Source organism: Oncorhynchus kisutch, linkage group LG13 (assembly GCF_002021735.2).
Source record: "Oncorhynchus kisutch isolate 150728-3 linkage group LG13, Okis_V2, whole genome shotgun sequence".
NCBI classification, from domain to species: Eukaryota; Metazoa; Chordata; class Actinopteri; order Salmoniformes; family Salmonidae; genus Oncorhynchus; species Oncorhynchus kisutch.
This window is the reverse complement of record NC_034186.2, coordinates 10,790,926-11,053,425: the sequence shown is the minus strand read 5'-3', so window position 1 is coordinate 11,053,425 and position 262,500 is coordinate 10,790,926. Positions and strand designations below refer to the sequence as shown.

The following is a 262,500-nucleotide window of genomic DNA, read 5'->3' as shown; positions in this document are numbered from 1 at the left end:
CATTTAAAATCTGCAATATTACAGGCAGAGGTATATAAAAACAACACACTGGCACAAAAAAAAGCAACGTAAAATCTATATATACACCATTCTGTTTTCATTGGAGTAGTAGTGTGCGCTTGTCAGGGGGTGTGAGACATTACAATCTTGTAATAGTGTGTCAGAATGTCTAATAACGAAGGTACTGTATACTGTCTATCAGCCAGTCAGTCCGCCCATCCACTCGTCTGTCTGTCTACTGCATAGCGATCATCCACACAGGGACGATGGCGTCTGGGAATCCTTCTTGTTTCTCCACAGCCAGGACCTTCAGGCCGGCCTTAAAGATGATGTCCTTCATAATGTCCAGGTGACGGATGATGCTGCTGTCGATGGGATCCAGCTTGCAGCCCTTCCGGGCCATGTTGTCCTTAATGATGATAACCCCGTTGGGCCGCAGACTCTTCTTACAGCGCATCAGGAACTGCATCAGGTCCCTGTCCGTCAGGTGACCTGGAGATGGGACAGCGCAACACAAGACCCACCAATCAGAGTAAGGGAGAGTCTGTCTGTCTGCCTGCGTCTGTCTGTCAAACTTATTTTAACTATATAGATTTTATCCACCCATACTTTTTCTCTGAGATCTAGAACCTAGATTCGTCCTCTACCTCGAGTTGTCTTATATAACCTGCCCCACACAGAACGTGACAGGGCACACCCTAAGCATGACAGGGCACACCCTAAGCATGACAGGGCACACCCTAAGCATGACAGGGCACACCCTAAGCAAGACAGGGCACACCCTAAGCATGACAGGGCACACCCTAAGCATGACAGGGCTCACCAAATGAGAGTGACATGAGGAGGTCCCCTAACATGGCAAAATAAACACAACCTGAAATATCCCTTCACTGAAAAATCAATGCTGGTCCCTCCTAAAATAAGACTGGAATTGGGCAGAGTTCTTCATACAGACTCTTTTAACTGCTGTTGACTGACAAGGAGCTCTGATATCTAATGCCTGTATGTTGCTGTAATGTCAAATCAACATCAAATCAAATGTTATTGGTCACATACACATGGTTAGCAGATGTTATTAAGAGTATAGCAAAATGCTTGTGTTTCTAGTTCTGACAGTGCAGCAATATCTAACAAGTAATATCTAACCATTCCACAACAAATACATAATACACACAAATCTTAGTAAGGAATGGAATAAGAATATATAAATATAATTATTAACTGGGTGGTTCGAACCCTGAATTCTGATTGGCTGAAAGCTGTGGTATATCAGACAGTATGCCATGAGTATGACAAAACATTTATTTGTACTGCTCTAATTACGTTGGTAACCAGTTTATAATAGCAATAAGGCACCTCGGGGGTTTGTGATATATGACCAATATACCACGGCTAAGGGCTGTCCTAGAACTCCGCGTTGTGTCGTGACTAAGAACAGCCCTTAGCTGTGGTATATTGGCCATATATCACAAACCCCCGAGGTGCCTTATTGCTTAAATATATGGATGAGCAATGTCAGAGCGGCGTAGGCTAAGATGCAATAGGTAGTATGGAATACAGTATATACACTGCATGTTGCTTTAATGTGACGTTCTACATACGGAGGTACTCACACTTACTGAATGTAAACAACCTCATATGGAAAAGAAACAGGAGATGAGAGGTCAAAACATGAAAACATCACAAACATGACGCACACACACTATCAGACACAAACACATCAGAGAGTGAGATCAGAGAGTGAGTCTTACATGCACACCACTGCATCCAGACGACATCATATTTCCTGGAGGGAGGTGTTAGCTCCTGCAGGTTGTAACAGTAGTATGTTTCTATGCGGTCAGCGTCGTCTCCTAGGTACTCCTCATGGGCATGGAGCAGAAAGGCCTCAATCATGTCACACATCTCCATGGTCTCAAAGATGGGCAGGAGGACACCTTTAGATACCCGCCCAATCCCACAACCACAGTCCAGGGCACACTTAGTGTCAGCCTTACCAGGACCCTGTTTGAAGAATGGAATGATACACAAGCATGTACACATTGGTAAATAGACACACTACAGTAATGTAACAGAAATTTTAAAATGCTTCCGCACAGGAAAGGTATACGCAAACATCAGGCTACCTGGCGTCCTTTGCTATGATCACAGTAATACATATAATTTTTTTCTATACCAGATGTCTGGCCTCTGTAACCCAAAAGCCCAGAGAGCAGAAACAAGCACCATACCTCAGGGTAATGACACTATGAACTTTGACCTTACATAGAGAACAAAAAAATTACTTTGCTTGATTCATGCTCGTTTTAACTTCTTTGCATTTTGTACTCTGACCTCACTCCTCTCCCTCTCTTCCCTGAGGAATGAGGGGGGCCCCAGTCCGTGATTCGGTGAAAGATGGGCCCCGGAGGAACTCTATGGTTGTTGGAGGATGCTTCCTGGTTTGGTGAATTACTGCCATATTGCTCACATAGCTTGTTCTTCAGTTTAACCTGGCTGCATTCTACATCTCCCCACTGTGTTAGGTTTTAATGGAGTTGTCAGGATTAGAATCCAGACACTGCACAGTAGAGTTTTAGGAGACCATGGAGTATGACTGAAACACAGTGTTCTCTTCCTCTGTCTAAGCTAAGGATGTCCTTGTACAAGAGAGCAGTTGAGCAGTACATGGAACGACGTACTATGAAATGTACATGTGTCTAGTACTATGAAATGTACATGTGTCTAGTACTATGAAATGTACATGTGTCTAGTACTATGAAATGTACATGTGTCTAGTACTATGAAATGTACATGTGTCTAGTACTATGAAATGTACATGTGTCTAGTACTATGAAATGTACATGTGTCTAGTACTATGAAATGTACATGTGTCTAGTACTATGAAATGTACATGTGTCTAGTACTATGAAATGTACATGTGTCTAGTACTATGAAATGTACATGTGTCTAGTACTATGAAATGTACATGTGTCTAGTACTATGAAATGTAGCTAGCTGTATAACGTTTCGGGTGACCCTAATCTAAGACTGTGTGTGTGTTGCAACTAAATGGAGACTATGCTGTGCAACTAAAGCTATATCTGTCATACACAGAGCCTTTGCCATTGTCCATTAATTATAATCCACATAATAGTTCACATTATTGCTTCAGGATTATTTTCCTGTTGTAGCAATCTGGCTCAAATTAAGATCCTATATCTGTATATTATGTCGGCTCTAACATACAGTGGTGGAAAAATGACCTAATTGTCATACCTGAGTAAAAGTAAAGATACTGTAGCCCTTTCCTGCAGTCAAATGACCTTGTTGCCTCATAGGAAGAAAGTTCTTAATATGTTTCATGATTTCATAATTAATAAACATGATTTTAAAAAGCCGCAGAAAATCCAGTGTTTCTGTGTCAAACGGTTTTATCTTTCAGTCTTCTGTGATGTATATAAAGTGTAGTATTGGGATGCAAACTCAATGTAATACATTTCATCTCTATATCTAACATGGTACAGGTGTCTTCTTTTGTTTAAGCCCATAACCATGTGTGTGAGGTGTATACTTTTGTTTGAAAGTAGATTTGTTTAAGAAACACTCTGTGTGACCCTGGTTTAGCCCACTGCAGTAAAAGGTTGAATAGAAAATGAATCAAGTAAAAGGGAACTTCGCACAGTGAAATACTACTTGGGTAAAACTCTAAAAGTATTTGGTTTTAAATATACTTAAGTATCAAAAGTAAAAGTATGACTCATTTTAAATTCCTTATATTGATCAAACCAGACGCACAATGTTATTTTTTAATTTACGAATAGCCAGGGGCATACTCCAACACCCAGACATAATTTACAAACGAAACATTTATGTTTAGTGAGTCCTCCAGATCAGAGGCAGTTTGGATGACCAGGGATTTTGCTAAGTGTGTGTGTCACGTCCTGACCTTAGTTCCTTTTGTATGTCTCTATTTTAGGTCGGTCAGGGCGTGAGGTGGGGTGGGCATTCTATGTTTTGTTCTTGTGTTTATATTTCTATGTGTTTGGCCTGGTATGGTTCCCAATCAGAGGCAGCTGTCAATCGTTGTCTCTGATTGAGAACCATACTTAGGTAGCCTGTTTTCCCATTCTTGTTTGTGGGTGGTTATTTTCCGTTTCAGTGTTTTCACCATACGGGACTGTTTCGGTTTTCCTTTATTCGCTTGTTCGTTTGTTTTCTGTGTTCTGTGAAATAAATATGACGAACACTTACCACGCTGCATATTGGTCCGATATTTCCTACTCCTCCTCAGAAGAGGAAGACGACAACCGTTACAGTGTGAATTGGAACATTTTCCTGTCCTGCAAAGCATTCAAAATGTAACGAGTTCTTTTGAGTGTCAGGGAAAATGTATGGAGTAAAAAGTACATCATTTTCCTTAAGAATGTAGTGAAGTAAAAGTAAAAGTTGTCAAAAATATAAATAGTAAAGTACAGATTCCCCAAAACAGTGCTTAAGTAGTACTGTAAAGTGTTTCTACTTAAGTACTTTACACCACTGCTAACGTGTATGTTACCTATACGCATCATTGTGAAAGTCCCCTGCTTTACCGCCCGGCGAGGAGTAAAGCTATTCAAGGATATTTTTCTTGTGGCTTATTAAATGTAATAAATGAAATGGCAGATTATTATAGTCTGGAATGAGTTCATAACTCTACTGGCAAGGTGAGGTGCAGTATACAGGTATAGACCAGGTCAGAACTCCACTGGCAAGGTGAGGTGCAGTATACAGGTATAGACCAGGTCAGAACTCCACTGGCAAGGTGAGGTGCAGTATACAGGTATAGACCAGGTCAGAACTCCACTGGCAAGGTGAGGTGCAGTATACAGGTATAGACCAGGTCAGAACTCCACTGGCAAGGGGAGGTGCAGTAGACAGGTATAGACCAGGTCAGAACTCCACTGGCAAGGGGAGGTGCAGTAGACAGGTATAGCCCAGATCAGAACTCTACTGGCAAGGGGAGGTGCAGTAGACAGGTATAGACCAGGTCAGAACTCCACTGGCAAGGGGAGGTGCAGTAGACAGGTATAGCCCAGATCAGAACTCTACTGCAAAGGCTTCCCTTGCAGTAGACAGGTGTGTGTGTGTGTGTTATCAATAATGAGAACTACACCAGATATGACTATAAATAATGAGAACCACACCAGATATGACTATAAATAATGAGAACCACACCAGATATGACTATCAATAATGAGAACTACACCAGATATGACTATCAATAATGAGAACCACACCAGATATGACTATCAATAATGAGAACCACACCAGATATGACTATCAATAATGAGAACTACACCAGATATGACTATCAATAATGAGAACTACACCAGATATGACTATCAATAATGAGAACCACACCAGATATGACTATCAATAATGAGAACCACACCAGATATGACTATCAATAATGAGAACCACACCAGATATGACTATCAATAATGAGAACTACACCAGATATGACTATCAATAATGAGAACCACACCAGATATGACTATCAATAATGAGAACCACACCAGATATGACTGTTAATAGCCTAGTTTCCATGTAACACAAATCCCCATTCATGTAAGTACAGTACACACACACAGGCACGCACACACGTTGACCCTCTCCAGTCTTGTGGACCAGGTGTAACATTGGGGATTAATGTCTGGGGCTCTGGACATGAGGGTGTTGTTACAGAGCCGGCCTGGCAGAAGGTCAAGATGACCATTAGTGACATGATGTGCTCTGGGCAGAGGTACAGCTCCCTTTGTAGATGAGAAGGGATGGACTCATGGGAGAAGGTATTTTTATAGCAGAAAGATGATGCATTTCATGTCATAAACAGATACTGATACAAATATCAACTTGGGTTCTGTAACACGCTCAGGCTCCAAGGTCACTACCACTCAGTTTTGTCATTACACGTGTGTCATTTCAGTGACACACGTGTAATGTAGTGTAGACTTACAATAAACCTGCTCAGAAAGTTCCTGGAGCCTTCCAGGTCGATGTGGGAGATCTCAACGAAGTCTCCCATCATCCCCTCCTCTGACGGCTCCACGTCCTCGTAGAACTGCTGCGCCTTGTAGTAGAAGTACTTCTCCCCTTTGATTTTCTCGCATGTCACTGCGAAGAGCTTGACTGTGGGATACACACACACACACACACAACTGATTGACCTTTTCCCATGGCCATAGTCAAGTGCCATTGTCATGTTATGTCCGTGTGAATAACACTCTTCACCACACTACTGGGGAAGAGGACAAAGTCACGCAGGAGGAACAGGTGTGCTGAAGAACAGAACAGGACACTGGATCACTAACTATGGATAAGAGCTGATGATCTGCCCGAGAGACGCATGACGATAATTTGATTATAAGTCTAAAAATAAGGGTGTTTTCCAACCGCATGATCAGCTGTGGTATGGAGTAAGAGGACTACAGGTATGTGATGTAAACAATATATACGTTGGGACTGTATGCACCCAATGCTTTGATTATAAACTTTTACTGTTCATTTTGGTATTCAAGCGCATGACCTTTGACACTGGGGTTCTACTTTTTTCTCACCAGTTAGTAAAATGATTCTATATCTTTCTATTTGTTTTGTAGGTCTTGTTGAGTACAGTATTTCCAGTGAGAGGGACCTTTGGTTAAAACTAGAAGAATCGGCAGACATTTCTCTGGGCTTAGGCGACAGGTGGGGTCAGGGTGTGGGTCGGGGGAGGGCCGATGCATTTGTCAGCTGGAAACGTGTCACGGCAAAATTTATGGCAACATGATGCAACAATCGCACTCTCAGAGTCTTTGATGTCATTATAAAGTAATTTGCTTCCAATTGGACTCACACCACAATGCTAAAAGGCACCCGACAGGGAAGAGGTCCAGGAGTGGGATTTTCACGGCCACCTCCAGACAATCAGAGGTTAAAACCAAGGAGAAGAAGACAATCAGAGGTTAAAACCAAGGAGAAGAAGACAATCAGAGGTTAAAACCAAGGAGAGGAAGACAGGTTAAAACCAAGGGGAAGAAGACAATGAGAGGTTAAAACCAAGGAGAAGAAGACAATGAGAGGTTAAAACCAAGGGGAAGAAGACAATGAGAGGTTAAAACCAAGGAGAAGAAGACAATGAGAGGTTAAAACCAAGGAGAAGAAGACAATGAGAGGTTAAAACCAAGGGGAAGAAGACAATGAGAGGTTAAAACCAAGGAGAAGAAGACAATGAGAGGTTAAAACCAAGGGGAAGAAGACAATGAGAGGTTAAAACCAAGGAGAAGAAGACAATGAGAGGTTAAAACCAAGGGGAAGAAGACAATGAGAGGTTAAAACCAAGGAGAAGAAGACAATGAGAGGTTAAAACCAAGGGGAAGAAGACAATGAGAGGTTAAAACCAAGGAGAAGAAGACAATGAGAGGTTAAAACCAAGGAGAAGAAGACAATGAGAGGTTAAAACCAAGGAGAAGAAGACAATCAGAGGTTAAAAACAAGGAGAAGAAGACAATCAGAGGTTAAAACCAAGGAGAAGAAAACAATGAGAGGTTAAAACCAAGGAGAAGAAGACAATGAGAGGTTAAAACCAAGGAGAAGAAGACAATGAGAGGTTAAAACCAAGGAGAAGAAGACAATCAGAGGTTAAAACCAAGGAGAAGAAGACAATGAGAGGTTAAAACCAAGGAGAAGAAGACAATCAGAGGTTAAAACCAAGGAGAAGAAGACAATCAGAGGTTAAAACCAAGGGGAAGAAGACAATCATAGTATCGAACCAAACATGTCAAGAACTTCCAAGACGCCTCAAGTCAGGTGTTCACTTGGCCGAATAATGTTTGAAGGTCACAAGGCATCAGATGGTATTCTGATACAGTATTGGTGTGCACACTCGGGACGCCTACAGGAGAGAGGGATAAGTATAGTAACACGGTCAAGATGTCACAGAGGACGGGAAGACTGAGTGTGAAAGGTGTCATTCTGCCAGTCAAATGCCATTTTACAGCCAACTTCCCCTATCATCACCCACAATTAGTTCACCTCATTAGTGAAGGTAAAGAGTTTCCAGACTCTGTGACCTTTCATCTGTTTGGACAAACATCTCCTTCACCAAAGGACTGAATTTCAAAACCAAGAGAATGTCAGAGGTTTACACACCAATTTACATGCAATTAGGGAATTGTTTGACAAGGTAACAATCTGTCGTTCTGTCCCTGATCAAGGCAGTTAACCCATTGTTCCCCGGTAGGCCGTCATTGTAAATAAAAATTTGTTCTTAACTGACTTGTCTAGTTAAATAAAGGTTCAATAAATAAACAAATAATGACTATGAAACTCTGACTGTCATGAATCAAACACCTCTTGACATGACACAGTGCTTACACACTTCACATGCCATTGATGGGGCTATTCCTGGACAGGTTAGTTTGACCCACTGAAATCTCCAAGAAAATTAGGAAATCAAGGGTGCAGTCATAAATTCACTCTGGCGATCATCTCCGATTTCAGAGCACTCTCGTCTGATTGTGCCAGAGTGCAGAATAACTGATACATTTACGAGAGCTGAACACCAGTTGAATATGCCCGGTGTTGGTAAACGTTGTTAAAAAAAAGTAATTACATTGTTGCAGTTACGGCCACCAACGCTCTGGATAACATGAAAACAGCCTAACCAGCTCTACTAGGGCGAGTAAAATGATCAGAGTGAGGTTGTTCTCTCAGTTGTGTCTGGAAGTAGCTAGCCAGCTAGCCAACGTTAGACAGTTAGCTTGGGTGCTTGACTGCCGTAGTGAGGTCAGAACTCTAGGATCAACCCTACTCCTTGGCCAGAGTATCCAGTGTGTTCTCTGAATTCTCCGAGAGCAAAACGCTCTGAATTTACAGGACAATCTGACAACGCTCTGCATTAACAAATGCCCAGAGCGCACTCTGGTACTCCAAATTTAATTTGCGAAGGCCACTGGACGTACAGTACGAGTATCCTGCCTACACAGTTAGCGCTTCTCTCTCTTTACTATATCATCATGCATTGAGATGCATAGGTTCCACCTCTTGTTTAATCATGATAAATGGTCAGGATGCTGGGATGGTCAGTATGGTTAGATGGTGGGAACATTTTCAACTGATTATAGGACCTGAAATCAGGGTACACCGAGGTGATTGTGAGAGCTATTGATTAGATAAGAGCTATGGATTAGAGTAGGTGCTTGATTGCACATTCTCTCTGTTCTAGGAGATGGCCAGTATGGTGCCATATCAGACAGCCAGAAAGCACATAGTGTAGTTGGATAATTGGTTTTATTAACGCAGGGAAGTCCCATTAACACCAGTGTCTCTCATATAGCATATTTCCACATAGATCATGTACAGCCTACGGTACAAACTGTATCTCTGCATGCATGTTAAGACTGATTTAACCCTCAAAAGTACACACATGCTCAAACACACCCGTTCCCCCTCACTTTGCCCAGAGCCCGATGAAGGCGGTTGGTGGCGCCCCTGTCCTTACCCAGGGGGATCTGCTCCAGCAGGTACAGGAAGCTGGCGAAGAACTCCATCCTCAGGCTGTGGTGCAGATGGAAGGACAGGCTGTGGCGACACATGGACACGTCTGTGTTCTTCCAGCGGTCCCGATGGGCCTGGTGGAGGGCTTGGAACTCCATGTTAGGTGGAGCGCTTGGAGACACCACTGCCCTGTTTGTATCTTCCAGGCTCATTCTTGCCTTGTCTGTATCCAGCGCAGTGTCCATCGCAGAGATTCAGTGTGCGTGAACCGGATGGTCTGTGTGTGTGTGTGACCTAGTGTGCCTGTGGCAGTGTCTCTGCTCGGTGTCCCGTCCAGTCCAGCGAGCGAGCAGTGTGTGTGAACCACACGGTGTGTGTGACCAAGTGTGAAGGTGTTGTTTCTTCTGCTGTTGCTTCTGCGGTGCTGCTATATCTGTGGGTCTGGGGTCCCCTGGTACCTTCTCTGGCAGCAAGGGATCGGCTGTGATCCCATCTTGGGGCAGTGCTGAAAGCTGCACCCCGGCTGCAGGCACGCAGAGTGGCATCCGAGCTTTCAACCCACAAATACCAGCAGCACACAAGATACGTTCTCCCTGCCCCTTAAAGCCATATAATGTAGCAGTTATTTTTAGCAGTCTTCTCATGTTTGTATCTATGCATAGCCACAGTGTTCTTGTCTTTGGATGCCTAAGTTACAAAGTGATAGGTCTGCAAAACGTATGGTAGACCATGCATGCATTCACTCAACAACATGTGAATATTTCTACCTATTTAAAGCGTTGAATGGAGACATTTGGACTGTGCCTATGCACATGATAAGACATGGCCAGTCTGTAAATAGTCAGACGCTGAAGCTTTGCCCTAGCCTCTCAGTTTTAGTAGTCGCTGCACTTCTGGTCCAGTTATGTGTCAGGCTTATGGTTCAAGAATCTGCTTTGGTCATATGTCTCCAGGGAGATCCCCAATGCGTACGTGCCACTATGTCACTACGCTCAATCAACATTTCAGATCACAAAAAGAACCCCTTGTGAGTGTTCACGTACTGTACACACACAAACTGTGTGGTCATCGTACACAGCCTTTAACGACCTGGATGTTGATGTACCATGCTCTGTGGAGGAGACCAGAAACAGCACAAGTGTCCATGGGGTCGTTACATCTCAAGAAGCACCAGAAAGAGGATTTCAACACCGACCATCTCAGATTGTTCCGCAATTGTTTCTGTAGTTAGTAACAGATATGATTAGCATTCCTGAAACATTATTTTGTTTAAATATAATTAGATCTCTGAGAAATTAAGCTAATTGATTGCACCCAAATCGGCCATTTCAATTAATAGAAGTCAGATAATATTCAATAAATATAGTAGACTACCCAACATCCAATTTGGATCAAACTTCTTCCTACCAATGAGTAAGACATGAGGAAAAAATCACACCCACTCACGAACCCCCCACACCCATCCCACCCCAGCAACCAGTATGTATACATGATCAGTTCTCTATGTTTAAGCAACGGTATGAAGCTGGGACTTGTAACAAAGAGATATTCTATTGAACCTGACAATTCATCTTGATGGTTGTACAGTCGTCTCAAATAAAACTGTGAAGGATCTCGGCATTACTCTGGACCCTGATCTCTCTTTTGACGAACATATCAAGACTGTTTGAAGGACAGCTTTTTTCCATCTATATAACATTGCAAAAATCAGAAACTTTCTATCCAAAAATTATGCAGAAAATTAATCCATGCTTTTGCCACTTCTAGGTTAGACTACTGCAATCACTACTGTCTACTTTCCGGCTAACCTGATAAAGTTAGAACCAAAAAATTTTATCATATTACTCCAGTGCTAGACACTCTACACTGGCTTCCTGCTAAAGCAAAGGCTGATTTCAAGGTATTAATGCTAACCTACAAAGCATTACATGGGCTTGCTCCTACCGGTCTTTCCGATTTGGTCCAGCCGTACATACCTACACGCAGGCCTCCTAATTCCCCTCTCTCCACTGGGATTCTCTGCTTCAAACCCTATTCCAGGGGCTGAGTCACTGGCTTACTGGTGCTCTTCCATGCCATCCCTAGGAGGGGTGCGTCACTTGAGTGGGTTGAGTCACTGACATGATCTTCCTGTCTGGGTTGGTGCCCCTCCCCCCCGGGTTGTGCCGTGGGGGAGATCTTTGTGGGCTATACTCGGCCTTGTCTCAGGATGGTTGGTTGGAGATATCCCTCTAGTGGTGTGGGGGCTGTGCTTTGGCAAAGTGGGTGGGGTTATTTCCTGCCTGTTTGGCCCTGTCCGGGGGTATCATCGGACGGGGCCACAGGGTCTCCAGAACCCTTCTGTCTCAGCCTCCAGTATTTATGCTGCAATAGTTTGTGTCAGGGGGCTAGGGTCAGTCTGTAATATCTGGAGTATTTCTCCTGTCTTATCCGGTGTCCTGAGTGAATTTAAGTGTGCTCTCTCTTTTTCTCTCTTTCTTTCTTTCTCTCGGACCTGAGCCCTAGGACCATGCCTCAGGACCACCTGGCCTGATGACTCCTTGCTGTCCCCAGTCCACTTGGTTGTGCTGCTGCTCCAGTTTCAACTGTTCTGCCTGCAGCTATGGAACCCTGACCTGTTCACCGGACGTGTAGAAGACAGCAGGAGCGGTAGAGATACTCTGAATGATCGGCTATGAAGAGCCAACTGACATTTACTCCTGACGTGCTGACCTGTTGCACCCTCTACAACCACTGTGATTATTATTATTTGACCATGCTGGTCATCTATGAACATTTGAACATCTTGGCCATGTTCTGTTATAATCTCCACCAGGCACAGCCAGAAGAGGACTGGCCACCCCTCATAGCCTGGTTCCTCTTTAGGTTTCTTCCTAGGTTCTGGCCTTTCTAGGGAGTTTTTCCTTGCCACCATGCTTCTACACCTGCACTGCTTGCTGTTTGGGATTTTAGGCTGGGTTTCTGTACAGCACTTTGTGACATCAGCTGATGTAAGAAGGGCTTCATAAATACATTTGATTTGATTGATTGATTGTAGTATTGTTTTTCCATACAATGTAATAATGTCTCGAGACGTTTTTTTTCTATTCAGAGAAATTAGTAATTCCATTCGCTTGCATTATTTACCTTAAAGTAGTGTGAAAGTACCCTAGTTTGACCACTAGATGCCGGTGTTCCAACTAAGCCACCACACATCCATTTTGATGGTTTATTAAATAGATCACAACATTTCCTTTGCAACTTTGGGTAGAAAACCAATAGATTTGGCTTATTATGAAAATAAATTGTGTGGTCATGTGGTCATCCTCACAATTTAAGCCAGTCCTCCATGAAAGCGATTCAGTTTGTCCATCTCTTAGCAACCTAATGTTTCAACCCAACTCAATCATCAAGTTTTCAGACGACACTACAGTGGTAGGCCTGGAAAATAACCTCTCACTCAACGTCAACAAAATAAAGGAGGTGATTGTGGACTTCAGGAAACAGCAGAGGGAGCACCCCCCCCCCCTATCCACATCAATGGGACAGTAGTGGAGGAGGTGGAACATTTTAAGTTCCTCTGCGTAAAAACATCACGAACAAACTGAAATGGTCCACCCACACAGACAGCGTGGGGAAGAAGGCGCAACAGCGCCTCTTCAACCTCAGGAGGCTGAAGAAATTTGGCTTGTCATCTAAAACGCGGACAAATTTTTACAGATGCACAATCGAGGGCATCCTGCCAGGCTGTATCACAGGTACGGCAACTGCTCCGCCCTCAACCGTAAGGCTCTCCAGAGGGTAGTGAGGTCTGCACAAAGCATCACCGGGGGCAAACTACCTGCCCTCCAGGACACCTACAGCACCCGATGTCACAGGAAGGCCAAAAAGATCATCAAGGACAACAACCACCTGAGCCACTGCCTGTTCACCCCGCTATCATCCGAGGGCGAGGTCAGTACAGGTGCATCAAAGCTGGGACCGAGAGGCTGAAAATCAGCTTCTATCTCAAGAGCATCAGACTGTTAAACAGCCCTCACTATCACAGACAGGCTGCTGCCAATATACAGACTCAGATCTCTGGCCACTTTAATAAATGGACTTAATAAAGGTATCACGTGTCACTTTAAATGATGCCACTATAATAATGTTTACATATCCTACATTATTCATCTCATGTGTATATATACTGTATTCTACACCATCTACTGCATCTTGTCTATGCCATTCGGCCATCGCTCATCCATATATTTATAAGTATATATTATCATTCTTCCCTTTACATTTGTGTAAAGGTAGTTGTTGTGAATTTGTTAGATTACTTGTTAGATTTTACTGCACGGTCGGAACTAGAAGCACAAGCATTTTACTACACTCACATTAACATCTGCTAACCATGTGTATGTGACCAATAACATTTGATTTGGTTTGATTTGAATAGTCCAATAAGTGGTAGCTTTCTCACATGAAGACTCAAAACTTTGATGGAGAAATGGGCTAGGACCTACAGTAGTACCATTACCACTGCAAAACAGTAAATGTTTGGGCCATTTACCATTGAAGAACATAACATTGAAACTGATGTAGCCACTTTTTTTATTTTACTAGGCAAGTCAGTTAAGAACAAATTCTTATTTACAATGGTGGCCTTGTTCAGTGGCAGAACGACAGATTTTTACGTTGTCAGCTCGGGGATTCGATCTGGCCCAACATTCTGACCACGAGGCTTCCCGCCACTCCGATGGTTTGTTTCTTCAACAAAAATGGTCTATCAGTAAGTAATCCAGACCTTTTTTGAAGGGAATAAACCACACACACAAGGGGGCTGTTTCATGCACACAGATTAAGAGGAAAGGAAGGACAAACTTGCTTTCATGGAGAACTGCCTTGAATTGTGAGGATGATCATGAGCTAAATCTATTGGGTTTCTACCCAAAGTTGCAAAGGAAATGTTGTGATCTATTTAATAAAACACAAGATACCAGCAAAATGGATTTAAAAAAAGTGTGAGGGTATAGCAGGAACAGCGGCATCTAGTAGTCAAAACCTGATACTTCCACAATACTTTATGGTAGATAATGCAGGTGACTTCAATTACTAATTTCTCTGGACAGGGGAGAAAAAAACCATCACCAGATTCACAGGGAATACATTACTTAGTATGGAGAAGCAATACTCCAAGCCACAGCTTCATATTACTTGTCATACATAAAGAACTGATACTGTATATTGGTTGTTGGGGTATAATGTGGAACTAAATGTATTGAATATTATCTGAATTCTATAATAAATCCTATGAATTTATAGTTTCGTCCAAATTGGATGTTGGGTAATCTACTATATTTATTGAATATTATTTGAATCCGATTAATTAAAATGGCCAATTTGGGTGCAATCAATTAGCTTAATATCTCTGAGATCAAATTAAATTTCAACAAAATAATGTTTCAGGAATGCCAATCTTTCTTGTTTCTAACTATTTCAGAACACTGAGATGGTGGCCCAAATGACATGGAATGACTCCATGGCCAATCCTATGAGAATGCCTGCATGATCAACAGTATCAAAGACTCCTCCTTAAATACTCTACTACATAGATTTTACAGTGTTGCCCAGCACATAACCTTATTACAGCACATTGGGAAACTATAGCCCCTCCTTTCACTCAAACACTTCAAAACATGGATTACTTCACAGTAAAATATCTAGTGTAGAGCAATGCCCAGTACATTCTATTACAACCAGAAAACAGTTATGTGCCCGCCATGAGACGCATTCTAATTTTAGAGTGATGACATCACCCGTCACTTTGGAAGGCTAGCTTAAAATGTTGCTCTGACAAGCAAATGCACTTTTGAGTGAAAAGTGCAAATTGGGTAATACAACTTTCTGCCCCTTAAAGACATGTGCTGTCAATATTAATAACCTGTTGACTACAGACTGTATGCCAATTCAGACTGTTGAGGTGATTTAGGGCTTGCAGTGTATCTCAACTATATCTCACATATTTTCTGTACCCTTCATACACTATGTGCAATCATTATTGATTATCTGTGGACTACTTTCAGACTGTTGAATTGTTATACAGTGTATCTTAAACAGGGTTGGAGGCATCCATTTCAGTGCAATAGTCACATAAGGAAATTGATATAAATAAATTAAGACATTTTAATATATTTTAGTTTACTTTAAATGAATTGTCCCTAGTACTGAGCTGTTAGGCCTAAATAATGTTTAGCCAGTGAACTCAGGGGAAAGTTCACATATTTACACCCTGACCTGTAAGGTCCATAGTCAATGTCACCTGACCCTGTGACCTTAGATACCAGACTCTTCTATTGGGACATCCATCATGTTTGCTACAGCACTATAAAAAGACAGTCTAAAACAGCCTACCAATCAATCACAACCGTGCTTCTACACTTGCATTGCTTGCTGTTTGGGGTTTTAGGCTGCGTTTCTGTACAGCACTTTGAGATATCAGCTGATGTAAGAAGGGCTATATAAATAAATTTGATTTGAACAGTCTCAAGGCAGAATAGAAAAGGTTTGAAAATGGATCACTTGCTGGTTCCAAGAAAGAGGGTCTCCGATTGGAAGGGTGATAGGTAGCCTAGTGGTTAAGAGTGTTGGACCAGTAACCGAACCGACTAGGTGAAAAATCTGTGCCCTTGAGCAAAGCATAATAGCTTATGTAAGTCGCTCTAGATAAGAGCATCTGCTAAATTACTCAAACGTATAATTTCAACAATTAAAATGGTTCCTGATAGGAAAGCGCTAAACCAAGTCCAACAAAAGAGTGAAATTGAAGAATCTGACTATGTCATAACAGAGACCGCATGATTGATGTCATGTTGTTCCTGCATTAGGTCCCTGGGACAACACTTCTGAACACTGGACAACAGATCTGCTAAACCCATTATACACAGTTCTCCTCCAAACCTACAGATGGCGATAGGGTGCTCTCTGGCCGGCATTTCAACGTTCTATGCATTTGCCGCTTTGCATGCTGGGAAGGGAGTCTCACCCTAGCAACAGCAAGATTATAAACGATGAGAGTTCTCAATTTTAGCTAGGTAACTGTTTGACAATTCAGACGTTTTGTTTACATTTACAGTGAAAGAAAATTAAATGTGAGTTTTCCATAATTTCCGAAATGGACAAACTGCAGGCAGAAGATGCACGGTACTTGAAAAGGTAACGTTAGCTAGCCAGCTGTGGCTAGAAAACAGATGCTGATGTTTTGACAATCAGCTGTGACTGATATGTGACGTCGTGGCTCATAATGTATTTTGAAATTATTATTTTTTAAATACATACTTGGTGTATTTTGAGTGCATTCTTTACAGGGACAGTTCACATTAATCAACGTTTAAGTAAAAGTGCCGGTTTTAGCCAGCCGGCTAATTTTCAACCGCAGTCCATGAGCAGGTTATTAAAATAATTACAATAACAATACATACAAACAATGAGCACCAACAGAGCAACACAGGACAAGCTACAGACACGGAAAGCGGCAATAAACAGCTAGGGATTATGTTCACAAGTCTGATTGGTCTTTAGCCATGTCTTAATGTTTTTTGTGTAAAGGCGCGATAGGTGTTGCACTTGTGTGTGTCTGATGGCAGTGTGTTTTGAGGTATTCAAGCTTACTGTCTAGTAGTGTCTAACGATTTGGTGGTTGGAATTGAATATTGTAAATCAAAACAGGTTTATCATCCAGATCTTCATCATCATTATTAATTGCCTGGCCATTTCTCTCCATCCATAGGAAAGTAAAACGGGGGAGTTTGGATGTCCACCCGACAGAGAAAGCCCTCGTTGTTCAGTATGAGGTGGAGGCGACTATCCTCGGCGAAATGGGGGACCCGATGGTTGGAGAACGCAAGGAGTGTCAGAAAATGTAGCTAAGCATGGGTCTAATGTAACGTTAGCGAATTACCTACGAAAATTAGATTAGCGTTGAAGTTGTTGTTTTTCCAGTTACTCTCACCTGAACAGTAAGTAGTAATGGGTCGTTCGCAAACGAACGGATCTTTTTGGTGAACCGAACTACATCGGCGAAAGAGCCGTTCATTTGGCTCCCTGATTTGCATACTGCTACTACTGCTTTTTGAGTTTTTCTGTAGATAAATGACAAATTAATTAAATCCTCATTGCATAAACAATAAATAGTGGCTAGAGCGCGTCAAATCTTGTCCACGCAAAAAAAAAATCAGTGCGGAACAATAAAACGTACTTTTTTTGGCAGATTATCTAATAAATTGGCCAGGTGAAAATGTATTGGAAATCGCATTTCACGATCAGGCATAATGGTAGCCTACATTTTGGTCTTTACATTGAAGATGAGCAATTGTTTCATGGTTCTAGATTTTTAAGCATTTTGAACGAAGAACCGTTTGGGAGCCTGCTCTTTTACAAAATAGAGCTAAATGAGCCGGTTCACAGAAAATACTCGAATGCCCATCAATACTGAACAGGTCCAATGGGTTCTTTTATACATACCATGTTCACCACGAAGTAGAGTCCCAGGGGAAACACTGACCAAAATAGTGGTCATTTCCTACCCTGTTACATGATGCTTTAGCTTGATTTTTTGGGGGCTTGATCTGTATTTTTACTTTAGTTTATTTGGTAAATGTTTTCTCAACTCTGTCTTGAACTGCACTGTGGTTAAGGGCTTTAGTTTATTTGGTAAATGTTTTCTCAACTCTGTCTTGAACTGCACTGTGGTTAAGGGCTTTAGTTTATTTGGTAAATGTTTTCTCAACTCTGTCTTGAACTGCACTGTGGTTAAGGGCTTTAGTTTATTTGGTAAATGTTTTCTCAACTCTGTCTTGAACTGCACTGTGGTTAAGGGCTTTAGTTTATTTGGTAAATGTTTTCTCAACTCTGTCTTGAACTGCACTGTGGTTAAGGGCTTTAGTTTATTTGGTAAATGTTTTCTCAACTCTGTCTTGAACTGCACTGTGGTTAAGGGCTTGTAAACATTTGATTTTGCCTTAACAAAAGATGAAGTCATTGAAAAGTTATTGGAAATAGCTTTTTTTTGTTTCTAAGAAAATTGCTCAAAATATGTATTTTCTATTCACAGCATCCGCCTTAAAAGCTTAAACGCCAACACAGATATCACCACGCTGGCTCGCAGGGTGGTGGAGGAATGCAGGCTCATTCATCCATCTAAACTTCCAGAGGTGGAACAACTGCTGTTCTACCTGCAGAACCGCAAGAAGCCAGGTAATGGTTACATCATGGTAACGCCTGGTCCTGACAGGCTGCAGTTGCAGGCTGAATGACTCATTATGTAAATACACGTTCATCATGCTGACTAGTGTCTTTGCTGTGCTGTCCTGCACCTCACAGACAAACAAGAGAAACATTCGCCCAGAGACCTCACACCATTTGAGGGGATGGAGGTAAGGAGAGCGTCAAATATCTGTTTGTGTGTGACAGTGTGTGTGTCCATTTCTGTGTATTTGATACCATGATTCATTGCATTATTTCTGTGTTATTAATCCTCCTCATTCCTCACCCATACTGTATCTGGGTCGTTGTCAGCTGGATGAGGAGGCCAACATCAACTGCATAGATGACTATGTGGAGCTGCTGTATGAAGACATCCCAGAGAAGGTCAGGGGAGCCACTCTCATTCTCCACCTCGCCCGCAACCCTGACAACCTGGAAGAGCTCCTGCAGAATGGTACGCTCCATCCTTGAGTTCCTTCCTCATCTGTCACAATGGTATGCCCCAGAGTAATCATCTGCTCTATGGACTGGGCATTTTAGAGAATGCCTGTGTTCGAGTATTTTCATGAAAGTCATTTTGAGTACTCGAATACTCGCATATAAGCGTGAAACCAGGCTGAAGGCAAAACGTTTGCGGTATGCTATTTGTTGTTCCAATTACTGGTTATACTCAAGTACTTGCACCCATCCCTACTCTGCTCTGCTGGGTGTATGAAAGCTATACAGGCCAGATGCTAGCCAAACTCTAGTGTTATTGGTTGATATAATCCATTCTCTCAGCAGGCAGCCCATCCCATTCATAAGAAAAACACAGCCAAGCCCTTCCTATTCCCTTCCCTGATGACAGAGCTGTTTTCTCTCACAACAGCACAAGGCCATCATCCATTACAACTGTCAGAAGATGGCATGGCTTCATTTGTAACTGTCAATATGCATCACGGGTTCACTTTGTCGAAACGCATCAAGTGGTCAGATGGTGATAATGGTAGAACTGTGAGACCTGGGGTCAGTGAGGAAAGAGGAGAGGACCAGGGGGAATGGAACAACGTGATATGTGTCTTTACAATGAAGGTCACCCATAGCTCAAAGCCATGTGAGCCTGGAACCCCTTACATTCACCCAGGTTGCTTACCTTAACCTCCAACCCCAACCTGACTGTCATCTCTAATTGACTCTTTCCATCACCCCTACTCCATACTTCCCTTCCCAATCCTAACAGTCTGTCCATTTCCTTCAAATAATCCCTTCCCCACTTCCTCGATCACTTCCCTCTCTCCTTGCCCCCCCCCCCCCCCCCTCTAACCTGACTGTGTGTCTGCTCCTCGTCAGAAACGGCCCTGGGAGCTCTGGCCAGAGTCCTGAGGGAGGACTGGAAACAGAGCGTTGACATGGCAACTACCATTATCTATGTCTTCTTCTGCTTCTCCAGGTACACAATTCCCTCTCTTTCTTCCCCCTCTTTCTTCCCTCTCTTTCTTTCCTCTCTCTCTCTTTCATCCCTCTTTCTTCTCTCTCTCTCTCTTTTTTCCCTCTTTCCTCTCTCTCTCTCTTTTTTCCCTCTCTTTCCTCTCTCTCTTTCTTTCCTCTCTCTCTCTTTCTTCCCTCTTCTCTCTCTCTCTCCTTTTTCCCTCTTTCTTCCCTCTCTTTTCTCTCTCTCTCTCTCTCGTGTGTGTGTTCTGACAGAAGTCACACAACTATGACAACATAGACCAAAACCTTACCCTTGAAAGGATGATATATAAACTACTTGTCAAGAGCAATTTGAGTTGTGAGCAGATCTAAGCTGTTCTGAAAACTGATAGTCTTTCTTGATCTCGCTTCATGGCAGTGCTATGCTGTTGGGGTTTTACAATGATCTGGTTTGTGTCTGGCTGATTATGAGTAGGAGATAAGAGATACTGTTGGACTCGATGCTTTAAGGTTTTATTTTTAGACTAAGCTCTCAGGAGATGGGATCATTTCAATCTGAGCTCCCGATTGTGGTCCAAATAGGTGTTGCATGATGATGAACGATGTGCACTTTTGAATAAGTGGAAGCCTTGTAAACCTTTCCTCTTCCCATCCCCAGTTTCTCCCAGTTTCATGGGCTAGTGACCCACTATAAGATCGGAGCCCTCTGTATGAACATCACTGAACACGAGCTGAAGAGGTACGACCTCTGGCAGGATGAACTGCAGAAGAAGAAGAAGGCTTATATCCTTCAGCTAAGGTCAAAGGTCACACGAAAGATGTTACAATACCTTGCTGCTTCACAGAGGGTCAACACCTCAGGGTCTCTGCTGTCCTCAGTGTTGGCATATCTCTTCATTTGAATCATAATCATAATTATCATAGTATAGAAGGAAAGGCAATGGATAGTTGTTATTTTTTGGACGTTGTAATAGACTGATATAAAACATGTGACTATATCAGTTCTCTATGGTGAGTTGATTGGATCAGTGTAGCAGCAGTACTCCTTCCTTGACTGTTTTCACATGAAGAGGACCCTGACAACCAGAATGTGAAGAAGGAACATGAGAAAGCCTTGAAGAAATACCAGGGCCTCCTGAGCAAGCAGGAGCAGCTTCTACGAGGTACAGTAAAAGTGGTACATTACCATGCCTAGCAGAAGGCCAGTGATGTGTTGAGCAGAAGGCCAGTGATGTGAAGGCCAGTGATGTGTTGATGTGAAGGCCAGTGATGTGTTGATGTGAAGGCCAGTGATGTGTTGAGCAGAAGGCCAGTGATGTGTTGAGCAGAAGGCCAGTGATGTGTTGAGCAGAAGGCCAGTGATGTGTTGAGCAGAAGGCCAGTGATGTGTTGAGCAGAAGGCCAGTGATGTGTTGAGCAGAAGGCCAGTGATGTGTTGAGCAGAAGGCCAGTGATGTGTTGAGCAGAAGGCCAGTGATGTGAGCCAGTGATGTGAAGGCCAGTGATGTGAAGGCCAGTGATGTGAAGGCCAGCGATGTGCTGAGCAGAAGGCCAGCGACGTGCTGAGCAGAAGGCCAGCGACGTGCTGAGCAGAAGGCCAGCGACGTGCTGAGCAGAAGGCCAGCGACGTGCTGAGCAGAAGGCCAGCGACGTGCTGAGCAGAAGGCCAGCGACGTGCTGAGCAGAAGGCCAGCGACGTGCTGAGCAGAAGGCCAGCGACGTGTTGAGCAGCACTGTTAGTGCCTGATAATGCAATGATGTAATAAGCAATAATATTACAATTAATAACATAGTGATTACATTGCATTGTATAGTTGGTATATCAGTTATTACATGGTAATAACATGGTGAGAACATGACAATATTACATGGTATAACTTCCCTTTACATAATAACATGGTGATTATGTGATAGTATTACATAGTATTCTACATATTTTTTTACATTTACATTATTACATAGTATATTATTATTTAAAAAAATGTTTGCATTGGTTATAACGTAGAAATAACAGGTTAGAGCAATATCTAATTCTCAAGTCCCAAGTCTTCTCCCTGTGCTCCCCAGTGGCTCTGTACCTGTTGTTAAACCTGGCTGAGGACACACGCACAGAGCTGAAAATGAGGAACAAGAACATCGTCCACATGCTGGTGAAGACCCTGGACCGGGAGGACGAGGAGCTACTGGTGCTCGTGGTCTCCTTCCTCAAGAAACTCAGCATCTTCCTGGAGAACAAGAACGACATGGTGAGGGAGGGAGGGAGAGGGGAAGGGAGGGGGATAGAGAGGGGGATAGAGAGGGGGATAGAGAGGGGGATAGAGAGGGGGATAGAGAGAGGGAGAGGGGATAGAGAGAGGGAGAGGTGATAGAGAGAGGGAGAGGGGAGAGGGGATAGAGAGAGGGAGAGGGGAGAGGGGATAGAGAGAGGGAGAGGGGATAGAGAGAGGGAGAGGGGATAGGGAGAGGGGAGAGGGGATAGAGAGAGGGAGAGGGGAGAGGGGATAGAGAGAGGGAGAGGGGATAGAGAGAGGGAGAGGGGATAGAGAGAGGGAGAGGGGAGAGGGGATAGAGAGAGGGAGAGGGGATAGAGAGAGGGAGAGGGGATAGGGAGAGGGGATAGAGAGAGGGAGAGGGGATAGAGAGAGGGAGAGGGGATAGGGAGAGGGGATAGAGAGAGGGAGAGGGGATAGAGAGAGGGAGAGGGGATAGAGAGAGGGAGAGGGGATAGAGAGAGGGAGAGGGGGAGGATGAAGGATGAAGGAGGAGAAATAAAGGCCAGGAGTCTCAACATGGTGAGGAAAATACATACAAAGTCGCAGGTCCTCCGATTGAGGTCATCTCTAATGGTTTACATTTTGTTAGAGTAAGAGTCTTTTTTTTAATGTCTTCTAGTACAGACTTTAGTGAGTGTAGAGCAGAAGATTACTCTGGGGCATGCCATTGTGACAGATGAGACTTTAGGCTGTGTAGAGGTGTACTTTCTACCGCCATGTGTTGAGTAACTAGGCTTTTCCCTGGTGTTCAGGCAGAGACTCATGCGGTGGAGAAACTGGCCAGGCTGCTGGCCTGTGATCATGAGAACCTACTGAACACTACCCTGCGTCTGCTCCTCAACCTCTCCTTTGACACAGGCCTCCGCAGCCAGATGGTTCAGGCTGGACTCATCCACAAACTCTCCTTAATGCTAGGTACTGACAGACACAACTCCCTGTGTGTGTTTGAGAGTGTGTGTGTGTGCATTTCAGTATGTCTAAGTAAGTGTGTGTCAGTGTGTGCAGGTGCAGGCTGTTATAGAGCTGTGGACACAGCGAGGCTGGTTCTGGCTCTGGTGGCCATTAGAAAAATGACTTCCTGAAACAAGATCCAGTGTGTGATTGGTGCTTTAGCTCATCCAGGGGGTCATGTGGCACGGCTGGGAGCATCTGTGATGGGCCCTTTGAAGCCTCTCCAGGGAGGGTCGGGTAACTTGCATAATTAATATAATATATTTGTTAGAATAACACTCTGGGCCCCAGCATAAATGTTGTTTTTGTAGGAGCTGGCCGGAGAGGCTGAGGAGGGGTCTACAGAGATTTGAGAGGGATTTTCTTTCTTTTCTTTTAGAATGAGACATACACACGTGTTCGCGCACCTACGCATACACACATCATGTACAGGCGCACGTCCTGTCCACGCTTAGGCTAAACATAGCTGAATATATCTCATTTTCAGTGGAGGCTGCTGAGGGGAGGACGGCTCATAATAATGGCTGAAACGGAGAGTGAATGGAATGGCAAACTATGGAAACCATGTGTTTGATGTATTTGACATCATTCTGCTCCAGTCAATACCACGAGTCCGTCCTCCCCAAGATGCCACCAACCTCCTGTGTTAATTTTAGAGAGAGTGTGTGCGCGCGCGCGAGCATGCGCGCATGTGATTTCAAATCGAGGCCTTATTAATCATCCTCTAGCCTCTGTGATGTGGTGTCCTTGCCTCTATGTTTGTGTCCAGAGATGCTCCTCTTATCTCCAGAGAGATAACCTTTCTTCTCTGCTCTGTTCTGCTGTGAGGGTGTGAGGTGACGTCTGCCATCCCTCTGATCCCTGTCCCATCAGCCCCCGCTATGGTTTCCCAACCTGGGCTGATAAGATGAAAGGGTGAAGTGTGGGTTACTCCTCCTCTTCACCTTCCTCCTGATCTCTCCATCTCAACCAGGATTTAGGACCAACTACGACATCTCAATCCTTTCAACCCTTCACCTGACCACTGACTCTTTGTTGTTGACGTGACTATCTGTCATGGGTGCTGCTGAAGTACCACGTTTTACAGTAAAGAAAATGCTCTTTATTTATTCCAGAATCATTCCATTGCACTGATTGACGATTGAAGGGACATTTTATTATTATTTTTTCTTTGAAGATTGAACCAGTATTCTTATTTACTCAATACATTGTACTAACAACAATAGTATACTGTCCACAAAACTGCCCCAGAGACCACTAATGCATGGCGGTGTGATTTTATCAAGGTTGAGTGGTTTTAAATCAGAACAGGGTGTAATTGGAGTTTAGCTCTCCCACTAACTGCCCCTGAACACTCTAGATAATTCTTAACAGCTCCCCACTCTTTCTTTCACTGGGGCTCTAGTGGTGTTTTGAACGTTTTTAATGGGGTCTCTCTCTTTCACCATAAAGGATCCTCCATGTTTCTACCGGTGTAGTGAGGGAGTTTGCCAGGTCAGATGAGTGTGAGTGTGTCTTGTGTGCAAGCTCATGTGAGTGTGTTTAGGTATAGGTTGAGGGCAACACTAATGAGAAGCACATGTTTGTGCCAATCGTGGCACTGCAAAGGCCTGAGCAGCGTAGCTTTATTAAAGGCAGTAAAATTGATGCTTCCTCCTGTTTTCCCAATGAAACCTCTAAGCCGTCTCTTTTCCCTTGTTTCCAGCAGTTCAGTGAGCCCATCTGGTTCCAGTAGGCTGCCTCCCCTGCATGATCCCTGACCACGGCTTAGGACCAGTTAGTACTGGACTGGGTTGCTCTGCTCTGTCAGATCAGTGGTCTTGCTGAGGCCCATCACCATCGCTAGTTCTGTTCTGACTCAATGTGGTCGGCCCCTCTACCTCTACAGACCAGTCTTAAAACTACTTAGGTCCTCAGACGTTTCAGTGACTCCACGGTGTTAGTTAGCTGCCTCTCTGGAGAGGCCTGCATTTGCCCTGCAGTGGTTTGGGTCAAACTCCTAAACACTCTGAGAGAGCAGAGCTACCTGACAGTTTAACACAGAGTCAGAGCCACGTCCTTCAGACTGCTGTAAAATAACCTCCTATAAACCTGCAATAAGAACATGTTTTCATTGTCTTTGCATAGCTAGCTTTTCTACTACTAAACCATATCGTTTTAGAGTGGTGGTTAACTGTATGTTATTTAACCTGTATTGTAGTGGATGTGTGTGTCGCACACTAGTCTCGCCCCATGAAGCAGAATGTAAGTATAGCTCCTCATTCATTTATTCATTCACCTCTGTCTCTATGTCTCTCTCTCTGTCTATGTCTCTCTGTCTCTGTCTCTCTCTATGTCTCTATGTCTCTGTGCTTCTCTTCTCTCTCTCTCTCTCTCTCTGTCTCTCTCTCTGTCTGTCTCTCTGTCTGTCTCTCTCTGTCTGTCTCTCTCTCTGTCTCTGTCTATGTCTCTCTGTCTCTGTCTCTCTCTCTATGTCTCTATGTCTCTGTGCTTCTCTTCTCTCTCTCTCTCTCTCTCTCTCTCTGTCTCTCTCTCTGTCTGTCTCTCTGTCTGTCTCTCTCTGTCTGTCTCTCTCTCTGTCTCTGTCTATGTCTCTCTGTCTCTCTCTCTGTCTATGTCTCTGTCTGTCTATGTGTCTCTGTGCTTCTCTCTGTCTCTGTCTCTCTGTCTGTCTCTGTCTATGTCTCTGTCTGTCTCTGTCTATGTCTCTCTCTGTTTATGTCTCTCTGTCTCTGTGCTTCTCTTCTCTCTCTCTCTCTCTCTGTCTATGTCTCTCTGTCTGTCTCTGTCTATGTCTCTATGTCTCTCTCTCTCTGTTTATGTCTCTCTGTCTCTGTGCTTCTCTTCTCTCTCTGTCTGTCTCTCTGTCTATGTCTCTGTCTATGTCTCTATGTCTCTCTCTCTGTTTATGTCTCTCTGTCTCTGTGCTTCTCTTCTCTCTCTGTCTATGTCTCTCTGTCTGTCTCTGTCTGTCTCTATGTCTCTCTCTCTGTCTATGTCTCTCTGTCTATGTCTCTGTCTATGTCTCTATGTCTCTCTCTCTGTTTATGTCTCTGTCTCTGTGCTTCTCTTCTCTCTCTGTCTATGTCTCTGTCTATGTCTCTATGTCTCTCTCTCTGTCTATGTCTCTGTCTATGTCTCTATGTCTCTCTCTCTGTCTGTCTCTGTCTCTCTCTCTGTCTATGTCTCTATGTCTCTCTCTCTGTTTATGTCTCTCTGTCTCTGTGCTTCTTTTCTCTCTCTGTCTATGTCTCTCTGTCTATGTCTCTGTCTATGTCTCTCTCTCTCTGTCTCTCTCTCTGTCTATGTCTCTATGTCTCTCTCTCTGTGTATGTGTCTCTGTCTATGTGCTTCTCTTCTCTCTCTGTCTATGTCTCTCTGTCTATGTCTCTGTCTCTCTCTCTGTCTATGTCTCTCTGTCTATGTCTCTCTGTCTCTGCTTCTCTTCTCTCTCTCTCTGTCTGTCTCTATGTCTCTCTCTCTGTCTATGTCTCTCTGTCTCTGTGCTTCTCTTCTCTCTCTCTCTCTGTCTATGTCTCTGTCTCTCTCTCTGTCTATGTCTCTCTGTTTATGTCTCTCTGTCTCTGTGCTTCTCTTCTCTCTCTCTCTGTCTATGTCTCTCTCTCTGTCTATGTCTCTCTGTCTATGTCTCTCTCTCTGTCTATGTCTCTCTGTCTCTGTGCTTCTCTTCTCTCTCTGTCTATGTCTCTCTGTCTATGTCTCTCTGTCTCTGTGCTTCTATTCTCTCTCTCTCTCTCTGTCTCTCTGTCTGTCTCTGTCTATGTCTCTATGTCTCTCTCTCTGTCTATGTGTCTCTGTCTCTGTGCTTCTCTTCTCTCTCTGTCTGTCTCTCTGTCTATGTCTCTGTCTATGTCTCTATGTCTCTCTCTCTGTTTATGTCTCTGTCTCTGTGCTTCTCTTCTCTCTCTGTCTATGTCTCTGTCTATGTCTCTGTCTCTCTCTCTGTCTATGTCTCTGTCTATGTCTCTATGTCTCTCTCTCTGTCTGTCTCTGTCTCTCTCTCTGTCTATGTCTCTATGTCTCTCTCTCTGTTTATGTCTCTCTGTCTCTGTGCTTCTTTTCTCTCTCTGTCTATGTCTCTCTGTCTATGTCTCTGTCTATGTCTCTGTCTCTCTCTCTGTCTCTCTCTCTGTCTATGTCTCTATGTCTCTCTCTCTGTGTATGTGTCTCTGTCTATGTGCTTCTCTTCTCTCTCTGTCTATGTCTCTCTGTCTATGTCTCTGTCTCTCTCTCTGTCTATGTCTCTCTGTCTATGTCTCTCTGTCTCTGCTTCTCTTCTCTCTCTCTCTGTCTGTCTCTGTCTCTCTCTCTGTCTATGTCTCTCTGTCTCTGTGCTTCTCTTCTCTCTCTGTCTATGTCTCTGTCTCTCTCTCTGTCTATGTCTCTCTGTTTATGTCTCTCTGTCTCTGTGCTTCTCTTCTCTCTCTCTCTGTCTATGTCTCTCTCTCTGTCTATGTCTCTCTGTCTATGTCTCTCTCTCTGTCTATGTCTCTCTGTCTCTGTGCTTCTCTTCTCTCTCTGTCTATGTCTCTCTGTCTATGTCTCTCTGTCTCTGTGCTTCTATTCTCTCTCTCTCTGTCTGTCTCTCTGTCTGTCTCTGTCTATGTCTCTATGTCTCTCTCTCTGTCTATGTGTCTCTGTCTCTGTGCTTCTCTTCTCTCTCTCTCTGTTTATGTTCCAGCTGACGAGAAGCAGGGACAGCTGTGTATGTGCATTCTGTACCACATCAGTGTGGATGACCGATTCAAGTCCATGTTTGCCTACACAGACTGCATACCACAGGTAAGACTGGGTAATGTACACCCAGGGGCCAGGGCTGCAGACCAGACAGCATTAGCATCGAGGCTAACAACCCTGGAATTATTCATGAGAGAGAGAGGGAGGGGTGGAGAGGGATAGATGGAGAGCTGGGGATGGATGGACAGAGGGAAGGATGGACAGACAAAGAGAGCGCTTGTGAGAGTGGGAAGAATGGAGAGAGAAAGAGCGGGATGGAGAGAGAGGGGGACGCGGTACATCTGCACCCAAACACCGGAGGACAGCTGACTAGCCTTCACTCTCACTGTGATGAAAGCTCCATTTATTCATACCACTTTTTTTCTTTTTACTAATTGGAGCGCTGTATCTAGAAAATTGATTTTGAGTGTTCAAGATTTGAGTGATGTCAGAATGGATTTGAGGGGATGTCATATTGATTACGTTATGTCTGATTTCCTGTCAATCTTTCATAGATTACTTAAATGTTTATTTTGTTTGTGTTGTAAGATTGGGTGTAAATGCGGGCCAGATGCTCATAAACAGGGTTGTTTGTGTAGTGGTTCGTGTCGCCAGTAGATCTGCCCTGCGGGGTCGGAGTGTCAGAAAGGATGCTGGGTAGCAGCATGACCGGAAATAGACCTTTGACCCCAGGCCCTCTAACCCCCTCCCCTCTAGGGATGGTCTTGACCCCCTCTACTCACCATCTTCCCTCTCTCTCTCTCTCTCTCTGGACAGGTTTCCTCATCAAGCTACCTATTTTTTTTAGCTTGCTCTTTGGCCAGCTCAACATATCCTTCCCTCCCCTACTCCTTTTCCTTTCTCTCCTTCTCTCTACCAGGCCTGACCCAGCTCTTCTCCTCTCTACCAGGCAGGCCTGACCTAGCTCTTCTATCTACCTCTCCCCCCTGGGTCTGGGGCAAGGCCTGACCCAGGCCCAGGGGGAGAGGTAGAGGGGAGAAGAGCTGGGTCAGGCCTTGCCCCAGGCCCAGGGAGGAAAGGTAGAGGAGAAGTGAGGGGGTGGGGGTGGAGGGCAGTGAGGGATTAGATCAAGAGGGGTGGAGGGCAGTGAGGGATTATATCATGAGGGGTGGAGGGCAGTGAGGGGTTAGATAGTGGGGGTGGAGGGCAGTGAGGGGTTATATAGTGGGGGTGGAGGGCAGTGAGTGGTTAGATAGGGAGGGGTGGAGAGCAGTGAGGGGTTAGATAGGGAGGGGTGAGGGCAGTGAGGGGTTAGATAGTGGGGGTGGAGGGCAGTGAGGGGTTAGATAGGGAAGGGTGGAGAGCAGTGAGGGGTTAGATAGGGAGGGGTGGAGGGCAGTGAGGGGTTAGATAGTGGGGGTGGAGGGCAGTGAGGAGTTAGATAGTGGGGGTGGAGGGCAGTGAGGGGTTGGATGTGGAGGGGGAGAGGGCAGTGAGGGGTTAGATGTGGAGGGCAGTGAGGGGTTAGATAGTGGGGGTGGAGGGCAGTGAGGGGTTAGATAGTGGGGGTGGAGGGCAGTGAGGAGTTAGATAGTGGGGGTGGAGGGAAGTGAGGGGTTAGATGTGGAGGGGGAGAGGGCAGTGAGGGGTTAGATGTGGAGGGCAGTGAGGGGTTAGATGTGGAGGGCAGTGAGGGGTTAGATGTGGAGGGCAGTGAGGGGTTAGATGTGGAGGGCAGTGAGGGGTTAGATGTGGAGGGCAGTGAGGGGTTAGATGTGGAGGGCAGTGAGGGGTTAGATAGTGGAGGGCAGTGAGGGGTTATATAGTGGGGGTGGAGGGCAGTGAGGGGTTAGATGTGGAGGGGGAGAGGGCAGTGAGGGGTTAGATGTGGAGGGCAGTGAGGGGTTAGATAGTGGGGGTGGAGGGCAGTGAGGGGTTAGATATGGAGGGCAGTGAGGGGTTAGATAGTGGGGGTGGAGGGCAGTGAGGGGTTAGATATGGAGGGCAGTGAGGGGTTAGATAGTGGGGGTGGAGGGCAGTGAGGGGTTGGATAGTGAGGGGTGGAGGGCAGTGAGGGGTTAGATGTGGAGGGCAGTGAGGGGTTAGATAGTGGGGGTGGAGGGCAGTGAGGAGTTAGATAGTGGGGGTGGAGGGAAGTGAGGGGTTAGATGTGGAGGGGGAGAGGGCAGTGAGGGGTTAGATGTGGAGGGCAGTGAGGGGTTAGATGTGGAGGGCAGTGAGGGGTTAGATGTGGAGGGCAGTGAGGGGTTAGATGTGGAGGGCAGTGAGGGGTTAGAGAGTGGGGGTGGAGGGCAGTGAGGGGTTAATGTGGAGGGCAGTGAGGGGTTAGATAGTGGGGGTGGAGGGCAGTGAGGGGTTAGATAGTGGGGGTGGAGGGCAGTGTGGGGTTAGGGGTGGAGGGCAGTGAGGGGTTAGGGGTGGAGGGCAGTGAGGGGTTAGATGTGGAGGGCAGTGAGGGGTTAGATGTGGAGGGCAGTGAGGGGTTAGATAGTGAGGGGTAGAGGGCAGTGAGGGGTTAGATAGTGAGGGGTAGAGGGCAGTGAGGGGTTAGATAGTGAGGGGTAGAGGGCAGTGAGGGGTTAGATAGTGAGGGGTAGAGGGCAGTGAGGGGTTAGATAGTGAGGGGTAGAGGGCAGTGAGGGGTTAGATGTGGAGGGGGAGAGGGCAGTGAGGGGTTAGATGTGGAGGGCAGTGAGGGGTTAGATGTGGAGGGCAGTGAGGGGTTAGATGTGGAGGGCAGTGAGGGGTTAGATGTGGAGGGCAGTGAGGGGTTAGATAGTGAGGGGTAGAGGGCAGTGAGGGGTTAGATAGTGGGGGTGGAGGGCAGTGAGGGGTTAGATGTGGAGGGCAGTGAGGGGTTGGATAGTGAGGGGTGGAGGGCAGTGAGGGGTTAGATGTGGAGGGCAGTGAGGGGTTAGATAGTGAGGGGTAGAGGGCAGTGAGGGATTAGATCAAGAGGGGTAGAGGGCAGTGAGGGGTTATATAGTGGGGGTGGAGGGCAGTGAGGGGTTAGATAGTGGGGGTGGAGGGCAGTGAGGCGTTAGATAGTGAGGGTGGAGGGCAGTGAGGCGTTAGAAAGTGAGGGTGGAGGGCAGTGAGGCGTTAGATAGTGAGGGTGGAGGGCAGTGAGGGGTTAGATAGTGAGGGTGTGCTGTGTAGTATGGCGCTAGGCCTCCTCTGGCTGTGCTGTGGTAAATAAGCAGAGGCAGGTGCCAGAGAGTCTAGACGGGGCTGATTTGGGGTCCAGGGCCCCTGGTATGTGATACCCGACTCGGGGCCTGTGTGTGTGTGTGTGTGTGTGTGTGTGTGTGTGTGTGATTGCACACTGCTGACTCCTCACAGGGAGCGGGCCTGCAGTGCCCCTGCTTAAAGCCTTTCCTGTTTAATGTTAAATCAGAGAAGGAGAGCTGGGAGACGGGGAGCAGAGGGCAGGGGCTGTGGGCGACTCGTTTTTGAACCTGTGCCTGCCCAAAGTTGACCTCCAAGGCCGTTTCCTGGTGGCCCTCCCCCTCCATCTCTCTCTCTCTCCCTCCCCCTCCATCTCTCTCTTGCTCTCTATTTCTCTCTCTCCTCGTTGTCTGTTTGCAAGCCCTTTCAGGTTTCCCCTCCAGGGTCTTGACAGGCACAGACCCGATTAGACAGCAACTGTACTGTACCTCTACCTTTCTGCTCACCTCAGGGAAGGGCTGCCTGTTCCCGTACTCTGCTCTTAACCCAACCTGTGTCACCATGGCGACCCACTAAATGACTGTATGGAAGCTATGTAGACCAGTGTCATCAACATGGTGATGATGTGATTCATCCACTCAGCCAATGATGTCGCCAAGCAAACATCCATACACAAACAGTAGAAAGAAAGGCTTGGCAACAGACACCCATAACACACTGACTGACTTCTGGCCAACTATAATGATTGATGATGAATTGGTATTGATGATTGATTGACAGTTGATGAAGATGCTGTTTGAGTGTGGTGAGAGCCACATGGAACCTGAGCTCATCTCCTTCTGCATCAACCTGGCTGCCAACAAGAGGAACGCACAGGTCATCTGTGAAGGTACAACACTCACACACACACACACACACACACACTCCTAATGCTGCTCTGCTGTGCCTAGGTAATGGTCTGAAGATGCTGATGAAGAGGGGTCTGAAGTTAAAGGATGTTCTTATTATGAAGATGATCAGGAACTTGTCACAACATGACGGACCCACCAAGAACCTCTTCATAGTGAGTACTGAACTTACTCACACTCTTAACACTGATGAGCTTCAACATGCTTAGTATGGATATAGACGGATAAGGCTAGACAGGCTCACATGATCTGTGTTCTTATGCTAGTAACTGAATCCATAGCTACACTATTAGAACAAATATTGCAGTGCTGAACCCTGCCCTGTGTCTCTATAGTAACCAACCCCCTTCTCGTACCTCATAAGGACTATGTGGGTGACCTAGCGGCTCAGATTGGAGCAGAGGAGAGGGAGGAGTATGTGATAGAGTGTCTGGGGACTCTGGCTAACCTCACCATCCCTGACCTGGACTGGGAACTGGTGCTGAAGGAGTACAACCTGGTGCCCTACCTCAAAGACCACCTCAAACCAGGTAGGCCTCAAAGACCACCCCAAACCAGGTAGGCCTCAAAGACCACCCCAAACCAGGTAGGCCTCAAAGACCACCTCAAACCAGGTAGGCCTCAAAGACCACCTCAAACCAGGTAGGCCTCAAAGACCGCCTCAAACCATGGAGGGAGGGAGGCAGAGAGGGCGATAAAAGTTGGGGGGGACTGATGCTGTAACTTACAGGTGCATTCACCCTGATGAATTTGAGAAAGATGACAAGATGGTGCCAACAGACATGGTTGCCCTGTTTCTAGCTCCTAGACAACTTTTTGTTTGTGTTATTTCTTAAATTATTTGCTCTGAATGTTTCTTGCATTATTACCTACAACCGGAAATAACTTTGGGAAATTAGATCAGTGGTCACTCACCAGAATTTCAACCAGACGTTCTAATTCCCTGAATTGGATCCTTTGTTTGAACTTCCGAGGCAATTCCGTTCATGCCAGGGGCTGCTCCAAGTCGTCATCCCCGGAAAAGAGGAACAAGGAGTTGGTTCATAGTGAGACTCAGGAAGCATGCATACCATCCACCGCTTCCGAGTATATTACGCGCTAACGCTCAGTCCCTGGACAATAAAGTAGACAGGCTTAGGGTGAGGATCTCCTTCCAGAGAGACATCAGGAACTGTTACATACTCTGTTTTACTGAATCATGGCTCTCTCCGGATATGCTGTCCTCCTTCATTCAGCCAGCGGGGTTTTCCATATATCGCGCGGACAGGAAGAAAGAACTCTCAGAGAAAAAGAAAGGCAGAGGTGTATGTTTCATGATTAAGTACTCATGGTGTGATTGTGGTAGCGTACAGGAACTCCAGTTCCTTTGTTCTCCCGATCTGGAGTATCTCACCATCAAATGCCGGCCGCATTACCTCCTGAGAGAATTCTCTTCAGTCATCGTCACGGCCGTATATGTCCACCCCCAAGCCGACTCCGCGACAGCTCTCAAGGAACTACACTGGGCTTTGTGCAAACTGGGAACCACATATCCTGAGGCTGCGTTTGTTATAGCAGGAGACTTGAATAAAGGAAATCTGAGGAAAATATCAACACATCTGTGCCGCTCAATCACTCTTGAACACTGTTACTGTAATGTCTACAATGCCCTCCCTCGTCCTCCCTTCGGCAAATCAGATCACGCCTCCATTTTGCTATAGGCAGATACTTAAAAAGAAAATACCCGTAGTAAGGACAGTTTTAATATTGGTCTGACCAATCAGAATCTATGCTTCAAGACTGTTTGATCACGCAGACTGGGAATAGTATTAACGTATACACTGACTCAGTGACTGAGTTCATCAGGTACATAGAGGATGTTGTTCTTACTGTGATGATTAGAACTTATCCAAACCAAAAAATGTGGATAAATGGCAGCATTCGCACAAAACTGAAAAGCGCTAACCACCCCATTAAACCACGCCAAGGTGACTGGGAACACGAACGTGTACAAACAGACCAGCTATGCCCTCTAAGACAATCAAAGAGGCAAAACGACAGTACAGGGACAAAGTGTAGTCACAATTCAACGGCTCAAATGCAAGACTTATGAGGCAGAGACAATCACGAATAATACGGGAAAGCCAGCTACGTGTTGGACACTGACGCCTTGCTGCCGGACGAGCTAAAAACAAGAGGAATACCTATGTAAGAATCCTGTTCATCAACTACAGCTCAGCCTTCAACACCATAATGCCCTCCAAGCTCATCACTAAACTCAGGGCCCTGGGTTTAAACCCCTCCATGTGCAACTGGATCCAAGACTTCCTGACGGGCCAACCCCAGGTGCTGAAGGTAGGTAACAGCACATCCGCCACGCTGTTCATCAACACGGTGGCCCCACATCCATGTTGAGAGCCCGCCCCCATCCATGTTGAGAGCCCGCCCCCATCCATGTTGAGAGCCCGCCCCCATCCATGTTGAGAGCCCGCCCCCATCCATGTTGAGAGCCCGCCCCCATCCATGTTGAGAGCCCGCCGCCATCCATGTTGAGAGCCCGCCGCCATCCATGTTGAGAGCCCGCCGCCATCCATGTTGAGAGCCCGCCCCCATCCATATTGAGAGCCCGCCCCCATCCATATTGAGAGCCCGCCCCCATCCATATTGAGAGCCCGCCCCCATCCATGTTGAGAGCCCGCCCCATCCATGTTGAGAGCCCGCCCCCATCCATATTGAGAGCCCGCCCCCATCCATGTTGAGAGCCCGCCGCCATCCATGTTGAGAGCCCGCCCCCATCCATGTTGAGAGCCCGCCCCCATCCATGTTGAGAGCCCGCCCCCATCCATGTTGAGAGCCCGCCCCCATCCACGTGGAGAGGGGCCGCAGTGGAGAGGGTTCCTCTGTGTACACATCACATCACTCCCCTCATCAATCTACACACAATAATCCATAATGACTAAGCAAAAACAGGTTTTTAGACATTTTTGCAAATGTATTAGAAATAAAAAACTTTCTTAACATTATTATTCAGACCCTTTCCTCAGTACTTTGTTGAAGCACCTTTGGCAGAGATTACAGCATCAAGTCTTCTTGGGTATGATACTACAAGCTTGGCACACCTGTATTTGGGGAGTTTGTCCCATTCTTCTCTACAGATCCTCTCAAGCTCTATCAGGTTAGATGGGGAGCGTTGCTGCACAGCTATTTTCAGGTCTCCCGAGAAATGTTCGATCAGGTACAAGTCCGGGCTCTGGCTGGCTCACTCAAGGACATTCAGAGACTTGTCCCGAAGCCAGTGCTGTGTTGTCTTGGCTGTGTGCTTATGGCCGTTGTCCTGTTGGAAGGTAATCCTTCGCCCCAGTCTGAGGTCCTGAGCGCTGTAGAACAAGTTTTCATCAAGGATCTCTCTGTACTTTGCTCCGTTCATCTTCTTTCCATCGATCCTGACTAGTCTCCCATCCCTGCCTCTAAAAAAAATCCCCACAGCATGATGCTATGTTCCGGACTCTGACATTGCTTGTTCTGTTATTTCTTAATTTCTTGATTTTTGTGTGTGTGTATTGTTAGATAACATCTGCAAAATATGTGTATGCGACCAATACAATGTGATTTGACAAGTAAAAGCTTTTGGACCATACCAAGTTTTTCAATTTGAACAAAAGTAGATCCAATGGCTCCCCCCCCCCCCCCCCCCCCCCCAACCTCTCTAACCGATAACCTTCAACAACACTCTCTGTGTCACTGACTGGTCCTACATCATGGGATGATGTTAGAGAGCACACGCACTGGGGCCTGTTACCTTTGACCTTAGTGACCTCCACCCTCTCAGCTTTGATCTCTTTGAACCCTGACCTCTGCCCCCACCCACCACCAGGCTCGGCAGAGGATGACCTTATCCTAGAGGTGGTGATCATGATAGGGACGGTGTCCATGGACGACTCCTGTGCTGCCACAATGGCCAAGTCTGGCATCATCCCTGCTCTCATCGAGCTGCTCAACGGTAGGTAGTAGTTAGGACCCATGATCGGTTCCACTCTCTAGAGGGTTAATGTTAAGATAGAGCAGAATGGAGGTTATTCCAGTGAAATACTACATTTTTCAGGGGAGCTCTGTGTCCTGACCTCCATATGTCTGTGCCTGTGTGTCTACCCAACAGAAGGATGATCAGATTGTCTGTGTTTCACCTCTCTCTGTCTCTCTCTCTCCCTCCCTATAGCCCAACAGGAGGATGATGAGTTTGTGTGTCAGATTGTCTATGTGTTGTACCAGATGGTGGTCCACCAGGCCACCAGGGACGTCATCATCAAGGACACACGTATCCTTTCTCTTCCCACAATACAATTCATCTCAGAACTACAGCCCAAATGATCCTTCAATGTCCCACTCCTAAATTACTTAAAACTTCACCCCATAATTACCTCACTCTGTACTGTATTATGTGTTACCGTGGTAACCAACAGTACCACCCTATACCATGTCTCTGCTTCTTTCAATGTCGCAGTAAAAATCACCCTATCAATGACCTCAGTGCTCCACACAGTGTAATGCTGTACAGTTGGAATCGGAGGCTGTGTACGTAAAATTACAAATGGCTTGCGGTAATATTTGCTAGATGTTTTTCTTTCTGTGGAGAATATTACAGAGGGATCTCTACCAAGTGGTCTGCCTTGGGAGAGGCTTTCTGCTTTACAATATCTCTCTCATCACAGGAAATGTAAGAGTTGTTCATTTGGCCACAGGGCAACTGTCTCGTGTCTCCTTTCAAGAAATGAAAGAGAAAAAGCAGTCTTTCCTCGCTTCTTTCTGTCACTGTGATCTTGATTAAACAGACATTGTTGAATGATGTGTCTGAGGAGAAAGAACAGCAAAATGATAGGGTAAAGGGCTAGAAATGTAGAGACAGTATCCCTCTCTCCCTCCCTCTGTTGTCCCCTCCCTCCATGTGTTGTCCTCTACTGGATTCCCTCCCTCCCTTCCTGTTGTCCTCTACGGGACTCCCTCCCTCCCTTCCTCTGTTGTCCTTTACTGGACTCCCTCCCTCCCTTCCTCTGTTGTCCTTTACTGGACTCCCTCTCTCCAGAGGCTCCTGCCTACCTCATTGACCTGATGCACGACAAGAACGCTGAGATACGGAAAGTCTGTAACAACACACTGGACATCATTGCTGTGAGTACCTGTCTGTCTGTCTGTCTGCCCTCCCTCCCTCCCTCCCTCCCTCCCTCCCTCCCTCCCTCCCTCCCTCCCTCCCTCCCTCCCTCCCTCCCTCCCTTCCTCTCTAGGCATAATGTCTCATCCCCAAGTTACCCTATATCATGAATGGTTTTCTTCCTGATTTAATCAGGAATCAATTCCTGCTTTTCTGTAATTCTTCTTCCCATTCATTTCTAAATTAAACTGACCTAGTCTATACCTGAGCCAAAATCCTGGTTTTCCTGATCCATTCCTACTTAATGTAGGTAGGCACAGAGGAAATAGTACTGTTCAGATTGCCTGGACTGGGAAACTAAATTCCTGGGTCAGATTTTGATTGACAGGTGTGTTTTAAGTCCCAGTCATAGTGTGATCTGTCACAGACCTGAGATCAGTGTAATTAGCAGTAGACTACAGCCAGCCGGGTTGTGGGCTATGGAAGGTAGTGGGGGGAGAGGAAGTGTTTCATTGAAATTATCAGTGAGAACTATTAAGCTGTGAACCACATGAAAGACCAGGACAGGCTCTGGAGAATGTCAGAGAAGAACAGGGAAGGTGAGAGAGAAAGCAGACCCTGCCTTGGAGAGAGACACACACACACACATTCTCACACACTCACTCACACATACTCTCACACACAATCATTAGTCTTCAGAGCTGCAGGCTACCTTAGCAGCACACGCCATTACTGTGTGTTCTTGAATCGTTCCTCTTTGATCACACACACACCCCTCAAAGAGAGAGAGAGAAACTTGTGTATAGATGGTTCTTCTAGGTCAGACAGAAACATAATTAATGGGGATATTCTTAGATTCAGATTTTCTCTAAGGAGGAACATCGAGAAATGCTCTGAACATTGTTTTATATCCTCTGACTCCTTTACTCTTAGACATCATGAGCTCAGCTTTCTGGTTATGATGGATTAGGCCTCATATCAAGCCCTTACTACAGACTAATAGTCCTGGGGAAATCAGCAATGTAGTCATTAATCCACTTTAGCCATGTCATAAGTCTGCACTTTGACAAAAAGTGTCACTGCCACTTTGGGCCCTGCGATGCGACAATGGGTCCGTTTGAGGCCTCGAATGGCTGTCAGCAGGCTCTGCTCTGGGTCTAGATGATTAATCTGCAGGGCCTGAACGCATGAAGTGGCTCAAAGAAGGCCTTTAACTCCCACATGGCCCCCGCAGAGAAAGGAAAACAGAATCTGTGGATGTCCTCAACCTTCCTCAGCCAAGCTACACACACATATACACACACACACACACACACACACACAGCCCCATCGCAGCACCATCCATCGCACCACACCACATTTTTTATTAGTAACAGCATCATAAGGGTGCTGGCACACAGAACAGTGCATTGTGGGATTCTTTAGTAGTCTGTGGGGGATCTGACAATCCCTGGATGGAACAATATAGCAGTCAGTGTTTTGGCCCATTCCCCAGCCCTCCCTGATGTCCTGCCAGCCACTCTCCTAAAGCTAATTATACTGCTAGTTTAGTTTCCCCAGCCCTCCCTGATGTCCTGCCAGCCACTCTCCTACAGCTAATTATACTGCTAGTTTAGTTTCCCCAGCCCTCCCTGATGTCCTGCCAGCCACTCTCCTACAGCTAATTATACTGCTAGTTTAGTTTCCCCAGCCCTCCCTGATGTCCTGCCAGCCACTCTCCTACAGCTAATTATACTGCTAGTTTAGTTTCCCCAGCCCTCCCTGATGTCCTGCCAGCCACTCTCCTACAGCTAATTATACTGCTAGTTTAGTTTCCCCAGCCCTCCCTGATGTCCTGCCAGCCACTCTCCTACAGCTAATTATACTGCTAGTTTAGTTTCCCCAGCCCTCCCTGATGTCCTGCCAGCCACTCTCCTACAGCTAATTATACTGCTAGTTTAGTTTCCCCAGCCCTCCCTGATGTCCTGCCAGCCACTCTCCTACAGCTAATTATACTGCTAGTTTAGTTTCCCCAGCCCTCCCTGATGTCCTGCCAGCCACTCTCCTACAGCTAATTATACTGCTAGTTTAGTTTCCCCAGCCCTCCCTGATGTCCTGCCAGCCACTCTCCTACAGCTAATTATACTGCTAGTTTAGTTTCCCCAGCCCTCCCTGATGTCCTGCCAGCCACTCTCCTACAGCTAATTATACTGCTAGTTTAGTTTCCCCAGCCCTCCCTGATGTCCTGCCAGCCACTCTCCTACAGCTAATTATACTGCTAGTTTAGTTTCCCCAGCCCTCCCTGATGTCCTGCCAGCCACTCTCCTACAGCTAATTATACTGCTAGTTTAGTTTCCCCAGCCCTCCCTGATGTCCTGCCAGCCACTCTCCTACAGCTAATTATACTGCTAGTTTAGTTTCCCCAGCCCTCCCTGATGTCCTGCCAGCCACTCTCCTACAGCTAATTATACTGCTAGTTTAGTTTCCCCAGCCCTCCCTGATGTCCTGCCAGCCACTCTCCTACAGCTAATTATACTGCTAGTTTAGTTTCCCCAGCCCTCCCTGATGTCCTGCCAGCCACTCTCCTACAGCTAATTATACTGCTAGTTTAGTTTCCCCAGCCCTCCCTGATGTTCTGCCAGCCACTCTCCTACAGCTAATTATACTGTTGGTTTAGTTTGGAGGCTTCACTCTCCTACAGCTAATTATACTGCTAGTTTAGTTTGGAGGCTTCACTCTCCTACAGCTAATTATACTGCTAGTTTAGTTTGGAGGCTTCACTCTCCTACAGCTAATTATACTGCTAGTTTCGTTTGGAGGCTTCACTCTCCTACAGCTAATTATACTGCTAGTTTCATTTGGAGGCTTCACTCTCCTACAGCTAATTATACTGCTAGTTTCGTTTGGAGACTTCACTCTCCTACAGCTAATTATACTGCTAGTTTCGTTTGGAGGCTTCACTCTCCTACAGCTAATTATACTGCTAGTTTCGTTTGGAGGCTTCACTCTCCTACAGCTAATTATACTGCTAGTTTCGTTTGGAGGGTTCACTCTCCTACAGCTAATTACACTGTTAGTTTAGTTTGGAGGCCTCCTGTGTAAAAGGAGAGAATCTGTTTGTTACTAAGGCTGGGATTCAATCAATTGAAGATGGTGGATTTCTGTGTAGCGCTGTGTGTGTGTGTGTCTCTCTGTGTCTCTCTCTGTTTGTTGATCTCTGTGTCTACCTAACCTCCATTATAAACTGGGTGGTTAGACCCCTGAATCCTGATTGGCTGACAGCACATGTATTTTTACTGCTCTAATTACGTTGGTAACCAGTTTATAATAGCAATAAGGCACCTCGGGGGTTTGTGGTATATGGCTAATATACCACGGCTAAGGGCTGTGTCCAGGCACTGCGTCTTGCCTAAGAACAGCCCTTAGCCGTGGTATATTTGTCATATACCACACCCCGTCGTGCCTTATTGCTTAAGTAACCCATCCTAATGGCTCTCTCTGTGTCTCTCGCGCTCTCTCTGTCTCTATCGCTCTCTCTCTGTCTCCGTCTGTCTTTCTCGCTCTGTTGCTCTCTCTCTCTCTTGCTGTCTATCTTGCTGTCCCTCTCTCGCTGTCTCGCAATCTCTGTGGTTGTCTCGCAAGCTCTCTGTCTCGTTCGCTCTCTCTCGCTCTCGGTCTTTGTGTCTCTCTCTTTCTCTCTCTCTGTCTTCTTCTCTCTTTGTCTTTCTCTCTGTGTCTCTCTCTGTCTCTGTCTATTGTAGGAGTATGATAAGGAGTGTGAGAGAAAGATCCAGAGTGAGAAGTTCCGCTGGCACAACTCCCAGTGGTTAGAGATGGTGGAGAACAGAGCCATGGGAGACGACGGAGAACCCTTCATGTTTGGAGACGATGGAGAAGCATTCATGCACAATGGAGACATTCTGGAGAGACCCGACCTCTTCTACACCGCAGGTATACATGGAGGGAGGGAGGCAGACATTCTGGAGAGACCCGACCTCTTCTACACCGCAGGTATACATGGAGGGAGGGAGACATTCTGGAGAGACCCGACCTCTTCTACACCGCAGGTATACATGGAGGGAGGGAGGGAGACATTCTGGAGAGACCCGACCTCTTCTACACCGCAGGTATACATGGAGGGAGGGAGGCAGACATTCTGGAGAGACCCGACCTCTTCTACACCGCAGGTATACATGGAGGGAGGGAGACATTCTGGAGAGACCCGACCTCTTCTACACCACAGGTATACATGGAGGGAGGGAGGGAGGCAGACATTCTGGAGAGACCCGACCTCTTCTACACCGCAGTTATACATGGAGGGAGGGAGGCAGACATTCTGGAGAGACCCGACCTCTTCTACACCGCAGGTATACATGGAGGGAGGGAGGGAGGCAGACATTCTGGAGAGACCTGACCACTTCTACACCGCAGGTATACATGGAGGGAGGCAGACATTCTGGAGAGACCCGACCTCTTCTACACCGCAGGTATACATGGAGGGAGGGAGGCAGACATTCTGGAGAGACCCGACCACTTCTACACCGCAGGTATACATGGAGGGAGGCAGACATTCTGGAGAGACCCGACCTCTTCTACACCGCAGGTATACATGGAGGGAGGGAGGGAGGCAGACATTCTGGAGAGACCCGACCACTTCTACACCGCAGGTATACATGGAGGGAGGCAGACATTCTGGAGAGACCTGACCACTTCTACACCGCAGGTATACATGGAGGGAGGCAGACATTCTGGAGAGACCCGACCACTTCTACACCACAGGTATACATGGAGGGAGGGAGGGAGGGAGGCAGACATTCTGGAGAGACCCGACCACTTCTACACCGCAGGTATACATGGAGGGAGGGAGGGAGGCAGACATTCTGGAGAGACCCGACCACTTCTACACCGCAGGTATACATGGAGGGAGGGAGGCAGACATTCTGGAGAGACCCGACCACTTCTACACCGCAGGTATACATGGAGGGAGGCAGACATTCTGGAGAGGCCTGACCTCTTCTACACCGCAGGTATACATGGAGGGAGGGAGACATTCTGGAGAGACCCGACCTCTTCTACACCGCAGGTATACATGGAGGGAGGGAGGGAGGCAGACATTCTGGAGAGACCCGACCACTTCTACACCGCAGGTATACATGGAGGGAGGCAGACATTCTGGAGAGACCCGACCTCTTCTACACCGCAGGTATACATGGAGGGAGGGAGACATTCTGGAGAGACCTGACCTCTTCTACACCGCAGGTATACATGGAGGGAGGGAGACATTCTGGAGAGACCCGACCTCTTCTACACCGCAGGTATACATGGAGGGAGACATTCTGGAGAGACCTGACCTCTTCTACACCGCAGGTATACATGGAGGGAGGGAGACATTCTGGAGAGACCCGACCTCTTCTACACCGCAGGTATACATGGAGGGAGGGAGACATTCTGGAGAGACCCGACCTCTTCTACACCGCAGTTATACATGGAGGGAGGGAGGCAGACATTCTGGAGAGACCCGACCTCTTCTACACCGCAGGTATACATGGAGGGAGGGAGGGATGGAGGGAGGCAGACATTCTGGAGAGACCTGACCACTTCTACACCGCAGGTATACATGGAGGGAGGCAGACATTCTGGAGAGACCCGACCTCTTCTACACCGCAGGTATACATGGAGGGAGGGAGGCAGACATTCTGGAGAGACCCGACCACTTCTACACCACAGGTATACATGGAGGGAGGGAGGGAGGCAGACATTCTGGAGAGACCCGACCACTTCTACACCGCAGGTATACATGGAGGGAGGGAGGGAGGCAGACATTCTGGAGAGACCCGACCACTTCTACACCGCAGGTATACATGGAGGGAGGGAGGGAGGCAGACATTCTGGAGAGACCCGACCACTTCTACACCGCAGGTATACATGGAGGGAGGCAGACATTCTGGAGAGGCCTGACCTCTTCTACACCGCAGGTATACATGGAGGGAGGGAGACATTCTGGAGAGACCCGACCTCTTCTACACCGCAGGTATACATGGAGGGAGGGAGGGAGGCAGACATTCTGGAGAGACCCGACCACTTCTACACCGCAGGTATACATGGAGGGAGGCAGACATTCTGGAGAGACCCGACCTCTTCTACACCGCAGGTATACATGGAGGGAGGGAGACATTCTGGAGAGACCTGACCTCTTCTACACCGCAGGTATACATGGAGGGAGGGAGACATTCTGGAGAGACCCGACCTCTTCTACACCGCAGGTATACATGGAGGGAGGGAGAGAGGGAGGGAGGCAGACATTCTGGAGAGACCCGACCTCTTCTACACCGCAGGTATACATGGAGGGAGGGAGGAGGAGGAAAGGAGAGGGAGGGGGAGAAAGAGAGGGGGATGTGGTATGGATGAAGTGAGAGAGAGAGAGAGCGAGATGAGAAGTACAGTAGTGAATTGTCTCTAACTTTGAGGTGTATGTCTCACCCCCCCCAGATGGGATCATCCCAGCAGATGGTACCATCAGCCCAGAGTTCTTCACAGACTACCAGAACGGAGACATTGGCCAGGCTGGAGGCTTTCCCGGCAGGTGAGCTCATAGTAGGGCAGGGGGTGAACTGGACTTCTATCCCCATCCCCTGGAGGCTCCTTTGGGGGGGTGGACTGGTCTTCTATCCCCAATATGTAGCGAGGGAGCAGGATTTAACAGGCCTAATATGTAGACAGGGTGCAGGCTCTAACAGGCCTAATATGTAGACAGGGTGCAGGCTCTAACAGGCCTAATATGTAGACAGGGAGCAGGCTCTAACGGGCCTAATATGTAGACAGGGAGCAGGCTCTAACAGGCCTAATATGTAGACAGGGTGCAGGCTCTAACAGGCCTAATATGTAGACAGGGTGCAGGCTCTAACAGGCCTAATATGTAGACAGGGAGCAGGCTCTAACAGGCCTAATATGTAGACGGGGAGCAGGCTCTAACAGGCCTAATATGTAGACAGGGAGCAGGCTCTAACAGGCCTAATATGTAAACAGGGTGCAGGCTCTAACAGGCCTAATATGTAGACAGGGTGCAGGCTCTAACAGGCCTAATATGTAGACAGGGTGCAGGCTCTAACAGGCCTAATATGTAGACAGGGAGCAGGCTCTAACAGGCCTAGTATGTAGACAGGGAGCAGGCTCTAACAGGCCTAATATGTAGACAGGGAGCAGGCTCTAACAGGCCTAATATGTAGACAGGGAGCAGGCTCTAACAGGCCTAATATGTAGACAGGGAGCAGGCTTTAACAGGCCTAATATGTAGTGTTGAACATATTTTTAGTTCTTCTACTTTATATGCTGTTAAAATGATGAATAGTTGTGGAAATGGAGAGTTTATTGAGAGTAATTTGTCTTATTTATTATCGAACATCTCCTTGCGTGCGATAAAGCTCGTGTTGAAGGTTTTTTCCTGTGCAAGTATGTTTGTGTTGGCTGCTGTTGAGAGGCTTGCTCTTGAGAGTAGATAGAATGCCACAGTTATTTCAGATTTTAGAGGGAGGGAGGAACAGAAAGCAAAGAGAGAGCTACGGAAAGGAACAGAGCGAGCGCATACAAGGCTTTTTCCTGAGCTCTTTGTAACGGATACCTTTTAAATATACTGAGCGAGCTGGGGGAATTGGCGTCTGTGAGAGTGTTTTAATTTGGCCAGTGTACTCCAGAGTGAACCAGGTTAACACAATAACCAAAGCCAGCTCCAGCGCTTATTCTAAATTAGGTGTGAAACATGGTGTGAATGGGGTCTTTTAAATCGTTTTAATACAATCAATGTTATTTGTATAAATATGATAACAAGCTATTTTATATGAACTATATAAAATGTCTCTTGTCCCGGGTCGTTGGGAGAGAGTGGCCCAATCCTCAACGGGCCGAGCTCCGCAGGCTGAACGAGGGCGTCGTTCGTGTCACCGCGTGGAAAGAGAAGTGTCTGGGTTTCACTATAGGTGCACAACAACATGTGATTGGAGAGTTTCTGACCCCCTCAACACGCAGACGGGCGAATCAATGAGTGCTTTGAGAGGCTGTCAGTGAGTGACAGCAAGGCGAGGGAGACAGAGAAAGAGGGAGGGAGGAGGAGCTGATTATTTAGCCCTTGAGCAGTGGGTTGCTGTAACCTGAAGAGTGACAGCCTGGGGAGAGATCAAAGCATGGTGGGGTGAGAGCCAGGGCCGGAGAGAGGTGAGGCTGGAGGAGACAGACGTATGCATGGGCTTGGAGGGAGCAGAGGGTCATGGGCGCAGAGGAAAAGGCCTGATTCTCTTCCTATGCACTACGGCTCCGCCCCTTGTCGTATGTGTTCCCAATGCCTCACCCCTACACCCTCACACCTACACCCTCACCCCTACACCCTCATTCCGGCTTCACTGGGTCCTGTAGGGCCAGGCTGGGAACACTAGGGCCCTTTGTCTGCGAACACAATGCTCCCTCTTAAAATGTCACAACACACGTGCCTGGAATGAGGTGCGAGATGAGCTGATTTATGTCTCACATCACTGTATGAGGAAGTGTGTGAGGGAGTTGTTGATCAACTGGTCTTCTTTATCGTAATGTGGTCATTTGAACCTTTCCTCCTCAACCCTACCACCAGAACCAGAGTCCAGGCGCTGACCTGAGGTCCAGCTGTGTTTCTGTCTCTTTCTCCTAGGCCCAGGGTGTAGTCAGACAGGCAGGACAGCTATCCAGGCAGACAGGCCAGCTATCCAGGAAGCATGTGAGGCAGACAGGCCAGCTATCCAGGAAGCATGTGAGGCAGACAGGCCAGCTATCCAGGTAGCCTGTGAGGCAGACAGGCCAGCTATCCAGGCAGCTTGTGAGGCAGACAGGCCAGCTATCCAGGCAGCCTGTGAGGCAGGCCAGCTATCCAGGCAGCCTGTGAGGCAGGCAGGCCAACTATCGAGGCAGCCTGTGAGGCAGGCAGTCAGGCTGTGTTACTCAGAGCTCCAGTGTTTCTCCAGGCTCTTTTAGTCTCTCAAATCCCCCCTGACAGCCGTAGCGTGCGGAAAGGAAAAATACATATTTCTGCCCAGTGAAGGAGGGAGGGATGCATGGGGAAGAGGAGGTGCAGGGTGCGTAACTGATCGCTGGAAGTGATTTGGGTTAAAAACAACACGTAATTATGGGCGCTCGCAGGGGCAAAGCAAACAGCTCGTATTTTAGAGAGCTAGAGGATGTCCGGCCCGGCCCGCGACTGACTGCGTATAGACCAAGAGAGAGGGGGAACGAGCAGGGTGGAGGGGAAGAGAAGGGACATGCTGTCGTTTGTCGAGGGGCTAACTCACTCTGTCTAGTTAACTAACTCGCACCCAGTCTGAGGTAACGAGACGGTCGTGTTGACCCGACCACACAGCTGAACATTCAGACCAGCTGGTCAGAGAAGAGAGACAACCGACCGTGAAATCGGACAGCTCCTTTGTATCCACACCCCCATGGTAACTGAGTAGAACAGTTGTATCCACACCCCCATGGTAACTGAGTTGTACAGTTGAATCCACACCCCCATGGTAACTGAGTAGAACAGTTGTATCCACACCCCCATGGTAACTGAGTTGTACAGTTGAATCCACACCCCCATGGTAACTGAGTTGTACAGTTGAATCCACACCCCCATGGTAACTGAGTTGTACAGTTATATCCACACCCCCATGGTAACTGATTTGTACAGTTGTATCCACACCCCCATGGTAACTGATTTGTACAGTTGTATCCACACCCCCATGGTAACTGAGTTGTACAGTTGTATCCACACCCCCATGGTAACTGAGTTGTACAGTTATATCCACACCCCCATGGTAACTGATTTGTACAGTTGTATCCACACCCCCATGGTAACTGAGTTGTACAGTTGTATCCACACCCCCATGGTAACTGAGTAGAACAGTTGTATCCACACCCCCATGGTAACTGAGTTGTACAGTTGAATCCACACCCCCATGGTAACTGAGTAGAACAGTTGTATCCACACCCCCATGGTAACTGAGTTGTACAGTTGAATCCACACCCCCATGGTAACTGAGTTGTACAGTTGAATCCACACCCCCATGGTAACTGAGTTGTACAGTTATATCCACACCCCCATGGTAACTGATTTGTACAGTTGTATCCACACCCCCATGGTAACTGAGTTGTACAGTTGTATCCACACCCCCATGGTAACTGAGTTGTACAGTTATATCCACACCCCCATGGTAACTGATTTGTACAGTTGTATCCACACCCCCATGGTAACTGAGTTGTACAGTTGTATCCACACCCCCATGGTAACTGAGTAGAACAGTTGTATCCACACCCCCATGGTAACTGAGTTGTACAGTTGAATCCACACCCCCATGGTAACTGAGTAGAACAGTTGTATCCACACCCCCATGGTAACTGAGTTGTACAGTTGAATCCACACCCCCATGGTAACTGAGTTGTACAGTTGAATCCACACCCCCATGGTAACTGAGTTGTACAGTTATATCCACACCCCCATGGTAACTGATTTGTACAGTTGTATCCACACCCCCATGGTAACTGAGTTGTACAGTTGTATCCACACCCCCATGGTAACTGAGTTGTACAGTTATATCCACACCCCCATGGTAACTGATTTGTACAGTTGTATCCACACCCCCATGGTAACTGAGTTGTACAGTTGTATCCACACCCCCATGGTAACTGAGTAGAACAGTTGTATCCACACCCCCATGGTAACTGAGTTGTACAGTTGAATCCACACCCCCATGGTAACTGAGTAGAACAGTTGTATCCACACCCCCATGGTAACTGAGTTGTACAGTTGAATCCACACCCCCATGGTAACTGAGTTGTACAGTTGAATCCACACCCCCATGGTAACTGAGTTGTACAGTTATATCCACACCCCCATGGTAACTGATTTGTACAGTTGTATCCACACCCCCATGGTAACTGAGTTGTACAGTTGTATCCACACCCCCATGGTAACTGAGTTGTACAGTTATATCCACACCCCCATGGTAACTGATTTGTACAGTTGTATCCACACCCCCATGGTAACTGAGTTGTACAGTTGTATCCACACCCCCATGGTAACTGAGTAGAACAGTTGTATCCACACCCCCATGGTAACTGATTTGTACAGTTGTATCCACACCCCCATGGTAACTGAGTAGAACAGTTGTATCCACACCCCCATGGTAACTGATTTGTACAGTTGTATCCACACCCCCATGGTAACTGAGTTGTACAGTTGTATCCACACCCCCATGGTAACTGAGTAGAACCGTTGTATCCACACCCCCATGGTAACTGAGTAGAACAGTTGTATCCACACCCCCATGGTAACTGAGTAGAACAGTTGTATCCATACCCCCATGGTAACTGAGTAGAACAGTTGTATCCACACCCCCATGGTAACTGAGTTGTACAGTTGTATCCACACCCCCATGGTAACTGAGTTGTACAGTTGTATCCACACCCCCATGGTAACTGAGTTGTACAGTTGTATCCACACCCCCATGGTAACTGAGTTGTACAGTTGTATCCACACCCCCATGGTAACTGAGTTGTACAGTTGTATCCACACCCCCATGGTAACTGAGTTGTACAGTTGTATCTACACCCCCATGGTAACTGAGTAGAACAGTTGTATCCACACCCCCATGGTAACTGAGTTGTACAGTTGTATCCACACCCCCATGGTAACTGAGTTGTACAGTTGTATCCACACCCCCATGGTAACTGAGTAGAACAGTTGTATCCACACCCCCATGGTAACTGAGTTGTACAGTTGTATCCACACCCCCATGGTAACTGAGTTGTACAGTTGTATCCACACCCCCATGGTAACTGAGTTGTACAGTTGTATCCACAGCCCCTTTATCATTCCCCAAACAGGCCGGGGTTGTTGGGCGGGTGGAGGGAGGGAACGCAGGTTAGACGTGTCTGGCTGTTGGCCTCCTCTGTAATGGACCTCTGTCTTGACATTTAGCTGTTTACGTAGTTAGATGTGCCCTGTCACAGAGCTCCATTGTTACGGCAGAACATGTATTAGGTGAGATAAATATTGCATTAAGTTTTATAATGAGCTTATATTTTACCTTCCATTATACCATGACCCCTTCTCTTCTTCCATGTGTTCTGGTTGTGTTGCTGAATGGTTCACTGTCTCAGAGCTCCACCTTGTGGTATCTAAACCCATCTCACATCATGTTGACTCCTGTCTGTGGGGCTGACACATGCAGTAGGTGTGCGTGTTTATGTCCCTGCAGTATGAATCCGGATATGTTTGGACAGTCGACGGTGACCCCTGGACAGCGCCCTGCCACGACCTACGGCACCCGGCCAGACGAGCAGTTCTTCTACAGCTACGCTGGTGCAGCTTCCAGATGAACCAGGTTAACTTCACTATACCACAGAGACTGACTGCAGCTATATCTCATCTAGCCAGGTTAACTTCACTATACCACAGAGACTGACTGCAGCTATATCTCATCAAGCCAGGTTAACTTCACTATACCACAGAGACTGACTGCAGCTATATCTCATCTATCCAGGTTAACTTCACTATACCACAGAGACTGACTGCAGCTATATCCCATCTAGCCAGGTTAACTTCACTATACCACAGAGACTGACTGCAGCTATGTCCCATATAGCCAGGTTAACTTCACTATACCACAGAGACTGACTGCAGCTATGTCTCATCTAGCCAGGTTAACTTCACTATACCACAGAGACTGACTGCAGCTATGTCCCATCTATCCAGGTTAACTTCACTATACCACAGAGACTGACTGCAGCTATATCCCATCTAGCCAGCTATGCTTTGTGGTCATGAAGGAGTATCAACACTCCTTCCTGTATGTTCAACTGCACCTTGGTATCTCAGCTGATCCCTTCTAGTGCTGTAGTCCAAACTCTAGCAGTGATGTTGTTGCTGTTTTATTGAATGAAAACATTACATCTTAAGCTACCTAAGTGATGTTGTTGCTGTTTTATTGAATGAAAACATTACATCTTAAGCTACCTAAGTGATGTTGTTGCTGTTTTATTGAATGAAAACATCACATCTTAAGCTACCTAAGTGATGTTGTTGCTGTTTTATTGAATGAAAACATCACATCTTAAGCTACCTAAGTGATGTTGTTGCTGTTTTATTGAATGAAAACATCACATCTTAAGCTACCTAAGTGATGTTGTTGCTGTTTTATTGGAATATTATACATCTCAATGTTCACTACAAGTATGTATTTCTGTAGCATAATACAACAACACAAACTCAAATTAATTAACTGAATTATTCAATTATACTTTCATGATATATGTTGTACTGGGGTTCATTGTTTTTCTGATCAACGCTACTTTCCATAGGATGTTTTTTTTCCCTCTTCAAATTCCAGAAGGTTGGTTGGTATGGCACAGTCTTATTGTCCACTAGCTGCACTAGCTGCATGCTGTAACAGGCCATTTTATAGATGACCTCATTCTGGAGACTGACAGTTGAGATGTTCTCCATCTTTTCTGTCTTTGCAGTCTCTCTCTCTCTTTCTGTCTCTCTCTCTGTCTCTCTCTTTCTGTCTCTCTCTGTCTGTCTCTCTCTTTCTGTCTCTCTTCTGTCTCTCTCTGTCGTCTCTCCTCTCTCTCTTCTGTCTCTCTCTGTCTCTCTCTCTTCTGTTCCTCTCTGTCTCTCTCTCTTTCTGTCTCTCTCTCTTTCTGTCTCTCTCTCTTTCTGTCTCTGTCTGTCTGTCTGTCTGTCTGTCTGTCTGTCTGTCTGTCTGTCTGTCTGTCTGTCTTGATCTGCCTGTCTCTCTCTCTCTGTCTCTCTCTTTCGGTCTCTCTCCTTTCTGACTCTCTTCTGTCTCTTCTTTTGTCTCTCTCTTTCTGTCTCTCTCTCTCTCTCTCTCTCTTTCTGTCTCTTATCTTCTCTCTCTTCCTCTCATCTTCTCTGTCTCTCTCTTTTCTGTCTCTTTCTGTCTCTCTCTGCTGTCTCTTTCTGTCTCTGCTCTTCTCTCTCTCTGCTCTTTCTTCTCTGTTCTGTCTCTCTCTCTCTCTGTTCTGCTCCTGTCTCTCTCTCTTCTCTCTGTTTCTGTCTCTTTCTGTCTGTCTCTGTCTCTCTCTCTCTCTCTCTCTCTGTTTCTGGTCGCTCTATAACTTTCTGTCCTCTCTCTCCTCTCCTCTCTCTTCTGGGTCTTTCTCTCTCTCTCTCTTTCCTGTCTTTCTTCTCTCTTCTCTCTTTCTGTGTCTTGCGCTCTCTTTCTGTCTCTCTCTCTCTTTCTGTGTCTTCTTTCTCTCTCTCTCTCTGTGTCTTTTCTCTCTCTCTTCGGTGTCTTGTCTCTCTCTCTTTCTGGTGTCTTCTCTCTCTCTTTCTGTTCTCTCCTCTCTTTTCTGTTTTCTTCTCTCTCTCTCTGTCTCCTCTCTCTCTCTCTGTCTTTCGCTCTCTCTTTTGTCCATCTCTCTCTTCTGTGCTTCTCTCTCGTCTTTCTTGTGTCTTCCGTCTTCTCTCTCTCTCTTCTGTCTTTTCTCTCTCTTCGGCTCTCTCTTCTCTCTTTCTCCTCTTCTCGTCTTTCTCTCTTCTCTCTTCTCTCTCCTCTCTCTTTCTTCTCTCTCTCTCTCTCTCTCTCTCTTTCTGTCTCAGTCTCTCTCTCTCCTCTGTTTCTGTCGCTCTTCTCTCTCTTCTCTCTCCTCTTCTCGCTCTCTATCTTTTCTGTCCTCTTTCTCTCTCTCCTCTCCTTTCTGTGTCTTTCTCTCTCCCTCTTTTCTGTCTTTCGTTCTCTCTCTCTCTTTCTTGTGTCTTTCTCTCTCTTCTGTCTCTCTCTCTCTCTTTCTGTGTCTTTCTTTCTCTCTCTCTCTTCTGTGTCTTTCTCTCTCTCTTTCTGTGTCTTTCTCTCTCTCTTTCTTTCTCTCTCTCTTTCTGTGTCTTTCTCTCTCTCTTTCTGTCTCTCTCTCTCTCTTTCTGTCTTTCTCTCTCTCTTTCTGTCTCTCTCTCTCTTTCTGTGTCTTTCTCTCTCTCTTTCTGTGTCTTTCTCTCTGTCTTTCTCTCTCTCTTTCTGTGTCTTTCTCTCTCTCTTCTCTCTCTCTTTCTCTCTTTCTCTCTCTCTTTCTCTTTCTCTCTTTCTCTCTCTCTCTTTCTCTCTCTCTCTTTCTGTCTCTCTCTCTCTCTCTCTCTCTCTCTTTCTGTCTCTGTTCTCTCTCTCTCTCTCTGTTTCTGTCTCTCTCTCTCTCTCTCTCTCTCTGTTCTGTCTCTGTCTCTCTCTCTCTCTTCTGTTTCTGGTCTCTCTCTCTTTTCTGTCTCTCTCTGTCTCTCTCTCTTTTTCTAGTCTCTGCCTGTCTGTCTGTCTGTCTGTCTGTCTGTCTGTCTGTCTGTCTGTCTGTCTGTCTGTCTGTCTGTCTCTCTCTCTCTGTCTTCTCTCTTTCTGTCTCCTCTCTTTCTGTCTCTCTCTTTCTGTCTCTCTTTCTGTCTCTCTCTTTCTGTCTCTCTCTTCTCTCTCTCTCTCTTCTGTCTCTCTATCTTTCTCTCTCTTCTCTCTCTTTCTGCTCTCCTCTTCTCTCTGTCTCTTTTCTTCTCTCATCTCTGTCTCTCTCTGTCTCTTTCGTCTCTCTCTCTCTCTCTCTCTTTCTGTCTCTGTCTCTCTCTCTCTCTCTGTTTCTGTCTCGTCTCTCTCTCTCTCTCTGTTTCTGTCTCTCTCTTTCTGTCTCTGTCTCTCTCTCTCTCTCTCTCTCTGTTTCTGTCTCTCTATCTTTCTGTCTCTCTCTCTCTCTCTCTCTCTCTTTCTGTGTCTTTCTCTCTCTCTCTCTTCTGTCTTCTTTCTCTCTCTCTCTTTCTGTGTCTTTCTCTCTCTTTCTGTCTCTCTCTCTCTCTTTCTGTGTCTTTCTTCTCTCTCTCTCTTTCTGTGTCTTTCTCTCTCTCTTTCTGTCTTTCTCTCTCTCTTTCTGTCTTTCTCTCTCTCTTTCTCTCTCTCTTCTCGGTCTTCTCTCTCATCTTCTCTCTCTCTTCTCTTCTCTCTTTCTCTCTCTTCTCTCTCTTTCTCTCTCTCTCTGTCTCTCTCTCTCTCTCTGTCTCTCTCTCTCTCTTCTGTCTCTCTCTCTCTCTTCTGTCTCTCTCTCTCTCTTCTGTCTCTCCTCTCTCTCTCTTTTCTGTCCTCCTCTCTCTCTTTCTGTCTCTCTCTCTCTCTTTCTGTCTCTCTCTCTCTCTTTCTGTCTCTCTCTCTCTCTTTCTGTCTCTCCTCTCTCTCTTTCTGTCTCTCTCTCTCTCTTTCTGTCTCTCTCTCTCTCTTTCTGTCTCTCTCTCTCTCTTTGTCTCTCTTCCTCTCTCTCTCTCTTTCTGTCTCTCTCTCTCTCTTTCTGTCTCTCTCTCTCTCTTTCTGTCTCTCTCTCTCTCGTTTCTGTCTCTCTCTCTCTCCTCTTTCTGTCTCTCTCTCTCTCTCTTTCTGTCTCTCTCTCTCTCTCTTTCTGTCTCTCTCTCTCTCTCTTTCTGTCTCTCTCTCTCTCTCTCTTTCTGTCTCTCTCTCTCTCTCTTTCTGTCTCTCTCTCTCTCTCTTTCTCTTTCTGTCTCTCTCTCTCTCTCTTTCTGTCTCTCTCTCTCTCTCTTTCTGTCTCTCTCTCTCTCTCTTTCTGTCTCTCTCTCTCTCTCTTTCTGTCTCTCTCTCTCTCTCTTTCTGTGTCTCTCTCTCGCTCTCTTTCTGTGTCTCTCTCTCTCTTTCTGTCTCCTCACACCACTGGATAGTATTACTGAAAATGTTGTGTGTGGAGTCTGAATTTGATTTTGAATGTAACTTTTTCACTCTACCTTTGTAATTTGTACAAACATTGAAGGATTGTTTATTTACCTGTTATTGTGTATATAAATGAACAATTAGTTAGGTTGATCTCATTGTACGTAGTGCTAATCAGAAATATCATAAAAGCATTTTTCTGCGGCCAATATTTTAAAATAAAGTGTTGAAAACGGACTCTGATTGTAACAGTTAATTGCTTATGATTGTGGTTGAATTGATTGTTTTCAGCTTGTTGTGTGCACCATAAGCACAACTATTCAACCTTCAGTTCTAATGGAAGACAAACACACAGTAAATGTGTTGTATTTGTTTTATGGTCAAATAAAAGGGTTATTTTATGTATTTTCCCAACACACAAGCAATGGACGGCTGTCTTGTTTTTGTAGACTTCATACTTTATTTTACAGTATATTTTTCAGACTTGAATATACATACACAAATCCGCATAGTCCCTTCACAAAATGACTGTGTAACGTGTCCTGTCTGAAAGCACAGGCACTCTTTCAACACAGCTATTAGTCATTCAGGAATAAAGTCACTGGACCAGTCTCCATAGCAACCACGTCTATTGGAAATAGATGGTAATCATTCTTCATGGAAACAAGGCAGAAGACACGAGGAAAGAACCGTAGAACCTCATCTAGTGGTATCTTGGTGGACTAGCTGGTGATTGAGTATGAGCATGCAGTAGACACGAGGAAAGAACCGTAGAACCTCATCTAGTGGTATCTTGGTGGACTAGCTGGTGATTGAGTATGAGCATGCAGTAGACATGAGGAAAGAACCGTAGAACCTCATCTACTGGTATCTTGGTGGACTAGCTGGTGATTGAGTATGAGCATGCAGAAGACACGAGGAAAGAACCGTAGAACCTCATCTACTGGTATCTTGGTGGACTAGCTGGTGATTGAGTATGAGCATGCAGTAGACACGAGGAAAGAACCGTAGAACCTCATCTAGTGGTATCTTGGTGGACTAGCTGGTGATTGAGTATGAGCATGCAGTAGACACGAGGAAAGAACCGTAGAACCTCATCTAGTGGTATCTTGGTGGACTAGCTGGTGATTGAGTATGAGCATGCAGTAGACAAGGAAAGAACCGTAGAACCTCATCTAGTGGTATCTTGGTGGACTAGCTGGTGATTGAGTATGAGCATGCAGTAGACACAAGGAAAGAACCGTAGAACCTCATCTAGTGGTATCTTACTGGTACTTGGTGGACTAGCTGGTGATTGAGTATGAGCATGCAGTAGACACGAGGAAAGAACAGTAGAACCTCATCTAGTGGTATCTTACTGGTACTTGGTGGACTAGCTGGTGATTGAGTATGAGCATGCAGTAGACACGAGGAAAGAACCGTAGAACCTCATCTAGTGGTATCTTACTGGTATCTTGGTGGACTAGCTGGTGATTGAGTATGAGCATGCAGTAGACACGAGGAAAGAACCGTAGAACCTCATCTAGTGGTATCTTACTGGTATCTTGGTGGACTAGCTGGTGATTGAGTATGAGCATGCAGTAGACACGAGGAAAGAACCGTAGAACCTCATCTAGTGGTATCTTACTGGTATCTTGGTGGACTAGCTGGTGATTGAGTATGAGCATGCATAACCCTCTATATTAACTGATGAGAAAAATCCTTCAGCAAGTCAAAGCACACAGAATAGAACATCTTCCTCCATATGTAGAACCCTCCCATTGTTACTCAGACCCATTCAATATATGGCAGTGCTGTTGACTTTAAAATGTAACACAAACGGTGACTGAATCATCTTGAATCTATGCATATTCATATGTAGGGACATAGAAGATTTTTTAAAACACAATGACAAGTGGAGATAGTTACACACAATTGCAATAGTCAATTTGATGTGTACCAAATTAATTGGCTTTTTCTTGGTCCCTAACTTGATATTCTATTTATGCCCATATCTCACTACATTAATCTTCTCATAAACACACTTGTATATATTCATATTTTACCACTGAGATTTTATGGAAGCGTGCAGTTTTATGCTTGTGTAACAGTTCAATGTTTGTACTTGATGGTGAGGGTAACCTCAGTCAATATAGTGTTTGGGTTCGACAACGGCGAGGTTATAGTCTATAACATTTTCATACTCCTCACAATTGCAGTGATTTAAAGAATAGGGTCCTTGTCTTCATTTATTCTCTGTGTGATATCAGGCACCTCACTGGCCACCCCTCCCTCATATGGGTAGCGCTAGATTACCTCCTCCACTTCAAACACCGCCACCACCAGGTCCCGGATCTCTTTCACACAGTCCATGGCCCGGGGAGCAGGCTCAGCGGGCTCCACAGCCTGGAGGGCTTCTTTGGTGGGTTCAGCAGCGAGGGTGGCCTGAGGGTCTGGCTGGGGCTGTGGAGGGACTACATTCAAATTGGTTGCTGATGCTACGGTGGAATAAGCACCAGCAGTGACTTCAACGCTAGCGCCTCCGTTAACGCCTCCTGTTGCTTCAGAGACCGGGGCGTCGCTAGGGGGAACGGGGTTACCCTCTGATACTTCTACAGGGGGCTTGGTGGCGATACCGACTGGTGTTTCACTCACGCTGACCTCTACTGTGAAGTTAGAGGTCACAGAAATGCTACACTCCACTCCATTGCTCTGTGACACTTTGACCTTATCAGTGGGGGCTGCTGCTCTCGTGACATCATCATCACCAGGGATCTCGATGTCGGAGGGGGCAGACTCGCTCTCTGTATCATCCCCATCATCTGGGATAGCGGAGGATGAGGCTGGCACATCCTTGGTCTCTGCTGCTGCAGCAAGGCTGGCGTCTGCTGGTGGCGCAGTTACAGGCTGCTCACCACTAGAGGCCGCTACTGGGTCACTGTTAGGAGGACCGCTTTCACTCTCAGCCTCTGTCTCAGCCGCTGTCTCAGTAGTGCTGATTGTGAGTGAAGCCATGTGCTCTGCTACTGAGTCTTCAACAGCTATAGGGTCAATGACAGCTACAGGCTTGACAACACAAACAGGGACAGGGGAAGGGTCTGGGACAGGGACTGGACTGGAAGAAGGGGCTTCGCTTTGTGCTACTGTAGTTAGTACGCCTGTTACTACTGTCTTCTCCACCTCCACAGCATCTCCAGGGGTGGGCATTTTCTCTGTCTCAGTTAGGACAGGGGTATCCACTTGAGCTGTCTCAGTTGGTTCAGACATGTCCTCCGTTTTTGTCTCAGCCACTACAGGTGTCTCATGTGTACTGACTGTGTTCTCCACCTTGACTAGCTTCTCCACTGGAGCTGCAACAGCAGGTGCAATACTGTCCCCCAGGGCCTCAATCTCTACTGTGGCCCCTGACACCGCCTCCACCTTGTTCTGCTCTGCCTTCAACACGGCACTTGGGGGGTCCCCCTGTGCACCCCCAACGAGCGCCAGACCGTTGCTCAGGTCAGGAGAGACAGGCTTAGCTGGTGCTGGTACCTCAGCCTGTGGCTGGGTCTCAGGCTGGGTCTGGATGAAGGTAGAGCTCTGGAGATGTGTGGGGGAGAACGGCACCCTGGCTGGGCTGCTGGGGGTGGATGGGATGGAGAGGAGACTGGAGCGGCTGGTCTGGCTCAGGGGGTCCCTGCTGTCTGTGAACAGGTTGTGTTTATTTAGGCTGGCTGCGTCCTTCACCACTGCAGATCAAAATAGATAGAAGTTTAAGTAACAATATTAACAACAACAACATTAACAACAAGAACAACAACTTCAATAACAACAGCAACATAATTAACAACAACAACATCATTAACAACAACAACAACATTATTAACAACAACATCATTAACGACATTAACAACAACATTAACGACAACATCATGAACAACATTCACAACAGCAACATTAACATCAAAATGAACAACAACAACATTAACAACATGAACAACAACATCATTAACAACAACAACATGAACAACAACATCATTAACAACAACATCATTAACAACAACATCAACATCATTAACAACAACAATTTTAACAACAACAACAATATTAACAACAACAATATTAACAACAACAACATTAACAACAACAACATTAACATTGACAACAACAACAACATTAACATTGACAACAACAACATTAACAACAACAACATTAACATTGACAACAACAACAACAACATTAACAACAACAACATTAACAACAACAACATTAACATTGACAACAACAACAACATTAACATTGACAACAACAACATTAACAACAACAACATTAACATTGACAACAACAACATTAACAACAACAACATTAACAACAACAACAGTGATGTAGGTGAATAGAGAGGGTAATGCCTGAAATATGCCTTACATTTGAGTAAGACGAAAGTAATAATTGTCTTCTAAAATAATAACTCTGTACCTTTGCTGACTTCCTTGCCCAGACTCTGCAGCAGAATGCCCTCATAGATATTCTCCACATGGACGAAGTTGGAATAGTCTGCATCAATGAACTGTTCAAGACCCTGCAGATCCTAAAGACACAGAGACAATTATTTCCATGGGCTGTTCTTTTTTAAACAGTCATGACTTTTAAGGATACTAAGAAGATGAAAAAGGTGTGTGTGTGTGTGTACATTGTTTACTATACTTGTGAATATCAAAAGTTGTCACAAGAATAGTAAACCAACTAGGATCAGGGAAAATTGTAGTTTGAATGGGAATCAATTGTTGGTCCACAGAAGTATAGTAAGACATAGCTATGTGTGTGTGTGTTATGGTAAAGGGTACAGTGTGTGTATTGACTCACTGTTTTGCAGGTTGCGGCCAGGTTCTTCTTAATGTGAGGTAGAGTGATCCCCACCAAGGCCTCCTGAAAGATCCTCTTCCTCACTGTGCTGCTGTCGTAATCATATTGCTGTAACACACACACAGGTAATTAGCATATAACATGTATCTAGATCCGTGCTTGTCTCAGTGAGTTCCTCTTAATAAACAGAGGTGTAGTGGTGGATAAAAAGCTACCTTGAGCACCATGTGCCTGGACTTCTCCATGGCAGAGCCTACATTGTCTGTGCTGGTTTCTTTGGCCTTGTAGAGTAGCAGCTCAAAGGAGTACGCTGCGTTTTCAATCAGCTGAAACAGGGCACGGGGAGGAAGTTAGCCTCAGTGGCACCAGTGAAAACAAACAAAGAATAAACTGCCAGAATGTCATCTTGGTTAAATGACCCGACTGGTGCCGTAGAAATCAATCTTAGAAAGGGTTAATGAACAGTAAATGGAAGACCTGCAAACTTTAAGCTGATGACAAATGACAATGCTGCAGTTATAGACACAGAGTGAATTACTTCTGTCCCCTGATTTCTACCCACAACTAAAGAGTTATGTATGAGACAATTGAGTGTGTTGTTGTCGTTGCCCCACCTTTAAGGTCAGGCTTGGTTTATTTCTCCGATCCAATATCTCCCTATGAGCCAAAACCCAGCCTGATACCCTCTGGCAGGGCAGTATTGACCAGTCCAAAGTCTAGGTTGAAAACCAAAGGAGACCAGGCATTACTGTACCATTAGAGCCCCTAGACTTTGGAGTGGTCTGCCAGAGGAGATCAGGCTTGCAGATTCAGTGTCTCTTTTTAAATCCCTGTTGAAGACACACTTTTATAAAGATGCTTTTAATGTGTGATTCCAATGTATGATTTGAATTCGCTATATTTTTTAATTGTCCTTCCTCCTGTATTTATTTATTTGTTTGTGCTTTTTTAAATGATTGGATGATGTGAAGCACTTAGTCACTTGTATTGAAATAAAGTTAATATTATTATTATGAACTTGGAGCTCATCAATGAATAACACAACTAACTGTGCATTACTAGTTAGATCATCAGATCAGTTAGGGCATCAGAGTTAGATCTAGTTCTGATTGATTCCCAACAACTGACACGTTGTGAGGAGCATTGATGTCTGGAGAATGTTACTAGGTCACTTAGAGAGGACTGACAGAGAGCAATTTATGACGATTGATCTCGAACCAGCACTGTCTGCATGCATGAGTTTGTGTGTGTGTGTGTGTGTGTGTGTACCTGCTGCAGGTCTATCTGGGTGCTGTGGACCAGATTGCTGATGTTGGAGAAGCCAAAACGTTCCTGCAGGTCATGCAGCTGGTCGTGGAGAGAGTTGATCCTCTGGTAACAACTCAACAGGTTGGGCTTACTCAGCTTAGCCAGGGCCTGGAGAGAGGAACGGAGGGAAGGAGAGGGGGATCAGAGGTAAAAAATGAATGACGAGGATGGGAGATAGGAAGGAGTGTGGAAAAAGGAGAGGAACGGAAAGGAAGAAATGGGTGTGAATGGGATCAGCAGAAACTCCGGGTTTGACGGTAAAGGATTTGAGAAACGATAGCTCAGACAGGATTGTTTAAGGAGGAGAGGAAGTCCGCACCTGCTTGAGTTTGTCGGTAACACCGCCCTCCTGGAAGTCCTGACACAGTTGGTCCATCTGGTTGTCACTTAGGAGCCGTGCCTCCTGGAACCCTGAGCTGATTGGTCCCATGAGCTCCTCCAGTATGGAGGCCAGGTAGGGCTGCACGCCCTCCGAACAGAACTTCTCTGCTGGCTCTGATACACTGGCTACAAGAGGAGAGAGTCATTAGCTACTCTGATACACTGGCTACAAGAGGAGATAATCATTAGCTACTCTGATACACTGGCTACAAGAGGAGAGAGGCATTAGCTACACTGATACACTGGCTACAGGAGGAGATAATCATTAGCTACTCTGATACACTGGCTACAGGAGGAGATCATCATTAGTTAACCTGATACACTGGCTATAGGAGGAGATAATCATTAGCTACTCTGATACACTGGCTACAGAAATAGAGAGTCAATAGCTACTCTGATACACTGGCTACAGGAGGACAGAGAGAGTCATTTGCTACTCTGATACACTGGCTACAGGAGGAGATAATCATTAGCTACTCTGATACACTGGCTACAAGAGGAGAGAGGCAATAGCTACTCTGATACACTGGCTACAGGAGGAGATAATCATTAGTTACTCTGATACACTGGCTACAGGAGGAGATAATCATTAGTTACTCTGATACACTGGCTACAGGAGGAGATAATCATTAGTTACTCTGATACACTGGCTACAGGAGGAGATCATCATTAGCTACTCTGATACACTGGCTACAGGAGGAGATCATCATTAGTTAACCTGATACACTGGCTATAGGAGGAGATAATCATTAGCTACTCTGATACACTGGCTACAGAAATAGAGAGTCAATAGCTACTCTGATACACTGGCTACAGGAGGACAGAGAGAGTCATTAGCTACTCTGATACACTGGCTACAGGAGGAGATAATCATTAGTTAACCTGATACACTGGCTATAGGAGGAGATAATCATTAGCTACTCTGATACACTGGCTACAGAAATAGAGAGTCAATAGCTACTCTGATACACTGGCTACAGGAGGACAGAGAGAGTCATTAGCTACTCTGATACACTGGCTACAGGAGGAAAGAGATTCACAGATACAGTGCATTCGGTAAGTATTCAGACCCCTAGACTTTTTCCACATTTTGTTACGTTACAGCCTTACTCTAAAATGGATTGAAATGTTTTTTTCCCTCATCATTCTACACACAATACCCCATAATGACATCACAATATCCCATAATGACAAAGCAAAAACAGGTGTTTACAAATGTTTACAAATATGTTCAAAATATAAAACTGAAATATCACATTTACATAAGTATTCAGACTCTTTACTCAGTACTTTGTTGAAGCACCTTTTGCAGCCATTACAACCTCAAGTCTTCTTGGGCACACCTGTATTTGGGGAGTTATTCCCATTCTACTCTGCAGATTCTCTCAAGCTCTGTCAGGTTGGATGGGGAGCGTCACTGCACAGCTATTTTCAGGTCTCTCCAGAGATGTTTGATCGTGTTCAAGTCCGGGGTCTGGCTGGGCCACTCAAGGACATTTAGAGACTTGTCCTAAAGCCACTCCTGCCTTGTCTTGGCTGTGTGCTTAGGGTAATTTCATCAAGGATCTCTCTGTACTCTGCTTCGTTCATCTTTCCGCTCGATGCTAACTAGTCTCCCAGTCCCTGCCGCTGAAAAACATCCCCACAGCATTAAATGTCAGGAATTGTGAAAAACTGAGTTTGAAGTCGGAAGTTTACATACACCTTAGCCAAATACAAAAAACTCAGTATTTCACAATTCTTGACATTTAATCCTAGTAAAAATTCCCTGTCTTAGGTCAGTTAGGATCACCACTTTATTTTAAGAATGTGAAATGTTAGAATAATAGTATAGAGACTGATTTATTTAAGCTTTTATTTCTTCCATCACATTCCCAGTGGCTCAGAAGTTTACATACTCTCAATTAGTATTTGATAGCATTGCCTTAAAATTGTTTAACTTGGGTCAAACATTTTGGGTAGCCTTCCACAAGCTTCCCACAATAAGTTGAGTGAATATTGGCCCATTCCTCCTGACAGAGCTGGTGTAACTGAGTCAGGTTTGTAGGCCTCCTTGCTCGCACACGCTTTTTCAGTTCTGCCCACACATTTTCTATGGGATTGAGGTCAGGGCTTTGTGATGGCTACTTCAATACCTTGACTTTGTTGTCCTTAGGCTATTTTGCCACAACGTTGGAAGTATGCTTGGGGTCATTGTCCATTTGGAAGACCCATTTGCGACCAAGCTTTAACTTCCTGACTGCTGTCTTGAGATGTTGCTTCAATATATCCACATAATTTTCCTTCCTCATGGAGCCATCTATTTTGTGAAGTGCACCAGTCCCTCCTGCAGCGAAGCACCCCCACAACATGATGCTGCCACCCCCGTGCTTCATGGTTGGGATGGTGTTCTTCGGCTTGAAATCCTCCCCCTTTTTCCTCCAAACATAACGATGGTCATTATGGCCAAACAGTTCTATTTTTGTTTCATCAGACCAGAGGACATTTCTTCAAAAAGTACGATCTTTGTCCCCATGTGCAGTTGCGAACCATAGTCTGGCTTTTTTATGGTGGTTTTGGAGCAGTGGCTTCTTCCTTGTTGAGCGGCCTTTCAGGTTATGTCAATATAGGACTCGTTTTACTGTGGATATAGCTACTTTTGTACCTGTTTCCTCCAGAATCTTCACAAGGTCTTTTGCTGTTGTTCTGGGATTGATTTGCACATTTCGCACCAAAGTACGTTCATCTCTAGGAGACAGAACGCGTCTTCTTCCTGAGCGGTATGACGGCTGCGTGGTCCCATGGTGTTTATATTTGCGTACTATTGTTTGTAAAGATGAACGTGGTACCTTCAGGCATTTGGAAATTGCTCCCAAGGATGAACCAGACTTGTGGAGGTTGACAATTTTTTTTCAGAGGTCTTGGCTGATTCTTTTGATTTTCCCATGATGTCAAGCAAAGAGGTACTGAGTTTGAAGGTAGGCCTTGAAGTGCATCCACAGATACACCTCCAATTGACTCAAATGATGTCAATCAGAAGCTTCTAAAGCCATGACATTATTTTCTGGAATTTTCCAAGCTGTTTAAAGGCACAATCAACTTAGTGTATGTAAACTTCTGACCCACTGGAATTGTGATACAGTGAAGTATAAGTGAAATAATCTGTCTTTAAACAATTGTTGGAAAAATGCTCAGTCATTATGAGGTATTGTATGTAGATTGATGAGAAAAACAACTATTTAATCAATTTTAGAATAAGGCTGTAACAAAACAAAATGTGGAAAAAGTCAAGGGTCTGAATACTTTCCAAATGCACTATTTTTGTTCATTATATTTATTTCCTGGATTCTTGACATAGCTCACTCTAATATATCTACTGCTTTACATATCATTCTTAGTATTTCTTGCTTAAATCCTTTCCGAATGCACTGTACATGCCTCAGATCACAAGCTAGGGCTAGGTCAATAGACCAAGATACAGTACGGTACTGAATCACAGTTTGAGCTCTCTCTGGATTTCATTTATAGTGCTTCTGTTCTAATAAAACCAGAATGTCAAACAAGTTAGCTTAAGTGCTGCTGTCTAAGTTGGATAATTGTAACTCATTTGATGGAGGGTATTGGCATGGCTCCTGTGTAAACTCTCTGTTTTAATGGAGATCAATATTGTATAAAGCCCAGTGTTCAGAGTTATCTGACCTGGTGAGTGGCATCTGATGACTCAACAGAGACAGTCACGCTCACAGGGAGTCAGCTAGGTATCAATGTCAACAACACTGAAAATAACAAAACAATAAGGGGATGAGTCAATAGTTAACCTGCCATGTTTGCTCTCATGTGGATGGACAGTAATAGAGGATAGCATTAGCACCTTCCCTTTCATCTCAAAGCAGTGCTCTCTCTCCCTACCTCAGCTGCTGCAGCCAATAAGTACTAATAACCAGGTCCCCCAAGCACACACACATCAATCACAATGGAATGCTTCAAGTCCTCTGCCTGACTGGCAGCATCTTTGTCTTGCAGTGAGTGAGAGCTGAAAACCCCTGACTCTCTTGCTAAATTGACCCCTATATATGGTTATAGTATAGGGGTGGATTTGGGATTGATTCTCTCTCCAGTGTTAGCAAGTAGTCACCTCGAAGCTTTCCCTCCAGGTAGGTTCTAGAGTGAAGGATCAAGTCCATATCTGAACGTATCAGCACCTCCTGCTGGCAAGCTGCTGTCTTACACTCCTCCTTCAGAACAGACAGCCCCTCCAACAGACACTCCTGCACCAGGATATAAGCTGCTTCTATTGTCTGTGGTGCAAAGGAGAGAGAGGTCAGAGGGTAAGGGTCTAAGATCATGTGTTGTAGTAGCTACTACAGAACAGAAGAGTATTACTCACAGCGAACCACACTCTCTTCCTCTCTGTCTTCTTGGCTTTCAGATGAGGCAGCATATCCTTCTCCAGAGACGGCAACAGCTCCTCCATAACCAAGTTGGCAAGTACCTGTACACACACACACAATATATATATATTTGTGAACATCCTAACAAACAGTGTGTGCATATCAAACAGCTACAGTTATCCCCGCATAACCCCTGACAAACATACAAACCAGTTAGTGATACTGCAAGCCCAACTACACAACGAAACCCTCTGGGAGCAACAGCTTTACTCTTGACATTCCAGAACATTCCATACGGTACTAACTATGACGAGAGAGGTGTGAGCACACACACACACACACACACACAAATAAGTGAATGCGGAGGTGTGTGAGTGCAGTAGGACAATGGTAGCCTCCTAGCAGAAATACTTTAACTCAACTTCCTGGTAGTCTTTCCAGCTATTACAAATGTCCCCTGATCACACAATGGCCCAATTATACTGCCATCAACTAACAGGATGGAGATTCCATTCCTATAGTGCCTTTAAAGGAGAGAGAGAGAGATGTTCAAGGGTATAAGTATTCAATGTGTGTTTAAAGCAGAACCAGGCTGTAATCTACCCTGACATCACTGCCAATCAGCATGTTCCAGGAGTCATAACAGCCCTTCTCTTGTCTGTAGAGGTGGACCGCCTTGAGGAAGGCCTGCACCTCAACTGTCTTCTTCTTTAGGAAGTCTGAGAGAGAGAGGGAGAGAGAGAGAGAGAGAGATGGATGGAGAGACAATGGTAGAAAGAAGTGTAAGACAGAGGAAAGAAATGTGTGATGCTTGTCTTTTAAGAAGGAAGTCACGCCCGTGTTGTGTTCCAATTCCCTTCTTGTCTCCACAAAGTGTGCACTTACAAAACATTGGGTTGGTGAAAACACGGGCCAGAGGGAGCTTCCACCATATCCCATACACACGAGAGAGGGGGTGAGTGAGTGAGTGAGTGCACACTTCAGAGGGAAGGGTAGAGAATTGCAGCCCCAGGCTTAGTTCTACCTGAGCTTTGTGTTTGCTCTCCTCCCTCAGGAGACCGTACATGAAAATGCAATTTAAAATACACTTATGGATCTTTGCTTCAGTGCTGGTGTGGCGAGCCTGCTACCATGGTAACCGTTCGTTCTGGCTGGTTAGTTACCTTGGTTCTGGTGACGGATGCAGTCAGAGAGGATGGAGAGGAAAGCATCTTGACGAGCCTCCTGTCGGAAGCAGAAGTAGTAATCTCTACGGTACGGAAGCCTGAGGTACACAGGGAACTGTCCAGGCATGCCGATTGTAGGAGGGGCAAACTCCTCCTTCACATCTGCAATGGAAACACACACACACCACCCTGCTGGTCATACAGTACACACACACACCATCCTGCTGGTCATACAGTACACACACACCATCCTGCTGGTCATACAGTACACACACACCACCCTGCTGGTCATACAGTACACACACACACACCATCCTGCTGGTCATACAGTACACACACACCATCCTGCTGGTCATACAGTACACACACACCACCCTGCTGGTCATACAGTACACACACACACCATCCTGCTGGTCATACAGTACACACACACCATCCTGCTGGTCATACAGTACACACACACACCATCCTGCTGGTCATACAGTACACACACACACACCATCCTGCTGGTCATACAGTACACACACACCATCCTGCTGGTCATACAGTACACACACACCATCCTGCTGGTCATACAGTACACACACACACCATCCTGCTGGTCATACAGTACACACACACCACCCTGCTGGTCATACAGTACACACACACACCATCCTGCTGGTCATACAGTACACACACACACCATCCTGCTGGTCATACAGTACACACACACCACCCTGCTGGTCATACAGTACACACACACACCATCCTGCTGGTCATACAGTACACACACACCATCCTGCTGGTCATACAGTACACACACACACCATCCTGCTGGTCATACAGTACACACACACCATCCTGCTGGTCATACAGTACACACACACACCATTCTGCTGGTCATACAGTACACACACACACACGATCCTGCTGGTCATACAGTACACACACACCTACACAATGTGATCTCAAGCTACTGTTACACCCAAACTGGGATGTCTAGCTATTAGTATCACACATATCATGCTGGGCGATAGCATGGGACTTATGACACACACACACACGTATGCATGCACACACACACGCCAGCCTGCCTGGTTTTGCTAGACAACTAGAAGAACACGCTGGCTATTCCAAAGGATGAAACAGTGTCACGACTTCGGCCGAAGTTGGTCCCTCTCCTTCTTCAGGCGGCGTTCGGCGGGCGACGTCACCGGCTTTCTAGACACCACCGATCCATGTTTCATTTTCGTTTTGTTTTGTCTGGATTATACACACCTGGTTTCCATTCCATTAATTATGTTCCTTATTTAACCCTCTGATTTCCCTCTCTGTTTTGTGTGTTATTGTTTGTCATGTGGGTTCTCGTTGTTCGTGCTTTGGATTATTGTGTTTGTTCCTTGTTGGAATCTTACCTATTGTTGAGTACATTTTGGATTATTACTCAGAACTGTGTCCTGCGCCTGACTCAGCTGATGATCAGGTGTGTATTTTTAAGTTAGTGTTCATCTCTCGTGAGAAACTATATGATCAGATGTGCTACAGAACACAGTATTTATTTCCATCTGTGGCCATATTTTACAGGAGAGGTAACGCTGCTTCTCCCAAAGTAGCTTGGACTAAAAAATGAAAACCCACTCACTGTGCTCTCTACACGGCTAAAATAAGTTGAGGTGGGAGTTTGGGCAACAACAAAGTATTAGACAGAAATATGGCAACTTTCAAAAGAAGTGTTCGGCATGGCAACAGAGACCAAATGAAATAATCTCCCAACAGTCAAACACACGCTGTATCAGTGTTCAGGTGTATTATCGGTCCGGTTTTATGAAGACTGGTTTCTCTATGCTTCTGTGTCCCAGTAGGCAGGTTTGGGGCGGCAGGGTAGCCTAGTGGTTAGAGCGTTGGACTAGTAACCGGAAGGTTGCAAGTTCAAACCCCCGAGCTGACAAGGTAAAAATCTGTTGTTCTGCCCCTGAACAGGCAGTTAACCCACTGTTCCTAGGCCATCATTGAAAATAAGAATTTGTTCTTAACTGACTTGCCTAGTTAAAAAAAGAAGGTTTGAACACCCTTTGGGACAGACTGTATTTGCATTGGAATTCCACTGGACAAGTAGAACTCCTAGAGAATCCATAGAGACTGAAATAAAGGGATTTGTCTAGTGAGTATATGTCATAATATAGCTGGTAATAAAGAGGCACAGTATCGGTAGTCAGTTTTGTTTACTTACTGTAACTCAACTCAATGTCATACACATGGTTGCCCACAACAGACAACCTTCTACATGATCTACTCACTGTTGGTTTCAGAAACAGGGAAGCATTGGTCCACCATGGCCATGTACTTCTCCTCTGTGGTGAGCACAGTGCCTCCTGTTGGTAGCAGCTTGTGGAGCGGGGGCACGCCCTTCACAAAGGTCTGGAACAGAACAGTCATTAGGGCTACTGGATCTGTTTCTCTTATTTATTTAGCTAAAGTATTCATTTTCCATATGCCACCTATTCACCCATTCAGATCAAATGTTGCCCAATGACTATGTCCTATCTCAGGGTTCCCCAACTGGCAGCTCGTGGGCCCAAATATATACATATTTATTTGTATTTTTAGTTTGGAAATCTGTTCCATAGTATTCCCATGGTCGTATACAAATGTAAGGTTTAAAATGATTATGTTTCTGTCAAATATTATCTGTTTGGGCTTCTTGTGGTCAATTTGCAGTCTACAAATTATTTGTAATTATGTTCCAGCCCCCTGACAATCCACTGAATAATTGTTTTTCCTGCATCTGAATCTAGTTGATGGTCCCAGTCCTATATCATGGCTGTTAATAAGACTGTCATAAGAGCGTCCTGCTCACCTCAAAGCTGTCGTGACACTCCAGGCAGTAGTTGGCGCGAACCACCATGTATCTCTCCTTCCACTTCCGGGTATAATCAAAATGGAGGACCTGTTCCTCATACAGCACCTCCCCTGCCTTCGGAGGACCCTGAATAAACAAAGAGATGATGTCATGATGCCATGTCCATCTCCTCAGTGGTAATCAAATCAAAGTTTGAGGCGAAAATGCTTATTTTACTAGCTCCTAACAATGCAGTAAAATGTCAAACAAGTATACAAATAATCAAAACGACAACAACAAGAAATCGTGAAATGTTGGGAACGAATCCAATGAACCCAAATAGCACTGTAACAGTAATCCAAATGTAATCTATACGTATGTACACCGTATGAATTTACAGAATAAATACTAAGAATGATATGGAAAGCAGTAGATATATTAGAATGAGCTATGTCAAGAATCCAGTACACACAATATCCTGTAATGACTAAGCAAAAACAGGTTTTATAAATTTTTGCAAATTTATAAAAGAATAAAAAACAGATATCACATTTACATAAGTATTCAGACCCTTTACTCAGTACTTTGTTGAAGCACCTATTTGGGGGGTTTCTCCCATTCTTCTCTGCAGATCCTCTCAAGCTATGTCAGATTGGATGGGGAGCATTGCTGCACAGCTATTTTCAGGTCTCTCCAGAGATGTTTGATCAGGTTCAAGTCCGGGCTCTGGCTGGGCCACTCAAGGACATTCAGAGACTTGTCTCGAAGCCACTCCTGCATTGTCTTGGCTGTGTGCTTAGGGTCATTGTCCTGGTGGAAGGTGAACCTTCACCCCAGTCTGAGGTCCTGAGCACTCTGGACCAGGTTTTCATCAAGGATCTCTCTATACTTTGTTCCGTTCATCTTTCCCTCGATCCTGACTAGTCTCCCAGTCCCTGCCGCTGAAAAACATCTCCACCGCATGGTGTTGCCATCACCATGCTTCACCGTAGGGATGGTGCCAGGTTTCCTCCAGACGTGATGCTTGGCATTCAGGACGAAGAGTTCAATCTTGGTTACATCATCAGACCAGAGAATCTTGTTCTTTAGTTGCCTTTTGGCAAACTCCAAGCGGGCTGTCATGTGCCTTTTACTGAGAAGTGGCTTCCGTCTGGCCACTCTATCATAAAGGCCTGATTGGTGGAGTGCTGCAAAGATGGTTGTCCTTCTGGAAGGTTCTCCCATATCCACAGATGAACTCTGGAGCTCTGCCAGAGTGACCATCGGGTTCTTGCTCACCTCCCTGAACAAGGCTGAGGAGTATTTCTGTCTGTAATAAAGCCCTTCTGATTGGCTGGGCCTGGATCCCCAGTGGATGGGTCAGCCTCTCAAGTGGGTGGGCCTATGCCCTCCCAGGCCCACCCATGGCTGCGCCCCGGCCCAGTCATAAGAAATCCATAGATTAGAACTGAATGAATTTATTTAAATTGACTGATTTCCTGACTCTATGTGAACTGTAACTCAGTGAAATTGTTGCATGTTGCATTTACATTTTTGTTGACTATAAATATGCAGTGTGTATGAACAGTGTAACTAAAATGCAATGTACAGCAGTATAAATAATAGAATGAGCTGTCGAGAATACAGTATTTAAATACACGCTACAAAACCCCATGGCAAAATGGATAGAATTGCAGGAATTTAAGTCACTGAAGACTGGTCCCTTTAATAATGTTTACAGTATATACAGTATAGATACAAATTAGTGGATACACCTGTCAGCCACACCCGTTGCTGACAGGTGTATAAAGCTGAGCACATAGCCATGCAATCTCCATAGACAAACATTGACAGTAGAATGGTCTTACTGAAAAGCTCAGGGACTTTCAATGTGGCACCGTCATAGGATGCCACCTTTCCAACAAGTCAGTTCATCAAATTTCTGCCCTGCTAGATTTGCCCCGGTCAACTCTAAGTGCTGTTATTGTGAAGTGGAAACATCTAGGAGCAACAATGGCTCAGCCACGAAGTGGTAGGCCATACAAGCTCACAGAACGGGACCGCTGAGTGCTGAAGCGTGTAAAAATCATCTGTCCTCATTTGCAACACTCACTACAGAGTTCCATACTTCCTCTGGAAGCAACATCTGCACATGAACTGTTCGTCAGGAGCTTCAAGAAATGGGTTTCCATGGCCAAGCAGCTGCACACAAACCTAAGATCACCATGCGCAATGCCAAAAGTCTGCTGGAGTGGTGTAAAGCTCGCCGTCATTGGACTCTGGAGCAATGGAAACGCAATCTCTGGAGTGATGAGTCACGCTTCACCAACTGGCACCAGCAAACTAATCTGGGTTCGATGGAAGCCAGGAGAACGCTACCTGCCCCAATGCATAGTGCCAACTGTAAAGTTTGGTGGACGAGGAATAATGGTCTGGGGCTGTTTTTCATGGTTCAGGCTAGGCCTCTTAGTTCCAGGGAAGGGAAATCTTAACCCTACAGCATAGAATGACATTCTAGACAATTCTGGACTTCTTGGCAACAGTTTGGAAGGCCTTTTCCTGTTTCAGCATTACACTGCCCCCATACACAAAGCAAGATCCATACAGAAATCGCGATTGGTGTTGAAGAACCTGACTGGCCTGCACAGAGCCCTGACCTCAACCCCATCAAACACCTTTGGGATGAATTGGAAAGCTGACTGCGAGCCAGGCCTAATCGCCCAACCTCAGTGCCCGACCTCAGTAATGCTCTTGTGGCTGAATGGAAGCAAGTCCATGCAGCAATGTTCCAACATCTAGTGGAAAGCCTTCCCAGAAGAATGGAGGATGTTATAGCAGCAAAGGGGGACGAACTCCATATTAATGCCCATGATTTTGGAATGAGATGTTTGACGAGCATGACTTTTGGTCATGTAAGTGTATATACATAGAGCAGCAGTCTCTAAGGTGCAGGGTAGCCAGGTATCCGGTGGTAGCCAGATAGTGACAGTGTCTATGGTTCAAGGCAGGGTACTGGGCAGAAGCTGGCTAGTGATGACTGTTTTAACAGTCTGATGGCCTGGAGATAGAAGCAGTTTTTCTGTCTTTCAGTCACAGCTTTGATGCACCTGTACTGTGTCCGCCTTCTAGATGTTAGCTGGGTGAACAGGTCGTGGCTCAGGTGTCTGAAGTCCTTGATGATCTTCTTGGCCTTCCTCTGACACCGGGTGCTGTATACTGTATGTCCTGCAAGGCAAGAAGTATGCCCCCGGTGATGCGTTGGGCTGACTGCTCCACCCTCTGGAGAGCCCTGTGGTTGCGAGCGGTACAGGAGCCATGACAGGTGGTGATACAGACTGACAGAATGCTCTCGATGGTGCATCTGTAGAAGTTTGTGAGGGTCTTAGGGGTAACGCCAAATTTATTCCGCCTCCTGAGGTTGAAGGGGCACTGTTGCGCTTTCTTCACCACGCTCTTTGTGTGAAGGGTCTATTTCAGGTCCTCATCGATGTGCATGCGGAGGAACTTGAAGCTTTTGACCCTCTCCACTGCACCCCCGTTGGAGAGCGTGCTCTCTCTGCTGTCTCCTGTAGTCCATAATCAGCCCCTTCGTTTTGTTGACTTTGAGGGAGAGGTTATTTTGCTGGCAGCACTCTGTCAGAGCTCTCACGTCCTGCCTGTATGCTGTCTTGTCGTTGGTAATCAGGCCTTCAACTGTTGTGTCATCAGCTTGGAGAGCACTATGGTGTTGAAGACTGAGCTGTAGTCAATGAACAGCATTCTTCCATATTCCTCTTGTCCAAGTTGGATAGGGCAGTGTGCTGGGCAATGGCAATTGTGTCGTCTGTGGATCTGTTGGGGCGGTAAGCAAATTGTAGTGGGTCTTCTAGGGTGTCGGGTAAGGTGGAACAAAGGAGGCTGGTGGGAGGAGCTATAGGAGGATGGGCTCATTGTAATGGCTGGAATGGAACGCAGACACGTGGTTTCCATATGTTTGATACCGTTCCATTTATTCAATTTCAGCCATTACAATGAGCCCGTCCTCCTATTGCTCTTCCCATCAGCCTCCACTGAGGTGGAGGTGATTTGATCCTTAACTAGCCTCTCAAAGCACTTTATGATGACAGAAGTGAGTGCTTCGGGGTGATGGTCATTTAGTTCAGTTACCTTCGGCTTTCTTGGGTACAGGAACAATGGTGGACATCTTGATGCAAGATGGGACAACAGACTGGTATAGGGAGAGATTGAATATGGTCTGCACATACTCTGAGGACAGCTTGGGATGCCGTCTTAGCCGGCAGCCTTGCGAGGATTAGCACGCTTAAATGTCTTACTCATGTTGGTATCTGTACTGATGGCGTAAAAGTCATGACAGGGAGACATCGTGGAGTGGTAACGCGCTTGCAAGCAGTTGCTCCCGACGCCATTTGGGTACACTGCAGCATCCACCAAGAGTCTCTTGCTGCCAATGGAATGCCTGACAGCTTGAAAGACGTTTTGGACACTACCGTGAAAATGGTTCAGCAAGGCCCCTGAACTCTCGTGTATTTTCTGTACTATGCAATGATATGGGCAGCGACCATGTAACGCTTTTACAACATACATAAGTGCGCTGGTTATCAAGGAGAAAAGTATTGACACGTTTTTTTGAATTGAGAGACGAGCTTAAAGTTGTCTTTACTGACCATAATTTTCACTTGTCTGACCGCTTACACAATGACGAGTTTCTCACACGACTGGTCTATCTGTTTTTTTCTCACCTGAATGATCTGAATCTAGGATTTACAAGGACTCTCCGCAACTATATTCAATTTGCGGGACAAAATTGAGGCTTTGATTAAGAAGTTGGAGCTCTTCACTGTCTGCATTAACAAGGACAACACACAGGTCTTTCCATTGTATGAGTTGTTGTGTGCATATGAACTCAAGCTTACAGACAAGGTCATATGTGATATTGCGAAGCACCTGAGTGAGTTGGGTGCGCAATTACACAGGTACTTCCCCCAAACGGATGACACAAACAACTGGATACGTTATCCCTTTCATGCCCTGCCTCCAGTCCACTTACTGATATCTGAAAAAGAGAGCCTCATCGAAATTGCAACTAGCGGTTCTGTGAAAATGTTATTTAATCAAAAGCCATTGCCAGATTTCTGGATTGGGCTGCGCTCGGAGTATCCTGCCAGGCAATTCGCACTGTTAAGACACTGATGCCCTTTGCAACCACGTACCTATGTGAGAGTGGCCCTCACTAGCATGAAAACTAAATACAGGCACAGACTGTGTGGAGAAAATCATTTAAGACTGAGACTCTCTCCAATACAACCCAACATTTGCAGAGTTATGTGCATCCTTTCAAGCACACCATTCTCATTAACCTGTGGACAGTTATTCACAATTTTTGATGAACAAATAAGGTTTTATATGTAAGATGGTTAAACTAAAGCGCAAAATGATTGATTATTTTTATATTATTGTATGTGCCCTGGTCCTATAAGAGCTCTTTGTCACTTCCCACAAGCCAGGTTGTGACAAAAACTCAAACTCATTCTTATGTTTAATAAATGTATTGTATAGTGTGTGTGTGGCAGGCTTACAATGATGGCAAAAAAACAACACTTGAGAGTAAGCTGTCCCTGGTGCTAGAGGGGGTACAGCTGGAGGTTGAATGTTTAAAGGGGTACGGGATTATAAAAGGTTTGGGAACCACTGTGTCAGACCAACGTTGAACCGTCCTTAGCATTGGTGCTTCCTGCTTAAGTTTCTGCCTTTTGGCAGGGAGGAGCAGAATGGAGGCGTGATCCGATTTGCCGAAGGGAGGGTGGGGGAGGACCTTGTAGCTGTCCTGGAAGGGAGGCGTGTTCTCTCTACGTCAATGGAGAGATCCATTGAACACACACACACACATATACACACACACACACACACATATATACACACACACACACACATATATATACACACACACACACACATATATATACACACACACACACACACACACATATATATACACACACACACACACACACACATATATATACACACACACACACACACATACACACACACACACATACACACACACACACACACACATATACACACACACACACACATATATATACACACACACACACACATATATATACACACACACACACACACACACATATATACACACACACACACATATATACACACACACACACATATATATACACACACACACACATATATACACACACACACACACATATATATACACACACACACACACACACACATATATATATACACACACGCACACACATATATATACACACACACACACACACACACACACACACACAAAACCTCCTTACCCTTTGTTTGAGGAGCTGTTTTATTTTCTCTTTCTGTTGCTCCAGCTCATCCTGGACTTGGGAGAAGAAGACCACAGAGTACTGTCTCCTGTAGTGGGGACTGAACTCCTTCAGCTCTGCCTCCGCACAACCTATTAACAACAACACACAGACATACAGTAACTATTAGCATTATACAGTAGTAGCAGATAACAGGAATAGCTATGGTAATTCGGTCTAGGGGGTAGTATTAGTAAGGAAGTGGACAGGGAAGATAAGAACAAACAAAGAGCAGGAAAAGGAGAAGTTCTGATGAGGCTTTACTTCATAGACCTTGATTCAGCCTTAAAACTCCTGTGCCTCTGACTGTAACTCCCGCTTTGCTCATCAGTATTTTTCCACTGTGAGCTCTGCCCGTACCGTATCGTCTTACACAACACCTAGACTGCCAGGGAAGTCACTCAAGCCCTTCACACTGACAGACACAAACCAGGTGACATCATAGGGACTGTAGCCTATGTATGGAATCACAGCACACAGAGCTTAGAGACCACATACGGCAGTCGTTACTGTTCATTACACCCCCCCTATCTCTCCTCTCCTCTCTCTTGCTCTCTCGCTCTCTTTCTCTCTGACTAAGGGTTGCATGAGTAAGTAATTGGGTGTATGTACTGGCCCAATCAGACTGTCTTTCTCTGTGCAGAGGGCCATGCGGTGCTCCAGTCCAAGGCCACCAGACTACCCTCTCAGCATCAAGCAGATCCCTTACACACACACACCACTTAATCATTCCCAGGCAGATCCATGAATATGGATCTAGTTCTGTGGAAAAGCAAAACAGACGGATAGAGGTATGGAGGAGGGCCTGTGACTCTGTCAATAACAGCATCCTTGCCCAGAGATATTTCATATACTAAGACTGAATCTGTCAGCAGTGCTACAGGTCTCAGAGATCATATTGCTGTACAAGATTATCTAGATGTAATGAGTGTGTCTGTAATGAGTGTGTCTGTTGACTGCACTGTCATTACCTCAGTGTGTAATAGCAGGATGTGTTACAGAAGATACGGAGTGTGTGACCACAGAGCTCAGTGTATCACTATGGAAACAGTGATGTTTCATTTTTGAAAAACCTGCTACAGTACAGAACAGCTAAACCCCTCCTCTACCTACTACAGTACAGAACAGCTAACCCCCTCCTCTACCTACTACAGTACAGAACAGCTTACCCCCTCCTCTACCTACTACAGTACAGAACAGCTAAACCCCTCCTCTACCTACTACAGTACAGAACAGCTAAACCCCTCCTCTACCTACTACAGTACAGAACAGCTAAACCCCTCCTCTACCTACTACAGTACAGAACAGCTAACCCCCTCCTCTACCTACTACAGTACAGAACAGCTAAACCCCTCCTCTACCTACTACAGTACAGAACAGCTAAACCCCTATTTTACCTAAAGTACAGAGCAGAGCCTCACATTATCCATTCAGCTTGGTCCTGCATCATCAACTTTTAAGCTAAAATGTGTATTTAAAAAATATATATTTATGAAATTCCTCCTGTATTCCCTTCCAGCCCGGACAAAATAGAGAACAAAAATGCATTGATGGAAGTTGGATAATGGTGAAATGATTAGAGTGCACGTGTTGAGAGCTCATTATTTGCAACAGTGTGACACAAGTCAATATTATCCAGGACAGGGTATCTGATGTTATTCACTTAACTGTATCAATAACCAAGAGAGAGAAAGAGAGACAGACAGATCAACATCTTCAGTGGAACTTCCCCCCCCATGAGGCATTGTTGTTTTTTCCTCAGGTCTCCGCTGTTAAACAATAACCTAGTTGAAGGTAGTTCCGTCTCCTCTCTCTGTGTGCCCTAACAAGGCCATTTCCCCACTGATCACTGCAGTGCTTATCAGACTAAAGTCTCCCTTCCTCATATCCACATTCCTCTGGCTACGGCACTCACAGAGTGGATATCCTGCAACATAGAGCCATGACCCAACCCGTAACATTGTTTGCTCCCATTTCATTCAAGATGCTTGTTTGCTTGTGTTCGTGTGTGCGTGTGTGTGTGCATTTATCTGTGTGGATGCAGTAGTGTGTGGATGCAGTAGTGTGTGGATGCAGTAGTGTGTGGATGCAGTAGTGTGTGGATGCAGTAGTTTGTGGATGCAGTAGTGTGTGGATGCAGTAGTGTGTGGATGCAGTAGTTTGTGGATGCAGTAGTGTGTGGATGCAGTAGTGTGTGGATGCAGTAGTGTGTGGATGCAGTAGTGTGAGGATGCAGTAGTGTGTGGATGCAGTAGTTTGTGGATGCAGTAGTGTGTGGATGCAGTAGTGTGTGGATGCAGTAGTGTGTGGATGCAGTAGTGTGTGGATGCAGTAGTGTGTGGATGCAGTAGTGTGTGGATGCAGTAGTGTGTGGATGCCGTAGTGTGTGGATGCCGTAGTGTGTGGATGCAGTAGTGTGTGGATGCAGTAGTGTGTGGATGCAGTAGTGTGTGGATGCAGTAGTGTGTGGATGCAGTAGTGTGTGGATGCAGTAGTGTGTGGATGCAGTAGTGTGTGGATGCAGTAGTGTGTGGATGCAGTAGTGTGTGGATGCCGTAGTGTGTGGATGCAGTAGTGTGTGGATGCAGTAGTGTGTAAATGAACGGATTGTCTACGTTGTATCAAACTAATGATGTAACTCTGAGTGATCTGACTCAGAGTTACATATAATACAAGTTTACTATAATACCACCTGACCTGGTGCTAATGCATGGGGAGTGGTGCCAATGCATGGGGAGTGGTGCCAATGCATGGGGAGTGGTGCCAATGCATGGGGAGTGGTGCCAATGCATGGGGAGTGGTGCCAATGCATGGGGAGTGGTGCCAATGCATGGGGAGTGGTGCCAATGCATGGGGAGTGGTGCCAATGCATGGGGAGTGGTGCCAATGCATGGGGAACTGAAGAGGAAGTATCTGTTTCATGCTTGAAACATGTTTTATTTGGGCTGCATTACACTGAGGCTGGATGTGTCAACCAGTTTGAGGTGTGAGCGGTACCCATCTTCAGGAGTGAAGCAGCGGTCTAAGGCACTGCATTTCAGTGCTAGAGGCGTCACTACAGACCCTGGTTTGATTCCAGGCTGTATCACAACGGGCCATAATTGGGAATCCCATATGGCGGCGCACAATTGGCCCAGGATCGTCTGGGTTAGGGGAGGGTTTGTTCTTGACTGACGTGCCTAGTTAAATAAAGGTTTAATAAATTAAATAGAAACATATTCAGGAGTGTGTAGTGTTTGTGTTGGGGCAGGCTGGAAGAGCAGGACTCTCCAGTGAAACAGGGCTTACTGTGCTGAAGCACTCTTCCACTGAACACTCGTACCATAGCGCACAGTCTCAGGCAGACCTAACACAAGGGGTGCATGTTTTGGTCTTTGCCCGAGCACTATACAGCTGATCAAATAATCAAAGCTTGATGATTAGTTGATTATTTGAATTAGCTGCTAGTGCTCGGGCAAAAAACTAAATGTGTACCCCTTGGGGATAAGCTGAGTTAGGCTATATGACACCTCTCCAGTGCTCTGTATACTTTTAAGCCCAACGCGGGAGGCTGAAAAAATACTTAGTGGTCGCCAAAGTTCCAGAGCATGTCTTTAACATCCTCCAACACATGATCCATACAACCTATAAAGCCATTCTCTGTAGACCAGACTGTAAAGATGCTGATCGCCAGGCCTGCTTGCCATTCAGGTCACAAGCAGTAAAAGTTCATGTTTATGTCACGTCACTATGTGAGCAGCGTTCTAAAGACCATATGTTCAGTCTCTGAAGTAGTGTGTGTTGGTGTGTGTGTGTGTCAACGAGACAGTCTTCTAGTCACTCCCCCCTGCTGGTTGCTAACAGCCTTTCAGACAGCATTTGCGTGTCTGCTGTGCTTCGAAAGGGAAAATACTAATAAACAAATGTTGGTAGTGGTTTTAAATATTGAGCGCCCAACAATCAGCAGACCAACCCAGAGCAGGGTCATAGGCAGGAGGTTACACCTGTGTGTTAATGGTGTTGTGTTGTTGGATGGCAAGCTCAACAGGCTATACCATTACATCGCCCATCCACAACCCCATTCATCACCCCATTATGTAAAGGAGCTTCTTCAACCTAGTTCTGTGGAGTAGGTGTTGTCACGGTGAAAAGGGTTTTGTGTTCCGATGAGATTATTTGAATTTTTAGAGGGAGTTTTTTTGGGATGTGGGTTTGGCTCAATTTGCAGAGCATTGGCACACATACACAAAAACACACACACACACACACACACACACACACACACACACACACACACACAATAAACTGAGTCTGTGCTGCTTTACTGGTGACCTCAGTGATGTATGTGATAGGAACATGCTTTCCCTACAGGCTTCTTCGGCAGTAGTAGTGTGTGTGCCTGTGGGAGGGCTGTGAAATGACATCAGGGAGCCATGGGATGCTGGGATTCATGAGTGTTATAACAATATAACGTCATCATCGATATTGATGGACTGCCAGAAGCAAGTCCAATATTTCCCCATGGAAGAAATCTCTGGCTCTACACGGTTTAATATAAGACATGACTAGGACGTTGTGCAATCCCATCCATTGCCTGTGTGTGTGTAATGTATTGTACTGTATGTGTGTGTAACACAACTTGATACCACAAGAACTGTTACTGCCATAAGTTAACTATCATAACCTGGTCCTGCAGTATTACGGAGGTCTGGGGTTGAAGCTGTAACATAGCTTTTTATGAACCACGACTCAAAACAACTTCTAACAACTAGTCACTGTCATTCAAAGTACTAACTGACCTAAACCTGGGCATTGAACATGGGAATGTGTCTAGTGTTGTAGCAGTACCACAGATAGAACAATGAGACAGATAGGAGATGTATAAATGTGAAGCATCCGCCTGGCGTTTCCACTCACTACCAAATATGGTAGTGGGAAAGCCCAGTGGCCAGCAGTGGGAGAAAACGGAACGAGGTGGATTTTGGCTGACATTCTGCAAATTTTCTCATCAATAAAACATTTGATCTCAATACAGTTTTCTGTTTCCAAAACTGAATCAACATTACCCTTTTCCAAAGTTTAAAAACATTGCGTTGTTTAGAAGGAGTGAAAAGGCGAATTGAGCTATATGCACAAGCGCAATTTACAGAGTAGGCGTTCCGAAATGGTAATATGTAAATATGTGCTAGAATGTGCCAATAGGATCTCGCTAGCTCGTGCTTGGCTCTGCCCACCTCCTTGTATGTTCTGCCCGCTATGACTCATTTGTTTCCATTTGAAACGACAGGCTGTGGTCTATCTTGGTATAGTTCTAAAAATCTTTGGCAGTACCACACAATGGCATCATACTAACAAAAACACAGCTTGCCTGTGTGGAAAACATACATTTTCTTCAGGTGATGTCATACCAGCCGACATCCCTTTCATGTGTTGCCCCATAGAAGAGGATTTACTGCGTCATTGTAGTTTGGCTCGGTCCTATCAGATAAAAACAGCCACTTTCATTTACAACAACCATAGTTGCTACTGCACACGGAACTCAACCATACCATGACACAATTCAATAGTCAGACATCGTGCAGAAACTCTTTGCCATTCAAACTGGAAGCTTGATGGCTCAATGTTTGTATGGGAGTTGATTTGTCTTTCTTTGTTTAATACACAGCGCTGACCACTCAGTCAACAAGCCTGAATAAACAACAGGTGGGCTCGCTAGCAGCACTGCTTAGTCTCTGCAAAAACACTCTAGCTTGAGCCAAGCGTTTGAATATCTCAGAGATTGTGTCATTCCAGCTGGGGGAAACTGGCAACAGCAGAATAATGGCAAGCTGACTATTCATTCAAAGAGAAATAATGCCTGCAAAAAAAAATGTACTTCCTGGAAAAGCAAAAGCTCTAATAATAATGTATCCTGTGTTTCTGTGCAATTGGTCATGTTTACATGTTTTGTGTCCTGAGCTCAGAGGATCATGAAGCTCTAGAGTTTACAGGCCAATCGCACGCCAGCTCAAGTGGCCCAAGGATATGGTTTTCATTTGACTCTGTGCTTTTCATAGGCAGCAGCACCATATGCTCTCTGACTGATTCAGTGTTCATTGTCAGTGATGATTGTCCATGTATATTGATATCATGGATCACACACATTGCAGTAATTCAGAAATCAGTTATGTTCTGGAGGGAGCCCGGCTCTGTGACAGTCAGGTAACTGTATATAGTGTCACCTCAGATATTGTTCTTCAGACTTCATCTGACAATTAAAATGAATTCAACATCTTCAAGACTCTTGAGAAGGGTAATGATGACACTTAGTAATGAGAGAAGCTTCATTCTATCGGGTAGGGTTGACTGTTAGTGAATCATGTACTACCATACAGACACACCCACAGACAATTCATGGTAATGGAATCACTAGCTCAAACAACTAACCCTGTCTGTACCACTGCCACCCAAATTTGGCCTCTGAGGCTTTTGTTGGAGGAGTAAGGAACGTTATCACAATGAAAAGAGGCATCATCGCTTTGGACAGTGTTATTATTCATATCGGATGATTGTTAATGGTAGAATGCATCATCCTTTGTACACTGTCCCCACCCGTATGTTTCTCAATAGTCACCACAGTAGAGAGAAGAGAGGTAGAAAGGTAAAACAGGTCCAGTCACTTTTTGACTACTTCTCATTTTTCAGCTGCCTGCAGGGCTAGAATGACTGGACTGACCTGATAAAGCACTGCCAGATACACCTGGACAGACGGACAGACAGGACAGGAAGGCGTGCGGGCGGGACGGACGGACAGACAGACAGACCCTATACTGTTACTGTATAATTCCCATGACATGAAAGTTAAAGTATGTCTTTGCTGTCAAATATCTAGGCTACTGATATAACATGATGCAGGCTACAGCCACATCTGACCAGACAGTGTAGCGATCATCCAGGATGATCCTAACACAAGACGGTGTAGTTATGATCCTACATTCCATCCATTTTTTTAATGTGAGATCTTTCTCAGATGACATTGACAATGCAATTTGTTATTTGCTCATTTTACACGGTAGACTAGGGTCATCTCAAGTGTCATTCAAAAATGTACACTGAATCATCCCTATGCTATGTCTCATAGCATGTTGCACATTTCACATTTCACAAAATATTATGCTTTTTAGGCTATTCCCCGTCCCCTCCAACAGTCCATGATTTGATTTGAATATCTGTCTTTTCCTGAACAAACATGAGGTAAAAATATTATATGATAAAAAGAAAAACGGGTTCCACGAGTTCAAATCTATTCTGTCAAAGACCAAATCAAGCTAGTAGCCTAAGCTATGTGACAGTGTGAATCATGAAGTAAAAAAAAGTTTAATAAATTGTTTTGTCAAATTTTGTCAATGGAAAACAGAGTGGCATAATCTTACCACAAGCTTGCCGTCTCCAGTAAATGTTTACCGCGCTAACGCGTCTATAGTGGAGCGAAAGGTAAGAGCTCACATAATCATTTGAAAATGCGTCCTTTACCTCTTATGTAGTTGGATTTACTTTCATCCAGGAGACTGGACGGTGATATCCCCATGGTGACGAGCTGATGTGGACAAGGGTCTACTCTCTGCACGTTGGGTTAACTCCGGTGTAGTCTCTCGTATCAATCGCTGCGTCGCACAGTGTAGATGCCTCTCTCTCCCTCTCTCTCCCAGTGACTGTCATTCAATGCCAGCTGTTATTGTGAACTCCCCATCCCACAAGCGCTACTTCCTCGTTCTCGTTAATTCTTTGGACCCTATGCCACTGGCCTAGCACACACCCCCGCAGCCCGACCTCCGCAGCCCCCCAAGATATATATTATTAAAAGTAAAAATTCTTAAAATTCTAGTAAAAATCTCAGTCTCATGGAAAAATGTATAGAATAGCAAGAAATATGCTCAGAGATTCTGGACAATCCTTGTCCGGAAGGGAAACTCTTATCTTAAAAAATAAGGATTTTGTTGCATTATTTTAGCTTAAAATGTACATTTTGCGTTAACTTTTCTATTATTTGTCAACTTTCTTTCTCCTTGCATTATTGGGAAGGGCTGTTTACCAAGCATGAGAAAAAATATATTGTATTTTATTTGCCTTGTCAACTCAGTCACTGAACAAACGTTTTAATCACTGTTCTGCAACATGTGATGAAACAATGGAAGTATTTGCTGTGCTAGACCTAAGGGATAATGTTTGCTTTATAAATGTTATTTTATGTTCTAAATCTAGAAAAACAACGGAATTACCCCTGGAGCATTTAATGGTGCTATAAAACAACACACAGTGCTATAAATCCTCACTCGGACCTTACGTGGGCCCGTTATACTGCGCTAAGCCAACGCCCTATGCATTCTGCCCCGAAATTCTTTTAGCTTCAAGCCAGGAGGCTCTACTTTTATTTTTGGCAAAATGATAACATCAGTCTAAGTTGTAGGCCTATGGAAAATACTATACCTTCTAGTTAACACAACCAGAGACAGCTAGTTATGGGAGCAGCAGCCTTATCCGACTCCCCACAACTAAAAAGCCTACTATGTGCCTGAGCAATCGTTCCTCCCCTCATCCTTCCTTAGGGACATACATTAATGTATTTTATATGTGTGTTTTCACTGTCTCCTCCTCCTCCCTAGCGCCTGTCTCTGAACCATAGGACCCCAGGGAACCATACACTACAGCTACAGTGCCTTCAGAAAGTATTCATAACCGTTGCCTTTTTCCACATTATGTTGTGTTACAGCCTTAATTCATGATTGTGGACTTCAGGAAACAGCAGAAGGAACACCCCCCTCACCACATCGATGGGACAGTAGTGGAGAGGGTAGTAAGTTTTAAGTTCCTCGGTGTACACATCACAGACAAACTGAATTGGTCCACCCACACAGACAGCATCGTGAAGAAGGCGCAGCAGCGCCTCTTCAACCTCAGGAGGCTGAAGAAATTTGGCTTGTCACCAAAAGCACTCACAAACTTCTACAGATGCACAATCGAGAGCATCCTGTCGGGCTGTATCACCGTCTGGTACGGCAACTGCTCCGCCCACAACCGTAAGGCTCTCCAGAGGGTAGTGAGGTCTGCACAACGCATCACCGGGGGGCAAGCTACCTGCCCTCCAGGACATCTACACCACCCGATGCCACAGGAAGGCCATAAAGATCATCAAGGACTACAACCACCCGAGCCACTGCCTGTTCACCCCGCTATCATCCAGAAGGCGAGGTCAGTACAGGTGCATCAAAGCTGGGACCGAGAGACTGAAAAACAGCTTCTATCTCAAGGCCATCAGACTGTTAAACAGCCACCACTAACATTGAGTGGCTGCTGCCAACACACTGACTCAACTCCAGCCACTTTAATAATGGGAATTGATGGGAATTGATGTAAAATATATCACTAGCCACTTTAAACAATGCTACTTAATATAATGTTTACATACCCTACATTATTCATCTCATACGTATATACTGTACTCTATCATCTACTGCATCTTTATGTAATACATGTATCACTAGCCACTTTAAACTATGCCACTTTGTTTACATACCCTACATTACTCATTTCATATGTATATACTGTACTCGATACCATCTACTGCATCTTGCCTATGCCGCTCTGTACCATCACTCATTCATATATCTTTATGTACATACTCTTTATTCTTTATCCCTTTACACTTGTGTGTATAAGGTAGTCGTTTTGGAATTGTTAGTTAGATTACTCGTTGGTTATTACTGCATTGTCGGAACTAGAAGCACAAGCATTTTGCTACACTCGCATTAACATCTGCTAACCATGTGTATGTGACAAATAAATTTGATTTGATTTCAAAGTAGATTTCTCCCCTACATCTACACACAATATGCCATAATGACAAAGTGAAAACATGTTTTTAGAAATATTTCCACATTTATTGAAAATTAAATACAGAAATATCTCATTTACATAAGTATTCACACCACTGCTTCAATGCATGTTTGAATCACCTTTGGCAGCGATTACTCCTGTGAGTCTTTCTGGGTAAGTCTGTAAGAGCTTTGCACACCTGTATTGTACAATATTTGCACATTATTCTTTTTAATGTTCTTCAAGCTCTGTCAAGTTGGTTGTTGATCATTGCTAGACAGCCATTTTAAGTCTTGCCATAGATTTTCAAGCCGATGTAAGTCGAAATTGTAACTAGGCCACTCAGAAACATACAATGGCATCTTGGTAAGCAACTCCAGTTTTATCTTTGGCCTTGTGTTTTAGGTTATCGTCCTGCTGAAATGTGAATTCATCTCCCAGTGTCTGGTGGAAACCGGACTGAACCAGGATTTGGCTTTGATAAGCTCCATTCTGTTTATTTTTTATCCTGGAAAAACTCCATGTCCTTAACGATACAAGCATACACATAACACCATGCTGCCACCACTACACTATGCTTGAAAATATGTAGGGTGGTACTTGGTAATGTGTTGTATTGGATTTACTAAAAAGGAAAAAAAGTTATTTGCTTTGCCACATTCTTTGCAGCATTACATTCATGCCTTGTTGCAGACAGAATGCACGTTTTGGAATATTTTGTACTCAAATCAAATCCCATTTTATTTGTCACATGCGCCGAATACAACAGGTGTATAACTTACAGTGAAATGTTTACTTACAAGCCCTTAACCAACTATGTAGTTTAAAGAAAATAGAGTTAAGAAAATATTTACTAAATAAACTAAAGTAAAAAATAAATAAATAAATAAAAAAGATAAAAAATAATGAGGCTATATACAGGGGGTAATGGTACCGCGTCAGTGTGCGGGGGTACAGGTTAGTCGAGGTAATTTGTACATGTAGGTCGGGGTGAAGTGACTATGCATAGATAATAAATAGCGAGTAGCAGCAATGTAAAAACAAAGGGTGTGGGGGGGGTGGGGTCAATGCAAATGATCTGGGTGGCCATTTGATTAATTGTTCAGCAGTCTTTTGGCTTGGAGATAGAAGCTGTTAAGGAGCCTTTTAGACCTAGACTTGGTGCTCCGATATCGCTTGTACCGGGCTGCACGCACTACCCTCTGTAGCACCTTGCGGTCAGATGCCGAGCAGTTGCCATACCAGGCATTGATGCAACCGGCCAGGATGCTCTTGATGGTGCAGCTGTAGAACTTTTAGAGGATCTGGGGACCCATGCCAAATCTTTTCAGTCTCCTCAGGTGGAAAAGGTGTTGTCGTGCCCTCTTCACGACTTTCTCTGTGTGTTTGGACCATGATAGTTTGTTGGGAATGTGGACACAAATTAACTTGAAACTCTCAACCCGTTCCACTACAGCCCCATTGATGTGAATGGGGGCGTGTTCGGCCCTCCTTTTCCTGTAGTCCACAATTATCTCCTTTGTCTTGCTCATGTTGAGGGAGAGATTGTTGTCCTGGCACCACACTGCCAGGTCTCTGACGTACCCTATAGGCTGTCTCATCGTTGTCGGTGATCAGGCCTACCACCGTTGTGTCGTCAGCAAACTTAATGATGGTGTTGGAGTCGTGCTTGGCCATGCAGTCGTGGGTGAACAGGGAGTACAGGAGGGGACTAAGCACGCACCCCTGAGGTGCCCCTGTTTTGAGGATGAGCGTGGCAGATGTGTTGGTGCCTACTCTTACCACCTGGGGGCAGCCCGTCAGGAATTCCAGGATCCAGTTACAGAGGGAGGTGTTTAGTCCCAAATTCCTTAGCTTAGCGATGAGCTTTGAGGGGACTATGGTGTTGAACGCTGAGCTGTAGTCAATGAACAGCATTCTCACATTGGTGTTCCTTTTGTCCAGGTGGGAAAGGGCAGTGTGGAGTGCAATTGAGATTGCATCATCTGTGGATCTGTTGGGGCAGTATGCAAACTAGGGTCTAGGGTTTCCGGGAGGATGATGTTGATGTGAGCCATGACCAGCCTGACCCTGACCAGCCTTTCAAAGCACTTCATGGCTACCGATGTGAGTGCTATGGGGCGGTAGTCATTTAAGCAGCTTTCTTGGGCACAGGGACTATGGTGGTCTGCTTGAAACATGTAGGTATTACAGACTCGGTCAGGGAGAGGTTGAAAATGTTAGTGAAGACACTTGCCAGTTGGTCCACGCATGCTCTGAGTACATGTCCTGGTAATCCATCTGGCCCAGCGGCCTTGTGAATGTTGACCTGTTTAAAGGTCTTGCTCACATCGGCAGCGTGTTCACACAGTCGTCCGGAACAGCTGGTGCTCTCATGCACGCTTCAGTGTTGCTTGCCTCGAAGCGAGCATATAAAGCATTTAGCCCATCTGGTAGGCTCACATCACTGGGCAGCTTGCGGTTGAGTTTCCCTTTGTAATCAGTAATAGTTTGCAAGCCCGGGCCACATCTCCCGAACATCAGAGCAGGTGCAGTAGGATTCAATCTTAGCCCTGTATTGACGCTTTGCCTGTTTGATCGTTCATCTGAGGGCATAGTGGGATTTCTTATAAGTGTCCGGATTAGTGCCCTGCTCCTTGAAAGCTGTAGCCTTTAGCTCGGTGCGGAGGTTGCCTGTAATCCATGGCTTCTGTGGGGACGTCGTTTCGTAGATGTATTTATTGATGAAGCCGGTGACTGAGGTGATATACTTGTGAATGCCATTGGATGAATCCCGGAACATATTCCTGTCTGTGCTGCAAAACAGTCCTGTAGCGTAGCATCCTCGTCATCTGACCTCTTCTCTATTGAGCGAGTCACTGGTACTTCCTGCTTTAGTTTTTGCTTGTAAGCAGGAACCAGGAGGATAGAATTATGGTCAGATTTTCCAAATGGAGGGCCAGGGAGAGCTTTGTATGCATCTCTGTGTGTGGAGTAAAGGTGGTCTATAGATTTTTTCCTCTGGTTGCACATGTGACATGCTGGTAGAAATTAGGTAAAATGATTTAAGTTTGCCTGCATTAAAGTCCCCGGCCACTAGGAGCGCCGCTTCTGGATGAGCGTTTTCTTGTTTGTTTATGGCCCTATACAGCTTGTTGAGTGCAGTAAATAGACAGCTACGAAAAATGTAGATGAGGTACTCTACCTTAGGCGAGCAATACCTTGAGACTACCTTAATATTAGACATCGCACACCAGCTGTTATTGACAAATAGACACACACCCCCACCCCTCATCTTACTGGACGTAGCTGTTCTGTTCTGCCGTTGGACAGGGTGTACAGGCTTCCTTCTTCTAACTCTGTTAATTATTGTGAAGTAACTAAAATGTTGTTGATCCATCCTCAGTTTTCTCCTATCGCAGCCATTAAACTGTTTTAAATCCCGATTGGTCTCGTGGTGAAATCCCTGAGCGGTTTCCTTCCTCTCCGGCAACTGAGTTAGGAAGGACGCCTGTATCTTTGTAGTGACTGGGTGTATTGATACACCATCCAAAGTGTTATTAATAACTTCACCATACTCAAAGGGATATTCAATGTCTGCTTTTAATTTTTTTTACCCATCTACCAATAGGTACTCTTCTTTGCGAGGCATTGGAAAACGTCCCTGGTCTTTGTGTTTGAAATTCACTGGTCGACTGAGGGATAATTGTATGTGTGGGGTACAGAGATGATGTTACACATTATTATTATTGCACACAGTGTGAGCACATTTTTACTCCTGAACTTACACTATAAATACAAAAGTATGTGGCCACCCCTTCCAATTAGTGGATTCGGGCTATTTCAGCCACACCCGTTGCTGACAGGTGTATAAAATCAAGCACAATGCCATGCAATCTCCATAGACAAACAGCAGCACACAAGCCTAAGATCCACATGCGCAATGCCAAGCATTGGCTGGAGTGGTGTAAAGCTCTCCGCCATCGGACTCTGAAAAAGTGGAAACGTGTTCTCTGGAGTGATGAATCACACTTCACCATCTCGCAGTCCAACGGACGAATCTGGACTTGGCGCATACCAGGAGAACGCTACCTGCCTGAATGCATAGTGCCGACTATAAAGTTTGTTGGACGAGGAATAATGTTCTGGGACTGTTTTTCATGGGTCGGGCTTGGCCCCTTAGTTCCAGTGAAGGGAAATCTTAACTCTACAGCATACAATGACATTCTAGATGATTCTGTGCTTCTAATTTTGTGGCAACAGTTTGGGGTCCCTTTCCTGTTTCAGCATGACAATGCCCCCGTGCAGAAAGCTAGCTCCATACAGAAATGGTCTATCAAGGTCGGTGTTGAAGAATCTGACTGGCCTGCACAGAGCCCTGACCTCAACCCCATCAAACACCTTTGGTATGAATTGGAATGCCGACTGCGAGCTAGGCCTAATCGCCCCAACATAAGTGCCCGACCTCATTAATGCTCTTGTGGCTGAATGGAAGCATGTCCCAGCAGCAGTGTTCCAACATCGAGTGGAAAGTCTTCCCAGAATTGTTGAGGCTGTTAGAGCAGCAAACGGGGGACCAACTCCATATTAATGCCCATGATTTTGGAATGAGATGTTCGACAAGCAGGTGTCCATATACTTTTGGTCATGTAGTATATTTAGGCTTGCCATAACAAAGGAGTTGAATACATTTCAGCTTTTCATTTTTAATTAATTTCTAAACATTTCCCCAATATGGGTGTTGTGTGTAGGCCAGTGACACAAAGTCTAAATTGAATCCATTGTATTCAGTGGCCATTTTGGATACAGTATTTCTCCTTGGTGTGACCTGAGGTCTTAGAGCCAAAGGGAATGACTCCATTTCCAAAGGGCTGCTTAGAATTTCACCAGTGAAACACACACACACACACACACACACACACACACACACACACACACGTGTGTGTGTTTCACTGATGACATCCAGGGTGAAATTCAGCATCTGACCCCATCTAAATAACACCTTCCAGACAGTTCCTCCTCTCAGGAAAGCTTCAGAGAGTGACTGTACTGTGTTCACTTGGCTGTAGATGCTGGGATTATGGTAAGGACACAGCTACAAGGTTGACTCCTGCAGAAGTCCCAAAACATGTCAGAACCTGTCTCAGTAAAAAATTATGTAAATCAGGGGAATCACTGGGAGGAATGTGAATGTCCATAACTTAAAACGCACATTTACACAGTTGGGCTCTAGGCTTTGCAACAATATTTTATTACCTTTTACCCAGAGTAAAAATTTACATAATAGTTTTTTTAAAAGATGAAAACGGCCACCATTTAAGATGAACTCAGAAAATAAAATTGTAAAGGAATTATTCACAAGAATAATAAATATGAGTCAATGAGCAGAATAGAGGCTATTATCTGTCTGCATTTAACCAATACTTCAGCTCTATTGGAAAAGCAGAACTCTATTAATCTAGAAGCATTGTGAGAGAACATTTACAAAGTACCAGTGATGAATGAAACCAAGAGGAAAATACAAATCAGTGCAGAGTGAGCCACTCTTTACAACCAGTGTCCCTGCACAGAGAGAAAATGCCACCCTATTACCTAGAGTGTACTACTATGGGCCCTGGTCAAAAGTAGTGCACTATATGGGGAATAGGGTTATGGGCCCTGGTCTAAAGTAGTGCACTATATAGGGAATAGGGTTATGGGCCCTGGTCTAAAGTAGTGTACTATATAGGGAATAGGGTGGCATTTGAGACATATGTCACCTCTGAGAGGGAGAGAAGAGGTGATGAGGCCTTGATTCTCCCCAGGGTGGGTCACTCCATAGACCGTACCGTCTCCTCTGGGTTTTGGGTTGCCGTGGTGTTGGTGTAGGTGGGCACGCTGTATTTGGTGAGCACCGACTTGAACTGGTCCAGAGTGGCGTCGGTCCGAACCCCTGTTGGGTCAAAGTGGGTGCGGCTCACTCTGAAGCCCGCCTCCGTCAAGTACTGCAGGAACCTATTCAACCTGTAGAGAGGGAGATGGATTGATGAGAGGAAACACTCTGAAGCCCGCCTCCGTCAAGTACTGCAGGAACCTATTCAACCTGGAGAGAGGGAGATGGATTGATGAGAGGAAACACTCTGAAGCCCGCCTCCGTCAAGTACTGCAGGAACCTATTCAACCTGGAGAGAGGGAGATGGATTGATGAGAGGAAACACTCTGAAGCCCGCCTCCGTCAAGTACTGCAGGAACCTATTCAACCTGGAGAGAGGGAGATGGATTGATGAGAGGAAACACTCTGAAGCCCGCCTCCGTCAAGTACTGCAGGAACCTATTCAACCTGGAGAGAGGGAGATGGATTGATGAGAGGAAACACTCTGAAGCCCGCCTCCGTCAAGTACTGCAGGAACCTATTCAACCTGGAGAGAGGGAGATGGATTGATGAGAGGAAACACTCTGAAGCCCGCCTCCGTCAAGTACTGCAGGAACCTATTCAACCTGGAGAGAGGGAGATGGATTGATGAGAGGAAACACTCTGAAGCCCGCCTCCGTCAAGTACTGCAGGAACCTATTCAACCTGGAGAGAGGGAGATGGATTGATGAGAGGAAACACTCTGAAGCCCGCCTCCGTCAAGTACTGCAGGAACCTATTCAACCTGGAGAGAGGGAGATGGATTGATGAGAGGAAATAGAACATGCATTTACATTGAGATCTTTTGTGTAATAAGACTGTAATAACATAATATATCCACTAAACCTGATTTAGAACCACAGAGCTCTAAAAGGTGGAAGGTAGAAACACTGTGGCAACCCTCACATGTTTGAGAATACTGCTACCCCCCCCCCCCCCCTGGAAACTGATGCGTTTTGACCTCAGGAAATCTTTGTCGAAGTTGTGACATAGTGTTAGGGTTCACTCACTTGGGCATGTTCATGCCTCTGATGCTGTGGCGGTGAATACCGTAGTAGAACGCTGGGTGCTCCAGAGACCCGTCTGATTTCAGCTTCTTCACCACATTACCTGGCTCATCTCCTGTCTTTCTCTTCCCTGTGTTAAAGTTACATTACATCAACATATTGAATAACATTACTACAACATGGCATGGCTAATGTTGTAGACCGGAGAAGGAGCTAATGTTGTAGACCGGAGAAGGAGCTAATGTTGTAGACCGGAGAAGGAGCTAATGTTGTAGACCAGAGAAGGAGCTAATGTTGTAGACCAGAGAAGGAGCTAATGTTGTAGACCAGAGAAGGAGCTAATGTTGTAGACCAGAGAAGGAGCTAATGTTGTAGACCAGAGAAGGAGCTAATGTTGTAGACCAGAGAAGGAGCTAATGTTGTAGACCGGAGAAGGAGCTAATGTTGTAGACCGGAGAAGGAGCTAATGTTGTAGACCGGAGAAGGAGCTAATGTTGTAGACCGGAGAAGGAGCTAATGTTGTAGACCAGAGAAGGAGCTAATGTTGTAGACCGGAGAAGGAGCTAATGTTGTAGACTGGAGAAGGAGCTAATGTTGTAGACCAGAGAAGGAGCTAATGTTGTAGACCAGAGAAGGAGCTAATGTTGTAGACAGGTGAAGGCCCCTCTCTTTATAACAGAATGTGTGTCTTGTTACCTGAGTGGTCAGCGGTGCCCGACTCCTCCACCTTCTGTACCTTGATGACTACACCACATTCCACTGGAGAGTAAACATGCAACATGTCAATAGAATCCCTTCACCACCCGCCCCCTCCACATAGACACACCCACGACCCTGGAGATTACCTTGGTTGATGAGTGCAGTGGGCCCGTGAACAGAGGACTTGAGAGTTGTGCACTCTGACTCACAGATCAGAGTCTTGACCAGAGGCTGAATATCCTCCATACTGTGCTGCACCGCTGCAAACAACATCCTCCTCAGGAACCCGGAGTTAAACAGAGGACCAGACCTGGGAGGGAAAAACATACGTAGGTTACAGGTAAAAACACTTAAAGATGGAGGCCAGAACTACTTCACTGGTTCAAATATTGTATATCACCCAATATATGCAAAAAGTTATACCATAGCGGTCCCAGCTCCACCGCTGTCTTGCCAGGCATGCTTCCATGACAGTTGCAGGGCAGTTGTCTGTACAGGTTTTCTGTAGGGGGAAAAGTGAAAATCCTAACTACAGAGTGATTTCAAATTCCCTTCCACATGTACCGTCCTCTCTCCCTATCAGAAACCCCTGAACCATTTCCAGACTTACCCTCTACTCTACTTAACCTTCTTACCCTCCACCATGCTCCCCTGTTTGAGGAACACCCTCTCCTCACACCACTGGCAGTGGATGAGCTGTCTGATCCTCTTGGCTGACTCGTCGGCCTGGGTGGGACCCCTGAGGACTCTGACGACCACCAGGACAAAGTGTTCCACAGCCACCGCCAGCAACACTTCTATGCCCTTATTACAGCGTGCCGCCGCCCTGAAAGCAATGCACGCATGAGACAGATGCATGAAATACTACACACTGAAACACACACACACTGAAGCATACATCCCACACACACACGTTACACTTTCACTGCCAACAGCATCTCAAAGCCACCCCAAAGAAAAACACACAAGTTAAACAAACACATACACAATGAAAATGTTACACACAGTCACACACAGCAATTCAGTGGTAAATAAACTGAGAGTATTTCATCTACCTGGATACAGTGACCAGCACCATGCATGCAGCCAGCTCCTTGTAGTATTTCACCTACCTGGCTACAGTGACCAGCACCATGCGTGCAGCCAGCTCCTTGTAGTATTTCACCTACAGTGGCCAGCACCATGCATGCAGCCAGCTCCTTGTAGTATTTCACCTACCTGGCTACAGTGGCCAGCACCATGCGTGCAGCCAGCTCCTTGTAGTACTCTGTGCGGACTATATTCGAGCCATAGTGGCGCATCGTGACGTTCAGGGACTTAGAGTAGAGGGAGCCCGTGTCCGTGGACGTCACAGAGATGATGCCCAGGTTCCGGATGTTCCGGAAAGCAGAGTCCAGATAATTGACAGCCGTGCCGAACGGGTCCAGGTGTCTGAGGGGGTCACCATGGAAACAGAGATTGGTTTGTGTTCGGCTTGATGGATAATGTGAAGCGTCTATAGAACCACTGCTGGCCATCATATACTGTAAATAGGGTTATTGAATGATAAGACATTGGGCTCTGAAGCCTTCGAGACCGAGTGATTGTTTGACAAATGTCAAGTCAAACGATAGAGGAAAAAAGGAGAAAGGAGGCATTTCTCGCTACAGTACTGCACCCCATCAATAAGACGTACCCTCCCCATCTCCTCCCACCCCTCCATCAATAAGACGTTCCCTCCCCATCTCCTCCCACCCCTCCATCAATAAGACGTTCCTTCCCCATCTCCTCCCACCCCTCCATCAATAAGACGTTCCCTCCCCATCTCCTCCCACCAATAAGACGTTCCCTCCCTATTTTATTTTTTAATTTTTAATTTCTATATACATTGTGTGCAAAAGGCATGAGGAGGTAGGCGAATAATTACAATTTAGCAGATTAACACTGGAATGATAAATGATCAGATGAACATGTGCAGGTAGAGATACTGGTGTGCAAAAGAGCAGAAAAGTAAATAAATAAAAACAGTATGGGGATGAGGTAGGTAAATTGGGTGGGCTATTTGCCGATGGACTATGTACAGCTGCAGCGATCAGTTAGCTGCTCAGATAGCAGATGTTTAAAGTTGGTGAGGGTGATAAAAGTCAATGATTTTTGCAATTTGTTCCAGTCACAGGTAGCCGAGAACTGGAAGGAAAGGCGGCCAAATGAGGTGTTGGCTTTAGAGATGATCAGTGAGATACACCTGCTGGAGCGCGTGCTACGGGTGGGTGTTGCCATCGTGACCAGTGAACTGAGATAAGGCGGAGCTTTACCTAGCATGGACTTGTAGATGACCTGGAGCCAGTGGGTCTGGCGACGAATATGTAGCGAGGGCCAGCCGACTAGAGCATACCGATGGACTATGTAGTGGTGGGTGGTATAAGGTGCTTTAGTAACAAAACGGATGGCACTGTGATAAACTGCATCCAGTTTGCTGAGTAGAGTATTGGAAGCTATTTTGTAGATGATATCGCCGAAGTCGATGATCGGTAGGATAGTTAGTTTTACTAGGGTAAGTTTGGCGGCGTGAGTGAAGGAGGCTTTGTTGCGAAATAGAAAGCCGATTCTAGAGTTGATTTTGGATTGGAGATTTGATATGAGTCTGGAAGGAGAATTTGCAGTCTAGCCAGACACATAGGTACTTATAGATGTCCACATATTCTAGGTCGAAACCATCCAGGGTGGTGATGCTAGTCGGGCGTGCGGGTGCAGGCAGCGAACGTTTGAAAAAGCATGCATTTGGTTTTACTTGCGTTTAAGAGCAGTTGGAGGCCACGGAAGGAGTGTTGTATGGCATTGAAGCTCGTTTGGAGGTTAGATAGCACAGTGTCCAAGGAAGGGCCAGAAGTATACAGAATGGTGTCGTCTGCGTAGAGGTGGATCAGGGAATCGCCCGCAGCAAGAGCAACATCATTGATATATACAGAGAAAAGAGTCTGCCCGAGAATTGAACCCTGTGGCACCCCCATAGAGACTGCCAGAGGACCAGACAACATGCCCTCCGATTTGACACACTGAACTCGGTCTGCAAAGTAGTTGGTGAACCAGGCATGGCAGTCATTAGAAAAACCGAGGCTACTGAGTCTGCCGATAAGAATATGGTGATTGACAGAGTCAAAAGCCTTAGCCAGGTTGATGAAGACGGCTGCACAGTACTGTCTTCTATCGATGGCGGTTATGATATCGTTTAGTACCTTGAGCGTGGCTGAGGTGCACCCGTGACCGGCTCGGAAACCAGATTGCACAGCGGAGAAGGTACGGTGGGATTCGAGATGGTCAGTGATCTGTTTGTTGACTTGGCTTTAGAAGACCTTAGATAGGCAGGGTAGGATGGATATAGGTCTGTAACAGTTTGGGTCCAGGGTGTCTCCCCCTTTGAAGAGGGGGATGACCGCGGCAGCGTTCCAGTCTTTGGGGATCTCAGACGATATGAAAGAGAGGTTGAACAGGCTGGTAATAGGGGTTTCGACAATGGCGGCGGATAGTTTCAGAAATAGAGGGTCCAGATTGTCAAGCCCAGCTGATTTGTACGGGTCCAGGTTTTGCAGCTCTTTCAGAACATCTGCTATCTTGATTTGGGTAAAGGAGAAGCTGGGGATGCTTGGGCGAGTAGATGCGGGGGTGCGGAGCTGTTGGCCGAGGTTGGAGTAGCCAGGAGGAAGGCATGGCCAGCCGTTGAGAAATGCTTGTTGAAGTTTGATTATCATGGATTTATCGGTGGTGACCGTGTTACCTAGCCTCAGTGCAGTGGGCAGCTGGGAGGAGGTGCTCTTGTTCTCCATGGACTTTCCAGTGTCCCAGAACTTTTTGGAGTTCGAGCTACAGGATGCAAATTTCTGCTTGAAAAAGCTGGCCTTTGCTTTCCTGACTGACTGCGTGTATTGGTTCCTGACTTCCCTGAACAGTTGCATATCGCAGGGACTATTCGATGCTATTACAGTCCGCCACAGGATGTTTTGTGCTGGTCGAGGGCAGTCGGGTCTGGAGTGAACCAGGGGCTATATCTGTTCTTAGTTCTGCATTTTTTGAACGGAGCATGCTTATCTAAGATGGTGAGGAATTTACTTTTAAAGAATGACCAGGCATCCTCAACTGACGGGATGAGGTCAATATCCTTCCAGGATACCCGGGCCAGGTCGATTAGAAAGGCCTGCTCGCAGAAGTGTTTTAGGGAGCGTTTGACAGTGATTCGGCGTGGTCGTTTGACTGCGGACCCGTAGAGGATACAGGCAATGAGGCAGTGATCGCTGAGATCCTGATTCAAGACAGCGGAGGTGTATTTGGAGGGCCAGTTGGTCAGGATAACATATATGAGGTGCCCTTGTTTACAGATTTAGGGTTGTACCTGGTGGGTTCCTTGATGATTTGTGTGAAATTGAGGGCATCTAGCTTAGATTGTAGGACTGCCGGGTTGTTAAGCATATCCCAGTTTAGGTCACCTAACAGAACAAACTCTGAAGCTAGATGGGAGTGCGATCAATTCACAAATGGAGTCCAGGGCACAGCTGGGAGCTGAGGGGGTCGGTAGCAGGCAGCAACAGTGAGAGACTTATTTCTGGAGAGATTAATTTTTTTAATTATAAGTTTGAACTGTTTGGGTATGGACCTGGAAAGTATGACAGAACTTTGCAGGCTCTCTCTGCAGTAGACTGCAACTCCTCCCCCTTTGGCAGTTCTATCTTGACGGAAAATGTAATAGTTGGGTATGGAAATCTCAGAATTTTTGGTGGCCTTCCTAAGCCAGGATTCAGACACAGCAAGAACATCAGGGTTGGCAGAGTATGCTAAAGCAGTGAGTAAAACAAACTTAGGGAGGAGGCTTCTGATGTTGGCATGCATGAAACCAAGTCTTTTTCAATCACATAAGTCAACAAATGAGGGTGCCTGGGGACATGCAGGGCCTGGGTTTACCTCCACATCACCCGCGGAACAGAGGAGGAGTAGTATGAGGGTGCGGCTAAAGGCTATCAAAACTGGTCGCCTAGAGCGTTGGGGACAAAGAATAAAAGGAGCAGATTTCTGGGCGTGGTAGAATATATTCAGGGCATAATGCGTAGACAGGGGTATGGTGGGGTGTGGGTACAGCGGAGGTAAGCCCAGGCACTGGGTGATGATAAGAGAGGTTGTATCTCTGGACATGCTGGTTGTAATGGGCATGTGTGGGAGGTGGGACAAAGGAGGTATCAGAGGTATGAAGAGTGGAACTAGGGGCTCCATTGTAAACTAAACAATGATAACTAACCTGAACAACAGTATACAAGGCATATTGACATTTGAGAGAGACATACAGTGAGGCATAAAGTAATCACAGGTGTTGATTGGGAGAGCTAGCTAAAACAACAGGTGAGACAACAACAGTTAATCAGCTAACACAACAACAGCAGGTAAAATGGCGATGACTAGGATCGGATTAACTACACACAGAGCCTGAGTTCGCGGCTGGGGCCAACAGATAAAAAATAAATAAACAGAATGGAGTACCGTGATTAATGGACAGTCCAGCAGGCATCAGCTATGTAGCCAAGTGATCATAGTGTCCAGGGGGCAACATTAGATGGGACAGGGAAGCCGCCACTATGCTAGCGACACAGCGTTTAAAGTTAGTAGCCCTGGGCTAGTAGGAGTGTCTGCTCCGACGGAGGCCGGATGAAGGCACAGCGGATGGAGTATCGGCAGACCAGTTGTGGTGGTGCGGCGGGGCGCCGTGTCGATAGAGAATCCAAGCCAGATGGCGACAGAGTTATTGTGGAATTTAGTTTGCTAGCCGGGAGATGTGCCTGGCTCACGGCTAACTGGTGCTAGCTTCATGGCAGTGGCGTTAGCCACTATATCCAATCGGTAGCAGCGGTGATCCAGTGCCAAGGTCCAGAGTTTACAGCAAGGATCCGGTGGAGTATGGGCTCTAGCTGTGTATGTGTGGGGTTCGGGTGAACAGCTGAGTAGGCCGGGAGGTGGGCCTCAGGGATAGCTTCGGTACTGGGTACCACGGTGAGTGCAAGCTAGCTGTGAGCTAGCTAGCTGCAAGCTAGCTGTGAAGATCAGAATTAGTGGTCCAGGGATTACAGCAGGAATCTGGCGATGTTGTGGAGAAACAGTCCGATACTGGTAGACTAGCGAGTATTATCCAGGCTAAAAACAGGGCTGGTATCTGTGCAGAAGGTAAAAGCCGCTAGCAGTGGCTAACAATGACTAAATAGCTTGTAGCTAATTAGCTGGTTAGGTTCTGGAGGTTCATGAATGTGTTCTAAAATTTAAAATAATAGCGATTCCATATCACATTGGGTGAGGCAAGTTACCGGAAGGTATAATCTAATTAAAAATCAAAAAGAGATTGAAAATAAATTGAAATATATATATATATATATATATATATATATATATATATATATATATATATATATATATATATATATATGAAAAATACAAAAGTACACGAGAAGACAAACAAACACGTCTTCACTGCTACGCCATCTTGGTAAGACGTTCCCTCCCCATCTCCCCCCCCCCCCCCCCATCAATAAGACGTTCCCTCCCCATCTCCTCCCACCCCCCCATCAATAAGACGTTCCCTCCCCATCTCCTCCCACCCCCCCATCAATAAGACGTTCCCTCCCCATCCCCTCCCACCCTCTATCAATAAGACGTTCCCTCCCTCCCTAACTCCTCCCACCCCCCCATCAATAAGACGTTTCCCTCCCTAACTCCTCCCACCCCCCCCATCAATAAGACGTTCCCTCCCTCCCTAACTCCTCCCACCCCCCCCCATCAATAAGACGTTCCCTCCCCATCCCCTCCCACCCCCCCATCAATAAGACGTTCCCTCCCCATCCCCTCCCACCCCCCCATCAATAAGACGTTCCCTCCCCATCCCCTCCCACCCCCCCATCAATAAGACGTTCCCTCCCCATCTCCTCCCACCCCCCCATCAATAAGACGTTCCCTCCCCATCTCCTCCCACCCCCCCATCAATAAGACGTTCCCTCCCTAACTCCTCCCACTCCCCCATCAATAATACGTTCCCTCCCTCCCTAACTCCTCCCACCCCCCCATCAATAAGACGTTCCCTCCCCATCTCCTCCCACCCTCCCATCAATAAGACGTTCCCTCCCCATCTCCTCCCACCCTCTATCAATAAGACGTTCCCTCCCTCCCTAACTCCTCCCACCCCCCCATCAATAAGACGTTCCCTCCCCATCTCCTCCCACCCCCCATCAATAATACGTTCCCTCCCTAACTCCTCCCACTCCCCCATCAATAATACGTTCCCTCCCTAACTAACTCCTCCCACCCCCCATCAATAAGACATTCCCTCCCTAACTAACTCCTCCCACCCCCCCATCAATAAGACATTCCCTCCCTAACTATCTCCTCCCACTCCCCCATCAATAAGACGTTCCCTCCCCATCTCCTCCCACCCCCCCATCAATAAGACGTTCCCTCCCTAACTCCTCCCACCCCCCATCAATAAGACGTTCCCTCCCTCCCCAACTCCTCCCACCCCCCCATCAATAAGACATTCCCTCCCTAACTAACTCCTCCCACCCCCCCTTCAATAAGACGTTCCCTCCCTAACTCCTCCCACCCCCCATCAATAAGACGTTCCCTCCCTCCCCAACTCCTCCCACCCCCCATCAATAAGACGTTCCCTCCCTAACTCCTCCCACCCCCCATCAATAAGACGTTCCCTCCCTCCCCAACAATAAGACGTTCCCTCCCTCCCCAACTCCTCCCACCCCCCCATCAATAAGACATTCCCTCCCTCCCCATCTCCTCCCACCTCCCCATCAATAATACGTTCCCTCCCTAACTCCTCCCACCCCCCATCAATAAGACGTTCCCTCCCTCCCTAACTCCACCCACCCCCCCATCAATAAGACGTTCCCTCCCCATCTCCTCCCACCCCCCCATCAATAATACGTTCCCTCCCTAACTCCTCCCTCCCCCCCATCAATAAGACGTTCCCTCCCTAACTCCTCCCACCCCCCATCAATAAGACGTTCCCTCCCCATCTCCTCCCACCCCCCCATCAATAATACGTTCCCTCCCTAACTCCTCCCTCCCCACCATCAATAATACGTTCCCTCCCTAACTCCTCCCACCCCCCCCCATCAATAAGACATTCCCTCCCTAGCTCCTCCTACTCACATGTAGTCAAAAGACCTCAGGTGCATGATAACGTTGGCATCCATCTTGGCGACCTCCACGGTAGCGATGGGCACCCCGTCCACATCCCCCGCCCCCCCGTCAGGGACCCGGGATGACCCCCGCGACCCCTCCACCCGGATGTGGTTGAGGTTGCAGTTCTCGCGGATCATCTTGACACACACTTCATTGATGTCGGTTATGGTCACCTTGACGGCGTTCCGCAGGTGCTTGGCCCACTGGAGTCCCATAATGCCTGTGGCTCCAAACGCATCCAGACTCTCCAACGGGTTCCTCTCCTCAGCCAGGACCGCCAGGGAACAGAATACTAGCTGCCTGTAACACACACACCAACACTTTCAGTCAGTCACTGTTCTTTTACAAAACCAAATTAAATGTAACATTGTTGAAGAGGATATTGTTTGACCTGTTGGTCTTCATCTTGCGGTTGAAGTAGGTGTCAGTCTTCTGTGGGGTCGTATGGTTGGGCATGAGCTGAACATTGGTCCCCAGCTCTTTCATTATCTCATAGGCCTGTCCAGACGGAGCTGTCAACCAATGAATAAAAGGCGAGAGAATACATTTTCAATCTGCATTTCCAACTGTGTATAGAAGGGTTGTGTTTTGGGTTTTGGTCAAGGTTTAGTATTTACATTTAACTAGCAAAGTCAGTAAAGAACAAATTCGTATTTACAATGACGGCATAGGAACAATGGGTGAACTGCCTTGTTCAGGGGCAGAGCGACAGATTTTTAATTTGTCAGCTCGGGGATTTGATCTACCAACCTCTCGGTTACTGGCCCATACTCTAACCACTAGGCTACCTGCTGCCCCTAGTATAAATCAATCAATCAAATGTATTTATCATCATCAAAGTGCTATACAGAAACGTTGGTTTCGTGTTTCGCTTAAGGTTGGTGAGAGTTCACCTGGCTCCTCAAAGGGCACATCAGAGCTGCCTGAGTAGCTGGCCTCAGTCTCTCCCTTGTTGACGTGGCGTTTCAGGTGACTGATCATGTCCGTCTTGCGGGCGATGGTGACTGAACACACTACACAGTGGTAATGTGCCACCAGCCTGCCTGGAGCCTGGGGGAGAACACATACACACACGGTCATCATAGTACCATGCTTCATACAGTAACACACACACACACACACACACACACACACACACACACACACACACACACACACACACACACACACACTTACCATAGTACCATGCTTCATACAGTAACTTTCATGCAATTAGAGTTGATTTGGAAAGAAAAAATAAAGACATTGTGGAGACAAGTGGCCCTCAGTCATTTCTGGTGTTGGTTATCAGGTGTGATGGACAGAGTCTCACCTGGTCTCCATTGGGGCTTGGGCTGGGCCTCAGCTGTCTGCAGGGCAGGTGACAGATGCACATCTTCTGACCTGTGGGTGGGGGGGGGGGGGTCAGAGGTTATTGTAGGTCATCATCAGGGAACATCGTACTACCAGTTGATGCCATATCCCTTGAAAACCTTCCCACAACTGTACTGCTGCTAGCACTGCGGTATCATTTAACTCCAGTTACACTTCACTGACTGTCATATTATTCACTGTCAATCTTTACCAGTGATTGCTTAGGAATAGGAAGCCTAAACCTATACAAGTAACACAAATCACTCAATGACTTTCCTAAAGCATTTCTGCTCACATCCGGCAGATAGTCTAGCAGTTAAGAGTGTTGGGCCAGTAACCAAAAGGTCGCTGGTTCGAATCTCCGAGCCAACTAGGTGAAAAAGATGTGCCCTTCAGCAAGGAATACACTGCCATCAGACACACATAACTGCACCACATATCACACTTTCACAAAATGCTTGAAGACATGGCTAAAGGTCAATCAGATTTGTGAACATGGTCCCTAGCTGTGTGTTGCCACTCCATGTTGTCTGTTGTCTGTAGCTTGTGAGGTGTGGAAACACTTTGTTGCTTTTATGAATTTTGTCTTGCTGCTTTTTGTTTTATGCTGCTCTGTCTGTATGCTACGTCTTGCTTGTCCTATGTTGCTCTGTCTGTATGCTATGTCTTGCTTGTTCTATGTTGCTATTGTCTATATTGTAATTGTTTTTAATAACCTGCCCAGGGACTGCGGTTGAAAATTAGCCGGTTGGCTAAAACCGGCACTTTTACTGAAATGTTGATTAATGTGCACTGTCCCTGTAAAAATAAAAATAAACTCAAACTCAAACTCAAGGCACCTTAACCCTAATTTGCTCTGGATAAGAGAGTCTCCTAAATAACTAAAGTATAAATATAAAATACATCCTACTTAAATGATGTGGAATAGACATTAAATTGACATATGTGCCCAGTGGGATAGCTCTGACTACCATTCATATGGAACTTGGTAAGTACTGATCCTCGCACTATCGAAGAACCTGTTAACACCTACATAGAGCTGAGTCGACCAAGCCATGTGCTAACGGCAGAGACTCAGCAGGTGGGAAGACAACAGTTCCTGTGTGTGTGTGTGTGTGTGTGTGTGTGTGTGTGTGTGTGTGTGTGTGTGTGTGTGTGTGTACATGCATACTGTAGTAGACAGTATAGCAATATAATTTTGTATGGTGATGATGGTACCTTCAAACTCCACATAGACCTTCCAGTGGAGGTTCTGGAGGTGGCGTCGTAGCTTGTGGCTGTAGCAGGCCTTAAACTTCTCCTCAGGGCATAGTGGACACGCCTTCCTCCCAGCTGTGGAAAACAGAGATAGAGCAATGAGATTGGAACTAGTAAATACAAAAGCATAGGAGGGAAGACTATTTCTATACTTTTTAAGAAAGATTATCTTGCCTCCGTTTAGGTCGGTCAGCACCTCCAGGCCCTCTAGTTTGGTCTGGATAGAGATGTGTCTATCTGTTACATTAGTATTGAAAGGATGGTTAAACAAAATCCTATTCTCGTGGTCATACTCATCATCTAGAATCAGAGGCAACTGAATGCATTCAAATAATGTATGAATGCAGTGAATGGTGTTCTTATTACCACTGGTTGTGGTTGATGGTTTGGCATCATTGTCCCCTGCCAGTGCCTCAGTCTTCCCCACAGTACTACTGGCTGAAGATGCATCATCCTCAGCAGGCTGTCTCTCTTCTGGGACCAGTGTGTCTGAGACTCCACCACCTAATGGACAAGTTTAGACTGGACTAGATCAGAATATCATACCCCAAATGATTCATAGACAGTCATTTCAAATATTTATAGTGGGAAATAATGAATTATGTGTTTTTCCCAAGATTTGTTGAGTCACAGAACTTAGTGATGCTCATAGCCTCCTAGACAACATCAATGTTAAAAGGTTACCTATTTTCTAAATGAGAAACATGCACTGGACTAAAATATTTCCTATGTGATTGTCCTTCGTATTTTTAAAATTGTCTTTGGGGAGGGGAGGGGAAGGGAAGGGGGGGGGGCAATATAGATTGTCAGAATTAAATGTGCGGTGCGATGATGTACGTAGGGTTGGGTTCGAAATTGTGAACCGCTGCAACCCCTATGGTCCTATTGCGGAGCTCCGTGACCAGACCATTGCTACGTAAAATATAAAACGAGGACAAATGTTGATCGAAGTATTTAATCAATACAATGTGAAGACAGTTCGATAAATGTAGGTTATTTGTAATAGCTACGTTTTTCACGGCAGCTTATTTCCTGTTATCAAGATTATTTACTACTAGGTCCCATGGTGGAGCTCCGTGGTGAGGCCCTCATTTACTTCAGCAGTTAAAAAGTCGAAATCAATGCATATTTACCTCATAATAAGGATGCTGGATGTATATTGTATTGTGTATAAATTAATATTGTCTTTAGTTTTCACAAAAATATAGACAGTCGTAGTTTTCGAACCTTTTATATCGACGTCCTCCTGGTGTAGTTGTTCGGCGTCTGCTTCCTTGAGCTCCGCCATTTTACTAAAGTAGAGAGAAATACGCAGGCTATGCTTTTTACTCCCCCTACGCAAATTGCGTAAACCTTCATTTTAATCACTTTTTATGATTTGAAGACAACATTTTTGCAAGAAATAACGAGATAATAATTGTAGAATAGGATAACACAAAATGACAACATCTAAGATGTCTGGGTTAAATATATACATTAACTTTCTACGCAATCACTTGATTGTCCTTAAAGGGGCAATCAGCAGTTGCTACATACATTTTTGGATATACATTAATGATATGTACCTATAGATTTTTTTTAAATATAACTTATATATACCTAATTAGCATAGTTTAACGGTCTTACCCCATCACAACTCAACATATTTACATTGTTTAACTCCAATGTTGGTAAACAAAGTAAATGTAAACAAACACTGTATAGCCTCAAAACATGGTTAAACTATAATACTAATATAATGGATGGTCAGTTCTTGCAACCATAGCTTGGTCTATGAATATGAGAGCGATTGCATTTCTCCAGCCCCATCCCTCAACTTTTAACCGAAACAGAGTGGTAGGTTCGATTTGCTATTGTTTCAACCGATTAGCCCTTTAAACAAAACATGAGAAATATATTATGAAGAATCTACTATCTTTTATATTAACCTTTGTCCACTATATAAAAATTCACATTTCTGAACCGTCAAATATGTAAGTCTAGAAACTACACATCCCATGATCCTCCAGAACCTCTGTTTCCGTTCAATCTGACGTGTACGGATGTTTTCTGACAGTGGTCTACTCAGTAGCCTAAGGTAAGCGTGATTGTAGGGCTTTAGCAAACCGTCTTATTATCTAATTTAAATGCATTTGTCAATGAAAGTTTCTCACATTTTGATAAAACCAGTGTTGTGCACACATTCAGTAAGTTCATTATGAGTGTCGTGGGTATATCACACGTGATGATGTTGATTTGGAACCATTGCTAGCTCGCTAACCTAGATAGGCTCTCCTAACGTTAGTAACTGTAACTCTACTGTAACTGACAGTTCATTCTAAGATAGCTGACTTAGTTATATACATTGAAGTGAATATTCAATAACCTTGATTTTACTGGGTATGTATTCATTTAGCTACATTCACATAACTCTATTTGAGCACTTAGCCTCATGTTTCTTCTCCATGCTTCCCTACAAATTACATTGAGACTGTATTGTATCACTGCGAGTTTCAGGGGAACATTGCGTAAGTAGCTAGCCAATGAGAGAACTTGAAGTATCTCTCAGGGATATGAAGTATCTCTGTGAGGTCAAAACATTGACTCCAGTCTCCATAGGAAGTTGGATTCAGAGATGATATGTCTTGTATTTTTCTTTGAATGAAGGATTCTGTTATAAGAAGAGAACATCTCAGCTGATATTTTGTTCATTTGCTGTATAGGTTTCTCTTATTTAGGGATTTTCTACCAAGATGTCAAAGAAGTCCAAGAAGAAGAAGAAGCAGAAGAAGGAGAAGGAGACAAAAAAGTTATCTTTTTCCTCCAGTGAGGTGAGGAGTTTGCTGACATTTATTGTGACCTCAGAGTCTTCTCTTACATCTCTTGCTAGGAGTGTTAACCAAGGCTAAAAGTGTTTTTTGTTTGTTTGTTTTGTCTTTAATCAAGCATTCGTCACAGAAGGAAAAGGGCACCAAGAAGCGCAGTCGTGCAGAAGGGACGCACCCTGGCAGCTGTTCTGCAGAGGAGAAACGGGGGAGAGAGAAAAGAGTTAGCCACTCCACCCCAGGGAACAGTGCAGCAGGGAGCAGTCATGAGAAAGACCGGGAGTTCAAAAAAGCTCTTTACAGACTCGAGAAAACAACGTCGCAGGGTGCAGCTGAGGGAAAAAACGCCTGTCCTCTTGGAACCCCTCCTCAGGACAGCTCTGTGAGGAAGAGTTGCCCCAGCCAGGATGGGTCGGCTACCACCGGGGTCAAGACCGCAGACAGGGTGTCTTCCAAACCAGTCAGCAGTCTGAGCGCGAATAAGACCCAGTCCCAAAATGTGGAGAAGATCCTTACGTTCCAGGGAAGCTCCAGTAAGCCATCTGACAAGAGCCCCTCCAAAACAGCCTCGAGCAGACTGATGACCAGTCCCAGGTCCCTCATGGCCCAGCTGAAGGAGCAGAGGAAGACGCTGGTGAAAAGGAGATCCAGACCTGAGGAAAAGCCTGGCATTGGGAAGGACCACACCTCCCAAGGTAGGAGCTACCAGGACCCCCAACTGTCCCTGTCACTGGCTGAAGAGATGAGGGAGAAGAGGAGGAAGCTAGTGAAGAGGAGATCTGAAGAAGAAAAGGAGGATGTTTTAAAGGCTAAACGGGACAAGAGTGGAGCAAAATCCTATAGTCTTCCCTCTAACAACACCACCACCACAAAGCAGTCCTCCACCTCTACTAAAAACGCTACCTTTGAGAAAATCTCAAACACAGCAAGACATAGGCCTACCACCCAAAAGCAGAGGAATGTCTCTGATCTGTCCAAAACATCAGCAACATCTAAGTCCACGTGTGCCGAGGTACAGATGCCGCTACCCAAACCTCAGCTGCCTCTCAATTTTAAGATCCCAAAGAAGTCCAAACTTGTGCCACTTCCAGTTAATAGAGCCATCTGGGGGGGTGACCAGGAGGATGATAACGACAATAAGCCCATCAGTGCTAGAGTGAAGGTGGTGTCTCCTGCTTCTAGGCTTTCTCACCAGACAGGAAGTGCGTCCAAGCTTTGGACACCAAGGAGTGTGTCCAAATCTCTGAACTCCAAAGACGGTGTGTCTGCTGCTGTGAACAGAAACAAGCAGCACAAATGTGAAACGGTTCCAGAATCTTCCAAAGGTTCTAAAGAATTACGGCCCAGGTCAGCTCAGGGGATGACATCACCACCCTGTAACAGAACAACTTCCCCTGAAGATTATATAGAAGTCTATGATAATGACCAAGAGGTAGGTTTCTCAACATCATGACCAATTATTGATATAAGTGTGTCTGTAAGCTTGCATTAAGTGTGTGTGTGTCTGTGTTAGATGCAGCTGGTGGAGGAGCTGCATCTGGCCCGCAGTGAGAAGAGGCTGGAGCTGAATGTGGTGGAGATCTATGGAGAACTCACCAGCATGGACATCGACCCATCAGAGGAGGGCATCACATTCACACTCAGTGAGAGAACCACCACTAACAACCCCTCCACATATACAAGCCAAACAATTACACAGAGGCACTATGCCGTGACCCAAGTGTTTTAATAGAAGGTGTTTAAGACATTAGGTTTGTCCCGTCAGTGCCTTCCTTCTCAGTATGCACATAAGGCCATTGGAGACGGACTCAGTATTAAAACCCTGCTCTCTGCTCACCTGTGTAGGTAAAGAGGAGGATCTTCAGCAGGATCTGATCATTGTCCTGGACACCAACATCCTTCTCAGTCACCTAGACTTTGTCAAGAAGATGAGGTCACACGGCCTTGGAGGTGTGTGCGAGGGACACTGTTTAAAAAATGACTAGATTAAATAAATACAGCTACCCCAATTACAATCACTCATAGAACACACTTCTCCTTTTGATCAACTCTCTCCTTCATCTCCCTGCGCCTCCTCAACTTCCCCTATTCCCCCTCCGTCTCCCCTCTCCTCCTCCCTTCTTTCTCAACCTTCCCCTATCCCCCTCCATCTCCCATCTCCTCCTCCCTTCTTTCTCAACCTTCTCCTCCTCCCTTCTTTCTCAACCTTCTCCTCCTCCCTTCTTCCTCAACCTTCCCCTATCCCCCTCCATCTCCCCTCTCCTCTTCCCTTCTTCCTCAACCTTCCCCTATCCCCCTCCATCTCCCCTCTCCTCCTCCCTTCTTCCTCAACCTTCCCCTATTCCCCCTCTGTCTCCCCTCTCCTCCTCCCTTCTTTCTCAACCTTCTCCTCCTCCCTTCTTCCTCAACCTTCCCCTATCCCCCTCCATCTCCCCTCTCTTCCTCCCTTCTTCCTCAACCTTCCCCTATTCCCCCTCCATCTCCCCTCTCCCCCTCTTCTTCTCTTCCCCCCACCTCTCCTGCCATCCTCCCAAACCTCTCCTCCTCCTCCCCCACTTCTCTTTGTTCTCCACCACTTTTCCTCATCTCTCCTCCCTCATCTGTCCTCCCCCACCTCTCCCTCCTCTCCCTCAGCTCTAGGTCTCCCCACAGTGCTCGTACCCTGGGTGGTACTACAGGAGCTAGACTCTCTGAAGAACAGGAAGAGGCTGTCCAGCTCTGTAGCCCACCTGGCCACACCTGCCGTTCATTACATCTACACCTGCCTGAAGAGCCAGGAGCCTCGACTCTGGGGCCAGTCCATGCAGCAGGCCTCTCAGAGCAGCCGTGAGTCCTATGAATTCCCTCCATTGGCACGGACTGAACAATAGTTCCTCTGGACTGCCCCCTGCTGGCAATAGCAGCACAGTGCTATTTCAACTCGGTGCATGCAGCATCAGAAAACTACTTGTGTCAATGACGAGCAGAGTCGCGCTAGTAGAATCTCTCCCTTTCTGCAGAACCTCTGCCAAAGTCTGTTTTACCTGTCGGCAGTAACTAGCAGGTTCACCTCTCTGTCTTCAGTGCTGAGCTGATGGTCATGACGCATGTCTCCTGTTCTCTCTCTCTCAATTTAATTGACTTTATTGACATGGCAAGTTATTTCTTACATTGTCAAAGTATACATATCGAAAAATAAATATTTATCTCTCTCGCTCTCTGACAGAGGGACTCAATGCTGAGAATAATGACGACAGAGTGCTGCAGTGCTGCCTGCAATACCAGAGTCTTTACCCAGAGGGTGCTCTCATCCTTTGCACGTGAGTCCACTCCCACCCCCCTGCTGCAGTGTGTCTGCCTGTCTTTCCTCTGCAGATACACGCAGGAAAGGTTTGACAGTGTGTGTGCGTGCCTGTCTGGAGATAGTTCTGTATGTGATATGGTGCTGTTTGAAAGCGATACTGCTTGTCATCAGTATTCACTTCTTCATTTCACAAAGACTTCCTTTACAAGAGGCCTCACACTGTCTGGTCACACACACACACACACTCTCACACTTACTCACTCTGTCTCACTGTGTGTGACGTGCATTTGTAGCAATATCTTTCTGTCTGGTTGATTTTGATTGTGTATGTGTCCACAGTAATGATAAGAACCTGTGTAGTAAGGCCTTGCTGAGTGGGGTGAAGGCCTTCGGTAAGGCTGATCTGTTGGAGGAGGTAGACAGGCTCAAAACGCCTGGTGTCCACAACCTGACCCCTGTCAGCACACAGACACAAACCCTCACCTGCACCCCGAGCCAGACCCGTGACCACCAGAAACCCAGCCCCTTCCCAGGCCGGCAGCAGAATGAACAGAGCAGGAGTGATGGAGGGAAAGCGAGAGAAATGGAAGAGAAGAGAAAGAAGGCTGCAGAAGAGGCCCGGGAGCTGAGCAGCTGTGTGTCAGTACTGGAGGACTGTCTGAAAGAGGCGCTGTCTCAGGTGCTGGAGTTTGAGATGAAGGCAGCCTATGAAGAACTGTGGACAGAGGTAAACTCCACAATCTTCTGGTCAATTCCAAATCAGCCAATCGGCTGTGTCCAGATTCTCCACCTTTTGCACAATCCCTGTCATAGATTTTTACTATGATGGAAACTCCCTCCGGCCGTTGCCTACCCCAGTCCCATGCTTTTCAATCCATGATAGGGAGGGTGCAAGTGCACACTTCAGGAAAAGTGTGGAGAATCGGGATGCAGCCTTGGCCTCTGAAAGGAATCAGCAGATTGGTAGATGTGGAATTGTGCTCAGTGTTTCCCCTCTGACTTTGTTCAGCAGTAGTAGTAAGGGTAGTGGGGGGGTGGGTGTCATATTTATTGCTGTGGTCCCAACAATTTAGCAATAAAAGTGACTCTAAAATGGCAAAAGACATTCAACAATAAATTCCTATTGGGCAAAACATATTCCAAAACAAGTGCAAGTTTTTATAGTCACAAGATGTAGTCATTGTGTGTAAGGATATATATGGAAATACTGTCAAATAGAAGATGACATTCTCTACTGTCACCTAACATGAACATTCTATCTCAAATATAAAATGCTTGGGAATAGAGCCCCCCCCCCCCCCCCCCCCCCCCCCCCCAAAAAAATGTTCCTCAGCGTCCAGAAACATGGATGGGAGTGTATATACAGAGAGGAAGCTTGAACTACGTAAAGTGATCAGATGTTAGTTATCATTTTGTAACCTACATTTTTGTTTGGAAATGATAGATCGTATATCTGAAACCGCCCTGGACTCTTGAAGACCTTCTGCAGTGTTTCAAGAAACACTGGATCTCTGTTTTTGGCAACATCGTCCCTCGAAATCTGCAGCAATCCCTGGAAAACCTTCACAACTACTTCTTCTCAGGTGAGAAACCATGACATCACTGTCAGATTACAGCACTCTCAAAATGCAATCAATATCCCTCTTTGGGAACTACAAATGTAAATGAGATGTTATCTAGTGCAACACATCTTTTCTCAGTTTCTGAGACTTATGTTTTTGTTATACATTGTCCAAATAAACTATAAATAATGGGGAAAAAACACTATAAAATGTTGTGTGTACTTTGAACATTTTGATGGAAACTAGTACATTTGCATGCTAAAAATAAATAGTGATATCCCTTAAAATGGGCCCAGTGAACTCTGCTGCAAATAGAGTTCTCCCTGGCTAAAGCACAGTGCTATACTGCCTACACCAGCTCCCCTACTGCTCTACAGAACTATATTCAGAATAAGGCTCTGCAGAGAAGTGTGTCAGAAGCAAAATGCTGACTGAGTGGTTAACTGCAGTAGCCATACTAAACATGCTGCTCAGTGTTGCCATGGCTCTGTTTGTCGTTGTATTACATCAGCAGCTGTAGTGTGAGTGTGTGTTCCCCTGTTCATCATACTCTCTCTAGCATGACCCCTCCCTATTCTAATCTTGGGTGGACCAGCCAGGACTCTTAGAGAGTTCAGAGGAAGGGAGGGATGAACGGTATCTATCAAAGAATCCAGAAGTGGAAACTACTGCAGTGTGTTACTGTTTGTGTTTAGTGTTTGTGCGTGTGTGTGTGTGTAGGTGGATGTGCACGGAAGGGAAGTGACATCGGTATAAACAGACACACACAAACCTTTAATTCCTACAAGTCTTCCTATTCTCCATTACATATACTGGCTGTGGTTAAATAACTACTGTACTGTCAGTACAAACTGGCTCTGGTTAAACAACTATTGTACTGTCAGGACAAACTGGCTCTGGTTAAACAACTACTGTACTGTCAGGACAAACTGGCTCTGGTTAAATAACTACTGTACTGTCAGGACAAACTGGCTCTGGTTCAACAACTACTGTACTGTCAGGACAAACTCTCTGGTTAAATAACTACTGTACTGTCAGGACAAACTGTGGGGTTGCTTACAATTGGCTTCTGTGTTTCTCATTGACGTATGTGCGTGCGTGACTACATGTGATCGTGTGTGTGTGTGTGTGTACAAAGTGTGTGTGTACTCTGACGTTCTGGTCTCTCTCCTTAGGTAAATCAGTAGAGCGTAGCTCTACAGTGCTGGCTCTGTATGAGGCTAGAGACCTGCTGCAGGCCTTCGGCTGCAGGTCAGACTACGATGGGCGTGTCCAACCAGCCCTCGCCTCCCTGAACACCCTGCTGCAGAGGATACTCCCTCAGGTACGCTGCCTGGAGCTCATTCAGGACTGCAACGTCACACGGTGGCAAATCCCTTTTCTTTATGTTTTGGACCCAAGTTGTCCAAAGTTGTTCAAACTTATTTGTATAGTATTCTTGTGTGTTTCTTAAAATCTTTTACAGTTTTACCGTTGAGCTCTCGTCTAAAGAGACATTCCAATGTTTGTGCTTGTTTACAAATGGCAAATAAATTTAACTTAAAGTTGATCTTGGTATGTAGCCAGAGAAAGTCTCAGAGGAGACCCACACCAGTGACGGTGACACTCTCATGGCAGAGGAGGAGGAGGAGGAGGAGAAACAGACCACGCCTGCTCGGGTGTCACACCAGGAAGTGTGGGTGATGTTTGAGAACATCTGGAACAATGTGTGTGGGATCAGGTGAGCAGATGTTACGGAGTTCATGTTTAGGACCTGTGGAGATGAGCCCATAGTTGGGAAGGCAGGGTCCTAAAGACTAGTGTTTCTAACATGCATTCTAAAGACTGCCTGCTAAAGGGTATGTTCGTATAAGAGGTCATTGTGCTTTGTTCAGCTCTGCTGTTTTCGCCGCTCTCCGCTTTGACCCGGGCGCCATAGAAACCAACCAGCCAGTAGAGGGTCCTCCCCTTCCCCAGGATGCCATCTCCTGTCTGCACAGACTATCTACTGCTGTCAGACAACTGCTACAGGCCTTTACCAGGTGAGATACCTGACATATCTCTCACCTTAAACACCTGCAAACCTTGTAACTCTTCGGACCAGGACTGGTGACCACTACCACCCCAAACTTAGCCTTACCATATTCAATGATGCTGAATCACCCACCTGTTCCAGACTAAGGATGTGTTTGAAGGAGCGATTGCATATTGCCCAGAAATGGGACAAGCGTGATGTCGTCACAGTAGAGCTCCTGTCTTGACTTGTCCGGCTGGTGTCACACTCTCCTCTCTGCTAGACTCACTGCCATTCAGGCCAGGGGAAGATAATAGCGAGGCTGCAGACAATCGGCAATCAGTAACACTTTCACATTACGTCACTGACGGTTGCTATGGTGATGACATTATTTAAAAAAGCAGCAGTCACGGGGTCACTGAAATCATTCATGTTATGGTTGATGGCTCATTGTGATGTTTCTATTCGTTCTAAAGAGTGGCTTTCTCCTGGACAGCCAAATGTCCTCGCCTTGTTTTCCACTACATTGGCTAGCTTCTCCTTCATCAAGAATTGGGGAATAGGATTGAAAGTAAGGCATGCTGCTGTGCACACATACACAGACACAGCCTTTAACGCGGGTCCGGTTTGGTGTCCCCTCAGTCAGGAACGCTGTGACATTTGTCTCTTTCAACAGTAACTATGATCATTCTGCCTCATTGTAGTTTCAGTTTGAACCCAACCAGTGGTGTGTTCATTTATTTAACCTTTATTTAACTCGGGTCAGCTTTCTCCATTTTAAATCTTTCCTTAACGTTAGAATTATTTCACAATACTGATGACGGATCAGCTCCTAGAGCGATATTGTCACCCATGGCTGCAAATATTGATGTGGCTTATTGTAATTCTTACCCTATAATAATGCACTGAATCAAGATTTGGAACATCATTACACACGTTAGGCTACACATCAACAAATATATTGAGGCAAAAATCACACATAGCATTATTATATATCTTTTTTTAAACTAAATTCAATGAACATAACATTTATTTCAATATCATTGAAATAATATAGGCCTATGTAGTCTATACTCTAGGTAGGCTGTTTATCTTTCAATGCAGTCATCTTTTCATTTGATGCACCTGTTTATTCTTTGCTTGTTTGTAACGATTGCAAAGACATTGGCAACTTTGTATTCGTAATCAACTTCGTTGTCGGTGGTCAAAAATGGGGCTCTTGCTGTGACTGTATTACCAGTGGTCATGAAGGCAGTCAAATTCCATGTGATTGTTTAGCCACGGTAATTAGGCTTCTCCAAGCTCTGATGCAGGTTGCTGGTCATTAGTTTGCTAACTGCCTGGTACTCTGCACTCTAATCACTCTGACATCAATGCAAATGTAATTGAAATTCTAATCAAACACTTCATGAGTGCCCATGAGCTCATGTTGCGCAACATTTCTATAGGCTATGCAATTGCGTGAGAAAAGAGCGATGGCCTTTAATAAAAATAGGAGGCCCCATAGGCTTTCTATAGGCTAGGCCTACTATATTTAATTCTGAACTTTCCTAATATTAAGCACATTGCTTATATTTATAACAGGAGTATAGCCTACCTGGCTGGCATGAAAATGAACCATGGGAAAAGCGTCCTCCATTCGTTATTTAAGTGTACAGATGACGTGTTTTTCCCACAGCCCCTGTTTCGATACAGGTGCATGATAATGGTTCCTTCTAAAGATAAAAAAATTGGCATATATTATTTATTATATGTAAAGACCAGATTAAATCAGCAATAGTCTGATTGGTGTCAATATTATCCTATCGCTTTGAATGATATATTATCAATTGTGAATGATGCCCAGCTTGAAGGCAAGAAACAATGCAATTTTTTTGCGACATTTTTTTATCATAGTCATAACTATGTAACATAACATAGTTATCATAACATAACTATGCCGATAAGGTTTGTATCACACCTCATGTAGCCTTGCCCATAGGCCGATATGTTTTGATAAGGTTTATATCACACCTCATGTAGCCTTGCCCATAGGCCGATATGTTTTGATAAGGTTTATATCACACCTCATGTAGCCTTGCCCATAGGCCGATATGTTTTGATAAGGTTTATATCACACCTCATGTAGCCTTGCCCATAGGCCGATATGTTTTGATAAGGTTTGTATCACACCTCATGTAGCCTTGCCCATAGGCCGATATGTTTTGATAAGGTTTATATCACAATTTGTGTCCAAATAACGTCTTAAAATGAAGCGCATTAATCCGCTTTACAAGGGGTGTAGAGCCTAACTGGCATATAGAAGCAGCGCGTTTCAAGTTTGGGGAAGATCCATCTTCACCATTATAATGCACCTTTTTATAATAAAAACATTACATACATAATCGCATTTGCGGTCACTTTTGATAATGGTGTTTTCCCGCTAATGGAACATTTGCACTTATAGCTTACTGCCATGTGCGCTTATAATGTGAAGAAATAGCCTAATAGTTTATCACATTTTAAACTAAACGTTCTGATCAATTATGTAAAATAGTTTGTTTGATGCTAGTGGTTGTATTTGTTTGGGATCTATCGCATCCCACAACTGTCCCAGACCATGTTTGGAATATTTATTTCTCACACAGAATAGATTAGGTAAACTTTTGTACTATGGGGATAGTAGATTGACAGGCTAGTGCTTCTGCTGTTTGTTAGGTCTAATCTTGTTGGCTGACAAAGTAAATGTGGATAGTTCTTTCAATATCTTCAATATGCATGCAGTTGCATCCTCAAAGTGTCTGTCTTCACTTGTAGCCTGTGAGAAATACCCGATCACGTGATGGAGAGCCATGTGAGTGAGAGGTGCTTCGGTGTACGCTGCACTCTGGGAGAAGGGAACAACGGCCACTGGTCACAAAAGGCTTGGATCTCTTAAGGGTGCATTATGGCCGCACAAAGGGGATGCCACCATTAAATTTGAATTGTCAAATTGTGAATGAGAGACTGGAAGTGTATACAGCCTGCACAAAAAAACAAAGCAGAGCTCCTGACTTTCAAGCTATTTAAAATTTTTTTTTTTAAACATCATCAGTCGCTTCATGCAGCCTTACAATGTATTAAAAATCAAAACATATATAGCCCAACATTTGTAGAACAACGAAAGTTACATTAACTCTAAATGAAGCATATAGTAGTACCTATTTCTTTGTTAACCGCTCAACACAGAATAGCCGCATGTGCGCACTCCCTCAAATCATTTGGAGAAAATATCCTTTGCCTTTCATTCAGTTATGTTCAATTATATTATTCATACTATAAAATAATATAAAGTATTTGCTTCGAATTCCATGGCGTTCTTGTCTGCTAAATGAACTAGTGTAGCCCACAGTAATATGGTATAGCCAGATCAGGGCCTAACATAAGGACAACTCAGAGTATGCTGTTCTGTTCTTCTGAAATAAAACTAGCTTTTCTTCATATCATGCTTCTGTAGACCTGTCTAAAATAAATAAGCACTCAGGACCTCAGACTTGGATGATGGTTCAACTTCCAACAGGACAATGACCCTAAGCTCACAGTCAAAACGATGCAGGAGTGGCTTCTGGGACAAGTCTCTGAATGTCCTTGAGTGGCCCAGCCAGAGCCCAGACTTGAACCCGATCAAACATGTCTGGAGAGACCTGAAAACAGCTGTGCAACTATGCTCCCCATCCAACCTGACAGAGCTTGAGAGGATCTTCAAAGAAAAATGGGAGAAACTCCCTGGATGCAGGTGTGCCAAGCTTGTAGAGTCATACCCAAGAAGACTCGATGCTGTAATCGCTGCCAAAGGTGCTTCAATAAAGTACTGCGTGTAACAAAATGTGGAAAAAGTCAAGGTGTCTGAATACTTTCCGAATGCACTGTACGTGCAAATCGGTGTGTTCAGGGGCTCTTTTAAGATGCTTTTGGGAAACAAGGCCCAGATGGGTGTTAGAGCTCATTAATCATTACATTTGTCTAACACCTCACTCAAACTCACATTAGCACACACAGCCTACTGTACATTACAGTTGTAATATCCGAATATTATAAGTTATTCACATTGTGTTCTAATAATACAGTGTATTTTATTACTATAGTTTTTGTATAACTTCTCACACAATGAGGCATCTATCACACGTCTTCCAGGATGCCTCTTCACTACCTACCTAAACACCCCTTCACCACCTACCCAAACACCCCTTCACCACCTACCTAAACACCCCTTCACCACCTACCCAAACACCTCTTCACTACCTACCCAAACACCTCTTCACCACCTACCTAAACACCTCTTCACCACCTACCCAAACACCTCTTCACCACCTACCTAAACACCTCTTCACCACCTACCCAAACACCTCTTCACCACCTACCCAAACACCTCTTCACCACCTACCTAAACACCCCTTCACCACCTACCTAAACACCCCTTCACCACCTACCTAAACACCCCTTCACCACCTACCCAAACACCTCTTCACCACCTACCCAAACACCTCTTCACCACCTACCCAAACACCTCTTCACCACCTACCCAAACACCCCTTCACCACCTACCCAAACACCTCTTCACTACCTACCCAAACACCCCTTCACCACCTACCCAAACACCTCTTCACCACCTACCTAAACACCTCTTCACCACCTACCCAAACACCCCTTCACCACCTACCCAAACACCTCTTCACCACCTACCTAAACACCTCTTCACTACCTACCTAAACACCTCTTCACCACCTACCCAAACACCTCTTCACCACCTACCTAAACACCCCTTCACCACCTACCTAAACACCTCTTCACCACCTACCCAAACACCTCTTCACCACCTACCCAAACACCTCTTCACTACCTACCTAAACACCCCTTCACCACCTACCCAAACACCTCTTCACCACCTACCTAAACACCTCTTCACCACCTACCCAAACACCTCTTCACCACCTACCCAAACACCTCTTCACCACCTACCCAAACACCTCTTCACTACCTACCTAAACACCCCTTCACCACCTACCCAAACACCTCTTCACCACCTACCTAAACACCTCTTCACCACCTACCCAAACACCTCTTCACCACCTACCCAAACACCTCTTCACCACCTACCTAACACCTCTTCACCACCTACCCAAACACCTCTTCACCACCTACCCAAACACCTCTTCACCACCTACCCAAACACCTCTTCACCACCTACCCAAACACCTCTTCACCACCTACCCAAACACCTCTTCACTACCTACCTAAACACCCCTTCACCACCTACCTAAACACCTCTTCACTACCTACCTAAACACCTCTTCACCACCTACCCAAACACCTCTTCACCACCTACCTAAACACCTCTTCACTACCTACCCAAACACCTCTTCACTACCTACCTAAACACCTCTTCACTACCTACCTAAACACCTCTTCACCACCTACCCAAACACCTCTTCACCACCTACCCAAACACCTCTTCACTACCTACCTAAACACCCCTTCACCACCTACCCAAACACCTCTTCACCACCTACCCAAACACCTCTTCACCACCTACCCAAACACCTCTTCACCACCTACCTAAACACCTCTTCACCACCCTACCTAAACACCCCTTCACCACCTACCTAAACACCTCTTCACCACCTACCCAAACACCCCTTCACCACCTACCCAAACACCTCTTCACCACCTACCTAAACACCCCTTCACCACCTACCTAAACACCTCTTCACCACCTACCTAAACACCCCTTCACCACCTACCTAAACACCTCTTCACCACCTACCTAAACACCCCTTCACCACCTACCTAAACACCTCTTCACCACCTACCCAAACACCCCTTCACCACCTACCTAAACACCCCTTCACCACCTACCCAAACACCCCTTCACCACCTACCTAAACACCCCTTCACCACCTACCTAAACACCTCTTCACCACCTACCTAAACACCCCTTCACCACCTACCTAAACACCCCTTCACCACCTACCCAAACACCCCTTCACCACCTACCTAAACACCCCTTCACCACCTACCCAAACACCTCTTCACCACCTACCCAAACACCTCTTCACCACCTACCCAAACACCTCTTCACCACCTACCTAAACACCCCTTCACCACCTACCCAAACACCTCTTCACCACCTACCTAAACACCTCTTCACCACCTACCTAAACACCCCTTCACCACCTACCCAAACACCTCTTCACCACCTACCTAAACACCCCTTCACCACCTACCTAAACACCCCTTCACCACCTACCCAAACACCTCTTCACCACCTACCCAAACACCTCTTCACCACCTACCTAAACACCCCTTCACCACCTACCCAAACACCTCTTCACCACCTACCCAAACACCTCTTCACCACCTACCTAAACACCCCTTCACCACCTACCCAAACACCTCTTCACCACCTACCCAAACACCTCTTCACCACCTACCCAAACACCTCTTCACCACCTACCCAAACACCTCTTCACCACCTACCTAAACACCCCTTCACCACCTACCCAAACACCTCTTCACCACCTACCTAAACACCCCTTCACCACCTACCTAAACACCTCTTCACCACCTACCCAAACACCTCTTCACCACCTACCCAAACACCTCTTCACCACCTACCCAAACACCTCTTCACCACCTACCCAAACACCTCTTCACCACCTACCCAAACACCTCTTCACCACCTACCTAAACACCTCTTCACTACCTACCTAAACACCCCTTCACCACCTACCTAAACACCTCTTCACCACCTACCCAAACACCTCTTCACCACCTACCCAAACACCTCTTCACCACCTACCCAAACACCTCTTCACCACCTACCTGATTTCTGAATACAGATCAGGGCCCAATTTCCCAAAAGCATGTTAAGGCTTAGTTAATTGTTAGAACCGTGTGTTTGTGATGTAGTTCCAGTTTGTTCAGGGCCCTCTGAGTTCCCGAAAGTCTGTTTCGTTCCTGCTGCACATGATGTTGATTTGAAAATAGTCCGTGGTATTTCTGTACTGTACACGTACACAGGCAGAACAGGTGGTTGGTTAGAAATGGAACAGACAAGCCCAAAAACGAAGATGACTTTCATGTATGCCCATCTGTAGGAAGTTTGGGTGAGGTGTGTGAGTGTTGAAGCTGCTCCTATGTGGTTACCTAGGAGACAGACCGACAGTAGCTCTTACAGTAGCTAGCAGTGACGCATCATCACAGCCCATAACCCCCCCCCCCAAGTCCCTGCCGGGAGAAAATATGTATAATGCAGACAGATTTAGCCTGCTGAAATTACTTTCCTTCCTCTCCCTCCACCATCTCTCTATCTCTCTCAATTGAAAAGGTGCTGTATTGGCATGGGAAACATGTTTACGTTTCCAAAGCAAGTGAAATAGACAAACAAAAGGGAAATAAACAATAAAACATATACAGTAAACATTACAACAGTTTTAAAAGAATATAGACATTTCAAATGTTATATTATTGTTCATGTCGTAACAATGTGCAAATAGTTGAAGTTCAAAAGGGAAAATAAATAAACAGAAAGATATAGGTTGTATTTAGAATGGTGTTTGTGCTCCACTGGTTATCCTTTTCTCATGGCAACCTTTTCTCTTTCCCTCCATCTCTCTTTGTCCGTCTTTCTCTCTCTCCATATTTACACTATACAGTCTAGAAGTATTTGAATTACCCCTTCTATCACTTAATTTTCCCTAGTTAATTTCCTCTGTTACTTACTTAATGACAGTGTGTGGTGTGTCCCTCCACTAATCAGACCCTGGCTGTTTTGTAGGGTTCTGTCAACAGACAGCTGTCTAGAAGATGCCCAGGCTCTCCTCTCCTTCATCCACTCCAGTGAGGTTAGTATATTTCTAACTCCTAGTTATCTCTGTCCGGTGGTCACACCTCATCTGAGATCATTCATGTTTCATCTTTCCAGCTCCCAGTTTTTTGGTAGGGTGAATGAAGGTTTGTCATCCACATGGACATTGTAGGATTAATTCATTCTAAATGTTAATAGGATTGCAATGTTACATCACATGTATTGCCCAGCTGATTGGGCTGAATCTTAATACTGTAAGTGACTTGTGCTTTAGATTGCTGCCATGGAGCCCAGGTTCACTGCCAAAGACCTTTTGGACTGTCTCTCACAGCACGAGTACAGGTGGGTGGAGACAAACATACACAACTACACTCACATACGCACAATTGGCTTTGTCACACCAATACACCTGGAAGAGTGGAGAATGACCTCTCACAATAACACCAATACACCTGGGAGAGTAGAGAATGACCTCCCACAATAACACCAATATACCTGGGAGAGTAGAGAATGACCTCCCAGTGAGGATAAATGTTCTAGTTAACAGGATATCCAGCAAGTAACCAGGGTGGTCTAGTCCAGTTGTTCCCAACCTTTTTTGGTTACTGTACCACAAACTGAATTTTACTCTGCTCGGAGTACCCCTGAAGTACTCCCTCGTGTGCATTTTACCAGTCTTCTCAAGTACCCCGTTTAGCTAGGCCTATGACCCCTGTTTGGGAACCACTGGTCTAGCCCACTCATGTGTAGTAAGTGTCTTTGATGATAGCATGCCTAGGCAGGTCTCTGACATGTAGTGCATTCAGAAAGTATTCAGACCCCTTGACTTTTTACACATTTTGTTACTTTATAGCCCTATTCTAAAATGGATTACATTGGGGTTTTTCTCATTAATCCACACACAATACCCCATAATTACTGCCAAAGCACCTTTGGCAGTAATTACAGCCTCGAGTCTTCTTGGGGATGACTCTACAAGCTTGACAGACCTGTATTTGGGGAGTTTGTCCCATTCTTCTCTGCAGATCCTCTCAAGCTCTGTCAGGTTGGATGGGGAGTGTCGATGCACAGCTATTTTCAGGTCTCTCCAGAGATGTTCGATGGAGTTCAAGTCCGGGTTCTGGCTGGGCCACTCACGGACATTCAGAGACTTGTCCCGAAGCCACTCCTGCGTTGTCTTGGCTGTGTACTTAGGGTCGTTGTTCTGTTGGAAGGTGAACCTTCGCACCAGTCTGAGGTCCTGAGCGCTCTGGAGCAGGTTTTCATTAAGGATTTCTCTGTACTTTGCTCCGTTCATCTTTCCCTCGATCCTGACTAGTCTCCCAGTCCCTGCCACTGAAAAACATCCCCACAGCATGATGCTGCCACCACCATGCTTCACCATAGGGATGGTGCCAGCATTCCTCCAGACGTGAGGCTTGGCATTCAGGCCAAGTAGTTCAATCTTGGCTTCATCAGACCAGAGAATCGTGCTCCTCATGGTCTGTGAGTCCTTTTTTAGGGGCCTTTTGGCAAACTCCATGCGGCTGTCAGGTCACAGTTGTAAATGAGAACTTCTTCTCAACTAGCTTAACTGGTTAAATAAAGGTTACATTTTAAAAAACTTAACTTTTACAGGGGAGTGGATTCTGTCTGGCCACTCTACCATTAAGGCCAGTGCTGCACAGATGGTTGTCCTTCTGGAAGGTTCTCCCATCTCCACAGAGGAACTCTGGAGCTCTGTCAGAGGGACCATAGGGTTCTGGTCACCTCCCTGACCAAGGCCCTTTTCCCCCTATTGCTCAGTTTGACCTAGTGGCCAGCTCTAGGAAGAGTCTTGGTAGTTCCAAACTTCTTCCATTTAAGAATGATGGATGTGAATGATTTAAGAATGATGGATGTTCTTGGGACATTCAATGCTGCAGAAATATTTTGGTACCCTTCCCCAGATCTGTGACTCGACACAATCCTGTCTCGGAGCTGTACGGACAATTCCTTCAACCCCATGACTTGGTTTTTGCTCTGACACACTGTCAACTGTGGGACCTTATATAGACAGGTGTGTGCCTTTCCAAATCATGTCCAATCAATTGAAATTTCCACAGGTGGACTTCAATCAAGTTGTAGAAATATCTCAAGGATGATTAATGGAAACAGGATGCACCTGAGCTCAATGTCGAGTCTCATAGCAAAGGGTCTGAATACTTATGTACATAAGGTATTTATTTTTTATTTTTTATAAATTGGCAAAAACAATTCTATAAACCTGTTTTTGCTTTGCCATATATGGGGTGTTGTGTGTAGATTGATGAGGATAAAAAAAACTATTGAATCAATTTTAGAATAAGGCTGTAACGTAACAAAAATGTGTCAAGGGGTCTGAATACTTTTCGAATGCAATTTAGAAATAAGAATGAATTGAATTGTCTTGGAAGCTCCAACCCTGAAAATTGACCGGTGAACTCCCAATTGCTTTCCATGGTATTTTGGAATGTTCTATCAACTGATGCTGGGTTGCCATGGTAATGTAGAATGTTCATTCAAATGATGCTAACTGATGTGGCTCATGCAATGTAATGTATTTTTTGATATGTCAGTTGAGTTGACTCAACAAATCACATCACATTGAAAGGCACGCTTCCTGCTTTAACTTCCTGGCATGGGTACACCCAAAATGGCTGCCAGTCTACCCATTATGTTGTAGTCATTTTTATTCATAATTTTTTTCGATGGTAGCTGATTCATGGGGCTGGGAGTCTAGTTTCACCTCATTGTGACATCACAATCACCTCCCTCCCAGTGGAACTATCACAACCCTGATTGCCATGCCAGCCATTCTAGTCGCCGTGCCAGCTACTCTTTTTCTGAAATTCTAACGACTGTAAAATGGGATTATGGCTATCTCTGATGAGCTACCCAGGAAAGGGCAAAAAAAAAAGCACAATAATATATATGTAGCCTTAGAAATAAGGTTCATGAAATCAATAACTTGCTAACATCAGATAACAACATTAATAAATTTGCCATTTCTGAGACTCATTTAGATAATTCCTTTGATACAGCAGTAGCAATACAAGGATATAACATCTACAGTCGTATGAAAAGGTTTGGGCACCCCTCTGAGGCTGCATAATAATTTACTCTGTCGTCACAGAAAATGATCACAGTGGCATGCCATTCATTTTCTAATAAAAGCTGAGTACTGGGGTATTGTCCAGACAAAGATTTTTAGTGTAGCAAAATTAAGTTGAATGAAATGAAATCAGATGTGAAAAATAGGCTATGCAAAAATGTGGGCACCCTTGTCATTCTGTTGATTTGAATACCTTTAACTACTTAGCACTGATTAGTTGGAACACACAATTGGTTTGGTGAGCTCATTAAGCCTTGAACTTCATAGACAAGTGCATCCAATCATGAGAAAAGGTATTTAAGGTGGCCAATTGCAAGTTGTTGTTCTCTTTGACTCGCCTCTGAAGAGTGGCAACATGGGGGCCTCAAAACAACTCTCAAATGACCTGAAAACAAAGTCTGTTCAACATTATGGTTTAGAGGAAGGCTACAAAAAGCTATCGCAGAGATTTAAGCTGTCAGGAAGACCACAGGCACAGTTGTTGTTAAGGCCATAAGTGGCAGGCCAAGTAAAATATCGGAAAGGTGAAGGATGGTGAGAACGGTCAAAAACAGCCCACAGACCACCTCCAAAGACCTACAACATCATCTTGCTGCAGATTGTGTCACTGTGCATCATTCAACAATTCAGCGCACTTTGCACAAGGAGAAGCTGTATGGGAGAGTGATGCGGAAGAAGCCTTTTCTACACACACGCCACAGAGTCGCTTGCGGTTTGGACAAGCCAGCTTCATTTTGGAATAAGGTGCTGTGGACTGATGAAACAAAGATTGAGTTATTTGGTCATAACAAGGGATGTTATGCATGGCGGCAAAAGAACACAGCGTTCCAAGAAAAACACTTGCTACCCACAGTCAAATTTGGTGGGGGTTCCATCATGCTGTGGGGCTGTGTGGCCAGTGCCGGTACTGGGAATCTTGTTAAAGTTGAGGGTCGCATGGATTCCACTCAATATCAGCAGATTCTTGGGAATAATGTTGAAGAATCAATCAAAAAGTTGAAGTTACGCCGGGGCTGGATATTTCAACAAGACAACGACCCAAAACACTGCTCAAAATCTACCCAGGCATTTATGCAGAGGAACAAGTACAATGTTCTGGAATGGCCATCCCAGTCCCCAGACCTGAATATCATTGAGAATCTGTGGGATGATTTGAAGCGGGCTGTCCATGCTCGGCAACCATCAAACCTAACTGAACTGGAGATGTTTTGTAAGGAGGAATGGTCCAAAATACCTTCATCCAGAATCCAGACACTCATTAGAGGCTATGGGAAGCGTCTAGAGGCTGTTTATTTTAGCAAAAGGAGGCTCTACTAAATATTGATGTGATTTTTCTATTGGGGTGCCCAAATTTTTGCACCTGTCTAATTTTTTTGGGATGCATATTGCACATTTTCTGTTAATCCAATAAACCTAATTTCACTACTGAAATATTACTGTGTCCAAAAGTTATTTGATAGATCAGAATGAAATTGCTGATCCAAACACCCAATTATTTATAAATGGAAATCATGGAAATTGTCAGGGGTGCCCAAACTTTTTCATACGACTGTACAAAAGAGACAGGGATGCTTATGGGGGAGGTGTTGCTTTAATCTGAGCCTAGAGGAAAGTGTTTGTCCTCAGTCCTGGATGGAAGCCAAAGTCATTCCGCTACCCAAGAATGGCAAAGCGGCATTTACTTGTTAGTGATGCACGGGTTGACTCATAACCCGTAGTCCTCACGGTTATATCCGCAGGGTGGACAGTTTTAGGGTCATTTTAAATGTTGTGTGGCTGAAGGGCGGTTGGGTTACGGGCGGGTTGAATAAACAGAAACAATAGATTAAAAGATCAATAAATGTACAGTACATTGTAGAATAATAGTGAAGACATCAACTATGATATAACACATATGGAATCATGTAGTATCCAAAAACGTGTTATCTAATATATTTTACATTCCTCAATGTAGTCACTCTTTGCCTTGATGACAGCTTTGCACACTCTTGGCATTCTCTCAACCAGCTTCACCTGGTTTGTTTTTCCAACAGTCGTAAAGGAGTTCCCACGTATGCTGATCACTTGTTGGCTGCTTATCATTCACTCTGCGGTCAAACTCATCCCAAACCATCTCAATTGGGTTGAGGTCAGGTGATTGTGGAGGCCAGGTCAACTGATGCAGCACTCCATCACTCTCCTTCTTGGTCACATAGCCCTTACAAAGCCTGGAGGTGTGTTGGGTCAACTGACCTGCCTAGTTAAACAAAGGTAAAATAAAATAAGCGCAAACCAGATGGGATGATGTATCTCTGCAGAATTCTGTGGTAGCCATGCTGGTTAAGAGTGCCTTGAATTCTAAATAAATCAGACAGTGTCACCAGCAAAGCACCATCACACCACCTCCATGCTTCTCATTGGGAACCACACATGCGGAGATCATCCGTTCACAGACACGGCGTTTGGAACCAAACATTTCTTCATGCGCAGTATCTAACAAGTGGACTCATCAGACCAAACGACAGATTTCCTCTTGTCTAATGTCCATTGCTTGTGTTTCTTGGCCCAAGCAAGTCTCTTCTTCTTATTGGTTTCCTTTTAATAGTTGTTTCTTTGCAGCAATTAGGCCTTAAGGCCTGAGTCACGCAGTCTCTTCTGAACAGTTGATGTTGAGATGTATCAGTTACTTGAACTCTGAAGTATTTATTTGCTGTGAAATTTCTGAGGCTAGTAACTCTATTGAACTTCTGCAGCGGAGGTCACTCTGCACTTGAAGACATTTTCAAAGTTCTTATAAAGTAATGAAGGCCTGTCGTTTCTCTTTGCTTATTTGAGCTGTTCTTGCCATAATATGGACTTGGTATTTTACCAAATAGGGCAATCTTCTGTATACCAGCCCTACCTTGTCACAACACAACTGATTGGTTATCTTCTGTATACCAGCCCTACCTTGTCACAACAACAACTGATTGGCTCAAATGCATTAAGAAGGAAAGACATTCAACAAATGAACTTTTAACAAGGCACACCTTCAAATCAAATGTTATTTCTCACACACACATGTTTAGCAGATGTTATTGTGGGTGTAGTAAAATGCTTGTGCTTCTAGTGACATTTTTAGATATTACAACAAATACCTAATACACACTAAGTAAAGGATTGGAATTAAGAATATATTTTAAAAAATGGACGGGCAATGTCAGAGCAGCATAGACTGAGCTACAGTAGATAGTATAGGACACAGCATATATACATATGAGATGAGTAATGCAAGATATGTAAACATTATTAAAGTGACTAGTGTTTCTTTTATGAAAGTGGACAATGATTTAAAGTCTGTGTATGTAGGCTGCAGACACTCTGTGCTAGTGATGGCTGTTTAACAGTCTGATGGCCTTGAGATAGAAGCTGTTTTTCAGTCTCTCGGTCCCAGCTTGTACTGACCTCGCCTTCTGGATGATAGCGGGGTGACAGGCAGTGGCTTGGGTGGTTGTTGTCCTTGATGATCTTTTTGGCCTTCCTGTGACATTGGGTGCTGTAGGAGCGCAGGCAGTTTGCCCCCGGTGATGCTTTGTGCAGACTGCACCACCCTCTAGAGAGCCCTGAAATGCATTCCAGGTGACTACCTCATGAAGCTGGTTGAGAGAATGCCAAGAGTGTGCAAAGCTGTCATCGAGGCAAAGGGTGGTTACTTTGAAGACTGTGAAATATGAAACATTTTGATTTGTTTAACACTTGTTTGGTTACTACATGAATCCATGTGTTATTTTCATAGTTTTTTTTCCATTATTCTACAATGTAGAACATATTAAAAATAAAGAAACCCTTGAATGATTACTTGTTCAAGCTTTTGACTGGTAATGTATATTTATTGTGCAATTTATATAGGCTACAATTAGGTTTTTCTTTCATTATTTTAGGCTATCTGGTAAGCTTAAACTTTAGGGCTTAACTGTAAGGCACTAAATAGCCTACACAGCCAATTGCCAAATAATGCTTTTGGGAACTGGCAGAAAAAGTTAACATCAATCCACGGAGGCAAAAAGACATTGCCGAAGTTTAACTCAAGACAAATCAATGTGCCAAATACAACCGGTGTAGACCTTACAGTGAAATGCTTACTTACAATCCCTTACTCAACAATGCTTTAAGAAGTTAAGAAAAAAAAGAAGTGTTAAGTAGAAAATAGGGGCCTCCCGGGTGGTGCAGTGCTCTAGGGTACTGCATTTCAGGGCTAGCTGTGCCACCAGAGACTCTGGGTTCGCTCCCAGGCTCTGTCGCAGCCGGCCATGACCAGGAGGTCCGTGGGGTGACGCACAATTGGCCTAGCGTCGTCTGGGTTAGGGAGGTTTTGGCCGGTAGGGATATCCTTGTCTCATCGCGCACCAGCGACTCCTGTGGCAGGCCGGGCACAGTGCGTGCTAACCAAGGTAGCCAGGTGCACAGTGTTTCCTCCGACACATTGGTGTGGCTGGCTTCGGGGTTGGAGGTGCGCTGTGTTAAGAAGCAGTGCGGCTTGGTTGGGTTGTGTTTCGGGGGACGCGTGGCTTTCGACCTTCGTCTCTCGTACGGGAGTTGTAGCGATGAGACAAGATAGTAATTACTAACAATTGGATACCACGAAATTGGGGAGAAAAGGGGGTAAAAGTAACAGATAATTAAACAGCAGCAGTCAAATAACAAGGGGAACTGGTACAGAGTCGAGGTAATTGAGCTAATACAGTTGAAGTCAGAAGCTTACATACACCTTAGCCAAATACATGTAAACTCAGTTTTTCCACAATTCCTGACATTTAATCATAGTAGAAATTCTCTGTCTTAGGTCAGTTAGGATCACCACTTTATTTTAATAATGTGAAATGTCAGAATAATAGTAGTGTGATTTTATTTCAGCTTTTCTTTCATCACATTCCCAGTGGGTCAGAAGTTTACATACACTCAATTAGTATTTGGTAGCATTGCCTTTAAATAGTTTAACTTGGGTCAAATGTTTCGCGTAGCCTTCCACAAGCTTCCCACAATAAGTTGGGTGAATTTTGGCCCATTCTTCCTGACAGAGCTGGTGTAGCTGAGTCAGGTTTGTAGGCCTCTTTTTCAGTTCTGCCCACACATTTTCTATAGGATTGAGGTCAGGGCTTTGTGATGGCCACTCCAATATCTTGACTTTGTTGTCCTTAAGCTATTTTGCCACAAATTTGGAAGTATGCTTGGGGTCATTGTTCATTTGGAAGACCCATTTGCGACCAAGCTTTATCTTCCTGACTGATGTCTTGAGATGTTGCTTCAATATATCCACATACATTTTCTCCCTAATGATGCCATCTATTTTGTGAAGTGCACCAGTCCCTCCTGTAGCGAAGCACCCCCACAACATGATTCTGCCACCCCCGTGCTTAACAGTTCGGATGGTGTTCTTCGGCTTGCAAGCCTCCCACTTTTTCCTCCAAACATAATGATGGTCATTATGGCCAAACGGTTCTATTTTTATTTCATCAGACCAGAGGACATTTCTCCAAAAAGTACGTACTTCCTCATGTAGGCTGGCTTTTTTATGGCGGTTTTGGAGAAGTGGCTTCTTCCTTGCTGACCGGCCTTTCAGGTTATGTCAATATAGGACTCGTTTTACTGTGGATACAGATACTTTTCTACCTGTTTCCTCCAGAATCTTCACAAGGTCCTTTGCTGTTGTTTTGGGATTGATTTGCACTTTTTGCACCAAAGTACGTTCATCTCTAGGAGACAGAACGGGTCTCCTTCCTGAGCGGTATGACAGCTGTGTGGTCCCATTGCGTACTATTGTTTGTACAGATGAACGTGGTACCTTCAGGCGTTTGGAAATTGCTCCCAAGGATGAACCAGACTTGTGGAGGTCTACAATGTTTTTTTCTGAGGTCTTGGCTGATTTCTTTTGATTTTGTTATGATGTCAAGCAAAGAAGCACTGAGTTTGAAGGTAGGCCTTGAAATACATCCACAGGTACACCTCCAATTGACTCAAATGATGTCAATTAGCCTATCAGAAGCTTCTAAAGCCATGACATAATTTTCTGGAATTTTCCAAGCTGTTTAAAGGCACGTGTATGTCTGTAAACAATTTTTGGCAAAATTACTTGTCATTCACACAATAATGTCCTAACCGACTTGCCAAAACATTTTTTTACATTTTTATTTATTTATCTGTTATTTTACCAGGTAAGTTCTCATTTACAGCAACGACCTGGGGAATAGTTACAGGGGAGAAGAGGGGGATGAATGAGCTAATTGTAAACTGGGGATTATTAGGTGACCGTGATGGTTTGAGGGCCAGATTAGGAATTTAGCCAGGACACCAGGGTTATCACCCCTACTCTTACGATAAGTGCCATGGGATCTTTAATGACCTCAGAGAGTCAGGGCACCCGTTTAACGTCCCATCCGAAAGACAGCACCCTACACAGTCCCCAATCTCTGCCCTGGGGCATTGGGATATTTTTTTAGACCAGAGGAAAGAGTGCCTCCTCCTGGCCCTCCAACACCACTTCCAGCAGCATCTATTCTCCCATCCAGGGACTGACCAGGACCAACCCTGCTTAGCTTCAGAAGCAAGCCAGCAGTGGAATGCAGGGTGGTATAGTTTGTTAACAAGAAATTTGTGGAGTGGTTGAAAAATGAGTTTTAATGACTCCAACCTAAGTGTATGTTAACTTCCGACTTCAACTCTATGTACATGTAGGTAGAGTTAAAGTGTAATGACTATGCATAGATTATAAACAGTGAGTAGCAGCAGCGTACAAGAGAGGTCTGGGTAGCCCTTTTGATTAGCTGTTCAGGAGTCCAAAAAAAATCGCTCTTTATTTTAAAAGCTGCAAAGGGAGGGTTGGGCCAGAAAAGTAATGATTGGAAAGATCTGTTGAAGTGGTAAAAGAGGATGATAGCAGTGTTATGTGTGATGATTGTGAGGAGCTATACAATTTCGACAGTCACAAGACAGGACTTTGAATAGGCCTATGGCATGTCAAGGGAACTGTAGCCTACTGTTTACAAGGGTTAAATGGAAACTGAAATCTGGACACTGATGGCAGGCCTTAATAATAACTCCTGCAGAATTAAGAATTTCTTGCAGTAAAATGATTCACCAAATGTAGGCAACATTTGGATTTGAGAACAGGAGTTGAGAAATATGATTTATCTATTTCTGTATTTTGAGAGAATGCAATGTTCAGTTAGATACCATCTGTAGAGGTGCTGTCTTCGTCATAAAAATTGATAGTATTTCAACCACATAAAATATGCATTGAAGCCGAACTGAAATCTTAACAAAAACATGTTGGGTCATTTTCACAGTTTTCTTTTTCCTAACAACCGGTCAACTGATGTTGTTTGGACATTTTCTTTGGTGTTGAGGTCTTGTATTTTCTCCCCAGTCCCGAAACATCTTTGCTCTGTGGAAGATGACAGAACTTTACTGATGTCAACTAGATTAAAGCATTCTATTACTATTCTGTCGAGCAAGGGTTCATTCAATCTTCTAGGGCAGCATCTTATGACATCTAATTATAGACAAGTGGACTAAGAAATAGCCTACCAAAATGTTGGCAATTATAAGCAGAAACATATCTAAATCAAGCAACAACAAAAAAATATATATATTTGCTGCTTAGGGTTGAGTGCGGACCTCAGATTTTCATTTTTATCACATATAATCATGTGGATGTGGATGGGTTATTATCAATTTCAGGTGGGTGAACAAACACCCACCTGGGTGAACAAACAGCACTATTACTTGAATCTAACAGCCAACCTATCAGCTTGCTGGCAGCTCTTAGAAAACGGCTGGGGGAAAAAACGTGTTTGACTAAATACAATGCTACCAACAGTCTTTCAGCATGCTTATAGAGGAGAGCACTCAACATGTACTGCATTGTCATAAATGACAGATAATTGGTTGAAAGAAATTGATAAGATTGTGGGAGCTGTACTGTCAGTGCAGCCTTTGATAGTGTTGCCCATAACCTATTGTTGAAAAAACATGTGTGTTATGTTTTTCTTTTACCTCTGCCGTATCGTGGATTCAGAGCCATCTATTTAATAGAACACAGGGTTTTCTTTTAATGGAAGCTTCTCTGTTAAACATGTAAAGTGTGGTGTACAGCAGGGCAGCTTTCTTGGTCCTCTACTCTTCTCTATTTTTACCAATGACCTTTCCACTGGCATTAGACAAAGTCTGTGTGTCCATGTATGCTGATGATTCAAGCCTTTACGCATCAGCAACCACAGCTAGTGAAGTCACTGCAACCCTAAACAAACAAAGAGTTGCAGTTAGTTTTAGAATGGGCGGCCAGTAATAAGCTGGTCCTAAACATTTCTAAAACTAAGAGTATTGTATTTGGTACAAATCATTCCCTAAATTCTAGACCTCAGCCGAATATGGTAATAAATAGTGTGGCTGTTGAACACGTTGATGAGACTAAGTTACTTGGTGTTACCTTAGATTGTAAACTGTCATGGTCAAAACATATAGATTCAATGGTTGTAAAGATGAGGAGCGGTCTGTCTGTGATAAACAAATGCTCTGCTTTTTTGACACCACACTCCACTAAGCAAGTACTGCAGGCTCTAGTTTTATCTTATCTTGATTACTGTCCAGTCATATGGTCAAGTGCTGCAAAGAATGGACTAGTTAAGCTGCAGCTTGCACCGAACAGAGCGGCACATTTTGCTCTTCATTGTAGTCAGAGGGCTAATAGCAATACTAGATTGAGTAAATCCCTTTTTATTTTATTTTTATTTTTGATGTGTTGTAAACTCAATTGTTTACATAGTCAACTTACACACCGTACTGACACACACACTTACCCATCCAGACATGCCACCAGGGGTCTTTTCACAGTCCCCAGGTCCAGAACAAATTCAAGGAAATGTACAGTATTATACAGAGCCATGATTACATGGAACTCCCTTCCATCTCATATATAGCAAGTGAAAAGCAAACCTGGTTTTAAAAACCAAAATAAAGCAACACCTCTCCCCCATGTGACCTACGTTTTGTGTGAATTCACTGACATGTAACTGATAGATACACTTCGAAATGCCAGAAGCAACAGACAATGCCCGTGTTAGCTTTGTAAAGTATAATGATAATGATAATGTTGTTAAATGTAAGGTATTTTTTTGTAATGTATTTTTTGTTATGTGTCAGACCCCAATAAGACTAGCTGTCGCCACTGGTGTCTGCTAATGGGGACTGTGCACTTGAACAGTCAAATACGTTACCAAACGTTTTTGTGTCATACTCGATACCTTTAAATGCATTATCCACGTGTGGTTGTATTATGTTTTTAAATTGTCAAATAAATCTATAAGGTTATTGCTTATTCAATAGGAAATATGACATTGTATTGTATTTGCAGATTCTTGGTCTTTTTAGAGGCATCACCATATTGGTTAGAATAGAGAAGGGGAATTTTTTTGTAAGTGCATGCAAATCTGGTCATGCATATACACTATATATTCATAAATATGTGGATTTGGCTATTTCAGCTACACCCATTGCTGACAGGTGTGTAAAATCCAGCACACAGCCATGCAATCTCCACAGACAAACATTGGCAGTGGAATGGCCTTAGTGAAGAGCTCAGTGACTTTCAACGTGGCATCGTTATAGGATTCCACCTTTCCAACAAGTCAGTTTGTCCAAATTTCTGCCCTTCTAGAGCTTCCCCGGTCAACTGTTCCAACTCCATGTTAATGCCCATGATTTTGGTTTGACGAGCAGGTACTTTTGGTCATGTAGTGTCTTTTCTGTTTTCGAGAGTGTTAGCAAGTTTGTGTTAGCAAGTTTCTATTTGGTTTACACACATTACGTATAGTGCCTTCAGAAAGTATTCATACCCCTTGACTTATTCCACATTATGTTGTTACAACCTGAATTAAAAATGGATGAAATAAAATAAAAAATCATTAATCTACACACAATACCCCATAATAACATAGTGGAAACATGAAAAACATTGAAAAACGTCCCTGGTCTGTGTGGTTGAATCTGGGTTTGAAATGCACTGCTCGACTACGGGATCTTACAATTATGTGTATGTGTGGGGTACAGAGATGAGGTAGTCATTTTTTTTTAAATCATGTAAAACACTATTATTGCACACAGAGTTCATGCAACATATTATGTGACTTGTTAAGCAAATTTGTACTCCTGAACTTATTTAGGCTTGCCATAACAAAGGGGTTGAATACTTATTGACTAATTTTTAATACATTTGGAAACATTTTGTAATATTTTTTTTTTTTTTTTTAATCCACTTTGACATTATGGGGTATTATTGTGTGTAGGCCAGTGACAAAGAAATGTAATTCAATTTTAAAATCAGCCTGTAACAACCAAATGTGGAAAAAGTCAAAGGGTGTGACTACTTTCTGAAGGCGCTGTCTGTATGAAAAAACAGCTCTCCGGGAAGTCAGTCATCAACCTCCCTGACATATCAGCCTGTCGGTCACCTTTCCATACACATATACATATGTTACACACACACACACACACACACACACACTCTGTCCAATGTCCACTCCACACGCATTCATTCGGTCTTCAGAGCCTTGTCTACACACACGTCAGTCATGGGGAAAGGTGTGTGTGTGGTTGTCATGGCCCAGTAGGGCTGTCATCGTGCTGTAGGGTCAGTGGCTTTACTAACACAGAGGGGAGCGCCGTCTGGCAGTCACGCCTGACTAGACCTTCCACCACTGCCCTTCATCTCACCTTGTTCACTGTCCACACACAGTTAGCATTTATTGTGTGTGTGCGTTTGCCTCTGTGTTTGTGTGTGTGTGTGTGCCTCTGTGTGTTTTCCGACATAGAGTTTAACCTGTCTCTCTGTTCTCTTACATAATGAATTCCCTCAGACACAACCTTAAACACTGCCGTCTTATCACAGTCAGTCACCAGCCACCGCTGGCTACATGGAGGTTATGTCATCAACACACACGTTAGAGATCAACAGCTCAGTCAGTCACACAGACAGAAACACCGGAGGGTGTGATGCGGTGTGTTGTGTGTGTTGCCCAGCCAGATAGCCTCCAGCTGAGGGTGAGCTGTCAGAATTCAGAGGGGAAAATAACCACTTCTGAGTCAAGAGTTCTACCATCCTTTGTGAGGCAATGCAGTTTCATTCCGTTTGTTTTATAAGTGACCTTTTTAGAGGGCATTTGTGTACATTGTAAATGAGTATGGTGCAGTTTCTTATTAACATATGAACCAGTAGTACTTGTACTCAATTCCAAAGCAAAGGTTATTTTCCCACCTGCTGAATGGAAAAATACCTCCTTTCTGAACTACTTGTCCTGTATTTGAAAGGTTATGACACTGTTTCCATAATAACCAGTAGGGGTTGTGAACAGAGCACTCAAAGAAGAGAAAATTATTCCTGAATCACCACTAAATCATTATTATACTGCCTCATTACATTGACACAAATTATGCTATTATTATTAATAGATTTCTGCTGTGTTCCTGTTCTGCTGATGATTACAGTTGGAGTCAGACCATTTGTTTGATTAAAACTAAAAACATGGATGCTTGGCTGATTCATTTCCACAGAAGACTTAAATATACCTCTGAAACATAACAGGGTTCACACAAAGTTCTTCAGGTGCTTAAAGTACTTGAATTTGGCACTCTGAAATTCAAGTACTGGAATTAAAATGAGAGGAGCACAGATCAATGATGATCAAATATGTTTATGAAAAATGTGTCAATTGTGACATGCCTAAAAATGGTCTTTCTCACGATAAAAATAGACGTTGTTTAAGACTTTTTACTGTGTATTCTTCAAACATCTCCTCTCTGTACCTCCATACATCCCTGAGAGACACAGAGACAGAGATGGAGAGGTGTTTCAGACTAACTGAAGCGTGAATCCACATCTGATGTGACAGGCAGCCCAGTGCCACGTGGGAGAAGCTTAGAAAGGAGGGCAGAGCCATCGGTCCGTACTGAAACCTGCCATCTCTCTATGGTTACATAAACACCACAGCACAGAGGAGGGGGCAGATTCCTCTCTTTCTTTCCCTGTTATGTAATGTCCCGATGGGAACAAAAAGAGAGGAGGAAACGAACGAGCAACAAGCGTCCTCAGTGTCTCTAATGGGAGACGACATAGAGGGCCACTTTGTGTGCATGTGCACATGATTCCATTGGTCCTGCAGTTAGAGACGTGCTGTGTACACGTCAGACCAATACTCTCATTTGAAGAGAACAACATCACAATAAGACACTGAGCTGGTCAAATGCTGACAAAACCGCAAGTGTGAAATGAGGTAACCCCATGGAGAACAGTCATGTGTTTTTGGTTCACATTGTGGTGTTCTAAATGTTCTCGGTGTGTGTGCGCGCGCTCGCTCAGCCATCTAAAGAGGGCATAGTCTCCCGTTGTGTTCTACCGTGCCTTGGGGCAGGAGTCACTGGACTACTCCATTGTGTTCTACCATGCCTTGGGGCAGGAGTCACTGGACTACTCCATTGTGTTCTACCATGCCTTGGGGCAGGAGTCACTGGACTACTCCATTGTGTTCTACCATGCCTTGGGGCAGGAGTCACTGGACTACTCCATTGTGTTCTACCGTGCCTTGGGGCAGGAGTCACTGGACTACTCCATTGTGTTCTACCGTGCCTTGGGGCAGGAGTCACTGGACTACTCCATTGTGTTCTACTGTGCCTTGGGGCAGGAGTCACTGGACTACTCCATTGTGTTCTACCGTGCCTTGGGGCAGGACTCACTGGACTACTCCACTGTGTTCTACTGTGCCTTGGGGCAGGAGTCACTGGACTACTCCATTGTGTTCTACCGTGCCTTGGGGCAGGAGTCACTGGACTACTTCATTGTGTTCTACTGTGCCTTGGGGCAGGAGTCACTGGACTACTCCATTGTGTTCTACCGTGCCTTGGGGCAGGACTCACTGGACTACTCCACTGTGTTCTACCGTGCCTTGGGGCAGGAGTCACTGGACTACTCCATTGTGTTCTACCGTGCCTTGGGGCAGGACTCACTGGACTACTCCACTGTGTTCTACCGTGCCTTGGGGCAGGAGTCACTGGACTACTCCATTGTGTTCTACCATGCCTTGGGGCAGGAGTCACTGGACTACTCCATTAATTTCACAGGAAGGGACACATTCTGGATAGTGGCATTGCTCTCTTTCTCCCTCTCACTCTGTCTCTCTCTTTCCCCCTCTCACTCTGTCTCTCTCTCTCACTCTGTCTCTCTCTCTCCTATTATCTCCCCCTCTCACTCTGTCTCTCTCTCTCCTATTATCTCTCCCTCTCACTCTGTCTCTCTCTCTCCTATTATCTCCCCCTCTCACTCTGTCTCTCTCTCTCCTATTATCTCTCTCTCTCTCTCCTATTATCTCTCTCTCTCTCTCTCTCCTATTATCTCCCCCTCTCTCTCTCCTATTATCTCTCTCTCTCTCTCCTATTATCTCTCTCTCTCTCTCCTATTATCTCTCTCTCTCCTATTATCTCTCTCTCTCTCTCCTATTATCTCTCTCTCTCGCTCATTCTTTCCTCTCTATCTCCTCTATTCTCTCTCTCTGGCTACTCTATTCCCTCTGTGTCCTTCAATTCAATTCAAAGGGCTTTATTGGCATGGGAAACATATGTTTACATTGCCAAAGCAAGTGAGGTAGATAATACACAATAGTTAAATAAACAATAACAAAACGAACAGTACACATTACACTCACAAAAGTGCCAAAGGAATAAAGACATTTCAAATGTTATTTGGCTATACACAGTGTTGTAACGATGTGCAAATAGTTAAAGTACAAAAGGGGAAATAAATCAATATAAATATGGGTTGTATTTACAATGGTGTTTGTTCTTCACTCGTTTCCCTTTTCTCGTGGCAACTGGTCACAAATCTTTCTGCTGTGATGACACACTGTGGTATTTCACCCACTAGATATGGGAGTTTATCAAAAATGTATTTATTTTCAAATTCTTTGTGGGTCTGTGTAATCTGAGGGAAATATGTGTCTCTAATATGGTCATACATTGGGCAGGAGGTTAGGAAGTGCAGCTCAGTTTCCACCTCACTTTGTGGGTAGTGTGCACATAGCCTGTCTTCTCTTGAGAGCCAGGTCTGCCTACGGCGGCCTTTCTCAATAGCAAGGCTATGCTCACTGAGTCTGTACATAGTCAAAGCTTTACTTAAGTTTGGGTCAGTCACAGTGGTCAGGTATTCTGCCACTGTGTACTCTCTGTTTAGGGCCAAATAGCATTCTAGTTGGCAATTTTTTTTTGTTAATTCTTTCCAATGTGTCAAGTAATTATCTTTTTGTTTTCTCATGATTTGGTTGTGTCTAATTGTGTTGCTGTCCAGGGGCTCTGTGGGGTCTGTTTGTGAACAAAGCCCCAGGACCAGCTTGCTTATGGGACAATTCTCCAGGTTAATCTCTCTGTAGGTGATGGCTTTGTTATGGAAGGTTTGGGAATCACTTCCTTTTAGGTGGTTGTAGAATTCAATAGCTTTTTTCTGGATTTTGATAATTAGCGGGTAACGGCCTAATTCTGCTCTGCATGCATTTTTTGGTGTTTTACGTTGTACACTGAGAATATTTTTGCAGAATTCTGCATGCAGAGTCTCAATTTGGTGTTTGTCCCATTTAGTGAATTCTTGGTTGGTGAGCGGACCCCAGACCTCACAACCATAATGGGCTCTATAACTGATTCAACTATGTTTTAGCCAGATCCTAAGTGGTATGTTGAATTTTCTTTCCTTTGATGGTGTAGAAGGCCCTTCTTGCCTTGTCTGCCCGATCATTCTCAGCCGAGGTATGTATAGTTGTTGTGTGCTCCAGGGCAACGGTGTCTAGATGGAATTTGTATTTGTGGTCCGGGCAACTGCACCTTTTTTGGAACATTATTTTTGTCTTACTGAGATTCACTTAAGGGGCCCAGGTCTGACAGAATCTGTGCAGAAGCTCTATGTGCTGCTGTAGGCCCTCCTTGGTTGGGGACAGAAGCACCAGATCATCAGCAAACAGTAGACATTTAACTTCAGATTCTAGCAGGGGGAGGCCGGGTGCTGCAGACTTCCAGTGTCGTCGCCAATTAGTTTATATATATGTTGAAGAGGGTGGGGCTCAAGCTGCATCCCTGTATCACCCCACGGCCCTGTGGAAAGAAATGTGTGTGTTTTTTGCCAATTTTAACCGCATATTTGTTGTTTGTGTACATGGATTTTATAATGTTGAATGTTTTTCCTCCAAAACCACTTTCAATCTATTTGTATAGCAGACCCTCATGACAAATTGAGTCAAAAGCTTTTTCAAAATCAACAAAGCAGGAGAAGACTTTTGGCTTTGTTTTCTAGTCTCTCTCTCCTCTATTCTCTTCTATTCTCTCTCTCTTCTATTCCCTCTCTCTCTCTTCTATTCCCCCTCTCTCTCTTCTATTCACTCTCTCTCTCCTATTCCATCTCTCTCTCTCTTTTCTATTCCCCCTCTCTCTCTTCTATTCACTCTCTCTCTCTCTTCTATTCACTCTCTCTCTCTCTCCTATTCCATCTCCCTCTCTCTCTTCTATTCCCTCTCTCTCCTATTCCATCTCTCTCCTCTATTTCCCCTCTCTCTTTTCTATTCCCTCTCTCTCTTTATTATTCCCTCTCTCTCTTCTATTCTCTCTCTCTCACTTTTCTATTATATTCCCTCTCTCTCTCTTTTCTATTCTCTCTCTCTTCTCTCCCTTGGTCTTTCTTTCCCCTTGTCCCCTTTCTTTCTTTTTCTCTTTCTTTGTCTGACCTGTGTGTGTTTTGGATCAGGCCTGTGTTTGTGTGTTCTAGTTCTGACCTGTGTGTGTTTTGGATCAGGCCTGTGTTTGTGTGTTCTAGTTCTGACCTGTGTGTGTTTTGGATCAGGCCTGTGTTTGTGTGTTCTAGTTCTGACCTGTGTGTGTTTTGGATCAGGCCTGTGTTTGTGTGTTCTAGTTCTGACCTGTGTGTGTTTTGGATCAGGCCTGTGTTTGTGTGTTCTAGTTCTGACCTGTGTGTGTTTTGGATCAGGCCTGTGTTTGTGTGTTCTAGTTCTGACCTGTGTGTGTTTCGGATCAGGCCTGTTTTTGTGTGTTCTAGTTCTGACCTGTGTGTGTGTGTTTTGGATCAGGCCTGTGTTTGTGTGTTCTAGTTCTGACCTGTGTGTGTTTTGGATCAGGCCTGTGTTTGTGTGTTCTAGTTCTGACCTGTGTGTGTTTTGGATCAGACCTGTGTTTGTGTATTCTAGTTCTGACCTCTGTGTGTTTTGGATCAGGCCTGTGTTTGTGTGTTCTAGTTCTAACGTGTGTGTGTGTGTTCACAGGGAGAAGCTGTGTGTGGGGGGGACCCAGTTGGCAGAGCTGAACGTCAGTCTAGAGCGCTGCGCTGAGGTCACGTCCCGGCAGGTCACACCAAGCACCTGGCCCTGATTGGACCACAACCAGGAAGTTTGGACTAAAATATCCTACCAGAGGCCTCAAATTGCATCATATCACAACTCAACAACTTTACTTGAAGCCACTGTTTTCATATGGAGCTGACCTATTTCATTCAGCACCTTTTCTGACTTCATTTAGTTTCTTGTGTGTGGATGTTGGTGTAGAGCAGTGGTCAGTGGATAAAGCCTTGTGTTCCTATTTTCTTTATTTATGGGCTGCTTCCCAAATGCCCAATAGGGCTCTGGTCTAAAGTAGTGTACTATATAGGGAATAGGGTTCTGGTCTAAAGTAGTGCACTATATAGGGAAAAGGGCTCTGGTCTAAAGTAGTGTACTATATAGGGAAAAGGGCTCTGGTCTATAGTAGTGTACTATATAGGGAATAGGGTTCTGGTCTAAAGTAGTGCACTATATAGGAAAAGGGGCTCTGGTCTAAAGTAGTGCACTATATAGGGAATAGGGTGCCATTTTGCTGTTTCTGGTGCTTCCTACAGTAGCCATTTTGGGCCTCCATCTCTTCACCATCTCTACACAACAGTGTGTTAGTGGGGATATGGATCTTCCAAATATGTTGTTATCCTCACACAGACCAGGTTTCCATCCAACCATTTAATACGGATGAATGACCTGATTTCTGAAAAAGTCATTACCGGTCTGATGGAAACAGGATATGCCGGTAAAATTTTATAAATCCCGACAGAGAATTTGTTCGTTCGACATGGTGGGATGTTTTTGTGTCTGTAAAATTAATTCTAAGAGAAATTCGGGTGGAAATGCCTTTATGAGCAAATATTGATATAATAACCATCATATGGAAGTAAGCTTGGAGTCACGCGATAATATGATGTGTGATGCTCCCACTAGGACTCAGGAAACCATGCAGTTTATTAGGCTACAGACTAAACAAGTTATGATGAACTTCACAGGGTTGTGAAAGTGCCCGTGATGAGCTTGATGCTTCTTTCCAATACTCTGGTGACATGATGATCAATGTGGCTCCATAATAATCTCATCATGCAAGTAGCCTTCCAGCACTGTGTCTGAGAGCAGTTGGCTAGAGAGCACGTGTCCAGACCAGAGTGGGCACATTTGCTATAGAACGCAACAGTTTTTGTGACAAAACCATCAGTAGAGTTGAAAATGTGATGGAACCCTATTGAACTTGTATTTTTCATTTGCTACATGGGACTTTAACCACAAACCTTATTCTTACGTGCACTATGTCATCACGCACAGACTGATGGAAATGTCTCGGCTGGGAAAATGCCTATATTATTTTATGCAGAATTTTTTTTTTTTTTTTTTTTTTTTTTTTTACCTTTATTTAACTAGGCAAGTCAGTTAAGAACAAATTCTTATTTTCAATGACGGCCTAGGAACAGTGGGTTAACTGCCTGTTCAAGGGCAGAACGACAGATTTTGTACCTTGTCAGCTCGGGGATTTGAACTTGCAACCTTTCGGTTACTAGTCCAATGCTCTAACCACTAGGCTACACTGCCGCAAATTGGATGGAAACCTAGCTACTGGATTGGAATGTTTACACATACAGAATGGCAGTTTTTTCTGATGTGTTTAAACTCTGTCATCATGCTACTCTCACTGTTACTATGGCCTATGACCTTAGATTGTACAAAAAGACATGACTGCTCACATCCATGATTGAGCCAACATCATCTCCATATTCCTCAGCATTTTTTCCATTTTCTTTATTTACCTTTGTTTAACTAGGCAAGTCAGTTAAGATCAAGTTCTTGGGCCCCCCGAGTGGCGCAGCGGTCTAAGGCACCACATCACATCACAGCGCTAGCTGTGCCACTAGAGATTCTGGGTTCGAGTCCAGGCTCTATCGCAGCCGACCGGGAGACACATGGGGCGACCATGACATCATCTTAATATTCCTTTTGCACCATAAGTGGTACGCCAGGTGATGTAATGAATGGCTGTCAATGCTCTCCCAGGCTGTGACATACACAGGGAGTCAGACGGTTCAACGTGACATGAACTATGCTGTCTGTTATGGCATCATGGCTTTGCCGTAGGCTTATGATATGACCGTCTCAGGCCTGTTGATATTTATCTTGGATGTGTTCATTTGTAAAGATGTAAATAGTTAAATTAAAGCACATATTTTTGTTTGAACAACAATGTACAATTTATTCTAACACTTGTTATACGATGCATTAAAGTTTTTGAATTGAATCTGACTTGAGTTGCGTTATTGTCACATTACACACACACATAAAGCACAGTGTGGAACAGTGTGCTGCAGCTGACCCAGCTGAGGGGAGTATGAGTCCAATGGCCATGACATCAGTTGTGATGGCTGACATTACACTCTGCAGTGTGAAGCAGAGCGCCTACATGTCATACAGGGGGGTGTTTGTTTGGAGGGGGTCAAAGTGAAACTGCAGTGTGAAGCAGAGCGCCTACATGTCATACAGTGGGGTGTTTGTTTGGGTCAAAGTGAAACTGCAGTGCTGCACTGAACTTCTTGGGAGATTCTCAACCGATAAGTGGTTGAAGAGCGTGTCAATTTGTTATTCGGAAAACGGAGTAAGCTTCCCTCGGCAGCTAGCGCGGAAGTGTTTTTAAAATTCGCCACACCCCCTTTTCAATCAGCTGTCGTTTTTCTTCGAGGAGAAAAGCATGTAACCATTTAAAAACACTCTGGGCCTCCTGGGTGGCACGGTGGTCTAAGGCCCCTACGGGCTCTAGCGACTACTGTGGCGGGCCGGGTTGCATGCACGCTGACACGGTTGCCAGGTGTACGGTGCTTCCTCCGTCACACTGGTGTGGCTGGCTACCTGGATAAGCGGACATTGTGTCAAGACGCAGTGCGGCTTGGTTCGGAGGACTCTTGGCTCTCGACCTTCGCCTCTCCCGAGTCCGTACGGGAGTTGCAGCAATGAGACAAGACTAACTACCAATTGGAAACCAGGAAATTGGGGAGGAAAATGGGTACATATAGGCCTATCTATAAAACGTATCGCTACGTTAGTTTTTATAATTTCACACATTTATTTGGGGACTCCACCCCCTGTAAATGGGATTAACCTTACGTTCCTCAATAACTTTTTACCTTTTACAAAAGCAAGTGAGGAGAGGACGCGAGATTCTCCCCGTGCCTCAGAAACCACAGATACTTGACATCCTGTAGATTAGATGATAGGTCCAACATTGAGGATTGGTCTAATCTCACAGTTAGTGAACCTTATTTAATGCTGTTTTATTACAAACTTTTGATATGATAAATCATGTGTGACCCTAACCCTAGCTAAGGCCTCAATTCATTCCGATCTGCGCGCTATAGCGTGCTTGACATTTAAAGGTCATTTCCAATTGAGCCTATAATGCAGTGTTTACCGTGAATGCACCCTCCGCGAACTTTCTTTAAAAGTGCATAGCCGAACAGGGCCGAACGAACTGAATCCTGGTTTAAAGCCCTATGGGTGCCTAGCCTATGTCTCTCCTCTGTCTCTGACAGTATGTCTGACAGTATCTGATTCACTGTGAAAAGGGTTTCACTCTACTCAATTACAATGGCATTATTTGTCGCAAATTATGTTTTTGTTTTTTTCACCTTCGCAAAGATGCACACCCCAGAGGATGAATACTTTCCTTTCTCCGTCTCATAACTCTCAGGAAAGGAAGGGCACCACACCTTGGGATCAGTTCAATACAGCCTTCTCTGTTCACATCAACAGGTAAAGAGAAAACAAAAGGTTTATCATCATACAGTGTTTTCTAGTTAAAAAGTAGTGTCTGCTGTAGCCTAGGCATCCAGCCATTTTCCTGGTGAAGGGTACAAAAAAATAATATAGACAGACACAAATAAGTACCGGTACCCTCACACTGTTGAATGCCTTCTATTCTCTGGTTCCCCCAATAAAGATGTGATGGGGGGAATAGTCAAATTAATCGTCACTCAGGTAGGTCCATAGAATTAGAATTCTATTCCTATGGGTAGGTCATTGTTTGACATGGCCTGGCCAAAGGCCATGACCTCTCAGTTCAGCAGGAAGTGCTGCCCTCGACCCCAACCCTTCTGGCTCACTCAGTTGCCTACTTCCCCCAGCCAGGTTTTGACGTGATTGGCCTACTTCCCCAGCCAGGTTGTGACGTGATTGGCTTACTTCCCCCAGCCAGGTTGTGACGTGATTGGCAGGTTTATTGCCTGACTGTTCAGATTACAAGAGGCTATTTTGTGAATTGACTACAGAGGGGGGAGGAGGGATTAGTGAATGAACAGAACGTGCAGTGGAGAAGGAAGGAATTAGTGGTCTTTGACGGACAGGTGTTAGGTACCCAATGGAAGAATCGCAATTGCATACTACTCGCCTCCTCTCCTCGCCTCCTCAAAACCCATTGGATGAGAAAGCCAGAGGTCCCTCCCCTCTGACCTTCTCCTCCAATGGGTTTTGAGAAGGAGGTGAGGCGAGAGGACGCGAGGAGTATGCAATTGAGATTCTCCCAATGTCTAAGGACAGGGTCATTCAAGGAGCACAAGTGCAACTCAGGTGCTTGGTTCACCCACCAACCCTTTAGAGATCATGTGACCAGACTGACCAGACTCCCTATGCTTCTCTCCCTCCTTCTGCAGGTACACTAAACTTAGTCTAATCTCTCCCAAATTAGACTGTAATGGGAACAGAAAAAGCCCTCTTAGTGAGGTAGGTAGGTAGATATTCATGTCCCAGTGGAAACTAAGTGGTAGAGAAGCTTAGACTCCTGCAGAGACCATGCTGCTAGTCACCTGCCAGAAGTTCCTGCTCGTGCAGAGAGAAGAGATGGTGGGAGATAGAGGGGCGAGAGAGCGAGAGAAATGCTATATTTGGTAATAGTATACTGTTAAAAATTATTTGTTTCAATTTATTATTTCTAGTCATAAAGTTACATGGGCTTATTCAAGCTCTATCAACTTTAAAATTCAAGCCTTTCTAACTTACATCAAATGTACATTGACTAATAAAAGGTAGTTAAGTCAACTTCACCATTTGTCAGTATAACATACTATTATTCATAGTTGAATCAATTTCAACTTTAGTTATATCAACTTTAAATGTAGAGTTATACTAACACATAATGTATTATATTTTCTATGAATCTAACTTACTTTCAGGTTAAGTAGAGTGCCTTCAGAAAGTATTCATACCCCTTGATTTACTCCACATTTGTTGTGATACGGCCTGAATTCAAAATTGATTCAATCGATGTTTTTCTCTCACCCATCTACACACACAATACCCCATAATGACAGTGAAATGTGTTTTTAGAAATACAGAAATATCTACTTTACATACAGGGCCTTCAGAAAGTATTCAGACCTCTTGACTTTTTCCACAATTTGTTAAATTACAGCCTTATTTATTAATAAGCCTTATTTATTACATTTTTAAAAATCCCAATCTACACACAATACCCCATAATGACATCACAATACCCCATAATGACATCACAATACCCCATAATGACAAAGTGAAAACAGGTTTTTAGATATTTTTGCAAAAGTATTAAAAACAGAAATAAATTATGTACATAAGTATTCAGACACTTTGCTATGAGTCTCGAAATTGAGCTCAGGTGCATCCTGTTTCCATTGATCATCCTTGATGTTTCTATAACTTGAACAATCCTGTGTTCTTGGGGACCTTCAATGCTGCAGAAATGTTTTGGTATCCTTCCCCACATCTGTACCTCGACACAATCCTGTCTCAGTGCTCTATGGACAATTCCTTCAACCTCATGGCTTGGTTTTTGCTCTGACATGCACTGTCAACTGTGGGACCTCATAAAGACAGGTGTGTGCCTTTCCAAATCATGTCCAAGCAATTGAATTTACCACAGGTGGACTCCTAGGTGTAGAAACATCTCAAGGATGATCAATGGAAACAGGATGCACCGGAGCTCTATTGCAAGTCTCATAGCAAAGGGTCTGAATACTTATGTAAATAAGGTATTTCTGTTTTTAATACATTAATATAAATTCTAAAAAACAGTATTCGCTTTGTCATTATGGGGTATTGTGATGTCATTATGGGGTATTGTGATGTCATTATGGGGTATTGTGTGTAGATTTCTGAAGATTTAAAAAAATATTTAATCCATTTTAGAATAAGGCTGTAACGAAAGGTGGAAAAAGTCAAGGGGTCTGAATACTTTCTGATGGGACTGTAAATGAGATATTTCTGTATTTCAATTACTATAAATTTACAAATAAATCTAAAAACATGTTTTCACTTTGTTATAATAGGGTATTGCGTGTTGATGGGTGAAAAAACATTGTCATCCATTTGAATTCAGGCTGTAACACAACATAATGTGGAATTTGTCAAGGGGTATGAATACTTTCTGAAAGCACTCAATTTAGTCTTTTGCACATGTGTGAGCTTTTCCATCAGTTTCAAAACTGGCAATATACTAATGTCATGTAATGTCAACCCATCCAACATACCAACAGCTACAATGACATTTTCAGAAACGGTTACATTACCTTTTTACTTGTTAAATGTGGATGTTTATCTACCTTCGTTGAATGCAATAACTGAAGTCTCTCTGGATAAAAGGGTCTGCTAAATGACCAAAATGTACAGTTGCAAAGCATGGTGACCTTCAACGCTGCAGAAATGTTTTGGTACCCTTCCCAAGATCTATGTCTCGACACAATCCAATTATTCTAATAACTCCACCCCACAAAACTAAGTTGAAGTCATCTGAACAGCAGTTATGTTGTTTTCAATTAGATTTTTTTGGTTGTGAATTTCTAATTTGATTATACACAATCTTTATTGATTCAACTTAGTTACATACTGTAAGTATAGACAAGACAAGTTGTTGTTGAACTTAATTTCCAATCAACACAACTGGTTGCTTCCGTAAATTTGATTGTGTAATTGTGTCCTGGGGGATTAAGTAGTGACTTGCAACACCCAATTGATGAAAAGTTTATAGAGTAGAAGTATAATCAGGTGGTTCTTTCATTAGAACAGGGTGGTATCCGTGACCCACGTGACCCATCGCCACACTACCTAAAAGACAGAATGTTTGACAGTCACAGCTCTAACAAACAAGGTGTGTGTTCCGTTTTGCTTCAATGTTTGCTGCGTTGTGTGACGGTTTGTACGGAACGGCACATTCCCCTAAAACGGTGCACATAATTCTTCAACAGCCTTTGAGGTACATTTGATCCCGTTTGGTGGGTGTGGCCTGAACAATATGGGTGTGACTATTTGAAATCATAAAACTCGTGCAGCACACCATACGGTAATTGCTCTCTAGGCCACCATAAATCATTTTTCCCCCAACCGGTCGTTCAGTACAGTATCGTTTCCGTTGAATGCAGCGTTGCACACCTTTCCGTCATACTGAACGCACCCCAGTCAAACCTGAGTCAGCTCTAGTACTGTATTCATTGGAAAAAGAAAAGTACAAGAGCACACGCTGTCAGGTTGAAATGGTTTATTAGTTAAGGAATATCAGCGTGTTACAAATGTGATACAGGACCTTCTAAACTCAAAAAAGAAAATGTCAAAAGCCAAATGTCTGAACCCCTTTTAAAACACCACACAAGAAATCAAGAAAACAGCATCTCTACAAATAGTGAATTAGTCAAAACGCAGTAACAAAATATGTGGTTAGAACAAGCACAGAAGCATGGTTGGTTGTGTGTGTGTGTGTGTGTGTTCGCGTTGTTACTAAACTGACACTGGTTTCATTTGATGACTCAGTTGTCATGTGCGTCAGCTACTTCTTCTATTGGTAAATCAGCAGTGTATAAAAATATTTAAAAAAGGCCATCATTAAAGATTGGAAAAGCACAATCCAGCTTTAGTTTAAATGACAAAGCCATGATGGGAGTGACCCTCTTCCTTTGAATAAGGCTTCAAACTGCATATCTTTAAATGACAAAGCCATGATGGGAGTGACCCTCTTCCTTTGAATAAGGCTTCAAACTGCATATCTTTAAATGACAAAGCCATGATGGGAGTGACCCTCTTCCTTTGAATAAGGCTTCAAACTGCATACCTTTAAATGTGTGTGGGAGTTCAAATGACAGTTTAAAATGGAAACAACTATTCAGAATCACCTTCTAAATCAAGTCAACCCAAAGTTTTCCAGTACCATCACCCATCCTGACCAGTAGGTCCAAGGTAGTGTTGAGATGATCAAAACAGTAGCTTCTCCTCAGAAAACAATACAACCTTACAACAACAAAATAAACTAAATTGCACTAAATGTGTATTAAATGTTGGCATTCTTAAGACAAAAAGGAAAATATATACAGCGCGAAAAATATTGTATGCAAAGGCGTAATGTTGCTTTCGGCACCCCCCCCCCCCCCAAATACTCCAGTCTTCACTGAAGACCCCCTGCCAAAATGGTTCCCCTGTCCCCTTCCTCCCACTCACCTACGGAACATCACGAAACACGATTATGTCACTAAGCCTGTTAGTTTGGGAAAGGTACCCCCCACCCCCATTGATCTCTGACCCTTAACCCTCAGGCGGAGGAGGAGAGGGCATCGGCGCAGTCGCTCCACTCATCCGTCTCGGGGTCGTAAACCTCCAGCGTGTTCAGGAAGTTGTTTCCGTCGAAGCCGCCCATGGCGCAGATGAAATCACCCAGCACGGCTACACCCGCATTGCTGCGTGCCACGGTCATGCTACCGAGCATCCTCCACTCATTGCGGGCTGGGTCGTACACCTCAACACAGCGCAGGGCATGGGAGCCATCAAACCCACCAACCACGAAAAGCTTCCCTAGAGACGGGAAGAGAAGGAGATAGCGACAAGGAGAGAGAAGGGTCAGCACAAATCTGAGCAATGATTTGGATATTTCTGCCAAATTCCAAGGTTGCAACCAAAGCAAACTGTATCCCCACCCCAGTGAACCCATGACCCTATACCCCAGTTTAGAGCAGACCATAGAACCAGAATGCTATATTTCTATGGAGAAGTGTCTTACCAGCGTAGACGGCCACCCCAGCCCCCCTGCGGGCCACGTTCATGGGGGAGATCAGGGTCCAGGTGTTGTTCTCGGGGTTGTAACGCTCCACTGTGTTCAGGCAGTTCCACGACTCAGCACCTCCAATCACGTACATGAAGCCATCTAGCTCACACACCGCAGCCTGGTGCCTCCCTAGGTGAACAGAGTTAACGCCACACTTGAATCACTTTTCACATTCACAGGCCAACTCAAAACTGTTCACAGTACACGCAATAAATGATAAGCACCATTGGTAAAGGCTTCCATCCTGGTGACAAGACAAAGAAGTCTGTTACCTGGAACCCTTTCCTCAGTGTACACTATGAGAGATATAGGTACAGTCTGTGTAGAGCAGAGGAGGCTGGTGGGAGGAGCTTTAAGAGGACGGATTCATTGTAATGGCCGGAATGGAGAAACGGACCGGAGTAAAACGTGGTTTCCATATGCGTGATGTGTTTCACAACGTTCCATTTATTCCATTCCAGCCATTACAATGAGCCTGTCCTCCTATAGCTCCGTAGTATATGTGTGGTATAGATGCTTACTGATGTTGAGGGGAGCACAGTTGTTCCAGGTCTTGGTCACAGGGTCAAAAGCGTCACAGTTCTTCAGGCCTTTCTGCCCACAGGGGTCTGACCCTCCCACCACAAACAGCTTGTTGTTCAATGAGCAGACACCTGCGTTGCAGCGGTTGGTCCGGAGCTCTGGCACCTGAGCCCACGTGTCAGTGTGCGGATCGTAAGTCTCCCCACAGCTCAGCTCGTCCGAGTGGCCGTTGGAGCCGCCCATCACGTACAGCTGACCCTATGAGAGATGAGGAGACAGAGGGACAGGTTTAAGTCAGACAAGCACCTGTCAGTCCTATGAAATTAGGGGTCAAAGGTCAGGGTCGTACCATAAGCACTGCCATCTGGAAGCGAGCCCTGGGAGTCCGCATGGGAGCGGTGAAGGTCCAGCGGTCGTCTTTGGGGTCGTAACACTCCACTGTCCTCAGGCACTCCTCTCGGTTATACCCTCCTGGAGATGGAAAATACAGAGGACACCAGGTCAGTCTGGGCCTACAGAACCCTTAATATGAGCATACAGCTCACACAGAGGACACCAGGTCAGTCTGGGCCTACAGAACCCTTAATATGAGCATACAGCTCACACAGAGGACACCAGGTCAATCTGGGCCTACAGAACCCTTAATATGAGCATACAGCTCACACAGAGGACACCAGGTCAGTCTGGGCCTACAGAACCCTTAATAAGCATGCAGCTCACACAGAGGACACCAGGTCAGTCTGGGCCTACAGAACCCTTAATGACCATGCAGCTCACACAGAGGACACCAGGTCAGTCTAGGCCTACAGAACCCTTAATGAGCATACAGCTCACACAGAAGACACCAGGTCAGTCTGGGCCTAGAGAACCCTTAATGAGCATACAGCTCAAACAGAGGACACCAGGTCAGTCTGGGCCTACAGAACCCTTAATGAGCATACAGCTCAAACAGAGGACACCAGGTCAGTCTGGGCCTACAGAACCCTTAATGAGCATACAGCTCAAACAGAAGACACCAGGTCAGTCTGGGCCCAGAGAACCCTTAATGAGCATACAGCTCAAACAGAGGACACCAGGTCAGTCTGGGCCTAGAGAACCCTTAATGAGCATACAGCTCAAACAGAAGACACCAGGTCAGTCTGGGCCTAGAGAACCCTTAATGAGCCTACAGAGCAAACATATGTGTATACAACTTGATTGGAGTCCACCTGTGGTAAATTCAATTGATTAAACATGATTTGGAAAGGCACACATCTGTGTATATAAAGGTCCCATCGTTGTCAGAGCAAAAACCAAGCCATGAGGTTGAAGGAATTGCCCGTAGAGCTCCGAGACAGGATTGTGTCGAGGCACAGATCTAGGGAAGGGTACCCAAAAATTTCAGCAGCATCCAAGAACACAGTGGCCTCCATCATTCTTAAATGGAATAAGTTTGGAACCACAAAGACTCTTCCTAGAACTGGCTGCCCGACCAAACTGAGAAATCGGGGAAGAAGGGCATTGGTCAGGGAGGTGACCAAGAACCCGATGGTCACTCTTGACAGAGCTCCAGAGTTCCTCTGTGGAGATGGGAGAACCTTACAGAAGGACAACCATCTGTGCAGCACTCCTCCAATCAGACCTTTATGGTAGAGTGGCCAGACGGAAGCCACTCCTCAGTAAAAGGCACATGATAGCCCGCTTGGAATTCGCCAAAAGGCACCTAAAGTACTCAGACAATGAGAAACAAGATTATCTGGTCTGATGAAACCAAGATTGAACTCTCTGGCCTGAATGCCAAGTGTCACGTATGGAGGAAACCTGGCACCATTGCTACGATGAAGCATTGTGGTGGTAGCATCATGCTGTGGGGATGTTTTTCAGCGGCAGGGACTGGGAGACTAGTCAGGATTGAGGGAAAGATGAATGGAGCAAAGTACAGGGAGATCCTTGATGAAAACCCTGCTCCAGAGCGCTCAGGACCTCAGACTGGGGCAAAAGTTCACCTTCCAAAAGGACAACGACCCTAAGCACACATCCAAAACAACGCAGGAGTGACTTCGGAACAAGTCTCTGAATGTCCTTGAGTGGCCCTGCCAGAGCCTGGACTTGAACCCGATCTAATATCTCTGGAGAGACCGGAAAATACCTGTGCTCCCCATCCAACCTGACAGAGCTTGAGAGGATCTGCAGAGAAGAATGGGAGAAAGTCCCCAAATACAGGTGTGCCAAGCTTGTAGCATCATACCCAAGAATACTTGAGCCTGTAATTGCTGCAAAAGATGCTTCAACAATGTACTGAGTAAAGGGTCTGAATACTTATGTAAATATCCGTTTTTTTTTATATATATATATTTTTTATAAAAACATATTATTGTAGCAAACATTTCTAAAAATCTGTTTTTGCTTCGTCATTATGGGATATTGTGTGTTGATTGATGAGGGAAAAAAACAATTTAAACAATTTTAGAATAAGGCTGCAACATAACAAAATGTGGAAAAGTCAAGGGGTCTGAATAATTTCCGAATGCACTGTAGATGACATGGTGACATTAGTTGTGAGTGACAGGACAGGGCTGATTTGAAGGATCTGAGACTGGGGACCGGTCAGTACCAGTCTCCAGATAGAGGCTCAATGGCTGATTAACTAATAGCTCTATCTTGCTGTGAAGAGATTGTATCTTAATGAGAATAACCTGTATAAATAAAAGGTTAAAGTGACAATGGTTAAAATCTCCGTACCTGCAGCGATGAGCCTGCCGTGCAGGGTGGCAGTGCCCAGGCCAGAGCGGGCATAGTGCATGGTGGTCAGCGGGTGTTCCTCCAGCTCCTCAGGCTGGGCCTCGAAGCTGAGGCTCTTCATCAGACAGGGTGTGGCAGAGGGAGAGCTCTGGGGAGAGCTACGGCCATGCAGGAAGATCACACACAACACTCCATCCAGCACGGCCAGACACAGGTAAGTGTTGTCTGTGGAGAGAGAGAGAGGAGGGGGAGAGAAGAGAGAGAAGAGGAGAGGGAGCGAGACAGAGAGACGGAGAGAGAGGGGAGGGAGAGAGAGAGAGAGAAGAGGGGTAGAGAGGAGAGAGAGGAGGGGGGAGGTTAGAGAGAGCGAGAAGAGGGGGAGAGAGAGGGAGAGGAAGGGGAACGAGAGGGGGAGGGAGGGAGTGCCATGAGTGGAGGTGATGGTAATAACTAAAGTCAAAAAAAGTTCTTACCTTAAGTGATTATGCTATTCATACACATTATGTTATACACCTGCTAAGTTAATGTTTTAAGTATCCTTATATTTCTGTTATTAAGGTGCTATCACTCTGATATTAGTACACCTGCGCCGTAGTCTCACTGGAGATGGACCTGATCTGAGCATGATGGCGACTATGTACTGTGGAAATAAGCTGAAGGAAACTGTTAAACTGGAATCTAGTTGTTGTCATTTTGAGTTAATACACCCACTCCCCCGTTAAGTCTTCAAACATCCGACACAAACACACACACCTCCGTTAAGTCTTCAAACATCCGACACACACACACACACACACACACACACACACTTACTGGTGGTCTTCTCAGAGGCAATATACTTCCACTCTCTCCTGCAGGGTGTGTTGGAGGAGGAGCCAGGGGGCGAGGTGCTGCCGGAGGAGCTGGAGCTCAGCTGTCTCTGGGTGTTGCTGTTCTCACGAAGGGGCTTTTTCTGCAACAGCACAACCAACGCAGCTACAGTACAGAAACCCAGCCAGAGGGAAGATTCACAACATCTCCTACAGGCTACAACTCCAGTTGGCTGCAGAGCACACACTCTACAATCGGGCCTGAAATGGACTAATCCTGGCTTTGAACCGGCCTAGAACTACACCCAAATAGTCTTTTAGCAGTGCCGAGTAGTCCCCCAGAAACAGTTCAAACCAGTCTGCAACCCATTTAAACCATCTAAACAAGCTGAACTACGGCACAGACACAGGGTAGACTTGACCAACGAAGAAGCAGCTACATACTCAAAACACACAAAACATTTTGCGATCAGAACCCAATCTCCAAAAGACTAGATTCAATTGATCTGAGAACCAGTCTAGTGTGCAACGGAGCTACGCAAGCAGGTGTAGTGTTCCTAGGTTTTACACACTAACCGGCTGTGCCCTTGTTGCCAGGCTACATAAGGTGGATAGAGGCCAGGTTGGGCCAAGTGGAACAGAGTTAGCCCAGGATAGGGGCGGGTTGTGTACCTGCACAAACTGGATGTGGTCCTCTGCACCAACACCAAACACCCCATGTTCCTCAATGATGAGAGCGCCATCGAGCAGCTTGTGGTCGGCTGAATAGTACAGCGTTTGCACCTGCAAGACACACAGCGACACAACACCCATGTGGCAGGCTGTCTCCATGGCAACACACAGCAAAGCAGCACCCCGGGCAACACAGGAGGGAGGGGGAAGAGGGTTTGTTTGGGTGAGGAAGGTTCCGGTTGGTCTGTCGTCACCGGTAGGAGCCAAGGCTTCTTTATCAACATGGACACACAGTTGAAGGAACGCAGGTGGTTACAGTGAATGCAGGGACATACACAACATCTGCAGGTGCTGCTCCTGTGCAGACCCTTCCCTTCATAACATCTAAAAAAGGAGGAGGGGGGAGTTGGTAAAGATGAAGCATCTGGAAACGTCTTCAGTCCTCATGACCTCAATGCTTGGAAAACCCACGGTTGGCTGAGGAAGTTGGTCATTATAATTGCATGGAAAAGGGAACTGCAGCTTCTGATGTAAATCCATGAGTTATGATTACGTGGAAGACAAAGCTTTTACATACATTATTGTTTCATACAAATAGTTCATAAATAAAACATGAAATTAGAGACATTTTCAAACAAAATGACAGTGGGCATTGAGATAGTGTAGAATAGAATATGCTTGAGCAGAGAACCATTTCAAAAGCTTCTTTACGGTTATGGTTAAAATGGCCGGCATTCTGCCCTTGCCTACTTAACGGACATCTCTTGGTTCTAAAAATGTTAATATTAAACTCTTCATTGAATAGTGAATTATGAAGGGAGTACCGAGTATGGGGGGGTGCAATCATGGTTATGTGCTATGCAGATGGTGTTTTCAGTGGTTATGGGTTTCTGTGAGTGGGTATGGGTTTCTGTGAGTGGGTATGGGTTTCTGTGAGTGGGTATGGTTTTCTGTGAGTGGGTATGGGTTTCTGTGAGTGGGTATGGGTTTCTGTGAGTGGGTATGGGTTACTGTGAGTGGGTATGGGTTTCTGTGAGTGGGTATGGGTTACTGTGAGTGGGTATGGGTTTCTGTGAGTGGGTATGGGCTTCTGTGAGTGGGTATGGGCTTCTGTGAGTGGGTATGGGCTTCTGTGAGTGGGTATGGGTTTCTGTGAGTGGCAATGGGTTTCTGTGAGTGGGTATGGGTTTCTGTGTGTGGTTATGGGTTTCTGTGAGTGGGTATGGGTTTCTGTGAGTGGGTATGGGTTTCTGTGGGTTTCAGTGAGTGGATATAGGTTTCTGTGAGTGGGTTTGGGTTTCTGTGAGTGGGAATGGGTTTCTGTGGGTTTCAGTGAGTGGGTATGGGTTTCTGTGAGTGGGTATGGGTTTCTGTAGGTTTCAGTGAGTGGATATGGGTTTCTGTGAGTGGGTATGGGTTTCTGTGAGTGGGTATGGGTTTCTGTAGGTTTCAGTGAGTGGATATGGGTTTCTGTGAGTGGGTATGGGTTTCTGTGAGTGGATATGGGTTTCTGTGAGTGGATATGGGTTTCTGTAGGTTTCAGTGAGTGGATATGGGTTTCTGTGAGTGGGTATGGGTTTCTGTAGGTTTCAGTGAGTGGATATGGGTTTCTGTGAGTGGGTATGGGTTTCTGTGAGTGGGTATGGGTTTCTGTGAGTGGATATGGGTTTCTGTGAGTGGATATGGGTTTCTGTGAGTGGGTATGGGTTTCTGTGGGTGGGTATGGGTTTCAGTGAGTGGATATGGGTTTCTGTGAGTGGGTATGGGTTTCTGTGAGTGGGTATGGGTTTCTGTGAGTGGGTATGGGTTTCTGTGAGTGGGTATGGGTTTCTGTGAGTGGATATGGGTTTCAGTGAGTGGGTATGGGTTTCTGTGAGTGGGTATGGGTTTCTGTGAGTGGATGAGTTTCTGTGAGTGGATATGAGTTTCTGTGAGTGGGTATGGGTTTCTGTGAGTGGGTATGGGTTTCTGTGAGTGGGTATGGGTTTCTGTGAGTGGGTATGGGTTTCTGTGAGTGGGTATGGGTTTCTGTAGGTTTCAGTGAGTGGATATGGGTTTCTGTGAGTGGGTATGGGTTTCTGTGAGTGGGTATGGGTTTCTGTGAGTGGATATGGGTTTCTGTGAGTGGATATGGGTTTCTGTGAGTGGGTATGGGTTTCTGTGGGTTTCAGTGAGTGGATATGGGTTTCTGTGAGTGGGTATGGGTTTCTGTGAGTGGGTATGGGTTTCTGTGAGTGGGTATGGGTTTCTGTGAGTGGATATGAGTTTCTGTGAGTGGGTATGGGTTTCTGTGAGTGGGTATGGGTTTCTGTGAGTGGGTATGGGTTTCTGTGAGTGCTCTCCACTGGTTGGCAGTGGAATGTAAGTCAATTAGGTTGTATGCATACTTGTATAAAATGTAAATATGTGTAAGCTAAGTAGGCCTGTGTGTGTGTGTGTGTGTGTGTGTGTGTGTGTGTAGACAGATGGGAGCACAGTGTTGCTTTGGCTGTAGAAAGAGAAAGAGGGGGGCTCCTCCTATCCTCCCTCTGTTCTCTCTGTTTCTCCCTGACTCATTACCCTGGTGGCTCAGTCTTGGCTCTTCAGTCTGCTCTCCTGCTGCTGTTAATAAACCTGGAGGAGAGACAAATCAACGGGGAGGAACACTCGTTAGTACTGGAGCGCTCGCTGACACACACACACACACACACACACACCTGCTCAGAAAGAGAAGGGGATCAGTGGGACAGAACAGAGTGAGGGCCCTGCTCACATCTTTCAATGCAAAAGAGAATAGAGCAAAAGTCAAGACACTGTAGGTGGATCCAACTGATCACTAAAACAGAACAGCAACACAGGTCTATCTCTGCTCACCTCTAGTTTGATGTATGGCCAGGTACACTGTACTGCAGAACTAAACATTAGGAAAGAAAATGAGAAAAAAGGAAAGAACAAAAAAGAACCACCAAACAGTCCTAACACAGCGTGCCATGACGTCGGGTTTGGATCAGTGCCTTAAGTCGTCCGCATGCTTCCCAGTTCCAAACAGTTTGTGCATATATTATGACAACATTTTGTGACATTTTGTTTGTGTTGGACTTCGGGAAAAAAACTTGGGCTGTTGGGGCACACCATTTTTCCCCCTCTCTCTCCCGAGGCTAGCCGAAGTCGGAAGCCGAAGTCTACGTCCCCTCGTTGGCGATTGGTCAATAGTAGGGATTCTTCAATAGTGTCTGTTGTCATTTAACGAGAGATAACCCATCCTCATGCACATTCTTTCACTTGAGAAACACCAAACATCCCAGTCAGGTGCAAAATTGCGAGACAAAGATCTCCTCGACAAAAATGTCAAAATTAATGACAGATTTCTTGAGCCGTCATAGATGAATTCAGACTATTTTGATGAAGTGTATACTGGCTACGGGGTCTCAAAATGGACAAACAGTACTATTGACACTTTTTTCTCGTTTTTCAAGTGAAGGTCTTTTAAGGGAGTATGAGAGCACAGGGAGTATGAGCGGTGCTCAGCGCCAGCCGACCTGAAGCATGCGGATGCCTTTAACGACTTGCTAAAGGAAAACGAGAGAGGGAGGGAAGGCGGGGAGGGTTATGGGGTGGATTAGTGCAAGCTAAACTCCTGCTACAGTACTGACCTCCTCCATCAGTCTATCCAGTTGACCTCCGTTCTCCCACAAACTGCGCTGGACCCAGTTGAGCACCTTGTTGTAGAGCTTGCCGTTGCTGGGCAGGCTCAGGCTGTCTTCCAGCATTACTTCTAACTGTAGACAGACACAAGAGGAGACCAGTCAAAAATAGGTTAGAAAAAGCCATCTAGGATCAACCATGGCTAGGGTGTGCTTCGTTCATACCACAAATCACAAGACACTGAATCATTATTGAACCATCATAGTCTAGCTGTTACAAAACAAAATGGTGTTTCACCTCAAACTAGAGACCAATCAAAACCAGTAACTGGGAATTCCAAAGTACATTCTGCAGCACCAAAGGTAATACACTACCTAGGGTTGTGACAGTCATGGAATTTTCAAAGACTGTTATTGGGCAGACAAATCACAGCAGTCACCGTAATAACTGTTTTTGTTGTTTTAATTTATTATCGAATCACATCCTACCTTGCCATACTACTTCACCAAACGGGTGATGATTTAACAAGCGCATTTGTGAAAAAAGCACTGTCGTTGCACCAATGTACCTAACCCTAAACATCAATGCCTTTCTTAAAATCAATACACAAGTATATATTTTTAAACCTGCACATTTAGTTAAAATAAATTAATGTTAGCAGGCAATATTAACTAGGGAAATTGGGTCCCTTCTCTTGTGTTCAGTGCAAGCAGAGTCAGGGTATATGCAGCAGTTCGGGCCGTCTGGCTCATTGCGAACTGTGTGAAGACCATTTCTTCCTTACAAAGACCATAATTAATTTGCCAGAATTGTACATAATTATGACATAACATTGAAGGTTGTGCAATGTAACAGCAATATTTAGACTTAGGGTTGCCACCCGTTAGATAAAATACGGAACGGTTCTGTATTTCACTGAAAGAATAAACGTTTTGTTTTCGAACTGATAGTTTCCGGATTTGACCATATTAACGACCTATGGCTCCTATTTCTGTGTGTTTATTATATTATAAATAAGTATATGATTTGATATTTGATAGAGCAGTCTGACTGAGTGATGGTAGGCACCAGCAGGCTCGTAAGCATTCATTCAAACAGCACTTTCCTGCGTTTGCCAGCTGTGCTGTGTTTCAAGCATTGCGCTGTTTATGACTTCAAGCCTATCAACTCCCGAGATTAGGCTGGCAATACTAAAGTACCTATAAGAACATCCAATAGTCAAAGGTCTATGAAATACAAATCATATAGAGAAGTTCTATAATTCCTACAACCTAAAACTTCTTACCTGGGAATATTGAAGACTCATGTTAAAAGGAACCACAAGCTTTCATATGTTCTCATGTTCTGAGCAAGGAACTTAAACGTTAGCTTTCTTACATGGCACATATTGCACTTTTACTTTCTTCTCCAACACTGTGTTTTTGCATTATTTAAACCAAATTCAACATGTTTCATTATTTATTTGAGACTAAATTGATTTTATTAATGTATTATATTAAGTTAAAATAAAAGTGTTCATTCAGTATTGTTGTAATTGTCATTATTACACATATATATATATATAAATAAATCGTCTGATTAATCGGTATCGGCTTTATTTGGGGTCCCTCCAATAATCGGTATCGGCTTTATTTGGGGTCCCTCCAATAATCGGTATCGGCTTTATTTGGGGTCCCTCCAATAATCGGTATCGGCTTTATTTGGGGTCCCTCCAATAATCGGTATCGGCTTTATTTGGGGGCCCTCCAATAATCGGTATCGGCTTTATTTGGGGTCCCTCCAATAATCGGTATCGGCTTTATTTGGGGTCCCTCCAATAATCGGTATCGGCTTTATTTGGGGTCCCTCCAATAATCGGTATCGGCTTTATTTGGGGTCCCTCCAATAATCGGTATCGGCTTTATTTGGGGTCCCTCCAATAATCGGTATCGGCTTTATTTGGGGTCCCTCCAATAATCGGTATCGGCTTTATTTGGGGTCCCTCCAATAATCGGTATCGGCTTTATTTGGGGTCCCTCCAATAATCGGTATCGGCTTTATTTGGGGTCCCTCCAATAATCGGTATCGGCTTTATTTGGGGTCCCTCCAATAATCGGTATCGGCTTTAATTGGGGTCCCTCCAATAATCGGTATCTGCGTTGAAAAATCATAATCGGTCGACCTCTAGTTTTGATAGGTCCACGGGGCGTGATTAGCAGTGAATAGGCCTACACAAGTAGCCTACGTGTAGCGCGTGAAAGTTTTCTTCTTGACATAAGCCAAAATGTACTGATAGATATGCAAAAAGATGTCGTAAAATACTGTGAAGAGCCCCAAAACAAAAGTCGCCCAGCTCAACCCAGCATCATAATATATCTTCTCATATTCATTTTAGGACGCTTTGCCATGTAAGAATCTAAAGAAAGTACAACTGCATAAATCTTAATATTCTAAAGTCCAAGTTAAAAAGCTAAAATGTGGTGCTTAGAGGAGTTCCTCAAGACCTACGAAGTTAGCTACCGTACAGGCTTTTCCTGTGCTTTCTCAATCAAGTCCTCAGGGCCCACCAGTGCTTCCATATATTTGATGTATCCCAACACCAGCACACCTGGTTTCTAAATGAATAGCAGAATGCTGATTAGTTGACTGTTCCTGGAGTTAGAATGGATCACATACTGTACATGTACCGACAGGTGGACCCTGTAGACTGGGTTTAGAAAGCTTGCTGGGGACGGCTCACCTTGAGGCGGGGCAGTTTGAGGAAGTCCTCTTGCTCTGAGACCTCCAGCAGGTGTTCCTGGATGTAGGCGTCGATCTTAGCCAGCATGCGGCCATCTCCCATGCAGCTTGCAAAGTTACGGAAGGAGATGGCGGTCTGGGAATCCATCTTAGACAGCAGGTAGTCGCCACAGATCTGACCAATCAGAGAGAAGTATGAAACTCTGACCATTGGGACTGCATTAAAAACGTACAATATGGAGTATCAGTAGTTGAAACAAGAGAAAGATCCTACCTGCTTGACTCGTTCCATCTTGAGCCTTTTGGCTGCAGAGTAGACTTCCTTAACCAATGCCTTATCTGCCTTCAACCTGTCAGACAGCAGACAACCATTAGTCAGTCAGACAGGTGAGGAGCATAGTGAAAGGTCTCCTGGGTCAGCAGAGCAGTGAAAGTCCTGGAAATTCTTAACAAAGCCTATGACTCTGCTCATTGCACAATGTGTATTAGAAGATGTATACTCACTGGGCAGTGTAGGCATAGTGTAGGGGTCAGAGGTCACGGTACTTACTGGGCAGTGTAGGCGTAGTTGAGCAGGATCTCCACAGCCTCTGGGTCCAGGTCTTCGAAGGTGACGTGGGACACGCCGTGAGCCTCGATGTCGCTGTTGAAGATCTCAAACAGATAGGGGCTACAGCAGGCCAGCACAGCACGGTGGGCCATCAACTCATGACCACACACCTACAAAGGACAAAAGGTCAGGGGTCAAACTATACAGATCCTTCTTTAGAGGTTATATCAATGAAGCAGAAACACATTTGAAAAAGAGAAAGTGTGAGTGTCAGGTAGACAGTGGATTTGAAGAGAGAGATGAGTGTGGGGACTAGGGTTTGGCGATGTAGTCCTATCGTGATTATGTACCCATAAAACATTGTGATATATGACGCTGCCGCCCCTATTGCCCCTATGCAACTGGGCGAAAGATAATGTTGTTGAAAGCCTGGGCAGAGGCTAAGTGCAGGCAGTGTCAAATATTTTGTCATGTTCTTTTCTGGTAGAGGAACAGAACAGGTTTGTGTGTATTTGTCTAGTGTGCTAATGGCGGAGCAGTGACTGTCTGAGGAAAAGACTGTTTTAACGTAGTGAGCTGGGTTATAGGACTACATCAGGATGGAACAGGCTGTCTTAACGTAGTGAGCTGGGTTATAGGACTACATCAGGATGGAACAGGCTGTCTTAACGTAGTGAGCTGGGTTATAGGACTACATCAGGATGGAACAGGCTGTCTTAACGTAGTGAGCTAGGTTATAGGACTACATCATGATGAGGAACAGGCTGTCTTAACGTAGTGAGCTGGGTTATAGGACTACATCATGATGAGGAACAGGCTGTCTTAACGTAGTGAGCTGGGTTATAGGACTACATCAGGATGGAACAGGCTGTCTTAACGTAGTGAGCTAGGTTATAGGACTACATCATGATGGAACAGGCTGTCTTAACGTAGTGAGCTAGGTTATAGGACTACATCAGGATGGAACAGCCTGTCTTAACGTAGTGAGCTGGGTTATAGGACTACATCATGATGGAACAGGCTGTCTTAACGTAGTGAGCTAGGTTATAGGACTACATCAGGATGGAACAGGCTGTCTTAACGTAGTGAGCTGGGTTATAGGACTACATCAGGATGGAACAGGCTGTCTTAACGTAGTGAGCTAGGTTATAGGACTACATCATGATGAGGAACAGGCTGTCTTAACGTAGTGAGCTAGGTTATAGGACTACATCATGATGGAACAGGCTGTCTTAACGTAGTGAGCTGGGTTATAGGACTACATCAGGATGGAACAGGCTGTCTTAACGTAGTGAGCTAGGTTATAGGACTACATCATGATGGAACAGGCTGTCTTAACGTAGTGAGCTAGGTTATAGGACTACATCATGATGGAACAGGCTGTCTTAACGTAGTGAGCTGGGTTATAGGACTACATCAGGATGGAACAGGCTGTCTTAACGTAGTGAGCTGGGTTATAGGCCTACATCAGGATGGAACAGTGACTGTCTGGTGAGAAATAATATGGTTTGTTCTATCCATCATAAAGCTGTAATTGAGAATAGCCTGTGCTATAGACTTTCTTTCTTGTCATTTTTTAAAGCTACAAAACTTCGACAACACCTTTGTCTAGAATATTTGGGAAATAAGTGAATGTTTATGACTTTAATTTGTCTAAAAGCTTTTATGATTGGCCATTAGGAGGCCAGGTTATTGGCCATTTGGTTTTCAATCTTGCATTTGAGGGATTTTCCCAGACCGCATGGGTCCTTTTCTTCTTAATAAGCTTAAACGTGTCATTAGATTGGAAACGCCGTAACATTCATTGTTTGATCGGGAAAAAGCCATGCTTAAAACGATGAAGGGTAACCTTCAGTCACATTCATAGCCTATCGAATGGAGAGAAGGGAATATAGGCTACGTTTTTTAAAATTGCGACACAAGATAGTTAAAGAGTATCCGTTATAAAAAACGTAATACATGGTTTAAACTATAGGCTAATGCCCATCATACAACAGAGTGAGGGAAACAATGTTTTCTGCCCTAGTGGGGACAAATGAAGACAGAGACAAATGGGGCAGGAAATGGTGGAAAGGCCCAGTCAAAGAGGATGAGTGACATGAGTAGTCAGAAGAGAGAATAACTTCAGAACTAGCAGAACACACACACACTGGAAACTTGATGTACTTGTAAAGGATATTGTTTAAAACAATGTCTAAAAATTTACAAAATCAAAAAAAGGGCACTTTTGATATATTCATATTGTTATGTTAAATAAACAAATGTGATTTCTTTCCTCTTCAGAATCTGGACATTTTCCACATGTTAAAACACACTATGAGGAGTATAATGACTCCACATGTTAAAGCACACTATGAGGAGTATAATGACTCCACATGTTAAAACACACTATGAGGAGTATAATGACTCCACATGTTAAAACACACTATGAGGAGTATAATGACTCCACATGTTAAAACACACTATGAGGAGTATAATGACTCCACATGTTAAAACACACTATGAGGAGTATAATGACTCCACATGTTAAAACACACTATAAGGAGTATAATGACTCCAACATGACTCCACATGTTAAAACACACTATGAGGAGTATAATGACTCCACATGTTAAAACACACTATGAGGAGTATAATGACTCCAACATGACTCCACATGTTAAAACACACTATAAGGAGTATAATGACTCCACATGTTAAAACACACTATGAGGAGTATAATGACTCCAACATGACTCCACATGTTAAAACACACTATGAGGAGTATAATGACTCCACATGTTAAAACACACTATAAGGAGTATAATGACTCCAACATGACTCCACATGTTAAAACACACTATGAGGAGTATAATGACTCCAACATGACTCCACATGTTAAAACACACTATGAGGAGTATAATGACTCCAACATGACTCCACATGTTAAAACACACTATAAGGAGTATAATGACTCCACATGTTAAAACACACTATGAGGAGTATAATGACTCCAACATGACTCCACATGTTAAAACACACTATGAGGAGTATAATGACTCCACATGTTAAAACACACTATGAGGAGTATAATGACTCCACATGTTAAAACACACTATGAGGAGTATAATGACTCCACATGTTAAAACACACTATGAGGAGTATAATGACTCCACATGTTAAAACACACTATAAGGAGTATAATGACTCCACATGTTAAAACACACTATAAGGAGTATAATGACTCCACATGTTGTCTGCATCATGTACACTTCACACATCACAGGGTCTTACAGGAGGCATGTACACTTCACACATCACAGGGTCTTACAGGAGGCATGTACACTTCACACATCACAGGGTCTTACAGGAGGCATGTACACTTCACACATCACAGGGTCTTACAGGAGGCATGTACGCTTCACACATCACAGGGTCTTACAGGAGGCATGTACGCTTCACACATCACAGGGTCTTACAGGAGGCATGTACGCTTCACACATCACAGGGTCTTACAGGAGGCATGTACGCTTCACACATCGTAGGGTCTTACAGGAGGCATGTACGCTTCACACATCGTAGGGTCTTACAGGAGGCATGTACGCTTCACACATCACAGGGTCTTACAGGAGGCATGTACGCTTCACACATCACAGGGTCTTACAGGAGGCATGTACACTTCACACATCACAGGGTCTTACAGGAGGCATGTACGCTTCACACATCACAGGGTCTTACAGGAGGCATGTACACTTCACACATCACAGGGTCTTACAGGAGGCATGTACACTTCACACATCGTAGGGTCTTACAGGAGGCATGTACGCTTCACACATCACAGGGTCTTACAGGAGGCATGTACGCTTCACACATCACAGGGTCTTACAGGAGGCATGTACGCTTCACACATCACAGGGTCTTACAGGAGGCATGTACACTTCACACATCACAGGGTCTTACAGGAGGCATGTACGCTTCACACATCACAGGGTCTTACAGGAGGCATGTACACTTCACACATCACAGGGTCTTACAGGAGGCATGTACACTTCACACATCACAGGGTCTTACAGGAGGCATGTACACTTCACACATCACAGGGTCTTACAGGAGGCATGTACGCTTCACACATCACAGGGTCTTACAGGAGGCATGTACGCTTCACACATCACAGGGTCTTACAGGAGGCATGTACACTTCACACATCACAGGGTCTTACAGGAGGCATGTACGCTTCACACATCACAGGGTCTTACAGGAGGCATGTACACTTCACACATCACAGGGTCTTACAGGAGGCATGTACACTTCACACATCACAGGGTCTTACAGGAGGCATGTACACTTCACACATCACAGGGTCTTACAGGAGGCATGTACAGGTCTAAGGGCCTAAAATGGCCTCTTTTATAATAATAATGCTTTGTACAGCTCTAATCATTTGTATAGCGCTTTTCATTACAGAGTTATCTCAAAGCTCTAATAGCTTTATCATGATTTTCTCAGAAATGGTTTGTGATACAAATGTAAAAAAGCAGATAAAAACATCCTTCCTCTCAATGAAGTTTCTATGTGAGAATTTCCAGAACAATCTGAAATACCAGAAATATGTGTGGGTTTTCTGGAGTGGAATTGCCCCAATAAGAGCAAGAGAGGGATTGAGAGAGAGGATAGTAATGTAACCCGATCGCTCGCTCCTGAAGAAAAGTACTACAACATCATTATGACATCAACAGGAAACTGGATACTAAATATTGAACTCCTGTCCAATGAGATTTGATCTTAATTACTCCGTCTAAATGTTCATTGTTTCTTTTTACACATCACACTAGCTTTACTGACAGGGAAATATCTAGCTTTGAGGATGGTGGATCATAGGATCAAACATGTGATTGGCTTTAAGGACAACCGGTTTTGCCTAGCAAAGGAGTACAAGTTGTCAAGAGCTCTAATCTAGAAAAAAACCTCCGTCTCTGTATGTCACATCCTCCTACTCCCACTCTCCTTCACACTCCTCCTCCCCTTCACACTCTTCCTCCCCTTCACACTCTTCCTCCCCTTCACACTCTTCCTCCCCTTCACACTCCCACTCTCCTTCACACTCCTCCTCCCTTTCACACTCCCCCCCTCCTCTCCTTCACACTCCTCCTCCCCTTCACACTCCCCCTCTCCTCTCCTTCACTCTCCCACTCCTTCACACTCCCCCTCCCCTTCACACTCCCCCTCTCCTCTCCTTCACTCTCCCACCCCTTCACACTCCTCCTCTCCTTCACACTCCCCCTCTCCTCTACTTCACACTCCCCCTCCCCTTCACACTCCCCCTCCCCTTCACACTCCTCCTCTCCTTCACACTCCTCCTCCCCTTCACACTCCTCCTCCCCTTCACACTCCCCCTCTCCTCTACTTCACACTCCTCCTCTCCTTCACTCTCCCACTCCTTCACACCCCCCCTCGTGTCACAGGTGCCCTGATTATGATTTGCATTTTTTATTTGAATATCCTTCATTTAACCAGAAAGTCACATTGACATTTAGATCTCATTTTCATGTGAGCCTTTACCAAGGAGGATGAAAAGACAGAGAGAGATCTTCACGTACCTGCAGTCGCACGTCACAGAACTGTCCGCTCTTTCTCAGGGCGTTCATTTTGGCCACAGTGGAATCCAGGAAAGTCTCATCTTCAAAGATCAGATAACCGTTGGAAATCATCTTTACTGCTTAATGTTGGGGGCAGAGCCTGACAAGTGAGGGATGGAGGAGGGGTGGAGGACATCACAGTAACATCAACATTTAGTTTTTTTGTGACCAACTTTTTTTATTTCGTTTTGTCATTTTCTTTTCCTATAGTTTGCCTCCCACCCCTTCCCATCCCACCCAGCAATGTTGCCCACCCATCAATCCCCCGAGTCTCCCCTTACACCCTCCCCCCACAACGACCAATGGCATTGTTCATAATAACTTGTTTAATTAATTCATAATCACATTGAGGATTTGGATTAGGCACATGTGCATTGTGTGTGTGTAATCTGCCTCATGCATTAGTAATAATTGCCCTACCTAATACAGAATGACGGAACTCCGGGGACTGTTACTTGTACCAGTAGACCAACAGGGGACGATGGGAGAGAAGACAAAGGCAAAGTAGACAGAGACCACAAGGGAACCCAAGTCTTCTCTACCAGCGGAGGAGGAGGGGTGGGGGCAATGCCAGTCGTCCAGAGGGGTGTGAGCCGGGGGGAGCCGCACCGATGCAAACTATCAGGCTTGAAGCGACTGTAATCAAGTCCTCAGGATCCCGTTGGCTATAGAGTCAAACTTTTTCTGTGTTGGTCGTGCATTATAACCTGGAGGAGAGAGAGGAGGGACAAGAGGAGAGAGAGAAGTGACAACAGAGGAGAGAGAGAGGAGGGACAGGACAGGAGAGGAGAGAGAGATAAGAGAGGAGAGACAAGAGGAGAGAGAGTAGGCACAGGAGAGAGAGAGGAGGGACAGGAGAGAGAGGAGAGATAAGAGAGGAGAGAGAGTAGGGACAAAAGAAGAGAGGAGGGACAGGAGGAGAGAGAGGAGGACCAAGAATACATTTGTCAACTAGATTACACAAAACTGCAGTGCACACAGAGAGATAGAATAGCAACCACTGGTTTGAAATTAAACTAACATTTAATTACTTATATTCAAAAATAAAGTATGATCAGAGCACGAAGGTCTGAAGTCAACCCACGTGTTGAAACCGGCCTCATGGCATCTCCACTAGGCAGGCAGATTGACCCTCTGCAGTCAAGTCACTAAAATAGTCCCTCAGTAGCATTAAGCCCCTCCCTCCCCTTTCCCACTCCTTCAGTGTCCCTCTCTCAAGTCTTTTCCAGGCATGTGGCCTTTTGTAGTAAGGCCTGCCCCCTCTCAGATCCCTGCCATGCCCCCTCTACTACGTGCCAACCAGCCCAGCCCAGCTCCTAATCAGTCTCAAACTGCCCCTCAGATCCCTGCCCTGCCCCCTCTACTACGTGCCAACCAGCCCAGCCACCAGCTCCTAATCAGACTCAAACTGCCCCTCAGATCCCTGCCCTGCCCCCTCTACTACGTGCCAACCAGCCCAGCCACCAGCTCCTAATCAGACTCAAACTAGCCCTCTTCCAAGCATACCCAATGTCTTAAGACATGTCTTGACCCTGTTACAGCGCTCACCTAGCTGGCACGCCTTCGGATCCACAAACTCCCGCCGCAGGACCCTCACCAATCAAAATCCATAATTAAGGCCACACCCACAAGACCACAACCCAAACCATTAACTGTCCTCCATTTTATGCAGGGCCTAAAATTTACTTTTGGGTCCACCAGCCACTCAGATTTTTTTTTTACCAGACAAAATATTTTTGGGGCCATACTTACAGAAAAAAAACAACGGATGCTTTGTAATGTTTCGAAAACAAGAAATGTATTGGTAAGACGTACTGTGGTATATTGCAACATAAAAAAAATTTGTGACCTGAGTCTTTTAATCAAAATATCAGATGAAAACATTTTCAGCTGCCCCTTTAAGGGAGGGAGGTTACCGTGGTAACCGTGCCACTGGAGCCCTGTCACTGTGTGAGAGATTTGGCATCTGACTATGGCCTGTCACTATCAGTTGAAGCAGCAGACCCAAACTAACGTTGAAACACAACAGAGCTTGTGAACAAAAACAATGTGCATAGCCAAGAAACACGAGGACAATGTCTCACTTTGTAGACTTTTGAGTAAATTAGACCAACTTTAATGCCTGTTTACAGCTTCTCCAAAAATAAATCCATCAGCACTTCATTTATTGCGCACAGCTCCCCACCAGGCAGTGCTTCTGCGCGAAGTGGGATATAAGATTCATATTTCTTTGTGCGATTAGCAGCCATGAAACAAAACAGCAGAAATACTTTGAAAACAACATACAACATGTAGCACTCTTCTAACCTTAACTCGCATACTGTTATTTGCAAATATAACGCTCTGACTGTAGAGCCCTGCCAAGTGAACACCCGCCAATGTGGCTGGTGAAATAGACATCTACACGCATTTGTCGGGTGTTCATGCCTTTGCATTACAACAGCTATGCTATTGGGTGGACTGGAGACATACAGCTGAGTCGGACTACCAAGCTGTCATTCCACCTCTCAGTATGAATTAATCAAGGGTTTCCCAAACTCGGTCCTGGGTGTCCTAGAATTCCTGTGATCTATCATCTAATGGTTTTATCACAGTGGAGACATGGAAGGAGAGGGAGCATAGAAGCTGCTACATATTAAAATTAGAGGTCGACCGATTATGATTTTTCAACGCTGATACGATTATTGGAGGACCAAAAAAAGATTAATCGGACGATTTGTAAAAATGTATTTGTAAGAATGACAATTACAACAACATTGAATGAACACTTATTTTAACTTAATATAATACATCAATAAAATCAATTTAGCCTCAAATAAATAATGAAACATGTTCAATTTGGTTTAAATAATGCAAAAACACAGTGTTGGAGAAGAAAGTAAAAGTGCAATATGTGCCATGTAAAAAAGCTAACGTTTAAGTTCCTTGCTCAGAACATATGAAAGCTGGTGGTTCCTTTTAACATGAGTCTTCAATATTCCCAGGTAAGAAGTTTGAGGTTGTAGTTATTATGGGAATAATAGGACTATTTCTCTCTATACAATTTGTATTTCATATACTTTTGACTATTGGATGTTCCTATAGGCACTCTAGTATTGCCAGTGTAACAGTATAGCTTCCGTCCCTCTCCTCGCTCCTACCTGGGCTCGAACCAGGAACACATCGACAACAGCCACCCTCGAAGCAGCGTTACCCATGCAGAGCAAGGGGAACAACTACTTCAAATCTCAGAGGGAGTGACGTCACTGATTGAAACTCTATTAGCGCGCACCCCGCTAACTAGCTAGCCATTTCACATCGGTTACACCAGCCTAATCTCGGGAGTTGATAGGCTTGAAGTCATAAACAGCGCAATGCTTGAAACACAGCGAAGAGCTGCTGGCAAACACACGAAACTGCTGTTTGAATGAATGCTTACGAGCCTGCTGGTGCCTACCATCACTCAGTCAGACTGCTCTATCAAATCATAGACTTAATTATAACATAATAAACACACAGAAATACGAGCCTTTGGTCATTAAAATGGTAGAATCCGGAAACTATAATTTCGAAAACAAAATGTTTATTCTTTCAGTGAAATACAGAACCGTTCCGTATTTTATCTAACGTATGGCATCCCTAAGTCTAAATATTGCTGTTACATTGTACAACCTTCAAAGTTATGTCATAATTATGTACAATTCTGGCAAATTAATTACGGCCTTTGTTAGGAATAAATGGACTTCACACAGTTCGCAACGAGCCAGGCGGCCCAAACTGCTGCATATACCCTGACTGCTTGCACGGAACGCAAGAGAAGTGACACATTTGCCCCAATTATAATAAATTAATGTTAGCAAGCAATATTAACTAAATATGCAGGTTTAAAAACATATACGTGTGTATTGATTTTAAAGAAAGGCATTGAAAGTAAGGCCGTCATTGAAAATAAGAACGTGTTCTTAACTGACTTGCCTAGTTAAATAAAGGTGTAAAAATATATATATATTTTTTTAAATTGTGGTTGTTATGATTAAATCGGCCATTCCAATTAATCGGTCGACCTCTAATTGAAACCACACACAACAGCAGGAGACGGGAGAACGAGGGATGGTCATGAGTTCTAGTGCTGAGTGCACACACAAGCTACATTCCTTGCCAAATGACAACAGTTTTATCACAAACTCAAAATGGACTGGTTTATTGAAGTAGAAAAATATGTGTTCCAACAACAAGCTTCAGTTTTAGAATAATTGTGTCCAGTCAATGTTTTGCTTACATGCTGACCACACCACTCGCATTGCAAAATACATTTACACATACATGTTATGCAATCATTGCACTCACACTCGCGTCTGCGTAGCCTACTATAAAATAGGTGTCTTGAGTGCGATAAGGGCTCTGGAAATCAGCGTCAGCATCTTGTCTGCTAGATGACCAAAACAAGGCTATGCAGCAATAGGCTTCTACAAGCCACTGCTGAGGTTACTGTCTTTTTAAAAGATTGTGTTCCACGGTAAAATATAACCAGGCGATATTAAGATTTCAATAAATTAATCTCCAATGGCACTTGCTTTTTAATTGACTGAATATTCACTGAGTGTACAAAACATTGGGAACACACCCTTTTACCACCAGAACAGCCTCAATTAATTGGGGGCATGGACTCTACAAGGTGTCGAAAGCGTTCCACTGGGATGCTGGCCCATGTTGACCCCAATGCTTCCCACAGTTGTGTCAAGTTAGCTGGATGTCCTTTGGGTGGTGGACCATTCTTGATACACAGGAAACTATTGAGCTTGAACAACCCAGCAGCGTTGCAGTTCTTGACACACTCAAACCGGTGCGCCTGGCACCTATTAGCATACCCCCTTCAAAGGGACTTAAATATTTTGTCTTGCTGCATTCACCCTCTGAATGGCCCACATACACCATCCATGTCTCAAGACTTAAAAATACTTCTTTATCTGGTATCATCCCCTTCATCTACACTGACTGAAGTGGATTTAACAAGTGACATCAATGAGGGATCACAGCTTTCACCTGGATTCACCTGATCAGTTTATGTCATAGAAAGAGTCCCTAATGTTTTCTACACCCAGTGTATATGGGCCATTTTAGCTGTTAGGATCTGTTATCTGTAATGGCAATGATACATTTATCATTGTTGTGCAGTCGGCACAGGCCTAAAGAGAAATAAAAATCATGTGAGTACTCGGAACAGTCAAAAAATATGTCGAAATGCCCATATTAGGAAGAACCAGTCACCATTCCAGGGAATCTGGATATGTGTGGGGTATGTGTGGGGTATGTGAGATTCATTAGGCAACATGGAACTGCACTTTCTATTTTAATGGAGTGCATGCAATGTTATAGCCAACCTAACTGTAATGTTATAGCCAACCTAACTGTAATGTTATAGCCAACCTAACTGCAATGTTATAGCCAACCTAACTGTAATGTTATAGCCAACCTAACTGTAATGTTATAGCCAACCTAACTGTAATGTTATAGCCAACCTAACTGTAATGTTATAGCCAATCTAACCTAATGTTATAGCCAACCTAACTGTAATGTTATAGCCAACCTAACCTAATGTTATAGCCAACCTAACTTCAATGTTATAGCCAACCTAACTGCAATGTTATAGCCAACCTAACTGCAATGTTATAGCCAATCTAACTGTAATGTTATAGCCAATCTAATGTAATGTTATAGCCAACCTAACTGTAATGTTATAGCCAACCTAACTGCAATGTTATAGCCAACCTAACTGTAATGTTATAGCCAACCTAACTGTAATGTTATAGCCAACCTAACTGCAATGTTATAGCCAACCTAACTGTAATGTTATAGCCAACCTAACTGTAATGTTATAGCCAACCTAACTGTAATGTTATAGCCAATCTAACCTAATGTTATAGCCAACCTAACTGTAGTGTTATAGCCAACCTAACTGTAATGTTATAGCCAATCTAACATTAATGTTATAGCCAATCTAACTAATGTTATAGCCAATCTAATGTAATGTTATAGCCAACCTAACTGTAATGTTATAGCCAACCTAACTGCTGTCACTGGTGCTGACAACTATGGTGCTCAACAAGTCGCATTGAGTGTTGTGTTGTGTGTCTGACTGTCCACCTCTTCAGGAACCACCACTTCCCTCTTAAAACCGCCATTAAGACCATGTGTGAAAGCCTTTTCTGAAGCCTCAGCTGGTTGTGTGTGTGAGACTTTCCTCCTCTCCAGGAACCACCACTTCAGTCCAACAGCAGACAACAGTTGTATGTGACACCAGTTATCAGTGAAGATGCACCATTGATTCCCACTGTCATGGCAGACTGAAGAAAAGCTGTAAAAGCCTCTGGGTCGACATCGGCGGTGTAGCCACAAGCCAGCCATGGCCATTTGAGTCGATAGGGCTTAAAACGATCACACTCGGGGGAATGGAATACTCCTTTATGTTAAACATAAACGCCTTATTCTGCGCTTCTCTGCTCTGGCTAGACGGATGCAGCTGAGCTGAGCTCCCAGTCCCAGGATCTAATCTTAGACCTGAGATTTATAGAAGTAGCCAGTCACCCTTGTGGTGAATCCTATCCGACTCTCCTATCACACTGGGCCTTCATTCAACAAAGCCGCTTTTGAGTGTAACTAAACCATAGGGCAAAAAAAAACAGGCTTAATCTGTTGGTTTCTTGGCAACAGAGCACGGGGAGGTAAATGATAGATGATCGTACTGGGAAGACCTGGTTGGATCAGCTTTATAACCTGTGTCTGCCTGTGGCTGTGTGGTCCACTTGGTTAGCTGATTACCAGCAGTATCTGCTATCACTTGCCTAGCGCCCTATAAAACGAGGACGGAATCACAGAATTCAGACATTAAAAAGGAATTCAACAATATTCCAAAATGAAAATCAACTAAAAGTATTGAACTTAATCAGAACATTCATTAAAGGCCCAGTGCAGGAAAAAGCTTGATTTTTCTGTGTTTTATATATATTTCAACACTATGAGGATGGAATAATACTGTGAAATTGATCATGCCCTTTCACCTAAAATGTCTGCCTGTTTTGATGGAGATAAAACCAGTTGCATTGGACCTTTAATTTACCCAAGATTATCAGAAGACATGAACAAAACGCATCAGTGATTCATATTTTCCTTAAACTTTACGAAGAGGCAACGAAATGCCCTGTCTGTGTGGTTTTCACGTTTGTCTACTACTTTGTGTAGCCTTTAGCGATGATGCTAATGCAATTACAACCATTTTCTGATAGACGGAAAGGCTTTCCAAAAAACCTTCTCAATGAAATGCTAACTTCAAAGTAGCTCATGTCTACCTGGCAGAATGATATCATGATTATTTACATCAATCCAGTAGCCATTTGTTTCGCAAACTCTGCAATCAAATGAGCGCCACAGAAACGTCGCTAACCAAACCGTTTCTGGCGGGTGTGCACTTGAATTAAAGGGTGACTAACCCAGACCTCAAAAGTGGTCTCCTGGTGTGGTTTAAGAAATGTTGTAGACTTAGAACATCTAACTTTGTGGTTTTCCTATTACAAATGTGGTGATTGAGAGCGAAAACCTGAAAAACAAACTAGGAAAAACTGAAACCTGGAAAAACAAAACTGGAGAAAACTGAATTTGGGGAAGAACTAAATGGAATCAGGCAAAATAAACAGATTTTATGATGGCGTTTTAGAGCTACTAAGAAAGACCTTCCTCTTACTGAAGCATTATGCACATGTCGGTACGTTCCTGTAGATCGTTTTAAAACCATTATTTGTTCAACAGTAATAGCCTATGCATTATGATGATTCCTGCTATGAAAGTATCTGCCTGTCCCTGTTTCCCTGTCTGCTGCTGTGTGAGCGATCCACTCTCACTCCCTCTCCCCACTGTGTGCACAGAGGTGGGAGAGATGCATGCTGAGAAGCACAAACATTCCTCAGAATGCAATTGTGGGAAAATACAGTTGTTTTCAAAGCAACTACTATTGTTCTAGTTACAGAGAGGAGTCACAGCTTTCTGCGAGTATACAGTTGAAGTCGGAAGTTTACATACACCTTAGTCAAATACATTTAAACTCAGTTTCACAATTCCTGAGTAAAAATTCCCTGTCTTTGGTCAGTTAGGATCACCACTTTATTTTAATTATGTGAAATTTCAGAACAATAGTAGAGAGAATGATTTATTTCAGCTTTTATTCCTTACATCACATTCCCAGTGGGTCAGAAGTTTACATACACTCAATTAGTATTTGGTAGCATTGCCTTTAAATTGTTTAACTTGGGTCAAACGTTGCGAGTAGCCTTCCCCAAGCTTCCCACAATAAGTTGGGTGAATTTTGGGGCATTCGTCCTGACAGAGCTGGTGTAACTGAGTCAGATTTGTAGGCCTCCTTGCTCGAACACGCCTTTTCAGTTCTGCCCACAAATTTTCAATAAAATTGAGGTCAGGATTTTGTGATGGCCACTCCAATACCTTGACTTCGTTGTCCTTAAGCCATTTTGCCACAAATTTGGAAGTATGCTTGGGGTCATTGTCCATTTGGAAGACCCATTTGCGACCAAGCTTTATCTTCCTGACTGATGTCTTGAGATGTTGCTTCAATATATCAACATAATTTTCCTTCCTCATGAAGCCATCTATTTTGTGAAGTGCACCAGTCCCTCCTGCAGCATAGCACCCCCACAACATGATGCTGCCACCCCAGTGCTTCACGGTTGGGATGGTGTTCTTCAGCTTGCAAGCCTCCCCCTTTTTCCTCCAAACATAACGGTGGTCATTATGGCCAAACAGTTATATTTTGGTTTCATCAGACCAGAGGACATTTCTCCAAAAAGTACGATCTTTGTCCCCATGTGCAGTTACAAACCATAGTCTGGCTTTTTATGGCGGTTTTGGAGCAGTGGCTTCTTCCTTGCTGAGCGGCCTTTCAGGTTATGTCGATATAGAATTTGTTTTACTGTGGATATAGGTACTTTTGTACCCGTTTCCTACAGCATCTTCACAAGGTCCTTTGCTGTTGTTCTGTGATTGATTTGCACTTTTCGCACCAAAGTACGTTCATCTCTAGGAGACAGAATGCGTCTCCCTCCTTAGCAGTATGACGGCTGCATGGTCCCATGGTGTTCATACTTGCGTACTATTGTTTGTACAGATGAACATGGTACCTTTAAGACATTTGGAAATGGCTCCCAAGGATGAGCCAGACTTGTGGAGGTCTACAATTTTTTCTGAGGTCTTGGCTGATTTCTTTTGATTTTCCCATGATGTCAAGCAAAGAGGCACCGAGTTTGGAGGTAGGCCTTGAAATACATCCACAGGTACACCTCCAATTGACTCAAATTATGCCAATTAGCCTATCAGAAGCTTCTAAAGCCATGACATCATTTTCTGGAATTTTCCACGCTGTTTAAAAGGCACAGTCAGCTTAGTGCATGTAAACTTCTGAACCACTGGAATTGTGACAGTGAATTATAAGTGAAATAATCTGTCTGTAAACAATCGTTGTAAAATTTACTTGTGTCCTGCACAAAGTAGATATCCAAAACTATAGTTTGTTAATTAACAAGAAATTTGTGGAGTGGTTGAAAAACTAGTTTTAATGACTCCAAACTAAGTGTATGTAAACTAGTTTTAATGACTCCAAACTAAGTGTATGTAAACTTCCGACTTCAACTGTATAATGCATTTCTCACCTCTTAATATATAATATAGCATAAAGGTCCATATGCATTCCCTGGATATGTTAGCTGAAATGGCTTACTGTTTTAATCGTAGGCTACCATCTCTGTGGCCTTACTTGGCACTGAAAAAAAAATGGTGTGTCGAACCTTGTCGCCAGGCCTCGAATTTCTGGCCATGGCCATCGATGCCTCCTAGTGTGGCCTTAATGCCCCCTAAAAAAAATCCATTCCTTGCAGTCAAATTGGCCGCTGTGCCTATGGGCTGAATATAGTAATTATAATTCCCTTCCCCCCGGATGCCAGTCGCCCTGCTCCGAAGCACCTCTTACTCACGTCTCTCTCAAATATCTCAATTCTCAAGGGCATCGCAGCTCTGAAGTAGGCTTCTAGGAAAGACCGACACATCAGGGATGCAACGATGCGCGTCTTTCTTATCAAATTCAGAGGTGCACATTGACGATGTTAGGAGAACTGTCCACATTTACCTTTCGTCAACCAACAAGACGTGTAACGAAAAGCAAAAGCACTAGCCTATGTCTATCTAATCAACAATTTAAATCCATTTTAAAATAAGGCTGTAACATAACAAAATGTGGAAAAAGTCAAGGGGTTTGAATACTTTGAGAAATAACCATTTTCACATACAGTGCCATGTCTTGTGGTAAAAGAGAGAATATGAGGATTTCCAATGACATCATTGGTGTGCATCATGTGACTTCAACCAAATCTGAGTCGGTATTGCCTACCAATTGGTCGATGATGTCATTGGAAACACATCTTCCTTTATATATATATATATATATATATTTTTATTACTGTTTCTACTGTTTTGTAGACACGTGCAATTTTCACATATGTTGATGTTTGGGTGGTGCTTGCATGTCAGGAGTACAGTACGAGGAAGAAAATAAACTATGAAAAATGCATTGCATTGCCGTGGAAAAGAACAGCATGTCACATGACTTACACCAGACTGAGGCACAGTCTACATCTGCATTGCTGTGGAAAATAACAGCATGTCACATGACTTACACTAGACTGAGGCACGGTCCAGAACATCTGGTATGTTTTTTAACCTGGTGGTGTCTCCCACCAACTCTCGGTGCGTGTGTGTGTGTCTGTGTGTTAGAATGGTGGATGTGCCATAGCTTGCATGCAGAATGAAGTGACAAGAGTGAGCCAGACTGGTTATAAAATGGAATGTGTGTGTGTGTGTATATATGTCCGTGTCTGAGCAAGTTAGCAATAGTTGAATCAAGGGTCTGTTTGTACACCAGTTTACAGTATGTACAGTGTGTGTTGTAGGTCAGTGAGGGCACAGCCCCCCGTCTGTACAGATGTGGGTTGGTCGGCCCACCAACAGTTGTGCAACATCTGTCAGGAGACTCCTGAATGCACCACAGCCTCTCTGTTCCTTTCCTTTCCCCTCCACTTTATTCCCTCCTCCTCCCACTCTCTTCTCTCCATTCACTCCCCCGCCCTCTGATCCATCCCTATCTCCTGCCTGCCTCATTCTCCTAAATCACTCTCCTCTTCCTCCCCCTATACCTCTCTTCCCCACCTCGCTCTCTGCTCCTTCCACAGCCCACCTTTCTTTCTCAATCACTCCCCGGATTCCGATAAACATTCGGGGGGGCGACATACAGTACCAGTCAAGAGTTTGGACACAAACTAATTCAAAGGTTTTTCTTTATTTTTTTACTATTTTCTACATTGTAGAATAATAGTGAAGACACCAAAACTATGAAATAACAGATACGGAATCACGTAGTAACCCAAAAATGTGTTATACAAGTCAAAATACATTTTATACGTAAGATTCTTCAAAGTAGCCACCCTTTGCCTTGATGACAGCTGTGCACACTCTTGGCATTCTCTCAACCAGCTTCATGAGGTAGTCACCTGGAATGAACAGGTGGGCCTTGTTAAAAGTTAATTTGTGGAATTTCTTTCCTTCTTAATACGTTTGAGCCAATCAGTTGTGTTGTGACAAGGAAGGGGTGGTATACAGAAGATAGCCCTATTTGGTAAGAGACCAAATTCATATTACAGCTCAAATAAGCAAGTGAAATGACAGTCCATCACGAAGTTCTGTCAATCAGTAACATTTCAAGAACTTTCTTCAAGTGCAGTCGCAAAAACCATCAAGTATGATGAAACGGGCTCTCATGAGGACTGCCACATATGTCCTTTGGTCTGATGAGTCCAAATCTGCGATTTTTGGTTCCAACCGCCGTGTCTTTGTGAGACGCAGAGTAGGTGAACGGATGATCTCTGCGTATGTGGTTCCCACCGTGAAGCATGGAGGAGGAGGTGTGATGGTGATTTGCTGGTGACACTGTGTGATTTATTTAGAATGCAAGGCACACTTAACCAGCATGGCTACCACAGTATTCTGCAGCAATACGCCAACCCATCTGGATTGCTCTTAGTGGGACTATCATTTGTTTTTCAACAGGACAATGACCCAACACACCTCCAGGCTATGTAAGAGCTATTTGACCAAGGAGAGTGATGGAGTACTGCATCTGATGACCTGGCCTCCATAATCACCTGACCTCAACCCAATTGAGATGGTTTGGGATGAGTTGGACCGCAGAGTGAAGGAAAAGCAGCCAACAAGTGCTCAACATATGTGGGAGCTCCTTCAAGACTTTTGGAAAATAATTCCAGGTGAAGCTGGTTGAGAGAATGCCAAGAGTCTGAAAATCTGTCTTCAAGGCAAAGGGTTGAAGAATCTCAAATGTAAAATATATTTCATTTGTTTAGTACTTTTTTGGTTACTACATGATTCCATATGTTTGATGTCTTCACTATTATTCTACAATGTAGAAAATAGTATAAATAAAGAAAACCCCTTGAATGTGTAGGTGTGTCCAAACGTTTTACTGGTATTGTATAAAGTCTTCATAAAGCACAATGAGTTATAGACCACAAACATTCAGCATGCCAACCCTGTTAGTCTGTCTACATTTCAGGGGTTGATTATGCGTGAATGATAAGCAAAATTAGCTAACCCTGTTCCTTCCCTTTAGACATCTGTTTTAACCTTTAAGATCAGGTGGCCAGGAGTAGAATACAGAACAATCTTCTGTCCAGCTGGCTCTATACATAGTGTTGGTTGGGCAGAGGCTGAACGATAAACTCAACCTTCATGCCCCTGCTAGAGTACAGTACACTAACTGGAGACTGTAGTAAGGAGAGTGTAGAGACTAGAGGAAATATACATTAATAAGAGTAGACACTGGTAAGCACTTTCACATGAACTAGACTGTTCGTTTTGGGAAATCACAGCAGTCAAGAGGACGACTTGATCACACCAGGCCGAATCTTTGGGAAGACAAGGAGGGTGTCGATAAGCGAGACCGACTGGGAGAGACGAGCTAGAAATGAAGCAACAGTTAGATTGAGGTACAGACAGACAGGCTGGTAGAGAAACAGGCAGGGAAGAAAGAAAGAGATACTGCCATAGAGGGTTACTAGTTTTCTAAACGTTTTTTCTCTCGGTTTCCATCTGACTGTTAAATCACAATGGTGCAGAAAACAGACAACAATTAGAAGTCCCCAGAATGCTAAAGCCAGGCCACAGCGGAACATAATGACATCCCGAGCAGTAGGCTATAGTATTGCAGATTGCCACGCCCACATTTTCACATTCTAGTATTTCCACCCATTATATAAATGACAAATACAGCAAGCTAAGCTGGGGTGTAAAAATCAACCATTGAGGTTTTATTTTCACAGAAACCAGAGCATTGGATATCATATCATGGATGTCATGAAGATACTTAGACCACCTATTGCGATGTGAGGTGCTAGAGAGACTGGAGTATCTTTAAGGCCAGGCAACACACCATCATATGGGGGGAAAAAATGGCCCTGAACATTATATCACAATAACGGTTTACCAGTTGAATGTAGACACAAACATACAACTTTTTTGTATTACAATGTTTTTGAAAAATTGTATAAAAATATGCACATATTTGCATATCACATAAATCCATTTTTCTGGACATTGGATGAAGTCAGTCTAAATATTTTGGTTTCATTTTGTTAAGATACTCCAAGACCAGACGTGTCCACAGCAGATTGCAGATTAATACTCTTATCTTCTTTCTATCTGTAAAATACTAAAGACATGTGCGTAAAAACACATTTTAGTTTTTTTATACAACATAACAATTCCCTCTGAGCAAGTCTGGAGAACATATCTAAGAAAGGGCAGTTAAAGACAACTACACTGAATTTAGAACAATGCCCATTTAGACCCCATCGCCATCTTTAAAGTAAGTTACTAAATATAGTCCACTCGGTAACACTATAAAATCGGCTTTTAAAATGGGCAATTTTATGTAATGAGCTTTGAAAATATTGATGTATGTTCATTTTAAAGTGGTTAATATTTATTGTAATATTGATGATAAACTAAATATACAGTTTCATTAAGTTTGACATTTTTATATTAGCTTTTTGGAAATACTCATTAATGGCCCAAAATACCAACAAATCCAAAATTGATAGGTAAATGCAAATCTATTTTCAGTCTGTGACATCAAAGAAAAATTCCACCCAAAACAACTCATTCCTTTAATTTACACTGTTACATAACACTATGTGAGAACAATATTTTTTTGTGAACAAATGTTTCATTTTGACATTATAATAAGTTTAGTAACAACATGGAAAATCGTTGTGGAAATCTGTTGCAGCTCAAGTCGAATACAAAATCTACAATGCAATGCTCTCTTTAGTCTGGCTAGCTACGTAGCTAGCAAACATAGCTACACACAATAATACCCAAGACAACAGCAGCATGTCAAGTAGGTAGTTGCTGTAAAAATCGCCTAAAACCACGGTATCAATCTAGGAATCTAACCATCTCACCATGTTCGCAACCTCAGAAATACTTTTGAGGAGATGGGAAACGGTGTCCATTCAACGTCAATGGGCCACGTGGTGCATTCTGGGCGATCATGGAACAAGGAGCGCTCTCCTAAAAGGAGTGAATGGGAGTCTATGGGGCGCTAGCGCAAAACCCCAACATGTGCAGAAATTTCGTCAACAAGAAGTACATTACATTTCTATGACGCAAGATAATTAACTTGCTATCTGTAATATCGTATAGCTTTGTAATTGTGACATTACGTACTTCAGAGGAAAATAGGCAATTTTCTCCACATATACACCGACTTTGAGAAGGGATTGCGTGACTGTTAGCTTAGCAACCGGGTGAAGAAGCATGACATCGTGAACACGATTGGTCGACACTGCTGGGTTCTGCGTTATACGTTCCTTAATTCATTGGATTCCTATCTCCTTTCTATAATATATTTGTCAACTGCACCATGCAATGCACCCTAGCCTAAAGAGACATACAAATAGGACACATGTGCTAGACCCTCCTTTAAAATACACATTTCTCGTGGTAGGAATATCACAAAAATATGATCAATGGCTCATTCGAGAGGAGACATTCTCCTGGAGTTATAACATCAGCCAGTATTAAAATCTGACAATATTTTAAAACGTTTTTTTTTGCGTCATACCGGACGGATTTCTGCTTGCTTGAACCACAATAACCCAGATACACAAGAAAACATGAAATGACCCAGGGAATCGATAGAACATCACTCAGAGATGCACAAAAACAATATACCATTCAAAATGGGCGAACCTTTCCTTTAAATAATGACAAGAGCAACACGGAATAAAATAGTGGTACAATGTATTAATCTCGAAAGGGGAAAAGGACAAATTGTACCCATGTGTTGCCACGCTGCCAACAGTCGGTGGGCAGTCCCAGAGAGCGTAACAATCGTCCCTCTGAGATGATAGGTCCATTCTGAAGCAGTTCTATTGGCTGGCTCGCGCGCATTCGTCTGGGCGCGCGCATAGCACATTGGCGCATGCTTGCATCATATTGTGCCCGCCATAGAGAGAGAGCAGACCACAGCCCCCGGCATTATGACTAGCTTGTCTTTGTCTACCCACCCGGACCATACTATCCGAATGTAGGTCAGTGGAGCCAAAATCTCATCAGCTTGACTTTACACGACTAACTACGCACACAAAAAAATAACACGATGCGACTACTGTGTATTACAAAAGAGGAAAACGGAACGATACTAGTTAACATTAGCTCTTTTGTGGTAGGTCTGCCCGGTAAACTTTGCAGAGCTCAGTTACCCCCCCCCCCCCCCCATTTTGCCAGCCAGTGAGAACGTGTCCGGACAAGCGAATTCACAAATCAATATGTACAGATGGTAGGTTTTTGCAAGAAAGACAAACAATTTGTATGCGGTGCAGCATAATAACAACGGATTTATTTATGATAAATTGTCATTGCACTAACCGCTGTGTTGCCAACGACACGCTCGTGTTCATCCGTTCCGCGTCCTCCCGCTATAAGGCGGGAAGATGCAATGTAACAACAATGTAACAACCATCGCCGATTCAGGTTAAAACATCGACAGTCAAGTAAAGACTCTATTTTAGATCTAGAACAACGACCTCACAGAGGTCATGCGTATAAAACCAAGTAAACCACCTCGTTTGGTCAAGTTAAAATGTTTGCATATAAACTAACCCTTTTCCTAATCTAATTATCCTAACCTGCTATGTTAATTCGCCTAACCTGCTGCGTAAATCCTAACCTGCTATAAAAAGTCAAATCTGACGTTCATTTTACAAAAGCTGGATCCGTTAGCCATGACCACGTCGTTTGCAACCATTTCCTCCAGTAGCCTACGTACAGTACACGATGTAGCCTACAATGACAATCCTCTAGCTATATTTTGCAGAAATAATTGCTTACCTGGGGCTTTTGACAGCAGATGGTGATAGACATATTTAATGTAAATTCAGAGTTGTCTGTGTGGGTACAGCGAATACGATGCAGTTGGCACGGTTCAGTTTTCTCAGGTCCCTCTCGCTCTGTCCCTCTGGATCTCCAATGTGACTGAAGCACAGGCAAGTTGAATGAGCAGTGTCTGGGTTCCTCTAGCGCGTTCAAAAAAACTCTGGCAAGTGCCACCCTGCCGGTGACGTAGCAACGTCTAGGCCCGCCTGCGAAAAAGTACGTACATCCAGGCGGGGCGGCAAGTAGTTGTGTAATGAATAGATGTCTAAAACAGGCCTATATTTCTCCAACTTCTTCTGTATCTGCCGGAAAGTATAATTTAATTTAATCATTTTACTTTAGACTTTGATTAAGTCATAGGACATACTGCTACTGATTTGGACTGATTTGATAGCAGGCCTATTGCTTGCCTTATAAATCAGACTATTATACCAATTATTGGTATACTATCAAACAAAGCACTGTAAAAACGTGGAAAGCTTACTTACAAGCCAGATTGTTGAATAAAAATACATTTGAACTTACTCTACGGGGTTGTATGTGCGTTAGGTCCTTCAGCTGGTCAGATTTTAGACTAAATATGCACAGAGAATTATTATTTACCCACTTTTTAGATCGCTGGTACTGCCGTTTAAAGGTCACCTGGGACATGCGCAAAACCATGTAAACGCCTGCATGACATCGGTAAGTATGCATATATTGCGTACAAGTACTTCTGTGCTTATGTCATGAGCAATTAACTTGATTGTCACTCACAGAGACCAACGTTTTGAAGTTGGTTTAATAATACTGTGGATATTTTTTTCTCAAATTTAGACCAGCTGAAGGACCAACCAGACAGACAACCAGCAAAGTAAGTTCAAGTCTATTTTGGTTCAACATTCTTGACAGACAATGGGCGTTTTTTTTTTCTTCAATGTAATTGTGTTACAGCATCATCACAAATCGGGACAAGCCTACTGTATACTGCCTACCGATGGTGATAAAGTGTTGTATACTGACTAGATATAGGCTAGAGCCGCTAGACCTGAGCCCGACTCTACTATGAGTACCTTGTTGTTCCTCTCCTGATGAGGCCTCATGAGATGATAGGAGATCCTGTCCCTGAGAGCCGCTATCCCCTACAGACATCATCATCATCATCATCAGGGAGGAAGGCATACCTTCAGATAGATCCCTGCATGGTTGCTAAGACCTTATACTAGTCTACTGTACTCTACAGTGATTAGATCAGATTAAGGGATCACAAACTGTAGCCACATGAGCCTCATGCTAGTTAGCCTGTGCCAGCCCTGCAGCGTTCTGTAACCTGGCTTCTCCCGCCCACTGATTCAGTGACAGTAATGGCACAATAGAGTTGAGCCAAAGCCCTACTGTAGAAGAGCTCTGCCTGTCCTTTGTATGTAAGACCAGAGGGCTAGCCTAACAACCAAACCCAGGTGGGTAGTCAACACACAGATCAAATTTGTCAAAACAGTGGTGTATGGTGTCTGAGTGGGATGAATCAAGGGATCATGGCAAAACAGAACAGTGGTGGTTAGTGCAAGTTGGTATTTAGGCATGGGGACATCGTCATTGTCACGCTGGCTATTACCAACGTAGGGAGATGTCACATTCCTGACTGAGTGAGAGCCTATAGTGTATTAAAACGGTCTTATTCAGGACTCAGACAATGTGTGTTTGATTTGGTCATGCTCTTTACAGAGGCTTTGAAATGGAGGACCTGTTGCTAGGCAGTCTGCTCAGCGTTCTCTGTTTATCGCTGACAAACAATGTCCGCCTGCATCAGATATCACCTGGTTCCTTACCCTTTTGTGTGTATGCATAATGTCCTGACTTTGGTAGGGAGGGACACACTTGACATTTACAAGACAGAAGACCCAAACTCATCGTCAAATCAAATCAAAGTTTATTTGTCACGTGCGCTGAATACAACGGGTGTAGACCTTATAGTGAAATGCTAACTTACAGGCTCTAACCAACAGTGCAAAAAAAGGTATTAGGTGAACAATAGGTAAGTAATAAATAAAAACAGTAAAAAGACAGTGAAAAATAACAGTAGCGAGGCTACATACAGTAGCGAGGCTATAACAGTAGCGAGGCTACATACAGTAGCGAGGCTATAACAGTAGCGAGGCTACATACAGTAGCGAGGCTATAACAGTAGCGAGGCTACATACAGTAGCGAGGCTATAACAGTAGCGAGGCTATAACAGTAGCGAGGCTACATACAGTAGCGAGGCTACATACAGTAGCGAGGCTATAACAGTAGCGAGGCTACATACAGTAGCGAGGCTATAACAGTAGCGAGGCTATAACAGTAGCGAGGCTATAACAGTAGCGAGGCTACATACAGAAGCGAGGCTACATACAGTAGCGAGGCTATAACAGTAGCGAGGCTACATACAGTAGCGAGGCTATAACAGTAGCGAGGCTACATACAGTAGCGAGACTATAACAGTAGCGAGGCTACATACAGTAGCGAGGCTATAACAGTAGCGAGGCTACATACAGTAGCGAGGCTATAACAGTAGCGAGGCTACATACAGTAGCGAGGCTATAACAGTAGCGAGGCTATAACAGTAGCGAGGCTACATACAGTAGCGAGGCTACATACAGTAGCGAGGCTATAACAGTAGCGAGGCTACATACAGTAGCGAGGCTATAACAGTAGCGAGGCTACATACAGTAGCGAGGCTATAACAGTAGCGAGGCTACATACAGTAGCGAGGCTATAACAGTAGCGAGGCTACATACAGTAGCGAGGCTATAACAGTAGCGAGGCTATAACAGTAGCGAGGCTACATACAGTAGCGAGGCTACATACAGTAGCGAGGCTATAACAGTAGCGAGGCTACATACAGTAGCGAGGCTATAACAGTAGCGAGGCTACATACAGTAGCGAGGCTATAACAGTAGCGAGAATATAACAGTAGCGAGGCTACATACAGTAGAGAGGCTAGCGAGTCTACATACAGTAGCGAGGCTATATACAGTAGCGAGACTACATACAGTAGCGAGGCTATATACCGGCACCGGTTATTCGGGCTGATTGAGGTAGTATGTACATATGGTTAAAGTGACTATGCATATATGATAAACAGAGAGTAGCAGTAGCATAAAAAGAGGGGTTGGCGGGTGGTGGGTGGCGGGACACAATGCAGATAGCCCGGTTAGCCAATGTGCGGGAGCACTGGTTGGTCGTGCCAATTGAGATAGTATGTACATTAATCTATAGTTAAAGTGACTATGCATATATGATAAACAGAGAGTAGCAGCAGTGTAAAAGAGGGGTTGGGGGGGTACACAATGTAAATAGTCCAGGTAGCCATTTGATTACCTGTTCAGGAGTTTTATGGTTTGGGGGTAAAAACTGTTGAGAAGCCTTTTTGTCCTAGACTTGGCACTCCGGTACCGCTTGCCATGCGGTAGTAGAGAGAGCAGTATATGACTGGGGTGGCCGGGGTCTTTGACAATTTTTAGGGCCTTCCACTGACACCGCCTGGTGTAGAGGTCCTGGATGGCAGGCAGCTTAGCCCCAGTGATGTAACCTCTGTAGTGCCTTGCGGTCAGAGGCCGAGCAATTGCCATACCAGGCAGTGATGCAACCAGTGATGCTCTCGATGTTGCACCTATAGAACTTTTTGAGGATCTGAGGACCCATGCCAAATCTTTTTAGTTTCCTGCCGGGGAATAGGCTTTGTTGTGCCCTCTTCACAACCGTCTTGGTGTGTTTGGACCATTCTAGTTTGTTGTTGATGTGGACACCGAGGAACTTGAAGCTCTCAACCTGCTCCACTACAGCCCCGTCGATGAGAATGGGGGCGTGCTCGGTCCTCCTTTTCCTGTAGTCCACAATCATCTCCTTAGTCTTGGTTATGTTGAGGGATAGGTTGTTATTCTGGCACCACCCGGCCAGGTCTCTGACCTCCTCCCTATAGGCTGTCTCGTCGTTATCAGTGATCAGGCCTACCACTGTTGTGTCGTCTGCAAACTTAATGATGGTGTTGGAGTCGTGCCTGGCCATGCAGTCGTGGGTGAACAGGAAGTACAGGAGGGGACTGAGCACACACCCATGAGGGGCTCCAGTGTTGTGGATCAGCGTGGCAGATGTGTTGCTACCTACCCTCACCACCTGGGGGCGGCCCGTCAAGAAGTCCAGGATCCAGTTGCAGAGGGAGGTGTTTAGTCCCAGGATCTTTCGCTTAGTGATGAACTTTGAGGATACTATGGTGTTGAAGGCTGAGCTGTAGTCAATGAATAGCATTCTCACATAGGTGTTCCTTTTGTCCAGGTGGGAAAGGGCAGTGTGGAGTGAAATAGAGATTGCATCATCTGTGGATCTGTTTTGGTGGTATGCAAATTGGAGTGGGTTTAGGGTTTCTGGGATAATGGTGTTGATGTGAGCCATTACCAGCCTTTCAAAGCACTTCATGGCTACGGGCGTGAGTGCTACGGGTCTGTAGTCATTTAGGCAGGTTGCCTTCATGTTCTTGGGCACAGGGACTATGGTGTTCTGCTTGAAACATGTTGGTATTACAGACTCATTCAGGGACACGTTGAAAATGTCAGTGAAGACACCTGCCAGGATGCTCACAGCAAAACATAACAAACCTGCCAGACAATCATAATAGAGAACATTTATATTTAGAATTTCTTAGTTGAACTTAGTTTTTAACTATTTTCAAAGGTTTGAATGTGGTTTGAAATTAAGAACCATATTCAATACCAATCAAAAGTTTGGACACACACACCAACTCATTCAATGGTTTTTCTTTATTTTTACTATTTTCTACATCGTAGAATAATAGTGAAGACATTAAAACTATGAAATAACATATGTGGAATAATGTAGTAACCAAAAAAGTGTTAAACAAATGAAAATATATTTTAGATTCTTCAAAGTAGCCACCCTTTGCCTTGATGACAGCTTTGCACACTCTTATTCTCTCAACCAGCTTCATGAGGAATGATTTTATCAACAGTCTTGAAGGAGTTCCCACATATGCTGGACACTTGTTGGCTGCTTTTCCTTCACTCTGTGGTCCATCTCAATTGGGTTGAGGTTGGGTGTTTGTGGAGGCCAAGCCATCTAATGCAACACTCCATCACTCTCCTTCTTGGTCAAATAGCCCTTACACAGCCTGGAGGTGTGTTTTGGGTTATTGTCCTGTTGAAAAACAAATGATAGTCTCACTAAGCGCAAACCAGACGGGATGGTGTATCGCTGCAGAATGCTGTGGTAGCTATGCTGTTTAAGTGCATCTTGAATTCTAAATAAATCACAGACAGTGTCATCAGCAAAGCACCATCACACCTCCTCCTCCATGTTTCACGGTGGGAACCACACATGCGGACATCATCCGTTCACCTACTCTGTGTCTCACAAAGACACGGCGATTGGAACCAAAAAACTCAAATTTGGACGCATCAGATCAAAGGACAGATTTCCACCAATCTAATGTCCATTGCTCTTGTTTCTTGTCCCAATCAAGTCTCTTCTTATTATTGGCGTCTTGTAGTTGTGGTTTCTTTGCAGCAATTAGACTATGAAGACCTGATTCATGCAGTCTCCTCTGAACAGTTAATGTGTCATGAACTGACCTTGGAGAGCCTTTTTAGGTCTCTCTTTTGGTTTGGTCAGGGTGGGATTTGGGTGGGCATTCTATGTTCTTTATTTCTTTGTTTCTGGCCGAGTGTGGTTCCCAATCAGAGGCAGCTGTCTATCGTTGTCTGTGATTGGGCATCATACTTAGGCAGCCCTTTTCCCTCCTTCTGTGTGGGATCTTGTTTTTTGTTTGTGTGCAGGTAGTTTGCAAAACAAAGCTGTTCGGTCGTTGTATTCTTTATGGTTTTGTCTTTTCTAAAGTTTCACTTCGTTAATAAATTATGTGGAACTCAAAGAACGCTGTGCCTTGGTCTCATCCTTCCGACGACACCCGTTACAGAAGATCCCACCACAAAAAGACCAATCAGTGTTTCCTGGAGGAATGGATATGGGAGGAGATACTGGAAGGCAAGAGACCCTGGGCACAGGCTGGTGAATATCGCCGTCCTAAGGAGGAGCTGGAAGCAGCAAAGCCGGAACGGCGACGCTACGAGGAGTTGGCTGAACGAGGTGTGCACGAGAGGCAGCCCCAGAATTTTTTTGGGGGGGCACACGGGGAGATTGGCGGAGTCAGGTGATAGACCTGAGCCAACTCCCCGTGCTTGCCTTGGGGAGAGAGTGACCGGGCAGACACCGTGTTATGCGGTAAAGTGCACTGTGTCTCCAGTGCGCACTCATAGCCCGGTGCGCTATATTCCAGCTCCCCGCATCGGCCGGGCTAGAGTGGGCATCCAGCCTGGATGGATGGTGCCGGCTCAGCGCTCATGGCCTCCAGTGCGTTTCTTAGGCCCAGGTTATCCTGCTCCAGCTCTACGCAGTGTCCCCGGTTCGCCAGCACAGCCCAATGCGGCCTGTTCCAGCTCCCCGCAATTGCCGGTCTACAGGGGGTATCCAGCCAGGACGAGTTGTGCTAGCTTTGCGCTCGAGACCTCCAGTGCGCCTCCACGGTCCAGTGTATCCTGCGCAGGCTCTGCGCAAGGTGTCTCCAATGCGCCTGCACAGCCCAGTGCGTCCTGTGTCAGCGCCTCGAACGTGCAGGGCTGAAGTGGGTATCCAGCCAGGACGGGTTGTGCCTGCTCCACGAACGAAGCCTCCAGTGATGATCCATGGCACGAAGCCTCCAGTGATGAGCCATGGCACGAAGCCTCCAGTGATGATCCATGGCACAAAGCCTCCAGTGATGATCCATGACACGAAGCCTCCTGTGATGATCCATAGCACGAAGCCTCCTGTGATGATCCATGGCACGAAGCGACGGTCTCCGGTCCAGGGCCCTCAGTGACGGTCCCCGGTCCGGGGCCCGCGGCGATGGTCCCCGACCGGAGTCCTCACCTTTGGGGGGGACTGATTTTGGTGGGCATTCTATGTTCTTTATTTCTTTGTTTCTGGCCGAGTGTGGTTCCCAATCAGAGGCAGCTGTAATGTATCTTCTGTATACCACTCCTACCTTGTGGCTCAAATGCATTAAGTGGGAAAGAAATTCCACAAATGAACTTTTAACAAGGCACACCTGTTAAAATGGGTGGCAGGGTAGCCTAGTGGTTAGAGCGTTGGACTAGTAACCGGAAGGTTGCAAGTTCAAACCCCCAAGCTGACAAGATACAAATCTGTCGTTCTGCCCCTGAACAGGCAGTTAACCCACTGTTCCTAGGCCGTCATTGAAAATAAGAATTTGTTCTTAACTGACTTGCCTGGTTAAATAAAGGGAAAAACTGAAATGCATTCCAGTTGATGCAAACTCGTTGAGAGAATGCCAAGAGTGTGCAATGCTGTCATCAAGGCAAAGGGTAGCTACTTTGAAGAATCAATATTTTGGAATATATTTTTATTAGTTTTTATATTTTTTGCGGTACTACATGATTCCATATATAGTTTCGAAAATAGCAAAAATAAAGAGAAGCCCTTGAATAAGTAGATGTGTTCAAACTTTTGACTGGAGCTGTATGTATGTATGTATGTATGTATATATATACACTCCTGAGGTGAGTGTCATTACTTGCAGATAACTTGTTTCCTTCGCCACCTTAAAGATTCCCCTCACAGCAGATCAAAAGTACTGCTACAGCAGAGGACACTTTTCAAGTTGTGATGGAGGTGAATGAGGTTTCCTTGGCAGCACTTTGTCTCCCCAGAGAGAGGCTGAGAGCCAGTGGTGACATCACATGGGCTCAATCAGGGAGAGGTGTGCTGACAACAGCTGAACAAGCCCAGCCAGCAGCCTCAGCTTGAATCAGTCTCAGACCCACTATAAGCACTATTCACTTTCTCCTGCACACGCACACGCACGCATACCTAATCCTATCCTACAGCCATAGGTTAAATTCCAACCCTCCCCCTCCTTGAAGTGTGTACTCGTTCACCCTCTGTGATTAATTAAAGGTTTGCAGTTTTACAATTTTATTTCACCTTTATTTAACCAGGTAGGCCAGTTGAGAACAAGTTCTCATTTACAACTGCGACCTGGCATTGATGTACCGTACATAGAGTCTTGTCTATCATATACCCAATGCTTTTTAAATCTTCTAGGGAATGTGAACCTGCACTTTAGTGGAGAATTGGAATGTTACTTTAGGCTGCCTGTAGCATAATCAAGCAACGCAGCTCCCCTCCTCTCTCTCCAGCAGCAACACCAGATCTCAGTGGCCCCCAAAAGGTTCAGTGGGGCTTCACATATGAGCCTTGACAAGAGCCGTATGAATATTTCAGCTATGTCTCGTTCTGGCACGTGGCAGGTGCTGATGGCTGTGCTGCTGGCATTTTCTGATTAAGACTTCCTGCAGCGGAAGACATACCCTGATCTGAACACCAGGCACAGTGGTGGGCAGCCTGGCCCTGGACGCAACATGTGCCTTGGCATTTAATCAATACATTCTGAGGTTGGTGGGCCTTTCGATCAAGTAGTGAGTCACTAAGTCACTAAGTTAGTCACAAAGTTCTCATCTCTAGTGATAGCACGGTGCTGCTGTATCAATCACCCTTGCAGAGTATATTGCATTATGCAAAATGTTTTTTTCCCAACTGGTAATATATATTTTTTTAAATTGCAAACATGGGACATTATATTGGGCTCCCGAGTGTTGCAGCAGTCTAGGGCACTGCATCTCAGTGCTAAAGGTGTCACTACAGTCCCTGGATTGATTCCAGGCTGTATCACATCCAGCCGTGATTGGGAGTCCCATAGGGCGGCGCATAATTGCCCCAGCGTTGGCTGGGGTAGGCCGTCATTGTAAATAATAATTTGTTCTAATGCACTGAGATGCGGGACCCCTGACACTACAAAGCAGATTCAAATTATCAAAGCATGATGATGTTTTGAACCAGCTGTGCACCCCTCGGGGTCCGAAGGACCGAGTTTGAGAAACCTTTTCTACCGACTCCAGAAGAATCCTTTTTCAAATCATGCGAGAAAAATATTGCATTTTATTTGGAATGGCAAACCAGATCAAGTTGAATCGGTATATTTATATAACGAACATGAGTTTGGAGGGTTAAAAATATGAACTATTAAGGCATTAAACCTCTCTCTTAAAGCCTTCATTATACCAAAATGATATTGAAATCCAGGCTACTAAGAGAGGCACATCCAATGTTCCAATGTTCATCATTTCTGATGAATTGACAATGGAACCGTTTTAAATTATCCCCCCCTTTTAAATGAAGCCACATAGATTTGGTTACAAGTCCAATGCCATCCTCCAGAAGAGGCTAAACAAATATTAGAGCAAATTATATGGCTAAAAAAAGTATATAAGTAAGGTATATTGTTTATGAATTGTAAATAAAGACTGTAAAATTATGTAACACAAGCAATTAACAAAGGTCTATAGAGAGGTATGTTTAATGCAAAAGTATAACCAACTCATTGCAGTTCAGCCACAAAAATGGAAGAGGCAATTACTCAAAAGAGAAAGGAATGTATTGGTTTGCCTGCCTCCAATGAAAAACCATGCATGGATTAAAATGACTAGTATAAATCATTAAATGTTTCAGTTTAACTCAAGTTTGAGAGGTTTGGGAACTTAGATAATTGGGAACAGATTTTTGATGTCCCAATACTGTAAGCATTGGGTTTATGAACTGATATACAAAACAATTTAAACTATACAATTTAAACTATTATATACAATTCTCACCACAGAAATAATTCTCAATATATGGGGCATTGAACAGTAAGCCCTGTGCAGACTGCCACAAGGAAACAGATCATCTTTTTTGATACTGTCCTTCAGTGGTTCACTTTTACAATTTAGTAGTCACTTTTCCAGAGTGACTGCATAGATTTTTGTTTGGGTCCCCTCATGTGAATTGAACCCACAACCCTGGCATTGCAAGCTCCATTCTCTTCCAACTGAGCCACACAGGACAACACATGGTATTTTGGAGTCAGGTCCAGGAGTGGTTGTGAAGTCATAACGTCTGTGTTCAGATGGACTGACAAACAGCACTGTTAGGAGATCTGAAAAACCTTGATCAATTAACGGGAAATATGATTATACTCTTAGGTAAAATATACATTTTTAGGGCAATCTTGGTAGAATTGGTACAAATAGAGAGGTTCACGACCCTCGTAAGAATCCACAGTTAAATAAAAGGATGTATTGCAAAAGGAAATTGTAAAATGGTAGTGTACTATGAAAGATGGGTTAGTCTGTGGACATCTAAGGGTTGGAATTAAGATCAGAGTGTACTGTATATGTGCTCGAAGATAAATGTTAGTTTACTCCAATCAGGGGAGGGGTGGTAGGGTTAGGAAAAAAATAGGGGGAATGTAATGTTAAATGACCAGAATGAGCTAATGTATTCTAGAACTGGGGTCTAGGTTTTTTAAAAACTGGTTTGTGCCTGGTTTAATGGAATGGAATATGAGAATGGTGTCATAAGAGCCAAGTCACATGGTGTTCTGATAACGAACTGATAAACTGTGACAAACTCTCTCACTCATGACTAACGCACCGTATGACCTTGACGAATGTGAGGGCGAATGTGAGGCAGTGGGATTGTGTATCTTTCTCTGTTCATTGCTCCAGAGTAGGAATGACATCATTTTTTCTGTGTTCAAATTGTGTTTGCTGAAAGGGTCCAGAGGGTCAGAGAGATAAATATTATAGTGCAAGAGGTGCTGCCAGGTCATATAGATTTTTCTCAATTGTATAGTACCTTATGTCAACTTTGAACCCAAAATATCTGACAGGTGGGAGTTTTACATAGGACTCTAGGCCATTGAAGCACTGTACCATTAAAGTTAATAGACCCAAACTGAAAACATTGTGTCCACTTCACTGAGCCAAAGTCTTGTCTAAAACTATTGATTTTAGACGAAATAACCATTTACCATTTTGTAGACATAATAATCAATCAATAAAATAAATGATTGAACATTACAGTTCATCCTATCCTATTTTCCGCCCTGGTGATTCAATCAACAGCGACACAATTCGAATGTGTCTGTTAACTGGCTAGTTAAACTGTGTCCGTGGCGCAATGGTGTCTGTTGCTCCATCAACATGGTCATTCATTTAACAGTGTCCATTTTAATGGTGTAGCTGTTAAACCATTGTAGCTGTCACAGAAGTCTCAGACTCTTCTTCCGTCCACAGTGAAATATTTCAGATATTTTATTCATATTTTTACTATTTAATAAGTAAAGCTCTATCTTCTATAGTCCTAAAAGTCGTGTCAAAAGTTAGTGTGACTGAGTGCCCTGATGACAGTATGATGACAGATACCAGATTGTTCCTGAATCGAGTGTTCCTCTTTCATAGCTGGTTCTTTGCTATGGAACCTCCCTTTCCTTTCCACTGAACTAAATATTATAGTTCCAAGCAAGGCTGCTCTTTCAGGTTTCTGTTTAAATAAAATCATCCTCACCATGCACATTCCTTATTGTCTTCAGTGCTCAGTTGGAACGAACGGTCTTCCAAGCTCATACATCTCTAAGCTCACTATCAATTTGTATGCCTAATAATGACTGTATTAACATTTACCAAGCATCTCACTTACCAGTGAAGCTGGAGTGGAGTGTGCATTCCTCACTGCCTGAGTGACTGAGAGGTGAATGGGTTTTTACAGAGGAACTAAAAGTGGAACTGTGATTCGGGAAGAGGGGGGGGGGGTTGTCAAGACCTCCCCTTATCCCCCTGACCTGAGATACTGTGTAGAATATCAGCCTGCTACACTAGTCCTCCATTTACCCAGAGTCAGAACTTATATGGTCTTTCCCAGGTATTGGGTAAAGTTTATTGACAAATCTATAGATGACTTAGGACATAGTAATAGTCCATTGTGATTGGTAGCAGGGGACAGAGTGGACGTGAGCAGCATGAGAAGCCCAGTAGTCATGTGAGTAGCATGGGGACACAGGCTAAAGATAAACAATCCCTGATTTGTCTGTTGATACTGTAACTACTGTGACCTGAGGGGTATAGTACAAAGCAGGATCAAGGAGTCAGCCAGATAACTAGCCTAAATATCTAAGTAACTTTACATTTTCTCGAAAGATAAGCTTGAAATGGGCATCCCCTAATTGACTCAACAACCAAAAACACATATAAGTTTTGCTTTCTTAATGAACCGGAAAATCCACAATTATTTCTGGCTATGTATCAAAGTTAGCTTGCTAAATTATTGATCTGAAGGGGTATTCCACATTTGTTGTGTTACAGCCTGAATTCCAAATTGATTTAAAAAAAAAATCTCGCCCAATACCCCGTAATGATTAAGGAATTCTTGTTGTCGTTGAGAAATATGCACATTTATTGTGAATGAAATACAGAAATATCTCATTTACATTCGTTTTCACACCCCTGAGTTAATACATGTTAAAATCACCTTTAGCAGCGATTACAGCTTTAAGTCTTTCTGGGTGAGTCTCTAAGAGCTTTGCACACTTGGATTGTACAATATTTGCCCATTTATTATTTTCTAAATTCTTCAAGCTCTGTCAAATTGGTTGTTGATCATTGCTAGACAACCATTTTCAAGCAGATGTAGGTTAACTTGGAAAGCAGATGTAGGTTAACTTGGAAAGCAGATGTAGGTTAACTTGGAAAGCAGATGTAGGTTAACTTGGAAAGCAGATGTAGGTTAACTTGGAAAGCAGATGTAGGTTAACTTGGAAAGCAGATGTAGGTTAACTTGGAAAGCAGATGTAGGTTAACTTGGAAAGCAGATGTAGGTTAACTTGGAAAGCAGATGTAGGTTAACTTGGAAAGCAGATGTAGGTTAACTTGGAAAGCAGATGTAGGTTAACTTGGAAAGCAGATGTAGGTTAACTTGGAAAGCAGATGTAGGTTAACTTGGAAAGCAGATGTAGGTTAACTTGGAAAGCAGATGTAGGTTAACTTGGAAAGCAGATGTAGGTTAACTTGGAAAGCAGATGTAGGTTAACTTGGAAAGCAGATGTAGGTTAACTTGGAAAGCAGATGTAGGTTAACTTGGAAAGCAGATGTAGGTTAACTTGGAAAGCAGATGTAGGTTAACTTGGAAAGCAGATGTAGGTTAACTTGGAAAGCAACTCCAGTGTAGATTTGGCTTTGTATTTTAGGTTGACCTGCTGAAAGGTGAATTAATTTCCCAGTATCTGGTGGAGAGCAGACTGAAGCAGGTTTTCCTCTAAGATATTGCCTGTGCTTAGCTCCATTCCGTTTTTTAAAATCCTGAAATACTCCCTAGTTCGTAACGATTACAAGCATACCCGTAAGATGATGCAGCCACCACTATGCTTGAAAATGTTGAGTGTGGTACTCAGTAATGTATTGGATTTGCCCCAAACATAACGCTTCGTATGCAGGACATAAAATGTATTGCTTTGTCACAGTTTTTGCAGTATTATTTTAGTGCCTTGTTGCAGGATGCATGTTTTGGAATATTTATTTCTGTACTGGCTACCTTCTTTTCACTCTGTCAATTAGATTAATATTGTGGAGTAACTACAAAGTTGTTGATCCATCCTCAGTTTTCTCCTATCACAGCCATTAAACTCTGTAACTGTTTTAAAGTCACCATTGTCCTCATTATGAAATCCCTGAGAGGTTTCCTTCCTCTCCGGCAACTGAGTTAGGAAGGACGCCTGTATCTCTGTAGTGACTGGGTTTATTGATACACCATCCAAAGTGTAATTAATAACTTATTAAAAGGGATATTCAGTGTCAACTTTTCTTTTGAACCCTGTTCTTTGCAAGACATTGGAAAACCTCCCTGGTATTTGTGGTTAAATCTGTGTCTGGAATTCACTGCTCGACTAAGGGACTGTATAAGTAATTGTATGCATGGGGTACAGAGATTAGGTATTCATTCAAAAATCATGTTAAACAATTCTATTGCACACAGAGTGAGTCCATGAAACTTATTATGTGACTTGTTCTTATTTAGGCTTGCCATAACAAAGGGTTAAATAAGCATTTTACTACACTCTCAATAACATCTGCTAAACATGTGTATGTGACCAATACAATTTGATTTGATTTTATATACTTATTGACTCTTCAGCTTTTCATTTTTTCTTAATATGTAAAAATTAAAATTAAACATATTTTCACTTTGACATTTTGGGGTATTGTGTGTAGGCCAGTGACAAAAAAATCTCAATTTAATCCATTTTAAATTCAGGCTGCAACACAACAAAATGTGGGAAAAGTGAAGGGGTGTGAATACTTTCTGAAGCTAGATTTGCCCAGGCTTTTCTGAAATTACTTCAGTTCGCTTAACATTCCAGCTCAGGCTTCATCCGTACTACAACTGTGGATATTGCTCCTTCGCCTGCCGCTAACCTAACTCTAGCAGGCTTGTAACTCCGCGTGGCTAGTCGAACGCCGAACTCTTCATTGAGAAAATGCTGAAATAAGAATGTGCTTTTGTTTTCTTATCAACGCACACAGAACCCGTTTCCCTAAATCTATCGATAAAATAATTGTATAACGTCATATGAAAGTTTTACGGTGCGCGAACTTTCAAATAGATTCTGTCACTGCTAAATATGTAATGCGATTTTTTTTTTTTTTAATAAACATTGATTAATAAAATATTTAATCGGTCGTCTTCCTCGAATGAAGGGGCTGATGAAGCAATGTTTGCGAGAGTGAGGGAATCTGATTTCATTTGTTCTCAACTCGCAGCTCAGATACTTCATTCAGGATAAATGTAGTTAACCTTGAGTAGCCTACCCCGGAGCAGGGCAGTTCTGAAGCATTCATAGCCAATATAAATTAACCTGACTAAAAGGTGAGCCACTTTCATGGTACCGGTTATCCAGAGTTGGATCTCAGTTGACCAAAGTTACCTCGCTAACTCCTCAAACCACTCTGCTAGTACACCCCTCAAGTCTGCCTCCACTCTTTACCTTTAAGGCTGATGCGAGGCCCCAGTTACCCCCGATGCACCCAGCCGGGTGCAAGACATGAGGTACACAGAGTCCCTTTACGTTTGTGCCTCCATCTCTGTCTTCTCTCTCTAATGGGCGTAAGCCAAAAGGGCAAACACACACACACAAAGTTGATGTTCTATTTGGCTCACACAATTCAGCTAAATCCCTGTTCTTTTTTTGTTGTTGGTACACTTACACTCATTTTGGTAAAAGCTTCAGTAAGTGGTGCTTATTTCTACTATGCACCAGTAATTTGGCTCTCTATCTCAGTAATCGTCATGGCGACCAGACATTTTAATGCCTCACTCAGATGTAGGTGCTTATATTAACATAAGAGCAGACGTGTCGTCATTAGATGAATTAAAAGTAGCCAACTTGCATGCGCTCTTTCCTCTACCTCAATCCTCCCAATGGGCAAAGACGGGTTGAATCGGTGTTGTTTCCATGTAATTTCAACAAAAACATGAAATATGATGGCGTTGAAACAACGGGGAAAACTGATTGGATTTGAAAAAAGTTATTAACGTAGGGGAATTTCATATTTTTTTCCACCCAACTTAATACCTAAATCCCATGACATGGTGAAATGTTTGGTTGATTTCACACTGAATTCATGTTAGTAGACAACTAACCAAAATTAAATGAAAACTACACATTGAAATGACATCTGTGCCCAATGTCTCTTCTCATCTCCCCTTTCTCCAAGCTCTCTCTCTCTGCTCCCTGCCTATTTTCTTTTAAAGTAGTGGTTATTTGGCTATGGTCTACGAGCAAATGGTCCTCACTGCATATGAACAGGTTTTCTAAAAGGCTTCCCATGGTTCTAACGTGCCTTGTCCCCTTGAGGTCAGGGGTCATATCCACAAAGCAACTCAGAATAGAACATTGGTCATTTAACAGTGTCTCTTGACGATTATTTCACAAGACCAATTTCACACGATATGCCTAAATAGCCTACTTACAACCACTAAGCTAATAAAACCTATAACCTTTTACTGCAGTGGTCTATATCAGGGTCACACAGAGTGTTTCTTGGTAGTCATAAATATGGTCAAGTCATTTGACTGCAGGAAAGAGCATACTTAATTTACATCATGTTATTTCAAGTTATCCTTTTGGAGCTAAATATCACATTATTAAAAAAAGATTCCTAAATTGGAAATGCATATAAGTTGGGCATCTTTATTAACTTTTGATTGTGATCGTTAAAAATGATAAACCTATGAAATCGTTTTTTTTGCAACATTATCGCGAGTGGCTTGATGCCTAGCTGCTGTGCCAAAGCTAGTTAGAGCTGCTGAGGAGTGAAGAGGAGTGTGCTAATATAGTGCTAATAGTAAACGTATTAATCTTTTGACAATCACTTGTAGTCTGTTGCTGGCTTCAAATGCTTGTTGGAAACTGCTTCTACACATGCATTGCTTGAAATCAGGTTTTAGGCTGGGTTTCTGTACAGCACTTTGTGACATCAGCTGATGTAAGAAGGGCTTAATAAATAAATTTGATGGAACTGGGAAGTCCGACATGATTGTGTTCAAACAATGATCTCTATAAACCCTGGATTGCTTATAGTATGTAATTGGCAGTGCCTCACCCTAGACTGAAATAGATGCCGGTACTGTTTATATTTAGGTGCATATGCAATTTTTTGCGCATGGGAGGTATAAAAGGCATATATTTTTTTAATTTAACATTTATTTAACTAGGCACGTCAGTTAAGAACAAATTGTTATTTACAATGACGGTCTACCAAAAGGCAAAAGGCCTCCTGCGGGGATGGGATTAAAAATGATGGGATTAAAAATACAAATAAATTAAATAAAAATATAGGACAAAACACACATCACGACAAGCGAGACAACAAGACACTACAGGCAGCCAAGTGGGTAGAGTGTTGGACTAGTAACCGAAAGGTTGCAAGATCTAATCCCCAAGCTGACAAAGTAAAAAAATCTGTTGTTCTGCCCCTGAACAAGGCAGTTAACCCACTGTTCCTAGGCTGTCATTGGAAATAAGAAATTGTTCTTAACTGACTTGCCTGGTTAAATAAAGGTTACATAAAGAGAGACCTAAGGCAACAACATAGCATGGCAGCAACACATGACAATAAGAATATGCAAGGAAGAATGTGGTAAAAATTTGCCTCTTTGTAAGGGGGTCATAAATGTTGCCCATTTTTTTGTTACAGGCAAAATACCGTAACAAAAAAAGCAGTATGTGAGGAACAGGAGCTCAAGCAGTAGAACATTTGAGGTGCCGGTACTTAGCTCCAGTGAGCTCCTGCCCAATTCAAGCACTGTGTATTGGCCATTGAGAGACTTTGAAGCCACTGGTTGGCCATATTGGCACTCCCAAATAGGAGCAGTCCTCGAAAGGAATGGATGGAATTCAGCAGTATTTCAATTAAAGCCAGAGATGTCAGTCTGCATGGAGCAGCCAGAGATGTCAGTCTGCATGGAGCAGCCAGAGCTGCCAGTCTGCAAGGAGCTGCCAGTCTGCAAGGAGCTGCCAGTCTGCAAGGAGCTGTCAGTCTGTAAGGAGCTGTCAGTCTGTAAGGAGCTGTCAATCTGCATGGAGCAGCCAGAGCTGTCAGTCTGCATGGAGCAGCCAGAGCTGTCAGTCTGCATGGAGCAGCCAGAGATGTCAGTCTGCATGGAGCAGCCAAAGCTGTCAGTCTGCAAGGAGCGGCCAGTCTGCAAGGAGCTGTCAGTCTGCAAAGAGCTGTCAGTCTGCAAGGAGCTGCCAGTCTGCAAGGAGCTGTCAGTCTGTAATGAGCTGTCAATCTGCAAGGAGCTGCCAGTCTGCACGGAGCCGTCAGAGCTGTCATCCTACATGGAGCAGCCAGAGCCGCCAGTCAGCCAGACTCTTCCAGATCTGCCAGTCAGCCAGACTCTTCCAGATCTGCCAGACTCTTCCAGATCTGCCAGTCAACCAGACTCTTCCAGATCTGCCAGTCAACCAGACTCTTCCAGATCTGCCAGTCAACCAGACTCTTCCAGATCTGCCAGTCAACCAGACTCTTCCAGATCCGCCAGTCAGCCGGGATCTGCCAGAACTGCCAGTCGGCCAGGATCCGCCAGTCAGCCAGGATCCGCCAGTCAGCCAGGATCTGCCAGTCAGCCAGGATCTGGTAGATCCATCAACCTTCCTGAGCTTCCTCTCACTCCCGAGCTTCCTCTCACACCCGAGCTTCCTCTCACACCCGAGCTTCCTCTCACACCCGAGCTTCCTCTCACACCCGAGCTTCCTCTCACTCCTGAGCTTCCTCTCACTCCCGAGCTTCCTCTCACTCCCGAGCTTCCTCTCACTCCCGAGCTTCCTCTCACTCCCGAGCTTCCTCTCACTCCCGAGCTGCCTTAGTCCCGAGCTGCCCCTCAGTCCCGATCTTCTCCTCAGTCCAGTGGGGTTCTGGGTGAGGACTACTAGGCCATGGTCGGCGGCGAGGGTGGACTATCCAAGGACGCGAGGAGAGGGGACTAAGACATTGATTGAGTGGGGTCCACGTCCCGCACCGGAGCCGCCACCATGGACAGACGCCCACCCGGACCCTCCCTATTGTTTTGAGGTGCGTTCGGGAGTCCGCACCTTAGGGGGGGGTTCTGTCACGCCCTGGTCGAAGTATTTTGTGTTTATCTTTATTTATTTGGTCAGGCCAGGGTGTGGCATGGGTTTTTGTATGTGGTGTGTATGTATGGGGATTGTAGCTAGTGGGGTGTTCTAGTTAAGTCTATGGCTGTCTGAAGTGGTTCTCAATCAGAGGCAGGTGTTTGTCGTTGTCTCTGATTGGGAACCATATTTAGGCGGCCATATTCTTTGAGTTTGTCGTGGGTGATTGTCCTTAGTGTCCTTGTTCCTGTTCTGTGTTAGTTTACACCAGTTTCGGTTTTCGTTACGTTTATTGTTTTGTAGTGTTTGTATTTACATTCGTGTTACGTTTGTTCATTAAACATGGATCACAATCTACACGCTGCATTTTGGTCCGACTCTCCTTCACACCTAGAAAACCGTTACAATCTGAAATGGTCTAGAATACAAATCGCAAGAACATATCACTCTGTTGTCAGATGTTAACTGAATGTGTAATTTATCCTATTAAACACAATAACTATGTTTCAAATGAGAATTAAACAGGTCTGATGACAAAAAAGAAAGGAAATGATTGCCTACTTCACCCATATTTTTTTGTTTTTTTCACCCAAAAAAGTAGTGTGTAGTTCCAGTAGCTAGCTGCATGGCAAAAAACAACATTAAATACTGAAAACACAACCAAGATTGGAATTTAGTTGAACTACCACAAAGCTACTGCAAAATGTAGTTTCATTACTAGTTGAACTACATATAGATCACTACTGGGTTTATTTCAATCCTGTCCACATCTGGCAGCACCTAAGTCATCATTCATTCGGAGCACAGCTGCATGTGACCAGATCGTAATGCACATAGTCAATTTGGTTTGAAATTCGATATCCTTATGGGGCTCGTTAGGGACCATCAGTAAATTACATTGTCCCCCATGTACAGGGGACAATATTTAAAAATGTCAATAGCTCCACATTTCAATGACTTAAAAACATCAAGCCAACTATAAATTGTAGAAATTCATATACAAATATTGAAAGCATTTAATCAGGCAACTAAAAGATGTGCAACATGAAAATATTGTAATTTATTGACATCCCTAACTAACCCCATATGCAATCCAATGTCAGACCAACTTTACCCCCCTATTCTCATAACTTGTTATGTAAACAAACCATCTGTGCTGACAAATCATCACTATCACAAAACCGGCCTTAGCCTTCCTCCCGGGCAAGAACCGGGTGCCTTTTTTGGCCGACAGTGAAGTCGGGCTGAAAACAAAAGTGACATAGGTTAAGCACGTGGAGTAATGAAAAGGATTCTGGGTTTTTACATGCAAAAGTGATTGCTTGTGATAAAACGTGTTACATCTTTCCTATGAAAAGTAGTTTGAAAATTAAAAAATACACTACCTTACAAAAGTTTAGGGTAAATTATAAATGTCCTTGTTTTTGAAAGAAAAGCATTTTTTTTGTCCATTAAATTATCATAAAATTGATCAGAAACACAGTGTAGACATTGTTAATGTTGTAAATGACTATTGTAGCTGGAAACTGCTGATTAAAATGCTAAACTTGGATTAGATAACACAACGTGTCATTGGAACACAGGAGTGATGGTTGCTGATAATGGGCCTCTGTACGCCAATGTAGATATTCCATTAGATATTCCATTCCAGCTACAATAGTCATTTACAACATTAACAATGTCTACACTGTATTTCTGATAAATTTTATGATATTTGAATGGACAAAAAAATGTCTAAGTGACCCCCAAACTTTTGAACAGTAGTGTACGTTTAATTAATGGAAACATTTTCTGAAAGATGCATCATGCTGCCTTGTTGACAACATGATTGAGCAGTGCTCCTGCCTCAATGCTTTTGCTCATACATGTCACGGGCCAGAGCCCAGTGCACCCCGGTTCAGCTTAATCAAAATCCATCAATGTCACTGAGAGTCACTACATTTTCCCCTTTGTGCTACCTCAAACTGTTGTGATTACCAACTGAGTATATTTGAATCCTTGCTCAGAGTGTCTTAACCATAATCATCCTTAATAATTGTTTGTTTTAAAGCTAAAATCTTTAGTTATATAGTTATATACTGTATACCCATTGATTCTTGAAGAATATAACTTATAAATGTTTCATGATCTTAGTTCAACTGTCACACCTCATCAGAACACAAAATATAATCTTAAATTTACTCCAGTGTTTATAAACAATGTAAATCTAAACAAACACTGTATAGCCTCAAAAAATGGTTATAACTATACTTTTTTATAAGTCCTTGCATCCAGAGCTCTGTCCATGAATTTGAGAGTGGTTACACTTCTCCAGGCCCATCTCTCAGATGTTTTACTAAAACAAAGGCAGGGTGTCCACTTTGTTATTGTTTCAATTAAGGGTTCTAGCTTTAAAACAGGTTTTAACAGGATTTCTAAGATATTTTCTGAGAAGCTTTGTGAATACAGGCCCTGATGTGAAAACTGTCCAAACGTTTACCCAACAGGCTATGTACGGGCTAACCAACTCTCTTCCTTACACACACACAAGTAGGGGTATGTTTTCCTTGAGTGATTCTCGGAAAGGGTCAGAGGTCATCCCCTAAGATTCTGGCCACGTGCAGAGAGAAAATGTTATGAACGATCATCCCCCAACCAAGCCCCCCCTCCCACCGACACCCATCTCTGGAAAGGCTGCAATATACTGGGAGTACAACAGAATCACAGCTCACACTCAATACTGTACTTCAGGATAAAACTGCACAGTATCGTCAACATAAAATCAGCACACCTCTAACACACCCTCCTAGATGACACAATTTCTCTTCAATGCCCTTATGAAGTGGTAAAATGGTGATTGAGATGTATTAGACCCGGAACAACCCCAGAGTCTCAGAGACCAGATCAATGAGACCTCAGATCAATGAGAGACCATATCGACCGGTTATTTAGTCTACAATAATAATAATCATCATCAGCCCACTGGACAATGTTCTCTCTAAACTGCACACGGGCACGCAGTAGCCCCAGGATTGCTGCCAAGCTCACCCAGGATTGCTGCACAGAAGAACTATCAGCCCACAGAGAGAAGCACTCAACTTTCTAGAGTTTACCCTGTTAGTTAACACTATCAATGTTTCCCTTTACTCTGGCAATTGTGATCGAATCAATGCCATATTAGCCACTTGTATTGCAGCATACCGAATCAAAACAAACTATGCAAGAAATGTTGTTGTAGGCAGAACGCATCGGAGTAGGATTCTATTGCACAAGACTCAGCCTGCACTCTACACAGATCAGTGCGGCATAACCAATCAGAGCTGCAGTAGGCCTATATGCAAATAGTTATAGATAATTTGTAGCCAGCAATAGGGGAGTGATTGCTTCTTATAAGAGCACAAAACCTGTACATTTCTAGACATCTTTGAAAAGTGAATCAGGCATTGTTGTATTTTGAGACAGGCTTGAATAAGCTAAGTAGCCAATAGGCAGAGGATAGCATAACGTGTCTGATTCTCTGTAATAATGGTATGGGAATAAATATGAATTTTATTTTGTAAAGTGTTTTTTTGCATCAAACAACACAAAAACATTTTCAGTCACCTCCCTGTGTGAAGGACAAGTGGATAAACCGGTTCATGTCAAGTCCTGCATGTTAATAAAACAAGTCTCATGGAATGTACGCCTACATTAAACACCACAGATTGGCTGCTACTGTAGGCTGAACGATAGAACAGCTATTTCCATGTTAAAATGTTATGGGATGCATTTTCTCCATTGTTTTTGGTAGCTCTACATTATGGTAGGCCTACATTCCTAGGCCACTGTTAAAACTGTCATTTAAAGTGGGTACAGCCTCAGTGTTCACAGTAAACTGGCTCAAATTCAAATCCTACATCTCTAATGAGCTTTTTAGAGTCCCTCTGCTCTTCTTTCAACAGCAAACTGTGTCTATGGAGGAAACCGTTTGTTGGAGCTGTTTGCTCTACATGTGGCTAGATGATCACTCTCTACTTTTCTTAAATAAGTGATTAGTTGTATATCACCCCTCGTTATTTCAGGAGCGTTGTTTTTGTGTGATGTCTAAAAGCCCAAAAAGGGTGTGAAAATTAAAGGGAGAGTTAACCCAAATGACAAAATGACACTGGTTTTTATCTTACCCAGTCTATGGACAAGGTAGGACAACAATTCATGCTTTGGTTTAGTTTCCCTGTTCCTGTTTCCACATGCTAACGTTTTCGCATTTGTAGCACAAACATTTTCACGCATCATTTTCAAATCACCTATGTGACTTTGTTGAGCTTCACAATCAATTTGAAATGCTTTTGGATGATTTGGACATGACGCTGGACTATTGCTGCACAGAGTGAGCCCATGCAACTTAAGTGACTTGTTAAGCAAATTGTTACTCCTGAACTTATTTATGCTTGCCATAAGAAAGCGGTTGAATACTTAATTGACTCCACCTTTTCATTTTTATTAAATTGTAAAAATGTCTTCAAACATCATTCCACTTTAACATTATGGGGTATTGTGTGTAGGCCTGTGACAAAACATATATAAATTGAATCCATTTTAAATTCAGGCTGAAACACAACAAAATGTGGAAAAAGTAAAGAAATACTTTCTGAAGGCACTGTACAATTTGGATGGTGTATCAATACACCCAGTCACTACAAAGATACAGGCATCCTTCCTAACTCAGTTGCCGGAGAGGAAGGAAACCGCTCGGGGATTTCACCATGAGGCCAATGGTGACTTTAAAACAGTTAGAGTTGAATGGCTGTGAAAGGAGAAAAATGGAAGATGGATCAACAATATTGTAGTTAATCCACAATACTAACCTAAATGACAGAGTGGAAGAAGGAATCCTGTACTGTTGAAAAATATTCCATAACATGCATCCTGTTTGCAACAAGGCACTAAAGTAAAACTGCAAAAAATGTGACAAAGAAATCAACTTTATATTCTGAATACAAAGCATTATGTTTGGGGCAAATCCAACACATCATTCTGTATCACTGACAACCACTTTTCACCTTTTCAAGCATGGTTGTGGCTGCATCATGTTAAGGGTCTGCTTGTCATCATCAAGGACTAAGGAGTTTTTTTTCAAGATTAAAAACGGAATGGAGCTAAGCACTGGCAAAATGCTAGAGGAAAACCTGTTTCAGTCTGCTTTCCAGCATTTACTGGTAGACAAAATTCACCTTTCAGCAGGACAATAATCTAAAACACAAGGCCAATATACACTGGTGTTGCTTACCAAGGTGACATTGAACGTTCCTGAGGGGAGTAGTTACAGTTTTTACTTAAATCGTCTTGAAAATATATGGCAAGACTTGAAAATGACTGCCTAGCAATGATTAACAACCAGTTTGATAGAGCTTGATTTTTTTTTAAAGAGTAATGTGCAAAGATTGTACAATCCATGTGTGCAAAGCTCTTAGAGACTTGCCAAGAAAGCCTCACAGCTGTAATCGCTGCCAAAGGTGATCGTAACATGTTTTAACTCAGGGGTGTGAATACTTATGTAAATAAGGTATATTTCTGTATTTAATTTTCAATAAATGTGTAAAAATGTCTAAAAACATGTTTTCACTTTGCCGTTATGGGCTATTGTGTGTAGATGGGTGAAAAACAAAATATATTTAATCCACTTTGAATTCAAGCTGTAACACAACAAAATGTGCAATAAGGGGTATGAATATTTTCTGAAGGCACTGTGGTAACTGCCAAAAATAAAGGAAACACTTGGAGAAAATGAGGGGTACAAAGTATATTAAAAGCAGATGCTTCCACAAAGGTGTAGTTCCTGAGTTAATTAAACAACTAACATCCCATCATGCTTAGGGTCATGTATAAAAATGGCTACCATGGCTAGAAGAAGAGATCTCAGTGACTTTGAAAGGGGGGTCTCAAAGGAGCATAGATGGTTTAAAGTGTCTGTCTGTCTGTCTGTCTGTCTGTCTGTCTGTCTGTCTGTCTGTCTGTCTGTCTGTCTGTCTGTCTGTCTGTCTGTTAGTGTGCGTCAGTCAACAGAACTCAGCCCAGTTATTGAAGCTGTTCTGACTGCTTGTGGTGGCCCAACATCCTGTTAAGACATTATGTTGGTGTTTCCTTTATTTTGTCTGTTACCTGTAATTTTCCACTAATAATTCCCTCGGTACATTCAGAGGTCAACCAACTGAAACTGTAGCTAAGAGGTAATGGTGCAACAGCATTCCTCTGGTGTTGACCCTGTGGCTGAAGTTATCCCTAAAACAGGGGGTTTAGAAATATGACCTAGATACATACATAGACCAAGGCCACAGTTACACACACACACACACACACACACACACACACACACACACACACACACACACACACACACACACACACACACACACACACACACACACACACACACACACACACACACACACACACACACACACACACACACACATACATACATACATACATACATACATACACACACACATACACACACACACACACACACATACACACATACATACACACACACACACACACACACACACACACACACACACACACACACATACATACATACATACATACATACATACATACATACATACATACACATACATACATACATACATACATACATACATACATACATACATAGAGAGAAAGAGGGGTTGGAAGAAGGGGTCTGTGTGTCAGAAATAGGGTCAATAAAGAGTTAAACTTTGAATCAGTGTGTGCCTCCACATCACCACTTCCAGAAAGCCCCTCCAGCCTTGAGCAGAGCCTCCCTCGTCTCCCCCCTGCTACTCCAGAACTGCTCATGTATGCGTTATGAGGTGAGGGATGCGGAAGTCGGAAGGTCATTCGACTATGCATTGAAGTGAGATTACTTCAAGACAGTTCAGGCCACTTTAGAAGTGCTGTGACTGCACTTCAGCCTATATGACCACCGAACTGAATAAGGTTCAAGTCCCTGGATCAATGAAACACACCAGTATCCCATGTCTGGGTTTGAATTCGCACCCTGTGATGGCACAAGCCCTGCTCTGCCTTGTGTGCTGATTCGGTTATGACTATTACATACTCCTCATTTGGCCGTTACCAGTTATTGATGTAATTTGCTAATTTGCTTCAGATTGTGCATTTATTTAGAGTGCTTACTTTGTGTTTGTTCTTTTTTGGTGCCGCCATAGATATAGTGGCTGCGGCTTCTCGAAGCTCCGCTCTAGCATGTCTGCATTCTATAGGAGGCTTGCTCATGGTTGCTCGAGAAGCGCGCACCCTTTTTCCCACGGGTTCTGTCATTTTTTGGGGTCGCGGTGATGCTGGCCTTCTAGGCAGAATTGCAACGAAAAAGCCATATCTCAGACTGGCCAATAAAAAGAAAAGATTAAGATGGGCAAAAGAACACAGACATAGGACAGAGGAACTCTGCCTAGAAGGCCAGCATCCCGGAGTCGCCTATTCACGTTGAGACTTGTGTTTTGCGGGTACTATTTAATAAAGCTGCCAGTTGAGGACTAGTGAGGCGTCTGTTTCTCAAACTAGACACTCTAATGTACTTGTCCTCTTGCTCATTTGTGCACCAGGGCCTCCCACTCCTCTTTCTATTCTGGTTACGGTCAGTTTGCGCTGTTCTGTGAAAGGACTAGTACACAGCGTTGTGCCAGATCTTCAGTTTCTTGGCAATTTCTTGCATGGAATAGCTTTAATTTCTCAGAACAAAAACGAGTTTCAGAAGAAAGTGGTTTGTTTTTGGCCATTTTAAGGCACACTGGGAGTGTGGCCAAGTCAGGTAGGAGACCTGAGCCAACTCCCCGTGCTTACCATGGAGAAAGAGGGACCGGGCAGGCACCGTGTTATGCCGTGAGGCGCACGGTGTCCCCGGTGCCTAGGCATAGCCCGGTGCGGTACATAGCAGCGCCTCGTATCGGCCGGGCTAGGTTGGGCATTGAGCCAGGTGCCATGAAGCCGGCTCAGCGCATCTGGTCTCCAGTGCGTCTCCTCGGGCCGGGGTACATGGCACCAGCCCTACGCATGGTGTCCCCGGTTCGCCAGCACAGCCCAGTGCGGGCTATTCCACCTCGCCGCACTGGCCTGGCTACGGGGAGCATTCAACCAGGTACGGTTGGGCAGGCTCGGTGCTCCTTCACGGTCCGGTCTATCCGGTGCCACCTCCATGCACCAGCCCTTCGGTGGCAGCCCCCTGCACCAGGCTGTCTCTCCGTCTCCTTCCTCCAGGTTCTTCCGCCTGTCCGGCGCTGCCAGAGTCTCCCGCCTGTCCGGCGCTGCCAGAGTCTCCCGTCCGTCCGGCGCTGCCAGAGTCTCCCGTCCGTCCGGCGCTGCCAGAGTCTCCCGTCCGTCCGGCACTGCCGGAATCTCCCGTCCATTCGGGACCCATTGCTAGGGTCCCCAGTCCGAGGTTGAAAGAGGCCACGGAGGCAGTTGAGGATGCGGACAAAGACTATGGTGGAGTGGGGTCCACGTCCCGCGCCAGAGCCGCAACCGCGGACAGACACCCACCCAGACCCTCCCCTATAGGTTCAGGTTTTCCGGACCTTTGGGGGGGGGGGTTATGGTTCTCAATCAGAGGCAGGTGTCGTTAGTTGTCTCTGATTGAGAATCATACTTAGGTAGCCTTTTCCCACTTGTGTTTCGTGGGTGTTTATTTTCTGTCTTTTTGTATGTCACTAGACAGGACTGTTTCGTTTCGTATCATTCTCATTGTTATTTTTGTTTTAGTGTTCTGCGCTTTGGTCCGACCCTTGCGACTCGTCCTCCTCAGAAGAGGACGAGCTTTACATTTATTGCTTCTTTAATCAGATCAACAGTTTTCAGCTGTTCTAAAATAATTGCAAAAAGGTTTTCTAATGATCAATTAGCCTTTTAAAATGATAAACTTGAATTAGCTAACACAATGTGCCATTGGAACACAGGAGTGAAAGGTTACTGATAAATGGGCCTCTGTATGTAGATATTCATTTTTTTTTAAATCAGCAGTTTCCAGCTACAATAGTCATTTACAGCATTAACAATGTCTACACTGTATTTCTGATCAATTTTATGTTATTTTAATGGACAAAAAATGTACTGACCCAAAAACTTTTTAACGGTAGTGTATATCTTTTTTAAATGGCATTTAATGTACTCCTACGTGCCTGCCTGCCCTCAAAACCACAAGACAATTTTAGGCCTACTTTTTCACACAATGCAACATTGGCATATCTTGATTTCTTCTCTGTTGCCTATCATGTTGAACGACCATTGGCTTGTTACTAGGTGAGCTGAGACAGATTGACAGAGCCATCAATATAGCACTTCCTACTAACTTTATTTGACTCTTTGCAAACTGGAATCCATACATCCTGAGGCTGCATTCATTGTAGCTGGGGATTTTAACAAGGCTAATCTGAAAACAAGACTCCCTAAATTGTATCAGCATATCGATTGCGCAACCAGGGCTGAAAAAACCTTGGATCATTGTTACTCTAACTTCCGCGACGCATATAAGGCCCTGCCTGGCAGCATTCGCGTGAAACTGAAAGCGCAAACCACTGCTTTTAATCAGGGCAAGGTGACTGGTAACATGACCGAATACAAACAGTGCAGCTATTCCCTCCGCAAGGCTATCAAACAAGCTAAGCGTCAGTATAGAGACAAAGTAGAATCTCAATTCAACGGCTCAGACACAAGAGGTATGTGGCAGGGTCTACAGTCAATCACGGACTACAAGAAGAAAACCAGCCCAGTCACGGACCAGGATGTCTTGCTCCCAGGCAGACTAAATTACTTTTTGGCCCGCTTTGAGGATAATACAGTGCCACTGACACGGCCTGCAACGAAAACATGCAGACTCTCCTTCACTGCAGCCGAGGTGAGTAAAACATTTAAACGTGTTAACCCTCGCAAGGCTGCAGGCCCAGACGGCATCCCCAGCCGCGCCCTCAGAGCATGCGCAAACCAGCTGGCCGGTGTGTTCACGGACATATTCAATCAATCCCTATACCAGTCTGCTGTTCCCACATGCTTCAAGAGGGCCACCATTGTTCCTGTTCCCAAGAAAGCTAAGGTAACTGAGCTAAACGACTACCCCGTAGCACTCACATCCGTCATCATGAAGTGCTTTGAGAGACTAGTCAAGGACCATATCACCACCCTACCTGACACCCTAGACCCACTCCAATTTGCTTACCGCCCAAATAGGTCCACAGACGATGCAATCTCAACCACACTGCACACTGCCCTAACCCATCTGGACAAGAGGAATACCTATGTGAGAATGCTGTTCATCGACTACAGCTCGGCATTCAACACCATAGTACCCTCCAAGCTCGTCATCAAGCTCGAGACCCTGGGTCTCGACCCCGCCCTGTGCAACTGGGTACTGGACTTCCTGACGGGCCGCCCCCAGGTGGTGAGGGTAGGCAACAACATCTCCTCCCCGCTGATCCTCAACACTGGGGCCCCACAAGGGTGCGTTCTGAGCCCTCTCCTGTACTCCCTGTTCACCCACGACTGCGTGGCCACGCACGCCTCCAACTCAATCATCAAGTTTGCGGACGACACAACAGTGGTAGGCTTGATTACCAACAACGACGAGACGGCCTACAGGGAGGAGGTGAGCGCCCTCGGAGTGTGGTGTCAGGAAAATAACCTCACACTCAACGTCAACAAAACTAAGGAGATGATTGTGGACTTCAGGAAACAGCAGAGGGAACACCCCCCTATCCACATCGATGGAACAGTAGTGGAGAGGGTAGCAAGTTTTAAGTTCCTCGGCATACACATCACAGACAAACTGAATTGGTCCACTCACACAGACAGCATCGTGAAGAAGGCGCAGCAGCGCCTCTTCAACCTCAGGAGGCTGAAGAAATTCGGCTTGTCACCAAAAGCACTCACAAACTTCTACAGATGCACAATCGAGAGCATCCTGTCGGGCTGTATCACCGCCTGGTACGGCAACTGCTCCGCCCTCAACTGTAAGGCTCTCCAGAGGGTAGTGAGGTCTGCACAACGCATCACCGGGGGCAAACTACCTGCCCTCCAGGACACCTACACCACCCGATGTTACAGGAAGGCCATAAAGATCATCAAGGACATCAACCACCCGAGCCACTGCCTGTTCACCCCGCTATCATCCAGAAGGCGAGGTCAGTACAGGTGCATCAAAGCTGGGACCGAGAGACTGAAAAACAGCTTCTATCTCAAGGCCATCAGACTGTTAAACAGCCACCACTAACATTGAGTGGCTGCTGCCAACACACTGACAATGACACTGACTCAACTCCAGCCACTTTAATAATGGGAATTGATAGGATATGATGTAAATATATCACTAGCCACTTTAAACAATGCTACCTTATATAATGTTACTTACCCTACATTATTCATCTCATATGCATACGTATATACTGTACTCTATATCATCGACTGCATCCTTATGTAATACATGTATCACTAGCCACTTTAACTATGCCACTTTGTTTACATACTCATCTCATATGTATATACTGTACTCGATATCATCTACTGTATCTTGCCTATGCTGCTCTGTACCATCACTCATTCATATATCCTTATGTACATATTCTTTATCCCCTTACACTGTGTATAAGACAGTAGTTTTGGAATTGTTAGTTAGATTACTTGTTGGTTATTACTGCATTGTCGGAACTAGAAGCACAAGCATTTCGCTACACTCGCATTAACATCTGCTAACCATGTGTATGTGACAAATACAATTTGATTTGATTTGATTTGATTTGTCTTGGTGTGTTTGGACCAATGATTTTTCGTTGGTGATGTGGGCACCAAGGAACTTGAAACTCTCGACCTGCTCCACTACAGCCCTTTTCCTGTGGTCCACGGTCAGCTCTTTCGTCTTGCTCACATTGAGGGAGAGGTTGTTGTCCTGGCACCACACTGTCAGTTCTCTGACCTTCTCCCTACAGGCCGTCTCATCGTTATCGTGATCAGGCCTACCACTGTTGTGTCGTCAGCAAAGTTAATGATGGTGTTGTAGACGCGTTTTGCCACGCAGTCGTGGGTGAACAGGGAATACAGGAGGGGACTAAGTACACACCCCTGAGGGGCCCCAGTGTTAAGGATCAGCATGGCACACATGTTGTTGCCTACTCTTACCACCTGGGGGCTGACAGGAAGTCCAGGATCCAGTTGCAGAGGGAGGTGTTTAGTCTCAGAGTCCTTAGCTTAGTGATGAGCTTCGTGGGCACTATGGTGTTGAACGCTGTCAATTAACAGCATTCTCACATAGGTGACCACATAGGTGGTCAGGGGGAGGTTGAAAATGTTAGTGAAGACACTTGACAGTTGGTCCGCACATGCTTTGAGTACACGTCCTGGTAATCTGTCTGACCCATCGGCTTTGTGAATATTGACCTGTTTAAAGGTTTTGTTCACATTGGCTACCGAAAGCGTTATCACACGGTCAACCAGAAAAGCTGGTGCTCTGGTGCATGCTTCAGTGCAATTGAAACGCTACTAGCTCGCACCACTAAATAGCTAGCCATTTCACACCGGTTACATATTCATTACCTCAGAAAGCTCTGCTGTGCTTCATGTGTACATAGCTAGACCTACAATAGCTGGTGTGTAAGGGGTGATAGGACAAGCTTGTGCAGGAAGTACCTGGGGATATTTGCACACCACTGCTGCTGCTCAGTATTCAAAACTTCACCTGCCCTGGATCGTGGCCTCTTAATGATGGGTGCTTCCTGGGTTAGGATTAGTGGTGAGACAACAGAGATGGCCCATTTAGAAATCTGATGGTGGGATTTTTGTTTACAAAACACGAGACACGTAAGCTACCGATAGCAAGTATGTTAAGTTTATGGTCATTTGAAGTATTTGGATTCACTGACCATAAATAGTGCTGTTTGGTATTTGTCTCTCACTCTGCCCTATTCTATTATACCAGCGCGGTTGAGTGGAACAAACTACCACAGCAAATCAAAGCCATGCCGACCAGAATCTTATTTCAAAAGAAAGTCAAAAGCCGGCTAATGATTGAGCAATAAAAAGACAATTATAAATCTGTCTGTAATGTATCTGTATCGATGTAGCCTAATGTTGTCATGTTTTTACTCCATGGAAAGTAGGAACCACAATAGAAATAAGTCTCTGACTTTATTGTGATATCCCTGTCACCTTATCAAAATATACAATACCAGTCAAAAGTTTAGACACACCTACTCATTCCAGGGTTTTTCTCTATTTTTACTATTTTCTACATTGTAGAATAATAGTGAAAACATCAAAATTATGAAATAACACATATGGAATCATGTAGTAACCAAAAAAAGTGTTAAGCAAATCAAAATCAATTTCATATTTGAGATTCTTCAAAGTAGCAACCCTGCAGTCGTTCTGTATATTGTCGTCTGTCTCACTTCTCAAGTTAATTCTCACGTTTTTACCTCCATCCTTTATTGTGGTTAGAATAACCAGGTTTTTAGTCTTTTTTTTCTTTTCTTTTGAAATGTTATTTTCCTGTATAGGTGTCACAGCATGGTGTGTTCAGCTCCACCTTCCTCCCCACCTCATGTCCTGCACTGGCTGTAATCCTCAGGCCCTGCAGTCTATGGTGCTGACCAACAGCTGGGTAAGTGTGTGTGCTTGTATACACAAGGATTACGGCTTGCATGAATGGTCAGTCCACACACAGAGAGAGAGATGAGATGTTTAGCATGTTTTTACAATAAGATAGATTTGGAGTTATATAAACTTAGATTTTTCGGCAAGGACAAATACAGGGTACTACCCTCCACGACAACCTTCACTCCAAACCAAAACTACAAACCTACAACCTGATTTTGGACTAAATTACCTGTAAGGATTCCTACTACCAAAGCTTCTTGTTTCCAAGCTATACAGCAAATTCTCTGGCAAACAAACAGAAACCTGAAAACACCATCCAACCTGGAACTGAGTGAGTCATGTTTAGTCTGAATCTACATTTAAAGCCAAGAAGAAAAATACATGACAATAGTTTTTTTACTTTATAAGGGCTGAATGCTAAGTTAAGGCTACCAAGCTAGGACAGAACATAACACTTCAATGAGGTGTGAAGTGAGGTGTCAAAGCCCTTGAAACCAACAATAGCAGGAGAGTTTCACAGCCTCCCCCACCCAAATGCAGAGGCCTTTGAAGCCCCCTCCTGCGGTTCAGAGGTCATTACAATACAGTACCCTCTGGATGTAAGAATTGAGAAGACACCAAAAGAGTACAAAAATAAGCTCATTTTGGAAAATCAAGAGACACTTTTTGCTGACTGCTATAAAAATGGGAACATAATCAACTTAATCTTCCACACAGACCATGGCGCAGTGCTATATTAACTATCAAAATAAATAAAGTTGCATACTCCATATATAAACTACTTTTGAGTTGTGGGTGATTGTTTCCTGTGTCTTCCACACGGAACTGTTTCGGTTTGTTATTTCACTTTGTTATTTTTGTATTTTGTCGTGTTCAGTTTGTTATATTAAATATGGACACTTACCACACTGAGCATTGATCCTCCTCTTCTCCTTCATACGACAACCGTTACATTTATACAAGAATTAGAATTAGATACCGGTGTTCTCTGTTTGTCCGTTGCCAGTTCGTCTTGTTTGTCAAGTCAACCAGCGTTTTTGTTCTCAGCTCCTGCCTTTTCCAGTCTCTTTTTCTAGACGTGTCTGCATCTGGGTCTTACCTTGATTCCTGATAGACACATTGGAAATAATTAACAAATAACAGAGCAAACTAGAATGCTATTTGGCCCTAAAGAGAGAGTACACAGCAGCAGAATACCTGACCACTATGACTGACCCAAACTTAAGGAAAGCTTTGACTATGTACAGACAGTGAGCATAGCCTTGCTATTGAGAAAGGCCGCCGTAGGCAGACCTGGCTCTCAAGAGAACACGGGCTATGTGCACACTGCCCACAAAATGAGGTGGAAACTGAGCTGAACTTCCTAACCTCATGCCAAACGTATGACCATATTAGAGAGACACATATTTCCCTCAGATTACACAGATCCACAAAGAATTTGAAAACAAACTCCTGTAACGCTCAATGAGTGAATGGGTGTGGAGTCAGGCGCAGAGAGCAAAGGATGCGGGAAAAAACACGCTTTAATGTCCAAAATCAAAAATAACAAAATAGTTATACCCAACACAGGCGTAACTATTACTACAATAAGTACCCTTAGGTAAAAATACCAGGACAGCGAGAAAACCCAACAAAACACTAACACCTCTCACAAATACAGAAGAACAAGCCCGCACAAACAGAAGCGGGCTAAACTAACTTAAATAACACCACCCTAACAACCAAACAATGAACAGGTGAAAACAATTAGACAAAACCAAACGAACACGGAACAAAGGATCGGTGGCAGCTAGTAGACCGCTAGTAGACAGCTAGTAGAAGGGGAGCCACCTTCGGTAATATTCGTGACACTCCCATATCTATTGGGTGAAATACAACAATCTTTTGCACATAATATGACATTTATAATGTCTTTATTCTTTTGGAACTTTTGTGAGTATAATGTTTACTGTTAATTTGTATTGTTTATTTAACTTTTGTTTATTATCTAGTTCTCTTGCTTTGGCAATGTTAACATATGCTTCCCATGCCAATAAAGCCCATTAAATTGATAAAGGTGAGGCTCAGTAGACTGGCTTTTGTCTCATTATCTGGTTTTTCAGTGGTGCATCACATGCCTCTCGCTCTCTCGCTCTCTCTCCTGAAGCAACTAGAGCAGAAATACAGCCCTCACTGTGATTTATTTATGGACCAAGGCCACCAGGCTCAATCTGTAACAAAGTGTAATACAATGATGAATCTGCTGTGCTCACAATAACATAACACATTTCATTGGATCTGTATACTGTTGTGTTCTACTTTCTCTGAATGTATACATTGTATACAATATCACTGTGTGTGTGTGGTCCTGTGTAGCTCATTTGGTAGAGTATGGTGCTTGCAAAGCTAGGGTTGTTAGTTTGATTCCCACGGGGAACCAGTACGAAAAAAGTATGAAAATGCTTCCACTCGCTACTGCGTGTTGCTCTGGATAAGAGCGCCTGCTAAATTACTCAAATGTATTTGTGTGTCCATACGAATATAGGAGAAATAGAGACATCTTCAAAGGCCATGGAGGCTGTCCCCTTCCTTCACCAATATCAGCAGGATTTAATGTCACACAGACACAGTATGAGGCTACCTATGGGGACCTTGCTACTGTGTCACTTGTCATGTGTACAGTTGCCAGAAAGGAAGGAAACTGCTTTGTGATTTTACCATGAGACCAATGGGGACTTTAAAACAGTTACAGAGTTTATTGGCTGTTATGAGAACTGAGGGTGGATCAACAACATTGTAGTTACTCCACAATACTCACCTTAATGACAGAGTGAAAAGAAGGAAGCCTGTACAGAATACAAATATTCCTAATCCATCCTGTTTGCAACAAGGTACTAAAGTAATACTGAAAAATAAATGTGGCAAAGCAATTTGTTTTTTGTCCAGAATACAAAGTGTTATTTTTGGGGCAAATCCAACACAACAAATCAGAGTACCACTCTTCATATTTCCAAGCATGGGTTTGGCTACAAATTCACCTTTCAGCAGGACAACTACCTACAGTGAGGGAAAAAAGTATTTGATCCCCTGCTGATTTCGTATGTTTGCCCACTGACAAAGAAATGATCCGTCTATAATTTTAATGGTAGGTTTATTTGAACAGTGAGAGACAGAATAACAACAAAAAAATCCAGAAAAACACATGTCAAAAATTTTATAAATTTATTTGCATTTTAATGAGGGAAATAAGTGTTTGACCCCCTCTCAATCAGAAAGATTTCTGGTTCCCAGTAGTCTTTTATACAGATAACGAGCTGAGATCAGGAGCACACTCTTAAAGGGAGTGCTCCTAATCTCAGCTTGTTACCTGTATAAAATACATCTGTCCACAGAAGCAATCAATCAATCAGATTCCAAACTCTCCACTATGGCCAAGACCAAAGAGCTCTCCAAGGATGTCAGGGACAAGATTGTAGACCTACATAAGGCTAGAATGGGCTATAGACCATCGCCAAGCAGCTTGGTGAGAAGGTGACAACAGTTGGTGCGATTATTTGCAAATGGAAGAAACACAAAAGAACTGTCAATCTTCCTCGGCCTGGGGCTCCATGCAAGATCTCACCTCGTGGAGTTGCAATGATCATGAGAACGGTGAGGAATCAGCCCAGAACTACACAGGAGGATCTTGTCAATGATCTCAAGGCAGCTGGGACCATAGTCACCAAGAAAACAATTGGTAACACACTATGCCGTGAAGGACTGAAATCCTGCAGCGCCCGCAAGGTCCCCCTGCTCAAGAAAGCACATATACATGCCGTCTGAAGTTTGCCAATGAACATCTGAATGATTCAGAGGACAACTGGGTGAAAGTGTTGTGGTCAGATGAGACTAAAATGGAGCTCTTTGGCATCAACTCAACTCGCCGTGTTTGGAGGAGGAGGAATGTAGCCTATGACCCCAAGAACCTCATCCCCACTGTCAAACATGGAGGTGGAAACATTATGCTTTGGGGGTGTTTTTCTGCAAAAGGGACAGGACAACTTCACCGCATCAAAGGGACGATGGGCGGGGCCATGTACCATCAAATCTTGGATGTGAACCTCCTTCCCTCAGCCAGGGCATTGAAAATGGGTCGTGGATGGGTATTCCAGCATGACAATGACCCAAAACACACAGCCAAGGCAACAAAGGAGTGGCTCAAGAAGAAGCACATTAAGGTCCTGGAGTTGCCTAGCCAGTCTCTAGACCTTAATCCCATAGAAAATCTGTGGAGGGAGCTGAAGGTTTGAGTTGCCAAACGTCAGCCTCAAAACCTTAATGACTTGGAGAAGATCTGCAAAGAGGAGTGGGACAAAATCCCTCCTGAGATGTGTGCAAACCTGGTGGCCGACTACAAGAAACGCCTGACCTCTGTGATTGCCAACAAGGGTTTTGCCACCAAGTACTAAGTCATGTTTTGCAGCGGGGTCAAATACTTATTTCCTTCATTAAAATGCAAATCAATTTATAACATTTTTGACATGCGTTTCTCTAGATTTTGTTGTTGTTATTCTGTCTCTCACTGTTCAAATAAACCTACCATTAAAATGATAGACTGATAATTTCTTTGTCAAACGTACAAAATCAGCAGGGGATCAAATATACTGTTTTCCCGTCAGTGTAAATCACAAGGACAAATCTACAGTTGCTTACCAAGACGACATTGAATGTTCCTGAGTGGCCTAGTTACAGTTTTGACTTAAATGGGCTTCAAAATCTATGACGACTTGAAAATGGTTTTCTAGCAAGAACTTGACAGAGCTTGAAGAATGTTTTAAAGAACAGCTCTAATCACTGCCAAATGTGTTTCTAACATGTATTGTCTCAAGGGGGTGAATACTTATCTAATGAAGATATATTAGCGTTTTATTTTCATAAATGTTTTATAAATGTTGGAATTTTTCTTCCACTTTGACATTACAGAGTATTTTGTGTAGATCGTTGACCAAAAACGACTATTTAAATCCATTTTAATCCCACTTTGTAACACACAACAAACAAACAAATTCATTGGTTGTGAATTCTTCCTGACGGCACTGTAAATCCTCTCTCCTCATCCCTAGTCCCTATGTTGCACCATCTCCATGGTGAAGAATATCAATGCCCTGAGCAGCCTGTGTCCCCTGTCGCCACGTAAACAGGGTGAGGCTCTGAATATGAATTCTTCATTACGGGTGGCTGTTCTGTGTCGTTCACGCTGAACCTTGTTTAGCATAATTATCAAATGCTAATGAATGCTGTTGGGTAACTGTGGGTTGTTTAGTCACATCACAGGGTGTTCTCTGTGTGTGTGTGTGTGTGTGTGTGTGTGTGTGTGTGTGTGTGTGTGTGTGTGTGTGTGTGTGTGTGTGTGTGTGTGTGTGTGTGTGTGTGTGTGTGTGTGTGTGTGTGTGTGTGGGTGTGACTGGTCAAAGTCAGAGGAAAGGGTCTGTTTTTCCAGGGGTTCTACAGGCAATGAAGTAGTGGCATTTAGGCTAGCGGTTAGAGCGTTGGGCCAGTAAACAAAAGGTCACTAGTTCAAATCCTAGAGCTGACAAGGTGAAAAATATTTTGATCTGCACTTGAGCAAGGCACTTAATCCTAATTGCTTCCGGTTTTGCTGTTGATAATGGCTGGTCCTGGCTGGGACCATGCTCTCAGCTGAAGTTAAGGTATATGCAAAAAAACTAATTTTCAATTCACACGTACACGTGTACATTCTAATTAACAGAGGGTAGAGGATGGGACATGGTTAATATGTATAATATGTTTTTTGAAAACCTGTGACCTGAGGAAAGGTTCTTTGTGTGTTTTCTACAGGAGCCGGCCCATTAATATGACACTGGTCTGTTTGATCTAGGTGTTTACTTCTGGTGTTGGTTTTATTTTATGAAGACTAAACATAATCTAGTGCTATAACTGGACAGATCTCGCCAAAACAAACGGACAAAGCTATAGTATTACAGATTACGTTTCCCCTCCCTTATCAACTCTTCTAATTCATTTAATCTACTCATAACCACTTTCAACTATACTGAGCAAAAATATATGTAAATTATGTAAAGTTGTTGGTCCCATGTTTTTTGAGGTGAAGTAAAAAGATCCCGGAAATGTTCCATATGTACAAAAAGCTTATTTCTCTTAAATTTGTTTACACCCCTGTTAGTGAGCATTTCTCATTTGACAGTATAATCCATCCACCTGACAGGTATGGCATATCAAGAAGCTGATTAAACAGCATGATCATTACACAGGTAATGACAATAAACGGCCACTCTAAAATGTACAGTTTTTCCACACAACACAATGCCACAGACATCTCAAGTTTTGAGGGTGCGTGCAATTGGCATGCTGACTCCAGGAATGTCCAACAGAACTGTTGCCAGAGAATGTAATGTTAATTTCTCTACCATAAGCCGCCACCAACTTAATTTGAGAGAATTAGGCAGTACATCCAACCGGCCTCAAAAACGCAGACCACGTGTAACCATGTCAGCCCAGGACCTCCACATCTGGCTTCTTCACCTACAGGATCGTCTGAGGAGGGGGAGGGGGGTGCTGAGGAGTATTTCTGTCTGTAATAAAGCCCTTTTGTTGGGAAAAACTCATTATGATTAGCTGGGCCTGGCTCCCCAGTGGGTGGACCTGGCTCCCTAGTGGGTGGGCCCATGCCTTCCCAGGCCCACCCATGGCTGCGCCCCTGCCCAGTCATATGTTTGGTTCACTTCCTCATCTAGTCGTAGGCTGTCAAAGACAATCATATCAACAAATGAAATGCTTGTCCAAGATCTGTTATGCTAGATGTTTATTTGCTATTTTTATCTTCCTGTTCAGCCTGTTCTCTCTCTCCCCTGTTATGTAACAGACTGGTTAACATTGGTTTGTCTTCTTCCTTAAGACCATAGGGAGTCAGGATAAACTGATTTAGAGTGTTGTACAATGTGTTGCTATAAGAATGTCAGCTGTTTTATACAATGTGTTGCTATAAGAATGTCAGTTGTGTTATACAATGTGTTGCCATAAGAATGTCAGCTGTGTTATACAATGTGTTGCTATAAGATTGTCAGCTGTGTCATACAATGTGTTGCTATAAGAATGTCAGCTGTGTTATATGTTTTGCTTCCGTGTTGATTTGTAGTGGGCAGCTACTGTAAGAACATAAGAACAAGCTAGATGAGGAGTGTGAACCCAACAGATACACGCACACACAGACACACGCAGACACAAAGAGAAACACAAACATTCACATACAGAACACTGGATGGAACATACCATTTCCTGTTTAGAATTCCGCAGCAGAACATTTCGGAGTGGTAGTGGTAGACGCAGCAGAGCAAGACCCTGGGAAGAGGCCGGTTGTCACCTTGGCCTTGGTACTGCTGTCCGGCTCAGGGTCATGCCTGGGAACCTGTGGTGTCAGGAGCTCCTGTGGGATCACAACTTGGAATATTATGGGAAAAGGTGACTATTGTTTCCCAGACATCCTATGCTGATGTTTTACTGCTATTTAAGCCTTTGTATCCACAATCCAACTAGGTTTTCTGTGTGTGTGTGTGTGTCTTTCCCTCCCTCTTTCCCTCCCATCATTTACACTCCATTCCCATATCCTGCTGCATCACTCTTTCCTTTCATTGTATCCCTCCAGCCCACAGGTTCCACTTTACATATTCCCACAGGAGACTGCTGACCTGCTACTGACCCCTCTGACAGCTAACATCAATCTGACAGTTAGATCAGCAGATGGATGGCTGGATGGATGGAAGAAAAGAAGGAAGTACAGTTGAAGTCGGAAGTTTACATACACTTATGTTGGAGTCATTAAAACTCGTTTTTCAACCACTCCACAAATTTCTTGTTAACAAACTATAGTTTCGGCAAGTAGGTTAGGACTTTAGGTCATGCACTTCTACTTTGTGCATGACACAAGTAATTTTTCCAACAATTGTTTACAGACAGATTATTTCACTTATAATTCACTGTATCACAATTCCAGTGGGTCAGAAGTTTACATACACTAAGTTGATGGCTTCTGATAGGCTAATTGACATAATTTGAATAAATTGGAGGTGTACCTGTGGATGTATTTCAAGGCCTACCTTCAAACTCAGTGCATCTTTGCTTGACATCATGGGAAAATCTAAAGAAATCAGCCAAGACCTCAGAAAAACAATTGTAGAACTCCACAAGTCTGGTTCATCATTGGGAGCAATTTCCAAATGCCTGAAGGTACCACGTTCATCTGTACAAACAATAGTACACAAGTATAAACACCAAGGGTAAGGCTTGCAAGCCGATTATGTTGTGGGGGTGCTTTGCTGCAGGAGGGACTGGTGCACTTCACAAAATAGATGGCATCATGAGGTAGGAAAATTATGTGGATATATTGAAGCAACATCTCAAGACATCAGTCAGGAAGATAAAGCTTGGTCGCAAATGGGTCTTCCAAATGGACAATGACCCCAAGCACACTTCCGAAGTTATGGCAAACTGGCTTAAGGACAACAAAGTCAAGGTATGGGAGTGGCCATCACAAAACCCTGACCTCAATTCCATAGAACATTTGTGGGCAGAACTGAAAAAGCTTGTGCGAGCAAGGAAGCCTTCAAACCTGACTCAGTTACACCATCTCTTTCAGGAGGAATGGGCCACAATGCACCCAACTTATTGTTGGAGACTTGTAGAAGGCTATCCAAAATATTTCACCCAAGATTAACAATTTAAAGGTAATGCTACCAAATACTAATTGAGTGTATGTAAACTTCTGACCTGAGCTGAGTGTGGGTTGGGGGTAAGCAGAGAGTAGGTTGGGGGCAAGCAGAGAGTAGGTTGGGGGCATGCAGAGAGTAGGTTGGGGGCAGGCAGAGAGTAGGTTGGGGGCAAGCAGAGAGTAGGTTGGGGGCAAGCAGAGAGTGGGTTGGGGGCAGGCAGAGAGTAGGTTGGGGGCAAGCAGAGAGTAGGTTGGGGGCAAGCAGAGAGTAGGTTGGGGGCAAGCAGAGAGTGGGTTGGGGGCAAGCAGAGAGTAGGTTGGGGGCAAGCAGAGAGTAGGTTGGGGGCAAGCAGAGAGTGGGTTGGGGGCAAGCAGAGAGTAGGTTGGGGGCAGGCAGAGAGTAGGTTGGGGGCAAGCAGAGAGTAGGTTGGGGGCAAGCAGAGAGTAGGTTGGGGGCAAGCAGAGAGTAGGTTGGGGGCAGGCAGAGAGTAGGTTGGGGGCAAGCAGAGAGTAGGTTGGGGGCAAGCAGCGAGGAGGTTGGGGGCAAGCAGAGAGTAGGTTGGGGGCAGGCAGAGAGTAGGTTGGGGGCAAGCAGAGAGTGGGTTGGGGGCAAGCAGAGAGTGGGTTGGGGGCAAGCAGAGAGTGGGTTGGGGGCAGGCAGAGAGTAGGTTGGGTGCAAGCAGAGAGTGGGTTTGGGGCAAGCAGAGAGTGGGTTGGGGGCAAGCAGAGAGTAGGTTGGGGGCAAGCAGAGAGTGGGTTGGGGGCATGCAGAGAGTAGGTTGGGGGCAAGCAGAGAGTAGGTTGGGGGCAAGCAGAGAGTGGGTTGGGGGCAAGCAGAGAGTAGGTTGGGGGCAAGCAGGTAGGAGGTTGGGGGCAAGCAGAGAGTAGGTTGGGGGCAAGCAGAGAGTAGGTTGGGGGCAGGCAGAGAGTAGGTTGGGGGCAGGCAGAGAGTAGGTTGGGGGCAAGCAGAGAGTAGGTTGGGGGCAGGCAGAGAGTAGGTTGGGGGCAGGCAGCGAGGAGGTTGGAGGCAGACTTGATTGCACAGCCTTTGGCCAAGATAACTGCTGACAAACGCTTCTTGTAGCCCTCAGTGAGCTTGCTGCACCTTTCTACTGGCAATTTGGCCACTTTTCAGTAGCAAATTGCTCTAATTCTTCAATGTTTAAAGGTTTGCCCTCCACCAACTGCTGTTTTCAGATCTCGCTATAGGTATTGGATTCAGATCTGGACTCCAGAACAGTCCAGCGTTTCTTCTTGAACCATTCCTGGGTGCCTTTTGATGTGTGTTTGGGGTCATTGTCCTGCTGGCAGACCCACAACCTTCAATGAAGACCCAGTTTTTGGACACCGGTTTGAACATTGGAGGCAACAAATCTCCCCCATGTTTGATTGTAGGGAGAGGGTTCTTTACATTGAATGTTTCATTTGGTTGTCTGTAAACACAGCGCTGATCTGTGTTGCCAAAGAGCTCTAATTTTCTTTAATTAATCCACAGAACATTTTCCCCAGGATTCCAATGTTTACCAACGACCAAATGAAGCATTCAAAGAAAACAACAACCTCCAAAGGGGAGGATCGATAGTGCTGTGGCGACACTTTGCTGCCTCTGGTACTGGGGGCCTTGAATGTGTGCAAGACATCATGAAAACACTTTCCTGTCCATGTCAAACAAAGCGTGCAGGTTGAATGCTTTTTTTCACACACACACACACACACACACACACACACACACACACACACACACACACACACACACACACACACGTCATTACCGGGACTCGGGACCCACAGTAGGGAGAGGAGGAATGTGCAAACTGTACAGAACGACGAAGCGAGAGAACGAGAACAGGACAATAACAGAGCAGTTTTTTTTATCTGGTATTGGGTGGGATTCAGATGGCAGCTGGACAGCATTCCCACAGACCTCATCAGTGGTGCAGTTAGTATTTGTGTGTCTCTCTCTCAATTCAATGTCAATGTAAGGGGTTTTATTGGGAAACGTATGTTTACATTGCCAAAGCAAGTGAAATAGGTCAACAAAATTGAAATAAACAATAAAAAATTAACTGTAAACATTACTCACAACATTTCCAAAATAATTAAGACATTTCAAATGTCATTATGTCTACATAGTGTTGTCTCTCTCTCTCATCTTTACACAATTTCTCCCTCAATCTCTGCCTCACTCTTCCGTCTCTGCTCTTTCTGTCTCTCCATCCACCTGTCCCACATTTTCTGTGCCCCCTGCCCCCTTCTCTCTTTGTCCCCCTTTCCCCTACCTATCTCTGCGTGGACCTCTCTCCCCCTGCATCTCTCGATGTTCCACTTGTTTCTCATTATTTACAAACAACCCCCCTCATAAAGAGAGTAGGGGACAAAGAAAATACCACATTCATCATTTCAGCCCTTTTGTGTGTGCGTGTGTGTGTGGAGAGAGACTGCCGGTGTGAGTGTGCTCGGCTGGCCTGGTGAGCCATGCCGGGACACAAATGTTTTTTGATGGGTAGATTAGATGGTGTGTAATCCCTGGGATTAGGGGTATTGAATAACGGAGCGCAGGGCCCTGGGCTTCCATTCTGCTGGAGGGCTGGACCATGGGATCATGTGTTGCATGTGTTTGGGAGAGAGTAAGGGGGTCTTGTGTGTGTGTCAGTCACGCCTTGCTGTTGGGTGAGGCTGAGGTCATCATCAGGCAATTACTGCTTGACGACTGGACTGAATGTCCACAGTGTCAACAGTGATACCAACCCAAACACATACTAATACTCAGACCCACATGACCTGTATTCCCAGTCATGTGAAATCCATGGATTAGGGTCTAATTAATATATTTCAATTGAATGATTTCCTTATATGAACTGTAACTCAGTAAAATCATTGAAATTGTTGCATGTTGCGTTTATATATTTTTTCAGTATAAGTTCTGCCTCCACAGACATTCTCCAGCTGTTCCTGGGTCTTCCTGATTTCCCTTTTCCCTGTGGGTTCCAGGATAGAGCTTGTCTGGTCATGTTGGTGGGTGGTTTTCTGAAGGTGTTCCCGATCCATCCCCGTTTCCTGAGTTTTATTTGAGTCTATACACACACACACTTACTGTACATACTCATACAAACACACCTTGAACAAACAAAACAAGTTCAAATCAGACTATTATCTCAGTGATATAAATTAATGATGAGTGCACAAATTATGCCATTAATTTATGCAGAGAAAAGTACCAAAAGAGTCTAGTTCTCTCTCCCTCTCTCTCAGGGTTATTCCAGAAGAGTTCTGTGGCTAAGCTCCCCATCTCTCTGCTTTGTGACTCAGTGGAGTGTGTCAGTGACCAGATTTACATGAACACAGTATTCTGGAGAGTAGCTCATATCCTGTTTAAGGTCTTATTCAGTATAAATTGTTAACATACACATTTGATATATCGCTCACGAGAGTCCATGTATCCATGAATAAACAGAATATTCCTCATTTAAATGAATATGGGTTGAATGGAATAGTAACTGAAATCTGGACACTGACTGTAGGCCGATATAATATGAACTCCTGCAGAATTATGCATTTCTTGCAGTAAAATTTAAATAACAAATGTTAATTTTGGCTCGGAAACAGAAGTGGAGAAATATGATTTCTTTCAGCATCTCTTGAGAAAATGCAAATGTAATGTGTTATCTTTGACACTGATATGCATGCAGACAGTATTTGAACCAAATAAAATATGCGCCCCAGACGAACTGAAGTATTATCAGAAACGTGCTTCAACGTGTTTCATCATTTTCTCAGCTTTTCTTAATGTTTACAGAACAACGAGAACAACATTTAAGTAAAGAATGGATTAAGAATATATATACATACAGTGGGGAGAACAAGTATTTGATACACTGCCGATTTTGCAGGTTTTCCTACTTACAAAGCAGAGAGCCGGAATTCTTACTGGTTGGTAGGTGATCAAATACTTATGTCATGCAATAAAATGCAAATGAATTACTTAAAAATCATACAATGTGATTTTCTGGATTTTTGTTTTAGATTCCGTCTCTCACAGTTGAAGTGTACCTATGATAAAAATTAGAGACATCTACATGCTTTGTAAGTAGGAAAACCTGCAAAATCAGCAGTGTATCAAATACTTGTATATGTCAGAGAACCATTGGACTAAGATACAGTGGCATAGTATAGAGTACAGTATATACATATGTATACATAGTATAGAATACAGTATATACATATGTATACATAGTATAGAGTACAGTATATACATATGAGATGGGTGATGCAAAATATACACACAATTAAAGTGGCGAAGATACCGTAGAATAGTATAGAGTACAGTTTATACATATGAGATGAGTAATGCTAGATACGGATACATTAGTAAAGTGGCTAGTGTTTCATTTCCTTAAAGTGGCCAGTGATTCCTAATCTATGTCTATAGGCAGCAGCCTCTGATGTGCTGGAGATGGCTGTTTAACAGTCAGTGGTGTAGTATAGAATACAATACAGTATATACATATGAAATCGGTGATGCCATATGTATAGGATAGGGAGGGGTGTGCTCCCTCTGTTGTTTCCTGAAGTCTACGATCATCGCAGGAGAAACTCTAAAATTAAATAAAAATAATCGTGTTTAGTTCATAGAAGCGAAGTCACTCTGAGCTTTGTTGGAATGCAATCACCCCAAGTCCTCTTTCGTCAAATGGGGGTTTGTTAAATCATGGAAAACCTTCTGTAAATAGAGAATGGGAAGCTAAAGGTATTTATGGACTCTGATATGTTTGATGACAACAATATGAGATCATTTGAACAACTCAGAAATGAATTAAATCTACCCAATAAAGACTTGCTACTCACAAATAAGGCAAACATTTTCTGAAAAAAAAGGTTTCAAGTTTGAATGTCACATGTGCAAGTACAGTTCCTTTCTTGCAAACTCAAAACCCAACAATGCAATAATCAATAACAATGTAATACTAGAAGAAAAATAAACACAGGAAATAAGAAGACATGAAGAACACAATAAGTAGGTAAGTAAGCATACTATATACAGGGTCAGAAAACAAGCTTATTGAAATGTTTAAGTCCAAAAGTCATATTGCTCAAATCCGTAATAACTCCAGATATTTTGTGTGCCAAGGTGTACAAGAGAATGATTTGGGTGTGCACCTCTCTCCTGAAACATATCTGGAAAAAACATGTATGGTGTTCAAATTGGTTCGGAAAAAATTAAACAGTTTTACGTTTCTGCATAGAGTATATCTGGGGCGGCAGGGTAGCCTAGTGGTTAGAGCGTTGGACTAGTAATGTTGCAAGTTCAAACCCCCGAGCTGACAAGGTACAAATCTGTCGTTCTGCCCCTGAACAGGCAGTTAACCCACTGTTCCTAGGCCGTCATTGAAAATAAGAATTTGTTCTTAACTGACTTGCGGGTTAAATAAAGGTAAAATAAAAATCTGACCACTAGGACATTGAAACTCATGCAATCTTCTGTGTCTGACAAATGTCGGCACTGTAGTGGGGGAAATGGCCAATGGATCTGGAATCTGATACTGGTCCATGGTATTGAAATCAGTTTCAGCCACTAATGGAATATCATCCCCTTTGGACCCAGTCTCTTGAATCATCTGGGAAAATCGGTCTTGGGCCAGGAAGCACTCTCACTGGAAACCCTGTATGAACATGTACATTATGTCAATATTAGGAAATACACACCTTCTTCCCATATCTAGGATGTTGATATTATGATCTACGAGAACATATGAACTGTTTTTGTTTTCTAAGGTGACATATTTATTGAATTTGTTGACACTAGAGCTGGAGAAATCCACTGAAAGAAACAGGGGTTATGTCAGTGATCTCAAGTTGCCACTAGATGTGTTTGTAATAAACAGAGCAGTTTCTGTTTTCTTCCTACACGTGGCTCTATCTTTTGAATGGTTGAAGCTATAAAATACTATGACCACGTCGCTGAAAGATAAGACTCTCAGGAACACGTATGTGTCTTCTGTTTCCCACTACAATACCCACAAGCCTCATTAGAACAGAGTGGATGAGACCAGACACTAAATCAGACTGAGGGAAAAAGAACATCACCAATTCTATTATTTTCTACAGTGGCTGGGCCACTCTGAAATGTCCTAAGACCTTTCTGATGCATTTCAGTCTCTTCAAACCACACTTTCTTCAGATTGAAGTACTTTCAAAAGTACTGTCAGACTGTTTTGTAATAGAATCAATTTAAAAAGTGGCTGTTGATTACATCATTTTGTGGGGTCACAAAATACATTTGATATCAAAATGGGGTCCTGGCCCAAAACAGCTTGGGAACCTTTGACCTACTGCGTCACTCCTAGACTAGTGCACATGTTTCCTCAAGTTTCTAACTGTAGTTATATCATCAAACAGTAAAATAATAAGCTTATACAAACGTAACGTTAATCCCAATGAGGCCTTGACTTAACTATCCTCAGATCCTCTGTTTTGTCGCAGCCACACTTCTCCACCATGTAACCTTCTAGAAAATGAAGTCATGCACAAGCGACAGCCATTATCAATCATCTGCTAACAGAGGTCACATAAGACAACACAGAAAAACATTTAATAAACCATTTTAATCTTACCAACAATGGCCTCCAGTCTTCTTATGTCGAGGGTCTCCTTGGCAACATGTCGAAAGACATACAGTAAGTAGAATGGGTACCTATACCAATATGAACATAATGTACATTTGCATACAAACACACATACTTATTAGCTAGCATGACGAAGACAGAGGATGCATAGCTACATTTCAGTGGGGATAGCAAACAGCTAGGCTAAACGCAATAGTGTTTTGGCTAGCAATCCTTTTGATCTGGTAAAAGTTATATAAATGCAACATGAAATGATTGATAAAACATAAAGGAAAGTTAAGCTTACACATCGTGCCAGCATGCGAGCTATGAAAGGCAGGATGACGATTGATGGAAGGTGATTACATTCGGGATTGTCAAAAACAGTAGCTAGCTAGCAACAACCAACTACTTTCAGCTTTGTCTTCTTCTGCGGTTGCAAAAAGACAGTGTAGTCTGGCTGTAGTTTTGTGACTACTTACAGTGCATTCGGAAAGTATTTAGACCACTTGACTTTTTCCACATTTTGTTACGTTACAGTGTCACGACTTCCGCCGAAGTCGGTCCCTCTCCTTGTTTGGGCGACGTTCAGCGGTCAACATCGCCGATCCACCTTTCATTTTCCATTTGTTTTGTCTTGTCTTCCCACACACCTGGTTTCAATTCCATCATTACATGTTGTGTATTTAACCCCCTGTTCCCCCCATGTCCTTGTCCGGAATTGTTTATTGTAGTGCTTGTGCACGTTATGCTGGTGTGTACAGGGTTTTGTTTACCCATTGTATTTGTTGTTCTGTTAATGGTGGTTTTATTTATTAAACTGCACCGTTGTAAATCAGTTTTTGCTCTCCTGCACCTGACTTCTCTGCCGCCAGTACGCACCCCCTACATACAGCCTTATTCTAAACTGTATTAAATTGTTTTTTTCCCTCATCAATCACACAATCGCCCATAATGACATCACAATCGCCCATAATGACATCACAATCGCCCATAATGACGAAACAAAAACGGATTTCTATAAATGTTTGCAAATTTATTTAAAATAAAATAAAATGAAATATGACATTTACATAAGTATTCAGACCCTTTACTCTGTACTTTTTTGAAGCACCTTTGGCAGCGATTACAGACTCGAGGCTTCTTGGATATGACGCTACAAGCTCTGTCAGGTTGGATGGGGAGCGTCACTGCACGTGGCACTTGGCATTCAGGCCAAAGAGTTCAATCTTAGTTTCATCAGACCAGAGAATCTTGTTTCTCATGCTCTGAGAGTCTTTAGGTGCATTTTGGCAAACTCCAAGCAGGCTGTCATGTGCCTTTTACTGAGGAGAGGCTGCCGTCTGGCCACTCTACCATAAAGGCCTGATTGGTGGAGTGATGCAGAGATGATTGTCCTTCTGGGTGGTTCTCCCTTCTCCACAGAAGAACTCTGGAGCTCTACCATCAGGTCCTTGGTCACCTCCCTGACCAAGCCCCTTCTCCCCCCAGTGCTCAGTTTGGCCGGGAGGCCAGCTCTAGGAAGAGTCTTGGTTGTTCCAAACTTCTTTCATTTAAGAATGATGGAGGCAAATCTGTCTTTGGGGACCTTCAATGCTGCAAAAATGTTTTGGTACCCTGTCTCGGAGCTCTACAGACAACTCCTTCGACCTCATGGCTTCTTTTGTGGGACCTTATATAGACAGTTGTGTGCCTTTCCAAATCATGTCAATGAATTTAATTTACCACAGGTGGACTCCAGTCTAGATATAGAAACATCTCAAGGATGATCAATGGAAACAGGATGCACCTGAGCTTAATTTCGAGTCTCATATCAAAGGGTCTGAATACTTATGTAAATGAGCTATTTCAGTTTTTTACTTTTAATACATTAACATTTTATTTTCTAAAAACCTGTTTTCTCTTTGTCATTATGGGGTATTGTGTTTAGATTGATGAGGAACAACATTTATTTAATCCATTTTAGATTAAGGCTGTAACGTAACAAAATGTGGAAAAAGTCAAGGGGTCTGAATACTTTCCGAATGCACTGTATATACAAATCAAATCAAATCCAAATCAAATTTTATTTGTCACATACACATGGTTAGCAGATGTTAATGCGAGTGTAGCGAAATGCTTGTGCTTCTAGTTCCGACAATGCAGTAATAACGAACAAGTAATCTAACTAACAATTCCCCCCAAAAAACTACTGTCTTATACACAGTGTAAGGGGATAAAGAATATGTGCATAAGGATATATGAATGAGTGATGGTACAGAGCAGCATAGACAAGATACAGTAGATGATATCGAGTACAGTATAACATATGAGATGAGTATGTAAACAAAGTGGCATAGTTAAAGTGGCTAGTGATACATGTATTACATAAGGATGCAGTCGATGATATAGAGTACAGTATATACGTATGCATATGAGATGAATAATGTAGGGTAAGTAACATTATATAAGGTAGCATTGTTTAAAGTGGCTAGTGATATATTTACATCATTTCCCATCAATTCCCATTATTAAAGTGGCTGGAGTTGAGTCAGTGTCATTGACAGTGTGTTGGCGGCAGCCACTCAATGTTAGTGGTGGCTGTTTAACAGTCTGATGGCCTTGAGATAGAAGCTGTTTTTCAGTCTCTCGGTCCCAGCTTTGATGCACCTGTACTGACCTCGCCTTCTGGATGACAGCGGGGTGAACAGGCAGTGGCTCGGGTGGTTGATGTCCTTGATGATCTTTATGGCCTTCCTGTAGCATCGGGTGGTGTAGGTGTCCTGGAGGGCAGGTAGTTTGCCCCCGGTGATGCGTTGTGCAGACCTCACTACCCTCTGGAGAGCCTTACGGTTGAGGGCGGTGCAGTTGCCATACCAGGCGGTGATACAGCCCGCCAGGATGCTCTCGATTGTGCATCTGTAGAAGTTTGTGAGTGCTTTTGGTGACAAGCCGAATTTCTTCAGCCTCCTGAGGTTGAAGAGGCGCTGCTGCGCCTTCTTCACGATGCTGTCTGTGTGAGTGGACCAATTCAGTTTGTCTGTGATGTGTATGCCGAGGAACTTAAAACTTGCTACCCTCTCCACTACTGTTCCATCGATGTGGATAGGGGGGTGTTCCCTCTGCTGTTTCCTGAAGTCCACAATTATCTCCTTAGTTTTGTTGACGTTGAGTGTGAGGTTATTTTCCTGACACCACACTCCGAGGGCCCTCACCTCCTCCCTGTAGGCCGTCTCGTCGTTGTTGGTACACTAATCAAGCCTACCACTGTTGTGTCGTCCGCAAACTTGATGATTGAGTTGGAGGCGTGCGTGGCCACGCAGTCGTGGGTGAACAGGGAGTACAGGAGAGGGCTCAGAACGCACCCTTGTGGGGCCCCAGTGTTGAGGATCAGCGGGGAGGAGATGTTGTTGCCTACCCTCACCACCTGGGGGCGGCCCGTCAGGAAGTCCAGTACCCAGTTGCACAGGGCGGGGTCGAGACCCAGGGTCTCGAGCTTGATGACGAGCTTGGAGGCTACTATGGTGTTGAATGCCGAGCTGTAGTCGATGAACAGCATTCTCACATAGGTATTCCTCTTGTCCAGATGGGTTAGGGCAGTGTGCAGTGTGGTTGAGATTGCATCGTCTGTGGACCTATTTGGGCGGTAAGCAAATTGGAGTGGGTCTAGGGTGTCAGGTAGGGTGGAGGTGATATGGTCCTTGACTAGTCTCTCAAAGCACTTCATGATGACGGATGTGAGTGCTACGGGGCGGTAGTCGTTTAGCTCAGTTACCTTAGCTTTCTTGGGAACAGGAACAATGGTGGCCCTCTTGAAGCATGTGGGAACAGCAGACTGGTATAGGGATTGATTGAATATGTCCGTAAACACACCGGCCAGCTGGTCTGCGCATGCTCTGAGGGCGCGGCTGGGGATGCCGTCTGGGCCTGCAGCCTTGCGAGGGTTAACACGTTTAAATGTCTTACTCACCTCGGCTGCAGTGAAGGAGAGACCGCATGTTTTCGTTGCAGGCCGTGTCAGTGGCACTGTATTGTCCTCAAAGCGGGCAAAAAAGTTATTTAGTCTGCCTGGGAGCAAGACATCCTGGTCCGTGACTGGGCTGGATTTCTTCCTGTAGTCCGTGATTGACTGTAGACCCTGCCACATGCCTCTTGTGTCTGAGCCGTTGAATTGACATTCTACTTTGTCTCTGTACTGGCGCTTAGCTTGTTTGATAGCCTTGCGGAGGGAATAGCTGCACTGTTTGTATTCGGTCATGTTACCAGACACCTTGCCCTGATTAAAAGCAGTGGTTCGCGCTTTCAGTTTCACACACTACCAACATCAAGTAGTAAAAATCTCTACCTAATTATTACTGGAAACACTACAGTTTTAGGAACACAAGTATTTCGCTACACCTGCAATAATGTCTGCTAAATATGTGTATGTGACCAATAACATTTGATTCGATTTTTACTCTACTTGTGTATCTGGAGTACTGCAGAAACAACACATTTACTACACAATCCCTACAAGTCTCTACATAGTCACTACTGCACGAATGGGTTTTGTGTAATAATTCAGTAGTACTTTTTCATGAGGGCAGGCGACCGTGAGGAGGTGAATGTTTCTTGGCCTGACATTGGAAACGGAAGCAGGCTACTTATTGTCCATTTTTTCTCTCTGTGACTCCTGCTTCTCCTCTCTCCGGTTTCCTTTCCTTCATCCCTGTGCTGGTTTTGGCCACAGTCGAGTAGTCTGTACAGTTGGTGTCTAAAACAACAGTTGTGTGACTTGGAACTGCACGTGCCTTAAGGCTAGTTACCTAAGAAATGGTATGTTGTGCAATCAAAGGCTTGTTTATTTGGTTTGGATCACTAATATTCTTATCCAACCATCTTCTGGCAAGCTTCACCATGAAAAACCACCAGACCAGATCCAGTCTGACTGCCTCTTACACAGGCCTGGCTCTGTCCAGGGTGGCTTAGAGAGAGAGTTAGAACTTGAAGTATGCCAAAGACAAGCACTGAGATAAGCCAAGATAGTTGAAGTTACACTGTAGGATAAGTTGCAAACTTTTAGTGGCATCTAGTAGCTTTCCAAGGATTAGTGATGTGGTGGATTGACTGATGGCTGAGACATTGACATCGCTTGCCTGTCTCCTAGTTTTAACAACTATCCAGCATTACCTTAGAGGAATTGCACTGAAATTCTCCTCATGTCAGGGAGCCATTGTTAAACATGTACAGTATGTCAGAAAAGAACAAACTCTTAGCTGTCTGGAATAAACATGTTCTCTCTCTCTCTCTCTCTCTCTCTCTCTCTCTCTCTCTCTCCCCCTCTCTCAATTCAATTCAATTCAATTCAATTCAATTCAAGGGCTTTATTGGCATGGGAAACATGTGTTAACATTGCCAAAGCAAGTGAGGTAGATAATATATAAAGTGAATATATAAAGTGAAATAAACAATAAAAATTAACAGTAAACATCACACATACAGAAGTTTCAAAACAATAAAGACATTACAAATGTCATATATATATATATACAGTGTTTTAACAATGTACAAATGGTAAAGGACACAAGATAAAATACAGTGCCTTGCGAAAGTATTCGGCCCCCTTGAACTTTGCGACCTTTTGCCACATTTCAGGCTTCAAACATAAAGATATAAAACTGTATTTTTTTGTGAAGAATCAACAACAAGTGGGACACAATCATGAAGTGGAACGACATTTATTGGATATTTCAAACTTTTTTAACAAATCAAAAACTGAAAAATTGGGCGTGCAAAATTATTCAGCCCCCTTAAGTTAATACTTTGTAGCGCCACCTTTTGCTGCGATTACAGCTGTAAGTCGCTTGGGGTATGTCTCTATCAGTTTTGCACATCGAGATACTGAATTTTTTTCCCATTCCTCCTTGCAAAACAGCTCGAGCTCAGTGAGGTTGGATGGAGAGCATTTGTGAACAGCAGTTTTCAGTTCTTTCCACAGATTCTCGATTGGATTCAGGTCTGGACTTTGACTTGGCCATTCTAACACCTGGATATGTTTATTTTTGAACCATTCCATTGTAGATTTTGCTTTATGTTTTGGATCATTGTCTTGTTGGAAGACAAATCTCCGTCCCAGTCTCAGGTCTTTTGCAGACTCCATCAGGTTTTCTTCCAGAATGGTCCTGTATTTGGCTCCATCCATCTTCCCATCAATTTTAACCATCTTCCCTGTCCCTGCTGAAGAAAAGCAGGCCCAAACCATGATGCTGCCACCACCATGTTTGACAGTGGGGATGTGTGTTCAGGGTGATGAGCTGTGTTGCTTTTACGCCAAACATAACATTTTGCATTGTTGCCAAAAAGTTCAATTTTGGTTTCATCTGACCAGAGCACCTTCTTCCACATGTTTGGTGTGTCTCCCAGGTGGCTTGTGGCAAACTTTAAACAACACTTTTTATGGATATCTTTAAGAAATGGCTTTCTTCTTTCCACTCTTCCATAAAGGCCAGATTTGTGCAATATACGACTGATTGTTGTCCTATGGACAGAGTCTCCCACCTCAGCTGTAGATCTCTGCAGTTCATCCAGAGTGATCATGGGCCTCTTGGCTGCATCTCTGATCAGTCTTCTCCTTGTATGAGCTGAAAGTTTAGAGGGACGGCCAGGTCTTGGTAGATTTGCAGTGGTCTGATACTCCTTCCATTTCAATATTATCGCTTGCACAGTGCTTCTTGGGATGTTTAAAGCTTGGGAAATCTTTTTGTATCCAAATCCGGCTTTAAACTTCTTCACAACAGTATCTCGGACCTGCCTGGTGTGTTCCTTGTTCTTCATGATGCTCTCTGCGCTTTTAACGGACCTCTGAGACTATCACAGTGCAGGTGCATTTATACGGAGACTTGATTACACACAGGTGGATTGTATTTATCATCATTAGTCATTTAGGTCAACATTGGATCATTCAGAGATCCTCACTGAACTTCTGGAGAGAGTTTGCTGCACTGAAAGTAAAGGGGCTGAATAATTTTGCATGCCCAATTTTTCAGTTTTTGATTTGTTAAAAAAGTTTGAAATATCCAATAAATGTCGTTCCACTTCATGATTGTGTCCCACTTGTTGTTGATTCTTCACAAAAAAATACAGTTTTATATCTTTTTGTTTGAAGCCTGAAATGTGGCAAAAGGTCGCAAAGTTCAAAGGGGCCGAATACTTTCGCAAGGCACTGTAAATAAGCATAGATATGGGTTGTATTTACAATGGTGTGTGTTCTTCACTGGTTGCCCTTTTCTCGTGGCAACAGGTCACAAATCTTGCTGCTGTGATGGCACACTGTGGAATTTCACCCAGTAGATATGGGAGTTTTTCAAAATTGGATTTGTTTTCGAATTCTTTGTGGATCTGTGTAATCTGAGGGAAATATGTCTCTCTAATATGGTCATACATTGGGCAGGAGGTTAGGAAGTGCAGCTCAGTTTCCACCTCATTTTGTGGGCAGTGAGCACATAGCCTGTCTTCTCTTGAGAGCCATGTCTGCCTACGGCGGCCTTTCTCAATAGCAAGGCTATGCTCACTGAGTCTGTACATAGTCAAAGCTTTCCTTAATTTTGGGTCAGTCACAGTGGTCAGGTATTCTGCCGCTGTGTACTCTCTGTGTAGGGCCAAATAGCATTCTAGTTTGCTCTGTTTTTTTGTTAATTCTTTCCAATGTGTCAAGTAATTATCTTTTTGTTTTCTCATGATTTGGTTGGGTCTAATTGTGCTGCTGTCCTGGGGCTCTGTAGGGTGTGTTTGTGTTTGTGAACAGAGCCCCAGGACCAGCTTGCTTAGGGGACTCTTCTCCAGGTTCATCTCTCTGTAGGTGATGGCTTTGTTGTGGAAGGTTTGGGAATCGCTTCCTTTTAGGTGGTTATAGAATTTAACGGCTCTTTTCTGGATTTTGATCATTAGTGGGTATCGGCCTAATTCTGCTCTGCATGCATTATTTGGTGTTCTACGTTGTACAGGGAGGATATTTTTGCAGAATTCTGCGTGCAGAGTCTCAATTTGGTGTTTGTCCCATTTTGTGAAGTCTTGGTTGGTGAGCGGACCCCAGACCTCACAACCATAAAGGGCAATGGGCTCTATGACTGATTCAAGTATTTTTAGCCAAATCCTAATTGGTATGTTGAAATTTATGTTCCTTTTGATGGCATAGAATGCCCTTCTTGCCTTGTCTCTCAGATCGTTCACAGCTTTGTGGAAGTTACCTGTGGCGCTGATGTTTAGGCCAAGGTATGTATAGTTTTTTGTGTGCTCTAGGGCAACAGTGTCTAGATGGAATTTGTATTTGTGGTCCTGGTGACTGGACCTTTTTTGGAACACCATTATTTTGGTCTTACTGAGATTTACTGTCAGGGCCCAGATCTGACAGAATCTGTGCATAAGATCTAGGTGCTGCTGTAGGCCCTCCTTGGTTGGTGACAGAAGCACCAGATCATCAGCAAACAGCAGACATTTGACTTCGGATTCTAGCAGGGTGAGGCCGGGTGCTGCAGACTTTTCTAGTGCCCGCGCCAATTCGTTGATATATACAGTGCCTTGCAAAAGTATTCGGCCCCTTTGAACTTTGCGACCTTTTGCCACATTTCAGGCTTCAAACATAAAGATATAAAACTGTATTTTTTGTGAAGAATCAACAACAAGTGGGACACAATCATGAAATGGAACGACATTTATTGGATATTTCAAACTTTTTTAACATATCAAAAACTGAAAAATTGGGCGCGCAAAATTATTCAGCCCCTTTACTTTCAGTGCAGCAAACTCTCTCCAGAAGTTCAGTGAGGATCTCTGAATGATCCAATGTTGACCTAAATGACTAATGATGATAAATACAATCCACCTGTGTGTAATCAAGTCTCCGTATAAATGCACCTGCACTGTGATAGTCTCAGAGGTCCGTTAAAAGCGCAGAGAGCATCATGAAGAACAAGGAACACACCAGGCAGGTCCGAGATACTGTTGTGAAGAAGTTTAAAGACGGATTTATGAAATGTGGCAAAAGGTCGCAAAGTTCAAGGGGGCAGAATACTTTCGCAAGGCACTGTATGTTGAAGAGGGTGGGGCTTAAGCTACATCCCTGTCTAACCCCACGACCCTGTGTGAAGAAATGTGTGTGTGTTTTGCCAATTTTAACCGCACACTTGTTGTTTGTGTACATGGATTTTATAATGTCGTAGGTTTTACCCCCAACACCACTTTCCATCAGTTTGTATAGCAGACCCTCATGCCAAATTGAGTCGAAGGCTTTTTTGAAATCAACAAAGCATGAGAAGACTTTGCCTTTGTTTTGGTTTGTTTGGTTGTCAATTAGGGTGTGCAGGGTGAATACATGGTCTGTTGTACGGTAATTTGGTAAAAAGCCAATTTGACATTTGCTCAGTACATTGTTTTCATTGAGGAAGTGTACGAGTCTGCTGTTAATGATAATGCAGAGGATTTTCCCAAGGTTACTGTTGACGCATATTCCACGATGCCAGAGCTAAGGATGATGTTAAAGAGTTTTAGTATAGCCAATTGGAATTTGTTGTCTGTATATTTGATCATTTCATTGAGGATACCATCAACACCACAGGCCTTTTTGGGTTGGAGGGTTTTTATTTTGTCCTGTAACTCATTCAATGTAATTGGAGAATCCAGTGGGTTCTGGTAGTGGGTTCTGGTAGTCTTTAATAGTTGATTCTAAGATCTGTATTTGCTCTTTATTCTTTGTTATAGAGCCAAAAAGATTGGAGAAGTGGTTTACCCATACATCTCCATTTTGGATAGATAATTCTTCGTGTTGTTGTTTGTTTAGTGTTTTCCAATTTTCCCAGAAGTGGTTAGAGTCTATGGATTCTTCAATTACATTGAGCTGATTTCTGACATGCTGTTCCTTCTTTTTCCGTAGTGTATTTCTGTATTGTTTTAGTGATTCACCATAGTGAAGGCGTAGACTCAGGTTTTCCGGGTCTCTATGTTTTTGGTTGGACAGGTTTCTCAATTTCTTTCTTAGATTTTTGCATTCTTCATCATTCTCTCTCTCTCTCTCTCTCTCTCTCTCTCTCTCTCTCTCTCCCCTCTCTCTCTCCTCTCTCTCTCTCTCTCTCTCTCTCTGTGTAATTAAGACATTGCTTGAATGTCTTGTGTAATATATTTACTTATTTATTTTATTTAACCTTTATTTAACTAGGCAAGTCAGTTAAGATCAAAGTCTTATTTACAAAGACGGCCTACCAAGAGGCAAAGGGCCTCCTGCAGGGACGGGGGCTGGGATAGAATTATATATAGGACAAAACACACATCACGACAAGAGAGACAACACAACACTACATAAAGAGAGACCTAAGACAACAACACAGCATGGTAGCAACACAACATGACAACAACATGGTAGCAACACAACATGGTGCAAACATTATTGGGCACAGACAACAGCACAAAGGGCAAGAAAATAGAGACAACCATCCATCACGCAAAACAGCCACAATTGTCAGTAAGTGTCCATGATTGAGTCTTTGAATTAAGAGACTGAGATAAAACTGTCTAGTTTGAGTGTTTGGTGCTAGCTGCAGCGAACTGAAAAGAGGAGCGGCCCAGGGATGTGTGTGCTTTGGGGACCTTTAACAGAATGTGACTGGCAGAACGGGTGTTGTATGTGGAGGATGAGGACTGCAGTAGATATCTCAGATAGGGGGGAGTGAGGCCTAAGAGGGCCCACTGGCATCAACCAGTGGGTCTTGCGACGGGTATACAGAGACGACCAGTTTACAGAGGAGTATAGAGTGCAGGGATGTGTCCTATAAGGAGCATTGGTGGCAAATCTGATTGCCGAATGGTAAAGAACATCTAGCCGCTCGAGAGAACCCTTACCTGCCGATCAATAAATGATGTGTCTATAATCTAGCATGGGTAGGATGGTCATCTGAATCAGGGTTAGTTTGGCAGCTGGGGTGGAAAGAGGAGCGATTTACGATAGAGGAAACCAAGTCTAGATTTAACTTTAGCCTGCAGCTTTGATATGGTGCTGAGAGATATAGAATATAGTATTCCTGGTTGTTGTTCTGCTTGGATGCTTTCCATAGCATGTGTTATGTCATACCATGTATACAGCTGATTAGCATTTTTCTAAGTTTGTTTATCATGCAAAATGGTCGTTCACAGGCAGTAGCTCTAACATTATTTGAATGCATGTGTCTGGGTTTGTGTGGTTTGTGCTCCTATTTGAATCTTTCCATCAGGTTCTATGTCCAGAATATCAATCCTGTGGACAATTGACCCCCGCCCCCCCCTTATTTTTCTCTCTTGCCCTTCAATTATTTTTCTCTCTCTTCCCCCCCTTCTCTGTAGTAGATAAGTAGCCTATCACAGGTGCTTGCTTTGCTCCAGCCAATCCCTCACCACATGTTTTGAGGTTCGACACCAGTCTCAATATTCTAATTGTCAATGACCCTGCCTTTCTTCCTGATTTTTCAGCCTGTTTCCATTCAGAGTGCATCAGCCACAAGCATCCCCATGATCAATACTTAGCCACCCTGAACACTGCGGCGAGAATAACAAATGACACTGGCTCCCCCTGGTGTCCAGACATCTGAACTCCTATTAGACTTTGACCCATCATGGTCAATACATAGACATTGGTTGCCCATATCTAGATGCATTTGATGAAACCCGATATATTTGTTTGTGAAAATGCTCTCTCTTAGGGCGTGTGAGAGGTGTTTGAAAAGGTGTGTGAGAGGTGTGTGAAAAGCTGTGTAAAATGTGTGTGAGAGGTATGTGAGAGGTGTGTGACAAGGTGTGTGAGAGGTGTGTGAAAAGGTGTGTGAGAGGTGTGTGAGAGGTGTGTGAAAAGGTGTGTGAGAGGTGTGTGAAAAGGTGTGTGAGAGGTGTGTGAAAAGGTGTGTGAGAGGTGTGTGAAGAGGTGTGTGAGAGGTGTGTGAAAAGGTGTGTGAGAGGTGTGTGAAAAGGTGTGTGAGAGGTGTGTGAAAAGGTGTGTGAGAGGTGTGTGAAAAGGTGTGTGAGAGGTGTGTGAAAAGGTGTGTGAGAGGTGTGTGAGAGGTGTGTGAAAAGGTGTGTGAGAGGTGTGTGAAAAGGTGTGTGAGAGGTGTGTGAAAAGGTGTGTGAAAAGGTGTGTGAAAAGGAGTGAGAGGTGTGTGAGAGGTGTGTGAAAAGGTGCGTGAGAGGTGTGTGAAAAGGTGTGTGAGAGGTGTGTGAGAGGTGTGTGAAAAGATGTGTGAAAAGGTGTGTCAGAGGTGTGTGGAAAGGTGTGTGAGAGGTGTGTGAGAGGTGTGTGAAAAGGTGTGTGAGAGGTGTGTGAAAAGGTGTGTGAAAAGGTGTGTGAAAAGGAGTGAGTTCTTGTCGGTGGGAAAAGCGCTGCTTCCTCGATACAGTCAGTCGTCAGATGAAAGCAGATCTATTTGCAGATATCTCCAACAAGGTGGTAGTCTGATCTCCTCAGAGCCTGACAAAAAAAACATGCATCAGGATTTTTTAAAATGATGTTAATTTGTTTTATGTGCCATTAATCAACATTCATATCATATCATAAACAATTGCCAGTAGCAATACTGCACATCTCAGCAGCATCTTCTGAAGGATTGCTTTTGGGGTGGCAGAGGAAAACCAATGTAAAGAATCCCTCATAGGCCTACTATATCCCGCTGAATTCCTCAGTCTTGACAGAGGAAGCAGGTCATTATGTGCAACTGCCGTAAGCCTTCAGACTGACTCAGTCTGCTTTGTACTATCACGTTAAGCCCCCAGGTCACGGTTTCATTTAGTTCTGTGGGTTCAGTGAGGGGAGAAGAGTCTGAGTTAGTAGTAGCAGAGTGGTAATGATCCCTGGAATGTGTGGCTATAGATTAAGCCCATGTTTAAACATGGGGTTTAGAAGACACAGTCAATCTACTAATTACATTTGTTTCAGTCTGTATTCTGCCTAAGTGAAATTAGCATTCTACAACAATAGATTTCTTATTTCAATATGTTCAGTTGAAGATCAACTAATCAGTGTAATGGGGCTATGAATGTCCCTTTGCACAATATGTATCCTGAAGACTGTGTAGGCCTTTGCAAGTGACTTGGTCTCCTTTACCATTTTTATGAAAAATGTGCATGAGCTGAGCTGTGAAATTGGCCTTATCAAGTTTTCTATCTCTGTCCTCTGCTCTGATCTCTTCTCTCTCCTCCTCCCCCCCTCCCTCCCTCCCTCCCTCCCTCCCTCCCTCCCTCCCTCCCTCCCTCCCTCCCTCCCTCCCTCCCTCCCTCCCTCCCTCCCTCCCTCCCTCCCTCCCTCCCTCCCTCCCTCCCCCTCCTCCAGTCTCTCCTCCTCCCTCCCTCCGCCCTCCTCCTGCCTCCCTCCCTCCCCCTCCTCCAGTCTCTCCTCCTCCCCTCCTCCCGTCTCTCCTCCTCCCTCCCTCCCCCTCCTCCAGTCTCTCCTCCTCCCGTCTCCCCTCCTCCCGTCTCCCCTCCTCCCTCCTTCCAGTCTCTCCTCCTCCCTCCTCCTCCCTCCCCTCCCTCCCTCCCTCCCTCCCTCCCTCCCTCCCTCCCTCCCTCCCTCCCTCCCTCCCTCCCTCCCTCCCTCCCTCCCTCCCTCCCTCCCTCCCTCCCTCCCTCCCTCCCTCCAGTCTCTCCTCCTCCCCTCCTCCCTTCTCTCCTCTTCCCTCCCTCCCCCTCCTCCAGTCTCCCCTCCCTCCCTCCAGTCTCTCCTCCCTCCCTCCCTCCAGTCTCTCCTCCTCCCGTCTCTCCTCCTCCCTCCCCCCTCCCCCCTCCCCCCTCCCCCCTCCCTCCCTCCCTCCCTCCCTCCCCTCCCTCCCTCCCTCCCTCCCTCCCTCCCTCCTCCAGTCTCTCCCCCTCCCTCCCTCCCTCCCGCCCTCCCTCCCGCCCGCCCTCCCTCCCTCCTCCCTTCCTTGCCACTTCACTGCCCCAGTAAATCCCCGGGGCTCTAATTTAAGCCACTTGTCCATATCTTACAATGTGTATTAAGTCCCTTCCTGGCCCTGTGTGGCACCTTCCAGCCCCACAAACCCTCACCTGTCCTCACATACCACCTCCTGTCCTCACAAACCACCACCTGTCCTCACAAACCACCACCTGTCCCCACAAACCACTACCTGTCCTCACATACCACCACCTGTCCTCACATACCATTACCTGTCCTCACAAACCATCACCTGTCCTCACATACAACACCTGTCCTCACAAACCACCACCTGTCCTCACATACCACCACCTGTCTCCACATAACACCACCTGTCCTCACATACCAGCACCTGTCCTCACATACTACCACCTGTCCTCACATCCTAACACCTGTCCTCACATACCCCCACCTGTCCTCACATACCACTACCTGTCCTCATATACCACTACCTGTCCTCACATACCACACCTGTCATCACATACCCCTACCTGTCCTCACAAACCAACACCTGTCCTCACATACCACCACCTGTCCTCACATACCCCCACCTGTCCTCACATACCACCACCTGTCCTCACATACTATCACCTGTCCTCACATACCCCCACCTGTCCTCACATACAACTACCTGTCCTCACATACCACTACCTGTCCGCACATACCACTACCTGTCCTCACATACCACCACCTGTCCTCACATACCACCACCTGTCCTCACATACCACCACCTGTCCTCACATACCACTACCTGTCCTCACATACCACCACCTGTCCTCACATACCACCACCTATCCTCACAAACCACCACCTGTCCTCACATACCACCACCTGTCCTCACATACCACCACCTGTCCTCACATACCACTACCTGTCCTCACATACTGCCGTTGGCCTGACACTGGACAGACAGACAGGAAGACAGGCAAACAGGCAGACAGACAGATAGATATACAGAAAGACCGACCGAAAGACAGACTTATCAATGTGCTGGAGATCGTGTCTTACAAACCGCGGTGAGGGGTTAACTCCAAGAGCACTGTTGTGATGACCCTAAACTCGCCTGGTAGGCTACATACAGTATAGTGGAGCCAGGAGTCCAAATAGTTAAATATTTCCTGTCCTCAGCTCTAGATGGCGCAAGTGGAGCAAGTAGTCTAACAATGAAACAGAATCGGTATGTCACTTCCTTGCCTATTGGTCTAAATAAGAAACATTTAAGGCACAGTCTGTAATTTCTTCATCTGACCCTACCACTTTGTTTGGCAAGCTGAGGAAGTGGTTGGGGACATTTTAATTAGGTTGTGAGAACAGTGTGGGTACATCAGAAGAGACAAAACACAAAATATGCTCTGTTGTGATGACATTGATGCAATGTTTAAGTTAGATTGCACAGGACCTTCTTCTAATGTTCTAAGAAAGATGACAGAACACCTGTTCTACGTTCTTTAAAGGTTCCCAGAACATTTCATTAAGTTATGGGAGTTGTCTGGGATGTTGCAAGAATATTCTTGCGATATTCACACGTTGCACAGAACATTCCCACAACAATCCCAGTGGCATTGGCTCACCTAGTGATGAAGATGAAGCCTGGGCTACACACCGGTGATGGCCAATGTCCTTGTGCCTATACCCTAGTTCAAGATAAACCACTTTGAAAAACAGTACTGTTTGCTCAGAATTTCACCTTCCAACAGGACAACGACCCTAAGCACACATCCACGACAACGCAGGAGTGGCTTCGGGACAAGGCTCTGAATGTCCTTGAGTGGCCCAGCCAGAACTCAGACTTAAACCTGATCGAACATCTCTGGAGAGACCTGAAAATATCTGTGCAGTGACGCTCTCCATCCAACCTGACAGAGTTTTAGATGATCTGCAGAGAAGAATGGGAGAAACTCCCCAGGTGTGCCAAGCTTGTAGCGTCATACCCAAGAAGACTCGAGGCTGTAATCCCTGCAAAGGTGCTTCAACAAAGTACTGAGTAAAAGGTCTGAATACTTATGTAAATGTGATATTTCAGCTTTAAAAAAAAAAAAAATGTTCAAACATTTCGAATAACCTGTTTTTGCATTGTCATTATGCGGTATTGTGATGTCATTATGCGGTATTGTGATGTCATTATGCGGTATTGTGATGTCATTATGCGGTATTGTGATGTCATTATGCGGTATTGTGATGTCATTATGCGGTATTGTGATGTCATTATGCGGTATTGTGATGTCATTATGCGGTATTGTGATGTCATTATGCGGTATTGTGATGTCATTATGCGGTATTGTGATGTCATTATGCGGTATTGTGATGTCATTATGCGGTATTGTGATGTCATTATGCGGTATTGTGATGTCATTATGCGGTATTGTGATGTCATTATGGGGTATTGTGATGTCATTATGCGGTATTGTGATGTCATTATGGGGTATTGTGATGTCATTATGCGGTATTGTGATGTCATTATGGGGTATTGTGATGTCATTATGCGGTATTGTGATGTCATTATGGGGTATTGTGATGTCATTGGGGCGGCAGGGTAGCCTCCCTCCCTGGACTAGTAACTGGAAGGTTGCAAGTTCAAATCCCCGAGCTGACATGTCCCCGAGCTGTCGTTCTGCCCCTGAACAGGCAGTTAACCCACTGTTCCGAGGCCGTCATTGAAAATAAGAATTTGTTCTTAACTGACTTGCCTAGTTAAATAAAGATAAAATAAAATTATGGGCTATTGTGTGTAGATTGTTGAGGGGAAAATATTCAATCAATTTTAGAACAAGGCTGTAATGTAACAACATGTGGAAAAAAGTCAAGGGGTCTGAATACTTTCCTAATGACCTGTATGTGGATTATACTGTATGTCTATGGCCACAATGTAACAAGCTGTTATTTATTTGGCCTGTGTGCTTCCCAAATTGTGGCCTTCCCAACTGGAGGCTTAGTGCATGTGATAAAACTGCATTCACAGCCATTTGTTAGATGTTATTGATCCGCTGTGGCTAAATGATGCTCTCTGATGATGTATTTTGAATTATTTTATTTTGGGGATTTTTTTTTTTTTAAATTGATTTAGTCTAAATGATTGTAATTTATCAAGGGGTGCTGAAGCACCTCCTGGACTTCTCCTTTCCCACGGTTATTCCTGCATGAAGTGGAAATTACTGTTTTTTTGTAACATATTTCGAAACTATAGTCTACATTGTTAGTTTACAAAGAATCCAATGACAATGAAAACATAGTCTAATTAATGGAATACAACCTTAGTTTGGGTTATGTTATGATCGAGTTAGGGTAAATTAATAAACTGATTGTACATGTATACATACTATTGTGTTATCAATTCCATTTCATTCTGTTGGCCACAGTACTTTTTCCATGCAGGCCTACTATTTCAATATGAAACAAATGTGTTTCTCTTTGCATGTCTTGTCGCGTGTCTACTGTATAATTCAAGTATAGCCTACCGCTATGTCTTAATGCACAGGGTCCCATCCCAGGCAGGGTTCCCAAAACCCACTGCTCCAATCAGAAGGCAGCTATTCTGTAAGGAGTCAATTTGCCTTGAGCCTTTCTTCTCTTGAGAAGCTTTGAGAAGGGGACTTGCAGAGTTTGGACAAGAGCTCCCGACACGGCAGCTGAACTGAGCTCCTTCATAACTTCAGAACAAGAGTGTGAGCTCCTTCAAACTTCAGAACAAGAGTGTGATAAGCTCAGAAGGTCCAAAAGGACGGTGGAGGTCACATTGAAGGGAGCGAGAGCATCTTTGACAGCATCTAAACTTTTCCACCGTTTTTCTCCTTTAAAAAAAAGGAAGACAATATTGGCTTTTTCATCACTATCTTGTTACTGTTTTTAGCGAGCCAATGTCTCTCCCTTTACCTCAATATTCATCCTGAGGTTCTGAGCGGAGACACAAACTATTACAACTTTGTTGGCGACACGTCATAGACCGTTCGGTCTGAAAATGGGCATCAAGCGTGTGCCATTGTTGCTTGTGCAGGTACTTCTCCTGGTGGCTGTGTCCTCCGGGCAGAACACGGGGACCGAGGGGACAAAAGAGGAGATCCCAGAAGGAGCGTCCACCCTGGCGTTCGTCTTTGATGTCACCGGCTCCATGTACGATGATCTCGTGCAGGTTATTGAAGGGGCATCCAAGATTTTGGAGATGTCGCAGAGTAGAACAAAGAGACCCCTCTACAACTATGCATTGGTTCCCTTCCACGACCCGGGTAAGAAAAGCTGCGTTGATCTGCAATCATTAAAACATGTAATATAAATAAGAATGATTTATGATGTGTACATGAAGAACATGCTCTCTCTGTCTCATCTGAATAACACCTTTATTTTTGCAACTGTTTGCTGTGCAATGGCACTTTGGTTAATAATATACAATATCGTTGTGCATTTCATTTACACGCTTTTGTGAACGATTTTTTTACGCAACGAAGTATTTGCAATTCTCTGCTATTGTAAGTGGTACAATACAGCTGTTTTATATGTGTACATATAGGCCTAGTCTAACCTACACGAATAGACCTGCTTTGGAACAAAAACAGACATCGTCGTCAGAAACGTGAGAAATGTAATAGTTTACCCACACTCTGGGCTCTGAATGCGTAATGTCTTCACACGTCAGCGCAGGCTGCGTCGGGTCACTGTCTCCCTGTCGCCGCATACAGATGTTCAGCTCCGCATTCACTATCATTAGCATTCCGTTTGAGTTAGTGTGTTTAGGGCGATTACCTTTCAGGCACAAAATCACACTGTAATGTGGCAGCCCTACCTTATGTTTACTGTGAAAAGTGTAAAAATTAGACACGGAAGAGGCCAGTGTCATGTAGTCAGAGGAATAGATGCGAGTTGACAGGGCATTGAACTCTGCACACATACTTCACACCAACTAATTGTCTATATGACATATCCATATATATTAGACACTTTTGGGGGGGATCCTAACACTGCGTGAGGTTTTATTTTCCAAAAACAGAGGGCAAAGTGTGTTAGCGTATGTTTGAGTCTGTCATTATGAGCTGTGAATAGGGAGAACCATTCACTCATCTAGCTTGTACATCGTCAACAAAAGCCGTTGTCAGGGACTTGTGTTGTGTGATGCGGGCCTTAGTGGGGGGTGGGGGCTCAGTCAACAACACAGTGGCCAGCAAACAGTCCATAACGTGAGGGGCTGCTGTGAGTGCTTGGGTGAGAGCTTGTTAAAGACAGAGAGAGAGATAGTTAAAGAGAGAGAGAGAGAGAGAGGAGAGAGAGAGAGAGAGACAGACAGACAGACAGACAGACAGACAGACAGACAGACAGACAGACAGACAGACAGACAGACAGACAGACAGACAGACAGACAGACAGACAGACAGACAGACAGACGACAGACAGACAGACAGACAGACAGACAGACAGACAGAGAGAGAGACGAGAGAGAGAGAGAGAGAGAGAGAGAGAGAGAGAGAGAGAGAGAGAAAGGCAGAGAGAGAGCATTTCGTTTTCCAGACCTCTAATACACCAAACCTGGATCTGACATAGAAATTGTTTCTGGACCTTCTGTGCCAAATAGATTTTCCATCCTGCTATCCTCCTCTGAGAGCACAGGAATGTCTTTCAAGATGCACACACACAATATCTGGTTATCATTTCAGAGCATCATCATCCTACTGTTACTAAACCAACCAACTGACAGAGAGGAGATAGAGAGAGAGAGAGAGAGAGGAGAGAGAGAGAGAGGAAAAAGAAGCGAGAGAGGAAAGAGAATAGAGTTAGAGAGATAGACGAGAGAAAGAGTGAGAGAAGAGAGATAGAGAGAGAAAGAGGAGAAAGAGAGAGAGAAAGAGGAGAGATAGAGAGAGAAAGAGGAGAGAGAGAGAGAGAAAGAGGAGAGAGAGAGTGAAAGACGAGAGATAGACGAGAGAAAGAGTGAGAGAAGAGAGATAGAGAGAGAGAAAGAGGAGAGAGAGAGAGAGAAAGAGGAGAGATAGAGAGAGAAAGAGGAGAGAGAGAGAGAGAGAGGAGAGAAAGAGGAGAGATAGACGAGAGATAGAGAGAGAGAGAGAGAGAGAGAGAGGGGATCCGTGGTGACTGAGAGCAGTATTCCAGATGTGTGTTGCTCCTATGCTTAAATCAGCATGTCAAATTCTTTAAGCATTTTTGTATAACGCCTCAATCGAGCCTCTGGGCCAAGAAAAATAAATAGTTGAAAGTGAGGTATGCACAGAATATACAAATATTCCAAATGACTGATTCAATTAGTGCGTGCCTTTGAAGAACAACTAAACCTCTGGTCCTTTTCCATACGACTGATGAAGTATCATGCAGCCATCAAATAACACATACTCCATCAGGTTGTATAGCCAGGGTTGGGTCAATTACTTTTTAAATGTAATCTGTTACAATTACTAATTACCTGTCCCAAAAATTATCAGTAAATTAACTTTTGGATTACCCAAACTCAGTAAAGTAATCTGGTTATTTTTGGATTACTTTCCCCTTAAGAGGCATTAGAAGAAGACAAAAGGGATCTGTCAAACGCATTAGGTTTATCATCATAGTGGTCTCTGACTTGTGGTCCGACTTGCTAACTTGCGCGGGAGAGAGAATAAGCTCCAAAACTATTGGGAAAGTGACAAATGTTTAGTTGTTTTGGCTCTGTACTCCAGCACTTTGGATTGTAAATGATACAATGACTATGAGGTTAAAGTGCAGAGTGTCAACTTTAATTTGAAGGTATTTTCATCCATATCTGGTGAACCGTTTAGAAATTACAACCCTTTTTGTACATAGTCCCCCCATTTTAGGTGACCAAAAGTTATGGGACAAATTCACTGATGTTTATTAAACTAATCAATGTTGGATGCATTTTCTGTTTGTTTTTGTTTCGGATTATTTTGTGTCCAATAGAAATTACTGGTAAATAATGTATTGTGTCATTTTGGAGTCACTTTTCTGTAAATAAGAATAGAATATGTTTCGAAACACTTCTACATTAATGTGCATGCTACCATGATTACAGAGGACAGGAGGTTGGTGGCACCTTAATTGAGGAGGATGCACTCCTGGTTATTTTATTTACCTTTATTTAACTAGGCAAGTCAGTTAAGAACAAATTCTTATTTTCAATGACGGCCTAGGAACAGTGGGTTAACTGCCTGTTCAGGGGCAGAACGACAGATTTGTACCTTGTCAGCTCGGGGGTTTGAACTTGCAACCTTCCGGTTACTAGTCCAACGCTCTAACCACTAGGCTACGCTGCCGCCCCAATGAGTTGGGGGTTGTCCTCCCCTCAGCAGCCTCCACTGTTATGGATAGTCCTGAATCGTGATTAATGATGAGTGAGAAAGTTACAGATGCATAAATATCATACCCCCAAGAAATGCAAACCCAAAGTGCTGGAGTACTGAGCAAAAACAACAAAAAATGTGTCACTGTCCCAATGCTTTTGGAGCTGACTGTATGTCCTTCACTGCCAACACAGACGCCCACGGTGCAGCAGTATGCCTGTAAACTTATGCCCTACCTGTGTTTGACATTTCATCCCCATCCCACTGAAGAGACACAGCTTTATTTTTACAGGGTTTCTTATTCGGAAGTGGTTCCAGGTGGATGTGCATACATTTTCTCTGTTTTCCATCCTACTCGCTGATAAGGAAGTGCCTCCTGTTTGATTTGGCTGTCTTTGAATCGGAGCCCAGAGCCCCCACTATTTACAGTGCAATCTGCCACAGTAAACATGGGACTGGAGGGTGTGTGTGTGTGGTGGGGGTGCTGAGATATTGGGGTCAGATTTGTGTGTGAAGAACACTCAGGAAGCCCCCCTTTATTCCACCCTGCAGAGAGAGAGAGAGAGAGAGAGAGGGAGAGAGAGAGATGTTGTTTTGTGTCTTCTCACTTTTGTTTATTATCTATTTCACTTGCTTTGGCATTGTAAACACATGTTTCCCATGCCAATAAAGCCCTTTGAATTGAATTAAATTGAGAGGGAGAGAGACAGAGAGAGAGAGAGAGAGAGAGAGAGAGAGAGAGAGAGACGAGACCAGGGGGAGAGAGATAGAGTGAGAGAGAGAGGAAGCGCGAGAGAGAGAGACAGAGAGAGAGAGAGAGAGAGAGAGAGAGATAGAGAGAGGGAGAGAGAGAGCGATAGAGAGGAAGAGAGAGAGAGAAAGAGACAGAGAGAGAAAGAGACAGAGAGAGAGAGAGACAGAGAGAGAGAGAGAGAGAGAGAGAGAGAGAGAGAGAGAGAGAGGAAGAGAACGAGAGAGACGGGACGGAGCGACAGGGAGACAGAACATACTTTTCAAGTAATTTGACTGAAGCAGAGGGGTTGTGTTTATACAGGCCTTTGGAGAGAGCTATTTCCACTGTTAGAATGCTGCTGATACAGTATAGTGGCGGAAGGCTTGTGTCAGAGATTCATTGTAGCATTACCACTTCGACACTTCCACTCTGGCAGTGGACTCTTTCAAAACAAGGTGCCAATGAGGCTCACTTACAGTGATACGGAGGAAACATACAATAGTATACGGAACAGATACAGGACGTTCCTCTGTGTGTGTGCGTGTGTGTGTGTGTGAGTGTGTATTAGGTGTTGTGATGACCAGAGATCTACAGGTCTATAATGTGAACAGGGTGCTGGACCCTGTGTTGCCTGTAGTTGGGTGCTGGACCCTGTGTTTCCTGTAGTTTGGTGCTGGACCCTGTGTTGCCTGTAGGTGCTGGACCCTGTGTTGCCTGTAGGTGGGTGCTGGACCCTGTGATGCCTGTAGGTGCTGGACCCTGTGTTGCCTGTGGGTGGGTTCTGGACCCTGTGTTGCTGGACTCTGTGTTGCCTGTAGTTGGGTGCTGGTCCCTGTGTTGCCTGTAGTTGGGTGTTGGACCCTGTGTTGCCTGTAGTTCGGTGCTGGACCCTGTGTTTCCTGTAGTTGGGTTCTGGACCCTGTGTTTCCTGTAGTTGGGTTCTGGACCCTGTGTTTCCTGTAGTTGGGTGCTGGACCCTGTGTTTCCTGTAGTTGGGTGCTGGACCCTGTGTTGCCTGTAGTTGGGTGCTGGACCCTGTGTTGCCTGTAGTTCGGTGCTGGACCCTGTGTTTCCTGTAGTTGGGTGCTGGACCCTGTGTTTCCTGTAGTTGTGTTCTGGACCCTGTGTTTCCTGTAGTTGGGTGCTGGACCCTGTGTTTCCTTTAGTTGGGTGCTGGACCCTGTGTTTCCTGTAGTTGCTGCTCTGATGCTGCCAGCTGGTGGTGGAATCATCAGAGAGGTGATGATGGTGTAGATGAAAGAGCATCAGCTGGTGGTGGAATCATCAGAGAGGTGATGATGGTGTAGATGGTGCTGGGGACTCCTTTGTAAAGTAGTATCCATCCTTTTTTCTCCTCTCACGGTTTTTCTTCTCCTTTTTTGTGTTACTGTTTCAGCAGTTTGTAGACCAAGAGCTGTAGTCTAGGTAGGTTTACACTGGTCTAAGTTTAATGTCACTTTGGAACATCATGCAGACTTGTTGTGTTTTCTACATAAACCAGCCATGTCTCCATCCTCACAGTCTCTGTGTTTTCTCCTGCAACCTGGGCTGTATACTCTTGGGTTGTGTCCCAAATCGCACCATATTCCGTAGAGCACTACTTTTGACCAACGCACTTCATAGGTTATATGGTTCCATTTGGGACACAGCCTCTGTCTCATCTGGAGCTTCTGAGAGTTGGTCTGTCCTGATTGTGACCTGGCGGGGGTGGTGATTCCATTCTCTGTCTGTCTGTGCTCTCTGCTTTGTAATGATTGGATAATGGGATATCATCTGACCTGTGGTGACCGGTGCAGATTTGTGATGTCACAGCCTCCCTCATGTCACTGCCTGTGTGTGAAAGAAGGCCTGAACTTGATACGGTGGTGCCAGCCGAGTGGAGTAACTGGGTCTAGGATGGAGGGATGGGAGAAGGGGGGGGGGTGTATCCATGTCTGGCAGTGATTTTCAAGTTTCTTGTAGAGGGAGAAAATAGAGATCAAATAGGTAGAGACATTTAGCTACACAATGATGCTCTGCTTACAGGGAGGTTGATTACAGGTTGATTACAGGTTGAACAGGCTTACTGGACCCAACATTGGAAAATAATTTCCAGTCCATGTTCCAACCATTTTAGCCATTTCCAGCCACTTTCAGCCATGCTAATCTTTAGGTTAATAGTAGTGAGGTTTTGTTGTTACCCAAATGGCCTGCCGTCTTAAGGCGTCCACATGCTTCCCAGCCGGAACAGTTCGGAAGAGTTTATGCATATATTGTGACAACATTTTTTTGTGATGATATTCTGGACACCAGTGTGGGTTTTTTCGGCTGTTGCGGGCACACAATTTTTTTTCTGGAGTCAAGCCAACAACAACAACAGCAGCAAGCAGGACTCACACGATATTCTCCTAACAACCCACAGGGCAGACATCCCAATCATTCGCAAAAGGAAGCGACGCAGAGGACGAAGAGCCGGATGCCTCGTCCGGACCCGCAGAGGACGAAGAGCCGGATGCCTCGTCTGGACCCGCAGAGGACGAAGAGCCGGATGCCTCGTCTGGACCCGCAGAGGACGAAGAGCCGGATGCCTCGTCCGGACCAGCAGAGGACGAAGAGCCGGATGCCTCGTCCGGACCCGCAGAGGACGAAGAGCCGGATGCCTCGTCCGGACCCGCAGAAGACAACTAGGAAAGCTGCAGTTACCGTCAATATTACTCACCAACGTGCAATCATTGGACAATAAACTAGACGAGGTACAATCACGAATATCCTGCCAACGGGACATAAAAAACAGTAATATCCTATGCCTCACAGAATCGTGGCTGAATGATGACATGGATATTCAGCTAGAAGGATACACGCTGCACCGGCAAGATAGAACAGCACAAGTCGTAAGATGAGGGGGGCGGTCTGTGCATATTTGTAAACAACAGCTGGTGCACGAAATCTAAGGAAGTCTCAAGATTTTGCTCGCCTGAAGTTGAGTATATTGTGATAAACTGCAGGCCACAGACCTTGCCTAAAGAGTTCTCAGCTATACTTTTCGTGACTATTCTAGATCACCTGTACTCCACACCCAGAGACACGTACAAAGCTCACCCTCACCATCCATTTGATAAATCCAACCACAACTCTATCCTCCTGATTCCTGCTTACAAGCAAAAATTAAAGCAGGAAGCACCAGTGACTCGGGTCAAACAAACTGGAACAAGTTCCGGGATTCTTCCGATGGCATTGAGGAGTACACCACATCAGTTACTGGCTTTATCAATAAGTGCATCGAGGACGTCGTCCCCACAGTGACTGTACGTACATACCCCAACCAGAAGCCATGGATTACAGGCAACATTCGCACTGAGCTAAAGGATAGAGCTGCCGCTTTCAAGGTGCGGGACTCGAACCCAGATGCTTACAAAAAATCCCGCTATGCCCTGCGACGAACCATCAAACAGGCAAAGACAATACAGTTGTAAGATTGAATCATACTACACCGGCTCCGATGCTCGTCGGATGTGGCAGGGCTTGCAAACTATAACAGACTACAAAGGGAAGCACAGTGACACGAGCCTACCAGACGAGCTAAATCACTTCTATGCTCGCTTCGAGGCAAGCAACACTGAGGCATGCATGAGAACATCAGCTGTTCCAGACGACTGTGTGATCACACTCTCCGTAGCCAACATGAGTAAGACCTTTAAACAGATCAACATACACAAGGCTGAGGGGCCAAACGGATTACCAGGACGTGTGCTCCGGGCATGTGCTGACCAACTGGCAGGTGTTTTCACTGACATTTTCAACATGTCCCTGATTAAGTCTGTAATACCAACATGCTTCAAGCAGACCACCATAGTCCCTGTGCCCAAGAACACAAAGGCAATCTGCCTAAATGACTACAGACCCGTAGCACTGGTAATGGCTCACATCAACACCATTATCCCAGAAATCCTAGACCCACTCCAATTTGCATACTGCCTAAACAGATCCACAGATGATGCAATCTCTATTGCACTCCACACTGCCCTTTCCCACCTGGACAAAAGGAACACCTATGTGAGAATGCTGTTCATTGACTGCTGCTCAGCGTTCAACACCATAGTACCCTCAAAGCTCATCAAAAAGCTAAGGATCCTGGGACTAAACACCTCCCTCTGCAACTGTATCCTGGACTTCCTGACGGGCCGCCCCCAGGTGGTGAGGGTAGGTAGCAACACATCTGCCACTCTGATCCTCAACACTGGAGCTCCCCAGGGGTGCATGCTCAGTCCCCTCCTGTTCTCCCTGTTCACCCACGACTGCATGGCCAGGCACGACTCCAACACCATCATTAAGTTTGCTGACGACACAACAGTGGTAGGCCTGATCACCGACAACGACGAGACAGCCTATAAGGAGGAGGTCAGAGACCTGGCCGGGTAGTGCCAGAATAACAACCTATCCCTCAATGTAACCAAGACTAAGGAGATGATTGTGGACTACAGGAAAAGGAGCACCGAGCACGTCCCCATTCTCATCAACGGGGCTGTAGTGGAGCAGGTTGAGAGCTTCAAATTCCTTGGTGTCCACATCAACAACAAACTAGATTGGTCCAAACACACCAAGACAGTCGTGAAGAGGGCACGGCAAAGCCTATTCCCCCTCAGGAAACTAAAAAAGATTTGGCATGGGTCCAAATTTGCATCCTCAAAAGGTTCTACAGCTGCAACATCGAGAGTTGCATCACTGCCTGGTACAGCAATTGCTCGGCCTCTGACCGCAAGGCACTTCAGAGGGTAATGCTTACGGCCCAGTACATTACTTGGACAAAGCTGCCTGCCATCCAGGACCTCTACACCAGGCAGTATCAGAGGAAGGCCCTGAAAATTGTCAAAGACCCCAGCCACCCCAGTCATAGACTGTTCTCTCTACTACCGCATGGCAAGCGGTACCGGAGTGTCAAGTCTAGGACAAAAAGGATCTTAACAGTTTTTACCCCCAAGCCATAAGACTCCTGAACAGGTAACCAAATGGTTACCCGGACTATTTGCATTGTGTTCCCAACCCCTCTTTTACGCTGCTGCTACTCTCTGTCTATCTTATATGCATAGTCAATAACTATACATTCATGTACATACTACCTCAATTGGCCCGACCAACCAGTGCTCCCGCACATTGGCTAACCAGGCTATCTGCATTGTGTCCCACCACACTCCAACCCCTCTTTTTATGCTTCTGCTAATCTCTGTTCATCATATATGCACAGTCACTTTAACGATACCTACATGTACATACTACCTCAATAAGACTGACTAACAGGTGTCTGTATAGAGCCTTGCTACTCTTTTTTCAAATGCCTTTCTACTGTTGTTTTATTTCTTTACTTACCTACACACACACACACACACACACACACACACACACACACACACACACACACACACACATACCCTTTTTTGACACCATTGGTTAGAGCCTGTAAGATAGCATTTCACTGTAAGATTTACACCTGTTGTATTCGGCGAACCTGACAAATAAACTTTGATTTGATTTGATTTGAAGCCGAAGTCTACGCCCCTTCATCTGTGATTGGTTCACATTAGGGATTCTTCAATACGTTTTTGTTGTCATTCAATGAGAGACGTCTCGTTTTCATGCACATTTTTTTCATTGAGAAATACTGCACCAAAGATCCCAGTTAGAGGTCAAATTGCTAGATCTCCTCGGCAAAAACGCCAAAATTAATGACAGATTTCTTGAGTTCTCCTAAAATCAATTAAAGCATGCTGACGCCTTTAGCCAGGTCTCCCTTGTGAAAGAGGTCTGTTGACATTAGTGGGAGAACCTGGCTAAATAAAGAATCTACAAAAAAAGCAGAATAATCATAAACCCATGAAAGATAGTAGCTGTAGTTTCACCTCATTGCTCCTTGATCAACTTCCTCTTGGTTCAGTGTTCAGTGTTCACCTTTTCCTGTTACTGTCAACGAGTTAATCCAGATACACCCAAACAGCTGTGTTGATGTGTGACTTAGATGTGACAAGGTGAGCTTAAAAGTGAACTGTTGAACGTGACGTCAGAGGAATCCAACCCTCGAACTCTGCCTTCTTTTGACGAAACATGAATTGTGTTGCATAAAGGCATGTTTTGCTGCTTGTCTGAGGGCTGTGAGGTCAGTTGTGTTAACTAACTGTCTTGGCATGCCTACACTGCTGAAAAAAACCTGCATACACCAGACCGTTGTGTTTTGGAAACTTTGATGCTGTTACGCTGGTGACCAGTATATGCTGGTATGCTAGTGATGCTGATATGCTGGTGACCACCTTATACTGGTAGGCTGGTGATGCTGTTATGCTCGTGACCAGTTTATGCTGGTATGCTAGTGATGCTGGTATGCTGGTGACCAGCGTACCAGCATTTGATGATCACCAGCAAAACCAGTGTTTAATTATTTAAGACAATAGAATACAGAAATCATAAGGCCTTACTTTGAGGGCCTAGTTTTCCTAATACAGTGGCCACATCAGGCCTGCAAGTCACATTATGCTGGCTTGTAAAGTGATATTTAATTCCTATTGGAATCCAGCCAGAGAGTGGGGATGTCCAACAATTTGAACTTGTATTCACCCTCAATCTTCATTCAAAAGGACTGCCAGGGTTAGAAAGATGAATAAATAAGACTACCTAAACCACCTAAACAGTAAGGGGTGCAACAAGTCCAACTAAGATTGGATTAGTTTAGAAAAATGTATGTTAGTTATCTTTGTGTAGCATAAGATTTATGAATCAATCAAAAACACAGATATTAAAACAAACCGTAGAATTGCAACTGAGCATGCTGGGAAATATAATGATGGGCGTGGTTAGATGGATCGAGAGATAGGGAGATAGATAAGGAGATGGATAGAGAGATAGATAGGGAGATAGATAGATAGATAGGGAGATAGATAGATAGGGAGATAGATAGAGAGATAGATGGATCGAGAGATAGATAGATAGATAGATAGGGAGATAGATAGATAAGGAGATAGATAGAGAGATAGATGGATAGATGGATAGATAGATAGGGAGATAGATAGATAGATAAGGAGATAGATAGATAAGGAGATAGATAGATAGATAGATAGATAGATAGATAGATAGATAGGGAGATAGGGAGATAGATAGATAAGGAGATAGATAGATAAGGAGATAGATAGAGAGATCGAGAGATAGATCGAGGGATAGATGAATAGATGGATAGATGTGCGCTGAGAGTCGGGAAGTTCAGGGAGCGTATAATTTAATAAACAAATGAACAAAGCAAGAAACACGAACAACGCACAAACATGAAACAGAAACAATGACACCTGGGGAAGGAACCAAAGGGAGTGACATATAAGGGGCAGGTAATCAATGAGGTGATGGAGTCCAGGTGAGTGTCATAATGCACTGATGTGCGTAACGATGGTGACAGGTGTGCGCCATAACGAGCAGCCTGGTGACCTAGAGGCCGGGGAGAGAGCATACGTGACAGTATCCCCTCCTCAGCGCGGGAGCCTGATGAGCCGGCTGAGACCTCCCCGGGTTGCCTTGGTCGAGGCACGGGAGCCTCTCGAGCCAGCTGAGGCATGGGAGCCTCTCGAGCCAGCTGAGGCATGGGAGCCTCTCGAGCCAGCTGAGGCATGGGAGCCTATCGATCCAGCTGAGGCATGGGAGCCTATCGATCCAGCTGAGGCATGGGAGCCTATCGAGACAGCTGAGGCAAGCTGAGGCACGGGAGCCTCTCGAGCCAGCTGAGGCATGGGAGCCTCTTGAGCCAGCTGAGGCATGGGAGCCTCTTGAGCCAGCTGAGGCATGGGAGCCTATTCAGCCAGCTGAGGCATGGGAGTCTCTCGAGCCAGCTGAGGCATGGGAGCCTCTCGAGCCAGCTGAGGCATGGGAGCCTCTCGAGCCAGCTGAGGCATGGGAGCCTCTCGAGACAGCTGAGGCAAGCTGAGGCACGGGAGCCTCTCGAGCCAGCTGAGGCATGGGAGCCTCTCGAGCCAGCTGAGGCATGGGAGCCTCTCGAGCCAGCTGAGGCATGGGAGCCTATCGATCCAGCTGAGGCATGGGAGCCTATCGATCCAGCTGAGGCATGGGAGCCTATCGAGACAGCTGAGGCAAGCTGAGGCACGGGAGCCTCTCGAGCCAGCTGAGGCATGGGAGCCTCTTGAGCCAGCTGAGGCATGGGAGCCTCTTGAGCCAGCTGAGGCATGGGAGCCTATTCAGCCAGCTGAGGCATGGGAGTCTCTCGAGCCAGCTGAGGCATGGGAGCCTCTCGAGCCAGCTGAGGCATGGGAGCCTCTCGAGCCAGCTGAGGCATGGGAGCCTCTCGAGACAGCTGAGGCAAGCTGAGGCACGGGAGCCTCTCGAGCCAGCTGAGGCATGGGAGCCTATTGAGCCAGCTGAGGTATGGGAGCCTCTCGAGCCAGCTGAGGCATGGGAGCCTCTTGAGCCAGCTGAGGCATGGGAGCCTATTCAGCCAGCTGAGGCATGGGAGCCTATTCAGCCAGCTGAGGCATGGGAGCCTCTCGAGCCAGCTGAGGCATGGGAGCCTCTCGAGCCAGCTGAGGCATGGGAGCCTATTGAGCCAGCTGAGGCATGGGAGCCTCTCGAGCCAGCTGAGGCATGGGAGCCTCTCGAGCCAGCTGAGGCATGGGAGCCTATCAATCCAGCTGAGGCATGGGAGCCTATCGATCAAGCTGAGGCATGGGAGCCTATCGATCAAGCTGAGGCATGGGAGCCTATCGATCAAGCTGAGGCATGGGAGCCTATCGATCAAGCTGAGGTATGGAAATCCGACAAACCGGCTGAAGCCTCCTAGGTAGCTTCGATTCTGACACCCGGACCCAACATCACCTCCAAAACAAAAACACTCTGTGTACCCTGGGAGTCGGGAAGCAAGTTCAGGGAGTGCATCATTTAATGAACAAAACAAGAAACTTGAACAACTCACAGACAGGAAACAGAAACAATGACACCTGGGGAAGGAACCAAAGGGAGTGACATATATAGGGCAGGTAATCAATGAGGTGATGGAGTCCAGGTGAGTGTCATAATGCACTGATGCGCGTAACGATGGTGACAGGTGTGCACCATAACGAGCAGCCTGGTGACCTAGAGGCCGGAGAGGGAGCACACGTGACAGATAGAGAGATAGAGAGACAGACAGATAGAGAGATAGACAGAGAGATAGAGAGATAGATAGATAGGGAGATAGAGAGACAGATAGATAGGGAGATAGAGAGACAGATAGATAGGGAGATAGAGAGACAGATAGATAGAGAGAGAGACAGAGAGAGAGATAGCGAGACAGATAGATAGTGAGATAGACAGAGAGACAGAGAGATAGAGAGATAGATAGTCAGATAGTCAGATAGTCAATAGATCATGCTAGTCAGAAGATGTGAGGTAGCCTATTGGTTAGAGAGGCGAGCCACCAACCGGAGGAAAGCCACTTCAAATCCTAGCAAGATGTGAGCTGGTATTAAAACCTAAATGCCGTTGTGCCCTTGAGCAAGGTACTTAACCCCTCAGAACATCAGCTCTCAGTGTGGCAGCCCTCAGCACCTCTCTCAAACTATAACTCTATGTATGTGTGTCTTTTGGAGGGTTTGAGTTAAGAGCAGAAGTCACATTTCAGTTGGACGTTGTGTGTAATTGACCAATTAAGTGATCTTAATCTTGAGCAGCTGGACCAGTTTGGTCACCAGCTCGACCAGCTACTGGGCCAGCCTAACTAGCTAGACCAGCATGGACCAGCTTGAAATTTATGCTGGACTAATCTGTTTTTTTCCCCAGCAGGGTGAACAACTCAGTCAGTGAGGTTGCAGAACCACACTGCACTGTATTCTGTCTGATGACCCTAGATAGGAGAGTCATTGCTACAGGAAGGATGACTGTTATATCGTCTCCCTGTTGGAAAATGGATGAATGATTCAAGAATTG

General features: G+C 44.5%; 7 protein-coding genes and 1 long non-coding RNA gene across 15 annotated transcripts in view; 4 read left to right on the top strand and 4 right to left on the bottom strand.

The window, feature by feature from the left end:
- Positions 1 to 10,083, bottom strand: part of ntmt2 (N-terminal Xaa-Pro-Lys N-methyltransferase) — a 10,378-nt gene extending 295 nt beyond the window's left edge. The window contains exons 1-4 of the mRNA XM_020499560.2: positions 9,503 to 10,083; positions 5,978 to 6,150; positions 1,752 to 2,004; positions 1 to 492 (exon numbers count right to left, since the gene is read on the bottom strand). The exon at positions 1 to 492 is cut by the window's left edge and continues 295 nt beyond it. Coding sequence (XP_020355149.1) covers positions 236 to 492; positions 1,752 to 2,004; positions 5,978 to 6,150; positions 9,503 to 9,743 — 924 coding nt within the window. The 5' untranslated portion in view covers positions 9,744 to 10,083 and the 3' untranslated portion in view covers positions 1 to 235. The remainder of the gene's footprint in view (positions 493 to 1,751; positions 2,005 to 5,977; positions 6,151 to 9,502) is intronic.
- Positions 10,084 to 16,493: 6,410 nt separating this feature from the next.
- kifap3a (kinesin-associated protein 3a) lies at positions 16,494 to 58,525 on the top strand. 3 transcript variants are annotated; one of them, XM_031785577.1, is made up of 21 exons: positions 16,494 to 16,674; positions 17,249 to 17,380; positions 18,572 to 18,714; positions 18,841 to 18,893; positions 19,036 to 19,177; positions 20,053 to 20,152; positions 20,792 to 20,916; positions 21,198 to 21,296; positions 22,201 to 22,379; positions 23,159 to 23,321; positions 28,060 to 28,160; positions 32,025 to 32,133; positions 32,195 to 32,307; positions 32,517 to 32,682; positions 36,006 to 36,131; positions 36,348 to 36,446; positions 37,212 to 37,297; positions 41,018 to 41,207; positions 43,746 to 43,839; positions 49,517 to 49,642; positions 58,416 to 58,525. In XM_031785577.1, the coding sequence occupies exons 1-20, from the start codon at positions 16,634 to 16,636 to the stop codon at positions 49,635 to 49,637; spliced, it is 2,382 nt and encodes a 793-aa protein (XP_031641437.1). In that variant the 5' UTR covers positions 16,494 to 16,633; the 3' UTR covers positions 49,638 to 49,642; positions 58,416 to 58,525. The 3 variants fall into 3 exon arrangements, with proteins under 3 accessions (XP_031641437.1, XP_031641436.1, XP_031641435.1); XM_031785576.1 differs by lacking the exon at positions 58,416 to 58,525 and adding an exon at positions 50,014 to 50,869; XM_031785575.1 differs by lacking the exon at positions 58,416 to 58,525 and having other exon boundaries at positions 49,517 to 50,869.
- niban1a (niban apoptosis regulator 1a) lies at positions 54,397 to 82,893 on the bottom strand. Its single transcript, XM_020499561.2, has 14 exons — positions 82,680 to 82,893; positions 75,150 to 75,280; positions 68,845 to 68,973; positions 68,285 to 68,405; positions 66,003 to 66,167; positions 65,443 to 65,558; positions 64,836 to 64,940; positions 64,584 to 64,746; positions 60,408 to 60,595; positions 60,050 to 60,196; positions 58,996 to 59,106; positions 58,781 to 58,888; positions 58,394 to 58,505; positions 54,397 to 57,666 (listed from the first exon to the last, which is right to left on the bottom strand). Exons 1-14 carry the CDS (start codon positions 82,732 to 82,734, stop codon positions 56,246 to 56,248), a joined length of 3,072 nt encoding a protein of 1,023 aa, XP_020355150.1. The 5' UTR covers positions 82,735 to 82,893; the 3' UTR covers positions 54,397 to 56,245.
- Positions 82,894 to 90,223: 7,330 nt separating this feature from the next.
- Positions 90,224 to 104,760, bottom strand: trmt1l (tRNA methyltransferase 1-like). 2 transcript variants are annotated; one of them, XM_031785573.1, is made up of 15 exons: positions 104,631 to 104,760; positions 103,770 to 103,907; positions 103,578 to 103,640; positions 103,365 to 103,478; positions 102,106 to 102,176; positions 101,687 to 101,843; positions 101,185 to 101,305; positions 100,761 to 101,093; positions 93,813 to 94,025; positions 93,230 to 93,420; positions 93,018 to 93,096; positions 92,741 to 92,904; positions 92,592 to 92,654; positions 91,899 to 92,025; positions 90,224 to 91,001 (listed from the first exon to the last, which is right to left on the bottom strand). In XM_031785573.1, the coding sequence occupies exons 1-15, from the start codon at positions 104,689 to 104,691 to the stop codon at positions 90,809 to 90,811; spliced, it is 2,088 nt and encodes a 695-aa protein (XP_031641433.1). In that variant the 5' UTR covers positions 104,692 to 104,760; the 3' UTR covers positions 90,224 to 90,808. The 2 variants fall into 2 exon arrangements, with proteins under 2 accessions (XP_031641433.1, XP_031641434.1); XM_031785574.1 differs by lacking the exon at positions 90,224 to 91,001 and adding an exon at positions 91,009 to 91,633.
- Positions 104,761 to 105,410: 650 nt separating this feature from the next.
- swt1 (SWT1 RNA endoribonuclease homolog) lies at positions 105,411 to 142,617 on the top strand. 2 transcript variants are annotated; one of them, XR_004202329.1, is made up of 15 exons: positions 105,411 to 105,480; positions 106,106 to 106,213; positions 106,329 to 107,639; positions 107,721 to 107,850; positions 108,053 to 108,157; positions 108,842 to 109,033; positions 109,413 to 109,506; positions 109,830 to 110,217; positions 110,935 to 111,073; positions 112,228 to 112,376; positions 112,615 to 112,772; positions 112,971 to 113,073; positions 120,841 to 120,907; positions 121,145 to 121,212; positions 140,299 to 140,346. XR_004202329.1 is itself a non-coding variant. In XM_020499565.2 (15 exons), the coding sequence occupies exons 2-15, from the start codon at positions 106,136 to 106,138 to the stop codon at positions 140,402 to 140,404; spliced, it is 3,132 nt and encodes a 1,043-aa protein (XP_020355154.1). In that variant the 5' UTR covers positions 105,411 to 105,480; positions 106,106 to 106,135; the 3' UTR covers positions 140,405 to 142,617. The 2 variants fall into 2 exon arrangements, 1 of the variants encoding a protein (XP_020355154.1); XM_020499565.2 differs by having other exon boundaries at positions 112,927 to 113,073; positions 140,299 to 142,617.
- Positions 142,618 to 147,853: 5,236 nt separating this feature from the next.
- Positions 147,854 to 194,839, bottom strand: ivns1abpa (influenza virus NS1A binding protein a). Of its 4 annotated transcripts, XR_002256945.2 has the most exons (15): positions 183,148 to 183,348; positions 167,071 to 167,357; positions 166,612 to 166,750; positions 161,036 to 161,205; positions 160,760 to 160,835; positions 160,487 to 160,660; positions 157,776 to 157,901; positions 154,144 to 154,254; positions 153,476 to 153,614; positions 152,663 to 152,887; positions 150,291 to 150,412; positions 149,941 to 150,199; positions 149,375 to 149,548; positions 148,436 to 149,169; positions 147,854 to 148,370 (listed from the first exon to the last, which is right to left on the bottom strand). XR_002256945.2 is itself a non-coding variant. In XM_020499567.2 (14 exons), the coding sequence occupies exons 3-14, from the start codon at positions 166,720 to 166,722 to the stop codon at positions 148,910 to 148,912; spliced, it is 1,947 nt and encodes a 648-aa protein (XP_020355156.1). In that variant the 5' UTR covers positions 166,723 to 166,750; positions 167,071 to 167,357; positions 194,801 to 194,839; the 3' UTR covers positions 147,854 to 148,909. The 4 variants fall into 4 exon arrangements, 3 of the variants coding, with proteins under 3 accessions (XP_020355156.1, XP_020355155.1, XP_020355157.1); XM_020499567.2 differs by lacking the exon at positions 183,148 to 183,348 and adding an exon at positions 194,801 to 194,839 and having other exon boundaries at positions 147,854 to 149,169; XM_020499566.2 differs by having other exon boundaries at positions 147,854 to 149,169; positions 183,148 to 183,439.
- Positions 182,265 to 216,149, top strand: LOC109902879 (uncharacterized). The gene is made up of 4 exons (XR_002256946.2): positions 182,265 to 182,348; positions 183,807 to 183,876; positions 184,009 to 184,045; positions 215,267 to 216,149. It is a non-coding gene; the product is annotated as an uncharacterized LOC109902879 (long non-coding RNA).
- Positions 216,150 to 248,152: 32,003 nt separating this feature from the next.
- hmcn1 (hemicentin 1) overlaps positions 248,153 to 262,500 on the top strand; it is a 238,272-nt gene continuing 223,924 nt past the window's right edge. Inside the window, exon 1 of the mRNA XM_031838031.1 lies at positions 248,153 to 248,789. Within this exon, the coding sequence (XP_031693891.1) occupies positions 248,525 to 248,789 (265 nt within the window). The 5' untranslated portion in view covers positions 248,153 to 248,524. The remainder of the gene's footprint in view (positions 248,790 to 262,500) is intronic.

Excerpts from the sequence above, each read along its gene's own strand:
- swt1 (XM_020499565.2), top strand. The coding sequence starts at position 106,136 with ATGTCAAAGAAGTCCAAGAAGAAGAAGAAGCAGAAGAAGGAGAAGGAG. Across the intron at positions 107,851-108,052 it reads GGGCATCACATTCACACTCA|GTAAAGAGGAGGATCTTCAG; the intron begins GTGAGAGAACCA and ends TCACCTGTGTAG. Across the intron at positions 108,158-108,841 it reads GAGGTCACACGGCCTTGGAG|CTCTAGGTCTCCCCACAGTG; the intron begins GTGTGTGCGAGG and ends CCTCTCCCTCAG.
- kifap3a (XM_031785577.1), top strand. The coding sequence starts at position 16,634 with ATGGACAAACTGCAGGCAGAAGATGCACGGTACTTGAAAAG. Across the intron at positions 19,178-20,052 it reads GGAAGAGCTCCTGCAGAATG|AAACGGCCCTGGGAGCTCTG; the intron begins GTACGCTCCATC and ends GCTCCTCGTCAG. Across the intron at positions 41,208-43,745 it reads CGACCTCTTCTACACCGCAG|ATGGGATCATCCCAGCAGAT; the intron begins GTATACATGGAG and ends CACCCCCCCCAG.
- trmt1l (XM_031785573.1), bottom strand. The coding sequence starts at position 104,691 with ATGGCGGAGCTCAAGGAAGCAGACGCCGAACAACTACACCAGGAGGAC. Across the intron at positions 102,177-103,364 it reads GGTCTATGTGGAGTTTGAAG|GTCAGAAGATGTGCATCTGT; the intron begins GTACCATCATCA and ends CCCCACCCACAG. Across the intron at positions 92,905-93,017 it reads GTGGAGCTGGGACCGCTATG|GTCTGGTCCTCTGTTTAACT; the intron begins GTATAACTTTTT and ends TTTCCCTCCCAG.
- niban1a (XM_020499561.2), bottom strand. The coding sequence starts at position 82,734 with ATGGGGATATCACCGTCCAGTCTCCTGGATGAAAGTAAATCCAACTAC. Across the intron at positions 68,406-68,844 it reads AGTGTCACGACAGCTTTGAG|ACCTTTGTGAAGGGCGTGCC; the intron begins GTGAGCAGGACG and ends GTTCTGTTCCAG. Across the intron at positions 60,596-64,583 it reads CCTGGAGGGAAAGCTTCGAG|CCAGTGTATCAGAGCCAGCA; the intron begins GTGACTACTTGC and ends CTCCTCTTGTAG.
- ivns1abpa (XM_020499567.2), bottom strand. The coding sequence starts at position 166,722 with ATGATTTCCAACGGTTATCTGATCTTTGAAGATGAGACTTTCCTGGAT. Across the intron at positions 161,206-166,611 it reads TCTGTGACGTGCGACTGCAG|GTGTGTGGTCATGAGTTGAT; the intron begins GTACGTGAAGAT and ends TGTCCTTTGTAG. Across the intron at positions 154,255-157,775 it reads TGGATAGACTGATGGAGGAG|GTGCAAACGCTGTACTATTC; the intron begins GTCAGTACTGTA and ends TGTGTCTTGCAG.